The sequence below is a fragment of the Toxotes jaculatrix genome, chromosome 3 (genome assembly GCF_017976425.1).
Source record: "Toxotes jaculatrix isolate fToxJac2 chromosome 3, fToxJac2.pri, whole genome shotgun sequence".
Classification (NCBI taxonomy): Eukaryota; Metazoa; Chordata; class Actinopteri; family Toxotidae; genus Toxotes; species Toxotes jaculatrix.
Window position 1 is genome coordinate 25,331,756 of NC_054396.1, and position 288,358 is coordinate 25,620,113.

Genomic DNA, 288,358 nt, shown 5'->3' on the forward strand with positions numbered 1-288,358 from the left:
TTTTTTTCCAAGAAAAACGTTTCCTCTAATTACATCCTTGTAGCTGCAAGGTAAGTATACAACACAAGTAAAACTAGAACCTCTAGTACAACCGAATAACTAATGAGTACTAGCATTAATCACTTAGCAAGATCTACAATGGCAACAGGACCTGGATAAAAAAAAAAATCTCACAGTAGTACATATTGCATGCCTACCTTCATGGGCCTTATTTCATTCAGGAGTCAATTAATATGAAAACAATGATCAGCATTGTTGTGTAGTTTAAGTCTCTTAGCATATGTAGGAGCAAAGATCAGTGAAGACTCAGTGCTGTATTAGTTACAATAAGGTGTAGAACATTTCAAGCTAAAAAATGCCACCCAGTAGCAGACTCAGGAGGCAGAGCAGAAGTCTTTACTTGGTCAATGAAGCAGCAGTAAGCAGGGAGAAAGTAAAAAAACCAAAACAATAGGGAGTTACAATGCTCGTTAAACCAGGCGCAGACAGATCGAGTGCAATAAAGGCCAGCACATGTAGGCAACGGATCTATACTGCATGCTGAGCCTGCCTGCAAATGAGAAGCAGCTTTTGTGGGTAAAGGACTGGGTCAGGTGATGAGCTGGGGAGGGAAACTCAGTAGTGAGAGCTGGTGGGCAGGTATGGAATGACATGAGGCTATAACATAGAACACAAACCAGATGAACTAAATAAAAAAAGAGTAATGAGATCACGACGGAGCAGATGTGACCATGTGACAAGTAACAGCAGAAATCCAGATATCTGATTTTGCAATTACTAGTATATATTATTACAACAGTATTTTACTGTATTGTCATAAATTTTCTGTTTCTACCCCAGTCTCCGACTTATTGGGCCCTGAGTCACAGTTATTGACACAGGGCCCATTTTCTTTTTCAAAATAATTTTCTTAAATGATGGTACAGTAAAATATATGGACTATTTTTTATATATATGGACTATATTTGTAACAACTACAAAACCAAAATCAATAAAAAAAATAATGCTGTATCTTGTGTTAGATTAACTCTAAATATGCAGACATCTTTTTCTAGAACAAGGTAAGTGGTTAGAGATGAGTCTTTACAGCAGCATCAGTGATGTGAGGACAGGCAGAAACTGAAGTAGACTATAACGACTGTGAATTATGTTCTGTTCTGTTTTATACTGGCTCTCTCATTAAACTGTCTGTGAGAAAGTAAATATTTAAGTATCACATGTAAAACAGCAGCAGTACTAAACTGAATTATCACAGTAACATGTAGAGGTGAAATGTGTCTGCCTGGAACCAACTGAAGCTGCTTCAGCTTTTAGAGATTTTCAGATAATATATGCTGACTGTGATCAAAATCTCCTTTTTTGACGCTGCTTTCTTCCCTGTGGCACAAAGTCAACATCGCTGGTGATGCTGCAGACTCATCTGACTTCAGTGAGCGCCTCGAGCAAAGAGCGGTATTATTAGATTACCTGTGATGAAGTGAGTTAGATGCTATTGCCAAGTGTTCGGTTGTTGTGAGGTGCAGGTGTGTGTCTACGTGCAATTTCGTCTCGTGAATATGCGTGTATACTTATTAATGTATTAAATTTGCATTGTGAATGTGTTATCTTCTCATAGGTACACAATTATCCATCCATGACAATGCTACTCTCTTAGAAATTTCACGCTGGCCTCATCTCCACAGGTCTAATTCACCCTCCCCCTGCAACAACCTTGGTCTAATTGCATTTACCTGTTGGAGCAAATCCCATTTAGGAAATTCAATACACATTCTGAATGAATGGTCTGCTCTGCATTATGGTTTGAGACTCGTGGCACCTCCGTTTTACAATCCAAAATATTGAGGTCATAAAAACACATAATCAAAAAAGCAAATTAACCTATTTAAAGATCAACCACAGATACAAGTGGACAAGTGATCTGCTGTGGGGTTTTTATTTTTATTTATTTATTTGAAACCAAAGCTCAGTTTGGTAATGCTTGCGTTGTTGAAATAAAATATGTAAGAAAAGGCTAATGGTGTATAATTTAAAAGGTCACTGCTTTCCATTTGTAGACACAATTAATGAAAATTCTCCAAAGGACAGGCTGTGTTTAACAAGATATTTTCTAAAATCATCAAACCAATGAGGCTTAACGACAAAACAACAGCTTGTTATTGTCAAAGGATTAAAAAGCAAGCGAAAAAATGCATGGAAGGCGAGGAGAACATCAAATGTCTTAATATAATTTGCCTCTGAATTTGTTAATATTTTGTTTGTGGACAAACACCTGAATACACTTTAAAATGAATTAACATCTTCATAGATAAACGTCTACATTCTGCATATTTCAGATGCAACTGATTGCCATTTCTTCACACTATAGGAAGTGACATCAGATGTTGACAGCGTGTTTCAGGCACGCCTCCCTGGAAATAAGGAGAGGGGAGAGGGCATGAGATAAACCATGGTAGATTCAGAGGCAGACATTGGATTGACATGGCTGTGTGCAGCTCAGCACTACGATCTGCATCCATGAGGCTCCTTCCTGGACATTTGGATTCTCCCTCCACAGCCACACAGCCTTGATCCGGCGCTGGATAGCGTAACATTGAGCTGTGCCGTGTTTTCACAGCATGTTGCAGGGCACTGGGAGATAGAGAGGGAATAATAAGGGGGGACAACCTTACCACACACTTGAGCGATGTTCTACGAGCGCCTCTCTCTCTCATTTCAGACCGTCAGCCTTTTCTACACAGAGACCTGGGACTAATGGAGGGATGCAACGATGCTACTCTTTGCTTGTCATGCTTGAATCACAGCTTCATATATCCTTTTGTGTCAGAGACCTTATTGCCTTTGTCTGTCACTGCTGCCAGATCAACTGTGGGGTAGCGTGGCGGACACAGCCCCCTCCTCAACCCCCCTCTCCCTTGTCTGTGCCCCCGGCTTCTCATCACTCCCCGCTCGCTCGTGTCTATTTACCTACCCTCCCCTCTCTGTTAAGCTCCGTCTTTCTTGCTCTCCCTCTCTCTACTGCTTACTATCTCCCTCTCTTTTCTCTTTCAAAGCAGGCAGTCTGCTATTCTATCCAAGCAGCTTGCTACATGATCTCCTGGAAAACAGTTTTCACCGCTGCTCTGCCGCCTCACAGTTCCCGAGCCGATTTTCATCTCCACAACGGCAGGATGTTCCTTCACGAGGATTGATCCCCGTCCACCCCCTTTCACTCTCCCCTTCCCTTCCCTTGTCCTAATCTCCTGCCCTCTGACCCTCACCCTCTTATTCTCTACCCCCACCCACCCTCTCCTATTCGCTCTGACCCCGAGCCTCTTTTCCTCCTAATTCATTTGACCCCCTTGACCATGTTGCCATGTGTCTGCTGGCTCCAACCTATCCTCATCTTGCTGTCCTCTGTCTTATGGACCCGGGGGGAAAACTGCCCAGCAACCTGCCTGTGCCCAGATCCTCACACCGTGGACTGCAGTGGCCGTGGGCTGACCCGTCTACCCAATGAGATCCCCTTGGATGTGCGCAGGCTTTTGCTGGCTGACAACTGGATACCCCGCATCCCCTCGGACTTCCTGGTTCTGTACAGTGACTTGGTCTACTTAGACCTCCGGAACAACTCGCTCTCCCACATAGAACCGGGGACGCTCAGCACCTCTTCCAGGCTGGTGTTCCTGGACTTGGGCAGCAACAATCTGACTGAAATCCCTAAGGGGATGTTCGGGGAGTCCCGTAGCCTCATCAAACTACGACTGGGCAACAACCCCTATCTGAGCCTGGTGAGTGAGGATGCTTTCCTGGGCCTCACCTCTCTGAGAGAACTGGAACTGGAACGTAATGCGCTGTCTGCCCTAAAGGTGGGGGCACTGAGTCAGTTGCCCTCCCTGAGGGTGGTGAGGCTAGAGGGCAACCCCTGGGTATGCAATTGCAACTTTGCCAACCTGTTCACATGGCTGATGGAGAACAGCCACAAGCTTCCAAATGGTAAGTTGTAACATCTAAGAAGCTTTTGCTTTCCATATGGCTGACCCAAATAAAGCGTATCTGAGCACAACATACAACAGTATTATGGCAAATCCATTGCCATAACATTTCTCTGGTCTATTTATGTTTTCCCTGTAGGAGAGGGAACCCCCCTCCCTCTCCCTCGTTCTAATTTTGTCTCTTTTGTCCTCCACCCCCATAGCTTATAATGTGTGAGACAGCGTGTGTAATATGAGACAATAGCACTTGTTTGAAAGTGAAAACTACAAGGATGCTTTGTTTACATATATTATTAAATTCAAAACTGAAAACAAGGCACTAACTAAAAATGCAGCATTGTCCAATATAGAAAAAGACATTTATCAACTCACATTAAGAATTTTAGCTAGAAGTTTTTCTGGTTCCACAATTTCAGGATGCATATAAAACCAAGTGTTGACCTCTATCTTGCGTGGTAGTCAGATCGATCAATTTGCGGCTTATATTTATATAATACTTATTTATATAATACTTGCCATTTGGTGGACATTGTAATTCAACAGTGTTCTCAAGGATTTCTCTCCTGCACCAGTGAAAGTCAGAGCCTTTCACTCCTGTGTTTAACGCTCAGTGCATGTGAATTTTTAGGCCCATACTATAGACTCTACCAATGTGATTCAGCCTGGAGGGTTGAGTTAGATAACAAGGCTGAAGTTTTCAGCTCAGCATGTGCATGCATATTTGAGGAACAACACAAAGCAAAGGGTCACTGTAGAATTATTATACTGTGGGTAAGATCTGGACTAGGACTTGATATGGAGTTTCGAGGATAAAACACAAAGCTTCACAATTGTTCAAATCTCTGTTAATATCATTCAGTTTATGGTAGACTACAGAAAATATCTGTCAGAAGCCATTTACTCCCAAACAAATCATCATAATTTTGTTTTGTTCGGCAGGAACTATAAATGTTTTACTGAAGGTCGGTCGTATGTACATTACTATTAACGTCCTCACAAAGGACACAGACAGCAGTTATCTCATAAGTGCAAGCCAGCACGTGGGAGCCAGGGAGGCAAAAATAAACAGATCTGACAGTTCAGCCACACATGACTAGCAGCTCGTGCTGTTATCATTTTTAGATCAGTGCAGTTTTGACGTATTACAGGATTTTGGCTTAATCTGAGAATTTAATGTGAATGTGGCTCACAGTGTGGTGTCACATGCCCATGGACGTACAAGGTGTATTTTAAAAACATAATTCAGCTTATGAATACAGTACACGATCTTCAGGTACAGAGTGTTGAATGAAAGTGTACAGATAAGGACTGGGAACATTTATTTCTGTCACTGTTCCAAGGTTGTTTCGGGTGTGATATGTTGACATGTATTTACAAAGAACAGTTTCTGTTCAAAGCAGTGGCCCAAGTCTTCTGACTCAAGATGTAATTTTTCTGAGATTTGAAAAAAGGACTTTAGATATTAGATATGAAACCTAAAATTCAGGCAAAGCTGATAACTAACCAAACCACATGAAACTCATTAGACATCAAAGCCTCTTCATATGGAAATCCTGATTATATCATGTTATAATTATTCTATATATTTCATGACAGAATTGTCATATATCTTAGCAAAATGATTTAATTCAGCTTGCCTGAATAACTGGCCTGACTGCTGCAAACTGCTGACTACTCACAAAAACAAACTCCTGATGTACATTTAGGCCACAGTGTACTGCGCTATTGATACTGCTTTTGCTGTCCCCTCTGTTCTTTTCTGCATTTGCCCCAAAAACAGACAAGTTTGGGCTTGTGAGGAGGCAAAGTTGATAAACTGGCAAGAAAACCTAATTCCCCCTAGTACGAGGCTGCGAATGCATTAATCACAGGGTCTATGTGTTGTCAACTGCAAGGCATAATGAATTGCATTAGCAGTGCTGGCCAAGCAGACATCAAAAACAAAGAAGGCGCCAACGGCATAGCCAAGCTCCTGGCAAGGCTGCCAACTGGCCCCAGTATCTACACACTCTCAAATTGAGTTAGTAATGCATATCTCACCTCATATGTAGCTCTTACATCCCCATCAGTGGGTGTTTGCTTTATGACCCCAGAGATGAGTCTGCTGGCTTGGACAAAGCACACACACACACACACACACACACACACATGCTTATTTGTATGGAATATCTTAAGTGGACCACATTTGGTCTTTTGTATTATTTTATCAGTTCCTTTGACCAATAGAAGGTGTATGGGATGTGCTTTGCAATGCAAATAATGCCGCAAGATGATGACAAATAACATTTAAATAGAAAAATAATTATTTTTCATCTTAGGATCTTCTTATCTTAGGCTATGCAAATGACTTCTGTAACAGGTCAGAGAGGACAAAAAGTAGTTTCGCTGAACTAATAATGTCCTCCAAAGCAAGTCTTTGTCTTTCTCTGTGGAGAATTTCAGCAGGGCGAGACTATTGACAGAAGAGCATACAGAAGAGTACAGTTGTGTCACACAGAGTCTCTGAGGATCACAAATCTGCTATTGAACAAACATAAACTAGCAGTGAGGCTTGTAGTGAGCTGCATTTACAAACACAGCCGGTTCTCACATTCAGGCATCATACTGTCAGACCTAATTAATGTAATGACTGAGCTCTCGATAACAGAAAAATGCGATGACCTATTCTCTGCAACACCGAATTAGAAGTGATTACACAATAGCAGATGGACACTCATTAGTGAATGAGCTTGACTTGATAAGCTTTTGACATGTATCAACTCTAACAACCATCGCAAGTGTGGGCGTTTCCATTTAATATCACACACACCATAGAGAAAATCTATTACAGAGACAGAAATTGCTCTTTAAACTGTATATGAGTGTGCTCTTTCCATCTGTGTGGGTGTCGCATCCTCATATTTGTTTCATCATACAAAAAATCAGTTACAGAACAAAGAAATATTGTTTAAATTTTGTCTGACCTCTCTTAAAGCGGCTATATTTAAGTGTAAAACAACATAAAAAAATTAACTAACTTCATCAACAGAATGTGAATAAACAACAGTTTTTTAATTTTGTCAAAGACGACAATGTATGGTGTTGCAGAAATATCTGCTTAAGTTAGAAGCTAGCTGCTAACCAGCTAGCCCCAGCCCGACACGTCTCGTACTACCACTGTAGCATCCAGTCTGCCTTCAGTCCAACGTGAGACGATGAAGACATAGTAACTGCAAGCAGCCGTTCTCTACCTGCAACAGCCTGCTGCTCTCCCTCGACCTCTCGTGACTCGTCCTCTTCTCCTGCCGCTGCTACATCTTCCTTGTCTCTCTGACTGGGTGTGAAATCGTCATCAGTCTAACAATAACAGAAGAAAACAACCAATCAGTTACATAATCAGATTACGAGGAAAACCTGAGTGGAAAACATTATTCCCCAATCAATGCAGGTTTGGCAACATGTCAACAACTGCCCTGTGCCGAGGTGAGAGTTATTCAAGTTAACGTCTGCTCAACATGAGCGTGGACCACCCAACTTTCTTGTAATATGCTGCCCCCTATTTGTTTGGAATATAAATTCTGGTTGGCCATTTCAAATATGCAGTGTTCAAACTGACATACTGACACTCATATATGAGTATGCTCACTGCTTGATTTTTGAATGTGGTGTTTGATTTACACTACTGTCCCACAACACAATGCACAAAGAAAATAGAGGAACTGCTCACGGGTGGAAAAATAAAAAAGAGGAAAAAACCATGGAGAGAAGCTCCAGAAAAATCTCGGAAAATAAAATTAGGAAATCCTAAACAATTCTTTTCCTGTGTTTTCCTATAATAAGTTTACGCCAATCAGTCCACATTGTGTTTAGTTTTTCTGCTAGTACAAAATGGTAGATGCATTTTTTGTATATTAATTACAAGAAAAGCAAATGATTGAACTCAGTGAATCAGTGTTTAGTGGAGCTTCAGAAACTTAATATGATTTAAAAACTGACCACAGACCATGACAAAAATGCACTTCTATTAATAAGAAGACATCCTAAGATCTCTATGCTTCCCTCTGTGGTGACCTGCATCATGTAGCAGCTGCAGAGCCCATGCTGTAAACCCAATTCCCATTCCATTTTTCACATCTTGATTTCCCCTGTGATTTAGAGTTCACAAAGCAGCACACTTCTCTGTTTGCATAACTTTGATTACTGCACGTCAGCATGATGAGTGGGTGGAAGATACCGAAAATTCTCAACTTTTTTTTGGATAGGAAAATAGATCTCTGTCCTCATGGCTGTGTTTTGTCTCCTATGCGAACCACAGGATGGGATTATTTCATAGCTAAATCTGACTTTCACACTGACAGAATATCTTTACAGAAATGCAGTCAAGCATTCATTTTGAGCTGTAAGGTGTTAAGAAAAACAACAAACATATAGCTGCTTCCATTCATTCATATTTGTTTTTCTGCACCATTTCTTTGTCTTTTTAGCCACCAATCAGGTTTATAAATGTTTCAATGGAGGGATGAGTGTAAACATGATCCACTGCTGTCTCCAGTGCTCTTGGGTTAAGGATGAACAAAGGCCATGTATAATTCAGAGTGACACAGTTCTACGGCACATTGGCCAGGGTAATTGGAGCCAGAGCTGCCTACAGGGCAGGGTAGGCCAACTCCTATGAGAGATTGAGGCTGGGGCTCATCGTGGCATTGCTATCAACACTAGCCATGACCTGGGCAGTTTCACTACAAAGTAGAAGTTCATGTGACAGGGTCAAAGTCTGAATTTTCCTTCACAACCTATCAAGTTGCTCCCCAGAGACCTGTTAGCATACTGCACGATCAGCTCTGAAAATATGATGCCACTGACCAGCGCTACGTAGCACACGCTCGCTTGATGCTCCACATGACATTACTTGCTATCTTTACTACTCATGGGCATGTGGTGAGAAAATATCTATCCCATTAACACAGGCTGACAGCTTCTTCTATCTTGGCCTAATTTAATGTTTATTTAAAGTTGGGATGTGAGCGAGATAGTGCTGGCAAGGGAGAGCAGAGTGTGAAAAGGTGGACAGAATTACACAGTGTGACAGCATCAGCTGCTGCATGTACAGAAGCAGAAAGGGATAATCTGCCAGTGTCAGAAATAAAAGGTGAAAAGCCAAAAGCTTTATTTCACTGGCAGTGTGCTGCACCGTGCATGATGGATACTTTCCTTTGTGCCTGTGTGTGGTCGAGTGTGAAGCACAAACTGCTCAGACTTGCAAATTTAGCTGTTTCATCATAATGAATTGTGACAGTAGACAAACTGCTTTTTTATTTTCATGAAAAAACAGTGAAATTTATCTAATGGTGTTTACCTTTTAACATCTCCTGTATTTGGGAATGAGCAACGTTTCTGTGTGTGAGTGTGTGTGTGTGTGCGTTTGTGCTTTTGTGTTGAGGCATTTTGAATATGCCTGTGGTACAGTGACGTCACCGAGTCTCCATGCAAAAGGAATCCCCTCCTGAATGATTCACCCTCGCCCCACTGTCACATGAATGCCTGTCATTTAGTGCATTCATTTCACACATTCTCCACTCTGTTCCTCTTCCAACTCTTGCTCTTGTGCTCTTCTTGTATGAATCCCTCACCATTTTCTTTAGACGGTTTCTGTGATTGCAACTGAATAATTCTTCAGTCTCTGTAATTATGTCTGCCCGGTCCTTTTTACATCTACTGAGTATTGGACTTGAGTGGCACATTCATCTCGGTTAATAAAGTAGGGAAGGGACAGTTTTGTGAGTCATCATCACAACTGGATTATTTAGGTGGACTGTCTAGACACCAGTGATTTGGGAGCAAGTGAAGACTTCTGCATGAATGCCAACTCCTTCAGGAGTCTGCAGATGTGAGATTGTGGTGATTTTGCCTTTGCTATTGGTGCAGAGATCAATCTGGACAGACAGTGTGGTGTCGAGGGAGGGAGGAGAAACAAGCCTCCGATATCAGTCTGTCACAGCTAGGTAGATCCATCACGGCCGAGACAGCAGATAGCTTACCCCCTCGGCTAGCTGTAATCCTGAATGTAATCCATCAACTGTCCATGCCAGGAATGTAACGTAGCTGTGTGGGCCAACACACCTGATAGTGTTAGGGCATAATTTCTGTTATATTATTGCACAGTATCCTGCTCCAGCCACACTCTTTATGATCAAAGTGGTGTTTGGGGTTATTTATAAACTCCAAAAATTGCACTGTATTAGCTCACCCACTTACCCAAAACCTTTTAAAATGATGTAATACTTTTTATTTACTAATTTGTTCTGGGGTTTTTTTTGTGATTGTTTATATTTCAAGGTTTCCTTTGTCACTACAAGCTGGGCGAGGTCACAATTAATTTACCTTCACAGATTTTATTGTGAGTTTTGGTGGAGAGATACTCCTTTCATATAAAACCCACTCTACTAGACATATGAGAGCAAATGCTTAACCTGCATTTGACCCATTCATATAATCCATGGACATCAAATAGCAGAGACTCCAGTCTGCAATTATATTTCCACACACATCATTGCTAAATGGAATTAGGTTGAATAAAACAGGTACCGAATTAAGTTACAGGTATAAGCATCAAACAAAGTTCCTTAATCTTGTAGACTATGTCCAACTCTTTCTTTCATTTCAACCTTGCTCAGAAATCTATATTTAGTGTCACCTCTTCTCAAAATTTGGGTAGGGAATCTTGTTCAAATGTAGGAAATTTGGGAGTTTTGGCAAGCAGACATTAGCTACAGTACATTAGCATGGTGATTTTTGAGTCCACACTTTGGGCTCAATTCAGCGGCTGAGAGTAGGCCTATATTTGGAATAAAAATCAGCTGGAAGAAGGAGGAACAGCCAAACTGACTTTCGAAACAAAGCTGCACCGAGCTGATCAGTGGCTGGTTAGCTAAGTAGAATCCTTCAGAGTCTTTCAAAAACCTTCCTTTACTAAGATTTGGAGCCTTCATGCATCATTCTGTTATACAATAGTCGCTGCCCTCATTGCTAGCCAGAAAAAAAGTCATCAGTTGTTTTTTAAACTAACATAATTGATTGGACTTCACTGCAGACATTTTAATGCCAGTTTGTTTGGTAGTTTTCTTTGCCAAGTGGGAGATGAGTATCAAAAATACCACGAGTTAGCAGGTTCAAAGCTGTTCGTTTTTGAGCTCTAAGTTTTTCTGCAGAATTTTGTTTGACATAAAGCAGCTCATAGTCAACAAATGTGTGTAAAAATGGCAGCGCTTCCCTACCAGACTCAGATCCCCACAGGTTTCCTCCATCTCTAATCTGAGGCCACATCATCTCTAAATCTGTGCATCCTCTCTCAGCAAAAGCTGTGCACATTTTGTCAAGGACAAGCATGTAATTCTGAGAAGCAGTTATTATGGTGTTTGTTCCAGAAGATTCCACTTTTGGCCAAATACCACAGCTGTTCAGTAATTCCCCCTTTTGTCAGGCAGTGAAATAAGTCTGTGTGCCCTGTTGTGTAATTTTAGCTCTTAACTCCAACAGTGCAATTCCAGTGGAAAGCTGCTATCAGCCTTTGCAAATTCAGTTTTTTTTTCTTTGCACACATGATGATGATGCATGTTTGTTTTAAAATAAATGACAAAATTTGTATGAATATATATTTCAGACACACAAAGTACAGCTTTTGACATTGTCTGACATACTCATATATCTAGACTAATGTAAAAAAAATCAGCTAATGTTGACCCATGCTGGAAATAACGATGAAAAGAATCAAACTTTGTTGTCTCTGTCCACCACCGGACTGTTCACTAACTGTGCTTTGGTCATGATTAATGTGATAATGCTGAAACTCCTGCAGGGACCACGTGTTCACAGGATAATTTCAGTCTCAGCTGTTATTAATCAAGCATCTAGGACAGGCAAGACCGGGCAGAACTGTCTCAAAGGCAAAGGCTAAGTCTCTGAGGTGATGGGTTACTTTGCCTTGCAATAAGTGCACTGTGAATATAAATATGATCCATTTATCTCAGGCACAAACACACGGGACAGGCTCTCCATTATATTGGATTTTCAGATGTATTCAAAGCCTTTGTCTTTAGGAAGGTGTGCGGCAGTGATACTAAAGGTGAATGTTGTGTTTTTTAATTACACTGCTGTTGGAACAATTTATTACTACAAGGTCGGTGCAGTCTGTCTGTGTCTGCCACTTTCTCAATACTCGATTTGCTCATTTATTTCCTTTCTCTGCCGCTCGTGTGTTATCATTAAACAGTCAGCCACTTACTGGAGGGGATTTATTTTGTACAAACTCCAGCTCAAGCACATCAATAGAGCAACCTTGTATGGCAACTATTAAAATAGATCATTACCAGTTTCACAAGACTGTGTTATTATGAAGTAAAAATAAAAAATGTATCTGTATGTTTATATCATCCAAGGTCAAACTACTGATATTCACAACATGCCATGCTGTGACAGACACTGGAAATGTTACAGGAAAAAAAAACAAAAAAAAACGTCTCTTCTCTAAAAGCCTGCTGAGCCAAACTGTAATTTGGAAACAGAACTGATGCTTTTAAAGTGTGACCCATATGGTTAGTTACACAACACAATTCTTAGAATATCAGATTTTTAAAGCTTAAAAAACACATTTTCAGCTCATGATTGTCACAACGACAGAGCTGATTAACCACCCCTAAAAGTCAGGTCATCGTTGCCTCGTCAGCAGACTTGCATGTAATGCAGACTGAGAATTTTTCTCACATACAGCAAGCTATGAATTTGTTTTGATTTCTGATTCCCCTGACATACGGTCGACATGTCTTCGAATAATCATGCCAGGAACCAGGGTGCTCTTCTCTGGCTCAACCAAGATTGTTGGTATTGGCTCTTTGTCAGTTTGGAGCCTCTTTATTGATGCTGGGTTTGCTTCTGACTCACTTGATGTGATGCTGATTCAAGGCTGCTTGGGTTTTTCTGTGGAGCTTGTCCAGTAGGCGCTTAGATGCGTGGTTGTGGCAAGCCTAGTTATGGTGTTCATGTATTCCGCGATAAGAGCAATGCTGAATTGTTCCCACTACAATGCACTGCTAGCAAAGCTTGATAAACTTATTCCTACATGTCATTGACCTCCATTGGTGTCTGGTGACATGTCCCTTCCTCAGGTCCCTTTAGACTAAATCCCACATATACTATCCTGGCGCCACAAATACTCAATAGAGCACAGAATGTGAATTTATCTGCAGCTGAAAACAGAACCCAACAATTGCACTATTTATTTTTGTTCACTAATGTTTTCTAAAAACTACAGTTTACTTAAGGAACTGCACACAGACTGAGGGTAAGGGAAACTTGTACTCTGTTCCCCAGTGATAAGCAGTTTCTATTGTTGTTTGTAAAAGCCTGACTAATGCTGTTAGTCAAACTTTCTTCATGCATCATTGTAATGAACTTGTTGTATTTGTATTTTACAAGTTTTTATGAGTATAAGCTCTACAGGAGGGAGAGGCCATTCATCATCACCATATGATCCTGCTGCTTGGTGTCATGGGATGTTAATATGGTAATTTAAGTTTTGAAAAAAAAATCTGAGCTGCTGCACACATCCTCAAGTTAAATCAAAACATCCACATGCTCATGTCTATTAAAAAAAAAAAAACTCTGTTTATTGTGTCCACTACCAGTTGAAAGAAATGTGAGAATCTGTATCTTGTATTAAGGGATTAGTTTCACTAAGTTTTATCAAGCTCCTAAAGAGTTCAGTTACAACCCTAATTAATACTGTAGTGAGTCAATCGGAGGAGCATGGAAACCAATTCCATGCCATCACTAATTTCCATTATTTCTTTTTCCATTGTCACTTAACACTTCTGAAGCAGTTTCAGGCTGTTTTCTTTACAATTATTTATACATGTATAACAAAGTTTTACATATCAACTAATACAAGCAACATTATTTTCCTTATTGTTTCATTGCAAATTGAGTTTTTCAGTTCAGTTTATTTCCACGTTGCTCTAAAAACTGGGAAATTTAAATGTCAGACATGAAATACCCACAGAAATTATACGTGAGTCTAAATTAAGGTTCTTCAATGAATGGACATACTCTAATTGTAGCCAGTTATAAGAGAAGCTTTTCAGTTGTATTATAGCAAAGCACATTGCAAATTGTGCTGACTGTTGAGCAAAGACCCAGAATTGATGTACTGCCAAGTTTTTGTATTTGCATCTGCAACATCAGTAGAAAGTAGCCACCCACACTGCAAGGCTTCATGTCTTCCCACCTATAAGCTAAGATTCACATCAATATGTCTAGTTTTCCTAAAGTACATTGCCAATACGAAGGTAATTTACTGTACAGATTCTCAACTAAGGTGTATTCAGTGTTAGGAGTATGGCAGTTATGAGACATATCATTCTTAATAAAACCTTAAAAAGGTTAAGCTTAAAAAATTAAAGTTTAACAAAGCTGTCAGTAAAACAAGTTGAACGACTGAGTCTGTAAGCATGTGAAAGTGAACACAGTCTACTGTAGTTTCAGTGGTAGTATCAGTGGCCACTGTTTAACATATACATGTTAAAACTGACCCCGATGATCCAGTGTCGATCTCATTTGTAATCACGGGTCGGAAAAGAAGACTCACTGGAGGACTTGTACCCTTGAAATCCAATAGGCCACTGCCAATGTCCTTTTCCATTTAAATGATGTCTGAACAATAAACTATATGAAAGTGACAGAGCAGCACTCGGTGATTTATCGTGCTTTCAGCTTGAGATGAGTTTGGTCAAGGTGCCCCTGTCTCAGACGGCGTCCTTCACTGAAGCATCAGTAAATGTTTGAGATGTAACTGTGGGTCATATTTAATGAGGAAGTGTATTCTTAGTGGCAGCTTAAATAAAAATGATATAAACTGGTGTTTATCTCATTCTCCAAACCATGTAGAAAAGATGCAAAAGAATTTGTTTTGTTATCAGAGGCACAGAGATAGGCTAACATCCCAAAGACAAGACAAAAATAAAGCCTCTCTAACAGAACAAAAGAATAATTTGAAATGTACAGTAGATAGTAGATATTAAGTAGACTGTACGGTAGAATGTACATTTACAGTATCACTCTGCTCCACAGTTTCTTTGTATTTCAACTTTATTCCCACAGTAAACCTATATACTGTGGGTGGATGCACTTTAGTGCAACATCAACTTATAAGCGAAGACTTCTCATCAACCTTAGGCTTATTAAATCAGCTCCCAGTCTTAGGAAAAAAACCTGCCCATTTAAATTCAGATTTTTTTTTTAAAACACAACACTGTGAGAATCAAACAGCTCTGTACAAACAAGGCACCTCAAACTCTGCACTCTGTCTCTCTGAAGCAAGTGTGGGCTGTGTGAGCTATGGGTCTAATGGCTGGGTTATACTATAAAAGAAGTGGTTTGTACAACTTGTTGTTCAGCCATGTCGGAAATTAAAAGTGTTTTTCCCTGATTTCAGGGAAGGCAGAGTGGAAATCCAGCAATCACGGGGGGTGATATTGTTTAAAAATGGGGATAACAGCGCATATTTACAGCCAGGATGTCGAACTCAAATGTACACATGAAAAGCGCCACAAATTGTTGTGTTAAGAATGAAAAAAGAGCTAGAGAGAGAAGCTCAAACACAGCGTACTTTTTCACCTATGCATGGCTGCCCAATCATGGCCTGCTGTGGGTGTGAGTGTTGGGCCGTCAGTTTAGGAGAGTTATAGAAGGTGTTGGACACGGTGGGGGGAGGGGAGGCCCATCCAACAATCACTTGTGATGGAATATACTGGCCTTTGGGGAATCAGTGACATAGTAAATAAGTTCTTGTGTGCTCTGAATTAAGACATAGCTGAGTGCTGTGGGCTTTTTTTTTCTAGATGATGTAATTTCTGAATGGCTGCCATGTGAATTAATTTCTATAGAAATCCATAAATGTGACATAAGTCACTGCTAAGTAGGTTTAGGAAATCTGTCTAATCTTGTTTCTTGTTTTGGCGCAGGAGTGGAAGGCATGGAGTGCTCCCTCCCCATGGACGGCAGACGAGTGTCCCTGACCCAGCTCTCAAAGGACAGCTTCCGTGAGTGCCAGGCCACCCTGACTCTAACAGACCTGCTCATCATCATTTTCTCTGGCATCTCAGTGTCTGTGGTGGCCATCATGACAAGCTTCTTCCTGGCTTCAACTGTCCATTGCTTCCAGCGCTGGAGTAAAGGCACCAAAGGGGACGAGGAGGAGAGTGAAGAGTGAAAAGGATTTACTTTTAAAGGCCCGTGTGGGACGGGTGCTTCAAACAATGAGGGGACACCGCAGACAGTGTGTGCTACATGTGACAAGTTTCATGCTGCTTCTGGTGAACATGCAGGACTGTTTAACGGTAGGATCTTGCCCTGGTACGGTTGCAGTTGTTGTCTTTGCACATGGACAGTTGAAATATGGCAACAAAGGACGTTGCCATGGAATGAGCCAATGTCCTACTAAAAATTAGTGAGTGCTCCAGCTCCACTCGCAAAATGATATTATGGAATTCATATTTTCGAGTGTGAGAGCGTGTGGTCGTGTTTTATGGCTACTGGCCCTTGGCTCTTTGATTATAGGCCTACACAAATATTATAAGGCTAATGTCTTTATTATGAAATAGAAACAGATAAAAAAAAAAGAGAAGTGTTGCTGCAGTGCTGTCATGTTAGTGTTAGACAAGCCACTAACTTAAATAACATCTGATCACATGGACCTCCAGCTGTGGAGTCTGAATCCTGTAAAGTGACATCAAAGTTAGCGCGACCTCTTAGACAATTTTCATTGGGGTTTTTATTTGTGTAGGCCAGACTGCTTGATCTTGATCCCATAAAAAAGGATGTCATACCGACCAGTGACCTCAGTATTTAACTGCCTATAACATGATATGCTGGCATATCCTGCCATTTACAATGTCTTTTTTGGACAGTCTCACTCACCAACATTCAAAAGTGGTTCACAAGCACCAGAGAAGGCAAATATTGTTGTTCCTTCTGCATGTAAAATCAGACAGTGACAAAGGTATCAGTGAGACAGGGAGGGGTCACACAATGATGAGTAGTTTGGTAGGTGAAGTCCCATAGGCAGGTAGAGTTGGGTCTACACGTTCTTTCAGCAGTATATTCATTATATAATCATAAATTTATGTACAAAAGAAAACAGTGTACAGTCAAACAAATATATAAATCAAGAGGATATACTGTATGTTCCTTAGATTGATAACTGTGAACTGTGTAGAAAGAAATTGATAAAATATCTACAATATAATCTTGAAAATTATGGCAAATACGGTATTGAAATAGAGCCTATGTATAACTTATGTCACACAACGCACTTTAAATGGTGAACCTAATTTTGGCAAGCCCCTAATCTCACCGTGTAGACTGGTTTTGTCTTCATCTGCCAAAGATTAGGTTTCAGTGAAGGAGAGATTGCATAATAAGGACTTTGTAGTGGATAAAGTTTTATTTAGTGAGGTAGTGATAGCTCCTGAATAGAAGGCACCACTATAGCCAAAACACACTTTGTATACGCATATTCTACTCAGTCAAACAGTTACAGTCTCCAAAGCTTTACATTTCGTTCTGTTCTGTCTCTGACTAAACCAGCTGTCTTACTTGGTTTCATACATGGCAGTCTTCAACCTCTATTTTAACACAAAGGTCATTTCAGAACAAATAGTTATTTACTGTATGAGGCTGGCGAGCAAGAGGTTAGTTTCTTGAGGAATAAATAGATGTCTATTGATGTATTTAAGATGTCCAGAATATATACGTCATGTCCTTTTACTAAAAATCTTCCAATAATCTGTAGTAAAGCTGCTGATTTTATATCCTGGGGAAGTATCATCCCAAAACTCTTACTGTATCAGCATCTGCATTCACAAGAGTGACAGTACAGTACAATCTAAATTAAATAAAGCAGTGCCCTAAATTTTATGGGTTTCGGTTTGTTATTTGCGTCCTGTAAATTTAAATCCCCCATGATTAGGATTTGGAATGCACAAAGCCGGACTCTTTGTATTTCCCCCCCCCCCCCCCCCCCCCCAAGAGCTAAGGTATGTTGCTTCTCACATTCTTGTAAGGCATGAATAATTCAGCAAAACTGAGATATGAAGCAGAAAGAAGCAGAAAGAATGTCAAGCCTCTAAATGCAAACAAGCAGAGCTTAGAAAAAGAGCCATGAACAAATAGAGTCATCGTTTCTGTGTGCTCAACAAAAGATAAAAAGGAATTCCAAATGCTCCTGTCCCTTTAGAACAAGTCATAACCCTGAATGTGCTGCAATCTGAAGCACATTTCTCAGAAATGACAAAGAATAAATGTGGCCTTATTTATTTTTGTTATTTTTCATTAGTATCAGCATCAGTAAAAGCACAAAGATTTCACGTGAAACTAACGCCACCCCAGTACACTTTAAAGGATGTGTCACATCATGTGTTGGTACCAGCCTGTGTTGTCACGGTATGTTTTCACTAATGTGTGTTGTCACATGTTGTGCTGAAAGTGCCACATCCTTATAAACAGAGTAAGATTCGTTCTGTATAGATGTCACGTATTTGCCAGAATTCAAATCATGTGGGACACTTTGAAGACATAAGCCCATTGAAAATTTGTATTCATTTATAACAGCCAATTTACCTTTCTCTAAATCTCTCCTCTGAACAGCAAATGTCCAGTCATAGCTTAGTAACTGTAGCTAGGCACATCAACAGGCTTTGGATTTCTCTATTTCACTTCTAACATCTGATTAAATACAGTCATAAAGGGGAACGCCACTGAATTTCATATTTGAAATCCACTATTTCAGTTTCTTGTGGCATTTTGGTCGATAAGTGTGAATTACACCTAATACTTTATTGCTCACTGCCAGAGTAAAGGTGCCCTCATTTTTGACAATGAGGGTATGGACATTCATATGAAAAGTATAAAAGCATTTTGATTTCATATGTGTCCAGAAAGTGAGTTTCCATGAAAAGAGCAGTTCAGAAAACAAACGTTTGACTGCTTAGTACCATGAGAACAGCTAAAGTGGATTAATTGGATTGAGTGGTTTTCCCCTTAAACAGATGAGAAACTGCTTTCTTAACTGCAAACCGGAGGTGCAGACCTAAGCGAAGGAATCAGAGGGAGAGTTTTTATACATATCATTATCATTTCCAACTACTGTGTAGTTACTGTATATTAACAAATTATTATGTTAGCTTAGCTGTTAGCTTGACGCATACGTTAGCATGACATTTTCCTTTCTCTTACTCATTTTATTGATATCAGCACATTAGAGCATGCACTGTTGAGTTACCTACCGTATAAAGTTCAGATTCATGTCTATTTTTCTATTGAACCTTTCAGAATGAAGCGTTTATTTACTCTGTCAGTCCCCAAAGTAATTTTTTGGCATTTGCGCACCCCGGAAAGCAGAGACACTGGTGCCTGCTTTCCTTCTTTTTGTCTTGACATTGCTTAAAATACCAAAATTCATGTTATGTTTTGTCAGATAAATGTCAGAATGGCTCAATTCTAAATTAAGTAACAGGGGAGAGTGTGACGCTGTGGCTGCAGCTAAATGCATTTCCAAATGTCAAACAGACACTGTCAAACAGACCGTATGTGTAGCTGTATATTGATGTTTGGTAAAAAAAATAATAAAATAAACTAAATAAATACAATCTTTTTTTCTGTCCTCTGGTCTATATTTGTTAAGATTTATATTAGCATGTAAATGCAGATAAAGAAACAGGGTTATCATTTACTTTTAAGGCAATATATTGTATGCCAACATATGTCATGTATAGGCTACATCTGTGGTACAGCCCAACCTAACTAATAACATTGAACGGAGACAATCGGTGATATTTTCAATGATATATTCAAGCGTTCAGAATGTGACAACAGTAACAAAGCGATTCTTAGCAAAGCGATATCTGCCGCAAAGTGTTAATAATGACTCAATAATAACTGTGAATCTCTTACCCTCATTTCCTGGAGCTGACAGATTTTGTCTTGTCACAGCAGCAAATGAGAGAGGCTCATCTGTAAACACCGCACAGTGTGTTATTTCACACAGCACTGTTATCACACTGCAGGTATGCAAATGGCTGAACTATTTTTGGAAAGGGTGTTAGAGAAATTAGAGACTTGAAAAAAAATAAATAAATCAAATACCATCCGCTTGCATAACAAGTATCCAGCCTGTTAGTGGACAGTTTCTTTCATTCAGAGCCGTAAGCATTTGGACAATCTGTGTGCAACGTGATGAAAGGATAACCAAGTCAGACGAAAACAAATTGACATGCAATGCAATCCCATCCCAGCAAGGCATTTTTCCTTCCTGTCTCCAGTGTCTTTTTTTTTTTTCTTTTTTCTTTTTTTGCAGTGTCAAGTTCTTTAGCTCGTATGAGGCTCTGCATGGAGGAGTTACTCCTTGGTTGAAGGAGGTTTGTGTTTCTTTTTCCATCCCTCATGCTGATGATTCATTTCTCCACATTATTCTCAGAATGTGCCTTTGTTAGATCCCTTATATGAGAATATAAGAGGTGGTCCAACATGCATGCTTTTCTGAAGAAATCTGAAGTAAAGAATCATAGGATGAAAGCAACTCTCACCTTTAGGGCATGTAATGTTGGCTAGAGAGAAAGCAGTCTCATGGCACACGCCAGAGAACAATAAGCAAAGATTCATTTATGGAGATATGTGTGTTTCCAAATGGGCATTAATGTATTGGATGGGGAATAACATGCAAGACAGATTTGCACATGCAACATTTGTGCACCACTGAAAAGAGGCCTGTGAGGGTGGTGGTCGTGATGAGGATTCTCCTGCAACCATTTACCTCATTTGGTTGTCATGGCTACACAGCCGGAGGCCCGAGCTCTTGGACGCCGAGGCGGGAACAGGGAGAGGGAGGGATGCTGGGAAGCATGGCCCTCAGTGTGGCTGCCTCGCCTCTCTTTCCATGCGTCAACTAACTGGACCTGGCATTCAAAGAAAAAAAAAAAATGTTCATAGCACTGTGGCCCTGTGAACCAATCTGTGACTTTCACATCCCCCTCCTCCCTCTTTGATTTGTCTGCAAAAGACATTGTGATAGGTCAGATAAGGATATCTTTCATGACATCCACATCAGTAATGGAGTCTTTGTAATGCCATTAAATAGGGGACGGTCATTTGCTTCTGCTCAGCTTCCATGACTGAAAAATTATGGTGTCACAGGTGTAATTGATTGATTGTAGCTGCTTCAGTGGCTGCAGCCAAAATGTTGCATCATGCTGAGAGAAAGTAAATACTCTAGTTAAAGATAATTTGAAGATTTTTTTTTTCCAGAAGTGCAAAAAGCAAATAATTGTTATCTGCAAGTGACTTTTGGTAAAAGATCCAATACCACAAACTAAGTAGCCAAATCTGTGAATTTACTAAACATCCAGTTTAGGTATTGTTGTGCATTCTGTCAGACTCTGAACGGGGGTCATCGGGTAATAAATACTCAGAAGAATAAAATGGGTGAATTGTGTTTTGGAAAAGAACCATTTATTTATTTATTTGTTTGTTTACCAACTGTCTCTCATTACCGTCTGTTCCTGACCTACAAAGACAGGAGGCGAACGGGACAGAGAGGAAAGTAAGCCAACCCTCAGAGAGGAAGCTTTGAATGAATAATGGCCTGATGGTTTACAGAGGGATTAGGGTTTGACAAAGAGTGGGCAGCAGAGGGGTCGGGTTGCAAAGTTCAAAAGGCGCCACACCTGATGCTTCTCTCTGTCTGTGTAACCGAATGATTAGCAGAATGATTACTTCAGAGTTCAGAGAAGTGGGGATTTTGTCAAAGTCTTGTCTTTTCCAGCAAAAGGGCTCTCCCTCTTTCTTGTGAAATGTTTTTTTTATTCTTGCAGTCACAAAATGAACTATTATTAGTAAGTAAGTAAGTGCTGGTTGTCTGATTTACAGGGATCTTTATTTTGCACTAATTGGTGGACTCACAAGAGGCAGATTAAAAAAAAAAAAGAATGGTCAAAATCAAAGCAACAGAGGCAGAGATATCCTTTAATCCCATGATGATGTAATCTGGGTTATTTTTTTCAAACTTAGAAAGCACCCTCCAGAGCAACAGCAGACATTACATAACTGTTTCACAGGCTGAGTAGTAGTGCTCTTGATGAGTAAACTGAACTTTATTTGTGAAATTGGTGAAGTGCTCCCTGTAACATCTAGCTCCAATAAATAAATGAGTGAAAATTTCTGACTGTGGTGAGCCCTGGTAGTAGTATGAGGAAAAATATTGCAGCTAACTGCACTTTTCTACAGTTGTTCTTTGTCATCTCACTGCAAATGCCACCAGGCTCACCGGCCAAAATGAACAAACCAAATGTAAATATCCCTAAATTCTTACCAAACATCTTCAAATAGGCTTTGTGTGAATGTATCCTCAGAATTTGCCACAAAAAATGTTGCTGTTCCATCTTTATCTGTATGCCTGAGATAAGGCCAGAAAACTCCACAGAGGAATGAAGATGAGCATTTTCCACCGCCTGGTCACATTTTTTTGGCAGCAGCATTGAAATATCATTCAAAGCGGGGAGGGTTAGAGGTGAACCGGGGACACCGCAGCCTTGGGCAACCATGAGCATCAATGCATGCTTCTGGCAAACTGCTCATCCACTGCATCAAAACACAGGCTGGCAGGCTGGCTGAGTCAATTACCCTCAAATTGTATTTTTTATGTACAGAAAAGAACATATACGTCTAGAGATAGATGGTGAAACAAGCATAATGAAATGAGTGATGAAAGTAACAAAATGTGCTGCGTTCATCAAAAGCACAGTTGATTCATGCGCCGTCTTTCAGTTCACGCTTGAGTTAATGAATGTCAAAAGTCCATCTGATTAGTTGTTTGCAATGATTTATGTTGTATTACTGTGGGGGGAAAAGCATTAGTATCCAGTTACTGTTGATAACATGATGAATACAGAAATTGATGTTAGATGAGCAGTGTAAAGCACAATCAAATGCTGTACTTTTTATTGCAACCCATCTCTTACACACAGGGCATATGATAAATTATAACATAAAGTGTTACCGCTTGTGTATTTTGTTTATCCCTGTGATGTCAAGACAAATGAATCCAGAAATGAGCAGTGTTTAAAGCCTAACAAAAGTCTCACAGACGCTCAGTAAGAAGTCCTGGTTTTCTACCTAAGTAGTTAAACAGAGAAAACAAGTGTTTACTGTAATCACCCAGTGGGGAGTCGTATCACCCTGTGATTGATGTGTGTTGAACTTGTGAAATTAATCCAGCACAGCAAACACATTAAAGATGAGGAGGCAGGAGGGGATGGATCTAAGCATCACTCATTCTGACTCACTCAAGGTCTGATGAGGTCAATATACGCCACATTCATCAAATTCTCACATTTGTATGAAGCGTCACCGTTGATACCAGATACGGGTACTAGTTGCAGCTAAATTGTGGCATCAGGAAACAGCGGAGCATGTTTGAAATTCAGTAATTGCTTAGCAACATCTGGAGGCATCTTCACCTACTCATTTGTCATGTTCGTGTTACAACAACCATCCTGCATGGGAAACCACTGAGGCAAGGATACAAGATTTTCTTTTTAATTTAGGGTTACAACTAGCTATGTTATGTGATACTTTAAACTTAAAACACTTCCATCTCATCAATCTAAATACTAAAAGGATGATGAAGCAGAGGAAAGAGCCTCACCCTCCAGAGTCATCCTCTTTACTTAAATTCTGGTGTCAGTTGTGGACTGTTTTTAACCATAAACAATCAGTGCTACCTTAAAAAAGAGCACTGAATACTAAAGTTCTTGTAAAGAAAAATAAGGTAATATCAATGTGTTGCGTGCCTTGGCTCACACACATTTAGACATATTAGAACTTACAGTATCTGCTCTTTCAGTTCCTGTGCCAGCAAATGCCACTGACTGAATACATCATGAGACTAGGACAGCTGGAGAGAGGAGAAGAATGAAAAAAGGTATTAAGAAACTATATATAAATCAAAGAGAGAACACCTTATTTTGGTGATATTCTATATATAAATATAGGCTTCCATCTGGCCTACTTAGAGTTAGAAGCTGGATTGTATTGAGGCAGCAACAAAGTGCTGGAAAGTAAATGGAACAAAAGAACATTGGAGACAGGTCGCATTTGTTCTACTCTGTGCTTCATTCAGTGGAACATCCTCACTGTTTACACTTTGCTTTCACAGCGTCATAAATGTCAAGGTAAAGTCTCAGCTGTTACAGCACTCAAACACACAGTCTGCAGAATTTTCCATACGTCGATGACAGAGCTGCCCACCATGTAAAATCACTCACCGCGGGATGAATTGTTGCTGATGGATAAATGATAAAGCCTCGTCCTCATCCTTCAAAGTTTCCTGCTGGCATGGGAGCTCATTCACAATGCTGCCAAAAGATGGAGAAAAACAGTTATATGTAGTCACCTGGAAAAGGTCAACCTTGTTTGCTCTGCTTTACTACGTTCTCATGTCTGTAACAATTAATACAGGCAAAGGGAGGGGACATGTGGGTGGTGGACAGACAAGGCGATAAACCAAAGGACTCCATTAGAGTGTCCAAATGTTTCTATAGTGTGCATTTAAGCCATGGTTATTAAATTCAAAGTGATTATGCAGATGAATGGCTTAATCAATGACTGACTCATTAGTGTCTGTTATTATGTTCTTGACAGTGTCAAAACAGTCAACAATCAATTGGCAGTTTACACATCAAACAAATAAATCACTTGTGTGTAACAGTCCCAGTATGTCCCAGCTGGGTTGACTGGCTGTACATTCATCCAGCAGGGTAAATTAAAAGGGTACTGAATTGAGATGTATGGATAATTATACACTCACTTTTCAATGGTTAATTATAATCAGCTCACAAGAGCCGTCTCTTGTCAGTTAATCAATGACTGACAAGAGAGTCTCCTCTTCTCATCCTCACAACATTGAAATAATGGCCGGCCAATCAGAGTTCCTGTTACTGCTCTGTGGGTTGAAGCTGGTTTAGGTTTTAGTGTGGCTCACTGGTTGCATGTTTTACAATATAGGTGAGGTGTTTTTAAATTAAATAAATCCTATACACCACGGAAACTGTAAACATGAACACAGGGGATGATGTAAAAGTGAAAACTAAGCAAGCTCAGTCTGCTGATCAAAGCAGAGCAGTACAGTCAGAAGCTCCAGAACAAGTAAATGACTTGAGATTTCTTTGTCGACTGCTATTTCCAAGGACAATACAACTGTGATTATAGTTATAAAATTTTATTCTTTATAGTTATATAGTTTATTTCTTACCCTGTGGAGACAAAAGAATGAAATGCAGTTACTTATATATGCATTTAATGATCAATTTAAAACATTTTTTTACCAATACCTTTCAATAGTATCATTTAAAGATAAACTGTACTGTTCATAAAATGTTTTGTTTTATTTGATTACAATTCACCACTAAAGGGTGTGAAAAAAATATTATAGAGGCATCCTCCAGACTCCATAGAACTAAACAACCATTTTTAAAAAAGACGATTATGCTCTTTTCTTGAATTATTTTCTTTATGCAACTTTCATCTGTTTGACCCTTGATTTTAAAAATAACACAAAGACTTAAGATCATTACAACTCTCTCAAGTGTTTCACATACAAAAAGTAGCACACCGCTTGACTTTAGATTAGTTTAACCTCTGCCACATCCCTGATTGCGAGGCTGATAAATTAAGACTATAAAGCTTGATGGGCTGTTAAATCCTTGCTGCGCTGTGGTTCAGTGATAGAGACAATATACAGAGGGGATAAAGAGGAGGAATAGGAGGAGGGGCAGGCAGGGGTCCAGATGTGGAGGTCTGCCCATCTCAAAAAGGGCTGGAGCAGAGCAGATGGTACTCTCTGCTATCACGGCATGGTTGAGATTAGTCCATGTGAAAGGGGACACAGGACTGATGGGGGGGGCGTTGAGGGAAGTCCACATCTGTTTGGATTATAAAGCAGGGAGGAAGCTGGGAGGACAGCTAGGGAGACCATGCTAAAATTTAGCAAAAGGTTAAAGAAAATTTACCTTGGGAGATAGCATGTATTTTTCGAAATCGTAAATTAGAGTCACTGTGGTATTCAAAGACTTCAGACACAGATTTATTAAAGAAAACACTGGAGTTGTGGGACTACGACAGGAAACAAAGCCAAAGATAGCAGGACCTTTATGACTCATGCTGACTCATTTGCCCAAAATAAAGGAAAGATGCTGTGTCAAATGTTAACTTCCAGGTTCATACCCTTTTCCCTTCAACACTTTTATTTAAGGGATGATTTCAGCTCGTGGCAATTGTTCAGCTAATTGTGACTAGTTAATATGACACAGTGCATGCTTGCTCAGCGATCACTGCCAGTTATCCTAAAGCAGGGAGGACGTGATGTCCTGCAGGAGCAGGCAGGTTGTCACTATGCACAAAAGCTGCTGTTTGTGACTGGTAATGAGAATGGAATTGACATTGTGCACAGATTCTGCTGCTGTAATCAGAAAATATTTCAAGCACTTCACTGTCAAAGAGCTCAGTGGGGTGATTTTTTTTAGTTTTTAGAGACAAGTGTGTCTGATTATATTGTCAAATTTTGTTATTCATTATTATCTATTTTGTACGGAGCATATGAAAATTTGACATGAAGTGCATATTTATATGAAACACTTATTTCCAACTCTCTAAGCACTGTCATTCTGCCCTAAGTCTCTATAATTTTTCTTGACTTGTTCCTCCAACGTTTCACTGTGATGTAGTGCATACTCATTCCATCATTTATTCATGTGTTGTGTGGTATGCATGCATAAGGGTGCAGCATAGCCATGGCCCTCAGCCTTGCTTGCCTTTAATCCCAACTCATCTCTGCTAATTAGAGAATAAATCTGAATGCCACATCCATTGTGAGCACACAGGCTTTATGAGAATACAATGAAAGTCAGAGACCAGCTGAGTGTCATTCGGACACTGGATATTCTGCTGTGCCGAATATCAGTGGCTGCTGTTGGAGGACATTATATTGGGATCCTTTTGTGTCACATTAAAATGGGATTTAAATAATGAAGCAATGCTCAAAAACAATAGTCACCTGAGAGGATACTCTAATGATTTCAACTTGCAGAGAAACTGATATGCACGCTGTGACAGAGAATCCTGCCGGTGTGAGGCTACGTGATTGCGGAGTTACTCAGATTCACTTAGGTGATGAAATCCATATACCTGACCTTGACAAACAAAACAAATCAAACAGTGGATCTCAGTGACACAGTGCTACAGTAAATGCTGTGCATGAGAGTTTGGAGAGATTTTTGGGAGCAATGACTTTTGTGGAGCTCGATCAAGGGGGGAGACTCTTTGTCAAAAGCGGTTAAATCTAAAGCCTGTGTGCTGCACTGTGTGCAGCGCTGAGGCCAGCCACTGACTCAACTGAAGTGTTGTCAACACACATCATAATTATGATCTGACAAACTATAAAACTGCGTTCACCACCAGCAGAGCAAAGGCAGTTTGTTCGACTGTGGTTTGTTTTCATGCATTTCCAAATGAGTACAGTTGTACAAACTGTTAAAACTAATGACAGTCACTCTTGATTGGTCCTTTTCAACACATCTACACATATTACTTCTCAAGAAAACACACATCAACAATGGCACAAACTGCACATTGTTCAAAAGACTGTGACAAAAGCTCTGTTTAAAGGTGAGCCATCCCAGACAAGACACGAGGGTTAGTAGAAAATGGGACATCTTCTACTCAGACAGTGGAATGATATAGCTTCAGATCGGATAGTTGTCTTGCTGAAAGGTTACAGGTCGGATTGTTTATTACATGTCCAATAACAGATAATCTTGAAAGGTTAAGCTCACTCGTCACTGAAAACCTCAAACTGGACACGTTAGATCCATCAGCTACAGAAAAACTTTGACTCTAGTTTTGGGGCAGCTTACCTTCAAATGAAATGATAACATTCCTGAATTAATCATTACCTTTGACAGCATCATTACACATTTATGGGCCATAATTGCTCAGCAAGTTTCAGAAGAGAAAGTCTTCATGACTGAGGTTTAAATTGTAATGATTGTTCCTTCATCTCCTTTGTGATTATGCCATGAATATGTCATTGGTGAATTAAATTTTCATGGCAGATGTTTTACATTAATAGGTAAACAGGCTGGGTCAGTTTTACATAACAGAGTCTGCAAAGATGATACTACAGTACACAATACATAATGAATCACATTTCCACTCATTTAACATTACATACACTACACATAATTATGCCATTAAATGCCATGCTTATGGCATTCAGAAGTATAACTTGACCTGAAACAGTGAACATGTTAATTAACTCGGTAAAATACTTTTAAAATTGGCTGTGTGTCAGAAAGTTCAGAGTTAGACTTCGTTACATGGTAAGTGCTTTATTTAGTGGATAAGTGTAAAGACAGTAACTTAGACTGTATGACCTGAATAGGGACCTTTCGTCTAGATGGACTTTTCTGAAATGCACTCTTTAAAATGTTACATAATTTAAAATTAAGATTTAAATATGTCAACAATACACTCATGAGAGTTGTTGCCCTGCATTTGAACAACTCCTAATATTAGCTATCAGTGGCACTCTGATATCACTTCATGTTTAGAGTGATCCTTTGTTTTAATGTCCAAACAGGATATGTTTTTAATTATGGATGCTCCACCAAGATTAATGGAGTAAGTCAAACATTGCCATCTAGTGACAGCCCAGAGTCACTGCAATAGGCAAGTAGTGTCAGCAGCTTATTCTTGTTCTTTGTGTTAAACACTGCATCAGATCAAGGCAAATTTAATGGTTCTCATACATCTGTTAAAGCAATAAGAAGGAGGAGTGATCTATTTGTTAATGAAAAGAAGAAAAAAAATCAGAAAGGCCTCAGGAAGAAAATGCTCACCAGAAATGTCTTAATTCTGCATTCATTTTAGGTCATTTTATGTCTCTCATTCTAAGGCCTGGGTTTTTGTTGTAATCTTAAGAGATGGAACCTTGAACAACTTGTTTTTCCCATACCTTCTTAATATATTTGATTTATTGTACATTTTGTGTCTTACTGTTATTGGAAAGGGTCAGGCAATGGAAAAGGAAATCAAACAGTGTCCAAACAAAACAAAGGTAAGCCTCACAACAATGAAAGTCCTTTCAATGTGATACATTAACTCCTTAAAAGACAGTTCTGTTAGGTTTCTGCTCTGCTTAGATGAGAAAATGTTATTTCAGTGTTTATGTAAGTAAAAGGTTACTGTAGTTCAAGTGGATGAAGGGAGAGGGGAGGGTCGTGCCAGAGACTGATATTGTTGCTCCTTGAAAAGTTGTTGCAAATCCTACCAGTCACCAGCAGAGGTCAGAGATTGCACAAAGTGCAGTAAAGGGAAGGCAAAGCAAGTTTATTTGAATTGCACCTCTCATAACATAGCAATTAATATTTTTTAACCTGAGGGTCAAGACATAAACAACATTACACTCTGGAAGCTGTGTTAAATCACTTTCAGGTGCTTGCTTTCTCAACTCAGCTTATTCTGAAGCAGAAATTTCTTTCTGCTTTCGAAGCTAACCCCTCCCCAAATAGCTTTTCAATACTTTGTTAATCAATTATGTTTGGTCTTGTTATTTTGGAAAAGATCACAAATGATGGAACACAATTATTAACCTACATCGTCTTAGATTTTTTTTTCTTCAATCAGTCTTTCCCATCAGAACATCAAAAAAGCCATGGAGTCAGTTGTCAGAGAAGACCTTAATCCTTTTCTTTCTTCAATGTGCCCTTTAACTTTGCTGAGATCCATCTGAGATTAACGTATTATCCCTTTCCATCAACTCACTTTAGATCTCTGATCTACCCTTCCTCATGCCAGGACAACCTTGGGATTAGTGGGTTTGAAGAGGTTACTAGTTTTTTTTTTTTTTTTTTTACTTACAAATTTCTTTTTACGCTTGAATAATCAAAATTACTATCTATTATCTTCTCTTCACTATCTTTACCGCGTCTACAACACACATCACTTTTTCTTTTTGTACAGTAAAATTATTCATTGTCTGTGATATTGAAAAAACAAAACGAAGAATCATTAATCTAAACATAAAATTTTTAATTTAACAACTCTGTAAAAGGTTCTAAATGACATCCTCCTATGAGCAGTTCTGTGAATATTCATTGTTATGAACAAACCTGGTCTTAAAGTAAGAACCCAGAGGAATAAAACTGAGCTCTTCCATAAAGAATAAATTGGAAAGAAGATGATTAAAGTATCTGTGAGAGCACACAACTACAGTAAAAGGTTTTTAAGATGGCCTATAAGGACACATTTTCCTGTTCACTGGTGCGAACAATTGTAGAATAAAATTCATTTTGATATAAAAGCTCAAATATGCTGTGAGTCCATAAAAACCCGTCTCCCAGCTATTGTTAATGGAGCGGCGCTATATTTTACATCTCTGTGACAGCTCAATCACAGACCCATGTTTTTTTAGTTCTTTGGTTCCCGTCTTTGACAAAGAGTCATGAATGGACTGTTTGAGACAAAGTAGTGACGTATGACGGATCCTCAAACTGAATAATGTTTTCCTTTCATGATTCCATCAGTGGCTGCAGAGAGTCATGTTAAAGTGAACACTTCCAGAGGGCTTCGCAAAATAACACCAGAAAATAATAAATTAAAGGGACCAGCACTGGGTCATCAAAGTGAACAGCTCCAGTGAAAACTGCGACAGATCCTCTGTATCCCATTGACACCAGCAAATGTGTAACAATACAAATGCACCACATGGGGGTGCAAAGGCATAATTTTTTCAAAGAAGTAGCAGAGTTGTGTAATTAGCATGGTGTGCTCCTTGAGCAACATAGTATTGCAGTCATTCAGATGGTTTTGTATACGTCTGTGATCTGACGCTGACCGTTAAATGCAGGCTCATTTGCAGTAAAATTAATCCTGAACTCACTGATTCTAAGATGCAAACATGCTTCCAAGTTCACACCCACACTTTCCTACATCTTCGACTGGAAAAAAAAGCGAAGGCTCTGCCCACAAATTGGCTTTCCTTGTTAAAATTCCTTACCATAGCGTTTAATAGAAATCCAATTTTCGGGGGGACATTTTAATACCTATAAATCCATCGGGCCCTCTCATTGGTTTCATAAATGGTGGACAACTAAGGTGAGGATATTGAGTGTTATGGACTTTATTATGCAAAATTCATGGAGAAAGGCTTGCCAATGCCTCTGGAGCGCTGTCTGTCTTTAAGCCTTTATAGTACCAGTGCTGATGTCTGGGTCTCTGCCAGCCGCTCGGCTCTGAGCTCACAGAGGCTCAGGCTGAGTGGAAAAGTCCACTGCTTTTAGTGCCAGAACAGCAGTGAAGAGTTCAGAGTTAGAAGCAAAGGACTTCAGTTCTTATGTACAATAACTGCAGAGGAATTCATCATGGTGACACTGACTCAGACTTAGCGACTCATCAGCGCACAGTGGTTTGTGGAACTCCTAAAAATGGAAAAATAGAGAAGTGACATAGATAAAAAAAAATGAAAAATAGGTGCTCGGTCTGAAGCAACTGGAGGTGGATTCTGTGGCTTAAAGAAACTGTTGTCCGTTCATACCATTGGTAATAAACTACAGGCAGGGGTGACATACATTTGACATGGCAAAAGAAAAGGCAAAAAAAAACAACAGTCAGTCTTATCTGTTGTGTATTCGGTAATCATTACTGCAGTCTCTGCAACAATCTGCTGATGATGCAGCATTAGTAATCTCTATCTTGCTCTTCTGTTACATCATTTTAGAGTTATCAGACGTATAAACAAACACCAGTGGTGGAAGAAGTATTAAGATCCTTCACGTTGGTGAGAGCATAAACACAACAGCCTAAAAATGCTCCACTACGACTTAAAGTCTGTTAGTTACAGCTGCACTAATTAATAGTCTTATATTAACAACAGATAAAATTACATATTCATGTGTTATGTGAAATGGGACACTTGTGGCAACTTACCCACAAAGGATTAACACCAGCTCCGCAGTTAGCCTTGCAGTTAGTAGCTGTTTTCGGGAAACAAAGGTCTTAGAAATGGTACAATAAAGTGTAAAATACTCAAAAAATTAAAATAAGAAAGTAAAGTATAGATGCCTAAGAACAACATGGTGCTTCAGAATAGTTAATGTGTTACTTTAATTAGTGACAGACTTTTTCTACCATTCTGTCTTTTCTTCACAAGCACAAACACCTACATGATAAAGGCACAATAAACTCCACGTCTCCACACTCCCAACACTTTAGGGTGGCAGGTGTAAAGAGGAGGAAGTATCTGAAGCAATAAACTTGAAAGGCCTTTCCTCTTCGAGAGAGGAGTAAGAAGAGTTAACTAGGTGACTCTGTACGGGAGGGGGCTGTTGGTGTGGGGACGGGGGGCTGATGGTGTTGAAGGGGGAGGAAGGGAGGACGGGAGGCAGGAAGGGGTGGGGGGAGCTAGAGGGGGTGATACTTCTCTGGAAAATGTATTGGTCTAGTTGGAAAAACAGGTCCAAAAAAAAGAGAAGAGCAGGAAAATTTAGGGGTGAGGGGAACCGGAGCTGTGGCCTGTGGATGAACCCATCGGGGACTTTGCTTGGTGGGGTCATTCCAAGTTCAGGTCTTTCCCTCGCTGACTCTGCGAGAGCGGAGGAGCTGTCCATGGCTGAAGGGGCCTGCTCTTGACGGCCTCCAGCCCCTGCTGCGAGCCTCCCAGGGGCCCTGTAATACAAACCCATTTCCAGCAGGAGTTCTGTGGGGTGTGTGGGGAACGGGGGCATGCCCTGGGTAAACGGAGGTCATTCTGGGGGTGGGAGGGCAAAGATAGCCACCTTCACCAATAAATATTTTCCTGACAGTCAGATGAAGGTTTGTTTTAAAGCCCTCATCCCTGTGTGTCTTTGCAAAGGCTTGTGTTACTATCCTCACTGGACACAGAAACAGCTCTGCAGTGTGAAAACTGAAGTGTGTGGTCACACAGAGAAAATACTCAGTGTCAGTGCAAGTGAAATCAAGTAGTATTAAAGACACTGAAAGTTTATTTTCCTAGTTCCATGAATGTACCATAAAAAGCCCTTTACCACTCATTCACCTCTTCTTGACTTCAGAAACGACTGTTCATGAGTGAACTTCAAATAACACAAGTACCAGGTGGATGTGCTAACCATGCAGATGGAGCACAAACGTGTAAAGGCTTTTGAAAAAGACAAATGAGAGACAATCTATCATTCGACACTCACAGACCAAACAGCAAGTCAGGGGTGGTTTGCAGTTTGCACAGGCAGCACAGCATGGGTCCTTTGAGTGGATAAGTGGTCCCTCCCATAATGTCAAGAGTAAAGCCTGTACCAGGGGTTAGGGAGAGGTTGGCAGGGAGTTAATGAGATGACTGGTGGGGTGATCAGCAAGAGAGGTTTGAGGACCTATGACACGGCACAAGACACACATTGATAGAGATGGAATACTTTCTAGATTTATGAAGTGTTTGTTTATCGGCTATCACATCAGGTGGCCACGAGGACGTACGAGTCAGACTGCAGGCTGACAGAGACAGTTAGCCTGTTTTCACTCTGCACACTGGCATTTTGTTTTGAAGCCATTCTAACGACACATTACCCCCACTTCTCACTCCCCTTACAGTACAACGTCCAATTTAAACTGAAAGCCTGGAATAGTAAAGTCATAGGTCAGTATGTGCACAGTACTGAAATACACACTGAATCATCATATTTCCTGGGCTACATGACCCAGATCACTGAGGGCCATGTTGAAATTGCCCATGACTCATTGACAGAGGAAAAAAACAGTGTAATGTTATCCAGAGCAGATCAAGTCAACATCAAAACTTCTGTTCTTTGCTGGGAGAAGCACAGCAACCAGTGCAGTTCACTCCCAGTGACTAATGAAGTATTTTATTTACTTTTTACACTTGTGTTGATAATGTCTACAGAAAGCACCCTCTGATTTACAGCACTGCACTGATCGATCCTTTGCTTTCACCCAAATGAATCACACACCTTTGACTGCACAAAAGAGTTTTGCCCGGTCTGTTGAAAATGTGCACCTCAGTTAGCAGTGCTGATTAATAATGCATCATGCTCACAATTTATTCTAATCGAAATAGCTCAGGGAACTTTTCATACCAGCTATGCTATATCCTCAGTCTTGCCACATTATGCCTGGCCATCTGCCCCATTCAAGACTGGAAAACTATTTGCTGCAACTGCAGTATGTGATGTGAACTACTGAAATTAATATATAATCACTTTACTGTGTGTTCCATAGCCCAGTGACTTAAGAACCACTGCAGCCCACACCTATACTTTACTTAAGTAAAAGAAGGGGAAGTAAAAGTATATTAATGTACTTCAGTATCTAAAACATATAAAGTGGAAGTACTTGCTATGGAGAAGGAGTGTCATCACTCTTATATTATTATTATTATAAAGTGAGTAATAGTTTTATGATGAAGTGGAGCTAATTTTAACTGCTTCATACTGTTTAATCTATAACAATTCATCAGATTTCATGACCTGTAAAATAAAAGTAGTGGGATAAAAAAATACAATCTTTCTCACTGAAACTGAGCAGAAGGATAAAGTAGCACACAATGAAAAACACTCAAGTAAAGTACAATTAACTAAACCTTGTACTTGAGTACAGTGCTTGAGTAAATACATTTAGATACCTTCCATCACTAAATGTAAGCAGAGTCATAAGCAAAACTATGACAAAATATACAAGATTTTTGTCTTTAGCAGTGTTTTACTTCCTTTAAATTTGCAATCTTACATCTGAATTAATCTTGTGGTCCTAAAAACTGCCAGTTCTGTGCCAAGGAACATTTTGTTATCCACAAAGGGAACTCATTCCACAAGCCTGATAAGGATGTTAAGAGTAAGACATTTTGTCTCCATTGGCAGGTCTGCAGGACCTGTCTCTCCAAGATGCCAGCAGACAGTTTCTGTCTTGTTGACAACAGTGTGATAGAAATAGAGAGCGAAGGGTAAGCAGGGGTTGTGAAAAAACACAGCATGAAGGGAGAGATTGAGAGAAGTTGAGAGGAGAGGGAGGGTAGAGTAGAGAGGTGAAGGAGGGTGCACGGGGAACTGAGAGGGGATGAGGGGAGAAGGGGAGGGAGAGAGGTGGGAGTGGGAGGAGGGGGTGGCTGTGCGTGAGTAGAGGACCTCCCCGTGAACTGTGCAGTCGCGAGCCGGGTCATTGGGGCGAGGTTGTCAGAGCGTGCCTGAAACAGTACACCCAGGGGTTCAGCCAGAGTTCACACACTCAGTGTGCAAGATCCATGTCCCTCAGTCAGAGCTCGCCAGCCATACACCAGAATATACACAGCAACACAGAAAAACTCACGTGTATCATTACACACATGCAGGCACGAAGGCAAGATCAAATGCAACAACACACAAATACAGATGCACTTGCAAAATGAGCAGGATGTTTAAAATACGATCAGTCTTTTCAGCCTGGACTGATTGGGAATTCACACAGATGAGTAAACAGCGAGAGCCTCACAGACTGTCTCTACATGCATGGTGACATACTGTTTTCATATCAGTGCAAACAAAGTTCATCTAGAGGAGACGTAAGCAAAATAAACGAGCAGAAGGAAAAGTGAAAAGACTCTCCTCTTGGAGCAAAGATGTTAAGTGAATCGCTGAGATGGCAACTGATAGTGTCCATAGCCAGCAACAACACCAGCAACAGCACCAGTAACGTTGTAACACAGTGAGAAAGATTTTCTTTAATTCCAGTCAGTGTGGTTTAAATAGGAGAGGCCACTAAGCCAGAATCCCCTCTGTGTGACTGAGCTCTTTGTGGGAAAGCTGTCTGCTTTACTTCCATTGAAGACTGGTTGGCCCATTGTCAAACCCAGAGCTTGACCTGGTGTTGAACCCAATTGTCAAACTTGCAGTGTAGTGTGGGACCTTGATGGGGGAGGAGAGGCACCAGAGTGTGGTTTAGCTGACTGAGGCAAGTGTTTGTCATCTCTTGGTCTCTAAAAGAATTCTGCATAATGATTTCATCTGCCTCCGCTAATGTAGTAAAAAAGCTGTGAAAAGTGGAATTTCCCGTCAAAGTCTCTTTTTTTTATGTAATTAATGTGGTGGTTTAGACCTAATACATGTTCTCACATTTCATCGAAGCCCCTCCAGTCATGTGGTGACCACCCCAATCTCTCTCCCAATTCTCATGCTGAGGATAACTCAGTCTTGTGTGTCACATGAGGATTTGACAGACAGGCCCAGCTGTGGCAGTCAGGCGCCAGAGCACCACGCCCTCCGAGTCCAAGGCAGACAAGGCCCAAACCCAGAACAATTCAGTCTTTGTGGATCTACTGGAAACCATCAACTGCATCCAAATGACCGTAAGCTGTAGATACAAGCCAGATGTTGGAATTCCTCGGCTCAGTTCAATCTCAGTCCAGTCTGGCTCATCCAAGCCCGGCAGCAGAGCAGTGGCAGGAAAGGGGGTGGGTAGTTCTGATTGTTCTGTTACATGAAACCTAGTCTAATCGAACAGAGGACGCACATTTCAGCCTGTCCATTTGCCATATACGGTAGAACTGTCTAATTGAAAAATTGTGCAAAATTGCAGCTTTTTTACTTGGGGCTTTGTGACAATTGAAAACAGGTTGCTATGTAGTTTTCATCATTTTGATGAAATGCTTTACAATGCACCAAACCCAGTCATGTCTCAGGAGGGCAGCTGTGTTGCACATTACTTTATGTATAATTCCTCCTTTCAACCAAATTACCCCCAGATGCCCTCATCGAGATTAGTTATACTTTGTGGAATGAGTCACTAAAGAACACTAAACCTATTTAAACTGCTTTGCCACTCGAAGCTGCCTGAATAAATAGCTGCTTGTCTGTGTGACTTCTTACGCAAAAACCACTAGATTCAACAGCTGAAGCCATGCGTAGCACTTCTTTTCCCAAAGCATTATAATTCTCATTTCAAGAGCAGCCTATCGTGTAATCAGAATCTCCAGGAGGCCACGATAATATCTTGTAAGGTCTTCAGTGGTCCAGATCTGACATGCTCACTGTGATCTGGTGGGAGACTCATTTGTCCTTTTGCAAGCTAATTACAGCAGGCTGTGCGACCACCCCCCACATTCCCAGCCAACCTTTCACCTCTGAGGTGTTGAGCAGGCAATTACTCTTCTTGGCTTCTGTGTGAAGGGTACAAACACAAACTGGTGATTCCTTTCGCTCTCTACCTCTCATTTCTCTCTTTGGCTCTCGGCAGTATTCATAGTGCTTGGATAACATACGAGCGCAATATAAACACATGCACTCATCTTTAGGTTCAGTAGCGTGTCATGTGTAGGAGGATGGCCTCTGTGGTTTTTGCCTCCCACATCCTCTACGCTCTCTTCTACCTGAACTTTGTGTGGATGTTTTTGTTAAAGATGTCTTAGTTTTAAAAGTGTTAAAATACTATTTGCAGCTTCTGTTTTTAGCAGCCAGCTTCAAGAGAAAAAACATGCCTGGAGAGAATTTAGACAGTAATGTGATCACACTGATTTAATTCACATTCACTTGGAGATGTGGTTCTATTTTATTCCTCTGACCTCTGTGTGATGTCAGCCTGACATGCAGGCATGAGAGCAGTGCGCATGGAAAAAACATCTAAAAATCAGTGTAATGAAGGACCCATATGTCTAGTTCCTCTGTGGCAAAAGTGCAGCTTCCACTTTTATAAAGCTCAGAATTAGGTGAGAATTGTACTCCTGCGATGTGAGGTTTGAGTGTGATTTTTGCTCAGACATATAACTAAGCCCCATGCTGACTCAATCGTTCAGAAAAGTGCCTTTCAGCTCTCCTGCGCTGCTTGATAACCCACATCCTCTCCTCAAAACCCTCAGTAACAGCTCTCCAGAGGGATGCTTTCATCCTGACGCACACTGTGTGTTTGGTCTGTTTCCATTTAGCTAAGTTCAGGTGTAGTTCACAGAGGCCGCCAACTCTGATCACATGACTTGCATGCAGGCTGTGGGCTTAGGAGCCTTTGTTTGTGTAATATAGTCCTGTGATAGATCGAGAGCTTCTGTGCCAAGAGAACTCCAAAAGAGTGTCTTTACTGTCAGCTATTTTACACAAGCCAAGAAAATATGCTTGATATTTCATCTATTTTTATTCCTGTCAGTCTTATCAGTGTTTCTGTGGTTTAGTAAGAGACTGTGAACTGCACATCTCATGTCTCCCTTTGTCATGATGAGAGCAATGGCATGTTAAAAAGGTTGCATAACCTTTTGATATCTGCTCTGTTCTTCAGATGAGGGCGCTGAGAGGACAGTGCCCTCCATCTGACCCACATCTGATTCACCTTGAGCAAGGCAGGCTGCTGGCAACAGACACCAAGCCTCCATAGAGTTCACTCGTGCTGCGACACTGTTGTGTAATCTACGAGGAAGCTGCTCTGTAATAAATAAATCTGGCTGAAACGGTCCATCTGGGAACAACATTTTTCAGCCGAGCTCTCCTGACGTGATGCCTGGTGGGCTTTACAAATATCCTGAGCCCATCCGCGCAATGTGAACTGTGTTTCACCCTCCCACACCCTTCCCCTTTGAGTGTTTGCCTTCTGCTCGCAGTGAAAAGCAGGCTTTAGTTTGCTTTGTTTGTCCCTCAGCGCTTACCTCCCACTTTCTCCCTGTTAACTGTCAGTGTTCAAAAGCAGAACACTGGAAACCACATGTGAAACAGAACTCTCTTGGCTTCACAGTGTAGGTGAATGACCCAGAGGGATTTTTTTTTTATGTCATATGGGAGCACGGAAAGATCAGAAATAAAATTGCAACTTCTCTCCTTTTGAAATGTGTGGTAGGCCCTGTAACTTAAACTATTTATGGATGGCACTTTTCATTTCAAATTTGGAAACAGCCATAGCAAAAGCAGACAATTATTTCTAAAAATACATTACTCCAAATGAGCCTCTTTCTCACTTGTGCCTTGTGCTGCATTGCTCTGATCTGGTGTTCTTTCTAATCATATCTGTTGGCATGATATGATGATGCCGAAACTAACCTTAATGAACAACAGGCGATTGCAGAGAGAAAGCTTTATGCGTAGCTCCAAAACCTTTTCCCCACAAAGATCACCATATAGATATTCTATTCTTCTCTGCACGCTGTAGAGAAAGGACTGTGCAGATATGGCTGGCAGGCAGTGATGAATAGAATTTATGGAGAGTTGTGCCCCAACTACCAAGTGTTTGACCTTGTGTTGTAGAACTACACCTCCATCCGATAAATGCATATGTATGAGGCATCTACCTGTAAAGGCTGCATTCCTTAAATAGCCGGCTGTGGTGTTTACGTCAAAATCATTTCTGCCATTGTTCTTGTTCCATTTGCTGCCTGCGTGAACGTGTTAACAGTATTATACAGATGCCGCAGACAAAAACACTCATATATTTTAAACTCAACATGTCTCTCTCTGAGTTCAATGTCTTGTACAATAAACTCATTCATTCATGGACTGCAGCTAATTTCCTACATTCATCTACTGAGTTCTGTTTGTCCACGTGAGTGTGTTTTTGAGGACTGACACCCTCTGAGCTTGCTGCTCCCTTTGACCTTTAACACCACAGTGTATAATAACTCTTACAGTTTGACAGGTCAACTGAGGCGTCACGGCTGGCTCCTTGCTGTGGGTTAGGGCTGAGCCTTTTTATCATACTACCTACCCCATGATGGATGAACCCAGCAACAAACTGGCGAAAGGGCTAACAGCATTGTTCTGAGAAAGCGGATAAGGCGTTGTAACAAATAGCAACTTGCTGAGCTCCAGCTCGCTACCTTCTCGTTGCCCCTGGCTTCAGGCTCATTCAGCTATTTGCTTTGGGCAGCATCTACTGGTTCACAAAGCGGACAGCCTTTTTTTTTTTTTTTTTTTTTTTTTTTTTTACAGGTAATAGTCCATTGCTCACATAGCCAGGTTCTTACAGCACTTCTCTTGAGTATGTTAGTGCAGAGCAAGAGGATATCTGTTTGGAGCTATGGTGAAAGTGTGACAAAAAAACTGACAAAAATGATGGTGCTCATAAAGGATAGTGGTAGACAAACATTTTCTATATTTTCCAGATATCAAATGAACATGGAGTGAAAATGGATATGAAGTGTTTTGGAACACATTTATCATATGCAGCATATGAGCATATGCAAAGCCATACTGAGCTTCAAAGTCACAGCGAACCATCTGCCAGGAAACTGGGAGTCACAGGATCCGTAAGTGTATGTGATGTGAATAATGACAGAATCCTGCACTGGCTGAGGTTTTACATGCGTTCAGCATCACTGCACAACAAGCCAAATGGACTCCAGATCCGGGCGCCTATAATATATTTAATGGATCATTGGAGGCCGACTTTCCAAGCCCCTGTGTTGGGATTACAAATGCTTGGACTGCATATAGGAAAAATACACTCTGGCTTGTTGCTCTCTAATAAAGTATAGAGGAGGGAAATTCTGTGGTGCTCAATGACTAAGGTGCAGTAAGGGGTAATGGTAACTAATAAACATTTAAGATAAACTTGCATAAACATATTTGTGGTCACTATCAAAGGTGATGATTCAATTCACTGCACACACTCATCTCAAATGAACCACACTGGTTGAAAGAATTCTTATTGGCTTCTAATAACACATTTTAAGACTACAGTACTATCACTACTAAATGAAACTGAAATATCCAGCACAGACACCTGGGAATGTGGTCACAGCTGAGACAGCTACATTCTCCGATTTCTCCCCGTGCGACCAAACCTTAAGTCCTTTGCTTCCACCTGCGCCTGGTCAGTCACCCTGGAACTGAGCGCCTTCAGCAGGGAAAAGGCTTTCCAAGCCCCCTTTGATTTATTCAGTATTTGGCTAACCTTGCTCTGAACCTGCCCCATGAGATTTCCAACCATTTTAGCCCTCCTCTTCCAGCATACGTGCACTACATGCTTCCGCGACCTAGTTCCATCCCAACATGCTTCTTCTCTCTCTGCTTTCGCAACAGCTCACTCAGAGAATGAGAAACAGGCCCTTGACGGAGGCTTGGGTTCACTCTCGGCAGAGCTTGTACCCCTCCCCACCCACTGCGGGTCACCTACTGATCACAATGTGCAGCCCTATCGTGAGTGCACAGGAGGGCATTTATGGTTCGCCGGGATTCAAATGAATGTTTATGAGCCTTGTCTGGCAGCCAAAGGGCAGGCACTATCCTAGCTTTTACAGCCACACTCATGGGTTCGCCTTTGGTTGCGTGTGCTTGCTTTGACTTGTGCTCAGATGTGGGGTGTCTCTCTGTGTGTCTGGATCTGTGATCTCCACATCCCTTCATGTGTTTATTGCTGGAGGTTGAAGTACTACTCTCGAGGCAGCAAGCGTGAAGCTCTTTGTGTATGTACTCTGTGTGTTTGTTTTACAAAACCCAAAGACCACACAGATTTAACTCGCCTTTTAAGTTGACAGTCACATTTTAATTATGTGCCCCTTCAGTGTGAGCTGGTTTCGTAATCTTCATTATTTAGTGGATTTGCAATTGCATTTACTGCCATGCTGCACATACTGCAATGCATATTAAGAGCGCTGGTTTCATGATTAACCTCACAGCAAGGAAGGAAACAGCATTGCCTACGGATAAGATAAATTCACGCTTGGTTGCATTTTTACTGAACATTGCTCTTTGCACTGATCTAAATATACTAGTTACAGTCTCAGGAGGAGACTGTAACTAGAATCAGAATATCCAAGTAAGCAAACAAAAAGCATGAAATGACTGTGGTCTCTTTCAGGTCTGGGGATAAAGAGGTGCTTTGTATTTTGTTATGACAAGTCAACTCGAAATCTATCTCTTTCATTTGTGAAAGAGAAACAGTTTTTTTTGTCAAAGAACATTAATTGTCATTGTTTGTGACATAAAAAAAAAAGAGACAACTGCCACACAATTGCAGTTGATCTGCGTATTTTCCTAATTCAAAGAGACATCATAAAAAGGTTAAGTTTGTTTTTAAAAAAAAAAAAGTTCAACAGTCTCCACAAGGTTAAGAAGTGCAGCTGAGTGTGGTATTTTCATTTTACTTCATTTTACTTTCATCTTTTCTTTCATTGTGATAAACCTCAGTGCAGTCAAATTTAAACATTAATAATCAGAATTCTACCACTTTCTTGTGATGTGAAAAAAAAGCATAAACCTTCCTGTTTTTCTTCTGTGTTTTTGTAGAGCAGTACAACCTGAACTTTTCATTTACCTTCCTCTGTTGGTCTCATCTTTATTTGTAAGAATGGCCTTCATGTGCTGGACAACTGACTAATCTCAAAATTACAGGTGTCACACATAACTGCAAGGACAGTGGCTTCTTACTGGGACAGCTTTGTCTGGTAACTATAGACATGAGGAGAAAACTAGGTGGTCCACATACTGGTCTTTCACTTGCATAATGACTAATCGGTCTTGTTGTGTAACTGAGGTTCCACAGTAGGCAAAAAAAAGAAAATATTGCTTAGGTGTCTGTCCAGGATTGCACAACCTTGAATCCAAATTCAAGCAGCCCTTGACAAACAAGCACACAAGCACTGCACTAACACAAAGCCAAAATTAAGCACTGACACCACTGCCCCAAGGTATGAAAGATACTGAGAGAGAGTTTAGAAACAACTGAACAAATACAACACTGATCAATACAATAAGCTTCAAAAATTTGACCTAACTTGTTTCAGTGAGTCAATTGCGTGAGCCACAGAAACTCTATGAAACAAAAGCACTGGCAGTATTTAGGGCTAGGTGCCGACTACATGCAGGGTGGTTAACAGCTTTAAACAAGCTCTTGGCTAAGAAGCTGAGTTTTCCCCATTAATCATTATTAATCAGCAGTATTAAGCAGACATGCACACATTTATTTTTGTACGTTTCTTTGATGGTGGCAAGAAGCCATCTCTGGATTTTAATTTTAATGAAGTTATGACGAAAGTTAAGTATATATAGTATATATATGTACATTGTACAGGCTTTCATTCAGCTTACATGAGATGAAATCAAGGATCAGTTTCTCCTCTTTGGTAGAAGATGGTCATCAGTTACTGTAGTGTTAGATCAGAAGCTCCTAACAAATCTGAAAGTTTTTTCTTTTTTTTAAACAATCCTTGGGAATTCATCTGCCAAGCTTAGCTCTTTCCCATCTCATGACATGCCTTTTCTAGTTCTTAAAAAATATCCTCAATCAAAAGGTAATTGTGAGACTGGCATTGATAAATCGCTTCCATTGTGAATTTCCATGGTTCTTTTCCTCTGTTTTGAGCTACAGTTTTGGAACACACTCAGATTCATATGGAATAAGGTAAAAGAGGCTCCATACTGTCCCATTTTTTTTTCTAGAATAAGCCTCTGGGGTTTTGCTAATACAAATCACATTTATTTGATCCACCACCTCAAATGCGTAGCAGTTGCAGACATTAGAAGCATAAGATTGTATGAGTATGAGCCAAGCTAACAAAAACTTCGATATATTATCTTCAAAACAGACTATAGAATAGTTTACTTTTTGCTTTTAACTTTCATAATCAAGGCCTTAAGATGATTGCTCTTCTTCCAGTGCCCAATAAATAAAACAGTCTCTGTCTGTCCATGTTTATTAAACTGGGGCTGGACCATTCTGGATGTGTGAGAAGGAGGTGCTGACTTACTTATTTTGAGTTCATTATGTGTATGGAGAATTACACCATCCCTCTGCACCATTTCTGACAGCAGAGAACAAACAAGAATACACATGCCCCCCCCCCTCCCTCCCACCCCCAGCATGTGTTTTATGTTTTGACAACTTTGTCTGTCACAGTCACTGATCTCATGCTGGAATAAATCAAAGGTGCTATCACACAGCCATGGGAGTCAAAACCCAGACATAAAACAGTGAGTACCTCCCAGGTATTCACTTTTTCTATTTTTGTCATGCACAAAGAAACACAGTGTGTCTCTAAAACTCCACTTTATTACCTTGTTTTAAGTCAAAGACACATTAAAAGGCAGATAAAAAAAAGAAGTGTAAAAACAGACTAGAAGTGTCACAAAAAAGTCCCAGAATAACTACTGGTACAGAGCTATGCATGGCTTCTGTTCAATGTGAGAATGGTATTCAGTCCTCCATACTATATAGACACGCACTCACACACACACACACACAGGGTGCAGTTTATCAATTAATTCTACCTGCAGAAGAAACCCCCTTGTGAACGTCCCCTAAGTATTTTTCATCACACTATCATGGGGCCTCCACCACGTGTTTTAAGGTCCATATTCCCTTCATTATACCTCAGAGATGTTGAGGTCACTGTCGCATTCTGTGAAATCCAGGTTCATGTCCTCCCTTTGAACGTGTTCATGCAGGTATAACTCCCAGAAAACTTGTGGATTTCTTCAAGTGCAACTTGTGGCATGAAGCTAAATAAAAAATACATAAAGAGCAGGGACGGAATGTTAGGCACAAAGAATAAATTATGTTGATCAAAACAAGACCAAAAAAAAACAAAAACAAAAAAAAAGAACTGTTTACCTTTTTAGAATGACAAGGGCATGCATAGTCCAGGGCAGGTAGAGGAAGGCCTTGTCAGCTCTGACTGCATCCACAGTCCTCTGGGCAACTACCTCAGGTTTGAGAGGAGGAAAGAGCTGGGGAAACCTACAGGAGAAAGCGGTTTTAAGATAAAATTATCAGTCTGATTAAATTAAGAATGTCACTGTCATGTTCATGAAACCAGTTTGAGATGACTTTTGCTTTATGCCGTGGTGCATTATCAGGAAGATGGTAAATTGTGGCCATAAATGGATGCACAGCAACAATACTAAGACAGGCTGTGGCATTCAAACAATGACTGATTGGTATAAAGGGGCACAAAGAAAACATTCCCCACAGCATAACACCACCACCAGCCTGGACTGATGACACAAGGCAGGTTGGGTTGGGTCCGTGGATTCATGCTGTTGATGCCAATTTGTCTTTTGCCAGTCCTCAACTGTCAAGTTTTAGCAAGCTGTGCCCACTGCAGCCTCAGATTTCTGTTCTTGCCTGACAGGCCTTCTGCAGTTGTAGTCCATCCGTCTCAAGGTTCGACGTGTTGTGCATTCTGAGATGCTTTTCTGCTCACCACAGCTGTAAAGAGTGGTTATCTCAGTCACTATAGCTTTTCTGTCTCCAACCAGTCTGCCCACTCTCTTCTGACCTCTCTCATCACTAAGAGTTTCCTGTCCGTACAGCTGCCACTCACTGGATGTGTTTTTGGTTTATCGCACCATTCTGAGTAAACTCTAGAGACTGTTGTGCCTGAAAATCCCAGAAAATCAGCAGTTTCAGAAACACTCACACCAGCCCATCTGGAACAACTAATCAAGTCAAGGTCAAAGTCACTGAGACCACATTTTCTTCCCCATTCTCATGTTTGATGTGAATGTTAACCGATTTTGTGAATTGCACTGCTGCCATGTGACTGGCTGATTGGACAACTGCATGAATAAGCAGGTGTCCCTGATAAAGTGTACGGTGAGTGTCGATAAAGTGTTTGTGGAAGCTGCCAAACTGTACATTAAATGTCTGTGACATTTCCAAAAGCTCTTACACAACAATGTGATAGGTGTACATCTGTACACGAACACTCTGTGTCACAGATACTGAACATCTTAGACAATTCAGCAGTTGGAAAAGGTCCAAAGGATCAAGGTTCAGAGAGCCACTAGGGGGCAGACAGACTGATGACAAATTAATTAAACCAATGAATTACTTAATAAATAAGTGATTATGTGTATTCCTGTTCATTGATGTGATACCATTTTTGACCACTATGTGTTAAACTGTTACATTTAAGAGCGAGATGAGCAAGAACATTCTTAGTCACAACGAAAGCATGAGGGAAAAGAGCTGGAGGGTTGCACAGTCATGAACTCACACTTTGGAGGTTCCCAGCACTGTGACAGTCTTTTATTGTGATCAACTAGGGTGTAGCTCACTATAGAAGTCAGGAAATGCAAATCCCTCCAGTACATGTCAAGCTATTTGATTGTGTAAGTGAAAACTTTGAACTCCTGGGACCTTGAATAGCTGTAGAATAACACAAATGTCAACCTGACGGCTAGAGGGAAAGTCAGGGGATCTCTCAAGTCAGCAGGTTTCATCCTGAAAAATATGTCTAAATATGATAATCCACCAAACAGTTTGAGATGTCTCACTCTGAGCCAAAGTGGTGGACTGACCTGTAAAAGGACCAATATTAATATCTCTAGAATCATTCTGCTAGCATGGCTAAATATTCAAATAAATTACACATAGCTTCTTTAAATTCCTTGGCAGGTATAATTATAAACAAAGAAATGTGAGAAGATGCGTTCTCACCTGACTCTCATGCCCTGGAACATCTCTGTATTGGTGTGGAAGGGAAGCACTGTGGTGCACCCAACACCAGGACAGTCCAGCAGGCCCAGTGTCAGGCTTTCCATGAAGGCCAGCGACGAGGCCTTGGAGGTGCAGTAATCTATGGCCCCAGGAATGGGAGACTGGGACAAGATGGAGTTTATGCATACTACATGGCCGTGCTGCAGCTCCAGCATTCGGGGGAGGAAGGCTTTTGTAGTCTGAGACGGAAGGGGAAAAAAAAAGGGAGAATGAAGGGGAGAATAAAGACCAGGTGGAAAAAGGGTGGTAATAGAAAGTGAAATACATTCAGCAGAATAAAGAGAAGAACAGACAAGATAAACAGGCCCACACCGCAACCACAGATTAAATTTCCACTTCCATTTAGTTGATAATTGCATTTCTGTCTGCTTATAACATAGTCTTTTGATCTCCATTCAAAATAAAAATGCCATGAATTTCAAAACCTCTCTGATATCTCAGGGGCTGAGAGGCAATTTGGAAATACCCCACTTAATCTGCCATAATAGCAGTCATGATTGACAAGTCTGGGGGTGCCTACTGTATATACTGTCATGCTATAATCAAAATATGAAAATGAAAAGGATAATCTGCATGTGAACTTCCTCTGCTTTAAAGTCTTACCCAGAACTGTCCCATGGTGTTGATATGTTGAGATTTCAGAAGGGCGTCATCATCGCTGTCCATCAGACTTTTGCCGTGGACTACAGCTGCATTGTTCACTAATATCGTAACATCTCCCACCTGAGATAAAGAAGCACAACATTAAGAAAAAAAAGAAAAAAAGAACAATGGCAAACATCTCACGCATTTTCTGTCTGCTTTCGTGAGATGATACAGTCGTGCTGCACCAGAGCTGTCAGCAATATTCCCCGCTCCTATTCAGATATTTCAGATGAAGTGTAATCTATACACCAGATGGGAGACAGAGCAGCTCAGAGCCAATACACATACAGAGGAGACAGCGAGGCATCCCGGGGAAATATTTTATGATGTGTTTCACTGTGTGCAAATGACATTTCTCTTTGTTCAAGCAGAAAATATCTTTATAAATATTAAGCTAGCGTACCTTTTCTCTAACCACCTTGGCTTGCTTGTAAACTTCCTCCCGATTGGCCACATCACACAGGAAGTAATGGCACTCTGTTCCTGAGAGAGAGATCTCTTCAGCTGTTTCTTTGAGGCACTTTTCTGTCCGGCCCCACAAGATCACCTAGAAAAACATAACATTTTCAAAGGTTAGAAAGAAATACAGAATGTTCTGCATTAAATCTGTGACAAGATCAGAAGCACATCAAGTGAACTGTTTCTTATAAATGGGACAAAAAGGTTGTTTTTTTTCAATAGTCATCAACAAAACATTACGTGTGTTTTGTGCAATTTTTCTGGCAATGAGACCTGGAGATCTTTGCAAAGCAATGCTCTTTTCATTCAGAGAACAGAGAGGCCATTTTCACTTGAACAAATAGTTTTCGAGCAAGATTAAAGGCTTGGGGGTTGCTGTGTGAATGAATTGTCTCTTCATCCACCCAGAGACTAAATGAAGGCTAGTCATTTGAGCAGGGAACATGGGGTTGGACGGAGGGATGGGGGGAGGTAGTGATTGGGCAATTAGATCTGTCAGTCTCTGGGGTCAGGGAAAGGTAATGAAATCAGGGGGTGAGCCCTCCTCATCTCTCAAACACAAATTCTCAAAGAGATTACACGGCCTGTTGGGCAGATGAGCCCTGTCATTTCTGGTCAGGGAGTCTGAAAACAGTGCGTGTGTGAAGTGCTGAGGACGCCAGTGTGGGATTTGGCTGGTCGCCCGTGACCAAGGTTAATATTTGAGCAAAAAGTCCTCTGGAAAGTGATCTTGTGTATCGGAGAGACAGAGAGACTGCATGTGTGTATGCAAACACACACAAAAGAAAGCGTGTCTGTCTGTTAGCCCGTGGATCATCAGAGTCATTCCCATTGTGTTATTCCAATGTTTATGTGTAAACATAAACCTAGTCAATGGGCAGGATGGATTTACAATGATGTATTGGTCTTGACATGAAAGATATTTAAGATTTGTTGAACACAGGGCAGCATATGTGAGAATGTAGCATACTGTTTTGAACATTCTCTGCTTTTTCTACTTATAGTTAGTAAACTAACCAATTTTATGACTTAATAATAGCTAACACTCTTTATAGCATGTAGGGTTTTATTATATACGACTTTCAGGGGATCCATTGTACAAATCAAACCATCAACTTGCAGTAACAGGACAGTTTCAGACAGTGCCCATCTTTTACAATTTACTCAGCATTTGCCTGGAGACAAACAATAACATACTGGCAAATACAGTATATTAATTTGCTTAGCTGCAATCCTTAAAATCTAGCACATTACCGTGTTGCTATTCATTTTACGTGTTCATGTGACAATAACTATCTAATGGTAATAGTGGAAGAAGCAAACCAAAGACAGAAATATTGACACCATTAAGCTTGAGGGACATCACCGATCACAGGCTGGAATGTGTTCTTCATTTCTTTATCAGATCCGGGGCAATACGTGTTTGGCTTCCTCTGAGAACAGCCCCTGTTTGAGCTGCTTGTGATTGGGTTTTTTGTTTGCTTCATTTGCAAGCCCATTTAAGTAATCAGGGAAGGCAGACAGGTCTTGATAAATAACTGAAAGCTTTTAATAGGATTTGAGCCTTACAAACAAAGCTGACAGGTCTCATTAAAAGTCAGCACTCAAACTGAGCTCTCCTGTTAAAATGTTATTTAATTCATTAGGTTTATCACCCGTCACAACACACAGGACCCTCAGAACAAACAAGCATTGGCCAAATTGCTATGTGGATAGAAACAGTAAGAAAACAGTTTTTAATTGACCTTGCACAAGCCCCCTGCACTATCAGTGATAAGCCAGCGATTGTTCTAACTAGGCATTCCTAATAAGACTTACTGTCAACACGTGCTGTAAGTAACGTGTTGACTAGCTCTCTAATCAACAAATTAATGTTGTAAGGCTTGAAACAAGACCTTGAGAGAGAGAGAGAGTGCACATGCCACTCAATACTGGCTGAGGTATATGTCTCCATGTCCCCAGTAGCTCCAGCTGAATTACAGTGATACTCTATCTCTCAGGTCTGAATGTATGGGTGGGTATGAACCCTCCTTTTCACACCCATTGTAAGGGCCAGCAGAGAGGCAGCACACAGAGGGGGCAGCAGGAGTTCAGGAGGCAGTCGCCTGCCGCTGTCTAATTACTGCAGAGACAGCAAGGTCAGTTGCAGGGCAATACCCAGCTGGGAGCGGTGTGCTTCCCGCCTCCAGCACAACACACACACAAACCTGTTGTCAGTGTCTGGGTTTGGTTCATCTTTCTTGCAGGGATCTCTTCACGTAATGTTAACAGCCACATAAAAATCCATGTTTTCTGCAAACATTTTAATCTGCATTTGCTGTTATGGCACTGAGAAATACTTGGAAAAGGAGCTTTGAAGAAATACACTGTTTAAAGTTGTCGACTATTTATTGGGATTGTTCTGAAATCACTCTCGCAGTACTCTGAACTTGGATGCTGGGTTTGAAAATACTTTGGTTCAGGTTTATTGTTTCAGAGCTTCGTTCTGCAACGGTTCCCCCCTAACAGCATGCTGGAAGACCTGGCTCCTCTCCTGAATCCCCGGCTCTCCATCTCGCCTAATTCTTTTATCAACGCTGTAGTTAGTCTTCCTCACACTGTGAAAATACCAAAGCCCGAGCAGAGGGAAAAGGAAATTCCGGCTGCCAATCACAAAGGGGCTCAAACTGGGGTGAGCACAAGTTCATAGAGGTTAGCCCTATTCATAATTACCGTCCTATTTCCTTTTAGCATCTCTTTAGGGAGAGAGCAATTGTCATACACATTACCACAGGTGTTGTTTTCAAAGCCTTCACACCTTGATGATACCCAACAATAGAGTGCTGAAAAGCATGGTGACATCCTTTGTTGTGCAGCTGCAAAGTAAAGCTTTTAAACCCCACTGGTTTCTTCTTGCTCATTCCCCGAGGAGATGGCATTGAAAGACAGAGGGAGGCAGTTAGTGTTTCATTGAGCTTTTAGCAATGTTTTCAAGCTGCTAAAATTGCGCCTTAAGAGAGCATCCAAGATGTGGAGCGCATGTCACACATGTACAGATAATTACAACCTGCAGCTTTCAGCTGGGCGGCTCAATGCTTTCTGCAGGGGAAATTACTAGCATTTTCTTCTGTAATGATGACTCCCATCTGAGGTGATCAGAAATAGAGCTGCTCTGTATTAACATGTTCCGGCTAAAGGGACACCAGCAGCTCATCAGGCACTCAGCTGTGTAATGTTCACCCACTGGATTGGTGGGCAAACTGTAGCTGGAAATGATGATGGGAACAGAGCCTACCCTGACCTGCAGTGATGAGGAACTGCCTATGAAGCCACTGGAGCATTTCAGGCCCAAGTGACGGCTCCTTGTTAGTGGGTGAAGGATGGTGACGGTGTGTGGGTGTGTGGGGGGGTGCATGGTTTACATGGTTGGAATGGTTCTCTGAAACAGACAAGGCTAGATATATTACTTTTTAATTTACATCAACTGAGAATATTTGCAGTTTAGGGATTTGAAAACATGACATGAATGGGAATGGATTGGTTTAATGCTGTAATGTAATCAGATTACTTCTGGAACCACTGACTTTCAAAATCTATAATACAGGATTTTAAACAGTTGATTCCATTCTACTGAATGATAAAAACCTGGGTCACAGCATGTAAAAATAATGATGGATCTAACTTCAGTGTCATCATAAAGATGACTTCTCATCATGTTTCTCACCTTTGGCCTTATAAGAAATGTGTCATTACATTACATCACACTTCAGTTTCTGTAAAAGTTTGGAATTGCCACCTTTGTATTAGACTTGTCCAAGATAATGCAATCTGCTCCTCCTTAACTCTTTTTTTTTTTAAATTCACTTTGTTTTGCAAACACTCCATAAAAGGCATCTCAGGTCCTCATGCTATGCTTCAAAACAAAAATGTAATCTGGCTTTTATTAAAAGCATTTTGGAGCCTTTTGTTGTATCGTGATATGTTGGCAGATTTTACGACAGTGCAAACACTGCTCAAAAATGGTAAGAAACCATAATGGGGTAAGAGCATGGCTGCTATTATGTGAATGGCTTTGAAGCAGTTTCAGTACAGCTTTGTGCACAACGCCCCCCCACACACAGACACACACACACCTCCACAAACCCACTCACACATGCAGGCACACAGAGTCAATGCCTTTATCACAGCCTAAATCTTCGGATAATACACTTTCTAGACATGCCAGTCATACAAGAATCACTCCAGACCCCAGCAGAAGAAATGTCAGCCCAGCGCTGCGCTTAATCACATCTATCACCCGTAAGCGATCCCGACCTGCCCTCTGGTTGACCCATGCTGTTGTACAATACTTGAACCAAAATTGAGGGCCGTGTCTCCAGTCTCACTGGACCAACTAGGCTACTTGGAGGTCACGATCAGTGCTCTCAGAGAACGTGAACAACAATACTTGGACAAGGTGGGCAAGTTACCTGAGGGAGGAGGAGGAGGAGGAGGGAGGAGTTACTACTACTGCTGTTGCTGGTTTTGACACAAACCAAACTCACGCCAAAAGCACACCTTGCAAAAACAACTTAAATGATTTGGTAATGTATTTCTTTGGAAAGAGTAATTAGGTTGGTGCAACAAGTGGTCTGTGGTGGAATGAGATTACCTTTCTGGCTCCCTGTTTGGCAAATTCTTTGGCCAGATGACGTCCGATGCCTCGTCCCCCACCGGTGATCAATACCACCTCCTTGGTCAGGTCCTTCCTTCTGCTTGGCAACAGCGAAAACAAACTCGCTTTGACTATATAATAGAACATCTGCACCGGGAAAAGAAACATACGACACGCGCTCTTCAACTCCATCTCGGGGAGTGCTCACGAGCAGCCGACAAGTAGCGTTTAATGTTTACGCCGCAAGTTTACGTTCACTAGGCTACAGATATCCTCCCACAGTGAGCAGCTCAGAAACACCGACTTATGAGCTCCTGCAAGTTTATCCGCATGCACTCAATATCATCTGCCGCCTCAGAAAGTGTTGCATGAGTAATCCACAGCGGAAAGAATATTACAAAAGCAGAACTGAGTGCCTTCGAGGAGCTCTGACATGTTAGTCGATGTGCATCAGGATCTCGAAATGTGTGAGTGATCAGTCATTACGCCTGTCAACCACTGGTAGAGACGCAGAAACGTGAAACACAAGTCCAGGCGACGCTCCGTGGTGTGCGCTACTGAAACCGCTGTGCTTTGGTGTTGTGTTCCTGTACTGTCCTGTCCTCCCTTATATATTACCGCCTCTGCTCTGGCTTCGGTACCTCCACTAATAAAAGGACCTGGATGAACCTAAAGGGGAGGTTTGTAAGGGCATTAATCCTGATTGACATGTTAAGTGGGGATGAATATTTTGCTCCAGTGCCCGTCTGCCCTGAGTGGCTGCGTACTTTCCTCTTCCCCACCCCCTTCATGTGTCTACAGCGGTGGTTCTCAAATGGTGGTTCAGGGCCCCCCAGTGGTCGCCCCACTGCGTCCCAGGTGGGTGCCCAGCCTCTTCTGGGAGAGTTTAACTGCATAATCTCATTGACTCGAACTTAACCTCGTTACATAACAAACAGAATAACAATGATGTTGCAATCACAGGTTTCACTGACAGTTGTAAGTCAATTTGAAATCAACAACAAAAATATTCTTATATAAGAGAATCAGAATGGGGGTATTTGAGGGCTTCATTAAAAGTCACTGAAAGTCCTGGTCAACTAATCCTTAGTCCAGCCCTCCAATTAATTAAGTAAAACAAACAAGCAAGCAAGCAAGTCAACAAACAATCAGCGAAGCACTAAACAAACACACAACTGAGAAACCTGACAATTGTAACCATAACACTAGCCACTCAAATAAGTGACCTATAACAGATCAATAGATAGCAAGACAGACAGACAGCCAGGCAAACTTTCTTTCAAAAATATACAAGAACTGGAAAAACGTTTGAACTGATTCCCCAATCTGGGCTCAAACCTCATAATGACAAGTACATCTGCTGATGTGTCCTTGAGCCAGTCACTGATCTCCTTTTTTCGACAGATTCATTATTCTGAGGCCTGCAAACCAATTTGTAGCCTCAAAATGCACATAACAGTCGAGTCTAGGTGCCTCACTGTAGCATGCGGGCTCAGATGATACATTACAGCAAATATTGCCTTCAGTTTAACAGGCAGTTTGTCATCCTGAGTGAACGAGTTTTTGCTGATTTGCTGATGTGTGTCCCCCGCATTTGTAGTGGTCTCATATGTGCAAAGCGGCGTCAGTTGTTTGAACCCAATTTGTTGTGTTAACAGTATTTCTGAAGCAGGCTATATCTTTCTGTGCAATTTGGGAAATAGGTCAGCCCTGTCTCAGAAACTTGTCAGGGTGACAAACAGAAAACTGCATGAATGCCTTCTAAACAAATCCTATGAATTCATGGGCCTCAGACAAGATTCCAGTCTGTGATTTTTGGCCCTGGCACTGTGATTTTTACTGGGTATCGCTGAAAGCAGGGCTTTTTCAGCAACTGGGAAGGGTTTAAAGAGCAGCCTCACAATGGTTGCTTTGTGCTGGGCTCAGCTACTTAGGGAAGGCAGAGAGGCTCTCGGGGACTGCTAAAAACTCCAAGACAACAAGACTCCAGATGCTGTCTTCATTTTGGAAATTTCTGAGATTTACAAAATGTGAACCCAAAGTCGCACTGGAAGCTTAAACGAAAGTATTTACAGCCAAAGTGAAAATAATTGTAAGTCAATTACTTTCGAAAACAAGACAAAAGAAAGACAAAGATATGGATTGCAGGGAGTTGAAAATGGGTTCAGGCTGCTCGCAGAATTCAAAAATGTAAATAGAGTATATTTCTGAAGGCACTGTTTATTAATACTCATGCTATCACTGCCATCTACAGATCAACAATGAAAGTTCAGATAAGGTGTTCTCAGTCAGCCTTCAAAGGGAGCATCTCACAACATTTTCTTTCCTTAGACACCAGACAATGAGAATGCCACTCAGTGGAGAGTGCAGCTGTAAGCAGCAGAGCGTTCCTCAATACCAGGGGCATGAAATGAAGCAGAAGAAAGGCATAACATCCTTTGGATATCTGTCAAAATATCACTTGGGTTTAGAAGGCAACTTCATGGGTACTATGGAAACGTATGAGTAATTTAAAAAAAAAAAAACCTGCCCCCATTAACATAAAAATATTTTGTGCATATTCCATAGTCGAGCAACTTGGTTTCTTTGGAAAGCATGTAATTACTTTGACTACACAGCCGTAAAATATGTTGAGGAATATAATTATTTTTTCCTGGGCAACAGGCAGTCAAACATGTCATTAAGTGAAACCAAGGTCAGTATGCATTGCGTGTGGGTGTGGGAGGGGTGGGAAGAGGCTGAAAGCAGGTAGATAAAACATTTACTCCTAATGACTTACCTTCAGCAGAGGAAACCAGCAACACCATGGACATTGGCTCAGCAATTTTAATAATTGGCTTTGCTGCTCTTGTTGCAGCCTTCCTCCTTCTGGTTATTGGACTTGTGTACTCTGAGCTGATGAATTCAGACATTCCTCGTGGGGTTGCAAATAGTGGGAAACTACACATGGTTCATGGTTTATATGTTGGCATAGCAATTGTGGTGAGTATCTACAGTATCTATGGAATTGTTAGTGGTTATTAATTTATGTCACTTGTATGTGTTACAATTATTTTTTTATTATTAAATTAACTTATTCCTTAGTGCAAAGGAAAATGCCTCTGCTAGTGTGAGATTAAAAAAAGCAACTGTAGTCTTTTAAGCCTTTGTCAAAGATGGCTGTCCTTTCTTTGTCCTCCAAGAACTGATAAAGCTTAGATCAGAGAACTTTTAGATAAGAAATCAAGTCTAACAAAAGTGCTAGAAAGGCAAGGTCATGTGTTGCCCTTCTCTGATGTTGTCATAGTAAATGGTTTCTCAAAGAGAATAACTTTCACTTTGACTTTACACATCAAGAATACATTTTTTTTTTCTTTTTAACATTGTCTCTCACTTGTGGTAAGTCTGGGATTCCTCTCCTGCCAGGGCCGGATCCTGCATCGTCTGGGCATTTGTCATCAGGTCAGCTTTATCCGATGGTTCGTGTCCTGTTTTCTGACTTGCTCAAAGCCAGTTCCTGCAGGTCTGCGAGTGAAGGACCTGAAGTTTTCTGAGGTGCCAGTGCGAGTCTATGAACCTACCACTGTCTGTAATGGCTTGAGAAGAGGTCTTGTGTATTTCCATGGAGGAGGATGGGTGTTGGGCTGTATAGGTACGCAATATTCAGATCATTTCCTGAAGTGAAATAAAATAAGAATAACAAATAACAAGTAAAAGTCTGCATTCAAAACTAGGACAAGTAATTATTTGACCACATAAATGAAATATATATATTCACACATAACTGAAAAGGTTTAATACAGAAGTAAAATCATCATCTATGCACATGAAAGCACGTGTTTGTCAACTGATTGTAATTAAACACGTGGGCCTGTGCACCTGCTGTATCTCTAAAGTTAAGCCTTACAAACAAACTTTCAACAGCATCAGAAAACTGTTTGTTGAGTTGTTATCTTGTGTTAGTTCTTCTATAAAAGGACGATCAGTCAATTTGGGGAAAATAGAAAGCTAGCTGTCTGTGGTTAAATTTAGATAATGGACAATCTTAGCTATTTGGATCACAGATTGAACCGATTACCTACTGTTAGGCAGTTTGATCTTTCTATTTGAAATTTTTAGGTATTTATCTGCTAATTAACCAATGACTAAAAGATACTGAAGCAACAAGTAAAAAAAAAAATCAATATTTTCCCTTGAAAATGAAGTGCAAAAATCTGTTAAAATACGTGAATGCATTTCTTAAATAATATACTGTCTGAATGCAGAAAAGTAGATTACATAGTGCAGGTAGAAAGAGGAATAAAAATGGTCATGTTGTCTATGGTTCTTCTGTCATGGTTGCTACAACAAGACCACAACACATCTTTTGTTCACTATGATGTCCTGCTAATCCTGAACAGATTCTGTTGATGAAGTCTGTCGACACATCGCCAAGAAGTCTGACACCACTGTTGTTTCTGTTGGGTACTTAAACTTTTCCACAATGCACAAAAATATCCAAGACCTGCTGTTTTGTCTACCGAGTTGCCAGAATTCAACATATTGTCCCCCCCGTCTTCCCTTTCACCCCTCTTAGGTACCGATTAGCCCCTGAGCACAGGTACCCTGCCCAGCTGGACGATTGTGAGACAGCGACGTGTCACTTCCTGTCTGTTGCTGAGGCAGAGTTCAGCGTGGACCCTCACAGAGTGGCAGTCGGAGGGGACAGCACTGGGGCTAACCTGGCAGCCGCACTGTGCCAAAGGCTGGCACGGAGAGAGGACGGACATCTGCCATTCCCCTGCGCTCAGGTCCTCATCTACCCAGCCCTGCAGATGGCAGATTTCAACCTGCCTTCGTACCAGCAAAATCATGCTGTGCCCATATTGTTTCGTGGACGGATGGCATTCTACTTCCTGCAGTATGTCAGTGGGGACATGTCTGTGTGCCAAGATGTGCTGGAAGGCAACCATGTCCCCACTGAGCTCAGGCCACGCTACGAGGCGTGGCTCTCCCTGTCCAACTTACCCCCCGAGTGCCTCGCCCGGGGCTTCAGTGAGCAACCAACCCCAGAATATGATGGGGAGCTGTATCACATAATCAAAGCAGGTTTGGATCCCGAGGTCTCACCTTTACTGGCAGATGATGCTGTAATTCAGAAAACTCCACCTACATTTATTCTCACCTGTGAGTATGATGTCCTGAGGGATGATGGGATTCTTTACAGGAAACGGCTGCTGGACTTGAAAAAAGATGTCACCTGGCAACACGTGATGGATGGCTTTCATGGAATGATTAACTTCCTTAACCAGGGCTGGCTCACCTTTCCCTCTGCACTGCAGGTTGTGGATGGTGTCGTCAACTATGTGAAAACACTGTGAAGATCAGAAATAGGATCATGAATGTACTCACTCTGTCTTGTTTTACATTTTAATAAACAAAACTTGCCTCCAGTGGCAGAGTGTTCTTCTTCATTAAAAGTGTACTGTTCACAGAAGACAAAAAAACCCCACAAAAATCAATAAACAAAACCTGTTTTAAACCAAAAATGAAAAATAGCCTGAGGACACAAAGCCTGGAAACAATTTCTGGCACTGTTGTAACAGTATAGAGTATAGTGCTAAAAGGTAAATGTCATGCCCTCGTCTTAAGGAATGTATTTCCTTTGAACACAGATGTAAGACATCTCCCATTTGCTTCCAGGATACTCTGCTTGCCTTCCCTTTCAGTGTTTGCTGTATCCATGGCAACAGAGCTCTTCTATTTCCCCTCCACTGCCTATGCCGTTATGGGGCCAGGTGTATGCACCTACATGCTATCTGTTTGACTTGCTAACCATGTTCTAACAGGGCTTCAGATTTCCCTGGTTAGGCGTGTTTGACACCAGGCAAAGTATGAACCGCACAGGGATGGCGCAAGATAAATGGACCCAAACCGGATGGAAAATAGAACAGAGGTATGCAAACAAAGTGCTGGTAGGCAACTGGGCAGAAGAAAGACTTCAGGTAGGCATTTTTTAAAAACTTTTTTGCAGTGTAAAATAATTCAACATTTGCTCAAAGATTTTCAGAGGGCAGTGGCTCCAGTATGCACTACAGACTTCTTATGACAAACTATCATATGGTGCCACTATCAAAATATGATGTTCTATTTGAGAAAACAACTTAAATTGAATGTGAAAACACAGAGTGTCTATCCCTTTTAATGCCGCAGATCCAAAACATAATGCCATACCAGCGGCAGCCTGCCAAAGGTTTTGTAGCACCTCAGTTGGAAGTCAGATCTATAGCAAAGTGATTAGGCAGCCTCAGTTTAGCCACATCAGCACAGCGTCCTAGTGGGAGAGGCTAGAGCTGAAGACTAATAGCATTGATGTGAGGTTCAGCCACGGGCTGCTGGTTCAGGATCAGAGAGGAGAGATGACTTAAGAAATACTGTACAACACTGCGGATCGATAGTGAAGTGTGAGCTTTGCTGATCCTTGTGCTGGGCTCATTGCTCAAGTCCCTGTATATCCCCCCTCCTCACTCTTCTTTGAGATGTCTGTTTATTCTGTTCAACACAGTTCACTCGGGAGCCAAAGACAGCCAACAGCACCAATCGTGTAGACTACCGGCCCCACTGGGACTTCAAGCCAGACGTCGCTGAGAGAGGATCTGCCCTGCTGAGAGCTGAGGTCAGCCTTTAACTGCTCATTCATGGCATTAACACCAATTGAATGCCTGTCACAACCCTGCAAGTCAGGGCTTTCTTCCCTAGATTGTGGCCACTTGTGCATAATATTGAGAGCCAAGATAAAGGCCTGTGATAAAACTCTTTATGAAAGCAAGTTTCTGGTCAGACTCAGCAGTCACGAAAAATGTGTAAAATCATCAGTCCTAGTGGGCACTTAAAATCTAGTTAGAGCAATTTGTTTCTGTCACATGGTGAGCCTTTTGAAGATTATTGTAAAAGAATAGGTCGTGCCCTCTATATCTTAATCCACTGAAGGCCAATTCATACTGGCTATGTTGAGACTACTGTGTATTGTCTTCCAGGGGCTTCCATCCAAGCAGCTATTTGGCCATTATGGCCCACCATCCTCTCATTACTTGGTCACTCAGTATGAAGACAGCTACAGGCGTAAACACACCAACACTTTGCCCACTCTGCAACCCTGGCATCCAGACAGCTTGACATGGCAGCCTGAGAGGTTGAACCGGCCAATTTCGGGTAAGACCACAGTTTAAAGTGCCACGCCACCACTGCCTGAAGGCACAAATTGTACAAGGGAAATGATATATTAAACCATCCAGGCACCAGTGCTGTGACTGCAGAGCAAACATACTTCAGCACGTTTGATTTTGTATGGACAAAACGCATCAGCGGTTGTGCTCATGAACAATTAAATCTGGGTGGCCCCAGATGCCTTTTATTGTTCCAAATCAGTCACCAGTGTAATTAATGGCTGCAGTAACATGGCAGTTAACTTTCTCTTCTCTGTGTTCCTTTCCAGCCCTTCTGACCAACTCTGGCCTGCTGCAGTCCACAACGAACCATTTGGAAAAGCAGCAGCCACACCCCCCATTGCTGACTGTGTACAGGTCAACATACCAGAGGCACCCACTTAGTGCCTCCTGCCAGAGCCGCTTTGCCAGGGCTTCACGCGTGTTCTCCAGCCACCTCCATGCTGCCAATCACAACAACAAGGACCTGGATCTGAGACGGTGCTCACTGCTACAAGTCCCAGATCCCTGTTTCAGTCTACTTTCTCCATCACAACAGTCTTAAAAACAACAATTCTCTTGAATTGCGTCACATGCTGCTTGTTAATTTAGGAGCTCAGCTCAAAGTGATGCTGCATCCTCTTTTTTATTATTCGCCTGCGTAAAAAAAAAAAAAATTTAACAGAGCAGACCATTTGGGAAATTAAAAGGAATTTAAAAAATTAAACATGATTCTCATTATGCTGCTGCGAGGACTACTGTAGATTTACTGTGTGTTGTGTCATGAGTGGTTTCACTGTTTATATACAGTATATGAATATGAGTGTGTCTGTGTGCAAGACTAAGGAGAAAGGAGGGGGCTATGAATTATGTCCACCCTTCCCGAGGATAATTACATGCAAATTCTTTCTCTCTGTGCACACTTAATATCTGAAACCCAGAATGGCCTGTCAGTAGTACCGTAGATACTCTGTGGAGAGGAAAAAAAAAGATAGGGGGGAAAAAAAAGAATAAAACAAGTGTTGATGCCAGAACTGACCTGTGTATTGAGGCAAACCAGAGACCATGAGTCATCCAAGGCAACGTCTGGAGGGACATGTCTAACTCCCATTCCATTAGGTGTTTAATTACAGGGAATCAAAGTGTTTAATTAGGAAGAATCAAAGATGCTTATGTTTGATGGTCAACCATCTGCGTCTGCCTCCCTTTTTCCCGCCTGCCTGCTGCCTTCCAGTGCAGCTGAAGCCCTCTGTTTCACCCACTGTTACCCAGTTAGTTACTCTACTGTGCTGCTGATGCCTGTGTGTCACATGACGCCTCTGTGTGATGAGAAGTCTAGAGCTCAACATGTCTTACCCAAAGCACCGTTGCGTTTGCCTTCTGAGCCACATGATGGTGCTATAGCAGCACGTCACTCCCTGAAGCCTGTCAGTTTGTCTTTGAAGTCCTGAACTTTGCGGTCTGTACAGTGAGAGACTTGATTGTAAATGGGCAAACAATGAGGGATTTAATATCATTCTTATGCATACTTCCATTGTTAATGTAATTTCTCAACACTTCAGAAATAAATATATACATTTGGCTTCATCCCATTATTCACTAACCGTGGGCTAATATGCAGTGAACAACAAATTCATATATTTATAAAATAACAGATAACAAAACCAAAGAGATTTAGCTGTAACAAAGAATCTGCTCAGTTGAGATTAAAACAAATACACTTCTTCCTGATCACCACAGGAGAGTGACTAAAAGTGTTGGGAGAGTTTCAAAAGTTGTGACAAATACTTGTAGAAGCTCACGTATTTATATTGCATGACATATCCATTTACACCCTGTCATATTGAAAGAGCAACGGTAGATAATTGCATTGTATTCAGGCAACTGTGTAAGTTATATTTGTGCCCTACACAGTGGTGCACAGTGATAGATTATCACTATATTGCCAATCTCTGTAATGTGTTAGAGTTGAATGAACTCATTTACTCTGAGACGTACTTATGAATTATCTCTACAGCTAAAGAGGTTAAGCATCTGGAGTGATATAAAACTAACTTAATGGCAGGAAAGAGTGGCAAATCAAAGAAGCAAACAGTTTACGTGGCAGCACATTCTGCGTAAATCTAAGCAAACAGTAGTTTGAATACCATTAAGAGTCTAATACTTTACATGTAGTGCCAGGGGCAGAGACATAAGAAACACAAATTTCATTGTGCAATACCCAATCCAAGTAAATGAATTTGTTTAAGAAACAGAAGCTTTGAGAAACGATAAACTTAATAACACCTCAAAGAAATGACAACACAGTGGTTACAAATTCACAATAACATTTGGGGCAAAAGCCACACAGCCAATAAGAAACTTGATGTAAAGCATACTTCTGTAGGGATACTCCATCACCACCTAATCTTATCATCAGCGGGGAAAACTGAATCCTCGTTACACACTGGTCTGCCGAGGCTTCTTATCAGGGAGTGAAAGGACGAAGGGGAAAAGTATGCCTTTTGCAGAAGAGAGGACACTCAAATCCTCATCTTTGAAAGCAGGAGAGATCTCATCAGCCTCGAACCTCATGGTGAACTGGCGGCTGACACAATAAATTGTGTCATCCATCGTGACACACTGAAAGGCAGGGCAGCGAAGAAGCCGTTTTGAGCTGCACTCATACCACAATCGAGCCACGGTATGGTAGCGGTACACACTGACACCCAGCAGTGGGTTAATATCAAACCGATACAGAAATCTGCCCACAGCCACCATATCTGCAGTTCTGTCTTTGCTGCCTACTAATAGACTTGGCCTCCAGGTGTTGGTTTTGGGGCTGTAGCGCAGTAGCATATATCTAAGAGTTCCCCCAGAAACAAAAAGCTCTCCGTTGCACACCGAGACGTGATGTGCCACAGCAAATGTATCATTGGGCAGCGGAGCCACAAATGTCCATCTGTCCAATCGTGGGTCGTAACGCTCCACTGAGGAGAGGCACTCCCCTCCGATGGCGTAGATGTAGCCCTCCAGTGCTGCCAGTTTGCAGCGGGGTCTGGCCACATTCATAGGACTGATCTCCTTCCAAATGGATGTCAAAGGATTGTAGCAAAACACTCGCTTTGAGGGTGTCATTTCTCTGTCTGTGCCTTGGCAGCCCACTGCCACAAATAAGTAGTTATCCATTGTGCACATGGCACAGGCTTTGGAGATGACCTCCTGTGGGATCAGGCAGAGTGTATGCCAGGAGTCTTTGTAGTCATCATAATAGTACACTGCACTGGATGTCCTCCTCTGCTCCGTCTCAGCTTTCTGCCCTTCCGTGTTCCTTGCCCAGTCTTTAGGGTCCATATCTGCCACCATGATGAACCTCCTCCCCCCTGTCCTCCGCTTCTGGATGTGTTCCCGCTCACCAGCCATTAGCCGCCCATAAAGGTTGGGGTCCCTGAGCACCTGGAGGTAGTTGTCTGACATGACCCCAAGGGCTGCTTTCTGCACAGAGGTCTGGCCATGTTTCTTGGCCAGGTAAAGCGTCTCCAAACAATTACCCAGATCAAGCTTACTCTTCAAGCTGTCCAAATCTGTGCCGTCAAGAGTTTTTGCTGGAAGGTGTAAAAATGGAACCCCTGCTACAGTCTCTAGATCAACCCCTTCCCTCACTTTAAGGCCTTCGCTTTCTGCAGAGGGACTGATCATAGAGATGGATTCATTTCTAGCTGGGGCCAGAGAGTGAATCACTGGACCTGAGGTTGTTGAAGTTACAGAGGGGATGGGAAGCTCATATTGCTCTGCTGAAGACAGATAGCTCTCAGCGCGTAGGAGTACAGGCTTTGCGGGGTGCCTCAGCTTGAGGCCTCCTAGCGATGGGGGATCTTCAACAGAGCTTTGTGGTAAAACCAGATCACGCATAATGATGGGGCTCAGAGAGGAAGGAGATTCTGTTAGGCTGCTGCCACGGCTTCCAAAGTCCACTGGCTGTGACTCAGAGTTCCTCTCGTACTGACCCAGCACAGTGTTTGAGTCTGTGACAGAGTGAGAGGAAGACTCAACATAGTAATCGTATATTTTTCCGCGCACAATCTGGTCTCCTGTTCCTTCCAGCACCACGTTAGCATCCTCTACTTTGATCTCTGCCTTGGAGAGGAAGCTGGAGTAGGCTCCCTGGTGCTCCAAGTCCTGCCTTAACTCCCTGCCCACACCCACACTGCCCTCCAGCTTCAGTAAGAAGCAAGGGGAGCGGCGCCCCGTTGTACTGGCCATCCCACTCTCTGTTGGATCAGGAAGGTTCAAAGCAGACCCAAATGAAATATTACTGGTGGCAACCTCTGCCTGCTTCTGATTAGTGAGTATCTCTCCCTTCGTGCTGATATCTTGATCACTACATGACATGCTAAATGCATCCTCCCTCTTTTCAGCTTGGAGTGGAAGGGTTTCTGCTGGTTTTTCCTTGGTGCTGTCAGATGTCAGGTCATCAGTGGCTGAGTCTGTGTGCGAGGATCCGGGTCGCTTGCCCCCATCATCGGTGTCATGTTGTGGTGAGCTTCGACATCGCAGTGTTGTCTTGCAGTTTTGGCAGGTTGCATTTTGTGGCTCTTTGTTGTTTTTGACATGGAGCTGAATTTTCTTTGCATCCCTGGAGCTGTAGAACCTGTAGGCCCAAGAAACTAGCAAAACTGCAGCCACAGAGATACTCAGTTTCAACAACAGCTGCATGTCGAATGTAACTCCCAAAAGCTCTGCAATGGGCATAGCTGTAGCGGCGATGGTAGCGACGATTGGTCGACTGATCCTATTGAATGTTATTGTCACTGCGTCTCAGCTGACGGTTGCATGCTGTCTGGTTTTCATTGTAAAAGAGCTGCTGTGATCTGATGACTGTAAAATGATACCTCTAGAGGTACTATTTGCATCCCTAGCTCTGTAGAGGCGGGGCGCTGGCCATGCACCACCTGTGGCAAATACAATACCCATACACAGAATATGAAAATACCCAATAGATCAATATTTGGTTAAGCAATTTGATGACTCACCAAAGCTTTTCCCATAACTATCCAAATACCATCTAAGAACTCTCTTTCTTGGTGTTTCTGTGAACAGGATTGTTTCAGGACATACTTTATGATGTCAATTTTTGAAAATGTCCATAAAAATATTATGATACCTCACGCTCCTTAACTTGCTCAAACACATGGCCAGAGCTGCAGAAGGAAAACAGGGTTTGAATAAAGGGTGGGGAGTGATGATAGGTGACATTTATCAAATACTTAATAAACAGGATACATCTGTTTGCACAGCCATGCCACAGATCAAAGATCCCTTTCTGTGCCAGCGCAGATGCTTAAATTACTCTCACTAAAACGAATCTGAAGATTGCTCTCAGACAACTAAATGGCACTTGGTATTATAAACACATAGAACTATAAATAATACAAAACCGTCTGAAGAATGCCAGATGGAAAAAGTGTCTACAGAAAAACCTGACACTGTCATTCATTTTCACACACTACAGAGATACATCTCTGTCACATGTGATCCATGTCATTCAGTTGCCAGTGTCAGGCTGTCATTTGTGTTGCTGATAACACACTTGAGCGATCCTACGGTCAATAACAGAACAGTGTTTGTTTTAACAGCACTCTGTGGAGCATTTTAAAGGAACATCACGTGGAGAGGCATTCAGAGGGTGTGTCAGGTGTCCTAGCTGACATGGGCGCTGCTTGGTCATCTGATAGCCGAGCCTGCAGATGACATAAAGGAAACTGGATTCTGCAAGCAAGTTGACTCCTGAATAATTCACATGGGCCATAGAAGCAGCTTCTTATCCTCACCATTGCTCCCAGCTCAGGTGAACTACTCAGAACACTGTGGAGAAAAAAAAAAAATCATGATTGTCGGGCCGTGTGCATTGTTGTGTGAAGGCACTTTCACCTCTTCTTGCTTGTGCCACCCATGATAGGTGTGCAACATGCATAGCTGAAAAAGAAAAGAAGGCACAATTTTTAATGTTTTCTTTTCCATGTAATAACTATGGAGATGGCAGAGAAAGCATACGATCAGTTAAACACAAAAAATAAAGCTTAATAGATTGTGACCATCACATTTCTTGAGTCATCAGTTTTGTTAAGAAAAAAAAAAAAGGTAAAGCTGCAGTGGCTCAGACTTCATCCATAGGGGTCATGCAGCCTTCTCACAAATGATCTTAGACAGCACTGACTAATGATGAGCAAACACAACAATTTCTTTATGTATAAATGAAAGACAAATCCAAACGCTTGCTCTTGATTTCACATTGATGCCCCTATAATCAAGAACAATTACCACTGAGGGAAACAATAGAATGTCACATTCATAGCTAACATAGAAAATCTTACATTTTGGGAAACAGAAAATGTAATAAATTATATTGCCTGTTGGATCTTTTTGGTCCAGAACAGCTTTGAACTGATGATATGCTTTTTAAGCTACACGAACTGTTTATACATACTATTAACTCACAGAAATTTGTAATGTGCACACACATACACACACAAAGCTATGATGCACCTCTGCTAATGTTATGTTGATTAACTCATACAAAGACAATTTTGTGCATTCCCTAATGCATTCAGAAATGTAGATGGACCTGTTTTTCCTCTCTTGAATGCCAAGTGAGTGAGAAAAGCAAAAAAAAAAAAAAAAAAAAAAGCACAGGAGTGCCTCTCGAATCAAAATTAAAACGATAGCTGAGTTATAATGCTATACAGTGGGTGGACAAGGATTCGTACCCTTTGCTTTCCTCACTGAAAAAAAAATTAATTCACAGCGCATATGACTGTCTGTTAATAATGTTTGTGCTATGCAGCTCTCATCTCCAGAATGCAGGAATATGGATTGTACTTTGGCAAGGTGAGCCGATATCCCAAATGAATAGGTCTATCCTTTCCATTCGCCTAAGCTTTAGAAATCTCTGCTCTTACCTCCCACCTGGTTAAAACCTTAATCCCTTAATACATGTTGTGTCCTTAGAATAGCTTAAATTGCAATTCTTGTGATGTCCAAAAAATGCAGGATTACTTTGCATTAAGCAACTCTTCACGGTTTGTGAGAGAGTACAAACTGCAAAGGGTTAACTGCAATGTCAGAATCTCCTTCAAAAGCCATGCTGGGGTCAATACAATCAGAAATACGTGAAACAAAGTAAGTTTTTGAACTTGCCTGTAGCTGAGGAGGAATAAAAACAAGTCTGTGTGTTGGCCTTGGCGGACTGTCTTTCAAGTTTTCCTGAAACAGTGGGATTATTAGATTGTGGGAAATTAAATTGTAAACAATTCCTGCAACAGTCTAGATGTGCAGGTATGTGCAGTATCAGATACTGTATATTACCTGTACCCAGACCTTAAGAAGACCGCTGGAAGATGGAAATCTACAACTAAACATGTCAAACACATGTCGAACACAGTGTTTTAAGTAAAGTCAAGGCTTGTGAGTTTTATCATCTCTCCATTTTAATACAGGTGAAATGAAACAAATGCAACAACCCCGTTTACACACGCTGCCTCAGGTGAGCGCCTCCCTGGAATGGCGGCTAAAATGATCCTACTTTTACTGTAAATGTGTGGGTAAGAGTTACGCATTGTACACAATGTAGGTCACTTAAGATAGTATGTCACAAGTAAATAACTGGATTACAGGCCAGTGACAATGAGCTGCAGTGCTGTCAACTGCAACACACCAAAAGGAGAAAGAATCTTCAAACGTCACATGCACCACAACCCCAAAACAGCAGACATATGTTAGATAATTTTTTTTACTCTGGCCCTGGAGACTTGCCATATAGATATAAAAAGCCCAAATGAGAAACAGAAAGGCTGTTAATGTTTCTGTCCATTCAGCCAACAATTATCTCTGAAAACAGTGTTCGATGAAGTACAAACAAAGGTGGAGAAGTGTAAACTCCAACTATCTCAGCAACCATTCCTCACCATATCCCATATAACCTCTTTAATTGTTTTCAATATTTACACTGATGTACACAAAATACACTCAAAAAGGAGAATTTTTTCTAGTTTCTCAATGCATTTAAATCCTCTTGTACATTCCGAGCCTTCAGAAAAAAAAGGAATACCTGTATATTAATAAAAAAAGAATGTTCTCTTAGAGCATCTGTGTTTGTTCCCCCGGGGTTTATCAGCATGGGGCTAATCAGGCGTATCCCAGGACATGTAACAGACGGGTATGGTTGACACGGTGGCGCAGCCTAAGCCAGTTCCACCTTTCACATTTCAGTCAACACCAATGACATTTTGACTCATCAAAATAAAATCCAAATGCTTTTCTCTTTTCTGTTTCAAATCAACTGATTTTATTGATCAACAGGCAGACGTGGGACAAGAAACAAAAAAAGGTGTAACTGGGCAGGGCTATATAGGAGGTCGTTATTGTCATGTTCGTCACGTTGTTCTTTTGATATCATTATCTTGGTTATTATTTTGTTACAAAAACAGCGGAGCGCCAACCTGCGGTAGCGCTGTTTCCTGATCGACTGACGCATGGAGGGTCTGTTGATGACTTGAGAAGGCTTGCAGGACAGTGTGTGTGCGTGTGTGTTTGTGTGTTTCTGTATACATGTGTAGATGTGTGGTTGTTGTGTAAGAAGGGCAAGTATATGTGTGAGAGTGTCTTGGATGAGAGGTTTCACGTCAGTTCCACTGTCACTGTGAGGACAAGTGCCATCCACGTAAGTCTGAGCACGTCCGTGCGGGAGGCTCCATCTACAAACACCAAAGAAACAGTCAGTTAGACGCACACGTTTCCTCAGCTTTCTATTCATCATATGAACAACATCAAATTTCCACAACAGTGTTACAATACATTAATCCCATTTTCATGACTCGTTAATATGGTCAAATGCAATGAATGTGATTTAGTGGGAAGTAGCCTGATATTTTTCATTGGTTGTTTTGAAGTAAATCACGATGCATTTGTTTATTTACTAAACAAGACGCATTATGTGACATATCAATCAATTTGAAAGTTTTTCTAAACTACAACAACTACAACAAAACGCATGTAAAAAGTGTATGACAGAAAAAGACAACCTGGAGTTGTCACTCTTACTAATAATCTACAAAAGCTTTCAGTGTGAAAGATCTTAACTGTACTTCATGTATTATATTACGTTAAAGTGACTCATAATTCAGTAATTTAACCTCAGTGTATGGATGTATGTATTCACACTCTATGGCAAGTTGTTCTAGCACCAGTGCCGTGAAGTCGCATTTGTTTGAGAGGCTAATGAGAGTAATACAACTGCTCTTTATATACAGAACATTAATTAACGGAAAATATTCTCTGTGGGGTTCTTTGAAGTGCACAATAATGATATACAGTGTAGTGCTACCAGGACACCAGCAACCAAAAAAGTCCCCACATGGCCTTTGGTGCAGTTTAGTCAAACACAAAAAAAAAATCTTTCTTTACCAATATTTGAAGAATCTTCAGGTAAAAATGGAGCGATGAGGAGTGAAGCCCTGCTTATTTTTATTTATTTTTTTATGTTTTAAACTTGCTGGTCTGAGACCCACAGCAGGGATATACGATTATTGAGGAGAGATCAGCAGAGACAGCAGCTTTATGCTGCTATTGTTTTCTGCTGCTGGCTCATGGATATGTTACAGAGGGGACTGTGGAACTGGAGCTGCTGTGGGAGGAAAGCTGTGACTGACTGTGGGTGTGACTTTGCTGACATAACCAACAGTTTGTCTGGCTCGTGCCAAGATTATGGCTTCACCGACAATCACAATCACAGTTTGAGCCTGACCACACTGGGGTGTGGCTCGACTCATAAGATTCAAAATGTGATCTAATAGAAAGTCAGGTTAAATAAAAAGTCAGATGAGTTTGGATGATAAAATATTGTTTGTATGCTGAGGAAAAAAAACTTGGCTGTATTATTATGACTTGGATCATAAACAATAGAATAACATGTTTTCCAGGATTGTTTAAATTAAACTATCAAGATTTCATCACTCCCATGAATGTAAATATAATTTCGCATTTTATAACACAACATATTCCTTTCTGTTCATGCAAGTTACACAACTTTAGATAACAAGTGGATCTTTTCAATAAGTACTTCATTTCATTCTGTAATGGGCTCATCCAACCATAAGATCATCATCTGAGGTCCCCTTCCAGTCTACAATCATAGATGCAAGTCGCCCAGCCATCTGTTTGCCTGTTTTTGGCTCAGACCTCAATGCATTTCTGCCAACCTTATTTTTTTTATTTTTTTATTTTTTTAGACGACTGGGACTGATTTCTGTGGCAACATGTTCTTTTTAATAAAGGATGACTCTACCTCCGGTGTGTTGGACCTAAAAACGACAGCTGAAAATATAACACTTTCTTTTTGTATACGACTACATGACTACTTTGACTGCTTGATACTTTTTACTGCAGCTAGACACATCTGTTTGTACTCCTACCAATCTGGTTCCTGTCTCTGATCTGACCTCTGTTCTAAAAGAGGATTTAAAATGGAATTTTGCATGCCACTGTGGAAAATGACAGATGTAGCATGTCTGCCAAAAAAAAATTGAAAATGCAGATTACTTGATTACTGGCTCTTATGGCATTGTTATTTTTGACTCAATGAATGCAGTCCATCCATTGAGACTTTGTTAGTTGTAATGAATTTTGCTTGATTGCACAACCGTGTCTCAGCCAAGATGATGCCCTTTCCTGCAATAAGACGACAACCTCTAACTTTTGACACGGCCTGGGCTGACAGGTACAGTATTATTTGGCAGAAAACATGTCACATTTTTGTCCTCAGCTTCACTCATCTCTTAAATTCAGTTCATTGACATACAGTACAGCTTGACAAGCTGTCTGGGAGATTGGAATTCTGACAAAGACGAATGAATATGGCCCCTCGTGGTAAGCGTAGCTTTCCTGCTGCAGCCCTGTCTGACTGACTGACTGACTGACTGACAGGGGTGGTCTTTCCCATTTGAACCAGGCGAGAAGTCGGGTATTCAGCCATTAAGCGAATGGGTACGTGTGTGGTGACCTGTTGGGACCATGTTGTACACCAATTTGACTTGCATGCAAGGCATGTCTGCGCATCCATGCTGACCTGATTCTGTCCTTGCTGTGACACACCTGCTCCTGCACTTACCATAGCATTTGCATATTGAGTTTTGCATCCCTATGATGCCACTAGCAGAGATGGGAAATGCAGAGGAAGAGAGGGGAAAAATAAAGAGCAAATGGAAGCGAGATAGATAAACTGAATGTAGGAGAGGATGAGGGGGGGAAATAATGGGTTTTGAAGTAGGAAACAGACAAAGCAAGAAAGAGAGCGAAGCCCGTGTCGGACTACAAGACTGTTCAAATCTCGTCTGACTAGGGCAGTTCAGCTTAAAGACAGCTCTGCCTGCCATCTGCTTGGGAAGCTATTCACACCGTACGCTGGGACAAACATGGGCTTCACACATATGCACCGGGGATTATACACCATGCAATTATACCATTCAAATACATTTTCCGGTTCATCTACAACAGCTCACTGCAAAAAAAAAACTATTACAATACAGGTGTTTTATTGATTCTGGCTTCATGGTACATAAGTCACAATTTACATTTAGCGCACATTACCGACATATTTCACAGAACAACACTGAGGATACTTACACTAATGACTACCTACTTGCATACCTATGTGGATTGATCTAGACATGCTGCTACATTATAGCACTTCATAGAGCTTGGAGGAAATGGAGCTAGCACTCTTGCTTAGATAACCAATCTACTGTTAATGAGTCTCTTCTTATGGTTCAATCAGTTGTTCTTACCCCTGTATGTAAACTCTGACTGCTGTATCTGTAGGGTGACACTCTGATTTCAGGCTTGGTGAGTCTTGGACCACTTCATACTTCAGAAGTCCATTTAACAAGATTCCAAACACAGGCTGTTTAGCCAGAATTGAATCTTTTTTTTATGCTCCAGAATAATCTACACTGATCATAAAGCTTGAGAGCCCGAAAATCTGCATCAAAATCAGAGATTATGAGCAAGGCTGAAGAGGAAAAGTAGGAAAAATAAATATGATGGAAGAGGACAGACAGGATAAACGAGAGAGGGGGAAATAAGGTGGTGAAAAAAAAAGGGAAAGAGCTACCAGAAATGGATGAAACGGGAAGAGAGGTTGGCACTTGGAGACAGAAAGTGAGTATGAAAAGTCAGAGAGGAGGAAAGGAAAGATAGACAGAAAGATTGAAGTAGAAAGAGAGAGGGAGTGGCAGAAAAAAGGGAGAGATGGAAAGGTTGTTGTCACAGCCCTGCGGCTTCTCCTGACAATCCCTCATCTTTACATATGATAATCTCAGAAGCCGCAAATGAGCCACCACTGCACATATGAAACACCAATAATCTCACACTCAACCAAAAGTGACAGGCTCCGTTAGTCACTGGAAGAGGCTTGTTGCTTGCTGCTACTGAACATCGGCAAAGACGAATCCTGACTGAATCACTCGCAGCGCATTCAGGACAGACTGAGAAGCATCCACCTGTCAGTACTTTGAATGCTAAAACCACAGTTCCCCAAAGAATTAGCCTCTCTGATGAGTGCCAGATTTCTGCCCAAATTTTCAAACTGAACAGACTGCAGCGTCACATTTTGTTCTCATATTACATACAGCGTCTTTAGAAATACGGTGATCAAGTGATACAGCAGGGATCATGAGATGCATTATAATGAAAACACAGACACCCAAAGCTAGTCATTTATGGGGTTGAAATACTTACTGTTCTGATTCTGTGTGTTTTTCATCATGCTTGGATTTTCTGTTGGAAACAAAAAAAAAAAGATCAGCAGTGAGATGATCAAACAATGTAGTTGTTACTGAAAACCTGAATGACTCAGTGAATGAAGGGGGGGATTTAATAAGAGGATAAAGAGCACGAGAAGGAGAAACACAAAGAGAAAGAGAAAAATTGTAATCTCTGACAGGGGTTGTGGCTTTCTAATGATGCTGAACTCCAAAGTTCCTGCTAAATGGCACATCCCCAGTGAACAAGATTGGGCCTGTTAATGGAAGTGGGAACACAGAGCACTGCACCAGAACAGCCAGGACACTTTAGCAGCAGTGAGACCAGGCAACTACAGCGGTGGCCAGGCAGAGTGGGAAAGCGGTTTGGAGAAATTGACTCCACCTTTAATAAGTTGCTCTGATGTCTATCCTGCACAATACACTCTGACAATGTATTTCCAAAGTTCTCGGAGGGATAAAGTAATTGCAAAGGAAGAAACAGGAGAGCTCACAGAGAATTAGCAACACCCTTAAATTCCACTTCGCGAGCTATTTTTGGATGTTAGATCTGACATATGAGAAGGTGGACGCTGCATATACAGCACAGAGTGAAACTTCTCTGGTCTCACTGCAACCATTACTGAAGCAGCTCCACAGAGAACACAGAGAAATTAGTGTGTGCACTTTGCATATGCACACTTGTGTTTGCCTGCCCCTGGAAATTTGCATGAGCATACATATCTGTGCTTCTGCATGTGTGTGCAGTTTGGGTGTCTGCCTTTATGCGTGTGTGTGTGTGTGTGTGTGTCACTGCCCGGCTCCTCAGTGCTGACTCACTTCACAGTAATCTCAGAGGGTATTATCACTGAGGGTGGCTAAAGATGTACATCATCAAGACGTGAGCGCAGCTCGTCATCAGTGTGTCTCTATACCAAGCTGTCATTATACTCTATTATTCCTGATGATGTATATTGAACACTTTGCCAAGTGAGCAGAGTCCCCAGATACTTCTATCTCTTCACCCCCGACAGAGGGAGAAGTGTCTCATCTCAAGGCCACGGGGGACGGTGCCAAGGTCACTTAATCACCATTTACTTCCCCTAAGCGTGAGTGGAAGCAATCTACAAGGAGACAAGCAGACAGATGGGCCATACTAGGCACGTAGCCGATGACACCTGAGGGTGCATCAGGGTGTTAAATAGACATTAGTGATCTTCCTAGCAAAACGCCTCCCAAGGTAACACCTCCCTAAAGTGGCACTTTCCCCTTAAAGTGAGCTCTTATTAGACCCGCCCAGCAATTTGTACATTTGTGACATACTTTATTAAATCCTGTTCACAGAAGTGTTTCAGGCAGGAGGATTTTAAAAAATGATGGATCCAATATTTTTTGTTTCAGAGTCGATGAAGTATGAAAATGGTGTCGACCTGATTTACGTTAATAGGGCGCTCCGGGGTGGAAGTGCATATGTGTGCATTCCACACGAATTTCTGTTTTTTATATATATACACACATTCCTCCTTTTTCTCTTATGTGACTTGACTTTTGTGAGGCACAAGTGTCAAAAGCCCTCTTTAGACTGGAAACGTGCAACACTGCTGGCTTCATCTATCTATAGTAATGTCTTCTGGGCTTTCAAACATTGTCTTCTGTTATGTAAATGTTCCATTATGACTCTATTCAAACATGACAGAGCCATTATGGATAGAGCTGAATGCTTGCATGATATTTTGGATCTCGTATGCAAGTGGGATCGGTAGCACTGCTGAGGGACAATGGTGGAAAATAATGACATCAAGGAAGAAGTGTTCAGTTCTCTCACAGTCTGCATCTATGATGGATTTTAAAACTTATTTTGGAGTCAAAGTCTTAATCAATGACCATTGTGAGTATGAAGGGAGGCTCACACCTCCTTTTCACTTGTGGATCCCCTAATATTCTTCAATCTAATAATTCATTAGATTGAATCAAGACATTGGCTGCCTAATTTATATAAATAATATCCGCATATTTAACACTGTGTCTGCTGTAGCCTTTTGCTTAATGTGAACTCAATCAAATCTGACTTGAGTCGTGTTGGAAGTGACTGACTGAAGTGACTCTGTGACCTTGGCTTTGACCAATATGTCAAATTACCATTGTATTTACAAAAATGTCTAAAAAGCATTAAAGAAGGGAACAACCATTTAGCTATAGTAAAACTCATTTAACGCCCTTCATTGATAGAGATTTTTGAAGAAGCTCAGAATGGAAGATCCCAGTTCTTCCAAGAGTGTCCAAGGTAAACAAATGCAGCGGAGCAGGACACACACATTTAACAGAGCCTTTAAGCAATCCAGCTCCCACATCAACACCAGTAAATGAACAACGTCCAGGTTCTGATGAACATGTTACCTTGGTTTGGCCACTGAACAAAGTGCCTTTTTAACATTGTCAACAACAAAGGTCCCTTGATTTCATCATGGGCCTTTGATGCCACTGTTGGCAGTTGGTGTTTAAGTGAGAACAGTACAAGGCGTGCCATTGATGGAACAGTCACTAAATCCCTTGCGAGAGAATAGTTATCCTCACTAAGAGCAGCCTTAAAAGGAATGTGTTGTTGAGCCAATTAGGGATACAATCTCTTATTAATCACACACTTAGCTGCATTAATGATTCATACCTAAAAGCGGTCACATAAATCTCTTAAGTATTTTTCAAAGATACTGTAGATACATGAAACGAATTTTGTAGAATTATATAATTTTCTGTGACATTTAACTGTGTAATTGTATAAGCGTTCCAGATAATTCTTGTGGAGCCAAGTTCTACAGTAAAAAATTTTTTCCATATTCATCATCTTCTAAATAATTAATCAAACTTAAATGCGATTTCAGTTTAACTGCTAGTGTAGTGGCCACTCAAGAATGGGGCCAGAGCGTGTTTCGGAACTGAGCATACATACCAAAGACTATGAGGCGAGTGTGCGTATCTGTGGAGCCCAGAGGATTCTGGGCTGTGCAGCGATACATGGAGCCATTGAGCTCGGCTGGCACTCTCTCCAGAATCAGCTCCTTCCCCTCTCGCTCCGTGCTGCCATCTAGCAGCCGGCCCCCGACCCGCGTCCAGGTAAAGAGGGGCTCGGGGAACACCTCATTCTATCAATACCCAGCGCCCAGATGGGATAGAGAGAAAAGTAGGAAGAGAAAGGAGGGGGAAAAAGGAGATTGAGGGAAAGAGAGGAAAGTGGGGGTAAGAGAGTGGTGCAGAGAAAGTCTGCCAGTCTCAGCCAAGAGATTAAGAGCAAAGGATACATGAATAATACAAGCTCCAATTTTTTCCCCCTAATGCAACAGCAAGTTAACAACATGCATTAATAATCAACACTTCACTTTACAACAGTTTTTCCCCTCACATTTTTGAGCCCTCCAGAGAACAATCCTCCCATTTCCAATTTTAAAATGAAGCAGTATTTCATTCATATCAGCGCGTTGACATGTTCATAGATGATAAGAGAACACAATAAGGGTGAATCTCTTGTATGATTCCACTACTGAGCAGCAGTATAAGGTTCTCCTTCCTCACCCCGCAATCCCTCCTTGAAACACACACTGCACCACATACACATATGTACTATACAGACACACACAATATAGCCTCTGTACCATTTGATACACTTTTGGAATAATAGCCCCTGGACCACATTTCAACAGAGCAGGCTTTCAGTTCAGAAAAGGATTTCCAGCACTCCAGCCTTATGTCAAAGGAAAGAGCATGTCTTTGGGACATCAGAGGTACTTGACAGATGACAAGAGGGATTTATCTATTCCTAAAGAAATGAGTAGTCCAAGATCAGAAGTTTGACCTCATCTTTTGTGACAAACACAGTGAATGAAGTTGGAGTAAAATCATGGTCTTCTATGCGCTGTAACTAACTATATTGGAAAAAGTTTACTTCTCGGTTTGGTTCATTTTGCTTCACTCTGCTCAAGCACAGCTTTAACGCAGAGGTGCATGAACTCAGAAAGAGCTAGTTTTTTTTTTTTTTGACAAATTCATTGAAGTGACGTGAATCAAGTCAGAACCGACAAATGCAAGTGTAACTTTAGCTAAAAACGGTTCATAACAGTTAAAGACGGCATGGGGGAACAGCTGAATAGGAACACCAGTCCAGGGTGTAGTTTAACTGCTAACTGCTCACCTGCTTACTATCAGATGTCAACATCCCCCCTCCCCCCATTAACTCAAAACTGTTCATTTTGGAATCGTTCCCTGAAGCGAGCACTTCACTTGTTTGGCATGTGCTCAAGTTCAAACGATATTGTTTTCACATACACCAAGAACCAAACACTTCAGAGTTCAGATAAGCTGCACTAAACATACTTGGCATGAAAGTGCCCTTAACAGCTTGAAGTGACCTACTGAAATAGTTTGATGTAGAGAAAATCCCCAACTCACTGGTTTGTTATTGTGATGAAGCTGGTGTGAATTCTCTATAGTCTTTTAAAATAAATGCTAACGTTAATAAAAGACTTCTCCAATCTCTGTGTTTAAATCATGACAGAGGTTAAATGATTTAGTAGATTGAGACAGGCTCTTGGGAAAAGGTCACATTAAGATTAAAAAAACAAAACAAAAAAAAAACCACACTAAAAGGGTTTAAGTGAGACCTTCCTGTCACATAAGCCCAAGAGCCCCTTGGAGTCCAAATTAAAAAGACACTGTGCACTGTGCCACTGAATCCATCATTGCCTTATTTAATCTCATACACAGAGCTACAAGAAAAAGGAATACAAAATAAAAACCACACTATAGGACGATTGTCTCTAATAAATTCCTCAAACAATAAACCAGACGGGAAACTGGCATCTTATTGTATCACAAGGGCGGGAGGCAAAATTATCAGTCTTGACACACAATCTTATCTACTTATGAAACCCTAAAGCCCTGGTCCAGAGAAGGATAAGGGAAATTTAGCTTCTGATCAATCTGCTCTGGTGCCTGTGCTGCTGGCTGTACCGACTGGCTGTATACCACAGTCAAGCCTGTTTATAATAAACAGTCTTAACACTGTTCAAAGAAAAAAAAGAAGTCTCAAGGTCACTTGGCAGACATGGACACATGAACATATCTGTGCTGTCAATTTGTTGACTAAACCAAAAACAATACAGAACAATAATTTGTCACTGAAATATCTCAGAGAAGTGAAACAAAATCAAACAACTAATCTGACTTATGACAGTGATTCCTGAAGCAGTGACCAAGAAGTAACACAGGTGATTTGTGCTGTGGGGCCTTTCGCATGTCCCTATATCAGGATTAGGCCTATCCTCTTCACCTGACTGGCTCCAGCTGCCTGGCTTCAATGTGTCATTCCTGTCAAAGAGATCAGGACCATCCACGGGCGATTTACACCAGGGACATGGTCTTTTTTTGGCAGGGGATGACAGTGACACAAAGACAATCTTTTTGCTGTTACCTTCAGTTCCTTCTTTGGGATTGTGGAGGAAAAAAGTCTGAAAGCAGCAAAAATTACACTGACTAGCAAAGTTGTCAGCCTGCTGGCTAAGAATGAAGGACATAGCGTGAGACAGACTTCAGCCATTCATAGAGAAATTCATTTCTTTGACTTTATTTGTTTTAGTTTAGTATTTTAGCGTTTTACTGAGTACGTTATAGCCTACATACTTAAACCAAAATGTTACGGTGGGAATCCTAATTTTGGCAAAATGAACTGTATGATTACATAAATGCATTATGCCCAACAGAGTGGACTCTACAGAGGATAATTAAATGGGCTTAACTGCACCAGTCACCTCCTATCCTAGACTGAACCTGGCCTTTCATTTTCTTTAAACCCCATGCACTTACCCCGGGTGATCCTACCTGGAATCCTTGCACAGTGATGCGCACCGTGTCCCCTACCTTTGCCCTGCTGGGGGTCATGAAGAGTTTAGGACCCTTAGGAGCAGCTGAAAAGAGAAAATAAAAGACAAAGAGAAAAAGGTCATTGTACTGAACATGGAGAGCAAATCCTGCCGGACACCTGTTTTGTCACAGAGGGAGAGAGACAAATACAATTTCCTGTCAATTAAGGTCACGGGGCAAGAGGCGAGGGGCCTGCAGGTTCTTTCATCCAAAGCACTGTGCTGGATTTATTCCCCCTTGGAGAGAAAAGGAACTAAATTGGGTAGATACTCATTACTAGAGGAGAATGGGAGTGCATCAGGTGGAGTGTGGAGGCAGTGAGATAAGGGGCACTCAGAGAGCTAATTCCCTTGTCTTGGTGTGGACAGCAGCCCCCAGATGGTTTTCATTTGGACCCTCTGAAACAATGAGGTGCAAGCAGAAGAGGGAGTGGGCAGATTCTAATATTCTGAGATTGTGAGGGACAGATGATTGTCCCGTGTATGTAGTGTCAAGATAAAATGAAGGATTTGCATAATGTTATGAAAAGGTATGTTAGTTCATTATGGCTAAACAGCACAGTATACTGTATTAGGTCCATATAAACAGGTTCTGCACGATTTGAAATGATTAACAATTCCTCTAAAGATAACTGCTTCACACGCTGCGCAGTTCCATATGTTAGACAAATGGACTGAGAAGCACATGCACTGGACTCAAGCTAAGGGCACCCTATCAATAACGCCTGTACAAGTCCACCCCAGGAGTTCTTCAATTAATTTATAAATAAATCACACTGGGTGCTTGTTTTCATCGATGACTTAAACTAAAGGATAAATAAATAAACAAGCAGACAAATGACCTCAGTTTTCAGCTATTAATCTGGCAACAAACTGTCCACTGTGGCTAATGAAGCACGGCCTTTTCTCAGGCAGCCATTGACTACAACCCTGCATCAGACTAATGGATTAGGGCTTACACAGTCATATCTGTAAAAAGGATTGAGCATGTGGCGTCGCCCATGTGCTGTATATCACATCTACGGATCTTTTCACAAAAACAAATGCACTTGAATTTAATGAAATGTTTAGAAAGAATTCAACTGACAGAAAGAGGGAGAGAGCAGACATTTGATTTTCACAAGTATTTGATCACCACCAGACAGCTTTTTATTTTGTATAAAGGAATTCATTTGTCCAGAAAATCAGTGCGTAGAAGTGCAAACTGGTGCAAAGTCCTAGAAGGAATCTCAGAGTCGGTAACTTTTTATAATTAAAGAAAAACATCCATGTATTTATACTGGCAACCCAACCAAAGACATCATGCGAGCAGTTTGACATGGCTAAATGTTCCATCTCATGCCGACGATGGATGGCATTTCACAGGCTAGTTTTGGCATGACAGTGTGAAGCATTTTTCCACCACCCACAGACTAACGGAAGGGTATTTTTAAATACTGGTGTGATGGCGTCACATAGATCTTGCGAGGCATATGGCTGGGGTAGATGATGGCTGATTTCTGGGATTTGCTCCAACAGTGACAGTTGGTGTCCTACGTCACCACCTTTGATTAGGGCAGCATGCGGCGTGATGGACATAACGCAGTCTCTCTCTCTCTCTCTGAGGGAGAGCGCCTTACAGGGGAGATGAGCCACGGTCCCATGAGGCTGTCACCTGAGACGAAACTTCCTTCCTTGCAAGAGTGAGCTGTTAACACTTCAGGAGGGGTCAGAGGATGAACATGGCCTCCAGAAAAACAACTGCGCACCCTGCATCAGGTGTGCCTTAATACCAAGCCAAGACATCAACAGGTCTGCCCAGCTGCATGACAGACTTTAGCAGTTGAAGGGAACCTTTCGCATTAGCTGGGTGACTGGTTCTGTTAGGAGAAGCTGGACAGGCATGCAACTGAATGCTGGATCGCTCTATCGTGGAGAATCTGGCGATATGTCTGTGACGGATTTTGCTAACACACTGGACTAGGTGACCCAAAGCAGGGGCATAAGACTGAATGTGGAACTGAACTGCTGGTGAACACAGATGCAAACAACATACTAGGTACACATAACAAATCTATATTCAAATGGGCAAACAAAGACACTCACACAGACATTTACATACAAATAACCATACGCATATGTGCATAAACACACAGTCCCTCAAAATACACATACATGCTCACACACCGATCACAGCCACCTTCCTCAAACTGAGCATCTGCTCTTTGATTATCACAGTCTGGCAAAGCAATGACTGAGAGATGTGAAGAAGCCTGGATCTCTTCTCGCTGCTGTACAGTGTATGAAATGAGAATCCCACCAGTTGTCTAATAACGTTGAATAATAAACACCTTAGCTCATCTAAACCCAAAGCAAAGAACTTCTTTTAATTATTAAGACGCACTATGTTCATGAATACAATCCAGGAGTGCAGAATAGACTGGCCTCATGAGCTCACAGAGGTGTAGCACTTTTTTAGACCTCCAAGGCCCGGTGCCAGCTTCAGGTTCATTTGTATGGTGAGCACGGAGCCAGCCATGAATATTCATGAAGTGTAATACAACATTGGTCGATTGTCAGACTGTCGCTCTGTCTCATGTGGCAATATTAAATCTCTGAAAGATTTATTACTTATGGGTACTGCAAAGACCTCCTTTTCATTTCCTGACCAAACACACCTGAGAGAACCAAGAGAGTGTGTGTGTATATAGAGTAAGACAGATCCTGAGTTCAATCATGCACGTACGGCTGCATAATATAAATGTGCTAATTAGAATCAACAAACGCACATTTTCTGTTCTCTTTTCTTTAGATGGTGGGAAAAAAAAACAAAAAACAAATGTCTGGTGATGCTCCTTCCATCTCTTTAAAAGAACAAAGATAGAGATAAATTAATGACTTCAAACACAGAGAGCAAGGCTTGTCAAAATATTAGCGCCTTTGACATTTAGCAAGAGTTTCACAGGACTCATTCCCTCAGGGTGTGTCATCTGTTTTGTCATCAGCATGTGAAAGAGGCAAAGAGCTGTAATACTTTGTCTGGGGAAGACAGCTCATGCCATTATACCTTAAACTGATGTTGCTGCCTCCGTCTTACATGAAATGTACTATATTTCCATCCTCTTGGGATATGACATAACAGTTGTTATATTGGAAACACAATTTAATGGTACAAGATATTCCCATTTCAAAAAAGCGACAGTACCGATTGCAATAACTGCTTTTTAAATACGGGCCAAAAGGCTTTTTAGGCACTGGATACTCTCCTCTCCTCTCCTCTCAGAGGTGACTGACTGATTTAAAGGATAAGGCTGACAAAATCCTATATTTTTCTTTACATCAACAAATCTAATGACAAGACCAAAACCAACAATAAACTAATCTTACAAACAAGGAGTGTGCGTGTAGTCCCAGTGTGAAATAACTTAAAGTATTTTTTAAAAACAATTATTTGAGAAGCATTTTTGAAGGTTTATGTTTTCAGTAGGAAACAACAGGCTTGGGGCTGTGGCGACAGGGTAGGGATTAAGTATTTTCATGGGATTTGTTAAAAAAAAAAACAAAAAAACATACAGAATGATGGCAGCCTTGTCCTTTGAGTTGCACTGCATGAGATTTTTACTAAGAAAATTATACTCCTCTTGTCAGAACTGAAAGCTGATTGATTCAAAAGGTACAACAGAAAGGAGTGTCCCTTCCTTGCTAATTGAGACCCTGTAGATTCACCCTACTTACCCAGATATGCATATATATTCTGGCAAGACATCTTCTTGGCAAACAAAAAATAAAGAACTGAAATTAACCCAAAATACAAAACTTTTTTTTCCCCCCTCAAGCAGCAATCTGTGAGTGCACCATCAAAAATAAGCTGGACTAATGGATAGTTCAACCTGGTGCCTTTTTCTGCCTCTGTCATTCCAATTATTAAAGTTCAGATCTAAGGAGTCCTCAGTTTAATCCAATGTCCATTATAATTTTTTTTTTTTTTTTTTTTTGTATTTCCAAACCTTCAATTTGTTGCTTGGTACTATCGACTTACATCAATCAAATGTACACTGAATGACTGCATTTTGAATTACATATATAAAATCATCACATATCCCCCCTTGATAACAATGGACCACAGCTAAGGCAAGAAAAGGTTGTGGTGTGCCTTCTTTGCGTTTGCGATTTCTAATACCTATTTGTCATTTTTTTTTTAAACCTATTGAAGACTTTCCACTTATAGATGATGAGAGTTTCTATACATCAGCTCAGAGTTACCACAGCTGCTCACTAGCATAGTAAGAGGGATACTTTTAATTAGATGAAAGGTGGTAGTGTGAGATAAAATACTGACAGTGAGACACAAGGCAGCAAGCAAACATGTACCTGCCACAGTCTCCTCATTCAGAGTCTCTCTGTGCCTGCAACCATTGCTTGCATCTCATGGAAGATAATGCCTCTGTTTATCGTGTCAGGATTGTGTGGCTTGTCTCCAGGAGGACCATGCCAACTTATTGCCTTTGAAGTGTTAATTGGATGCACTGGAAGCCATCTTTGTTTTTAGATTAAAAAAAAAATAAAATCTGAGAGCGTATGTGTCTCATTTGGATCACACACTATTAAAACTTAATGCTAACTTTTCGCTTAAAGTATGACTCCTGTTTTCTGAATTCAGTGTCTGTCTCTCTGCTTCCTAGGCTTTGGTGATTCGCTGATGAACAAACAACCCCACTGCCATAGTGATCCACTCCTTGAAATAAAGTGATGAAATTTAGAAGCTATCCATTTCTTTAAAAGACTAAAGCATGAGACTGAAGAGCTTAAGGGAGGTGCTCATTCAAGTTTGAAAAAGGGCAGCATCTCTAAGATCTTCTTTCCAATGATATAACACTGGTCAGTGTTTCTAAATTCTCATTTGACTTCTCTAATTCAGGTTGACTTTTTCAATAACAGTACTGAGTTAACTCAATCTAGCAACAGACAGCTCAATGAATTGCCCTGTCAGTCACTCGGAGTTTTGCATTCGCCACAAAACTCGCAATCTGCTCAGCTGTAACACAATTAAGTGGCATCAAATGAAAATCAGTGTTGTTCTGAGTACATTTGCAAGGGAGACATAAGGGGGCCCAGTCGGTTTCCAAGTGCGGCAAGGGGATACAAGGAGACAGCAGGAGATTAAAAGGGAGAATAAATGAGAAAAGGGTATATGTGCATCTAGGTGGAGTGTTTTGGGTGAGGTGGGAGGAGGAACAGAGACAGATGAGAAAGAGCGTGGTAGAGGAATAAGAATAATATGCAAAAGCAATGAGTTGGTGTGCATGCAACTCACCGAGAGTGACCTCTGTCTGCATGGGCATAGACAGTGCTGGGTGCTTGACTTCACAGCTGAACAGGGCGTCATTATCCAGCTGAGGGTTGAGAGTCCAGGTGAGTCGCGCCTGCACCACCACAGAGCCATCGCTCTGGGGGATGTGAGTGTGGCTGAAGTAGTAGAGAGGGTCCGTGCTGTGCACCCAGCGGGGGAACTCACGGCTCACCACTGTCTCTGGGATGACCTCTGTCGCAGGGCTGGGCTCGTTGGCCTGCTGGCCCTGAGTGTGTACACGCTGGGGGCTCTCTGTGTACAGACGGGCCGACCGCCCCTCGGGGTCCAGAAGGGAGAGGGACCGCTGCAGCTTCGTGTCATCGAGGTCCCTGCTGATGAGCGGCCTGGCTCCTCTCACCCCTGCTGAGCCGCCTCCCTGATCAATGGCAGAGGGATGAGTGTAGGAGATCACCTCTATCAGCTCCCCATCACGCTTGAAGTACACCTTAGAAAGAACAAGGAGTATTAAAATAGTGAAATAGATAGAGAGGGTAAAAAGAACAAAAAAGAGGTGGAAAGTCACATTTTACTACACTTACATTTTTCACTGAATTCTAGCAGAGAAAACAAACAAAGCACAACTTAACTAACTAGCTAAATTTGCCTTAATAGAACTTATGGCCATTACGTGGCAGCACAGCAAGCTGTAAACACAACACTGAAAATATAGCTCAGTTTAAACAATCTAACCCCACAGTCTAAAGTGTATGGAGCAAATGCATTTAGGGCATGTTCAAATCCACTTTTGCTAATGTAACGGTGGAAAAAGAAAAAGGTCGCAGCGCGAGACACATGGTTCAAGAGGGTTGAACTTAGTCTCTCAGTTAATCATGGGAGTCTTTTGGACGTAACATGCAATAAACCAATCAGCGTGCATACCTGACAACTGGGTCGGTCTGAAACTAGCAAAGACACTTGTGTTGCGCTTGGTGCTGTTTTATAACGGGTGTAAGATAGGGCCCATTAAGTTCAACACTGACTCTCTTTTTCGTGCTGTCTCCAACCTTTGAGGTTAATATCTGGTTTAACCATGCTTTTTCACTGAAAAGAGCTGCCTATTGCGCAAATGGGCTTAATGAGAGCAGTAAGAGTAAACCAACATGGAAAATTGTAAAACCAAAACAAATGTTCTGTAGAGCCGAGAGGAACTGCGGTACGAGGAGGACCTTCCATGTTATAATATGTTTTTCCACTGTTAATTTAACAGTATTGATTATCACAGCTTTGAAGAACAGATTTTATAAGTGGTTCATCTGCTGTGTCAGTCCTGTAGCAGCATGTGCTGCCACTTGAAGGGTTTTCCTCGAATATTAGAGGAATTTCTTCACCATTTCATGAGTCTATCAACATCTCTGGCCGCCTAATCTCCTGACAGGGAATTCATGCTCCCATTTCAGCACATAACCTCCAGATATTAGCACTGAAATAAGGTTGTACAGTCACTGCCTGTGGTGTTGATATTATTATTTTTTGGGGGGAACAGATATGCCTTCTTCTTTGTTGTTGAAGAAAAGAAAATTTAATCCACATCTCTTCTGGGGACCTTTGGTCATTTGAATTCAATTTGCCAAAGATCAAAGAATCATTATTGTAAACACTGGATTTCAATGTATTGTGTGAGGTTTTTTTGTGAGGAGGTGGTTGGAGCTTGCTTTGATATGGTGCCACCTCTAGGGCTGATGCCTCCAGTGGGTAAACAGCAATAATGAGTATAAACAAGTAAGGATACAGCCAAGCTCCTGAGGAATATCTCCAAAAGATATTTTTACATTCACAGCAGGGATAGATTCTGTAATCCCTGGACCACAATGCAATTGTCCAATTGTGGTCCAGGGATTACAGAATGAAAAATTATTCACCTTTAAAGTGACAACGTGTGTTCTTTCCTCAACACTTCAACAAAACTGTCAAGTTCAATTCAAACAAACAGGCATATATCAAACTTAAATATTAAGTACTGAAGAACATGTATTTACAAATGGAGAGATTTACTTTTAAATAGATATATTTCTTGCTTTCATTCAATTTAACCTTTATTTTAGCAACTTCACTTCACTGATGGATGGGAGCTGTCTGTGTGGGCTGCTTTGTTGCTGAAGTTTTGTTTGCCAGGACAGATGCAACATCATTATGTTACAAACTGTGTTGTCCTGCTGGGTTGTATCACAGTATTTACAGCCAACTCTAAAAACTTTCTAATGCTTGCCATCAGAGGAGGCTGGTACACATCCACATGGGGCTGGGTACCTTTGCTCACAGGCATTCGACTGATTGTTGTCAGTATCACGGACTGAAAAACATAAATAAATAAAATAAAGAATAAAAACATGAATGACTCCAAGCCAACCCTGTGCTCTTACCTGTGAACATGCCTTGCTCTGTGGCCCCATCTACCTGCAGTACACTTTCAGTACAAAAGTAGGATAAAAAAGTTTTTCTATAAAACTTTTCAAATTTGTTTGTCCATTTTGGGATATGACTGTAGAGGCTGATGCACAGCAGTCATTATTTACCTCAGTAGACTTTCATTAAATTTAATTAGATATTTCATTAGAGGAAAACTGGATTTGAGTACTTGAGGTGGATGTTTTCTTTTTGCTATTCAGCCCATCAAGTCCGATAATAAATGGCCCTTGTTGGAAAAATTCTGAACTCTCACACTGGTGCAATCTGCTGTTAAAAGATGACTAATGACTACGCCTACATGTACAACCTTAGTTTTTAATTAGTGGACTGCACACACACGTACATGATATTGTTAGGAAATTTATAACAAAAAGCTTCTCCAAAGGGTAAGTGTAGCCAAGGTTCACTACACACAGATGTGCAAAGATTAGATTACACTCCAATCCACCTAAATGTTCATTTCAAGTTAGGTAAGGTTCAGGTAAAGTACAGGTTGTATCAGGTAGTCTAACACACGTGTGCTGTTTTAGAAACCTGCCATTTGGTAAGATTATACAATTAATCTACATACATTGCATCCTGTGCATAGAAACAGCTCTTCATGTGTGGCAGTATTTACAGTATCTACTTGTCAACCTTTGGAATTAACACTCCTCTAAATGTATGAATCAACACAATCATTGCCCAGCATAGCATGTAAGGTTAATTTGCAAATTAAGTTCCCCCGATAAACACATTTCACTCACTTACCATGTGAGAACATTCAGTGCCCATCACCCTTTATCTGCATTTCCCTCATGTGCTCAGTAGAGCCAGACTTTAAAATCCAATAGTGCAATGGGAAGTAGAAACATCAACCTCAGATCCACAATGACCCCATTGCGTCTGCCACCAGCTCCTGCCGCTACCCGACAACTTGCAAAGAGAGGAAGCTTTTTCACTGTGTATTAAAACACCTCATTAATTATCACAGCAGGTGGAGGGAGAACAGTGTGGATTAGAGCGATCTATGCACCTGTTCTGTAGCTTTTGTTGGACAAAATGGTGCGGGTACACAAAAACACCTGTGTTGGCTATGGGTTGGTATAATAGGGAATTAATTCTGTAAGCCTAGATAACTGATTTGTTTCTATAAACATTAACAGACAAGTTAATTTATATGCATAAAGGAAATATTGATTAAACATCTCCATGACTTAACATAATGCATGAAGTCCTATGTTGCATGTGCTGCGGATGAGTCAGAAATAACACCCTTATTGAAGTGTTACCTCCAGCAAAATATCAAGCGTCAGGTTACCTATTCATAGTGATCCCACCGTGACTAAATATCTGTCTTTGCCACCTGTCTGCTTGAGGTATAAGAAAAGGAATCAATGAATGTTTCATCAAAGACATGAATGAATGGGATGACAGATATGTTGCTGCGGGGCGAGAGAGTGAAGTGTTATTTCTGTGTCATTATGCTGCAGTTCTGCTCCTTTTTCATTTCCCCTTTCATTACTAGGAACAGATCGCATATAGTATATGGCTATGGAAATACCGCAGACGCAGATATAAACAGACACATAAAGAAATTAGACTATTAGGGGAGTTGAGTGAGCCGAGCTGTGTTCCAGTCAGTGTCAATTATCATTTGTGACCCCTCTTACTCTTTGTCTAGGCATTCTTTGTAATTTTTAGATTCCCCTACACTGCATATTTTTGCAGTGTTTGGGACTGATGCACCAGAAATGTAGTTGAATGCCATTCAGCACAATGTGTTGCATTGCTTTAAAAGAGCTCTGACAATCACTATTGTTATAAATTAGTTAAATGTGGAAAAACAAGCACTTCTTTTTTTTTTACGTTACTGTTTAATATATCAAAAGTACCAGCTTGTAGAACATCATTCACTTATGGCCTAACAAACTGTGTCTTGGGCTTGAAAAGATCTGCCGGAGTGAAATTCAGTTCTGCAAGGCCACGATCTGACATCTTTTAAAAGTGCAAAAATTTGCTTTGAAATTGTTTTTGTGGCATTTCTGACTGTACTGGACAGCTTACAGCAGCCAAATAAGAAGGAAGAGAGAGACTGCATGCTGTGTGCCCAAACAAAATGAGCCAGCAGGACCCTGCATCTTTGTAAATAAAATAATATGAATCAAAATACAATTTCGCTTAAAATCTAAGCACAATTAAGGAGACATCTGTCATCACTTTAAACTTGGTCTGCTCTCCTTTAAGCTACCTACTTATTTGCTAAAATTTCCTCCATTTCTTTGTTTGACAGGCACAGATAACAGAAAACATCACTTCTTTCATTCTATGCAAATGGGAGAGCAAACATTGATTAATTTTTCCACAAGTGATTATGAAGCTGCCAAAATAACACTGAGGATGTCTCTCACTGTGATACATGTGTCCAATAAATGGCTGCATTACACAAAATGACATGGACACTTTTGTCGGGCAGTGTTGTAGATGAGTTGCCATCTATTGTGTGTTGATAGAATGAAAAGATTTTTTTATGTTGTACAATAAAATTAAACGGTAAAATTAAACGGAACATTGACCCTTATCAGACCACTTCTTGTCTGTTAAGATGGCCTGGAATAATACATTTAAATTTTGAAATTTTGAAGCAGACCTTCTCAGGAAATCATAAAAAATACATACGTAGTTCAGCACTCGTGCCGAAGAAGGTGCAAAATGGCTATATTTTCTTTAATCAACAAATTGGCTTGTTAGGTAATACATTTTGTTGCTCTCGGACTTGGAAAGTAGTGCTCGCTCTCATGTAAAAGGGGATTTTTGAGTGTTTTTGGCATCGCTGTTGTATTGTTCTCTTACAGACAGTGTTACTGCACGGAATAAAGTGATTATCAATCACGCTTCTGTTATAAATCCCCAAATACTTCATAGTCCAATATGTGCAGACAATGAAACCAGACACAAACCACTTACTTCATTCTGAAACGAATTAGCACAGAAAAATAACAGAGATGTAATTCTAAGCAGTAGCCCATACACAATGCCAATGGCAGTGGTGAAATTAAGCTGGGATGGCATGAGAAGGGTTTTGCATTTTTCCTGTGAATAGACAGGGATGAAAGCACCTGCACTCTGCACACTGCCAAGCCTCCCCCCACCTCACCAACATCTTAAATCCGAAACCTTTTTCAAAACGTAACAATCACGCACTGGTCCATATAAACCTTTATGCCGCTGCAATTAATCATGGCGGTGTCAAAAGGACAAGGCGGTAATTTTCATGGTGACAGAATGATTCAATGAAAGAGAAGAAGCAAGGGAAAAAAAGGGGAGAGAATGAGGAGAGAGGCAGAGAGAAGGATCCTGGCCATGACTTAATCAGCTTTCCTTCTTATTATTAACTGTCATTATCTTTCCTCTTTTCAATCAGTGCTTGCTTGTACTCTGAGGATGTTCTAATGAGTGGCACTGGGAAGCTATTATTGACATGTCACCAGCTTGCTTCAGTGGCATCAGATGCCGACAGATCTTGAAACATAATGCCAGACACTTTTAACACATGCAGTCCATTATATCCAGCTCTCACAAAGCTGCACTAGGGGAATTTGGCATGTTTGGTGTCTCCAAATAGTGGGGAGAAATAACGACTTTTGAAAAAAAAAACGTAAACTTGAAGACACAGAATTTATATAATGATGTAACACAAATATACTTCACACAGCAAGATGATGTGTGCATATGGCGAATATACTGTATGTTACAGTAAATTATAGGAGAAGATAGAAAATACATTGCCATACGACTCTGCTGGGCCATTATATGACCAAAGTAGCATTACATTTTATGATGCAAGGATGCCAGGATAAAATATGAGGCACATTATTTCAGTGACATCTGCAGAGGATAGATAATATGAGGGATGTTTAAAGAATACAGAGCCATGGAAAATGCATGTTTCTCAAAATCATCCATCGCTACACCTCAAATCAGAGTGCAGAGCAGTCTTGTCTACATTAGACAGGAAGTAACCATAGAAACGCTATGCTTTGTTGCTGCTTTATGCATAAGAACCCTTTTGTCATAATACCATCTTTTAAAGAAACGGTTTCCAATGAGGACAACAGCAGATCTATTTGAATCTCTGACCAAATCACAGATGTGATGTGACGATTCTGGAATCAGGCTACTGCTTTAATTAATTTCCAAACAAACTTCAAATACTTCAACCCATTAAACATCTTCCTCTATTGGGGAAAAAAAAATCCTAACTGTTTAACATTATTTGCTGCACCTATTTGCATGTTAATTTTTTTTCATTCAATCCTGATGTGACACTTGAAGAACCAATAAAAAGAACATAATGAGCCACATGGAGGAACAGTAGGAGACTTCTAAAACTGCCTTTAACGTTGGTGCAAGTACACATGCAACAGTAGAAGTGTTGGATGAACTTCAACACTTTCAAATGTCTACGCTAAGCCAGTATGAAGTGTCAGACATTAAACTGGATGCTGGAAGGATGCAAAAGGATGTTGCATAGCAACAGGGAATATTTTTTCTTTGTGGAGAGCCAAAGCAAATTTATCTAAACAAACACAAAGCTTATGTCTCTGTTTAGGATAGGATGCATTAAATTATACAGTGAGATAAAGATATAGTGATCTATGACATAATGGATTTATCACAGCAGTGCCAAAATCCGAGTGCAGCATGTTCAGTCGTTAGCATGTGTACTCAAAGTACAGAGTAAGAGGTCTCAAGACCCATTTGTTCTGTCAATAAAGCTTAGGAACAGATGAGGTAAATGAGACTAAAGTAATTACGAGAGTCTTGCATGCACATTTTTCTCTCCTTCTCTCATATACACCCATTTTTGATGTTGGTTCATCATTATTATTATTTAATCTGTTAAAGTAACGGATTAAATCATTTTAAATATTAGAGTACAATAAGTAAAGATAGAAAATATGAACTGATGTGAAAATCTGATGAGAAAAATAACATTTGCTGAGCAAACATTGTGTAGCCTCACGTGCTGTTTTGTTTTAATTACTTGAAGGGATTCTGGCTGATTTGCAGCACAATCAGCAGCTCTTGTCTTTCCTACCTATTTTCCTCTCCTCTTTCTATTAACGACAGCTGTATTCTAAGCAGTACCTTCCATGAAAGCCGTATGGCATCAGGAAATAGAGCAACTTTTTGATGCCCGGGAACATAAAATGTGAGTGAAATGACATAAATATGACCTAATCCATAAAGAGTCTATAAAGGATATTTTTATAACAACATTGCATCAAATGATCATGTGAAACAAGGCGACTGTGTTAAAGGGGTAGTTTGCAGTGACTTACATTCATCAGGTGCCAGATGATGACGATTCCAAATTAAGGATAGCGTTGCTCCTTCACTGCTGGTTGTGTAAATGAGCAACTGTTAACAGGTTTGTCGTATCAACTTAAAAGGCGATGATACGTAAATGTTGTGCTCACTTCTCATTTTCTTAAAGAATGGCTGATGATGTGAAATACAATTACACGCCGTAGGACTTAAAACACAGCCGAGGCAGAAATTCAGGACAGTCTTTATATTCGGTCTATTGAGGAATGAATTCTTTTCATTTCAAAAACTAAGGTGGGATATATACGAGAAACAAAGATAATTTAGCATGAGAAATACCACAGAATGCTCATATTTAGCAGCTGTTAAATGCTGGCTCAATACACTGGGCCAATTTCTTTTTAAGTTGTGAGCTACTATTGAGACCGGGCTTGAAATGATATGACATTGAAAATAGAGCTGACAACAGCTCATTTTGCAACAAGGCCCCGGGCAGCGGCACCGACAAAGACTAAATGAGTTTCATCAAAAAGGAAAGGGAGCCGTTTGAAGTCGCAGTCGCATAACTGGGCCAAAGCAGCAACATTCAAGCAAATACTTACAAACCTAATAATGAGGTTTTGTTATGCAGCATGACCATGGACAACAGCATAAATAGAACAAATGGTCACAGTTTAAACGTGATATTTGTGCTCATTCTTGAAACTGAATGGGGATCATGTCAACTGTAATAATATGTCGACGACATAAGAATTAGAAAATAACGTCACAAGAATGTGTCATTTTTATCTTGTAATTGTCCTTTCTGCAACCTGTTATTAACTTTGATGGCAGCTATAATGTTTGCTTTTACTATTTTATAAAAACTACTACTTGGTATGCCAAGATTTGACAAATCGTTTGACAACATTTAACTACTAAATACAGCTTGCTACAGAGCTAACCTGCTGTGATATGACAGTAAGAATTTAGACAACCAAGCATAGAGAAAATATACCAAACACCAATAGGAAAGCAAGCTCTACTTCTCAAAGGACTGAACTTTTTTCCATGTCATTTACAAATTAAGGTTTCCTGCTACCGGCTTACGGACCATGGTATAAGATCTCAAAGGAGATTAAAGAGAAGTTTGCAAGACTGGGGAGCCTAGTGAGACTATACTTCTAAAATCTATCCAAGAAACCTGTCAGAGTTTGTTTACCAGGTTTTGATTTAGTCCGGCAGTATAAGGCAACTTTGACAAGCCATGATCAACTCCCCACAGATTCAGTGTAACTTTCCAAGTTGGAGGTGCTTTCTTTCTTACTTTCTTTGGATCAGCGGACTTGACTTCATATCTTGCATCATTTCAGTGTAAACAGTGTCTGTTTGCCTATAGGATATTGTATCAGGGTAACAAACAACGCTGAAATTGGTCTTCATCCAAGCACAAGGTGCATGATGAAAAAGTAAATTTCCTCCAATAGTTCTCCAGCTCACACAATGACTCACGAATATAATTTTAGCAAATACTTTCCATGCTGTGCGAGAACTGGGAACATTAAAGGTCCTTCGCACTCGTGGTGCTCACACACAGGTGTTTTCACTTATATTGGATGATTAAACCTCTTCTCAGGACTGTATGGGTGTGCGCAAACTGCACTTGACTAACATCTGACTTTCCTGATAGCTTTGTTTCATCTGTCAGAGTAGAAGAACTTATACCTTCATGATTTTTTTTTAGAAACAACATATGAAGTTGGTGACTTTGGCTAACTTCCAGCATAGTGTAGCTCCACCGAACTTCAAAAAGAATAACTGAGAACACCTGTGTGGGTGTGCAGGGCTGTTAAAGTGTAACGGTGTTGTCTCTGTTTCTCTGATAAAATGCAGTTGGTTCCAAAAGCCACTTTAGTAACAAAAAAAGCCACTCTGAAGATAAAGGAGAAATGTCTTGTTATATTTAGGATTCAGTGTTTCCCCTAAGATTTGTCCAGAAAGTCCAGTAAATGTACTTGTTTTCAATGTTTTCAAAAGTTTTTGTCTGCAGGCTGTGGGATCTCAATAGTGAACTGAAAAATTAACTGTGATAAAAGTTCACAATATCTGTAATATATTTCAGATACAAGGAACTCATTATTTTTAATTAATTCCATGCCTTTTTTCCATTACTGCCACTTTCACCGGTGCTGCAGCTGTGTGTCACAGCTTAACATTTCACGCTTAATGGCCTTAAAGAAGCATACAACAACTCAGCTTTCTTCTCTTGGTTCTTGGTTATATTGCTTTGTCTTACAACTCAGAGTATAACATGTATTATACTGAAAATCTCATGTACTCTTAAATGTGTAATACTTGCAATGCCTTCTCAACTTGCTATTTCCTCATTGCACCATTTCCCTCACCTAAGCAATGCTACATCTGCCTTACTTAACTATGCTTTCTCCTGCTAATAATCTACTTTGAAAGATATTGGATCATTTGTGCATTTTTTTGGATCTTAAATTAAAGAATAAGAATAAATGTTACAGGTTTCTACTTAGCATGGATTTTTTTTTCTATGGCAGGACAGATTTGTGATTTAGCTTATGAAACAGATTGCTTCTTGAGTGATAAAACTGCTGGATTAAAATGTCCTTAAACTGCCTTTTGCAGGGAAATGCTTCTGTGCCTTGCGAGTCAATATCTAACCCTCTTAGTATATCTTACACCAAAGCATTTTTTCTGAATCTGTAATGACAGTGGTGAATGAAGAAGCCAAACACGCTTTCAATTTTTGTTTTCATCTCAAGTCAGTGATTTGGATCATTTCCTCGCTGAGTCACTGACAAAGCTAATTATCAGCGATGTGACTTGGCCAGTGACACACAGACAGCCCGGGCTTACTGACCAGCTGAAACCTTTCAGATCTCTTTTCCTCCATTAAGCCTTGGAAAAAGGATCCGGCAGTGCTGAGCTTTAATGGCTTAAGGCTCCCTGTGAAATCACAACAGGGGAGAACCTCACTCCTCACACCATCAACCAGGAAGTACCTGAGAGACGGAAATCATATTCACCTTGTATTCACCTCTCACCGGGCTCATAATTGCAGGAGATAGGTGTACTCAGGGTCTGGACTCCATTACCATATACCCATGGACAATGATTAATGACCCGGTGGGAACAAACAGCGAGCGACTGCTCTCAAACAGTGACTGTAAGCTTATATGCCACCAAGCACAGGAGCGTGCTTCAGATATTAGCAAGACCTTACCATTACTTCAAAAAGTTGACAAAAAAGTACATATATGTGTGCCTCTGAAGCGTGTGTGCACTTGTATGTGCTTGACTACATGTATGCGGACATTGGTGTGTTTCTGCATGTGCATGTATGAGGGTGTACAGTGATAATTCTGTGTGCAATCATCACCATCATGTCACTATGATTAGATTAATCGCCCTGAATGTGACCATCAATAACACTAATGTGTCTGTTTCCTAAATCTGATCTACCTTTTTTAATGACTACATTGCATGACTAAATTAGTGCTGGTAATCAATCACAGGTCAATCTGTAATCAAGGTAGCAGCCCTGCTGGTGACGGCTATGCATTAAATGACTGCAGGAATAGACTCTCTGCGTGTTTATGTGTAGTGTGGTCTGAGTCGGAAGGTAATTTAATGAAGGATACCTATAGATGAAGGATTGTGCTGTTGTCTTGCAACATTTGAAAACCTTTTTAAAGAGTATTTTTACTGGAATATTAAAAACACTTATAACTCCTTGTGGTCTGAGTGCTGATGTCTTTAAAAAAAAAAAAACACACACTCTAGCATCAGGCACTGCAGTTTCTGTCCTTTTGTAAACAACAGGGATCTGTGTGCTGTAAAGGCAGGTCCCTAGTGGACAAGCAGCATGGTGTGTCTTCAACAGCAACTCACCGATGGCGCTGGTTTCCCTCCCTTTGCAGTGCAGACGAGAGTGAAATTCTGGGCTTGGTATCGACTGAATGGGGCTGGAGTATTTTCTGCCACCACTGATATGTTGTTTGGAGGTGCTGTGGAGGACAGGACAAAAGCTTTGAGAAACAATATCCCAACACATTTGATAGACACAAAATGGAACCTCGGAGTTTCTTCAACTGTTAGAAAACACTCGCTTTCACTTGCTCAGTGCATTCCAGGAGTTATTTTGTGAAGTGTCATCTTTGTGTTACACATGTAGGTGGAGCATGGGCAGTAGTGACAGCAAGAGCAAGAGCAAGAAAGTGGGAGCGGAGAAAGATGTTGTTGTGCCCAGATGTTTAAAATAAAACTGACTATAACAAATTCTCAGGCCTCCTTTATCCTATCCACCGTATCTGTCTACTTTCAAAGAAAAGCAGGAACCTGCTGAGAGAATCTCCACTTAAAATGGTAACTGAATGGCTGGGACTGTATGTTCAAACTCCCCAGGGCTCATGTGAGTCGGACGAGACCGGTGGTAGAAAATCTCATACATATCATATCAGTAACCCACTGTCTGGATCTCTCTAGGGATCCCACCAAGTATGTCATGGTAGTGTAAAGGGAAAACATGTGAGCAAGCCTTCACAGCATTATAGAGGAGCACTGGGAGAAGGAGGTAATGAATGGAAATCTCCAACATCCCCCAGAAAATCAGCTGTTCAACACGCAGCACTCTAGTCCTTGTATGGTGGCTTAAATAGGAAAGTGAATATACTTCATAGACCATATTGTGGCTGATTCAGGGAAATATCAACAAGCAAATTCTAACTGATGACACTGCAGCAGATGATGGCCAGCTGCACAAGGACCAGTTGAATTTTGATGAGGACTGCTGAGTATCAAAGGCACTTTTCAACAACATTAGCTGACGAGGTTTCAAGATGCAGAGTTGTTCATGTATTCTGCGTATCTACGTCTACATGTTGTCTCTTTATGGGGCTTTTCATGCACCATTGTGCGTGGGCACTGAATAGTTGTCTGGCATATTATTTCCCTCCAGATTTGGCAGTGGAATGTTTCAAGAATACATCAGCTGGCCCCAGCTCTAATCAGAATGAAAAGCGTTTGTGAAATCTGTCAACGACTGCGCGAGGTGAGAGAAGGAAGTTACAGTTTCTGAATAAACGAGCCATGCTTTAAGATAGATAAGGCAATAAGAGAGGCCATGAAGGCAGCAGTGGCTTTTTCATGTGTCACTTTTATGTGTAAATCTATCAAGCGGTTTTAAACAGACATGCCACAGCAATTAATTGATTAAAAGCAGGTGGGGGTTGGTGGGGATTTAGCTGCTGGCCTGGGTGCCTCTGTGTTTCCACACCTCTTAATTGCTTATTGATGGGATTCATATGGTTGTAAATTAACCTTAGAACACTCCATTAGCTTACTGACAAGCCTGTCTCAACCTGGCATATGATAAGCTGTCAGAGGTGTCTGTTCCTGACCAATCATGCTCAAGTACTCAGCACAGAAGCAGTGTCAAGTGGTGAAGTGCCTCTAGTACGGTGAAGATGCTCTAATATGCAGAGCATATAATCAGACGATAAAAAAAAAACAGTCCAACTTTATAGACGATATTGATTGCTCTATTCCATAAAACAGCATTATACTCTACTTTGTAAAAGCTTGCTGGAGTCCAGCAAATATATTCCTAACACTGCTGTCAATTCTTTCTCCTGCAAACTGCTTCAAGTGCTGCTCCACTTTGCAGTTAAAAATTATGATTCATTTTCACAATATTAGCAGCTGTAAATGCAAAAGAGATCGAGAGTTTTTTCGGCGATCTGCAGAATTTTAACACAGCAAACCACACACGTTTAATGTAGACAAAGCTAATCTCGTGAAATCCAATCTCATTAGATTAAAAACAATTACTGTCAAATTGCAAGTTTCCACTTGACTGATAAGTATTGATAATCCCCCGACAAGTACTCCTCCAAAGCTGCAGTAACAAGATGCTTTGTTTAGTTAGAATAAAACCGCTAACATGACCTTGTAAATGCTGAGATAAATAATTCCTCATTCCAGTCAAGTTAGTTCAGGAGAGCTGCATATTGATCCTGACGCTCTATTGTTTTCTGCCCTGTGGGTGGGCGGCCACCTCATGGGAGTCCAAGCAAAAGATGGGAATAAGCCTTGGTGAAATATTTGACATGATTAAAATCAAGAGAGCGCACAGGACACTATTTGCAAACACAACAACCCTGTGCAGGATGAAGATGGTCGTCTGTGATGATGGAGTCTGAGCCTTTCATACCTCATTTAATTGCAGCTCTCTCTTTGCACACTTGTTAAAGGTTGAGCTAAATTTTTCCCTTGTTCTTTGTGCTGCAGTTCTTTCTTTTAAGCTGTCTGTTGGGTGTGTTAAATGGGGGGCGTCTGCCTCTCAGAGCAAACACTTACTGAGGCCTGCATACCAATCATTTAAAAACAGCACATAAATAATTAAATTTCTCACTTGACAAGGTTACTGTCTAGTATGTTGATGCTGATATAGAGCTCATACAAAACAGGGAGAGAGAAACTTATGAATTGAAATGCGAGTAAGTCACCACAGTCAAGTTTGCTAAACAATATGCAGGAAAGTCTTGAGGGAAAAAAAAATCAAAAGCAAAGAAACTTTTAGAAAAAAATAAGAAATGTCAATATCTTTGACATTCTTCTGGTGGTTTCTTTAAAGACTCAAAAGATTCAAGTACAGATATGAAAATTCCAAATCCTCTCCGCACCATCTCACCCTTTCCTTTACATAATGAAAACTGCAGAGCTACACGGTATACAGGCAAATGTCTGTCTGCTCGGATCCCTGGCATTTTGATTGCCACACACTGGTTTTTTTTTTTTTTTCTCTCTTCTTCTTCCAAATTGATTGAAATCTTTTGGGCAACACTTATTCTGGTTTGGGTCTTGAGAGATAGAAAAAAAAGCTCTTATTTCCCTATCACCCCATGTCCAGTTTTGATGATTTATATGTTTTCACTTTACATCTTCCTTTTTAGGCTGAGTAGGATCTTTAGGCTCATGTACTCTTTCAAAGGTTATTGGAACAAAGATTTATCAAGCGGTAACTTCCTGAAACTTTTTAGGTTTTCAGATGACTATAACACAAAGAAGAAAATCCTGAAAGACCTTTACCTTGCGCTGCCAAACATGTACTGCATAAACTGCTGGCAATATTGCATTATATTATTAAAAGCAGGACACTGCAAATGTGTAAAAATGTGAGCTTTGTAGTCCCATGAGCCATTCCCTCTTTTTCCAGTATTCAGAGCGCACTTACACACCGCTGCATAAAAAGCAGCATTTACTTCCTTTTGTCCCTGGTACTACTGCTATGCCAGTTACATCAATAATGATCTCTCCCTCCATCTCTGGTTTATCACCTCCTTCTTGTTCTGTCCTCAAGCACCATTACCCTGCTATCCTTCCAAAGAAGAAAGAAAAAAAATAACAGAAGGAAAAATAAAAACTTGCAAATGGGATTGGTGAATGTGCAGAACAAGAGCACATTTAATGCTCCCACGAGACTGCTTTGCCTGGCCTCATAATTAAGGGATTTAGACCTCTGGAGACAGCTGGACTCACAAGAAACACTCCCAACATCCCCTTGTACTAAGCACCCTGGCCTCGAGTCTACATCTCCGGGGGTTTATTTATATTGGAGGAAGGTGGTGTGTGTGTGGGGGGGGGGGGGGGGGGGGGGGGGGGGGATAGCAAAGAAAAGGCACCAAGGTCATCGTCAGCTTACTTTCACTGACAGTAATTCAGTGATAAGTATTTGATGAAGCTGTACTTTTTTATTGTGAGTCCAAGGGTCCCAGAGTAATCAGTATGAATTTAAAATGGTTTCACCGAGATAAATGATAGTGCAAGGCTTTTCACTGCTCGGTGTCATCTTCACACACTCACTGGAGAATTACTTTCTCGACAAACGGTTTATCAGTTACAGTTACAGTTAAAGAACCATGTGCGTAGCAAAAGTGAACTTTCAACATACATTATTTTGAAACTCTAAATTACCTGTAGGTCTGCATGGGTATGTCTAGGTTTTGTGGTAGCTTCCTGATAGACCAGAAACCTATGCAAGGTCAACCTATGCATATTAGGAAAGGCTCCAGTTCATTGTGTACCTAAATAGAATACGTGGGTACAGAGAAGAGACAGAACAACAACATATATAGTTTCAATGTCCTGCAGTAATGTAATAAATGGCTTCGTAGATTCAGTTTCAAATGACCGGAATCAGCTACAGGTGAAGGCTGGCATACCTAAACAGCAGCAAATCTTTGTCCCAAAATTAAACTGGAAGTCAATTTAAATGGCAATCACAAAAGCAGCATTAGTGCAGTCATTTAGACAAAGTTTTCAATTTCAGACATCTCACAATTGCCTGCTATTGCTGCTTTTGTCTTTGTTTACTGCATATTAGCTTCTATGCATGACTTGTAGTTGAGTCACCAGCAATCCTATGTGGATGCATGCCATTTAGTCACAAAAGAACACTGTTTCTGAATGCTCCACTGCAGAGATTTGCTTTTAATAAAGCTTTCATACACTAGTTCCCATCAACATGTGTAAGGATGGTCTTTTAAATTGATTAATTTTCACAATTTAAAATGCATGTTTGGATCTAACCACTCTGAAGCAGGTACAATGAACACAGTGAGAGCCATATGCTTGTATATCCCCATGTATTCTGGATACATGGTTGTATTTTTCAAACTGCAGTGAAAGAGGGCCTTGAGGTGCCACAGTGTCATCAATATGCAAACCAATTTCATGTCTGTATTTGGAGGGGTTCTTTAGAGTTGGAACTGGAAATTATGGCGCAGAGAGAAAGAGACACAAGTGGACTCTGGAGAACATCTAAAAAATATTTCCTTCCTCTTAGTGCCACAGATAAAGTATCACAGTGTGCGTCTGCAACACAGATCTGGAACAAAAGCCAAAGAGAGAATAGAGATGGAGGGAGAGGAGAGGTTGGAAAACACCATGTGTTAAAGTGATGTAGTACATGCTGCATGAGTCTGTCTGCTGCCTCTTGTAGTAGGATATATTTTTTTATTAACCCTTAAAGAGGCTTTTCTTTTGAATTACCCTCCACAAAAGAGTCAGAGGTCAGGGTGAGCTACACAGCAGCATCTTTAGGGCTGCCAAGGATAGGCTACAGTTACTTGCTCAGAGACACTTGTGCAGAACAGAAGCTAACGCTAGCTGAACCATTGGCTTGAACCATTTAACTCCAGCTGAAAAGCATTCTCATTACACCACCCAACCACTTCAGCTTGTTTCATCCTATGTGTCTGGCACTAACACGTGAGATCCTCTTGTCCTTGTCCTTTTGTGTTTTCATATAATGAACAGCTCATTCAGTTGTGCATATGGCTCTCCACCAATGGCACCAAGACCGATTCATGTACATTCCTTGTACCAGTGTTGAAGGTACAAAAAAAAACAAAAAAAAAACACTTAAAGAAGGACACTGGAAACTTCAGAGCAAGGGTGCGTGTTACTAAGCTGCTCCTAAATGCGATTTGTAATTGCTCCCTAGCACAAAGGCATAAGTAAGAGGTTAAGCATGAAGAGTGGAAAACAGAAATGCCCATGCCACATTACTGCAAATTAAGCAACTGGAAATTCAAAATGTCAGTTTAATTGACTCTTTCACCTAATATCCATCCCAGTGGAGTCTGGAATGGAAGTTAATTGCTCCATTACCGAGCCGGTCCTATGATCTCAACTTTACTTGTAGGCTTGAGGATACGACTCTGGCATCCAAAAAATCAAAACAAATTTTTACACTGCCAACTCTTGGCAATACGCACAACATATGCCCCGCTGCTGCTTTATTTCTGTTCAGAGGCTAAGATTGTTCCTAACAGGGAAGTATATGTAAATTCGTATTTGTATAAAGACACATATTCACATACATAAGCATGTGAAACACTTATTTTCCCATGCATGTGTATGTGCTTACTTCTCGGGAACTGGGGAAACATACATACATTCCAGAATGAGTTAAGCTGAGTGAAACATGAAACACTGCCAAAGTGCTTATATCCCTTATTTTGAGAAGTCACACAGTTGGATGGGCTATGATTGTGGCAGTGGGATAGACAGAAGGCAGCCTGAAAAACAACCAAAGTTAAGTCTTCTCAAGAAGAAAAAAAAGAAGACATGTTGAAATGAGTACTGGCAAGAGTCCCCAATACCTAAGTCTCCGCCTTCAGAAAGCCTGTATTGCCCCTGCACAAGCAGCACCATGAGATAAAAGACACTGGAATGCTTTTTAATCACTTTTCTATTGTGCTTTTAGCATTTGCATTTACACCCCACCCTGTTAATTTGCATGGATTATTACTGTGCTGTCAGCTCATATCGCATCCTCCCGCCCAGGCCAACCAGCCAGCAGTAGCTGGTAGGGGAGAGAGAGAGAGAGGGAGATACTCTGGTGGCTGTCAGGAAGAGGAAGGGGATGACACACAGAGACAAAAGCTTGTGTCACATTGAACAAGTTCCCCAGTTCCGAAGCCCATTAATCATACCAATGTTGTTGAAAATGCAGCGAGCACATACACTACATGCCTGTGTGCTCAGATGTGTCTGCATGCGTAAGAGAGTGAGGAATACGTTTGAGTGTTCTTGTCTGTGGAAACATATGGTTTCATTGATGCTTCACTGAGCAATGGCAGCTGTCTAGTGAGTGGCCTGCTCTCAAGTGGACATAATATTGTGGTCTACCTCTGAAAGATATGCACCGCCCACAAATACCTAATACACACCGCCGTTCAGAACCAGCCAGATAAAAAACATTTCACGTGTTCATGTAGCATTCATTGAAAAATAGGAGGAAAATTGCACATAAGAAATCTTTCACTAAAGACAGCAATTTGGGAGCTTAGGCACAACTGTGCTTTTTTTCTTTTGCTCTGCTCCCATATGATAGGAAATATGATATGTCATGGCTGTATATGGCTTTCCCCAGTCTCCCCCCAGGCTGCCACTCTCTGAGGGTAAACCAGGCTTGGACTTACAGCTTTGTGCTTATAATGAGGACAAGGGGGACAGAAGAGAGGATTTTGCCAGCACAGTTTGAAGACTCAGTTGAGACAGGACAAAAGGGAAAGCTCTTTTTTTTGTCTCCCAAATAGCAGACTGGCAGATGGGACTTACCCTGTACCCAGCCCAGCATCAATTATGCTGTGACTGGCACCCTCATCCCTAACGTCCATTTTTTTTGCTTAAGGGCAGGGGTTTAGGGTTGGCAATCTGTTACAATTTGGCCCCTTTACCTCCTGCCCCCTCCAGCTTCACCCACCCCCCTTTTGGCAGCTTGGTAATTCACAAGGCATTGACATGGTTGCACCTTTAAGGTCCCCAGTGTCTTGGGCGTTGCAGACAAATTTCTTGATCACTGTGACTGTGAGGCCTAGTTGTGATGTTTTATTTTTTATTTTATGACACCTAATTTACAGACCAAAGGGGTAAAATTGGGCTGTAGAGTTATATGAGGCCAAAGAGAGTCACTTGAGGTAGTGAAGTATCCATCATTCAATTCTCAGTTCTGGCCCCAGACCATATGAGCAATCCCCAAAGAAGTCTTTGAGAAAATCTACATCAAATGCCTGCAGCCAGACGGCCACAAGCTCCACAAATGTCAATATAGTATACACAGCATTCAGGGACAAGGAGGAGAATTCATATTTCAAAGCTGACATGCAAGGGTTGTTGATGGGGCAGTTATGACCAAGACAAATGGATGACCATGCATCAAGGATTTCTCTTTCTAAGATGGTCAAAAAAAAATACAACAGAATGGCTTTCATTACATGTTTAACCTGTTCTGGACACTGGCTAAAGTATATTTTTACGCAAATTATAAACCTCTACCGAGATTATAAACATTTTTTTAGAAGAAGAACTGCTCCAGCTGTTAGCGAAACAGATAAATAATATCAATTTTGCCCATCACGGTATGAAACATGGTTTCATGATTTACTAAGAGATATAAATAACTGAAGGAAACAACAGGTTTGTTTGGTAACAAAAAAATACAGAATAAAAAATACACAGAATAACACTGCCCCATCCAGCTCACAGTACAGGTGGGTAATAACATTAATATGGTATCTTATCACATAAAGTGGCATTAACATATATAACTATTGTGTTGTAGGTTAATTTTACTGAATTGCAGCCAGTTGTCCTGAAATTTGTGGGAAGTGTTACGTGTGTGATAGCTGTATTTTCAAGGTGACTTTTTACCAAATAGAAAAAGCATACTCCATGAAAATTTCACCTATTTAAATCCCGTGAGGAGACTTCACAGCGAGTTTCTAAATTGAGGATTTAAAGAGTAAAAATCTCAGTGGGCAGCCTGATTTAGGAATGAATGGGAGGTGATCAGCACAAAACTCTCGGTTCGTCTCAAACGTTCACATGCACTTACAGAAAGCTCATGCCTGCTTCAGTGTTTTCACACAACAAAAGAGTTTCCTGTGTGTGCTTGCATCTTGAGAGATGAGGATTTTGGTAAATTTAAATGCTGAGTTCAATTCAAGATGTCCTGACAATATATTTAAATTCTGACATAAGGGGAGTGTGTGTATGAACGGGTGAATGAAAGGCAAATTGTAAGACGCTTTTAAGCACTTTGTAAATGCAGCCATTTACCATCTGTCATGACATCTCAAGAGCTCTTCCCTCAGCTGATACTTGGTCTATGTGTTTGAGACAATGTACCTTCATTAATGATGTGTTTGCTCAGTTAAATGCTGCCATACAATTGTTAAAATGAACTCAGAAAGTAATTTGGCAGTTGCTGCTGCATTTGTATGTTCTCATTCTGTCTCACGGCACGCAGAATCTGCCAAATGTTTTATTTAAACATAACAGAGAAGCATGGTGGTCATGTCCTTGTAAGGGATTTTGGATAGGGTGTACATCAAACTGCAGATTTCTTGGTTATGCCAAACAGCATTCTATTGTGGCTTTTCTCACTTTTGTGTTTTATTTTTCTCCTGGAGTAGCAGCCAACACTTAGACTTAACAAACTCAAACATGCTCCATCTGGGCTTGAGCACTCGTTCCCTACTGTTTTTGGCTATAAATAATGCCCAAAAATGCACTATTCACTGAAAAAGTGCCCAGGAGCGACACTGTACCAATCACCCACTAACTTACACTATTATTCAACAACTCCTGTCACATCATTACAGTGATACTCCATGCAATCCCACCTAGAAAGAGTTTTGTATCTTTCATACTTGTCCTGGTTTTGTTTCACGTTACAGTTTTAGTCTCTGCCAAATTTTGACCTCACTGTTCCCTAATGAGCCATTTTGAAACAGTCTACCAGTGATCCTTTAAAACTATTTATGGCACTTTTGCCTCTTTTCAGTAGTTGGCAGCAGGAAACAACATGAATAATGGGGATGAGGAGATGACATGTGACACAGTCATTTAGTCTGTCAACTTTTTGGTGTGTGTTGCAGGTTCTTACATGAGAAACTGGAAAAAAAAAACCCTGAGACAAATCATTTGGTTCCTCAATACTGAACCACTATCGGTTGCAAACCTTACTTTAATGAACCACATTACACAAATGTATATCAAGATATAATGTTAATAAACAATACACCTGGACGTGGAACCATGATAATCAACCCATTCTACATGGAAAATCTTGACGCTTATGTTACTGGTTTTCAGACCTGTTATAGACCTGTAATATCACTCATCTCTGTCAGTCTAAAATTCTGAATGTTTTGCTCCGGATCAGTAGTTGGTTAACAATGACTTCCCGGCTGAAAGAAAAAAAAATGCCAAGAAGCTACCAAGTGCAGTGTGTTCTCCATAGTGTCAGTCAATTCCTTTAGGGACATGGGCAGAAGGGGACGTCTGAAGTGTCTAACTTCACACATTAGAAAGAAAAAAGGTTCATCAAGTGTGAATAATGTCCCTTGTGTTGTATTTGATTGATGGGTTCTTTCCGGTGAGTAATCCACTCTGAAAAGAACGGGAACATATAGCTGATGGCCTGTTTCAACAGTGGTCATTAAAGTGTGCAGAACATTAAAGCTGTTAAGGGGGCCGGACCTTTTGTGCACAATTGTAACACGTGCTAAATTGAGTGAGCACTGGATAACATAAAGACGAGTGGTGCGGTAGTCATGTGGTAGCTGTAATAATTACAATAACTTTACAGTGCTATTGTATAGTGCTAAACCGCATTTAAAGGGCACGTATTGTAAAAGCTGAATTATGTGACTGCGTAGGTTCCCCTCTTCCTTGATGGTTGACGTTTAAACTGCAGCTAAATTGCAGAATTATTCTTGATTAGAATCAGACTTTGCAAAGCTTTGAAAGTATTTCTTACCAGCAGAACACGGAAAGTGTCTTTGTTTAAACATACATTAAACAACATTTTGTCTTTTATAATACTCTACCACAAAAAAATGCAGTTGAAGAACGATTAATTAAATAAAAAACATCACAGATATCATATTAATGTCTTGGAGGTTTTATACTATAAGTCTTAAAGCCCCTAAAACCATATTCTGTCATTTAGCTTCTCATTGTGAGTGATGGGGTCCTAACAGTTTTGGTTATTCACATGAGAGATTTATGTATGTGCTGTTTTATCTGTGCTCTTCTCACTGGTTTGAAGTTGGCAGGGCTCTGTCGCAAAAAGACGAAGTCTCTTATTTCCATGCACTAATAAATATTTAGCAATATTTGAACTAAAAAGTGCCGACAGATGTGGGGTTGTTTCCAGACCGCTGTCGATCAAATCTGCTCAAACACACCCACACAGTTCCAATAAAGCAGATTAATTGGCTTTTTGAATGTTAAACTCTTAATGAATAGCTCCTAAGGATGTTATTATTTTTTTTTTTTTACTGAAATTTAACTTTGATTGTTCCTGCCTTAGTAATGAATGTGTGATGTTATAGTGAAATGAATGAATGGAATAGTTACACAATAGCTCACAGGGGCTTTAACTGCTTCAGACAGTCAGAAATGATTAATGATTACTTTGTTAGGACAAAGCAAAGTCTTTCATCGTGGTCTAGAAAACAAGCTTAAGTTTAGGCAATTCTTTAAACAGTTTTATTCCAATCCTATCTCTCTTAAACAATTTTGTTTTAGATTGTTTTTTTTACGGAAATGTAGTTTTGGAGGAATGAAGACCTCACCCTGTTGTTTGGACTGCGTGTGTTCTATTATGACCATTGAAAGAGACCCTGTACTTGGTGCACCTGTATTTTCTAAACTTCATCACTGTGGCTGCATCAATGTTTACTGGACACAGCAAATATTATGACTGACATTCACACTCCTCCTCAGACAAGGATGAAATCCACAAACCAAAGTTGATTTAATTTCTCAAAGGACTAAGTCTAGCCTGTTGATCCAAGTACTTTCCTCTGCTCTGTCTTGTCATACAACTGTTTTGTTTATCTTATCTTTTTGTTTGTTTGTCTGCTTCAGAGGCGCTAAAACACAAAGAGCTATGACGATTCGAATGAAAAAGCTCAAGATAAACACACCTTATGTACGGTGTATTACACTCTGGAAAGGTTTTATGAAAGCGATTTTGTCATGAATAACCCGTTTATAGAACTGGCTGAATTCTTCTCTCTCTGTCACAAAAGAACAAAACTTTTTTGCATTCCTTTCACACTTTCTTTCACATTCTGTGACTGTCGGAAACATTTTCAACACGATCCCTAGTTCCAGTCATCAAAACTGTCATTTTAACCTTGCTTTTTAAAAAGAACTTATAATTGAGAAAGAAAATTTTTTTTTAAATGGATGAATGAAAGGAAATAATTAAATAATTAGTGAATTAATTAATGAATAACTGCATGGATGAATAAATGAATAAGCAAATAAATGAATAAGTGAATAAATGAATAAATGGATGAGACATGCAGTGCATCTCTCAGCATTTTCTACATGTGACACAAATGTAAATCCACCATTAGAATGGAAATGACATCTGATTACTTCATGATGACATATTACATCTCCAATTCCCAAATATTCATGAATGCATTGGTGTCAGTTTTGGCCATAGAAAATATTAGAATTACGTAGGATGGATGAAAACATCTTTCATTTTGAAAATAAATTGAACTTTCATGGTGCAGCAGCTCTTTTCAAACTGGAAATGATGACTAACATCCCGGTGATCCTGGCCACCCTCTGTGCCATAAAAAAAAAACCTGTTTTCAGCTTCTAACTTCAAAACTTTTGATCCTTAATTCAATGTACTGTAAAGCTTCTAATAAAGTAACCCAATAGTCGGTGCTGGATGTTAGACCAAAGCACACATCTTTGACATCTTTCACTATACTGATGAATTGTTCCCCATCCATATTTCTCATATTTCTGTTTTGACAATTGAATCTTTGAACTGGCAGTTCAGAGAATTTGTCATAACATCCCATGGCAGCTAATTCTGTCACAATACTGCAGCCAAAAATCCCATTTTCTACTTGAGTTATTTCATACTCAGCATATTGGCAAACGTTCTCAATTAAATCTGAGGCTTTTGCTTCAGGACATGGTGGGTTTTGTTTCAAGGATGCCTTTAATTGCTAAACTAGTTAGAAATTTCATTGACATTCCAAGGGTGATGACAGTCATTGAATCGACCAGCATTGTAACACTGAAAGACCGGCCTAAGAAATGTGTGAAGTATTTATGAAAGTGACAACTACAAAATAAAAGCCTTGTTAAGAGCTGATGCATGCCCCGTTTTGTCCCTGCATGGTTTATCCATGATAATAGCACATTTATATGTAATATTCAATTCAGGAATGTATTACATAGTAAAATAGTAAAATGTAGTAAGTAAAATGAGGACAAAAAAAGGGGGATGAACTATAAAGTCACGGTCTGCTGTTTGATTTATGTGTTGTGGCCCTTGTTAAAGGCAGGTTAAGCAATTGTGCCATGCTGCACTACACCTGCAGCTTCGGATTCTTTGTATAATGATCATGTTCCCAATATTCCCAGGCAGAACAAGACCTCTGCAATGTTCCTCTCAATATGAGGAGGCATAGAGGCGGCAGAGAAGCACTAGGACAGGCCACATGGCTGGTACACACTGCTGGTACACATTTTCATGCCTTCATATTAGCTGCACATGCAGAGAGTCACTTCATCACAGCACCCTGCTGACTGAGGTTTTGATTACAGTTTTCCTCGAGTACCTCACCAGTTTTCCACACAGCACACCATAATTAGAATGACCAGATTCCTCTGATTCATCCTGGAGTTGGGTCTGTACATCTGTGTTTGTATTTGTGGGTGTGAGTATTTGTGGGTACTTTGTGTGACTTTGTGCATGCATACATGTGCATTTGCATGAATACAGTCGTATGCAAGACGCAAGTATCTGTCAGTATGCTCTTGTATGTAAATGTGTATGCCTGACTGTCTGCGTGCATGTATAATTATCTGTTTTTCAGGCTCAGATCTCTCCTCTCTTATTTTCCAGCCCAAACAAATTCAGAGATGATGTGAAAATGTGCAACAATTTCTGGACAGATGCCGCAGAATATAAAGAATTTAAATTTCACTTGTGGCTATATACTCTTACATCCCAGACTGGCTATCCATCATGGTATAATATGTCAGAACAGGCCAAGAGCCTCCAAACTTCTGCTTCTATAAATAATTAAGCAATGTAATCACAGGGCTACTAGTTGGTCATTCATGTTCACAAGCCAGACAAAAACAACCCCCTATTTATAAAAGCATCATTTTCATTATCATTATTTGAACACATAAATAATTAATGGAACATGAGCGTTACATCTCTCCAGCTGACATCAGTGTGAGTGAAACATGAATAACTAAATTCACTCTCATGACCTTGTTATGAGGAGAAATGTGCAGAACATAAACTTCATTAGTATGCCGTTTAAACATGAAAGTGTCCCACATCTAATCCCATGATCTGTACATTACACTCCACAAATATCTCTTCATCTTATTGTTATTGTTGTAGCTCTTTTTCTTTACTTACTAAATTATTCTTAATTTAGCATTTTGTCATTTCAGTTTTGGAGAACGGCAAAACAATTCCAGATTAACAAGGATTCACAAGACGATGAAAAGTTAAATATGTAGAATAAACACAGCGTTTATGAAATTTAATCTTTGTGAGTGCTATTTTAAAAATGTGTTCAAAAGTTTCTTACTGAAACTGGACAAGGTCACCATCACAAATTGGAGACGCTCCAATAAAGGCAGGCATCATAAACATAATACGGGGCAATACAAACGACAGTGGGGAAAAAGCAAGTAGCAGCACTTTCTAGTATGACAGAATTACGAATGGTCTATGGTCTATGATTCTTTAATCAAGCTCAGATGAGGGAACATGCCCGCTACTGACAAAATAATCCACATTTCTACTTGGGGCTTTTAAATTAGCTATTTTACATGTAAAAACCACAGAAATTGTCGGATTTAATAAATGCTCAGATTCTTGGTCATCTAAAGGGGATTGTGGGGATTTTTGTTCAAACCAAAGTGAAGCTTAAGGAGTCAGCATTGACATGTGCTAATCAATGCAAAAAAGGGTCCGCTGTAACACCAAAATTGGCACTGTAATATCTCACTGGGAAAACTCAAGCTCAATTCTAAATTTTCTTGACATATGTGAATATGCAAATCACTCACATTTTTATTATGTCTATGTCAGTTAGGAAAAAAAGTGTTTTTCTTCATATTGAGATGATTTATTTGCAATTCAAGTCAGTGCTGAGGAGGCACAGCATTTCCCAAAGTCACTCAAAGCCAAAACTGATGCACAAGCATCAACATGTCTTCTTTAAAAAGATTATTACATTTTTATAATGACTGAAAGTGGTAAATTAAGTGTTTTCAGAATACTGAGTTCATTTCCGATGATAAGAGATTGACAGATTGACAGATGTATCAACACATTACCGGTGGTTGCCCCTGTGTAATGATCAGCTGCTGTTATTGACTGCTGAATAATCTGGAATTTCACATTTACACTCTAATATGGCATTGATAGAAACTTCTATATAAAAAGCACTGCAGTCAAAACAATGATGGCTTCATGAACAGCTTGCTCCTAAAGCAAATCTCATATAAAGAGACTGATGCTGATTCGTTAGGGCCCAAAATGTTTGAGTGTTGTACTAAGCTTTGATTTCTTTCTGACTAACAGTATTATCGAAATTAAACAGCCATTTCTCCACTGTTCTCTGTGGGTTCAAGCACGACGCACATGTGTCCGCAGCTCAGTCAGTGATGTTACAGCAGCTGTTTCCCATAAGCTTTCACACGTAATGACTTAATGACCTGAACACTACACACCAAATAAGAAATAATATATTACGTTAAACACACACTATTAGTGCATTAACACTGGAAAGAAAAAAACACAAAATAAAAGAGCTGTTATTCAATTCCATTTAGAGACAATTCAGAAATAAGTTTTCTGCAAACTGCTGAAAGCTCAACAGCAAATAGACACAAAGTGATTAGTGCAGTCTGATGAGACAACTGATAGCTTGGTCACAAAACTTGTATCTGTGGTTGCCATTAAAACAAAATAGGTATTCAACTTTAACGACCATATAGGTCGCTTGTCCCTGCGCTTGGATACAACCCGTAGGATTGTACCAGCAGCAGGTGTAACGGATCATCATCATCATGGTAACATATTACAAACTGTAGCAGTGTACTATCAGCAGGCATGGTTGTCACCATGGTAACAGTTATAAACACATGGTTAAGGTTGTGTAACAGTGAGTTTGGTTTGATTTAGGCACAAAAGTTACTCGGTTAGGTTTCAGAAACGGATGCGATTTGGGTTAAAATAAGTTCACAGACCACTGACTGTTACTGGTACATTCAGATCTCTTTCAGATTCCTTTAGCTTTTCATTTCAAGGCCAGTCGGGATATTTGTTTACGTCATGGCATCAAAGCTCTCCTCATTCGTAGCAGCCATGCAGACTTTTGTTTGATTAAAATGGGTTGTGCCACAAAAGTGACGTCAACACACACTCTCTATAGCCTTCTAAAATTGAACCCACAGTGAGCTGTGTAAGAGCAGTTTTCTATCCAGTATGATTCAGGATTGATTTACAATTGAAGCTTACTCTGGGCTGAAATAGGAGTAAGAGGAGACATGGTTTTACTGATCCCCACACAAACGTTTCGGAAGGAAAAAGCATCATTTTCACTGAGTTAACAAATCTGGCTGTGTTTGTCTTCATATCAGCAGAGCAGAAACATGGGGGCAGAGACAACCTCTTGCGTCCTGACAGAAATAGCCCAGCTATAATTGTAAGTCAGGTTGTGAGCCTGTTTCTGTTCCACAGTCATTCAGTCACAACAGGATAGAACAAGTGAGAATATGCTCTCGGGCAAAGTCACAGCTAACAGCAAGAGCCAGCTGAAAGAGTCTTCATTATATGGAACAAGGAATCATTTACGGAGCACTGTTGCTCTGTTCAGGGGCAATCTGACAAACATATTGACTTTGGCACACATGAGGTTGCAGATATCTCTGCACCTACTTTCCATTATGGCATAATTTGATTTAGGGCGAGCCCCAGATCTGTAGCAAGCTTTGGTTCTGGCACCTCATAAAATGTTGGATAATGTACATTTCAAGGGGATATTTACTTTCCATATTCAGAAAAAAATATATATTATCAATACAGTGCAATGTGAATCACCCATCTCCTGGAAGATGCAAAGTTTGATATACAATAAGTATTTTTTTTTTTTTTTTTTTATATGTATCAGCATTTCACCACTGCTCACATAATGAGATTATGAGAGAATCTGAAAGCATGCATTATTCAAGAAATTGCCTCAGCTGACTTCATGTTGTCTCTGGCAGTCAAGCCACTGCAGTGAACAATTTGCCGCCTGGTTTGTCTGTTTGGTTTGAAAGAGAGCTTTTCCACCATTCACCAGCCCACATCAAGATTTTATTTCAGTTTCCAACTCAAATCTGCTTTTGGCCCCCGGCCACTTCAACAATTTACTCTATAACAGATTGAATTATTCAAAATCAGAACAGAGATTGAGGCTACCTCAAGATCTTAAATCTCTACTAATTCCTTAGCCAAAAGCACCACACATCCATCAATCTGTGAGTCCATGATGGCAACAATGTTCAGAATACCCAGCATATTCATTGCAAAATAACACAGAACCCGTTTATTAAGACGTAGCTCCAAGCAAGCAAACAAGCTCCAAGCACACCCACAAATTTACAGTTTGCATCATTTTGTGAAGAAGCCTGACTCCATCAGCAGAAGTTAAACTGCAGGCCAGAGACATGCAGTGGTAGGGATGTCAGTTCATGTATTCCTGAGTTACGAGTAATTCAGGGTGAGTGAGAAGCGTCCATCTGTCTGCGTGGTTACAGTGAAGCATCAGACATGATCATTCAATTTAGCAAAGCTTTTATCATTGAAGAGTACAAGCATTCAAAGCTGTTAGTGAGGTCAGTCTCTATGTTTATCTACTCTAGTGTTGACTCGTGTGAATAAATAACTCGTGGCACTACTGTGACTGCTGTGTGGCCATGATAAGATAAGTCTTGCTGCCTTGTACACTTCCTTGTACTCTTATTGCACCAGCTGCTGAGTTGCCTACCACCTCACATGCCCTACGCATACAGTGGAAATATAAGCTGAATGCCTAAAGCGTCCATTAAGTTCACTGAGTGGTATTAAACTGAAATTCAGTGAATATGGATCTCTGGACAAAAGCATGCTATGAAATGCACATTACACAGCTTGCTGATGGTGTCTGTTGAGACTCTGCGTTTCTCTAAAATTATCAAATACCTTTCATCACCATTACTCCATACTTCACCGCTAACCGTTTGTTTTCAGATTGATTTCCTTCAGGCAGCAGTTGGTTTCAGTTAATTTCAGTACACTCTGACAAATAAGCGTACAGACACTTGAAACTAGCCTGCGGTAGATAATCCATAACAGTGAACACTGACTTTGCTTTATTTTTTTGGTAAATGTGTGATACTGCCAGGTGGTAATGCAGTGCAGCTTTCAAACTCAATCTACACTTACAATTGCACTATCACACAATATTCATGTCATTTTGATAAAAATAAAATTAATAGATATCCACCAGGATATCACAGGGTACAGAAAAGATCTGAGACCAGTACCTGGGAGCTTGGAAAACATCTTACAAAACCTGTTGTGATGCTGTTGTGTAAGGGTTGAAATATGCAGAAACAGTCTTTAAGGCTCTTACGTCAAGAAACTAATCAGATATTCTGGAGAGGGGTATGCATTATTTGCATAAAGTTGATCAGAGCCAAGTCGAGGATTGGTCTCTATGTACATGTTTATATCATATCTGTACATATCTGCCATTAATGTATTTTATTACCTAAAATTTCCTGAAACTGATTTATGGAAAAAAGATCCAGCTAGTGGTCCGAGAAACCAGTGAGAGAGAGAGTGTGTGCTCACAATAAACTACATTATCTCAGCACATTTCATCAATGGGTCTTAGCATTGATTGGAAAGTCACATTTAAGGTTCAGCAACACCATTTTATCGTTTAAGGAAAAGTACAAAGGGTCTTTCTTTCGACCCAAGGTACAGAAAAGCTTATGCATTCTTTTCTTACAAGTGAGCTTGACTATTTCTCAAGTTTCTCCAAAATGTCTATAAATCAATTACAGCTCGCCCAGACTGCTCCTGCCAAGGTCTTAACTGTACCAAAGAAAATAGCTCACATTACTCCTGTTATCAATCCTGTGCTAAACTCTCTGCACTTGCTTCCAATTAGTCGTAGCATAGATGTTTAAGATCCTTGATACTTTCTACATCTAATAATCCATGCACGGATTGCCCTGTATTATATCACTCATATGCAGCCATGACAGTAGAGTCCCCAGACACAGTGTCTGCTATGCAGTGAAGCTACGTTTGCTATTTATAGACCCACATCTGGAACAGTATCCATCTGGATCGGAGGACTGCAACATCAGTAAAAGTTTTTAAAGTTTTTGCCTTTTTTTAGCCTTCATTTTGTCTGTTATGGCAACCTAGTATACAGTGGATAAAATTCATTTAATTATTACAATAATATTGCTGAATCATAAAGCTTATAAGAACCTACATCTCAAATCGGCAGTTCCCGACACATTTCCTTCTCTCTTATTCTTAAGTGCAGCAATTTCTTTCTTTTGTGCAATCAATCATTTTAAGAACAGGTATCACTCCTTTCAGTAGTAAGATATCTAATTTTGGAACAATATTTTAGATCTTTATGCTCCCACACAGGCAACACCTGCCCACTACAGCCCATGCCAGTGCAACATGTCATGCCACCAGGGCTTGAAATTAACATTCGCCAACCCGCCAAATATGGACTAAAACTTGGCAGGCGCTGTGTCATTTCTAGCGTCCACTTTGGCAGGTGAGCTTTTTTGATCTTGGTTCTGTATAAACACAAAGCTTCTCCTATACTGAAGCTGCTTTGACTGCTGTGTCCTCTTGCTTGCTTTCTTATATTACAGAACATATATTTTCTAAAATGAACCGTTGATTCGCTCCCATTACATTCCTCCCTGATGTGCTGTGAGTGTTTGGTCTTGTGAGATTGAGATAGCAGTCAACTAGAAACTGTCTTACTGTAAAAAAAAAAACGAGCCCATAGTTCATCTAAGCCAGCAGCTTATGACCCATAGTTCCATTTTATTGTTAGGCGACCTCTGCAAAATCAGGAGGAGGTTAGGGAGGATGGATGGGTGAACAAGGCACAGACCACCTCAATTGCATGTTTGTTATTGTCACTATGACAATGAAGGTTCTATAACCTGAAGGGAGTATTTATTTTAACCCTGACCACAATCTTTTCCTGAACCTGACCAACTACTTTTTGAGTCTAAACCAAACCAAGTAGTTTTTGGGCCTAAACCTTACCAAACCGTGACCACTCCTTAAGCTTAACCGCGTGTTTATTATTGTAACCATGACAACGTAGGTCTGGTACGCCTGCGGCTGCAGGGGCTCTATTTTCAAGAGACACTCCTTTGGGTCGTATCGGAAGGAAGGCACAAACGACCTATTTAGTTATTCAGGTTGGAGGACTTGTTGGTCAGTAAAGTTCCCACAGCATGGGAGCACCTGTCTTGTAGCTGAAGCACACACTGCAGCAGTAAAAAGATGGATGGATCTATCCTCTTTCTAGCGAAGCTGCTGTGAGTGTACCAGTCACAGTGAAGCTGCCCCTGTGATTCAGACATCTGCACTGAACACACCATCCTCCTCCATCTATAGCTCATCACATCATATAATAAATTCAAATCCACTTGCACACCATCCATGTGTGATATATGATTGTTCTGGTGTCAAGGTGAAAGTAGAATAATAAAACCGTACAGTATCAACATTTTTTTTTCCTTCTGTCTTGGGATTTGATGATGGAATTTCGATCAGGGGACTTACAAATATTTCATACATGAGAATATGTTATCCAGCCCTGTATGAAATCCTCTAGTGAATGGTTTTCACCTCAAGAAGCCAAAATCTTTGTGAAAGCTGATCCCAATGGTACAATTACAGCTACTAAAACAATAAGAATAAGGAGAGAAATAAAGTGGCGTTAACTAGAGTCTGCCAATTAGTGGTTAATTCCTAAAATAAAGTAGCATCATCCAGCTGGCATTTGGCTCTTCTAAAGCTGTCAACTTTCACAAGCTTTCACTTTCATTTCTATATTTATCAACCTGAGTTCTGTTTTCTGCCCTTTGAAATACCTGAATATGTAAGTTCCTCAACCTCAATTAAATTATTTTTAGAATGCTTTTGTAAATTAGCAGTTAAGCCAACAACAGCTTTCTTTCTTTCAAGAATGAAACAAGGTCTATTTGGGACAAACTTGGCTGTGTACCTATGTAGGTTATAGGTTCTAATGTGATGCGTTCATTAATAGGTTGTTGTATTTCTCCAAAGATGTCATTATAAATATGTTGACCCCAGCAGCACTGTTGCAGATCAGACATATCAGATATTTACACAATGAATATAGGCTACCCTACCTACCCTTAATTTGATAACTTTTGACAGGACAGAATAAGAGTCCCAATATAATATGAATTTCCCATTTAAATTTTCCCCTCGGCTTCCCCTTTTCTTGTTTCCTATTCAAGTTTAGAAAAATGGGCACGCTGAGAAGAAATCCATTTGATCCATGCCCACAGGCTGCTTTCAGGGGCTCCTAAACCTGTATTTCTTCTTTCCCCATAAATTTATCGCCTGTCTCACAGTCCTTTGTGCAGCAGCAAAGATGAGTGTCAAATCTCAAAGAGCTAAGACCACAGTGAAAGGTGCTCAGCACCACTTCTGGAAATATCTGTCCCTTCCCATCCTTCTAGATCAGCTAAACTAAATGACATTCAAAAACCTCATCTGTGTGGGAGATGCTTATACCTACCATGAAAATGTGAAAAGATAATTAATATTTAATACCGTGAGGGTGTTCACATAATAATATAATCATAAAATCTTTTCATAACATGATAATAGAAGCATTTTTAAAGTCACACCTAAATCCAGAGGCAGTGTGATTCCAAGGAAAAGGGGACATCATCTGATTTCTACACTCTTACAAAAACTAACAGATAGTACACAAGACAATGTGTAAAAAACAGTCACAGTCATAGTCACACTGCACTTATCAAACCAGGTATTGTCTTTGAAGGCTTTCAGCCACATTGTGTATTGAATTTATCACCCAAATGCCATAAGTGCAGCCACAGTGAAGTAAAAAATGTCATCATTATCTGATCTTGTCAATTTGTTCTTGTGAAAGTCTAAAAGTAATACTCTCTGTTTGTTTGGGACCATGATATTATGAAAGATCCCTTCTGGTGAGCTATGCATCAAAACATTTTTAAAGGAATCGACATAATGAAATATTTTGATAGAGAGCACACAGGGGATAAACCATGGGCGCAACACTTAAAGAAAATTCGACACAAAATAAATGTTATGAGAAGAAAAGCAGATAGGCTATAAATGACAGACAGGTGATCTAATATCTATGTATTTCCCTGTAGTTACAAAAACTGTTATCGTCACATTGGGCCGGGCTAAAAATAAATGAAATCATATATTTACTCCACAGGGCTGGAATGATATTACAGACTAGGGGGCTGTTCGGCTCTTCACATCCTGTCTGGCTCTTTTTGGTTGACCTTTTTCAAGTTACAGATGCTCTTGGGTTTGTCTCTCGAGAAATTAATTAAAGTTAAAATACAACATGTAACCTCCTTAAGTGAATGAATTGATACCTTTACAGAGGAAAAGATAACACTGTCTCATAAGTTTTGTCAAACTTGCTCAAAAAAACCTGTGAAGCCAGAAACTATTTTTAGGTGGATCACTTCGTAGGAAAGGAGACTTATCGAGCAAGGTGATATTGAGGTAAAAGGTAGAGAGACAAAGAGGTTTTCTCATCCTTTGGTACAATCAGCAGGGCGTCTCTAGGGAGGCGAAGCTGTTTCTCCTCTGTCACCTCCTCAGTCATCTACGCTCAAAAGGAGGGACCTTGGTGGAGAGCAGAGCGCAGCAAGTGATGAAGACATCCTTAGTGAGGGGGAGTGAAGGGAATGAGGGATACTGCGCCACAAAGAATGAAACCTACACTTCACAGCGAACAGAGAACCACACGAAGACATCAGGGAAAGCACTGTGTTCAGTATCAGACATGCACGTCTCAGGATGAAGGAAGGAACGCTACCCAAAGAAACAATAAAGGGCTGCATCATGAAAGACATCACAAGGTTGTTCCAAAGTGATGGTTTAAAGACTCTTGGTTCTGTTTGAAGATGTGTACTTCTGTGTTTTAGTGAGGTGCTTTGAAAAAAAAAAATGCTGATTTGCTGAAAGTTTCTTATCAAAAAACACCGTCTCCATGTATCTAACAACCCTGCAACTTTGAGCTTATGCATACAACAACCTTGACTTGACCATTATTTGATGTGACTCATTGACTTCAACCAATATCCCATCCTCTATCAAGTATGTATGGAAGAGAAATACTGATCCTTGCATGGCGCCCTCCACTGTTGCTGCTCTGTCATGACTGGTATTATGCACTGGGGGAGGGGCATTCCTAAATGATTTATGCATGACAAGCACAGAGACGCTGTGTCTTACGGGGTTTAATAAACATCCCTCGATGTCACGCAGAGCAAAATGGTATTTGCTCATTGCGGCAGCCTAGTACACTCAGCACAGCCCTAATTTGTGCTCTTTAACAATAGTGCCACATGTTGGTGGAAGCAGCAGGGTCCACTCAGGACATGCCTACGTTGAAAATGAGAAGCCAAACTTTTAATGTGCCTGCAGGGTCTCTTGCCATTAAGTCGGTGCAGTGAGGAGGGGAAGAATGGATAAAATACTTAAGCACAGTCTTCTGCTTTGGCAATACCAAAACAAAGGCCCACTATTAGGGCTTGAATGCACAAAATAAAAGCAGGACAGTATCGGTCTTCATTGAGGAAAACAGTAATTTGCCTCATATGTTTGAATTGTGTCAGAAATGAATAGTACCCTAGGTCGTATACACTGTTGCCCATAAAGCTGGAATAATAATCTCCATACCTCAGCCTGAGGTATTTGAAACTGTGACACTGAGTTTTTGGCCAGTGTTCATGTCCAGTGAACTTCAAATGAGGAAGCAATCCATGGGGATTCTTGGTTACTACTTTGCAAATCTTTACTTCTATGGTACCAAACATGCAAATGCAAATTAATCAGTGTATAGGAATAGCCTGTATACACTGAATCCAGGTCGATGCTGATAAACAGTATCTCTGGCGAAAATTTTGCCTCTTGGAGTCTTTTAGTGGACAGAATATGAGCAGACGATGTGATGCAACGATCAGATGCTTGTTTTTTTGTTTGCTGTGTGAAATCTCTGGGTATGAAAACAGGCTTACTCATGAGGCTACAGCCTTGGCACGTATCGACTACCCCGCTGATGTGTGCCTGGTGAATGTCAACTGAATGAAGCACTGAATGAGCTAGAGGGTAAAAACGGCTTGTCGTTAATGCAGTTTCAAAGGAGATACAATATGGCTGGAAATATGATTTCAAGTTTATTTCGCAACCCGGTTGAAGCTAATTGGTAGCAGGATGGCAGCAATAGATTTCACTGTTTGTCCGATGAACGTTTAAAATTCTGCTGCTAAATTAATTAAAGATTCCACACTTCACTGGCTTTTGAAAAATAAAAAAAAAAGAATCGTCACGTAAAGGAAAACATTTTTCTGGCAAAAAAAAAAAAAATTCTTTAGCATAGACTAAGTGATGCACAGACCAACAGTTCAACGTTGGGTAGAGAAATCCTTGAGGAAGCCCATGGGTTGTTTATTTTTGCCTAAATTATCACCCCAGGGCTTAGCTCAAAGACAGACATTTAATAATTCATCTGCTCTTTGAATTCATTTTATTCTTTTTTTTTTTTCCTCCAATGGGCTCCAAGCCAACATGTTGCTGCCACTCCCAATGTGAAAACTGAACGGCTGTAGTGGGAAGAACTGGGATGGGGTCACACAATCTCATATAAAATTAGGAAAGTCTGTCTTGTTAATTATGAACAAGATACAAAATGATCACACTTACTCCATGAGGACAGCAGTTGACGTCTTAGTTGAAGTCTTATCACAAAATTAAACAGAGAATATTTTTGCCGTCTGCATGAGATATTTTTACACAAAATCAATTGAACAGGTTATGATGCTGATAGCACACTGTAGGGCATTAAGTGCGATGAGCAGGAAGGTGACAGAGGATAAATGAGAGAGTAATGGAGAATCATATCAAGGACTCTTGAACAATCCCCCACGGTGACCTGGTGCATGCAAAAGACGACATGCCAAACACTTCAGAATACAACTGATGAGTCTGACGAAATTGGCATTCTTTCTGAGAGCTGAGAATTAGGCCACTGTGTTTGAGTCACTCGGTGTTGATTCTGGCCAAGATGTTCTCTTCACTTCCCGAACAAGTACAGGACACAGAGGGAACAGCCGCTCCCTAGCAATCCATCAAACCCCGCCACCCAAACAAGCCTCTTCACACACAAGAATGCAAACTTGCATGCATAAAGCGGCACACAGTCTCTAAACTCTTCCTACTCGTACACCGAGCTGCTGTGTCTGCAGGCGTTGCTGTCTTTGGGCTTGGCTTGTACACCATTAATCCCACCCATTTATAAACGAGCGCCTAAATATACACAGCGCTTAATTAAAGTTGGGCATCCATTATTGAAGCGAATCCCAGTTTTATGGGATGAGAAGGTAATTAGTCCCTCTACACCTTAGCGCTCATCTCTGTTTCTAGGGGTTATAAATACCAGCCCTGCTGCCTCATGAAGGGTATCCTTTAAATTACATCGTCACGCTTTACAAAAGGTTAGGAGGAAGGATCTCTGGAATTACGTGACATGATGTTTAAACACAAGGATATTAAGATGTTCTTCATCCAGCGGCGGAGTCGCAACCCAACGGTCATCTGATACAGACAACACCATAACAACCTTAGTTGTCTTGGACACTACGCACAGATCAATGGAGAGCTGGCTTCCCAAGGTCAGGCTCTGTTCTGAAGAGACAAATAACCTTTCCTTGTAATCTTGGGAATGTCGCATAGGAATCACTTTGGGTAATAACAAATAATGACCCTATATCTACCATTGGGAAAAGAGATATTGATTTCTTTTACCCACCAAAGCCTGAAATTATGACCTTAGCTTTACAGGGATGGATATGTCACCATTTGCAGAATGAAATATCTATTTTATGTGATCGGCGATGGGTCAGAAGTCTATCCCCTGACGTGTTGAAATCACAGCATACTAAATGTATTATACTATAATAACATCACACATTTTGTGCTCCAAAATGTCAGTTGTCTTAAAAATGTGTCCTTCAAGTCCACTACTTCCCACACAGCAACCACACAAATTGAATGCTCAAATAAAAACGTCTTGGTAAGGTATAAAAAGACTAAATATTAAGTGCCCCATGATTTTGATTGGCATTTCAAGCGCCGATCTTAATTGTTTTCATTAAAAGGTGTTTTGCAATGACTTGCTTTGCCATTAAAACTGCTCTGATCGAACCTAAACTTTACTTAAATTCAAAGAACTGTGAAGGAGTTTAAGAAACTCACAGGTAAATAAAAGTTTAAAATTCTGCTGTAATAAATATATAGTGGAAATTTAAGTCAGATGCCATTATGCTTTTATTTTTGACAAAGTTTTTTCAAAGTAGAAAACTGTCTGAATACTTAAAAAACATTTAAATATTTACAGAGGTGTTTGATTAATTGAACTTGTTGCAACAACCTGCAGTCCTCTGATGGTGACTGATTGTGTTTGTAATGTTGCATTTAAAAATAAATGTGTATGAACTTGACCATGAAGTTGCTTGTGTGCCCACATAACACGGGCCTAAGGGTTCTGAGTGTGTGTATGTATATAGATATATATATAGATATTTATATATTCTGTTCACATTTTTACACATATTTCCCTGTTTAACCAAGATGAAATAACATCTTGAGTGAAATATTCCAGTCTTACAATATGTCCTACTTTGCCAGCAGACCCACAATCAATAGCAGTAGCCAATCATTGCTATGGATATGATGTACTAAGTCTTTCTTAATGAAGTGCTGCTCACAGTTCTTAATGATTTCTTATGCTTTTGTTGGAAACATGAGAATCGTATTAAAGTTTCTGGTCTTTGCGTCAAAGAACTGAAGGTTTTGTCCTTTGAAGTTCTTCAGCTGAGCCCACTTCAATGAAACTATAACACAGACGAAGGGGGTCAAAAGGCCAAACTCTATTACATTGTCAGTTTTTTGCTCAATGTGCATTTACATCTTGTTGGATGTATCCTTTGCAGACTGAGACTGAAAATGATTTGACAGTAAATTCAATAGCCTAATAAGGATTCTGTCCATCAATTTATCTCAGCATTTTCTCACACTGAACTTCTCATCCATAACCTGTCAGTTCAGATGCTGATTTTGAACTTTGACAATGACAGAGTGCCTCATCATAAATTATCATACCGTAATGCGTCAATAATTACATTTACAGGCACAGAGCACCACAACAACTCATTCAGGTTAAGGGGTAAAATTTAGCTAACACAGTACATAATAAATTGCCCTAGTTATGAGTACGTCTTGGTACTGCATCTTATTCATGCTCCTCATTATCAGGATAAAAGCTTGTTGGTGCAGCTATCCAGGGGATATAAAAAAAATACATATACACACACACACACACACACACACACACACACACACATATATATAGAAATACATATAATTCCCAATTATTTGATATTGTTTGCTTGTAACTGTTAAAAATACTGTACATTGCAGTTTTCCTATAACTCCAGAAATCAGTAATTAAGTAATTAATTAATTGAATTCATTACTGGATATAGGCTAAGCTAAATTGGTCATCATAGTAAGACTTTGCCGGTCATTTGGGTGAGGGATTCTTTTTGCCTTCAGGCTTAATAAAGTCAACATATGCCTGTACATTACAAGAAGAAAAGCAAAGGATTTTCAAACTTTCCAGAGAGTGAAGGACAGTAGTGGAGGTACCAAGAGTTCAGGGTTTAGCCTTTTAAAACTAGATGATTGAATTTCTTGGCAGGGGATTCATTAAAATGATAATTCTTATTTATGAAGCCCTTTAAAAAATTAAAATACTCTCTGTGTACTGCTTCCTATTAATTAACTTTTTTTCCCTCTCATTTTCTTTCTTTCTCCTCTCTACTTTTTTCTTTACTTCCCACTGAACTTGACACACTAATAGGTTATGAATAATTCTGTTTCAGTTTAGACGGCAATTAGCCACAATGCCAGAGGCCATTCTTCTTCCTCTCTTGTGGAGTGGTGATTTAAGACCCAGCTGAGTTAGGGTGCTCCAACTATCCGGCGACTACATCATCCACCTCTTCCCACCCAGTGCTGAAACATGAAACAGTTAACTGGGTAATCCCCTCCCATTGATAAAGTCTTTCACTGACGTCAGAGGCATGAGATTGGTCATCAAAGAGAACAGAATAGTGGGTCAAGGGATTAGTTAAAAAGAAAGAAATGTCTAAGTTAAAAGGAAAAAAAAAAGAAACATGAGAACCAAAGGCAGTTCTCAAGGCACAAAATGTGATAATGGAGTAATACTGTCACACGGTGTCTCTTTCTGGTGTTCCACTAAAACATTTCACCATTGCTAATTAGCCATAGGACCACATGGAGAACAGCATGTTTTTGCTGCTGGAACTTAGGGGGACTTAAATAATTACAGCACAGACTGGGCAATAGGCTACAGGCACACAGCTTCCTCTATTGACTGAATGGAATAATGGATAAAAGTAAAAGCAGTTGTAAAAGAGGCAAGAATGTTTAAAGTAAATAAAAAGGAAGCAAAAATGCATCAGTATTAAATCAACACGATCTACAAGACAGACGGACGTAGACAGATACAAAAAGGTCTAAGAATGTAAGTCCTGGAAAAATAGTTGGCACAGAGACGGCGCCAGCTCCGCACACTTCCGAACACTTGCTGTTACCTGCAGAAACACATCATTCCTTTCAACTTGAATTTTCAGTTGGATCGATTTCTTGACCGCTGCTAAAATACCCTCAGGATTTGGAATCAAGTCTATTTCTGTTAGCTTCATAGTTGGAGGAAGCAATAACCTTCTAATGGCACACATTCTAGATCCAGATCAGCGCTGAAATTTAATCAATTGTTCCACAGCCCAAGGCTCATCAGCCTACAAATTTTCAAGGAAATGTGTTAATTAACTCTTGATGCCATACAGACAGTCACGACAGCAGGACAAAAAAGTTATCCACCATGTACAAGGAAAATATGAATAATAATAAATACTGTATAAACCTGAAAAATCACCGCAGTATTTGCTGGGGGTGAGGGTGATTAATCCACTTGTTGCCTGAGGTGCCATCGCGTTCTTCTCTGAACCAACATCTATGGAATCTATGACTGGCACGTCATTTTTCAAATGTTTTTAGCACAAAAACCCGACACGCAAGAAAGAGCTGATGGGTGTTGTTCTCAAATTCATATCAGGATATTGCGAGGCATCTGATAACGGGTGTTAGAGAAATCAAATTAACTAAATGTTGGTTTTGATCAAGTGTGCTCGAGTCTTCCCTCCTTCAGTACAACAAATGGGAGAGATGACAGAACCGAGCATACATGATGAGAGTGTGCAGGTAATTTTTTTCGTTGTGCACTGGCAAATGTTGCGGGTTTACCACAGAGATAAAAGAGACCCTCTCATAATCAGAAAGATTGTTGTGGAGATCTGACACATTCCTTAAGCAAGGCAGTAAATCTCTGCCTGCTGACTAAGGATATGAGCATCAGTTAAATACTAAAGATGGCAAACAATGAAGCTATGTGCATTATTTAATGCAATTACATTACAATTACATATATGTCATTGTTTATCTTTTTTCTACCAGAATTCCTTCTTACATGATGGAACACAGCGTATCCAACAGTAACACCCCCCCTCCGGCATCTCACATAAAACTTGAAACCTCACACACTTGTAGTGATCAAGAGGGCTTTGTCTGCTGCCTGCAGGTCTGCACCACATCCTGTTTTTCAATCTTTGTCATACTGTCCAGCCTGCTGACTTAGAACAGTTTCTCTCCATGTACCCCTTGTCCCACCCCAGCATCCAGCTTTAACTTGGTTTTAAAATATAGATAAAGTGCGGTGATAGTACTCACACATAACAGTAAGAAAAACATTCCCTGAAGCCAGGACGACCTTCTCCCTTGTAGCCCGGTCATAGATGCCCACGTGGCATTCATAAGGTCCGTTGTCTGAGATGCGTACCTCTGGCAGCCTGTAAAATACAAGAGTAAGTCTATGAGCTGATGCAAACCTTTACATTTTAAAAAAATTGATGTGCAATGAAAACATTAGATTAGGAAGTGCATAGGTAAGCAAGTAATGTTAACATTCATAGATATGAAGTGATAAATGACTGATAACTTATCCAACAAAATTAGTGTTATGTCAATTTTGGCCTTTCAATACTTCAGTGGAAGTTAAATACTTTAATGTAACAGCTGTTCCTCTGTAATAACATTACTGTGTTGTCAATGCACTTTATGTGCCTTTTTAAATACCACCACTGGGAGTAGCCAGAGTCAGAAAGCAATTCTACTCATACAGTGAAAGCTGTAGTGTCGGCACTGGTTTTAAACAATACATTTCAAACGGCTTTATGCCAAAATGCATTCTTATTATGGCATGACGTGATTTTGGTGGTAGTATTTTTGCGGATGCAGTTACTCCAGAATACACATCCAATCTTATACTTAGGCTGCCCATGTATAATTGCTAAAAGTGTAGCTTTGTGTTTTGACTCTGTGTCAAAAGATGTTTAACTACTCTGATAAATTATTGAATTTTCATAAGCTCCTGGTAAACAATGAGCCCGTGATGAATTAATTATAAATTCATGTGAAATGAATGTAAAGTTCATTATTATCAACGATTTAGCAATTATATCCTAATTATTGTTGCATAATTGTTAATGATGATAATTATTAAATAATGACTTGTAGAGCTTTACAAACTTCCCAAGCTTCATTACGATGTGTAACAGTTGTTAAAAAAAACATCAGTAACATTTTACTTCACTTTAATTTATCTATGCTAAATAATTAGAGGAGACATTAAAAGGTTGTTTGTTGAACTCTGTCTTTAGATTGATGTACATCATATTTTACTCCTTTCACAAGTGTGGTAACTAAACCCAGTGTCTGGTTTCATTAGTTACACACCAGTGCTAATTTTAGAAAAGATACTTTCTTTTTTCTACACTTTTTTCTTGTTCAATTTTTTTCCCTTCACTTCTGCAAAGAAATAACAGCCAACAATTATTCAGTCAGTGATAGCAGTCGACCATTTCTGAAAGAGCTAGGGAGAGAAATCTGTATTCTGCACTCGGCTAATACGTCAACAGTGATAATCAAAGTGAGACGCTGCTAGTCACATTTAGCCCCTGTGATTTATTCCCACAAAACAGGAACAATTGTCCTTGCCACCCTGGTGTTTCAGATGGGGACCTCTGTTGGAACAGCAGCAGGGCGCTCACAGCACCCAGGCTTTAATGAGTTCAGCTGTGTGTGTGTGTGTGTGTGTGTGTGTGTTGAGGAGAGGAGATCAGTCAAGAGCAGTCAAATCTGTGCACCAACCGCAGATATATATTCTTTCCTCGCTCAACAGCTCTCTTTCAGTTACCCTTGAGCAAGGCACTATAACCTCAACTGAAAAGCTTAAAGGATAACACTGGAGTACATTTAGCTTGTTCCCATTCCTAGCATTGCCCATGTGTTATGATGTGTTAATCCACACATGTATTTTCCACTTCTTATGTACTTTTGTTAGAGTTGTTCACAACTTTGAATATTGATTATTTAAAGTGCTTGGGTTGGGAAGGTAAACCATAGAAATGTATATAAAGCAATTTTTCTTAGTTTTCAGCAATTATCTGAAATCTTAAAACATTTAACAAAACCCAGAGAAACGTGACCAGGACTTGCAACATTATTTGTCCATTGCTGCCCTCACTCACCAGGAGATTTGCGATTCTAAATGATCACATGTGACCTAAACTGCAGTGCATGAACTTGAAGCAAAAAAGTAAAGTTCATACACTGAACTCGAAGAGTGAAAGTAAAGTTTTGCTGAATGAAACAATCATAAACAAATGTTTGACAAAACTAAGTATATATGAAAAAGAGTGAGCACCTCGAGACAAAAAGTGAGCTTGTCTCCACCAGTGCTTCCTCGAGGGATAAGCATAAAACAAGTAAGTCTTTTTTTTTTTTCTCACCACAGAGCAAAATGATGAGAACAGCACAGTGAATCTCTCCGTGGTGGCGGCGGGGAGGTAATTGGCTTTGTCTTGGCTGGCTACATTATAGTAAACGCTGATGTAGCCCATTGCTTTGTTTTTACAAACAAAGCCCTAGTCCTGTTACCCACAATCCTGGCTGCTGCATTCGTGGATTCAAACCAAGACAAGTGCAGAGAAAAGAACCTAGAGATAAGACAATTCAAGGCATGGAAGAATTGCCAGAAGAAGGGTGAGTAGGCCACAAAGAAATCCCCAACCACAGCATTTCTGAGTGACTGCCTGCTTCTGAAGTCTCTACCAATTTGACAGCGAGAAACGTCCATCAGAACTAGGAGTAGGAGAAGAGGAAAGGTTGTACTCCTAACATTGAGGCTTCTGTTAAATATTAAGACTAGAGGAATTAATTTTTCAGTACCCTCCTCTAATCTTTGATGTCACACATTTCGGAGGTGCCAGTCCACTGAGAGTCTGATCACAAAAACAGAACATGTGACTCTGAGAACACCCAAACTCTTTTATAAATCTTAATTATAATGAAATTAATTTAAATGGAATAGTTAAAAAACTGACAATGCAAGCAGGTTTTATAAGAAGATAAGATTTTGATTATTGCTCTGATTGTCCCTGTAAATCAGAACTAAAACTGAATCTGCCATTCAGTTCTAAGCATGTGATTCAACTTTAGTAAACAGCAGGTTTGAGAGCACTTACACAAACTGCTTAGCTAACACTTATGAGTGTTTTGGGTCTTGCTTGTTTTAACTTAAGTATAGTAGCACTGGATTTATTGCTAGAGTGTCAGTGCATGATTTCAGTCTACAGTTTCCTGTTCACAGTTCACATTTTACCAGACTCTATCTTTCACTTATCTTTCTTTCTGGGCCACTAAACTTCTCATGTTAAATAGTCTTGTCCTTCACTTTGTTCTGAAATGATGAACTTCATTAAGTATAAAAATAATAGTTATAAAAAGCTAATTGGCAATGACATAAACTAAGGTAGGTGTGGCAGATGGGACAACAACCAGAAAATATAGAACATAAAACAAATAATACATTTCTGGCAACAAAAATTAACATCAGCACGACTTAAATTAGGTAAATAAGCAACCAAGTGAATGGGTAATTGAATAAACAGACAGTTTCCAGCAAACCACATTAAACACACTTCAAAATCTTCCCTGTACACCAAAAAAAAAAAAACAGCACACTGTGGAGATCGATAGCAATGGGCCCCCATGGAGGAGCAGCAAAAACAGCACAGCGCAAAGAGAGATCGATTGTCCCCTAGGCGTTGCATCTGAAAGCTCTTTCCTGTTATGTAGGCCTTCCTCCTGAACTCCTCCTGCCTACAAATGCAAGCAAATGCGACTGCCGAGATGGAGAGTGAAAAAGAGCAGTCCTGACAGAGCAGTGTCTGATAGCTCATCCAGTCAATCTCTGCATCAAATTAACTAGCACATTGTCAGATAGTCTTTCTGCCCTGAAGCATCACAGGTGAATGGGTTAGGACTGGCGACTGTAAGTCAGTATGCACTCGATGGAAAGCAGAGACAAATTGCCTAGAGGACGGGATGCAAGGAGAGGTGTGTAATCACCCATGTTTCCTTAAGAAATGAGCATGAAAGAAAATGATGAGGATAATTCTGTGATTCTCTGAGTGCCAAGGGAGGTGTGATTGGCTTTGTGCTGGCTGGTTACAATTTAGTAAGAGCTGATGTTGCTCATCTCTCTGTTTTTATCCACAAAGCTGCAGTTCTGTTGTTCTCTACCCTAAGTACTGCATTCAATGGATTCAAATCCACACAAACACAGAGAGGAGAGCTCAGTGATATAAAGATAGAAAGCATAGAGGTTTTATGAAAGAAACGTAAGGGCCCACAAAGAAACCACACAAAAAATACTTTCCGCTGATTACAGTAGCTCTACAGCCCTATTCACTGTGCATTAAAATAGGTTATGTATTACTTATTATTCATTACCAATTTAAGAAGAAAAGCATTCGCTCTGTAAGGTATTTATTATAATACATCATCAAATATTTTATACCACAAAAATAAACTTGGTGAGACAACCCTTTAATATCTTTAAAAAATGACTTGGCATAATTTTATTTTCACTGGAAACTAAATTTCAGCCATGTTTTGTCATTGAGATATAATCACAATACTGTGGCAACACCTCCACCCACGTAAGTAAATTCTCTGTTTTTCATGTCGAGAACCTCAGTGCACTCCGCATTCACCTTTAATGTAAGATCGAGACGAAGAATATCACAAGGAACATTTTTAATTTGCAACTGTAATCAAAATAAAATTGAAAAAGACTTTCTTCTTAACACGATCTCCCACAGGAAATATTTATCAATTACTGAAACACCTTACTGAGCTGTGTTACCTCCTGAAGTTAATAGTACAACAGCAAGGCTTGTCCATCAGATTTAGTGTGAAGGGCGAAATAAAAGACTTGTCCACAAACATTTCTCCTCTGAAATATTAAGACTGAATACATTATTTTTTGATCACCTTCAACCAGTCAAACTCCCTCAGTAATATAGACTATTCAAAAGACAATTTGAAGGAGACAAGGCACATCAGTTTTCTCTTTCTGCTTGACGGTTGCTGCAAAGCTGCACATTTGCATAGGGACATTTGAGACATTTGAGATCGGTGTCAAGTAACTACTAAATTTTCCTTGCAGATTTTTTTTTTCCTTATCAATCTCAAATGGCTGAAGTCATTTTAACTCCATGATGTTCTAGGTACCAACTCAGTCTTCAGTTGCTCCAGTGTAGATACATGTTGGAGACTACCTGATTATCCAGCAGGTCCTCCAATTAAACCACAAAATACGTTTGTCTGTTTCCAGAATGACGCATAGAAGAGTTTTCTGATCTGACACCACTATTGGCAAGATGGCATCATTTGTCAGTGCCTTCCAAAACTGTTACAAATCACTTTTGAAAAAGTTTTATGACATGACAACCCCATGGTTAAGGTTTGGTTAAGTTCTTTTTGCCCTTACTTTTAACACACAGCTTTTATTCTCTTCTGCCACAAGTAAAAAGCTGAAAATGCTAACACAAAGCAAAGTACACCAATCTAGCACTGCCAGTTGGTTTATCAGACACATTCCCATTTTGTAATCTGGGGAAAAGTAGATGTTCTTTTACAAGAAAACATTACTGTTCCTACAAGTTGAGTAAAAATTCCTTCAAACTACAATATCCAAATTTAGTAACTCAAGCTGGCACAAGCATGAGACTCAAGAGCAAACCACTATGTAACTTCCACCTTCCCCTCCGGCCTCTGTTACACTCCACCCAGCCCTCAACTTACATCCTCCTCATGCACGCTGTCTCAGCTAAGGCAGGAATCAGGAGTCTTCTAGACTGTGAGTCAGCCACAGAAGTGTCTTCCTGCAGCTAATACTAGTTTGAAGCCTCGGGCAAGAGGAGTATTGGATCAAAATTGTGTTCACGCATTGACTGAAAGCTGTGAGCTGCCACCCCTGACCTTGGACTTCTCTGATTGGTTAGAAGGACGGGGTTCGCTCAGAAACTTCAGAAGGGAATGTCTCTGCACTGCTGCCAGGCTGTTCAATGAGTCTGGGTCAAAGAAGCCACTGATAGCACCTCTCCCCGCTAAGACATGTTTTGGAGCATTTGTCAAATAAGACATATTATAAAAAAAAGTTACACACTGAAGCTTTAAATGATCAGTCAACATTGTATGAGGGACTACAAACATTACGCTGTAGTGACAGCAGGCCACAGGCAGGTGGAGCAGGGTCTCAGATTGGGTCTAATGGCATAGTCAACAAGTCCTCATTCATATTGTAGGTTGTTTGACTTTGCTTTACAAAACCCTCCACTTAAATCTTACAAAAATTAGTCATAAGAAAATGGCATCTCCCGCACCTCATTGAAAACAATATGGACATATTTAAAAGAAACCAATGCAGACTGTTGTCAGGAGTCAAGAATATCAACTGCTGTCTCCAGTGTCAACTTCAGGCATATTTTATGCCCTACCAATGACCCTGGTGTGCTACTTTCATCTTTTGTGACATATTTAAGGATCTTCTGAAGGAAAGAAATCCAGACTCCTGCTCCCACGATTTGAGCTTGAATACTGGAGGTCCTTAAAGTTTCAAGTGTCATCAGTCACATGTAAGATCTGTCATTTGTCTTACAAGACTAATCTATGCACTGGCACTTGAATTTAGAGAAAGTAACAGCTGCTTCCATTCTTTGAAAGATTATGACTAATAGCTGTCAAAGCCAGACAATCTTAGATAAAGTCAATATCAATGTCACTTCTAAAACTGTCTAATAATTGAAAGGCGGCATGTGCAGGGAAAAATCACCTCTATTATTGTTACTCTATGATAGTATAATAATCACATATTACTGTGAGAAAAAGTATTCCACAGAAGGAAAAAAGGAAATGCTAAAAATATAGTTTTCTAAAAAAATGCTCTGAGTTTATAAAAGATACAGAATATTTAGGCATTCATTTTGGTAGTACAAGTGGATTTGTCGGACTGCTGAAGCTTTGTGAGAAAGATTTAGCATTCTCAGGTGGAAATGGGAGATTATAGCGAGTAAAAATTCAGCTTTTTGCATTTCTTAGTAGTGTTGAGCTTCTCTGTTACACCATGAAAGTGGGACCGTGACCAGTCAGAGGATTTTTTTTTTTTTCTTGACTGGAAGAATGGTGTGACTGTGGCAGGAGTCCACATTTCTCTCCGGTTAACTAACACAGGCTAAGCATTCTGATACAGATCCAGATACAGGTCAGTGCAGATAGCATCCAACTGTTTCTGATGCTGGTTCATTTGAAATACTTCCCCCCCTCTGGTGTGTTGTATTAGACTTTCTCTCACTTCCACTCTCTGTATATATATGTGTGTGTTTGTGTGTGTGTGTGTGTGTGTGTGTGTGTGTCCAGGCGTGGGGGGTTATGTTTTCTGTTTGTCTGTGCGTTCATGTTTCCTTGTCTGTGACGATGTAAGTGTGTACACCATTCCATTGTGATGATGCCTACTCTCCCAAAGGGATGGTAGGATTGTCCAGATAAATCATCCTCAGCTGGGTAGCCACATCACACATGAGAAAAGAGAGAGAGAGAGAGAGAAAGGGGGGGAAAAAAGGAGAAAGGAATACAAAGAGGTAGGAATGCACATGAGCTGAATCTAAGAAAAGCAGCAGGACAGAGATGAGATGAAAGGGAATGATGAAAGTAGGATCCTTGCAAAAGTATGCAAAGTGTGAAGCATCCCGGTTTTCAATGAAGTCGTAGGTGCAACGTATGGCCAGCGCTTCCTTTGTGTTGTTGAACATTCAGAGAAGGATATCTGCAATAGGAGGAGCGCCAGAGCAGAGGGAGCAAGAAATGAGGAGAAGGGGCAGACAGCTGCCAGCCATATTGTTGGGGCCTGGGGTAAAAGAAGACAGTCCCCAGGATGCCTTAAACATGTAATCAAGCCAACCAGAGCCAGATGATTCCCCCCCCGCCCCCCACCACCACTCTTTCTCCATTTCTTGTTCTCTCTCTCTCAGTAAAACCCGTTAATGCATACGCAGTGGGGCTGTCTATGCACGGGATCACAGAAGCTTGAGAGACAGGTGGGGCAAGCCTCTGCATGTTCACTTCCATGATAATGTGCCTGAACTGGGCGGTACTACCTGGGATATATGCACCGCTGCAGCTGAAACAGGGAGCGGGCTGTCCAGATGTTAGCTAAATCTTTAACGTTGAACTCTTTATCCTGGGTAGAGCTGCTGATTAGAGTTTGCCACTGCCTCCTGTCCTCATGTAATAATGCACTGACCCCTTCGCCCGGTCACTCCAGTCTGGCCTGGTCTGACCAACAGCAGATGGCTGGGAATAAAGTTGTGTTGCGCTGAACAGTTGATCTCGGTGCATTTACTATCAAAGCATCAAGAAGTAGTTTCATTAAACAGTGAGTTAGAGTTTTGCAGTTCACAGGTGCTGCAAAATGAATGGAGCAAAAGTAGGGTCAATTATACATAGAAGAAGAGGTAAAGAAATAAGTAGTGTTGCTTTAAATGAAAGTTTATTGATTTTGAGGCTTACCGGACAGTTGATTGGTACACAAGGTCTTCACGTCTGCGGTAATCCTCCATGTGAGAGTAATTAGTATTAAACATAGCGTCATAGGTGAAGATTTTCTGCTTGATGGTACCTCCATCTGTGACCTGTGAAGCAAAAAGAGAGAACCTTAATGAGACGATTCGTCTGATGATGGATGGGACAGGGACCACCTTTCTGCCCCTAGAGCTTCTCCGACGCATAACCCGTTGTCCCATGGCCTGGGGTGTAGATGGCACTCCTGCCTGCAATTACCTCACTGATTCATTTGCAACCATGATAAGCTCATTCCTTATAGCACGTAAAAGCAAGGGACTGAAAACCTGTTGACATGATAACATCAGCGAGACAGTCTCTTAGACAGCTGCCGGTATGTGTTCATGCACATGGTTAAGTCTTAATGAAGAGTGACACAGTACGGTGTTCTGTATGTGTCAAGCAGTCTGCTTCCTGCAAAGGTAATGGCTTGTGACGAGATACTGCAGAGGTAGGGGGATAGGATATTCAAAACACTGGTCTCATCTCTTTTCTGGGCATGGTAGATGATGGAGTAGTTTTTTCCTTCCTAATATTCACAGGAGTGTTAAAGTCACTTAGCATTTGAATGACTGTGATTTCTCCTCTCCTCAGAAGCCACAGACAGCCATAAAGGAAAAAAGGGTGACAGGATTTTAATGGAGCCACTAATGCTGCTTTGAAGAAGGAAATTGTTGGTGGGCCAGGGATCCTTCTTCCGTTTGCCAGTGAAGATGCTATCTTTCTGATCCAATCCAATCCCTTTAGTGAGGTAAACAACGTCAAAGCATTTCATGTTTGGTCTGTATAATGTATAATGTATGCACTGCCACATGAAGAGACAAAGCTAAATTGTATTTGTATAAGTAAACAATTGTTCCCTGTGAATGTGGGCTAGCTCATGTAACCTCTTGCCTTTAGAAAAAGCACATTGCCTAAGGCTTAGTTTGCTAAGTGGTGCTGCACAGGGAGTTGACAGTGCTCAAACAACCAAAAGCAGGAGTGTGAAAATAAATGATCTTTGTCACCTGTAACTAGTAAGAGGGGCAGTTTTGAATAGTTTTAACAGATTTCAAATATAAAAGGTCAAGATGCTTGCTTGCAAGGCTTTTTTTTTTTTTTTTTTTTTATTACAGCTTTCTCCCACTTGAGCATATGATTTTAGACTTTTGTGACACCATTTGGCTTAGAAAAGTTTAGGCACCCTTGTAAAGGACCTGAGTGTATTGTGGCCATCTGCTCATTTTTAATATCAGTTCAGGGGTGTAGACACCGAGCAATGATGGGACTTCGTTTTCAGCTACACAACAGGGAGAGGCAACGGGAAAAGGTCAGCCTCTAAAAGCAAAGCCATGTTTGAAAATTGTGCTTTCCAACCACCCAGACTTGTGCTACCATTGCAGTTACAGTAATGGACCTTTTAAAAACATCACTATAGGGAGTCAAGAGACATTTCTGTCTGACATGGCTGTACGACGCCTTACGTGGAAACAGTTCTACAGAGCTTGAAAAGAATGCCACCTTTAAATTTCTTGATGTATGATACCTATATGTGAAGCTGAGAGCCAGCACATTTTTACCAGATTAATAATGAGATGTCACTGAGACATAAAGTAATATACATCATAGATTATGAAAAGCATGAGGCCAACATTTATAAAGACAAATTATGGGGGTGACCCTATAGCTGAGTGGTCAGGGCACGTACCACATGGGAGTAAATGCCCTGAGTGACGAGTCCTCAACACCCAGACCATTTGCTGCATGTCATTCCTTTACTCTTATTATCCACATTTCTTGTTTGTCTTTATTGTTCTCATCAAAAAATAAAGGTAAAAAAATAGCCAAAAAATAACTTCAAAAAAGACAAATTATGCAGCAAAACTGTCATAGAAATTGGAACGGTTCATTTCCATTTACTTGCCTGTATCTTTGTCAATTTCACACAGGAATAGGGCTTGGGCAAACATTTGTGAGACTAAATCAAATATATTTCCATTCTACAAAAGGATTTTTCTCATTTCTATTTGCAGTCTTCAAAAACGCATCAGCTTCTGTCCCTGTGAGTCTCAGAATAAGTTTCTACCATTAAGTGTCAACAACAAAAGTCAGACAAGAATTTTTATTTATTTATTTTTTTTAATTAATGGTGATTATTTCCTTGCTTGTTTGTTTTGAACAACTGAAAATTTTTCAAAGCCAACTCAAGTCAAATCTAGTTTTAGGTTTATGCATCGTTAAACTGTAAACAGCTGTTAAAAATTTAACTTTCACATTTAGCATTAACATACCAGGGTTTTTGGGGAGTTGTATTAATGATTAAATATAACACAGAGAACCACATCAAACTAGGATACTCAGACAACAACAAAAAAATCACTGCAAAAGCTGCATTTTTTGCAACAGGACAGCCAACATGGAATACTGAATATGTGCATTGACATGTGATGATAACTACACATTAAACAAATCATCAGCAGCCCTTCAAGTGACCTAAAGCAGCCACTGAAGTGTTCAACCCTAAGGCAACAGTGGCTGTGAACAACCGACTGTGTGACTTTACACATGGCAGTGAAAGATTTAACCAATTCTGGGTTGACAACTTGACAACATTTTAGCTTGTTTGAAGCTAACACTAACTCACCGTGGTTGTATGTCTCATCAACATGCTTATACATTTAATACAAATAAATCTGGTCTGTCCTTTAATTATCTGCAAAACTGAGGGTGGTTGTTAACTTAGCATGCTGTGAGTAAGCTAAAAATGCTAAAAAAAAAAAAAAAAAAGGACTGAAAGAAAGAGAGAGAGAGAGAGAGAGAGATCATATTTAGTCATTAAAGCAATGCCTAAATATTCAATGAACCATAACTTACATAACTATGTATCACTACTTATACCTTATAATAGCTAATAATAACAATAGCTAGAAGATCTGAAAAAGACAAAGCATTTCACAGACAGCTATTCAGACATCATTACCACAATCCAGGAGAAAAAGACATGTCTAATTGCCAAGTGGTCTCCTAGAAGTGAAATGGAAAAAAAAGCACCACAGCAGTGAGGAAGAATTGAAAAAAGTGTTTGTGAATTATCTTCCTCAAGTTTTCTTTTTACTGATATCATTAGCTTAATCATTAGTCCCAATTATATGCATAGGCACACCTAAGATTGCCAGTGACATCCACATTATCAGTATTTCAAAGTCATTTATTTTCCATCTTTCTAAGTGATAGTGAAAGAAAGCTCACATTGCTGTTATGACATACGGGAGGAAAAAAAGACATGACTAAGCTTATTTACACAAATGAGCAAGTGCAGGTTTTCAAAGCTCACCTCCCCGCTATCCAAACACACTGCAGTTGACTTTAGAGTTACAAGGCTTCATAAACCGATGAAAAAAATTCTCTGTTGATCCTGAAATACTGAGGTGAGTTGGAGACATTTTCTGGCCATCTCCTCTTTCACAGTCCATCTAATCCAACAAGCATTACAATTGCTTCCGTCCTCCCCCTGAAAAACCTGGTGGATAAAGCAGGTGTCAGATTTCTGGTTGTCTGGAAGCCATAAGGACCAGAGAGGAGATTTCTGCCTCAGTGAGGTCATCTCTGTGGCACCCTCTCTTTATCTATCCCTCCTTAATGATTTCACCTCTTAATTAAGACTGACCCGAAAAACCCTTGTGTAATAAATCTGAAAGACTCTGCACATCAGTGGATGTCTCCCTATCCCCACAAGGGGACCTGTTTATGGTATAAATGACTGACTACGGAAGGAAAAGAACAGTGTGAAGGAAGAGAGTGGGAGGGGAAAAAGAGAGCCAAACTGTGCCAAAATGGCTGTACAAGAGAGAGGGCAAGAGGGAGATGAATACTCTTTGATTGCAGAAAGGCACCGTTGGGGAACCAAAGCTTTGCTAAAACTGTTTTGTTGAATCCAGGCCATGCAATGCATATGAAGCACAGAGGCACCAAACCTCTCCAACACTTCGCCATCTGGAGATATGAAAAGACAGGCACGGGTGGGAGAGAGTCAGATACCCCTCCCTTGTCTGCATTGTAGTAGATAGTGGATATTGGCTGAGGGAATAGCCAGCAGGCAAAAGAAGAGTCCACAACAGGTAACTGACAATGGGGTGAGTTTGAAGGTGCTCAAAACAGGGTCCTGTGGCTCTCCTGAGATGTCATTGTGCCAAGACCTCTCCAGACGGAGGGTGCCCTGTGTCCTCCCCGGCCAGCCAGCTGAGCTGACTCTCTAATGATGTTGAGGTCAGATTAGGACTGGGTCTCAGGGGTTAACCAAAGCCCTCCTCCCGCTGCCTGTCTGGGGGTGGGCCTATTTATAGGCTGCAGCTGCATCAGCAGCCACTGGAGGAAATTCAGCTAACACACTGCAGGCCAACTGTGAGAGATTCAACCTGGATTCTGCTTCATAATTTCAGGAGGTAGTCAGAAAATCACTACAGCGAGTCTTTTTAACATACTGTTCAAGCTAGTTAGGATGAAAGATGAAATATGAAATGCATGTCAAGTCTGAAGATATTCTTATCTCCACATGCAGAGATATGCAGGACCTCCTGGAGTTTAATATTATGCAAAGATAGTATTGAGTGATAGCACTATGTTCCTCGCATGGTGTCTTATAAGCAGATGGTTTTTTTTGTTTCGCATTTCTCTGTGATCCAAATCTATAAGTCTTATACTTCCATAAGATGGACAGCAGCATGGCTCTCGAATAATGTCTTAATGAGATTAATTCCCATTCAGTCTCTCATTTAAAGACTTAGACAAGCAGCAACAAAAGAGATGATCAGAGCATTGTCATGAACCGGCTTGGCACTTTCCTTCATATCCGTGCTAATTTGCCTAATATTATTATTTGACAAAGTGTCTTTTTGAAACAGGGCAGAAGCATTGGGAGACATTGTCTTCCTTGTGAAACTGAGATAATTGATGCATGCAAGAGCAAAATTAATAAAAATCCAGACCTTAATGTTTGTCCCAGAGTAGGACAGAAAGTGCAAGACTTTTTTTCATAAAATAATAGACACTTTCACTTCTAATGCCTAATTTCGTAGCAATGAAATTGTGTTGTAACAAGGATTTTATTATAATCTTTTAGTTCATCATTTGTAATTTCTCTTCCTCTATTTTCTCCTACACTACAGAGTAGTTTGTGAACTGTAAGGTCTTGTCAGGACTATATCTCAAGGGGCCTGATTAATATACATAGGTGGTGTAATGAAACATACAGCAAAGAAAACATAAAAATATTCAGAATGTAAATAGAAAGATGACAGACATCAGGTAGTACAGCACAGAGCTTTTCTGTTAAATTCAGCTTTTGAACTATTGTAACAAACAGGTGGACAACAGCACTTCACACAGAGAGGTATGCTGTATGTGAGGTAAGGCAGTGCTAAGATACAACTATAACACACCATGCCCCAGTGAGGTGAGAGATGAAATTCCCTGTCGCTGCTTTTATGGAGCACAAAGCAAGATATACTAGTGACAATACAGACGAAAGTGTTGCACCAAAAAAGTGCAATAAACCAAACAAAATACGATGCAGCAGGATAAAAGTGCATTGTGTATTAACTTTATTAGTCTGCAGCACTTAGAGCTGCCAAGTGTAACTAGGGTGAGGTGCTGAGGTGTTGATTTGGCATGTCTGCCGACAGAGGAGGTCCATAAGTGATAGGTACGTCTGTGGACGTGCTGTGTAATATTGGTCTTCATTCAGTAACCAGATCCAGCGTGCGGCACTGGTGGCCCTGCCTGTTAACCTGTGCGTTCACTGCTCTGCATGCTGTGCTCCGATACTGGCTGCTGAGTGACAGAGGACTTGTTTAAAGGGATTTCATGCTTCAAATGACACACTCCTCTACTCCCTCTGTCTGTCACTTTTCTCAGCGGGGAACCGCAGCTAATACAGGCTGGTAGCTAACTGATGATGCAAACGTATACGGTACCTTTGATGCTCAGATTGGCTCATCATGCAATACCATGCTAATTTAAGTGGATGCTGAATTTGCAGTAAAAGTGAGTTTAATGATGCCTTGAGAGGAAAATTGTTTCAAAACTTGTGACAAGACTTCAACAGACGAGCACATTCACTGTGATTTGGAGACATTTATTAGAGACATAGACTTGATTCAGAGAAATGCTAATGATCATCAGAAATGTGTAGCCGCTGCTGTTCCCCAAAATATAGCGTTACCGTAAACTCACAGCATTTTGTTAATATGACAATTTTAGGTTCAGTGGCGGTGCTTACCAATCAAGAGGTTTTATGTGTCTGTGTGGGGGTCTTCGGTATGAGAGGTTTTCAATCAGTGCCATTGTCTATATGCACGCACAAGCTAAAGAAGGACAGCATCATTACAGCAGATTTCTTTCTCTGGCCTGTTACTGGTGTGTCACATGCTCCCACTCTGCCGTCAGGCATTTTCATTCCAATATTACAGAGTACAAACAGGTTGTGATTGGCTGCTGCTGGAACTGCCAGATTACATACAAGGATTAGAGCTGGGCTTCATGAAAACGGTGCCACTGACAGGAACAGACCAGCTGCATTCAGCCGCACCCTGGAGGTAGCAGGGTGAGGGTCAGGCATAGCCAGGGTATAAATTCAGGCAGTTAAGCGTTATGCAAGCGTGTTATCTAAAGCTATCTGAGACAAGGCCATCCAGAGATGGTTATTATGGCTGTCATTCTGAGGGAGACAGGCTATCTGTGGGCTGACAGTCAGGAGGGGATGAGATCAAAGCAGGTCAGACTTGTTGGAGACTGCTGATCTATAGCACATTGGTTATTATTTAGTTGCTATATATAGGAGGGTAGTATAGTGTGTATAGTGTTTTCTGGGCTACAGTAACTTAAGCACTCTATAATGTGGTAAAAGTGAAAAAAAAAAAAAAACTTAAGCAAAAGATAGAAAAGGCTCATTCTTTACCAGTGAAACTGAAATGGTGCCATAGTTCAGAAAAATGCATCTGTGAATGGCATGGCACTTGTTCATACTCCAAGAGTGGCTTGGAAAATCAGGGCAAGGGATCACTCATCTACCTCAACAATTACCATTAAGCTGCCCTTAAGCAAAGCACTTCTAACCAAATTGCTCAGTGAAGCTGATTAGCTAACGATAGAAAACCGTGGTTGTTCTGGGCAGCTCTCTGTAAATGCTAACCATTTTAGAAGTACCATGGGTGCTAATGATGGCACAGCTGAAGAAGACTATTCATGCACAGGAAATACTCCCTGCTGATAAATTAAGAAGCTTTTTTTTTTTTGCCACAACTCTATGATAACAACCGTGGTTATGTGCAGAAGAAAGGTATTTACTATTTCTTTTTATTAGTACTGGATTTTCTCAGACACAACACAAACAAAAGAGTGAACTGAAAAGAAAAAAATAAAATGGATCTGCAGAAAAGCAAGTATTAAACCTGAAACCGAATAAAGCATCCAATCACTGAAAGCTTTAAAGGCAGAAGAATAAGAGAGGACTGCATAACTACAGCAATTAGTGGCATATTATGTAATATAGTGACTCTAACTACACATCAAAGAGTTCCACCAAGGACGGGCAGGTAATGAGATGCAGCGCCAAGGGAAGAACATCATTGTGGGCACTTGTCCTTAATCTGTTTGATCAATGTGCATTAAGTGACTCCACGTTCACACCTTCCTTTGACAGTGTCTTTATTCAGACAGCTAACAGGATGTCAGACCCTGAACAGGTACTGTAGGACACAGAAGGAGAAATGAAGAGGAACTTGAAGTTGCACGGATGAGAAAAAAAATACAGAAACAGAATATCACAGCTGTTTCCATTTCCTCCGTGTACAAGCCAAATTTGATGGTGACTTATGGGGAAAAAAATATATATATATATTTCATTAAACTGTTTTGGAACAGACCCCAGACAGATAAAGACATTGTTTTGTGTAATTTTTAAAGGAATCAAGACAGCACTTTCTTCAGCTGTTATGTGACTGAACGTTCTGGTAACAGTCATGAGTTTTCCTGGATTTTGTATGGATTGCTTTGTGTTGTCAAACAGCAGTTTCTTATCACCCAATTTGCTTTTCCCCTCCAAACCTCTGTGTGTTCATCCACTCACTTACCAAACCAGATGATAGCCAGTGTCACCTTATTTACTTTTAAACGAATAAATGCACAGGGATTTGTCTTTGGCTGAGATGATATTCTGTTCCATTCATTACATTTCCCATATTTTTCCTCCACTCCCACAGCTGCTGTTTTCAGTGTCTGAATCATTGTTTAGACCATCTGACCTCTGGGCTACTGCAGCCTTAATTCACCCTGAGCCACTTTGTCCCTGTTACTGTACGCGCATGTTGCTTGATATGCAAATTACAAAACAATTACAAATAAGGATGACTGCATTCAATTGTGTCAAAGTATATATAACTTAGAAGCATGAAACGCAAGTTTTGTTGCAGCAGCGTGTAATTAAGTGGCTGCATATGCGAGTTATGGTTGTTAACCTTGGGGGTGATGGTGGTTTGAAGTTTAGAGAAGTGGAATGACTAACACTGCCCTCTGTCTTAACAACTTACACTGAAGTGAACACATAATTGCTGAGTGGAAGTTGTCAGTGGTCATCAGTAACTCTAGCAGTAGCGTGAAACTAATACATGGGGATTGCGTATGTGTGTAACTCCCCCAGGCAATATCTGCACATGTCAGTGTGTCATCGGTCAAAAAGGAAGCTGCTGTGCTACTTACGACGTGAGTGATCTGTGAAAACTGCAAAACAACAAACATTTCAGCCAAAGTTTCAGCCAATGATGCAGGTTTGTCCTTTAAACCTATGTCCAACAACATTTTTGCCATTTTCTTCTTTCTATCACAGATGGGTTTTGGCTCACAAGGGCACGCAAGTTGGAAAACAGATGGTCTTAAAAGACATCAGGGCCACAGTGGACATAGCGAGTCTGCATATGTTTGCAGCTTCACAGTCCCCCCACCCACCCCTCCCCTTTTTTTTTTTTTTATTCTTATCCTCCAGATTACTGGAGCCACCATCTGCATCTGCTGGTTGATGGATATATGGAGAGTGTTATTCACCGCATAAATCATACAGCAGGTCGTGAGCACACAACAGAGTGCTGAATTTGGCAGAATGCTAAAATAGACAAAAGGTTTTTGTTTTCGTCATAAATTTTATGAGTGAGTTTATTATGATAAAGCGTTTTCTTTCTTCATACAGAGAGAAAATTTATCACTGGAACAGTCCTCTGACAGAAATTGGTTGAAAGCAGAAATTCACATTGGGATCACTGTGCAGGAAAAAATTTAAAAGGTCTAAGAAACATCCCACCAAATGATTGATTTCATCTACAAACACAGTGGATTCCATACAGTTAATATCAGCGTTGCACCCTGTATGGAAAAACATTTTAGACATTTTTTTTTTAATGTTGTTTTATATCTGTTCTAATTTGTTGATCTAGGTTATGAACTGCTAAGACAGGTTATGATGAATTAATGGAGATATTTGAACTGATCCTTCACATTTTACATGCAAATCCACAGAATGTGTATTTGAGTTGGGTCAAAACATTTATCTGTCTGTACAGTGTACAGCACAGGGCTCATTTCATGCTTTAATACAAATTTATAATCCTTAATGTAGCATGGGTCCTTCTTCCATTTTTAATGGGACATGCTTGAGTTAAACTAAGGAAACAGACAGTGGCTCATATTATTTACTCCTAATGCTTGTTTTCAGGGTGATTTTGTCTCCCCATTCAACTACGCTAAGTACTGAGGAACAAAAACTCTAATTTAATATCGAATGCTTCTGTTTTTCCCATTTACTCTACACGACTAATCTCATGTTCCACTGCTTTATCTTTTTGTCTTGATGTTTCTACAGTACAGACAGGATTTGATGGTAGCATGATAGCGTCATTGTACTCAGACTCTAAATTTATATCCCAACTTAAACTTAGCACTTAGGGGGCCTTGATGACACAATATTAATTAAGCAACACAACACTGTTAATGTCAGTGGATTATGAGCAGAAAACTTATTTTTTTCCAAACATCTGTTGTACCGCCTCACTGCCTCCACTGGCTCGTATTGATTTATGATATTTCAAACAACAAATCTTTAATTAAAGTAAAGCCATTCTCTCTCTGTGATACTCTTACAACCTTTAATCTTTCCAGTTTATGTCCGCTCTAGTAGAGGGGAAAAGCGCCAAAACACTTTTTTCCCCCCAAAGTGTCTTCCTTGGAGATAAGAGCCTTCCACTTCACAAATGGTGACCTGATGATTCTCAAATCAGATCCTAATTAGCAACACTGGCAGAGAGTAGAAGGCAGACAGAGCACCGAAAAACATCCCTGAGATAATTATTTTAACCAAACCCAAATTAGGAAAATGAACTGTTGTTTTTACAGTTATCAAAATGCACTTAATCACCTTACGTCACTGTGAGAGAGTTATGTGGAAATGAAATCTCACAGCGAGCATGTGTTTTATATGATACAGCTGCATCTGGGTTAGTGCAAGGCCGCCATTAGGGTATGGCAAACATTTCCTGCTATGCAAAACAACAACACGCTGATTGGAGGAAAATAAATCCAATCTTAACATTACCTCAACTTAAACAAAAGGTCAAATGGGAGCGTAGTGCAGGAAATTAAATATAATGTGTCTGTTAACAGGAACATCATGCACTCTCAGCAGAAGCCAATTAAGAGCTATAAATGAATCTGTGCTATATGCCAACACACACCCACACACACACACACATGCATGCATGCACACTCTTGAGCCTGGGACAAATCTCTCTCAAGCCATTTAAATGAAGAGTTATTGCTTATATCAAAAATATTATTAGCAGTAGTAATTAAAACATAAAATTATTCCCCTGTGGGAGCGCTGACACCAGCTCTGTTGACATAAAAGGGTCTCCAATGTGATAACAGTTTGCCTTCCGAAGCATCACATTCGTTCCATATTTCCCTGGTGTGGTGTCAAACACCAAAGAGGTAGTGGTCTGATTATAAGTTGCTCCAAGCGTGAGATATCTAACCCTCTGGGGGAGAAAAAAAAAAAAAAAAAAAAAAAAAAAACCTCATCTGGCTTGATGCTAGGATGGATGGTTTGCTAGTACGATGGTCAAGTTTTCAGCATCCTGAGAAAGAACACGCAACTGTGTAAACGCTGTGAATTGTGATGCCTTAAAACCATCAAACAATGTCTTCTTGTGAGCCATTATCACTGGTGGTTATATCTGAATGCATGTCAGAGGCTCAAAGAGGTAAAATTATCCAGTAATTCAGGAGAATAAAAGTTTAGAGGAATGTCTGAGAAAAAAACAATTCTGTGTAGCATAAATATTTTTTGCTGAGGGATGAGTTATGCAAATAGATATCGCAGTATTTCTAAATTTATATCATGATCTTGGTTAATCCAGTTAATGAAATACCTGACAACCAAGGTACATCACAGTGATGCAGAAATCCTCTAAATCCAATACGGGCATAAAGCAAGGGTAGCCTTATGCAACCAGAGATATTAAAGCATTATAATACACATTATGGCAAAGCCCGTTGATGGTTGACAAGGTATTTAATATGTCATCATGTTTCCTAGCTGTTTATCCCACCATACTATACCAAAAATACAACTTTAACATGAAGCTTCACCAGAAGCGAAGGCCAACTAGCTCTTCTCTAGCTTGAGTTCCATGTCAACATCTGTGAACCACTTAGGCTGATAGGACTGAAATGGGTCCACCTCATTGCTGGCTTCCTATTGGACCAGGCGGCCAAACACACCTCTTGTCACGATCAGCTGGCTCGTGATGTGGAGTACTCAGTGGACGATAAGAGCTTGGAAAATTATTCCCCCCGGATGCCAGAAGTGTATGTCGCTGTCTTACATCATTCTTGGTGCTGAGATGGACACAGAAGCCAGATCCAGCGTGCCCCTCAGTGTGAGGCATCTGGACAGAACAACTAATCAGACGAGACTTAGGAGACTAGCTGCCCATTTGATCTCTGTCCTTTTCCTCCCGGGCACATTCTCCTCACAATGAGCCATCAGCTGGCCTAATGACAAGCACAAAATACATCTCAGCTCAGCAGCGCTGTACAAAGCACTTTGTAAGGTAGAGTATCCCTCACAAGCTCACTCCCTTCAAGCTTTTGTACTTGCTGCCCTCCCCTGTGTCAAATCTGCAGTCCAAGAAGAACCATTTATTAGCGTAGTTCATCTGAAAGGAAACTGGTCTTTAGAGTCACCAAAGACAATGGTTTCCAATTAGAGTAAAGAAGCTTGGGAAAAAAACAATGCGAGCATGTCAAGGCATAAATGTTTACTTGCTTGTGGCAATGAAAAAAGAAACCACAGCTTTGCCGCGCAGAAGTGAAAAGAGTGCTAGTGCCAATGAGACCTCGTTATCATCTGGGGACTAAAGCAATATAAAGCATGTTTAAAGGAGGTTTTGGTCATCTGGCGAGGGCTGAGGGATTTCAAGGCTGTGTGATGAAGCAGCACAGGCTAATGAAGCAGCAGACAATAATAACATGACAAAGTGGGAGCCGGCTGCAGCAGAAAAGAATCTGTCTCTTCTTTCTCCCCCTCTCCCCCTTCCACAAATCTCCACTCATTAGTTTGTTTCCTTGTGTTGTGCACATCGCTTCAAGTATGCTGCAAGGGAGAGCTGTCATTTACATGTGTGAAAAAAAAAGACATTGTTTCCTTACTGAGAGAGGCCTTAAGAAAATATTCTAGTGTACAATGAAATTAGAGACTGCTGATGCAAAAGCATATACAAGACACCAGGGGAAAACAAAACTAAGACGTATTTTTCTCTTATTACACAGGGGTTAGGAGGGTTAGGGGTTATGTCTCTTTTGTGGAGGTCAGCGTTACTTGTGTGATGGAGGTACTTGGAGTCCTTTATCCAAAGCAAAATAATTTACATAATGAAATGGTTTACAGAGCTCATCTAGAAAATTTCAGCAATTTGTTAAGGTGAGACACGGCAGGCAAAACGCACTGGTCTATTTTGGGATACTTTGCTTTCATAGCATGCTTTCTTTCAGACTAGCGGAAAGAAAATGTCCAAAATACACATTTAGGTCTCTCTAAAACATCTCTAGATTTCTCCTAAATTCACAAAAAGTTAGCATTCTAACACAACATAGTGTGCCATGAACCTTTCCCTGCACCATGCCATCACCAGGACTCGCTGTAAAGCTCTCTGTCCTGCACAGTGTTATCAGATCCAAACACGGTCATTTCCTTTGTATCAGATATTGTGTCTGTAAAGAAGTTTCCAATAAAAATGAATGAAATTTTAAAACACATACCTTTAAAGGCTGTTTTCTCAAAATGAGTTTTTTTTTTCCTCATACCCTGAGCCAGAAATCTCCACTTAAGTAGCACTTATGGCTATTGACAGTATTTTCTGATTTATGGAGTGATGAAAAGAGATATCCAAAATCCCCTTTGTAAAAAACCTTTTACTCTAATATGTCAACTAAATTAAACAAGAGTTTTGAACCTGGCTTTACCCAGTTTTCAGATTTCTGCTCTGGAAATGTATTCAAATGTGGTAGTATATCTGCATATATACAAAACCCATAGTCCACAGAAGCAGTGCCATTGTTAAACTGTCCAATAAATCGTGTATTTATTATGTGTTCAGCTTCCTCTCACAAACTGGCAGCAACAAATATTATGTTACAACTCTGAGACCAAATTTCATCTTCCAAAAGGAATTTTATCATATTTCAAAATGCTACAGACAACAAAGCCAGTTTTGAATTGCCAAAGGACTACCTGAGATAAGACCCTGACGCACATTGACCACATTGGCAGTGAGCTGCTGAGATGACCGCCGGTCTCACCCAGCAGGTGGGCTCACACTCATCTGAAAACGCCACAGCAAATTTCCTTGCTGGAATTATTTGGATAAACTGACCACATATTCAAAATCTAAATGGTTACTTCCTCGCCTGAAAAATTATTATTAAATGTGATGAAGTGATATAATAACTACGGTGGCCCAGAGGATCAAAATACAACAGCATTTAAGAAAACACGACATTTCACGACAACAACAATTCATGAAACATGACATTTCACAAAACAACGAAATTTCACTTCACACGACATTTCACAAAACACCACAACATTTGAGAAAATACAATGACATTTCATATGGAAAAGGTGAGACAACACTTCAATGTCATTTCCTGTTTCTATTGTGCTACTCTACTTATTTTATGCCATGTTTGAAAGGATGGAAAAGGATATGGAAATTATAGGGGAGCATTTTGAGAAAGGACATTCACATGATGTAATTCTCGATATGCTTTCAACATATCATGACATTACAATGTACAATGAAGGACTTTTTCAGGGGGAAAAAAATGATGGCGGCCCATTTATGGTGGCCCTAAGGGTCAAAACATAACAACAACAAAATGTCATGATATGGCCATGAAATGTGGAGGGCCTATCCAGCACAAACTCTAGTCAGAAATCATGCAATAATAAAGTCAATAAAGCTAAAGGCCTAAATAGTTTGCCCGTTAGCCATCTAACTTCTGTGCAACTGACCATTCCAGTTAACTTTGCCTGACAGCGAAACACCCAATCACAGTGGCATAGAGTTTGGAGCACCCCTCCTGGTGATCCAACACATCCACTGAGTGAACACTATATTTATAAAATGTGTTTTTTCTTTGAGAATTCAGTGGTGCAAAGTGAAAAGGTTATAGGCTCGTCTGACGCCTATAACCTTGTTGTGCATTAAAAAGGTTATTTTGCCTTGTATGACAATTCTTTCATATGATGGAATTGGTGAGAAAATAATGCCTTTTGTTGACAGCCCATATACCTGAATACACTTGGTTGAGGAAAAAAAAAAGGCAGAAAGGGAAGGGAAGACTTTCAATGGCATGCCTTTTTTCCTGGCATTACGGATTTCTGACCTTTGTCAGAAATGTTTTGATGTGTTTCTAGGTTATGAAAGCAAAGAAAAATAAATCTTCCCCTATACTGTGGGTTTCTGTCCTACCCTGCAGTTTTTGCCCGCCACACAAGTATTTAGGTTTGATGAGCAAATCTGAAACAAAGAAAGAGCCGCGGGATATCAGCATGTGAAAGTGCCCACACAGTCACCTAGTTTTACTGAGCGGGGAAGCTCATTTTATATAGCACAGTATTCTACATATGCACATTATGGACTGTGGGGACAAAACTGGCACGTCGACATATTTTTAAAACACAGAAATGTTTCAACCAAATATAAAGCAACCGAGGAGACATGCATAGGGATGAGCCTGCGTTGAATCCGCATTGATCAATCCAATCATATGTTTTCATTTGTAACAGTACATAATACAGCCTGTGATTTGTGGTCTAATTCCTCTGAACTTACAGCATAATTTCATCATATGAATGAGCACATATAGAATACTTACCAGTTACTACTGGTACTTAAAAGCAAGTACAGTGGAAGAAGGTTGTCATGTTGGAGATTTTAGTGGAAAGGAGAAACAAATTGTACTGTAAGTATTTTGTAAGTACTGGGCACCTATGGGTTACGGTTCTGACAAACAGAGCTGAACAGCTGACGACAACAACATCCTGTGGAACCTCTTAAGTAATTATGGTATGACTTATTTCTCGGTTGTTATGTAATAGCCCAAGTGCAATAAAAACAAATTCTTCTGCCCTTTTCTAATGGCAGTTGTGACAATCATTTTTCATAGGTGTGCCTCCGGCAGGCAAGCTACAGCCACACTCCAGGGATTTATTATGCGCATGCCTTCTACTTCATGGCATGATCTGGACTAAGAACATGTGGAAAATGTTCTTTTTTTTCTTTACTGTACATTATGAGCATACACACATTCATTTTGTGGACATGGAATGGAAACCCGCTGCTTATTTCATTGGTATCAACTATTTTTGCAGCAGAATAAAGTGAAAATCAAGCAACAACTCATTATCCAAATGCACTATGAACCACGATTGTGGGATGTTTAATCGAATCACATTGTGATCTTTTCCATACTAATCAGGTTAACATGTTCTAGCCCTGGAACATGTTACCTTACAAGTAAAACCCTCTAAAATCTCCAATTGTTACTCCCGCGTTCCGCTGTACGAACGTTTAAGGAACCTTTACATGTACTGATTCATTTGACTAAATTACACCGTAGCATCAGAGGAATTACACTGGTAAATGTTGGGAAATTACACTATATATTGCGGGCTGCCTTGTGTCGTGTTACCTTTTTATCTTTTGAAAAGTGTCCCGGTGGAGATGTTTGCAAAGGACTGCTAGTGTCAGAGCACTCTATCAATGCATCACAGCTGCTTTACAATTCAGTTTATCTCTCTGTCACTGTTCTCAACTCAATTTATCAGGGAGTTCGTTTGAGCTGTACATTCAGTGCATGTTTCTGATACTGGTAGAAAATGGCTTGCCTCAGAGATATGTGAACAGCTTTGAAAAGATGCATAAAGAGACCCTGTGACAGATTTATCTAATGCCATAAATTCTAACTGGTTTTTATGTATCCCTGCCTTTTATGTGCCCATTTGAACGGTGTAATTGAACCAGTAAACAACAAGACATTTTAAATACCTGATCTGCACTGGCAAGGCACTCCACTGCATGTGAATCAAGTTGTCACCAGGTAATTTTAAATCAAAATGATGCATTTATTTGGTTGGATTGAGTGAAGGTGTGATATACACTTTATGTGTTCAAGTAAGCACACATTATGCACATATTTTTTCTCATAAAGATACTGTGGATGAAAGACCGTCAATTAACTCTGAGCTATTCTGTAAAAACAAAACAACACAAAATCATCTAAAGCTGTACACTTATTCTATTCAATACACGAAAGACAGCACAACACTTTTGCCACTTGGCCGTAACTGCTGTAAAACTATTCAGAAGTCTTTATATTTGCTGTGTATGTTGTCTTGTAGCACCGAAAAGTAATTTGGAGCCAGGTCCACAGAGTCGACCATCTATGGAAGTCTATCTGAGAGTGATTTACCGCTCGAGTGTACATGTCAGGCCAGCTACGTCAGGGTTTAGAACATGTAGCTTTTAATTGAGAATACTCTTGCAATGGCATTCTCACAGATGCCTGGCAAGCTTCTTTCATAAACCTAACGTACGCTTCATGGCGTCTCCTGTGATTACTTCAGTGAGGTAAAAATATCTAAAGTAAAACAGGCAGCTGATCCGACATGGCATGCTTATCAGTGGATGTTATTGTAAATCAAAATGCTAAGAAAAGTTACCAGACAAAACGACAGGAGACAGACATTAATGAATGAAATACAATTTTTAAGAACCACAAAAAGAACATCCATAGATTGTTCATGTGGCGACTGTCGTCAGTAAAACAGTATCACTGCCAAGGCATGTTTGGCTTTGATTTCTGTACTCTTTGCACTTCTGGCGGTGCTCACTCTTCTGTGACTTGGTCAACAAGGGTGAGCTTCAGTAAGCTTTTTTGTTAACAAATTAGGGCTGTGCTAAAACAAAATGCAAATAATCTAAACATGTTTGGCAGACTGTGCTTTTTTTTTTTTTTTTTTTTGGAATAAAATAAAATAAAACAGGGAAATGAAGGATTTAATTTTGCATGATGCTGCCTGGCTCAGAATGCCTCAGTCATTAGTTTGGTGAGGAAAAAGGTTTACCCAGACCATATAAAATCCCAGCTGAGATGCAGGCCTCCAAATGCAGTTCAGTATCACAGCTTTCTCAATAATTATGAGGAAGACCTTAGATGAAAGAGAGCTCTTGGACTTTTAGCATATTTCAAAGGCAATACCTCTGAAATTTAAAAGAAAATAAGCCTTTGCTTGGCTGCTATTAAGGATAAACTGTGACAATGGCCCAATGCCCAAAACAAAGCTAATAAAAAAGAAAGCAGGAGCTTTTGTGGTTACATGGAGAGCTAATTATTTCAGCCTCAATTAATCAAAGCACTTGTTGTGATAACCCATCTTATTTCTTTAATATGCACCTTTCTGTAGCTGTTGTCACCTAAGTATGCTTAATGTTCAAGTGCAAAGAACAATGTGTTGGAGGGGAGAACAGACAAAGGGGCTGCTTCTTCTGTGTGCATCATCCAGACTCTGACAAGTTCATTAACACTGTAAAATGCATCAGTTGGCAATGTCCTAAAGCTTCTTACTCCTTTAAAGGAAGGCAAAGCTCAGAGGATGTACTGGCATTTAACGGAACTGTATTTTACAGTTGATTGGTGCAGTGAATTAGCAAACGTGAAAAAACAAATGTCTACCATTCTTTAATGCCAAGGAGACTCCAGAGATGTGTTACACCGTGTGGTGCTGCGTGAAATGCAAACTCAGCTCTACTCTAACAGCTGAGTTCAGTGCTCCACAGTTTGTGATTTGGGCTCAACTGATTTTTGACAAGGGAAATAACCTGTTAAATCAAACTATAAAACGAAGATCTGAATATGTATACTTGATATGACAAATGCTGCCCGTGTCACTTGCATCAAAAGCAGCAATAATCTGAAAGCTTTGGTTCTTTTTTGGAACTGCACTGGTCCTACAAAAAGAGAAAAGAAAATATAGAAAAGAAAAACATCCCATAGTATTGAGAATGTAACATTAAGGCCTTGAAACAAGCCATGCAAACATGTAAAATACACAAGGACCATGAACTTTCCTTTAGACTCCAGTGTGCTGTTTGATGAACTGCCATGCTTTGATCTGTTTTTCCTGGTACAGGTTGGTGTAGGTTGCAGTATTTTCAGTATCACGCTGTTGTTTCTTCTGTATTAACACCTAATTAGACTGTCTATCCCGGTCTGCCTGATCCCTCTGTACATTTTGCTGGGAGGTATAAAATAGCAGAAAAAGGGGTTTGTATTTATCGTCCATTTATCCATCTATCCATCCATCTATACGTAAACTATTTTAAAAAATTAAGTTCATAAAGCATAAAGCGGCCATCGCGTTGCCAACAATGTTACAACCCATAGCAACATAAGCCTTTGGAGGGAGAACATGTGAGTGGCTTTGTCAATACTTCAGTTTGTTTAATGGGGCCACTGACATAACACTTTGCCTCTGTGGCTGATCGATCAGGACCCACCGCACATGTGCTGCATCAGCAGGGGAGACAGACACCATGAAAACCTAAATTACACAGATATCTCTGTTGGCTTTTGATTCTAAATGGTTGGATCACATCAGGATAAAGGGGGGATTAAACAAAGTGTTTAATTTGTAAATCAGAAGGTACTGGAGCACAAAGTGTGTGTAAAGGTTGGGGGGGGGTGGGGGGAGTCTGGGGTGTGTGTGGGTGATCCAGCCAGGTTCAAAGTTACAGGAGTGTGCCTCGGCTGATAAAACACTAAAAGCGCTGCCGACATACTGCATTACTACTAAGCGTTATATAAACACTTCACCATGCTGACAAGTCACGTTCACATTACTACTTCAAAACAGAGACTTAACACACTGTCTGTACAAAAATGACGGAATAAAAGGAGTCTTTTTTTTTTCCTGTTTCTTTACTGTTTGCACTTCTGGTAAGTTGTATTGTAAAAATGTTTTAAATTGCAGGGTTTCTTAGGGATGTGTAGCAGCTCCGGAACACCCAATACTGACTGTTGCATGCCATTTGGGTCTTTCTTTCATTACAGATTAAGCCAACTGAGCTATGGAAATATGCATTGAAGTAAAAATCAATCATTGCACAAGTCAGCTCTTGTAAAAAAGTGCCATACAGGTGAGGGGAGCTGCAGATTCTCTGTAGGTTCATCACTATCAGCAGCCCCTTTCACATTGTCTTCACGTTGTCATTTCACACGGTTATAAAAATATCATTTTTAGCTGCTTTAAGGTTAGATTACTTGGAGCTGACATTCTAGCTGTGCTCTCCCAGGATTTTCTAACACAGATTTATATAAATCACTGATGAATGTGCTGTTCCCACAGATCAATTTCATCTACATGTTTCTACGTTTGCATTAAGACTGAGTGTAAACAAAACATTCACAGATAACGTTCACACTCTCCTTATCTCCCCTCCGTTGCATTGGAAAGGTCTGGATTTTATGGTAATGTCATGTCTCCGTCTACAAGGATGTAAGCTTTGATCAAGATAAATTAGATGGCAGGTAGGTTTGAGGGCGAAAGGCGCTTAGTCTAATGTGAATGATCTGTAATTTCTGCACTTAGAGAGGATTCGTGTGGAAGCTGGGTGAGGGCGCAACCATCAGCCAGGACCACTGTTGAGTTCATGACACTTATGCCAATTGTGCAACACCTTTCTACTAAAAGTGGACATGCACTGCAAGACACACACACACACACACACTAGCCGCATGTGCCATGATTGTGTTCTTGGCACACCACCTTGGTTTACTTGGATGCAAACAGGCCATTATTAACTGAAGGGAAATATTCAGAATAGAAAACTGAACAAGAAACAGCATTTTTGATTGTCTGTGGGTTTGAGGATAAACTTGGGAAAAACATAAAGCATGTGCATGTGGGCAACTTCTGTGAGCGAGCTGCTCTTGATTAATGTCAGTGGGAATAGGTAAATGCTCAGAATGTAAATAGGCAAATCATTTGTTCTCTAAGCAATCCATGTAAATAGCATAAAATTGTATTTAAATATACAAACTGTCTCACTGAGAATGTCAATAGACACATTATTGCAAACCATCTCGTCACTGGTAAATTGAACAAAACCAATGATTTACCAAAGATTATCTGTATTCCATTAAACATAAGGAGCCTCTATTCTGGAACATATTCAAGTAGTCATTAGTTATGCTTCTAAAATCATTAGCTGGATTAAATCCATCATTAAAAACAATTTGAAGAAAAAAAATCATTAAGCAATTTTCAAATAAAGAACAAAAATAGAAACTGATATTACTAGTTTCATACAAAACACATTTTACATTTAAAATTCACCATCACTGTCAAGCAGGGACAAAAAATCTCAGTGCAGAGAATATTCTTGTTCTAATATTCTTATTCTTGTTGCAATAAAACAACATATGTGTGTTCTGAGTCATTTACTTCTATTTCACACATGCTTTGGTACTAATAACAAAAATCAGCTGGTCATGAGCACAACCAAACTCGTAAAAGCAGCACCCTCTACATGCATGAACAGCCAGATTGTGTTCTGATTGAGAGGTATAAAATGACGGAGTTCTGACACAGTTGGAGACATTATAATGGTTCATTAAGATACACCATGTCAAAGACTGCCTAAAGGGAACAAAGAGATCACAGTTAAAGTGAGGACTGAAAATTAAAATGAACAATATCACAGATGGGCACACAGCTAAAGATCATATGAAGTTAGTTCACAGTCTTTGCAGTCTTCTCTCACAAGCAAAACACGAAGTAGTTCAGACTAAATATTTCTGATTGCGCTGAGATGGAGGAAGTAATGCAGGTTGCATGCAACAAAAGTTACTTCTTAGATTAAACCGCACCTTCCTTTTCTAATAAGCCACAAAAACTTTGACAAATGTATAAGGGATTCAAAAATATCTGGATCATGAACAACGTACATTGGGATCTCATGGGATTGCGTGTAACAGCACACCACTGTCAGGACATTTTGCTTGTTGTGTCTAGGCATGTTAAGCTTCTCACGTGTCATAAATGTCACAAAACGCAATTTTCTTTACGGTTAGTAAAGAAATGACGTGATGTGAAATGACAACGGAAAGGAAAAGTGGTAACACGCAAAATTGGCATGTGATTGAGAAGCCATTTGACGATTCTAGTCTGCAATGCAGTATGATTTTAATCAAAACGGTAAAACAACAAATAGTGGTGAAAGATGTGTATATTTAAGAATATATTGATGAAGAGCTGAGAGAAATCAGTCCACAGCAGCAGATTAAAAAAATCGTCTCATAAATTTGCAAGGTATCTGCTTTTTATAGTAGTTTTCAATTTGTTCAGGAGAATTACAGGCTAATATGTGAAAGAAAAACAAATTTCCTGACAAGATTATTCAATCAACTGAACCGGAAAAATAAAAACAAGAGAAACTAAAAATATTTTTGCTTTTCTAAACAAGACCGACAATCTTTAAAAACTGCCTTTTCATTAATCCATCAAGATGACATGATTAACACCGCCAACTCAGCAGCTACACAGAGGCTGAAAAAGCCAGTGTCAACTGCCTGGGTCTCATGGCATTTAAAAAAGAACTTGATTGCATAGATGCAATCTTGACTGAACACCCTCAGAGGCTCTCTGCCGATAACTACCATGAGGAGTAGCTGTCATGGCTGGTAGTATGACTCACACCAAGCGCGAGAATGATGTCCTGGATGAATACCCTTTAGCCCCACTGGGAGTGTGCTGTCCCGCTCTTCTGATGTCTTTGAGTGTCTTGGACCTAGAGGTCAGCATCTCATTTTACACGGACAAAAATCTATTTCAAAACCTATCTCTCTCCACTTGCATTAAACCCACTGGGGAAGAGAGGCTTTCCTCTAATTGTTTTTCCTTGGCTGCAGAGCTGGGCCGGGTGTGAGTGAACATAGTCCGTATTAGGGCTCTGATTGGTGAGCAGGTCATTCAGACTCATCATTTACGCATTGCTATGTTACAGTATGGCATAATTCAAAGTGTCTTTTTTTTTTTTTTCATTGAGGGAGCAAGGTGCCTGTGCATCTGCTTTCGATACTGAAAATGAACTATTCTGCCCCTGCTTGCGTGCGTTTGGCGTCCTCTAGGCTGTTACACCAGCTCGGCAGACAGCGAACAGTTTCCTAAGAAAGAAGCTGAGGTTTCTTTTCTAACTTTACTCAGGAATCACTGTAAAACTAAATAAACATACAAATATGTGTCATCATGTCATTTTATCTAAATACATTCTCATACAAAAATAAAGTAGCATGTTTAGATTCATAGAAAAAAGTCTGCTAGCTTAATGCTAACTTATATGGGAAATTGTATAGCGATGCAAGCGGTTAGCATGCACGGATTAGCGAATGTATTTTATACTGTAAACTCTGTTAATAAACGAAACATTCTCTAAATGCGGTGTTACAACATCTGAACATAAAAATAATACTCACAGGCAAACATTTTCTGGCCATATAAAGAAGAATAAAAAGGATGGGAGTTTTCCTGCTGTCTGTCTGCCTGCCTGCTGTCATCTGAACCTCTCCCTGACTTCTTGTTGTCTGAACCAGCTACGGAAACACTGAAGGCACAAATTAGCATTGCTACAAGAAAATCTCTGTTAAACTCAAACTCAAAACCATAACATCACACTCCCCGTGTGTTATAATGCATTATAACACTACTCGTTTTTTTACAAGCAATACAACCTCTGAAACAGGCCTAGTGTACATCTTCTGAATACCATGTCTGACTACTTTAACATCTACTTTGCGGACTTTAGAGTCTTTACTAGGAATGGTGTTCACCACCACTCCTACAGGCCACTCATTTCTTTTGACTTGTGCATCTTTAAGAAGCATGACATCTCCTTCAGTCAGGTTTGGCTTCTCCTCATGCCACTTTCACCTTGGTTGAAGTGACACCAGGAACTCTTGACGCCAGCATTTCCAGAATACATCAGCCATAGCCTGGACTTGCTTCCACTGCTTCCTGTAGAGGTCTTTGAGGTCATATTCTCCTGGTGGTGGCAACACTGGCTCAGCTTTCTGTGTCAAGAGCATGGCAGGTGACAGGACAGTGGGCGCATCTGGATCAGAAGATCATTTCTGGATCATTTATAATGGCCATGACTTCAGACATGAACGTAACCAGAACCTCATGAGTCAAGTGGGGTGTTTATGCCTTAAGCAGCAGCGCATCCAATATTCTGCGAGCAACTCCTTTCATCCACTCCCACACTCCACCCATGTGTGAGGAGTGTGGAGGGTTAAAGATCCACCTGCTGCCTTGATCCTAAAGGTAAGTTGCCAGCTCAGGGTCTTCAGAGTTCATTCTTAACTCCTTGCACGCCCCCACAAAGTTTGTTCCTCGATCAGAACGGAAGAGACGAACAGGACCACGGACAGCGGTAAATCTTCTCAATGCATTTACAAAGCTTGAGGAGGATAGTGATTCAAGCACTTCAATATGCACTGCTCTTGTAACTAGGCAGGTAAAGATAACTGCCCAGCGCTTGTTCTCTGCAATGCCACCTCGGGTTCGTCTTGTGCTGACGATCCATGGGCCAAACACCTCAACTCCTACATTTGTGAATGGAGGACCTGGTTCGAGTCGTTCAGCAGGTAAGTTAAAACATTTTTTGTTCTTCCATTCTTCCTCTTAGCTTGTTACAGATTACACATTTCTGTATGATGTTTGACACCAGCCTTTTGCCTCCAATCAGTCACAGACCAGCAGAACGTACAGCACCTTCTGTCAGGTGCCTCCCCTGATGCACCACCTGTTCATGGTAATGCCTCACCAATAAAGTAGCTACATGGTGTTTCTTGGGGACAATGATCGGGTGTTTCTCTTCCCAGGGAATGTCTGCCAAAGAGATGCGCCCTCCAACTCTCAGCAAGCCATCTGCATCCACAATTGGGTTCAGTTTTCTCAGAGGACTAGACTTGGAGATGACATCACCCCTGGAGAGACATTTCACCTCTTCAGCAAACACATCTTGTTGAACATTTCTGATGATTATCAGTCTTGCTCGTGTCGGAGCATCTATCTTGCTGTTCAGGCTTTTCGTGTGCGCTCTGGCCTTGTGTATGAGCTTGGTGATAGCCTGATTGAGTATCTTCCAGCTGGAGAAGCGTTCAAATCGGTGTGAACTAAGCTCACCTTCAAAAGATTTGGTTGCGAAAGCTGTGACCTGCTGTGCGCGTATATCTACGTCTGCATCAGGTTCTATCAGCTCAAATGTCTCTGGGGGGCAGGAGTCTCTGGACAAGAAAGATGGACCTTTAAACCAGTTGGTTTCTTTCAACATGATGGCTAGCACTGAGCGGGTCCCATGGTATGCAGGGTTGTGCTCTGTGCTGCCGAAGTGCCACTGTTCAGGGCTTGTGGACTTTCTGATGCGGGCAACTCTGTTGGCTACATATACATAGAATCTTCTGCTTGTGTTGTGAATGTAGCCCAAAACAATCCGACTATCTGTGTAGAATGTGACCTTGTGGATGTCTATGTCCAGTTCAGTCTGTTAAGTCTGCCAATTCGGTAGCCAAGACAGCCGCACAAAGTTCTAAGCGTGGGATGGTGTGTGGAGGATGTGGAGCCAGCTTCGATTTGCCCATGACGAACCCGATATGAGTGTTTCCCTCCGTGTCTGCTGTTTTCAGGTATGCCACTGCTGATATGGCCATAGTAGAAGCGTCAGAAAAGACACAAAGTTCTCTGTATCTTGTGGAGCACAGATAAACAGGTATATATGGTCTGTCGATCTGAAGTTGTTCAAGTTCACACAGTGAGTCATTCCATAGTCTCCACTGTTCTTCCTTCAGTGCTGGCAGAGTAACGTCCCATTCAGCTTGTTCGGCAGATAGCTCTCTGACTAAGGCCTTTCCTTGTATCGTTACAGGTGCCACATATCCCAGGGGATCATAAAGGCCATTGACAGTCGAAAAAATTCCCCTTCGGGTGAATGGTTTTCGCTCTCTGGATACGTGGAAGGTGAATGTGTCTGACTGCAGGTTCCAGGTAAGACCTAGACTCCGCTGTGGTGGCAAAGGGTCCACAGTCAACTCCAAATCCACCAGGTTTTTGGCCCTCTCTTCTGGTGGAAAGGCATCCATCACAGCACGGCTGTTCGATGCTACTTTGTGCAGTTTGATGCTGGACTCTGCTAGCATTTCTTTGGTTCTTTTCAGGACAGTGATGGCTTCATCGTCAGTGGGAAATGAGGACAACCCATCATCAACATAGAAGTTCCTCATGATGAACTGTTTAGCTTCGGCACCATGCTTTCTCTCCATGCAGTGCTGCTCTTCTCGGGCCATAGATGGCTACTGCAGGAGAAGGTGAGTTTCCAAAAACGTGGACTTTCATACGGTATTCAGTGATCCGCTTGCTGGGGTCATTATCTTCAAACCACAGAAATCTCAGGAAATCGTGATGGTCTTCCTGTACGATGAAGCAGTAGAACATCTGCTGAATGTCTGCTGTTACTGCTACGGGCTCTTTCCGGAAGCGTATCAGGACCCCCAGCAAAGAATTGTTCATGTCAGGCCCTCAGAGAAGAACATCATTGAGGGAGATGTTCTAATGCTTGGCACTAGAGTCAAAAACCACACGGATCTGGTCTTTTTTCTGAGGGTGATAGACACCGAAGGTTGGTAAATACCAGCTTTCTTGGTGTGGCATTAGCACTGGAGCAGGCTCCGCTTGGTCTGAGTCGAACATGGCTTGCATGAATTTGAAGAAGTGTTCCTTCATGGTGTGTTTCTTCTCCAGCATGCGGCGCAAGGACATGAGGTGGTTGATGGCGTGCTGTCTGTTGTTGGGTAAATGCAGCCTGTTCGGCCTGAAAGTCAGGGGTGCTACCCAGCAGTTCATCCATGTACACCTCTCTGTCCACGAGGTCCAGGAACAGCTCATCTTCAATGGACATCCCAAGCTTATCATCATGATGTGTTCTTTGAAACACATTACTGGCCAAGCTGTCATTCTTTTCTTTTACACCTATGCTGCTGGTGCTGAGAATAGAGTGACGTCCACTCACCAACACACTGGTGTTGGTGAGTGGTTCTGAAGACAGAGACATTGGTTGTTCTGTGCGCTCTTCCCAGGCACACGTCACAGATGATCACCCACCCAAGGTCCAGCCACTGGGCAAACAGAGCGCTGTGAAGTCCATTACATTGTTCTCTTACTTTGTGCACCTGGATCAAATCTCGCCCGAGGAGGAGGAGGATGGATGCATCTGGGTCCAACGGTGGGATTTTGTCCGCCAGGTGCTCAAGATGAGGATAGTGTCTGGCTACCTCTAACAATGGTATTTCAGACCTCTCATCTGGTAGCATGTCACATTCAATCAAAGTAGGCAAGGGAATTTGTGTGCTGCCGTCTAGTGATTCCACAATGAAATTGCTGACACGTCTTCCTGCAGTCTCGAACACCCCTGAACATGTCTTCAGGGTGTACCTTGGTCCCTCCCCTTTAATGTTGAAGTAGTCACAGAATTCTGTCCTGCACAGTGACTTATTGCTTTGTTCATCAAGAACAGCGTAGGTCTTCATAGCTCGGTCTCTTTGCACTGCAGGATACACCAGCACAAGACAGATTTTGGAGCATGACTACTCCATCAGTGATTTCTGTACATTTGGAAATCACTGATGGACCAGTCTCCCTTTGCTGCTGCTGTTGCTCCCCGCCATGATTTGCAGCGCTCTGGTGAACATCTGCCTTCCATGGCGCTGGCCCTGGATGTAGTGCTGCAGGATGTCTGTCGCTGTTACACTCCATACATTGCACTGGCTTGTCACAGTCTTTAGCGACATTGGTAGATGATGCGCAGCACCTGAAGCAAATGTGTTTGTCCTTCAGATATGCCTTCCTTTCTTCCAGTGTTTTGTTTCTGAAGCCACGACACTTTCTCAGAGGATGAGGCTTGTTATGTATGGGGCTATTGTAGTGCTGCCACTGTTGTTGCTTCCTGGTGAGATTTCAGTCTTTTTAACAGCTACTGATGTTCTCATGTGTTGGTTGTACGGGTTGTTTTTCTCTGTTTTGGGAGCACACCATGTTGCTGCAATGCTGGCAAAGCTGGGATCGTTGCGCGTTTTTGCTTGTTCGCAGATGAAGTTGACAAAGACTGAGAATGGAGGATATGGAATTCTGTGTTGTTCTTTGTAACGTGACCCTACTGTGATCCACTTCTCTTGTAGGGCGTGTGGGAATTTCTGGACTATCGGGCTGACTCCACAGGAGGTGTTGAGATATGAAAGACCAGGTAAGTATCCATCTGTCTTAGCTGCCTCGAGCTCCATGAGAACGTCTCCAAGTTCTCTCAGTTTGTGATTGTCCCTGAATGAGGTTTTGGGGAAATCTTCTATCTTTTTCAGGAGGGCATTCTCAATCACCTCTGGTGAGCCGTAGACATCCTCCAGTCTCTGCCACAGCATCTTGAGACCCGTAGGTGTATTGTGAATGTGTACTGCTCTGATTCTTTTAGCTTGCTCAGATGATGATGGCCCAAGCCATTTACACAGTAGGTCTAGCTCCTCTCTGGCAGAGAGCTTTAAGTCGTCAGTTGAGCTGATGAAAGATGCTTTCCAGGCCCAATAATTCTCCGGCTTGTCGTCAAACTTCAGTAAGCTGAACTCACCAGCTCCCGTCGTATCAGGTACCTCCCTAGGTCAGTTGCAGCTGCTGTACTGGCGGGGCTGGCGTTGTACATTGGGAATGAATGGGTTTGATATGGCTGTGGGGGCCTGCGTTCATCGATGGTATTGGGAAGTTCCCTGTCACAGTATGATTTTCTTTGTGCATTTGTAGTGTTAGTGACATCATGTGAGCGACCAGTGGTTTCTCCTCTGTGCAAGTGTTGTGACATTAACTCAAAAAACTCATAGTCACTGATTTCACTCAATGGCTTAGCACCCTGATTCCTGTAGTTCTGTGCTTCACTGCTGTCCATGGTAGGCTGGCGCACTGGTGGATGTGAACTTGTTGATGGCTTTGCATTGGGAGGTGAAGTTGTGACTGCATTTAATGAGTTGGTGGTTATTACACTCTGATAGGAGAGGTGACCTGGATATTGAACAGGATTTTGCACTGTAGTGCTCACATTGTGTATTTCATCTGGTTTCTGAGGCAGCATGTTTTTACTTAGCTGAAGTGGGTCCCCCTGCTCATATTCTTCAGCAGCTGCTTCTAGCAGCTCAGCTTCAGCCTGTGCAGCTGCTGCTGCCTTTTCCATTCTCAGTTCACGCAAACTAGCTTGTAGTATAGCTTGTTGTTTTAGCATCTCTGCCTCTCGTTTGGCGAATGCTAGCTCTGCACGTGTGGCTTCAGCTTTAGCTCGTGCTTTCAAAGCGAGGGAGCTGGCTACAGTTTGCTGGTTCGTGAGCAGCTGGGAATTTGTGATCCTGTTTCTAGTTCTAAAATCCATCTCTTGTTTGCTCTGTGTCATGATGATGGCTTGCTTTTTTTAGCGAACAGTTTCCCAAGAAAGAAGCTGAGGTTTCTTTTCAAACTTTACTCAGGAATCACTGTAAAACTAAATAAACATACAAATATGTGTCATCATGTCATTTTATCTAAATACATTCTCATACAAACATAAAGTAGCATGTTTAGATTCATAGAAAAAAGCCAGCTAGCTTAATGCTAACTTATATGGGAAATTGTATAGCGATGCTGTAATATTTCCCTCTCCCTGACTTCTTGTTGTCCGAACCAGCTACAGAAACACTGAAGGCACAAATTAGCATTGCTACAAGAAAATCTCTGTTAAACTCAAACTCAAAACCATAACATCACATGAACTGTGCATTAATGAAACCATTCCAATTTTACAAACACATACTCTATAGCTAACAACTGCCTACTGTAACTTGAAGTACAAATACAGCTGATATCTGACACAGCACATTTTTGCAAGGTAAGTGCGGAGAAATGTGGAGGAACAAATGTTTCCCTGACTACGAAAAAATTCTGACATTTGCTAACCCCAGCATCAGCTGGGAAAATCTTTTTTGTTTCCAGCAACATAACACCTTCTTTTACAGATAAATAGAAGAGTGGTGGAGATGGCTGAGATGAGTTGAAATGACTCAAAGTTCATGACCTAAAAAGAAAGATGACAACAGTTTCTGAAAGCCCCAATAATGACATTCCAGAAATGGCTTCTGGCCACTCATTTGACAAACAAGATGGAGATTCACTGACGTAAGTTCGCATTGTTAGGGCAAGATAAAGCTACTGATGTGCACATGTATCAGTGTATACAAGTTTTAGGCCATTCAGTATTTGCCAAGGTGCAAATGCTCGAGCTGAAAAGCCTCTTTTCACAAACTGTCACACTGAAGTAGCTGTATCTTTTTATAGTACCTTTCTGCACTCGCAGTAGTCCTCGGAACTCAGAAAAAGCAAGATTGGTGAATGATGTTTACAGCAGTGATAGCATAAGTGAGTAAGTTTTTTTTTTTTTTTTTTCTTTAAAAGACACAAAAAAAAAAACCAGAACTCTGGCCATTTTGTACTGTACACACTGTTTCTTCTGAATTAAATTTGTGATTCTTGGACTTGGACAGAATACAGTAAATGCAAATAAATAAATAATTGAATTAAAAAAAAAAATGTTAGAATTACTTCTTCATGAGATGCACTGGCAAAACTGCTGAGGTTTTGTGTCCTCATATGTCCCCAAATTATCAGCCATGCCTCCTCAATCATATATAATATCCGGTGAAGCAGAATCTGCATGGGCACTCACCAGGGAAGATGAAAAGCTTTATGTCGTACATTTTCTCCCACACAGTGATTGACAGTTCTCTTGAAATTATCTAGTATTTTCAAAACAAGCTAAGTATTTCTCAGTGCAAAGGGCATCTCCCTCAGTTCACCCTGAAAAATTTCCTAGAAGAATGTGGTGCAAAGAAGTGACCCCCACAGACTGGGAAATATACTGTGGACTTTCCATTAACACTAAATCTAACAAAAGGCCACTAAAACAACAAACTCTCTCCAAAAAATGCCCAGAAGTGACCAAAGAAAAAAAAAACCAATGGGAATCTATACAAATCAGAGAAAATGCACCTTTAAAGTGAAGACCCCTCAAAGAAAAAAAAAAAAGAATCTACAAAACTCAAAGGTGGAAACAACCAGCAGTTATACTCTATTCGTGCATCGGTCAAAAGCAGTAATACCAAGTTCACATCTCAAAGGGATTACTTATACATATTTATGGACATATATACTTCTACACATATTAACTTTTGATCTGAAGTATGTGCTGATAGCTGTTTCCCTGATTAACCTTATGATGGTCTGATGACCAACCCAGATTTACTCATGGGGTAGTCTTTAGCTGCCTCAACAAACCAAATAAAATAAAATGCTGAAAAAGAAAAATGATGGCTGAGTGAATAGAAGCACAAACCCCAGCTTTAAAGCATAGGTCATGTTTCATGACCTATGTTTAACTCACTGGTATGCCCACATTTTAAAGTAAATATCAAAGTTATCTTTAACAAGTCGCATTAAAGCCAACACTAAAGGAACTAAAGAAGATATTGGTAGCTTTTTTGTGAGCAGACAGTACTATATTAATGTGAGTCCAACAAATTAATTAACATTTTTATTCTTTGTGACTGCTGTGTGCAGTGGTGCATTCATTTGCTACCTGTATTCACATGCCTCTACAATTTGTGAATATGGGAAAATTTCTAATTCGGTTACGATTTCTAGCTGTTATTTAAACCTTTCCACGGAGCAGCAGCAGCAGCAGCAAGTTTTAATAGTTTTATTTACACACAATTAACAATTAATTGGGATTACTGCAGTTTGGTTTAGGGATGGGTTCCAATGATACCTGTGATTCCAATCCCATTTTTCAAATCGACAGCCTATTGCTGTTAAATGGCCGTCCGAGGAAGGGAACAATACCTAGATTGCAGAACTATTGTATAACTCATATTGCCTCAAACTTGCAGAGTAGTGGTACACAATGTAAAGCAATTTATTATGGATTGCCAAAAAGAATAAGGTTCTTAGACAGGGTGATTTTAGAGAGGGGCAATTTGGCCCCTGGCTACCTTCCAATAAGGTCAAAGCCTTGTTTGAAGGGATCAGCGACAACAACAACAAAAAATCATCTAGAGACTGACCTGATTATTTTGTGGGAACACAATAAAGAAAACAAGCTGGCTGCAGCTCACATCATAGTTGAGATGTTCTGTTGTGGTTATAAAACGGGAAAAGCAGCCTTGTAATACTTTTCTTCATAGACATTTATACTCCTTTGTCATTTAATTCATCTTGGCCAAAGACATTTCAATAACAAGATGCTACTCACAAGTACTTTCTTTCCTTTTCTGCCAGAGAAGATTGCAGACTTCCTAACATATTTTTTCAGTTGCTCATACTGCCTGTATCCAACTAAAGTAGCAGTGTATGTGCCCCTAAAGTATTGACCTTAATCAGTACTTATTAACTCCTGGTCTTTATTAAGTGCTGATAACTGGTGCCCTGATTAGCCTCATGATAAAGTGGTGACATATCCGGAGAGTTTCTGTGCCGTTTATTCAGCGCATGCCACCTAATGACCCTGAATTTAAAAAAGAAGATACAGAAAGGCTTGGAAATAATGGATGGATAGATGATAACTGCTAAGTGATGATGTCTAAATTTGTAGATAGCAATCAATATTTTCAAACAACTTCCCCTCAGTGGCAAAGGGTGGACTAAATTAGATAGCATCTGTCGGTGGATAATTTGTTTATGGTCATCCGTTAGATTTATTCGTTGTTATGTTACTGCAGTTTCTGTGCAGCGTACAAAGATAAGAAACCCGCTCACATTCACAAATATTGCTGTAATGACCCATTTCTATATAATCTAAAATGTTGTGTTTCTGCTCCCACACAGATGTTGCATCATGTACTGCTGATGTTCTACTTGAACGTGATCGTACTGAAGGAAAAGGCCAACACACGTTACATACATCTATTTCTACATGTGAAATGAAAATGGTTGTCACGTTTAATTATGTTAAGGTACAAGATATGTCATCAGAGTCACATAAACCAACTGCAGCAGTGCATCAAGAACAGCTGAGATACAATTACCTCTTTCCTAAAAACCTTCATAACTTATTTCATCCTTCACAATTGAAGTTTCTCAACTTCAGGGTCACTTTCATGCAGCATCACTTAATGAGTGAGCGGTGATAAACTCTTTGTTTGACAGGGTTTAATAAAGAGCCTTAGTTCCTTATTCGATCTTGGAAAAAATGGAATACAAAAAGGCTGCACTCAAACTGACATTATAACTTTACACATCAAATTGCAGTGTTCAAATCTGGATATCAAATGAGGGGGATTCACATCATGTACCTAAAGTTTTTAGTCCTCTGTATTATCTCTGATTGAGAATTCATTAACACAATCTGAACTATACTCATACTGAGCCTACAACACTAAACATATACTGTATATTCTACAAACATATATAGTGTTACACTGACGTAGAAAATAAAATAAAGATGTCTCTGCTGCAAAGCGAGTATGTTTCAAACTGACAACTGAGCTAATCATGCTGTAAAGTATAACTTCCTATATTATTTTATAAGCAATACTCTTAACAGAAGTAACCAGTGTGCCCAAGACCCAGAGAAAGACAAACTTCCAAAGCCAAAAACTGTTAGTGTATCTCTCAACACATTTTATTTACCCAGCCTGTCTATGGCCCTCAGCCCACAGCCCAATCACTGCTACTACAGTTATAAATCTTAAAAATGGTCACAGACTATTGTCTGCTGTGGATTAATAGACATTTGGTGTTCTAGTGAGTATTGACAGCAGCAGGATGGTGTATGTTGGATCAAATAAAAACACATTACAGTGCCCATGTTCATGGTAATGAACAAACATGTAGCTTAGTGTGATGGTGTGAGTCACTGGTGTGTGTTTGCATAAACATAGAGCTTGGTTTCATGGGATTTGTTGAAAATAAGAAAAATATAAAATACTGTTAGATTTATACTATAACGTATTTGAGTTTGTGACTTTGCAATTTCTAACTAAATAAATTACTTAATAGATTTGCAGCAGTCAAGGGCTCACATTAAGTAATTTGCTTGTCTGTGGGTCTTTCTCTCCAAAAGTAAAAGTACATCTCATCACAGTCTATCCAAATAAACAAGCAAGGAAGTAAACAAGTAAATAAATATATAAAGAACTAAATAAGTAATTGTTTTCTTCCTTCGTGGGTTTCACAGTGTCAGAGGCAGAGTAGGGGCCACTGCTAAGACTCTTCTGGCATGGAAATGACTTCCTCCTCTAATGCAAATGTCACAAAGAGGCTCTGATCCACTCCTAATCGCTAAGTAATCACTTTCTTGTTTGATCCTTCTGTGATAGTAAGAATGGATTTCAAAAATCTGGTAAGATTCTGATAGGGAGATTATAAATTTTCAGGACATGTTGAAATTTTTAAGAGCTACACTAAGCCTTAAAAAAGAGTGAAGAACAAGCGAAGACTTTGCCATGAACCTTAAAATCTTCTCCCAGATGGCCACTGATCTGTATCATCAACTAGCATCTTTCATTTTAAAAAGCTCTTTAATTATTTTACAGAATCGGTTCCAATATAAGAGCTGCTAACACATCTAATGCTGTTGCCTAACCAATTTCTGGCTGAAAACAATAAACAAAGAGATTAAAAAAATAAATGTGCCATGCAGCATTTTTGTGATGCGTGCATGATATACTGCAGCCGGATGCTCACATTTACCATAAAGATGAGAAAGTGCTATGCAACTATTAGAATGTATTTAATCCTATTGTCATGGAGAGAAAATTAGTCAGTAGGGGAAAAGCAAATGATCTTGTGGAGAGTTTTTTTTTTCATATAATCATTTGTTGAATTACCTAATTAATTAGATACAGAGTATGCTTTTGATAGATACCTGGGGATCTCTGGGAGATGCTTACAATGAGGAGCTATTATTCATTCTTAGCAGCACAGAAACAAAATATCCCATTGTCATCACAGTCACTGCCATTAGCAGCACAAGCTCGCAGACAGGCGCAACAGTGATCAGTCCCTTTGTTGCTATTAGCATTTGTGGATAAAAGGGGACTCATCTAGTAGTTTGCTGACATGAAGTGTGTAATTATCATTCCATGTATAACAGGCTGCTTATTTGCCCCAGTGACATCCTCAAAGGGGAAGGTTGCAGTGCAGTGATCCATATCACCTTATCTCTCATTCCCCTTGGGGCACCACATTCGGCATGGAGCAGCAGGCTAATAAAGATGACAGAGGTTCGTGCCACTGTTTAAAGGGGCAGGCCACATTTTTTCACCTACAGAAGAGGGCATGCAAACATCTTTGAGGTGAAATGTAATAAAAGTGACCCCCCCCCCACCCCAGATAGGATAGCTAGGTGTCCTCTACAGAGAAAGTTGGTCACAGACATGGTCTTTATGTGTTTTACATATAGAAAGCAATAAGCTTTAGCTTTATCATATCTTGTATAATTGCAAATCTTGAAATTCTGCTTTTCTACTATCAATTTGGTCAAGGACGCAAAACTGGAGAAGACAATGACCACAACAGGAACCTACGAGCACCAAAGTTCAATCTGGAAAATAGAATTCTATTATACAAATGCTAAACTGAGTGAGAATAGGATGTTAAGTATGCATTTTGCTGAATATGTAACATTTGCACGCGTATGCTTAGCTTGTTTATGCTGATGGACTCATGATCAGGGGTTGAAACCAAGTGCAAAGGCAAGAAGGCAGGGGAATGCTCAGTCTGTCTGTCGTTTTAATGATGCTGCAGTCAAACCAGAAGTCTACAGAGGACAGCAACAAACTCTACTGCCAAGTAGGGCACACTAACTGAATAGCTCAGTGAGCACAAGCCCTAATAGCAGACAAAAGGAAAATGAAATAGTTTTCACACTAAATGTTCTCTATCTTGAAAAGTGTTATGTTCACAGCTGAAACAGGCAGACTTCAAAATAGAGGATATTATTATCTCTCACCATGTCCAGAGAGAGCAACCTGAAGATTGGCTTTATAGAGTTTCAAGAAAACAGGCAGTGTGTACGAGCAGGTTAATTCTCACCGGTGCTGAATTATCCTGTGGGGAGATTCAGGTAATGGTGGAGGCAATGGGAACATGCCCTGGGCACCAGAGTCTGGCTCCACACCGTGCTCAAAGGCCAGGGAAGCCCTCTGGCACAAACCTTAAAGCTGTACCATGGCCAGCGGTCCTGATAGTGATCTGTCCATGGTACTACTCTGTTGATATGAGGCTGTGGTAGTGCATGCAAGGACGTATGCGTTTCTGAGCTCACTGAAGCAAAACCGAGGAGAAAGATGAAGAAGTGTAGAAAAAAAAATCAAGAGGAAGTGTTGTGAAAACTGTTCCAATGACCACAGAGTTTCTCTAATAATCAAAACATTTTGTTGTCAGGACACATGAGAATGGAAATATCCATGACTTCATAAACAGGTTAACAGTTTGTACTATTACCTAGATGGCCTACAGTCTCTCAGACATGATGGAACTCACTGATGGAGTCACTTCCAAAACTGGAGAAGTCTCCGCAAAGGTATAGATACAAGTGACAGCAGCAATTCTAAAAAAAGAAGACTGCTGTTATTTCCTCCAAAAAATGTTGTCTGCGCTACTAGTTTTCAAAAGGATAGATAGATAGAAAGAGAGAGATGTACATGAACAGAAAGAATTTATGCATTCGCCTGCGCACATTATTTATATATGACTATACGCTACAAAAGAGCATTACTGAGACAAGAATTTTTGAACCTACACAATTACACTCACGGATTAAACAGCAGGAAGTTAGGCACCCAAAAACCCCACAGGAGTGTGCTGTGTGTACACACTCATCAAGCTGTCTTCTGTACTCACAGATTCCAGTTGCCCAGGCAACCCTGTCTTGAAGATTTTAAACTCGGATTTAACATATGACGCCTCCTGTGTCTCTCCACAGTCAAGAAACGGGATTACTGGCTGGAAAATCACTCCACTTTTCGGTTGAGTATCCGGTAACATATCTCCGCCGCTGCATTTGGAGGTAGCATATGGCCAGAAAAAGACAACAGCAAATCCAGTGACACACTGCCCTCAGGTAATGCTCTCCTATATTTCTTGGCAGACTGTGACAAGAGGAAAGTCATTTGCATAGCTGTTATATTGTGCTTTGACACTGTCAACAGCATTTAATGCGATTTGTCGAAATGTGGGCCACAAGTAAATCTGAAAAACACTACCAGAGGCATTGTAAGAGTTTGGGGTATTAGAATAGGATGAGGTGCAGGGTTTGTGTGGGCTCCGAGCGTCTCACTATTATCACAGAATAAGTTTCTTGCTGTAAGTTGGCTGTACAGTTGTAGTCAGGTCAGTGGTTTATATGCCGAGCTATTGTCATATTTCCAAATATAAACATCATGTTCTCCTCAAAGCAACTAAGGCAGCTGGCCTGTGTCCAAACACAGCTGGCAAACACTTAAGTACACGTGTACAGCACTGCTGTGCTGTTAAGATAATGGCAACATGTCGAGAGGGAAGAACTGTGCATGCAGCATTTGGATATGAGAACTCCCACAAAGTCACTAAGGACTGCTGCTGTATGCTCATGAAGTGTGAACACTGAGTGTACACTGATACACAACTTTGGAGCATAAGATTTAATCACACACCAACCGTATAACCAACCAGATACATATAAGTTATATGCACACTCTGGAAAAAATAAATAAATAAATACAGTAGAATGGAGCGAATTCGAAAGACACAAAACAATTCAAGTAAACAGTCCATGTTTTCAGAACCTGTTTTTAGAATTCTTAGATAGGGAAGCTATATTCATTGACACATCCAACGGAGCCACTCTACATAACCATAGCAACAAAATCATAATTTAAAAAAAAACAAAACAGGTACCTTGTCAAAGCATTACAAAATGACCCACTGAGTGCTCCAAAAATGACTCATCCTGGCATTTTCTGATGTGCTGGGTTATGGATAACATATGGTTGCAATTCATCTACTAAAAGTACATGGTTAAGGTTTTGTGAGTGTATGTTGCAAGGTTGTGACTCTATGCTAATGACAAAATCTGTCCACAGACACGTAAACACCCGCCAACGTACTTAAAACTGCCTCTGTGGTTGTGGTAGTTCCTGCGGCAGTAGGTGTCTCCAGGACCGCATTTTGAGATGATGACGCACGCACACACACACATATATACACAGACTCACAAGGTGAAAACAATAGCCTCACTGTGGAGGCAGGAAAAAAATCTGCTCTCACTGTGTCATAATGGGGTATTGAGTGTAGATTGATGAGAGAAAAAAAATGAACTGAGCATAAGGCTGCAACATAACAACTGTGAAAAAAAGTGAGATCAACAGTTGCCCCATATTTATATGTTGGATTACAGTGACCTGATGCTTTACAACCCGTGTAGCACAGGTTGTAAAGCTAACTCTGACTTGTGATGTTATGAATAGAACTGTGGAAGCAGATGGCTTCATTAAAAACTGACAAGCTTTCGATGGTATTCAGCCGATGATGGAGATTTACGACTGTCTTTGGTTACTGTCCTTTCCAGACATTATAAACTATTGATTTGTTACTGCCCCACCACAAATACCAACACACCCACACGGCAGGAGAGGAAATCTAACTGCACATATTCTACAGAAGATTTAAATATATAAAATGACAAGGTAACGATTATTTCTTTTTCTACCACAGAGTTTTATCAATCATATATTCAGCAACTGCATACCTCATGAATGACAATGATGATTTTCAGAGAATGTTTCGTGGGCCATTTGAGGCTGAGCAGGGAGCTCAGTATTTTACAGTATATCTCAAGCTAATTGTACCTGAAAATGTTTTGTTTGTTATTTGTGTCGCATCTTAAAACATTTATGACAAATCTGTTGATTACCAACCAACAATAAAAAAAATAAACACGCAGCTATAGAGTCTTTCTTGTTGTCCTTTGAAACCAAATCTATCCACGTATCAGCTCAAATTCTACTTTGAAATAAAACAACCAAAGACCGCATATACAAGTAAATAATTTAAGTCAGTATGTGTTCAATTAGAGAATGTACGAGTAATTTAGAGAGCAGCTCACAGCGCAGTTATAACTGGAACATTTGTGTGGCATCCACCAATTCTATAACAGCTTCACTGTTGTAAACCACAGATACACATCTTTTTTTTTTTCCATACTTGTCAGGGGATGTGAAAATTCTCAAAATGAAAAGCATTCTTCTCTTAACTCGCTTTCTTTCATTAGTAAAAATATGATAAGATCAAATCTAACACAGTCAGAAGTTCAAAATGTGGAGATTGGATTCCAGCATTTTCTAGGTCATGCTCACAATATCTCACGCAGATTATTTTGCAATTTGTTAGCAGGAAGTAAATAAAATGCCTCTGGAACATAATTAATATTTTTCTCTTTAGCTGTTGATATTTCATGTTACCTTGTAAAGCTAGGATATGCTCACATTGCACATGGAGTGGGGACAGTGGTATCCAATTCAGCAGAGAGCAGGATTATAAATACAGGTGAATCTGAGTCATAATAATGAAATGGGCTATGGTGGATACAGCTGAATGACGGGAAGAGTATCAGAGAATCAGCTCAGCTAGCGGACAGGCCAGTGCTAAATTAGGGAAGCGTCTTAGGGAAGACACTTGCGTTGGTGAGTGAAAGGATCCCAGAAGAGTTATGTCAGGACGGATGGAGGAATTCTGTAATGGGCAGAATGAGGGGGATCCGATGATTAAAATTAAGCATAGTGCAGAGCGGCACTCAACAGGCAAGCTAACAGACACCGCTTGCTCCTCCGCCATCAGAATGATATACCTGGGCGCCCCACTGGGAGAGGTCCCATATGTACAGTTTCATTAGAATGACGTGAATTAAAACGAGCACGGCGTGAGATGAGCTTGTGTGCGTGTCTTTGAGGAGCAGGCTCTAAGCACCGCCACACACACATCCGCGCTGACATTCTTCTCCCAAACAGGCAGCACATTAGTACCCGCCCTATCAAATGATCCATCATGACTATTTGGTGTGCTATTAAAGCATAGAAGACAGCTTGATGGTATTACATATCCATAGGGCTTAATCCGTGGCCTGCCAGTATTCAGCACTCCCTGAAAACATTCATGTGGCTTGTAGTGCAATATCATACACACTTGAGAGGCTTTCATTTATTTGCTCTTGAAGCATTAGCTGTAGGGCTAAACAACATCCATTACTGAGGACTGCTCTCACTCTCTTACATTCACTCCCTGTCTCTGTCTGGCTGCTAATCTTGTGTCATCTTGAGAAAACTAAAATAAGAGGTATTTTAAAGGATTCATACATCAGAAAATCTTCCACTTGAGCCACAATATGTCCAGGAGGTGGACTTTGTAGACTGTCGCATTATGATTGATGAATGACTCGTCATTATGCTGGTCTGTCTATTTATCTATCCATCGACCAGCATAATGACTCGTCATTATGCTGGTCTATTTATCTATCCATCTATCCATCCATCCATCCATCCACCCATCCAGTATAGATCTATTACACATTTGTTAATGCATAGCCTATACAACTTATAAAAAGTATGAAATATTTTCTTCTTTAGTATAATAATGCTTTCCTGTGATTTCCCTCTATTGTCACTTTTATCAGATGTGCACGCTGATGCAAAGAGACATGGTTACTATCTGAATGCGTTTCTTCTTCTTTGTTTTTGAAGTCAGAAGAAAAGAAAAATATTTGACGAAGAGCAAACGATTGATTTCACAATTACTATTAATATTTTTTAAACAAACAGTAGTGGGGTCTGTGAGATCCCAGACAATGGGGAAATAAATCCAATATCAACAAAATACAGAAGTTAATCTTATCAAGAAGTGATTTTAAGAAACAATTTGAAGTAAAAAGCATGCAGCCAGTGGCTAATGTAAGCTGAATAACAATGGACAGCAGGTCTATCTGTTAAAAAACCTGTCTCAAACTCAAGCTCGGCACCGCTGTGTTTTTAGTATTAGGTTAATTTAACGATTAGGGAAGGTACAGTATGAAACATTTATTTCAAATTATATGGAAAGGTCAAGTGAAAATCCTAATGAAAAGGGCAAGTGTGACTTTAAAAGCAAAAATATCATGAACCCCCCCCCCCCCCCCCCCCCCCCCCCCCCCCCCTTTACACCCTTATACCCCATTCTGTGGCGATAAGGTTTGTACAGTCACTGAAAACTAACTTATTCATGATTTAAGGGGATAAAAGAAAATACAAAATGCCATACAATAATAGAAACCATAGGGGAACTCATATCACATCCATTACTTTTATCTCTAATTTTGAATATAATGTAGCCGAGAATTTGAGTTAGTGTGGCTTGAAAGGTTCTCTACAATAATCAGATTTATCTTTAATACATCCTAAGACGTGTTAATTCTGACTGCAGTCTGGATGTGTCATGCATTAAAAAATCCTCAAACAGAATTCGTCAGGATCCAGCACCACAAATGAGCACTTGCTGAAATATTTAGTTTATTCAGCCCTCTGTCTGATTGGCCAAGTTTCGATTAGATACGAGGATTCCCCAGGTGAGTATCAACCCCAGTTCCATTTGAACAGGAGGTAAAATGAGAAGTCAACAGTATTTAGTCAAATAAAAGGCAGAGATTAAAGAAACTTTGGCAGCCAAGTGTCAGTAATTGATTTATAATTTATCAACAGTTGTGCTGCGCAGTCGCCACCAGAGAGATGGGGACGATTTCTGTTACAACCTCTTTGCTTTCCTCGTGAGAACACTTAATATGGGCACCTCTGTTCCCCGAGTGGTTATTTAAACAACAGCTATCAACAGACACTGCAAAAACCTGACAGAATATAAGCAAAACAACACTCTCCGATCCCTGCCTGATTGAATGAAATTGTCACAGCAATGAAAATGATCTATGATAGTAAGGTGCATGTGTAAAGTGCCATAAATCTCTTTTTGTCCTACCTTGAAAGGTCAGCATTTGCTAAGATGAGTCCAGAGACTCTGTTTTATTTCACAATAATAAAAGTGAGGAAGCAGAAGTTACTATAAAGACAGAATTCCTGCCTAAGCGATAAACCACTGCTAGCTCATTATTGAACAGTGTTCCAGCACCAGGGTGGGGGGGGGGTGAAACCAAGGTGAATGTCACCGTAGTGTGGTGTGGTCCTTTACGTTCACATTTATTAAGCAGTGTTTAAATAACCATCAAGTAAGATGCAGAATTCACCAGTAAGGCCTGGATATTGAGAGAGTTAGTAAGGCTTCGTGGGTCAGTGACCCCAGATGACGAGGAGCTCGAGCATGAGAACATTGTACAAAGGCCAGTTTACACCCGGAGTTACCAATTTATTGAACACATGAGTGCAATCTAACTCACTTCAGAAACCACAGGACAGGAATAAATTCTTTCTCTGAAACTCATAATTTTCGGTTTTTGTGGAGAAAGGCACATTATACTGAATTGTAGTACTGGTCATGTCTCTTTGCCGGTATTTTTTTAAAATTTCCTTTTTCGCCCGCCATCCCTCTTAAGAGAGTAATTATAAGTGTGGTACGGCACTTCCAAAAAGGAGGGTGACTCACAAGAGAGAATTTTAAGAACGTTTAAAATTGTTACAGCACAGGCCGAGATATTTCAGTCTAGCATGGGATAAACTCAAGAAAGGCTGGATTCTACATTTCCCCAATTCCCATAATACAATGCAATATTACCTTCTGCCTGATAGCATCATCAGAGTTATATTTTTAGACTTTGGAAAGTTTCCTCCAGAGCAGAATAATACATGATACCACTGTTTACACAGATTAAATAGTGCTTCTCATGACCAGTAGACTGAAGTTCATGTGTACACTTGGTGCAGTGCTCCTTCAAGCGTCGTCTGTCAACGGCGGAAGCCAGAACTGCACATTCTAATTTATTCTCATCAGCAAAGCCGCTCTTGCAATGCATTTGTCCTACTGCTGTTCACTTATTTGTCTTGGAGGCCCATCAGCTATTAGATTATATAAAATCCATCAGAATCCATCAACAACAGAGCAGAGAACAAGAATGTATTTTACAGAGGACCCATAGGCTTAGCTGATAACATTTCAGGCTGTACAATGTGCCTGAACCACATTATACAAATCCAATCACCACTCAGTGACTTCTCTAACAACTTGGTGAAGAGTCAGCCGCTTTTACAAAGCAACCCTGTATAGCTCTCAAGAATTATTGGAGAGTTTTTGGCAAAAACAAATGGTCAGGCAAGGATGTGATAGCAGCAGCTGCTACTGCTTTCCAATTCAAGTGCTTATCAGAGACGCTCTTGAAGTGAAACAAATTTCTCCTCTGTGAACTGTAATATTTTGCAGATTTGTTCTACTGATCTTTACTTTCATACAAAACTTTAAAACATGCCAGTTTCATGTACCATATAAACTCTGTCTTAGAAATACTGTACAAAGATTTTTGTGGTTGTTTGTTTTTTTTTTTTCTCCTTCAACGGCAATTTAATTATTGGCAGCGCTCAGACAGTGTAGTACACCAACTGGGACTTTAATAACTGATAACTGTTGAGTCGCCAGCTGTGAACTATTAAGAAATGATGGTGATGACCAGCAGATTGAGACATCAAATTCCCAAGCAACAGCCACTGATGTCTCCCATACAGCTGACCCAAATAATAGCTTGTTTCCTAACAACTGCAGTTTGACAGTGCACGGCTATTCTCCTAACACAGCCATAAACCTGCGATATGACTATTGGCATTGACCTCATTCAGATGCCGAATGACTAGAAATGGATGCTCTAGAGAGCAGTGGAGGGTTAATGGCATTGAAAGTGTAGGCAGGTTTACTCACCCTGTACCAAACAATCTCTCGAAGCCTTCCGTCAGTTTTGAAGTTACACTTGAGAGTAACAGTCTCTCCCACGACAACAGGAGGCAGGGGCTCTATGGTAACCGTCAAATATCCTGAAAAAAAAAAAAAGAGGATGAAAGAGTTTTATTACAATAAAAACACTTTTTCCAAGCAAACTATGCACTACTGTGTTGTCCTTTCTTCCCTTTCTTACAGAATTAAATGTTGGACAACAGAAATAAAACAGCAACGAATTTACACTCCATGAATCATTTTTTAAAAAAACTTAAGATTGACTGAGTCAGTATTCTCTTTTGGAATAATGCCATGATTCATCCACATGCAATTACGCAACAAGCACTCTCCCACATGGGGGTTAAGTATCTTGGTAAATAGCACTTCAGTGGCAGTTACTTAAGGAGGGAAGAGCTTTCATTTTTCATTGACCTTGCGCAATTTCTTTATCTGGTTTGGAGATTCAAACAAACAAACTTGAGTTACAGAGCAGCCATTTCTCTAATCTCTTCCTCAGACCACTGTCATCTGCATCGCATGCACTTTTTGGCTGCAATTAATGTAAGTAATATTATAAGTAATATTATCTGTTCTGCTTCCTGAAATTTTATCTTCCTTGAAACAGAAAAATGTATGAAATCTGCATGATCGTATTTCAGACATAATTGCTTCTCAAATTATTTCCATGGAATTTATCCATGTTATTGTGTTTTGCTGTACAAAATCTGTTAAAAATTGTCATCAGTTATTTATCTGAGATTGTTTGGCCTTGAATAAACACGTTCAGTCAATAAACTTCTAAGAGAAGAAAAGACATTTGAACGCCACTGCAACTCGAACATTGGCTGTGAATAATTTATCATTCACAGTCAGTAAATATAAAGACTATAATGAGAAATGTTGGAATGAACAAAATAGAAGTCTTGGGTTTATGATGAAAATGTAGTTTAAAGAGAAATGTTGCCATTGCTTTTGACAAGGGGGGCTCAACCATAATCTGTATATAATAACACGTTTTTCTTATACTTAGAAATCTACTTTCTAATTAGTACCATGCGGTAAACAGCCTGGAGCTTCCTATTGTCAAATAATTGAAAACACTTATATTTTTCATTAAGATTTAGCTGAGGCTTTTGTGATAACAGGCATAAACAGACAACAGCAACACAGATTAACAAATCACAAACAATGCACTTGTCAATAAAAGCAACTAAACCAAAGTAGAGGAGAAACTATTCAGTGATGGAGAGAGATACAGATTTGAATTCTGGCTGCTCAGAGAGAAAGACTAGAGTCCCAGATGGATTCATGACCTTTCCATTTTATGCCTGATCATCAGCCCTTTACATAACCATCTACACAGTACTTCACACAGACTTGGAGGTGCAATCCCACTATTCCACACACTCACACACACACACAGACACATAAAAAGGTGATAATTGCGCAGCATATCAGCAAAGGCCTGAGAGTCGATCTGCCAAATAACAATGGGTGGATACAAAGGTAATTGCAAGGTGATAATGAGAAGACCTGAGAGAGAATAAATACATCCAAAACCTGGAGAAGGGCAAACGAATGAAAACTGTATAGAGGATACATTCAGCTGAAGGTTACGCATAACCTTAAAATCTGACAGAGCTCGCTGTAGCTATTATATCTATTTAAAGTACATCCAGTTAACATGTAAGTGGTGAACATATAAGTCAAAAATGAATCTCTTTTTATGTGTCTATAGATGAGTGAACTAGCAGTGCTGCGTGGGCTGACTTCCACTGACTGACAAGTAACACTCTGCCCAACATAACAGCAGTTTCAACACGTTCAGAGACTGAATTCTAGGCAAATGTTAAATATCTAAAACCTCCCTTTCTGCTTCTTATGTGGGTTTTTATTTTTTTAAACAAAATAAGTTGTGGAGAAATAATGAAATCAAAGAGGTCAAACAAACCAGGCTGATACAGAATGAAAAGGTGAGGTCAAGTATTAGAATATCTTAGAAAAACAATGCATTCTCAGAAAATGCACCCTCACTGTTATGTAATAAGTGTCTTTCTAACTCTGTAGCTCTGTAACCCTGCACTGACATCAAAAGTGCCTCATCAACTCAACTGCTGAGTTTGTTTATTTCACAGAAGTTTTCCTTTCAAGTATAATTTAACCGAGTGCTCTGTTTTTCTCACAGATGGTACGCAGTGTAGACACACAGGGCTGGATGACTGTGACCAGAGGTGCGTAGCTTTACCACGACACAGGTAGAAACTGGGTGGAATTTGGAGGAACATCCGTATCGTTTGGTTTGACAGAAAGGTGCATTTCACTTGAAATCTGTATCAAAAAACGCAGTATTATCAAGTAGACTACCTCTTTGTGTCAATTAGTATATATCGACAGATATTCAGTCTCCTCTTTGCAATGATGCTGAAGTGTGCATGTCTTTTCGTTGCTAATTTACAGTGAGAACACTGTAAAAAGATTGTTTGTCCTTTGCAAGACATTTGTAAGAATCTTTATGTTTAGATCGTTCACTTTGCTGCTGTAACACAAAAAGGGAGACGGATTTAAAATGCTGCATCAGGTAAAGAGTTCCATCCAAAATGACCTGGGTTTACATTATATTTAGGACAGTGTCAAAGAGAATAAGACTTTACTGAATAATGCAAAGGTATACATAGTAAACTGTACGTGTATGAAATGAAAAACTGCACATAGCAAACGTTTCACTTTAGAAAATGACTACACAGTACAGCTGTGGATTTGTGTTGCACAGCATATCACAAGCAGAAAACATGTGAGTAATCACCAGCAAAGTGCCAAGTAACTGCGAGAAGAAGAAGAAACTGCAAGGGAGAAATTCAGTGTTAGTTGCCCTTAAAACAGATAGTGTTGAATTGATAGACACAGATCAGCATGTCTCTCGTGCCAATGCACCTAGATATGCTTATTAAAGAATCTTAATTTAATCAGCGGGCTGAAGAGATCTTCTCTCTAGAGTCAAATTGAATGGATAAACCTTTCCGGAGACTGCATGTCATTAACACAGAGCTGATGCTCTTAGAGAAAATCCTCACCACTTACTACAAACCCACAAGAGGAACAGCCTGGCCTTGTAAATGTCTCTTTGTGAGTTTTCCAGAGAGGTGGTGGAAATGCATATTAAAAAAAAAAAAAGTCAGCTGACTCTGTGGAACACAATGTTACTCACTCACCATGAGTTATAGGTGGCAAAAGAACCCTTACAAATTATATATGTTCAATTCATTCCTACAGAATACACAAAAAAAAAAATCAGCTAGCAATTAGGACACACTAATCAGACAGTGCTAAGAATACTGTAGAAGAAGCTAGGTGGTCGCAGGGATTAATTGTGAACAATTCATTGACTATGTGGCTCAGAGGAAAATGTAGCATAGCCAATGACAGAAAAATGCTCCGGAGCGTGTGGGGAGGGATGAGGAATTTTTAAAAGAGCAAATTACATGGGTTATGCACTCATGCCAGGGAAGTTCACATTTCAAATAATCCCTACGAGAAACTGGAGCAGTTGCAGGCTGCACATACCAAGACATGATGAGGGCATAATTCCCACGCAATTCAATATCCACCGAATGCCATCCAAATGACTTCATAAATTAGACACATTTTATTTGCCAATTCTCTTTTGAAAGTGTTCCAATGAAGCAATATCTCTTGTTATGCTCGATGCCCTTGTTAAAACACAGGCTAATATGGGCCATATTCACACAGCAAAAACACAAGTGTTAATGCAAGTCTTCATCCGTTTGCGATAATTCAACACCTCGTTCAGTCAGACGGCTGCGCCAAAAATATATCAGCACTCGTCAACTCAAAATTCTGAAAAAAAAAAAGAAATCAACATTTAATTTACTGTGTTGGCTCTCATTAACAGTATGGTGGCTTATTATTTTCTTCAACAAACAGAAATGTTTCCTCAGTTAAATATAAAACAGCACAATTGTGATAAACAGCACAATTCTTCTGCTGCTTATCACAATTCATCCTGTTTAAAAAACATTTAAATTTTGATCACAACTGAAAAATACAATTTAGCTGCTTGCATTAATCCTCATGTTGAAGGCCCTACTAAGTGCTGCGATGAAATTAAAACAAACAAAATCATCAAACAGCAGCTCTATGTTAGTCAGACACCTTTAATCTACTGTGTTGTATGGGCTTTATGAAAGCTGGACACTTCACAGCTTTTATTTTACTTCAGTGCATTATGCAAAATATCCCAGAGGGAAAGTGATTCCATACATTTTACACTTTTTTTTTCAGTTTTTCGAAAATGGGATGTAACACAGAGCGTAAGGCCCTACAATAACATGTACTTGTGCGTATTTTGTTCTAATAGATGACATTTTGAGCTTTTAAAGGAAATAATACTTATATAATAATAATAATACTTATAATAATAAGTATCAGGCTGAATTTATCTTGTAAGCTCTCACAAGTTATGTCTGGCACCATCAGTTCAGCTGAGGTTCAGTTCAAGAGAGACTTACACTCTATTTCCATGCTAGCGCTGCACACTATCGATCCTTCCTGTGTTATAAGCCCTGCATCCGAAGAAAGCCCCAGGTATATTTATATAGTGCTCACAGCCACCTACCCATAAGCTTCTTCCGTATGAATCAGACACACTGCTAGGCTGACGTTACCTTGAAATCTAACACTCCCAAACACAGCTGTGACTCTCACACTGAGGGTAGAACCAACAGAGCTTACTGAGGGGTGAAATTTAACAAATGTGGATGATTTAAAACACACTTGATCAAAGGAAAATGTTCTGCATCCTCAGAGCAAACCAACTGCTTTAAAGGGATATCATTTATTGTCATGGAATATAAGGGTAAGAATACAGTTCTGCAGAAAATCCTTCAAATAAATCTACTTGTCTTGAAACTAAAATTCATTTAGCCATGAAGCAGAATACTTGGATATCATTATAAAAGCACATAAGCAAGTGTGGAGTGGCCAGAGAGTGCATGGCATTTAATTGGCTCATATTAGCTGGTTGTAGAGGCAGACAAGGCCTCCGGCTTGTCTTAATCCATCAGAGGCGCTGTTGGAACAACATCTAATGAGGGGTGCAAACTATGCTTTCTCCCATTAATAACAGCAATTTGCCAAGATGCAATGAGAAAACAAAACACAGCCAATGATGGACCGGCCCAAAATGTGCCTGTTATTGTGCTCTGTGATTTATGGCTATGGCCTACCTTTGCTTAGATGTCAGTGCAACTAAATGCATGAGAAAAATGGATGGCTGAGTTTCTCAGCTCTCTTTCTCATCTGTGCCTCTAAGCAGTGTAAACAAACACAGCTGATTTGTGGTGTCTAAAACACATTTAAGGATTATCACTTCCAGAAGTATGTGAGGAAAAAATATGGTACTTTTTGTTTCAGAAAGTGATTGCAAGGACATACATTAAATGTATCATCTTATGTTGAATATTTTTTACTGTAAGGATGGCACCTTGTCAGGATAACAAAGACAGGGCACCATGGCTCCAATGTCCATTACTACATCAATGTTTCTATTCATATCTTTTGGCAAAACATTAATGCACAGAACATCTATAATTAAACACATGTAATAAGCCTAATATAAAGGTTTGTGGATATGGAAATCAATACATTCTGCTAATAACTGCACTTCTAACGTCCGGTGATTGATTTGATGGCAGGGGCTTAGGGCAAGTGAACAAGTGATGTGTTGATAATGGGACGAGAGGCACTTTGGAAAAACCACAGCTGACGTACTAATGCTTTACATGTTTTGGCAGCAATAACCTCTCCATTTGTAATCTTTGCATTTAGTCAATGTTCTGTAGGTCCCCTCTGAAAAACGTTAAAGTCCAGAGCCTAAGGCGAACAGGGGTATAGATTATGTAAATTGTCATGCCATACATCTTATTCACATTATTCTATACTAAAAAATATTCACTAAGTGAGAAACTTAGAGGCTATTAAGCTCTTGCAGAGCCAGACAAGGACGATAGAAGTACCTTTACTGCTTCATTCTTTTATTTCTTAGAAAATGAATAAAAGCAAGTAAGGATAATGGGGACATTTTTATGAAGCAAGAGTCACATCTGAAATTCTTCATTTACAGTCACAGGTTTGGTTAAATGGTTAAGAGGTGGTTAGAGCAGGCGAATCTTGTGTGTTTGCTGCATTTCGAAACCACCTGAGGAAATGTTAGAGTCCTGATTGCTGTGCAGAATTAAAGCACAGCAACTGCAAATGTTTTTAATGTTTCCTCATAATTATATATAATAATATTGACAATTGTGACAGGTGCAAATATTAACTCGTAAAAGAAGATTAACTGTCTTCACCGGCTTTACTTAAAAAAAAAAAAACTCATTTAGCTCATGATGTAATTCTTTTTTTCCCTACATTATGCTGTAAAGACAAACTTTTCTCTTTATCTATAATGGAATAAATCCCGTGTTTTAAAGTAAAATCCGCCCATTTTCTATCTTTATCCTTATTTTCGTTATTTTAGCCTTCATTGCTTCCAGCTTTGCTTCACTGCTGAGATGTGGCCATTTGGCATGTCTGGCAGTCGGAGCTTTACAAGCGGAGCGCTCAGAGCAGGCACACAAGCGATTTGTTTGATAGCTCATGTTGCCTTATTGGTCTCTGTTGTAAAGCTAAAGGTTCTGCTTCTACCTACGTTGCTGCATCCTGGGATTTCACAAATGCCACACTCGTAACCAAAAATGATCACCTGAACTACTAAAACAAGGCTGAAAAGAAACTGACACTTTTAACTACACTTCCTGTTATTATTTCTACCAAGAGCCAAAAGGTATAAAAGTGGGCCTAAGCACAAAAACAGTAAGAAATAACAAATAATCAACCAATATCTAAAATGTTTACTAGATACAATGAAACACTCCACATAGTTTGTTGGTGTTTGTGGTGCTCAAATAATTCAGATACTCTGACTGGATTAAAGAAATTGTTATTATGATCACTGCATCACCTTTAACAAACTAACAGTGTTGGCAGTCACTGTGAATGGATGAGCAATGTGGCGAGGACTGTTCCGCAAAGTCAACACATCCGTGGCAGTGATTTGTAACTGTACGTGCAAGCTGAGCTCGGGCAGTGCTACGTGGAAGGAGAATCTGGATCACTGGTCGTTGATTTATTCTGGCCAAGAACACAATCTGAGCTGGCGGAGAAGGTCTTCTTTTGTAAACAGAAAAGCTGGGAGCTGATTCGTTTTTCATTCAATCAGAGTGATTTACTGTTTAATGACACGCTTCAGCTTCAAGAGTGTCAGCACCCATCCGTTGTAATCCACCGCCCTCCCACAAGCCCCATAGTGCTATAGTGGATAGCAATCACGAGGAACCCTATCAGCGGGTCCTCGTTCTGAAGGGCCTTAGGCATGTGGAATTATCATGTCATTGGTGAGAAGAGTTGGAGCCACAGATGAAATGCGGCCAGCCTTCACACACGGAGCCAGTCAGATGCAGTGGTGTGTATGTCATTGCCTCAGTTAGCTGGCAAACTGGAAAGCAATTAATCTCTGATCCTTCCATATCAGAGTACAACTGCAAAACAAAAACTGGTCCTTTACCTTATTTCATGTGAAGCCATTCATTTACACTTGCTGAGTGAGTTTCATGACTGTTATAACCATGAATCTTGTTGAAAACCTGTTATGCAATTTCAGAAAATAAATAAATGCCGACAGGGAAACAAGCCTTTTTTTTTTTTTTTTTTTATCCCACCAATCTGTAGCAAAAACACACTTTAGAGAGATACAGGGTTTTGGTATGACAGCAGCCACATAAGGCTCATATGATAAAGACAGATGATGACCACTGCTGTAGCATGCAAGTGACTCCCAGGGGAGTCAGAGCACCAGACCTTCCATGGCCACAGCATCAGGAAAAAAAAATGACACACACAGCCATGTCTGGTGTAGATTATCCAACCGGGAACTTGTATGTCCAGGGATAAATGTGCCATTAGCTTGTGTGTTTCCTCTGGAGATTTGTAAAGCCTGATATAATCAGTGTGAGGAGTTTACCATGCATTTGTATAGTCATATTATTCATACAGATGCTCTGGTCTCAGCGGCAGTGCTGAACACTTGGCAAGGATGCTCCGCAGTCCGCAGAGTACTGCATTTTATCACTGAGGTAGGATTACAACAGGCATATTTGATGGCATGGCAATATGTGAAATTTTCACTTTGTGGCTGTGAGACGCCTGCGAAGGCACTAAAATATAAAACTCAGGGGCTGACAGTTACGATTTTTAGTACAGTGGATGAAAAAAAAAGAAAATTTGGAAAATGGGAAAGTAAAGCGTTTGACATGACAGCCAAATAGAAGCAACTTTACTTGCTCAACAATGTGTATTGACAGCTACAGAATCAAAAACAAACTCTGCTGGCATAGTTTGTAAACCAAATTATTAAAAAAAAATACTTTTTAAACTCAGAATCACATTAACCTGTGAGCAACACATTTTTAATGTGGCCTCCATGCTTTTGAATCGATATACACACACAGCTATGATGCTGTTTATGGTGCTGAAGTGATGCTGTACATTAAAAGCAATCTCTCTCTGCCCGGTTTAAGAGACTCATTATGACAACATCTAGCAGGTTTTATGAGTACAGAGTTAACCTTATGACATGATAGTGGAATTAAATGAATTTTTAGTTTTTGTAATGGGAACCTGCATCACTCCACCTATCTAAATATAAATGCCTCTGCCTTCTAGAATCAATATTGTAGCTGGAAATGATTTGTTATCATTGTTAAGCGAACACCAATCTCAATAATTTATCAACCATCTAGCTAACCATCAACCAACTGTCAATCAACTTCTGCTCAGGCCAACTGCTCTTTAAAAGTTATGCATCTACAAGTCTGTGTAAGATATTATTCGGTGAAGTAGTAATAATATGTTCAGAAGTCCCCTCAACTTCTGTGCCCCTTTATGGCCCCTTAGAGTAACACTTTTTGGAAACGCCAAAAGATTTTTTCATGACGTAAGATTGTAGTGTCAGCCATTTTCCGCCTATCCCAGAGTCAGCACTCTGCTGGACCTCATGTTCCTTTCACCAAAAAGTGTGAGTTAGCCAGCCAAGCTGCATCTCAGCTACCTCCCTAAAAGTTGCCGAGAACAAAAACTGTTTGTTTGAAGAACACTTGCATGACTTACACCTTTAACTAAGGAGGCTCTGGATGGTGCACACAGTACAGTGAGGAAGCAGGACCTTGTGGCACAGTGCTGCAGGGCAAATCTGTCTGCTGGAAATTCTGTTTATATGCAACAGCAAATTCATTTTGTAGAAAACAATCTGAGCCAGGTTGTGTTTTTTGTTAATATAATGAGGAAATGTTTTTAATTTACGCATGATAATTTGCAAATACTATGATACTGAAGAGATAAAATGTTCACAGACAACATATTTGTTTTCTACCAAAATATCTGACCTTAAAGTACAATATCCACTTGTAGCAACTACTTACGACTACTGCTTATTAAACTTTTCATGGTTTTGTTTAGGCCCTGACAGTACTTCTACTGCAGATAGACACAGATCCCTGGTGTCTGGTGTAACAGTTGTGTGCTTTGTGATCCCGTCACACATTTAATAAAACAAATTTTTGTATGAACAGTTTCCTGGAACATAGAGAGCAACACTTGAGCATAAAAGAACAAGTTGGAGGAATGAGAAAATGACTTACAATGTTCCATCCAGGAGAACCGCAGTAAGTAAATCAGCTGCAGACAAGAACTGAAGCGGGAAGTGGCCAAAGTGTCTGCTCTGCTTAGAAGTGTTTATTTTGCCTGAAATATTAAGTGGAAACCTGCAGCACAAACAGAAAACATGCTCCCAAATCCTGCCTGAACTCTCCAAAAAAGGCATTTTTCAAACAGCATTTTATGATTCCATTGACTATTCTTTATTCCAATTTCCATAAAAGCCTGTGGTACAATGAGTGTGGGTGTTTTACATGAAGTAAACACATTTAGAGCTGAGCAGGAGTCACAGTCCAATTTTTAGTCACGCACACACACACACACATCCAAAAACACAATAAGAGATAATTTAAATATCTGTTCAATATTAAAAAGAGAGAGAGAGAGAGAGAGAGAGAGAGAGAGAGAGAGAGAGAGAGAGAGAGAGAGACAGTGCTTATACATGAAATAAAGGAAAAGAAAATGGGGTGATGTTTGTGTTAATTTAATATCCTAAAAGAAAAAAAGAAAAAAAAAATCTACAAAATGATCTGGGGGTTTTCCTTAAAACTATCAAGTAGTTTGTTTCTATTTTTCTATTACTTTGCAATAAATACAGCAAACAAATCAAGAGCTGAGAGGAATGAAATGTCACAGAGCCTTGGAAATAGCTATTCCAATCTGTTTTTAATAAGATAAACAGGACCCCGATGCCATATTAATAAAGGCCTCAAAGAAGTCATGATGCTGTTACCAAGGAAGCAAGTTGTCCTGGTAACCCAGAGACAGACTCACTAGGTTATCAATCACTGTTTGTGCATTCAATCCATAGACCCCTGCATCACCACAGGTCATGAGCAATGGCAGGAAACGAGGGAAGAGACGGGGGCAGCGTGGAGAAATGGCCATTCTGAATGTCAAATGGGTAGATTTGAGGAACGCATCCAGCATGCAGGGAACATAAACTGCAGAGTCAATTTATCATAGTGGAATTGTTTACTGTTACAAGAAGGCCATTTCATGTTGTTTCAGTGACTATTCACATTGTATTTGCCACACTCAACCACTCCACAAACACAATTTCCAACAGGCAGCACTTTGTTTGTTTTCTTTCTTTCTTTCTTTTTTTTTTTACTATTTTAGCGTCAAGGCCAAAAAGATGACTTCCAGTTCGTCCTGATGTTCCAAAAAAAGCAAGGAAGAAAAAAACATTGGCAAAGTTTAAGATATCGATGACTGAATGAGTGGAGTTTGCCTGAGAAACACAACTTGTGTTACTGGTTGTGCTGGTGGCTCAGCTGATTTTTGGTATTGTATCATATATTTCTATTTACTCAAGTGGCCTTCAAAAGGAGTGTCCCTGCTGTTGTATCCTCTTTTTTTTTCATGCAGTTTTGAATATTTTTCACTCTTCAAATCAATGCTATGTATGACAGGGAAAAAAAAAAGAGTTTCTGTCATCTAGCTAACTTCATTTAAGGGCAGAGGAGTCATGTTGTGTATAATGTAATGAAAAACAGTGTGAGTGCATAATCTTCAATTTATGCTTACACAATCACCATACAGCTTAGAGGCAAGAGGATCAGTTTGAAAATTTTGTAAATGAAAGTGGAAATGAGTGAACGGAAAGGGGACCGACAAAAGCCACAAAAAAAAAATCCAATTTTTAAGTTCTTCTCCAAAGAGGAGACATTTTTCTTTTTGAGATACGTGTAATGTACAAGGTGTGACTGCAGCAAAAAAGGCAGAGAGAAGAGCTAAAGGAAGTACAGTTGAAGGGCTACAGAAATTCATCACTGCACCACATGTATCACTGTATCACTGGAAGTTCAAACAGCGGCACATAAGCACAAAATACTTGTGGGAGATCCACAGCAAGAAACTATGCTCATGGGATGTGGAAAGTGATCAAACTGATTACTGAAAGAAACTTCTGGCTCGTCGAGCTCCTTCTCTTCTTTTTCCCTCAGATGTATCAAGCTTAATTTCAGGTTATATACTGTAGGTTTTTCATCCATTGTAGTCCAATTGCAAGCAGAGAATTACCTAGATATATAGTATTGTAGTGAAGCTTTCTGACTAGACTGCTGTCCTCTCCCCTGTGATCTGACTACTCTGTCTGCCTGAAAGCTAACTGGACCCTTAAGACCATCCACCTGTTAGCCCAGTGCCTAAGCACCAATCTGGCCCAGTGCAGGGGGCGTAATCCATGGTTGGATATTAGATCAAAAGGCCTCAAAGGCGAGTGGGGGTTTGTTCATCACTCAAGAGCCAAGCAAACTGGTAAGGGGGATAAAAATGAAACTCGCATGCCGATTTATCAGCACTGCGGTGAGGATTAAAGGACTGCCAGCCCCCTGCCTGCATCGCCAACCTGCTGCCTGCATGCTTTGTTTCAGCAGCTTTTAAACCCCCTCTGTCTCTCAAGATGTGCTTCATCACTTCAATAGAATCATGCCTTCGTCTGACCAACACTGCTGAAAAATGTGCTGCAAAGAAGACGGCATAGTCCTCCACTCATTGATACTATTCACCTCTGCGAGAGTACACAGGCATGTAGGTGAGCTAAGCATCCTTTCTTTTCCCCTTTTACAATTCAACCTTTACCGTCAAACAAAGGAGAAAGGGGACACACCCAAACCCAATTACAAGCTTTGTTTTGTGTAGAGGGCTGAGGAGGAGGAGGCCACATGACTGCTGATAAAGAAAAAAAAAACAAAACAACACACATATCCACCCCCACCCACTTTCATTTTCTGTTGTTGTTTTTTTTTTTTCTTCTCGGCACAGCCGCACAGACACTACCAGGCTTTTGTACTATGTGGAATTGCATCACATTTTTTTTTGTACTAAAATCCACATAAAGTAACTACTCAGCTCAGCACCAGAATTATTCATTGCAGGGTGGGGTGGGGTGGTGAGCAGACCTGTATTAAAAACTGCCAGAAGAGGAGACAGCTGTCCCAGCCCACGTTCTTATGTGATCTCTGCTTAGGGAGCAGGCTGGTATTCCAAAGCCCCATCTGAAAACAAATTAAAGAGGATTAGAGGCTGCCACTGCAGCTCCTCTCCTCTCTGTTCTGGGGAATAGAGTGTCCTGCTGGCCAAAATGGTGACCTTCACACTGACTTCCTGTCCTGTGTACACATGCACCTCAGCAAACATTAAGGTCATAGTATGGATTCAGCAAAAAATGTCACCACAAGTACATTGAAAGTAGAAGGGTGATAAAGCTTACATAACCAGCTGAACAAACAGGTGAATGTGACAAAGCTTCAATAGGCACATCACAGAAAAAAAAAAAAAAAAAAAAATCAATGGGGTCCATAGGAATTTGGGCACTGACACAGTTTTTGCTGTCTTGGCTCTGTACTCCTGCACATTGGATTTGAAATGAAACCATGACTATGAGGTTAAAGTGCTAAATCTCAGCATTAATTTAAGGCTGTTTACATCCATAATTGCAGTCCTTTTAATACATACTGTCTTCGCTGGCAGTGCTCTGCCAGGCCTTTGCTGGAGCTGTCTTCATGCCTTGCTTGTTTTGGAGGCTTTCAACCTTCAGCGTGGGCTCCAGCCAATAAAACATTTGCTCATCTGGATTTAGGTAAGGCAACCAACCGTTTCAGACAAAAACAGTCCACTGCCTGGCCTCTAAAAAAAATCCTCGGTTGCTTTGTCTGAGTTTTTAGGATCTGAAGTGTCCTGCAATTGAGGGGGACAATGTGTAAAATGAGCTATGGGTTCTACACTGTCCACCTCAAACACCCTTTATACTGAAGGTTAGCAATTTATCTTCACAGTCAGTGATGTCAAGTCTAATGTGGTGGAATAGGCAAAATACAGAACTCATGTCAAAATACTGAATGACTGCACTGTACATTTCCATTATCATCTCTTTTTCACTTTGGGCCTAATGGCTGCAGTTACTAATGACCACTTACTGCATGACATGATTAAATGTTAACTTTTATCTAATCTCAGTTTACTCCATGTTTTAAACATTTTAGACTATATCGAAAGAACACTGAAAACCGTGATAACCTGAAGTGTCTCAACATCTACTGCACAGACAGGCACAACGTTTGGCAGATATTCACGGTTCTGAAGGGGATGAATCGTAATGACTCTGGTGATTCCCTAACTTTCCTTCTTGCACCAGCACGAGTTGAACAAGTGGTTTTGAATGAAATGTTTAACCATTTGTAGACTTGTAGCCCTGAAAGGTGATTCGTGACACTTCACGTCACCAGCAGGATGAACCGTAAAGAGTTCGGAGCTATACCGACATCATCAGATTAAAATTTCCGTTAGCATATTAACATGCTAAGCTGAGATGTTTAGCATAATACAAACAATACACCAGGTGAACATCGGCACGTTAGCATTGTTATTATGGGTATGCTAGCATCCTGATGTTAGCATTTAGCTAAAAGAACCACTGTGCTTCACTGCAGCCTCACAGAGCTGCTCTCACGGCTGCAGGCTCTTAGTCTTGCTGCTCTTTCAGCTGTAAAAAAAAAACCATCGTAACATCAGGTAAGCACAGACCGCAAAGGCACGAAACAGCTGCGACTGAATGGGGCTTCACAAGGCCACTGAATGACTTCAGTACCGCTCCGCTGTACTCATCCTGTATCACCTCACATTCTGTTTGAAGCCGTGTTTTTCAGGGTAGGTTAACGTCAGTCCCTTTCCAAGGCTGCCTACTGTCATCTTTGACTGAACCAAGGGCATTTTCACTAATTAGACAGACACTGGTTTGATCATCTTTCACCATTGTTCCCCTGTGGCTACGGCTACAGCTAGCATTAATCAGTCTTCATTAACTTTGGTGTCACATAATTCTGTTGTCATTTTACCCACCTATATGTTGCCTCCCACTGCTAGCTAGTGGCAGGTAGGACAGTCAAAGGAGCCACGTTGTCTATCCTGCGGCTATATCCCTTTAGTCATTTTTCCGATCTTGCTGGAAATGTGGAGTCATAAAGTCAGCGGGGGAGCACTTGCAGTGAGATGAATAGCAGGATCTACAGATCAGATCAGACATACTTTGAATTTTTATGGTGGATAAAATGATAAAAGTTACAGAAGACCAGTGTGATTCCATCCATTTAGGCAGGGCTATTTTGGGGCAGGGCCCAGCAACATACATCTCCCTGATAATTATTACACTGCTGCTGCCCTGATATCAAGCCTTCTGAAGTTCTCGTGCCTGGAGGTGTGGCCAAATAAACCGGAATGACTCAACTAACCCCAAGAACACCTATTCTTGCTTAGGACCCTTAAGGGGAAGAGCAATAGCTCGCAGACAGGATGAAAATAGAATAGAATTACATTTACAGTTTCTATGAGTGCGTAAGACTGAATGGTTTTTAGTGATTTTCCAAAATTACAGAAATTCATCTACTCTTACTACCTCCATTATGCTTCTCAATTATTCCTCTAATAGTGCACTCCTGCATTCCTTAATGGGTTACATTTTCTCATCTCCTTCTTTGAGCTGATGTATTTATACAATGGAAGGAAAGAAACATGGCCGTGTGAGGAAAAGAAAGCGAGAAACAGAGTGAGAGAGAGAGAGAGAGAGAGAGAGAAAGCACAACCGATCACTCGTCCTGAGTGAGGGGAAGTCGGAGGCATTGGTATTCACAGCAGTCCCTCCATTTTGGATCTCGTTTGGTACTTGGCCGTAGCCAACTGCAGCTCTGACACATGCACATCTCCCCCTCACACTGTTAGTAAAAGAGCTACTGTGTTAATTGGGCTAAACTGTGTTAGGGACGGGAGGGGAAATTAATGCACGGCCGTAAACAGGCATGGATGAATCACATCTGTTAGGTTTATGAGATCGGCGAAGACGTACAGTGCATGTGTCTCTAACATTTTAGCTCCTGTGCACATCTGCTGAACTGGGCAACATGCTCTACTTAGCGAAAAGCAGCTAAATGAAAATCACTATGTTCACCATCTATATTGCAAATCACACTTCTACTAGTAATATTATCAGTGGTTTCTCTCCTTCTCTGTGTCATCTTGCTGGTTGAAATCCACAGGATCATCTCTTTAAATTACTATGTGTCAAAATTAGGAAAGAAAACTTCTTTAACTCCCTTAACTAAACAAAATGTTTTTGTTTTTGTTTTTTTATTTCAGTTTTTGCTCAAATAGTAACGGCAACTAATACTCAGCATTTGTAACATGCCTGCAGTGTCACCAAAAAGTTAAAATGATCACATAATGTACATTTAGCATACTTAGCTGATCCTGAAGCCAAGGTAAAGTGCCCTGTCAACCAGTACTGAAGAAAATCAATAAGTCAAATGAAAACCATCCTGACATACACTTTCCCTGTAAGCCACGCAATCATCGGACACAGCTATAATATTACAGTACCACTGTTTGCGTGGTCTGTTCCCTCTCACTAAGTGCTCACACATGCCCCACAGAGTCCCACAGATACTGGTACAAATCAAATTAATGTTTTGTCAGCTCTCACAACAGAGGTGGTGTTATAAAGCCAATAAATTCCAACTTGTAACCATTCACCGACATGTTCATCAGTATTTGCTAATGAACCTGTAACAGTCAATGATCATTTAAATTAATTAATTAATTAATTAATTAATTAACGGGACTAATCTGTTGATTGAAAATCACAGTTTAATAACTGCTTTATGTCTCCGAGGACATATCCCTCTCAAAACTTAGAGATCCAGGGCTGAAATGGTTGAGTGTTGCAATGCACCACATGTCTAGTACAGTAATGTTGCATAAGAAGCAAGAGGTCCTTTGGGAACTAAGCAGAAATGATGAGCAAACTGTTGCCTACTAAGTGTCAAACTGTGAGGTGTGAAATGTTTTCTGTTCTGGCTTCCAATGCTGCAAATGGTGCAATACATCGTTGTGCTCTATCATAATCTATATATGTAAAAAGACAATACGGATCTATATGCAGTATATACATACAGTGCATACTGCTTTTAGGAATTCACAATGACTAAATCAAGCAGGTTAGTCTTGCTGTAATTTTACGGCATAACATACAAAAAGACCCGGTGGCTGCAAGACTCAGCCAACGCCATTTGGATCCAATAATTGTGTGATGGTGTGATAAAAATGAAAATCATCACCGTCTGGACAGCTCAAACTGCAACTGTCCCATACTTGGGTGAGTATGGCTATAGACTGGTCAATAGAAAATAGCTTAAAAGTTTTCTTTACAACAACTTCAAAAGACAATATTATTTCTGACAGCTCCTTTCACGCCTCCGAGAAGGCAATAATTGTGTGTAGCGAGTGTGATGAGGGAATTTCAGCTGCAGAAGACAGGTACATGTGTCACACAGATAGAGGCTGCTAAACGCTTGGATACTTTTTGCGGTTACTCTCCCGCTATTTTATTTGACTTGTGCTTGTGCACATAATTATTTACTTATTTATTTATTTTTCTTGGGTGTCAAAAATAATTGAATTTGTTTCAAACAACATACTGTATATATCTGCCGGGGGGGAGGGGAGGGGGGGAACAAACAACGTCCCTCTAAATAACCACCGACATGCACACAAGCAATTCTGCAACCATACTAATTGCTAGGAAGGTCAAGATGGCAGCTTCCTGCTCGGCATCGCTCGGTTTTAGTTCCATGTGTGCCTGTCACTCACCGCTGTGACAGACAGGCACTATCCCCCTGCACAACAGGCGGTGCAACAATAGTCACAACATCATGATTCACATAACCTCATTTATGACATACTATAAACATAACTGGACAGAAGCTGACAGTATGTTAGATCTTTCTGTTCCCTGTGTTTTGATGCAACAAAACCACATATTAATTCACAGTACACCTTTTAACTGCTTAATGGCTTGTGTCTTATTTCTTCCTGTTATACTGCAGGAAACATGATTGCATGGACTGTATGATACTGCGTGTCACTGCTGTATGTGTATATTTACTTTAGATTTATTTTTACTGTAAATCTTACACAGTAACAGTAAGTGTGATTGTTTAATCACAAGCCAGTAGGGGTGGGAAGGATGGGTGTTGGGGAGGCAGAGTAGTGAAGGCATAAAGCTAAATGATGGAAATCCCTGCTGTCACCCGGGGTCCCTGCAGCATGTTCACTCAGGATGCTCATCTGTCTCAGCTTCGCACTTTAGCAAAGCAGGCTAAATAAGGAACACGAGAGGCATCCTTGGCAAAACCCTGAACCTGTCCACAAGGTCAGCCATCCCACCGGGGCCCTGGGTTACCGTCATGGGGGACTGGCGCAATCAGGTGTGAACATTTGGACTAAGGGAGCCTCCGCCTCTGTAAGGCTCCCGCGCCATAGGCAGTGGGAGCGTACTGAGACATGAAAAGCTGCGGGAGCAGTGCTAGTCAAAATCTTGATGAGGGAACAGATGTATTACACAGACTCAAAACACAACTCTGTGAATCTAGCATTGACCTTCCCGGTGAAAAGAACCCACATAGATCATTTCAATGAAAAAAAAAAATCTGACAATATAAATTATTAAAGCAGTTCAACCCACAAAGCTGCAAAAGGCAAGATTTTTATGTAAATCAGCACCTAGCCGAGACCACAAAGACAATCTCTAGTAGAGCACTATCCAATTCTAATTTAGTTGCTGAACATACACCATATTTGCACAGTTGTGGCATGGGAATGTACGTCTTTGCATGAAGAGATGAAATTTTTACCTTAAGGTGAAATAGAAATTGTCCTCTAAACATCTCTGTGTGAGCGTGCCATGCAGAGAAAGATGAACTTCATCATTTTGCAAGAAGTACAACAGTCCAGCCGAGTTGGTAAACATAATCTTAGTGTGTGTAATTTACTGACATCACATAAAATAATTTTGGGGTATTGACATTTTCAAACAATTACCTCACGCTGCCATTTTGAAGCTGCAAATGTTGTTGTTGTTTAGTTGGTTTGTGAAAACATCTTCCAAATTGGAGTTTTACTGTAATAAAAGCTCTCACATGTATTATCACATTATTTTTATCGCTTCAGATTCAAATGGAAACTTAAAACACTGCATCTTCAAGTCCTGCTCATACTTTAACCTTGACACAAGCACAGACCATTGCACATATACAGTGATGCCCTTTGATAAGTATACAACTGTGTGAGCCGGGTGATGGTTGCTGTGGCGCTGGAGAAGACACAGGCCTGTCATACGCCGCCTTTGTTCTCAACCTGTTTTTCTCCCAAGTTGTTCTACTTGTCTGCAAAGTCACAGTTCACATTCAGCTGTCTGAATAAAAAAAAAAAAAAAATGGTGTCACATTTTCAAGTCTCGTCTTATTTCACTTATTCATTAGATTTTTCATGTAATAATTATTCAATTATGTCCCCACTCCTCTCCCAGGAACAGGTGATATCCCATGTCCCAAATATCAATTTTAATGTTCGCCAGCTACAAACACATCACAGTGACTCATGGGTTTAAACAGATTATTTTGTGAGCTGTCAAGTCCAGGGCCTATAATAATGTGACAATGGCTCATTGACTTTTAATAGGATGCAATTTGTGCTGAAACTCAGTGTTTAGAGCAGTAAAGTGGAGGAAGAGAGCGGAGCGATGCCCCCGATTCCCTTAACTTGTGATGTTTCCTTGGGTTTTAAACATGACAGTGGGAGGGGAGAAAGGGAAACAGTCAATGGAGCTGTAAATCTCAAGAAGATACCAAGGGGACTGACACAAAGAAGGAGCAAACCTTGACTTTGTGATGCAGGAGAGAGGCATCAAAGTCGTTCAATGACAGGGAGACGGACGCAATAAATATTAGCTTTGAGCAGCATGTGATGTTGGAGGATGACACAGAGCTGTCCGATATGGCAGTCGTTCAACCACAGATTGAGTTTGTAAATCCTGTACATGGATATGTGACCTAAGGATGAACTGAGGTTTTTTTTTTTTTCTGCTTGGATGAAGACGAAAACGACAAAGGGATTGTTGGTGTCTGATGGGGTGGAGGGAGCTGGAGAGGGGTGGGATGAAAACTGGACCATTCTGACATTGCTTTTTCTGACATTCATAATGCTTAAAGGACACAGCGGGCACCCAGCGTCCTCCTCCCTGTCGTTTTATGACAAGCTCAGACACTCCACAATCTGGTGGCGCCCAGGTACCATCACTCCAGTCATTATCTCACAAAACCCATTCCATTTGACCTCTGCAGTTGATGCGCATTATTCACGATAGGAAGCGCTTCCAACGTGCACTTCAGCTCTGGTGAAGGAGACACAGGAGCAAAAGAGAGTGTGAGTGAGTGAATGACAGAAAGAAGGAGGGAGTCGGAGAGAGACGGAAGCCAAGACTGAGCCAGAGACAAGGAGACAATAAGTCTAAAGAGACAAAGCAAATTACGAGTTGAACAACTCAGGGGAGACAGATCACATGCTGTGAGTGGTGCACCTCCATTAAATACCATGGTCACCTTCAAACAAAAATAAAATGACCGCTGTGTGTCTCCACCCCATGGCCAAAACCCCTCCTGCTTCCTCATTAGAGCATAAGTATGGCTCTAATGAGCAGGAAAAAGCCTCTGTTGTGGGCAAGATGAATGGATGCAAGAGGCTACTTCACATCCCTCTGCCTGACGCTGGGCGGTGTCTCTATCTCTGTGCTCCATAGGAGGGAGCCTTCTGGTGAGTCCTTCAGGACCAAAGGGCCCTAAGAGGCCCTAATTGCATCATTCAGCTAATTATCCACAAAGCTGTTGTCATGGATAGCTATTTTGTTTGGGCAAAAGCCTCACTGGACAGAAAATGGACAGAGCAACTTCGAGGAAAGGTATCAGGACTAGAATGAGAGCCTTTGAGCAGATTTTTTTTGCACACACACCACACAAACAGGTTAGATCTACTATGAGATGAAACAGTAATCTTATCTCCTTGTGCCAAATAGACTTTTGTTTCCAAGATATTTTAGCAAAGCTTTGCACTGCAATGCAGTGAGCAATATTGTTCATCCAGTGAGTGGCATATCTTATTGAGAGGTCTAAAAGACCTCTGGCAGCTTGTGATATTTAGACCTGTCACTCTGCAATACCATACCTGATATCTGAAATAGGTTTTTCTCTTGGGCTGGCATAATGAAAGGGCCCATAGCCATGGCAGGGTGCATTACCAGTTTTACATAATTCAGTTAAGTGTCAAACTTTGAAGAAGGATGAACACAGCTCAGCCTTGCTTATGAATTTCTTTTATTTCCAAGTGGTACAACATTTCGAATGGTGTGGTGGTGCCATCTCTTCCACTTGTCAGTGCCTCCATCTGCTCTCTAAAACCACTTATTCTGCGTAGAGATGGAACACGGGTAGAGCCCATCTTTCAAAGCACTGAGCAAAAGACAGGGGAAGCACTCTGGACAGTTCACCAGCATTTTGCAGGGAGAACAACATTCATAGCTACAGCATGGGGCATATTAGTGTCTGTAGTCAACATAGCCTGCATGTGTTTGGACTGTGAGGGCAAACTGAAGCATGCAGGTGGAAAAGGCTCATGTGAACACATGCGCAGCCTGCACAAGACAGACAAGTGTTACGATTTCAACACAGGACCTATTTCCAGTGATTTAATGGCGCTACCCAGTGAGGAACAGGTCCACCAAACCAGGGCTGTTCCTCTAAACCTTTTGTCCTAAAACTGAACATATTACATTTCACAAGTGGTAAGGCACAGCAGGAACTATAGCTGAAGACAGAACAAACAACACAACTCGTCTCTGAAACAACTGTTCCTATGCAACATTGGTGTTCTTGAAAATCAAAAATTAGATAAAAAAAAAAAAAAAAAAAAAGTGGAACATGAATTAAATTTTCATTCACTGCATTTGAAAATTTAAATCGTGGATTATAATGACGCACGTTGGTACCTTACAGAATCACAGATTGCCTGAAATAAATCTACAGTACAGATATGTTCTGTAGACTATCCATGTATTTATCTGTAGAGTGTGTTTGAAAGCAACAGTGCATGACGATGATTATTACAATACAAGATTACTATGCAAGTTTACAGATTGCATAACAGTTGGATTGGATAGGATTCTGGCATGAAAAATGATGAAGTGGTAAAAGTAATTGTCTTGCATGAGCCGTGAATCCGTGTTGTGAGGAGCAGCTGTTGCTATTGAATGCTCTGTCGTTAAGAGTACATTCTTTACACCAAAGGCTATGAAAATAAAAAGGCCTGTGAAGCGAGAATTGAACATTACAGGAAGTAAGTTATGAGCCTCCCAGAAAAGGTGGTATAGATTCATCAAGGCCAGCAGAAACCAGAGGAGGAGAGGGGTTGCTTGAACTCAGTGATGGATTAAGCTGTCTGATGCTTCTCATGACTCATATAGAATAATCATCATTTAGAGCAGGGGTGTATAGTGTGCTACAATTGCAGACTGAAAAATTACTAATACGGCCAGCCAATTCAGCAGAAGATTATTGAATTTATCTATAACCATCTTTGTTAAATTGTGGTTAACCAGGCTTCCAAAAACCACCTAGGCAAATACTGCGATTCTATCCTACCTTACTGATGTGCTGATATTAAGCAGTGAATTGAATGCATACTCCTGACATCAAAATGATACGAGCAAAATATGCTCAGTAAGTGTAGTCTCCTGTTCAAAATGTCATAAAGTGTTCACAGAGCCATCACCGTGAACGTTTTTGCTTAAAAACCTGTACCCTGGCTCTGGCTAAAATTGCCACAGTTTGGCTTTTTTGCTCAGTACATTTGAAATGGCATCAGGCCTGCACTGGTGTGCGCAAGGTTTACATTGAAATGGACAAATGAATGTAATGAGGGGATAACAGATCATTGAAGCTAAGCTCACTAACAGCCACTATTTAAAGTAGCATCTGCGGATCCCATGTTTGCAGAGCAGTCAGTCGGAAACAATGATGCAATACATTACTGGCCACTCAGAATTCATTGAAAAAACAATGTTTGTTTTTTTTTCCAACATGTATGCAGAGCTCTGTTACAATAACCCGTTTAAGATAGCGCAGAACATGTAGGGAGGATTCAGATAACTCTGGACTACTGCTGGCAGAGTCTAATGGACCCTCAGTGCATGCAAAGAATTAGCTCTTGCTATAATTGGGACTCGAGTTGCATTTCAAGGTGTGAAAGTAAATGTAATGAGAAACAGCAGGAGAGCTATGATAAAACAACATACTCTAAATGCTGTCAATTTGGCACTGGAATTGATTAATTGAGTCATTTGACATGCCTGCTCACTTGCCAAAAAAAATGATTTTTCGCCATGTCTCCAAGGACATCGCTCTTAACCAAAGCTAATAGGCTGGAACACTTTTGGAGTTAGTGGCATGAGACCACACATAAATATCTGCCACTCAATCAGATCACATACTCTTTCCCATCTCCGTAACCTACAATGGCTGAAGCATGGCTTATGGCATATACTGAAAACTCTGATGCATCAGGAAGTGGCTGACGAACCTTCGTCAAGATGCAATAATTCCTAACGGTCAGCATTGCACTCATATGCCTTCCAGCCCCACCCCACCCCACGACAGTCCAAAATGGGTGACAGTCACAGTGAAGACAGGGTGCCAACACAAGCACAAATTCTGCCCTTGTGTGCACTTCATATGTATGTCAGCCATGACATCCACTCCGCTTATATGGTCTAATGAGGTGGCTCAACAGCAGCATGTGACACATTCGGGGGGAAAAAAAAAAAAAAAAAAAAAAAAAAAAATGAGCACAGAGGAATGCGTGGCCTTTTCTAGCATTTTCTTGAGAGCTTGACATTTTTTTGTCATTGATTTTTGGAAGGGTGTGTATTAATAAATCTCACTGATGTTTCAGAGTGGGGTGAAAAATAAGTTTGTGTTCATGGATAATGCTTTTAACTTTGCTTTACACTCCTGTTTTGCCTGTAAGATCAGTCACCTTCTACTCTGCAAATTTAGAGAACAATAACAACCCATGAGGAGAAGTAGAGGCTGTTGCCTAACAGTATTTTCTTAAATCTGCATAACATATTCTCTTTCTTCTGAGGATTTATGTTTTATAAATACTGCAACTGGCAGCAGGTTTACACAAAAAGCTCAGAAATTATATTGACAGCACAAGGAACTATTTATTATCACAAATTCAATGTGATCATTTACAGAAAAAAGGAAAAAAAAGAAAAAAAATTTAAATTCCAAAATGGTGTCTGTGGGAAAGAGATGCCTCTGAAAAGTGTTTATCCAATTTCCATATCTTCCTATTCAAAACCTACATGTAAAATGTATATGTGAAGCAATAGGAAAACACTATGAATATATGAATGGCTGACTTGGGGTGTATTTCCAGAGAACATGTACCCTGAGAATGAGATATCTTCAAATCTTTCCCAGAACTGTAATTTTCAAGGCCATTTCAGAAAACATTTTTTTTTTTATTCTTCCATTTACAAAAGCCATGTGACTGGTAACAGTGGATAACCTTGTAAAAGGTTCCATCTAGTCTCCTTGGTTCTATATAGGTTTTAACTTTGTTATCAGGAATCAACCAATTTAGTTTTTTTGCAGCTGCATAGATGAGTGGCTCAGGCCACTTCCAGCCGAGTGGCCTGAACACGACCACCGTGCATCCATAAATGAGAAAGTATCCTTGAGCAAGATACTTAACCTCTAGCTGGTGCGCTACAGGCCCTGCAGCCATATGGTGGAAAGGGAATTTCATCGCTGGGACACACACACACACACAAAAAATGTATGTGCAGTGAAAAGAGGACTTGTTTAAAAAAAAGTCTGTTTAAATTTTGATTGCAACAAGAGGGGAAAAACTAATCTGTCACATGTTGCTATTATGAAAATATGCTGCGGCAACGGAAATCAAATAAGTGAATAACATTTACAAAACTGCATTTTATATCTTATTATCTCTTGCAACTTGAAATGTTCCAGCGTTACTGTTTAACCTTGATGTTAGTGCTGGACTGAAGAAGGGTTTGTTTCTTTTTTTTCTCTTTATGTAATGGCTTGAAATCGTGGCACAGGCTGGTCACTCCCCTCACACTCGCCCTTCTGTGACTGTTGTTAAAGTAACCTAAGCTGCCTTGTAGCTCCAGTCACCAGTATTGGTGTGAAAACGTTTTTTCTAGCTGAATCAGGTTGATGTTCGACAGGGATATTTCTACCCACGTGGTCACAAAGAAACAAGCATTTGCATGTTCTCTGGTCACTGACACAAGATCCTTAATCCCACCGTGTTTTACAGATTAATTCTAAGAATAGATGATTTCATGAACTCTTGCCAGATAGTCTTGAGATATGTTTAGAAGCTTGTGAATTCTGAAAACAAACAGGGACTTTTGTATTGTGCACAAAAGAAATCTTAAAAGGGGGGGGGGGGTTTAACCAGGGAGAAAGCCAACATATCTGGCTGTGGTATGGCTGAGTGCAATTACAGCTCTGTACAAAATGTATTCTTCTATCCAATGAATCATACACAGCTTTCAAAAGCTGATTGTTCTCGTCTGTAAATCACGTACACTGAGTATATGTACTGTAATGACTGTTACGTGTGTGTGAGTACGTGTGTTAAAACATCAAAAAGAACTTCAAAAATTAAAAAATGCAAAAAAAAAAAAAAAGACTATAAATAAATAAACAAAATGTATAGCGACATTAGGAAACAGGAGTATATGAAGTTGTTCCTAAATATTAGAAATTCAGTTTATAAGTTCATAAGTTCGACTTTGAGGCAAAATATCATTGGTGATTCCAGCAGTGTATGTATTCTATCTGTGCATTGCAGAGCAACTAACATATTACATTATGAGAGAGTGCAATTTGTGCCCAACATTTAATTATATGCTTTTCTTTCAAGGGAAGAAATACCTCACTTGCAGTATTATTCTGTGTCTAACTGAGGTAAAGTGAGTCCCTCACCTTTCCATTCTCAACACCCCATTGAAAAAGGATTTCACTGTGCTGAAGTGCAGCTCATTAATATATCTGTATCATGATAAGCATCATTTGCTGATCCAAGTACAAGTGCTTGAGAGATGGATGGCCATTGGTTCCATTAGCTCCATTATGCTACCAATGCATCTCTAGTGATGACCTTAGTCATGAAATGATGTGATGACTCTATTTCAGCATGGGCACTGAATGACTTAGTGTTGTCCCCATATGTTAATCTCTGTGTAGCCTCTCAGCTGTTTGTTAGGTTTCTTTATAACACACACTTCATTACACAATTAATGGCATTACACAGCCCTAAGACTTGCAGCAGAGTTGCAAGCAAACGGCACGCTAATATTTAACGAGATGCTAAAATAAAACTTGCTTAAAGATAAATAAATATTTGTTAGCTCTTTTTTGACACTGAATTCTGAGCCACGCACATATTTGCTTACAAACGTACACACCTGAAAACCTACATTCAAACAAGTTTACATGCAGTCAAGCACACACCTTAGCTCTGCCGGCTGCATAACAAATTATGTTTATGCCTTCAGCAATGGGTTGATAACACTTAAGTAAATATAGATTGTTCATGGGTAGTACATTACAGAGTCTCAGATGTGTCTATGCCCTACTGAGACACAGGGGCAGGAACCTCAAATAATATCTTCTTGTGTGTGCCAGAGTTTAAAAACAAAACAAAACAAAACATCTATATTTATTCGCAAATGAAAAAGTTTATCTTGAGGATTCACTTTTAGGGGGTGAGTGATGAAGTTCACCCAGTTATTGGCTTCTGCTGTCAAGGTTGCCCGCTTGTCTCAGACAATTTTATTCAATTGGCAACAGCCACCGAGAGAGTTCATATCAAATATCTGCTCTCCTTATTATTCTAATGATCACTGTCAATCTTGATGGATTAGTGTATGCATTATCGACCTGAAAATATGACAGAGAGACAGACTCAGCATGCATCACTGAAGGAACAGTTTGGTTTTATGGGCAAACCCATTAGGCGCGTTAATCAGGATAAAATGTCTATCTCATCTATTTTCAGTGGCTGACCGCAATAATGAGTCATTAAACATTGTGTTTCAGAGAAATCCATCTCCATCTTGGCCCAAAGATATTCTGAGATTATTCACATTATCTCTTATTCTCCACCAAAGTATAGCATCCGATCAAATTTTAAAGACAACTGCAGAAGAAGATGAACAAAGATTAAATAAATCAAATAAAATGTATTAAAAAGGTTAATCAGGAAGAAAGTATTCATACTCAGCCCCTGAGCTTATTGAATCATCTTCTACAGTGGACATATTTTTGTACTGTGCCAAGTCATCCTGCCTGATTAAAAGAAAGCCTCCATCTTATTTCATGGGAGCCTCAGCAATATTTGCCGTCATCTGCTCTGACATTGTGTTTACACGCACATCGTATCCCAGAGACACACATCACATTTCCTGTTAGTCATCTTTGGAATACACTGTTGCCATGACCTTTTTTTTTTTTTTTTTTTAACACCCCTGTGTCCATGTAGATCTGTAATAAGAACAGTAATGTCTATGCATTTACTGTGCTACGCTGGAATTCTACTTTTATGAAAACTTGAGACTTCATGTCATGTAAAGGTGGAATATTTGATGATTTGGTGTTTGCATGCCACTGCACTGTATACCAATAATCCATACATTCAACAATCCTTTTATCCACCCTCCAGCCTGTCGTGATATACAGTGAATACAAGAAATGACTACAAAAAATCCAATCAGGCAAGATTTGTCCTTTAAATACATCAATAGTTTGTTGAAACAGTCTAATCTTTTCCATATCTACTATTAAAGTAAAAACTGATAACTTGACAGTTTTGCATGTCATTTAAACTATGTGTAATTTTATGCTGCAAAATATGAAAAACTAATAGTAAAACTGAATGACAGCAGCACACAAAACTATTTGTTACCCAGAGGGTAGAATGAATCAAAATTTATGTAAACTGTGGGTGGCAATCTTGAAACAAGACCTTCAAAAAATGTAATTTGAATAATAAAGCTGCCTCCATCAAACAATGATAACAGAAAATAAGAACAGAACAATATCCACAAGGGAAGCAAAACTGCCATGTCCTAGTATACAAAAATAAAGCAAAAGTACCAACATATGTGACCACACAGAACCTGGGGAACGTATTGATCAAGTTAATGAAAGGATTTCCCATTGGTTTAGCTGCACCGGGGGGAGCTGAGCTCATCACATTTTCTTGCCCGTACATGCAATCGCTTAAGACCGCACAATGAAACCTAATGACTCTCCAAAGATTCTCCATAGGAGTGATGCTGTATGGCTCATTACGGCAGGTGGCTTAAAGCAAAAAGCAAAAGGGAGACAGCAAGCGCTGACAAGAAATAGCCAATGAGGACACTTACTATGAAAATGGGAATAACGGAAATCAAACATACACACTTAAATCCCTGCCCATTTACTGTACATCAAAGTGATTTCTCAGCTGGAATCCAGCCTAGGATAATGAGACAGACCTGGCAAATGCGATACGTGACACAGCATGACAAATCATCACTTATGAATCTTATGAAAGCTTTTGTAGTGTTCCACTACTTTCATTTCATTGTCAGACAAGATCCACTGAATGACACATCTCGCAATTAAACTGAAATAAAGATACTTCTCGCTCAATGATGCTCATACTGTGGATCACTGCTGAGAAATACGGTTTCCTTGCCAAGATCTGATATTATACAGTGGACATCTATAGCACTGCGTGTCTATGATACTATACATTTAGAAAAGAACAGAAGCTAATAAAGCTAATTTTTCTGAATAAATAAAGAATGATCCATTGATTTTTAAGTGTCAGGGCTTTGGTATTTACCTTAGGCTGTTCAATATCTCCCGGTGTAAAAGATTATTAGAAATATCAACATATCAAATATTAATCTTTTATTTTCACTGTCGAAAAAGCTAACATTTATTTCACCTGAGGTAAAGCAGCACTGTATCTGCAAGCCACATTGACAAGCGTGTGGTTTTGTGCAACATATTTTTGGTTAATGGGGTAGCAGTGTTTCCTGGTATGTTTTTTGAACATAGAAAGTGTGCCATGGCAGAAAAAAAAAAAAAAAAAGGTTGGGAAACACTGCCTGGGGCTGTGTACTTGCTGAAACTCTGAAAACTGTAATCCTCAACAAAAAAATGCTGTGGCCTGTTGTAAAGCATTTTCTGTGTGAGGCTATGTGGATAATATGAATGCTACTTGATTTGCTTAAATTGCATGTGTTGGTTGCTGTGTGTGGATGTATAGCTTTGATCTGAAATTGAATTGCTTGATTTTGTGTGTGACTGTGTGCATCGGGATGTTTATAAACTATACAGTTTATATATACTTAGTTTGTTCAATGTTTGTGTGTATGAATATGCATCAGTAAGACTGCATGGGCGTGTGTGTGTATGTGTGTATGTGTGTGTGTGTGAGAGAGAGAGAGAGAGAGAGAAAAAGGGTGCATAAAAGGCAATAATCTACGAAACAAGGTTATTTGCATATGCTCTTGAATTAGGCTGCCAGACTCCTCCGCCTAGTGTTTAATCAAGCATTTAATCAATTCACCGCATACAGCTGTGCAGAAACCCTTATTTCACTCTCACCAATGTTCTGATCCCACCACCTTTCCAAGCAAACAGACCTGCTACATGTTTCGGCGTTCATTCACACACAAATGTTCAAAGTAGCAAGATAATTCATTCAATATAGTTCCTAATACATTTTTGTTAAGCCGCTCGCCACAATAATAATTCAAGCTACAGCCAGTTTATGAAAGCCTTTATAGGTATATAATAAGAGAACAAACACAGAACACCATACGAACAAGGAAAACATAATAAAGCAGTATGAATTATTTCCATTGCGGCCCTCGGGTGAAGTACATTAAGAACTTCCCTCCCTCACTGCGATACACACAGCAATTCATTTTTCTTTTATGCACAGCCTTGTTAACTAACCTGCTGTGGATAGTTAGAGGTGGAGAGTAGCCTCAGTGGCTTGCCCAGCGAAGATGTCAGAAGAGCTCACCCCGCAGAAACAGTAGCCCCTACAGGTGAACTCCGCTGTTTGTACAGTCAAGTGACAGTGGAGATGTCACGCACTGATGCCTGGGAAAAGTTCTCCTGTGAATCTCTATTGATTACCTATTGCTGACTCTTAGCTGCAGAGCACTTGGCAAGAGGTTGATTTTGTCTGGGTGCTGTTCAAAGCAGAAATACGTCTGGTGATGGAGGAGCATTTTTTTTGTTGGGGGGGAGGGGGGGGGGGCACAAACCTACGATGGCATTTTCCAGTGAGGATGGACTACAAAGCCAAGCAGGAGAGAGCTTTGGCTAGAGACCAGAGTGTTTCCTGTACTCAGAGCACATCATTCCAAGTAACACTTGCTCAAGTCCCTTATGCAATTTCCTAAAGAATACCCAACAGTGTGAACGTGTACTGGTTTCAAAGGAGAATAAATGCTACCTGCTTTTCAGATAACACATCGGGTATTTCAGTCTCTTTTCGATGGTCCAACTGCAGTGATGTGGCAGGCATTCAATGAGACATTAACTGTTCTAAGGCAGTGAGGTCCTGCCAAGGTTAGTGACTAACCAATTAATAAAGCCACACACACAAAAAAAAAAAACCTGCTCCAATGACAAAAATCTGGATTCCAAAGGATTAACATCACTTTTAAGTGAATAGTGCTGTGAACATTTCAGGTTGACAGAATCTAATACATAAAGATAGTGGAGAAATAAAGTCCTGGGTTAATAAAACATCAGATAAATCAGGCAATACTACAGGGAGAGACTGCTTTCATTGTATATCGTCCCCTTAGTGACTGAACAGCAAGGGCGTTTACTTCTCACTCAGGTCAGTCTGAAGCCTGCCCGTCTGAATATAAAATAGTCTGCAGCTCTGTCACCTGCCCTTTTCTCTGCCAGTGACTTCATACATCACAGTGTTGTCTGGGCAGAGCCCTTGGAACATGGAATTTATACGAGATTACAGTTTTACAGGCTCTGACTGTATTGTCAGCGCCCAGGAGACTAATTCCTGCGTTCACATGAAATTGACAGCGTAGGTACAACATGTTCAATACAGCAACAGGAGAGTGTTTAAACTGATTCTAGCCTATGACACCAATTAGGTAAAAGCAAATAATGATACTAAAGCCATATTTTCAGATGTGGAATATTGTAGAAGTTTAATCATAACAAGAAAAACAACAACAACAACAGAAATTAAATCAGTCCCTCTTTAATTTGACCATTTATTATGATTGCTTCACTGCCACCCATTCAGTATGGAAGCCTTACAGTAAATTAACTGCTTTGTAGCTTGCATCATGCTGAGTGAACTGTGTGAGTAGCTTTAGAAGAGGCTAAGATGAAAGAGCAGTGGGTTTTGGACTAATTATTTCTGCTTACTTGATAAGGATAATTCGCCATGACCACAGGGCTAGCCCAAAGTCTGGCTGTGTGACAACCGCAATCACTAATGTAAGAAGCAGGGCGCACATCCAGACGAATCCAGAACAGGTGATGGATCAAGAGACTCTGCAAATTAAACTACATTTATTTTTCATTATTCCAGAGAAGGTTATCTGGACACATGCTCTATTTGAGCAGCCTGTATCCCTTCACACGTGTCCACTTTTAGATGATAGCTGTCTTTCTCTGAAGGGCCTCAACAATTTTTATTTTTTTTTTAGCTTATTTCATGCATCAAAATCCTCTCTTCTGCTTCTAAGCATAAGTTTGATTTGCCAACATTTACAGATGTCTGTTATATGTCATCACCGAATCATAGTGGAGATCACTAACATCAAAATCTATGACCAAAACAGACCCTGCAAAGGTCTCTCTGCTCAGAGGGAAGTGCTCCAGGAATCATGAATACACTGTGTGCGCCAGTGATCATGTTGCTGCGGATACTGTAAGATAAAGGGCAAGATTACTGTACATAAAAGATACTACAGTACCGTATAGTCTTCATGGTCTTAATGCCTCGAGTCTGTGTCAAAAATTAGCATCTAATTTACCGAGGCAGCATCTAATTAAGCAAAACGACTGCCTTCTGGCGCAAACTGAGGCACAGCTCAAACATACCATAGTGGTGGAATCTACCAAAGGTGGAGACATCAACAAGCTCAGGAACAATAAATAAATAAATAAATCTGACAGAGAAATACTCATCAAGGAAGTAACAAGCTACCCAAACTTTAAAAGGCTGCAGTTCCACTCTACCTGAGAAAACTTATCTGGGCATCTACTGAGCATAAAATTAATGCACTGGAAGTTACTGCACACTCCTTTAAGGAAATGGAATGACATAAACGCACAAAGCATAAAGGTTTCGTATAGGAATGCTTCGGCAGATACTCACTCTACGCACACACTCTCTCAAACTGAACTAATTCAAAGAAACTTCAACAGCCATTAAGATTTATATGGAATAAAGACTCAAAAAAAAAGTTCATTTTACAACACATAAAACCACTTAAACCTCATCTTTCATGATATACATTTGGGTCACTGCGTGCCTACATAGAAAACTGACCCCAGCAAATTACAAATGCTGGTAGATTCAGCAGATTGCATAATCAACCACATTTACTAAATCTCATCCCGCCATTTGTGCAAGCCCTTCTTTAATGCATATACAAAAAGGAAGGAGGCGCACTTCGCTAATTACATGAAAGGTCAAGGTGCACCTCAGATGACAAGCACGCTGTTCTTCCAGCTCATGTGGTCGTTTGATGAATTGCATGCTTATTTCTGTGCACTGAAGGCTTAGTGAATCTGGCCTTCTCCTCAGAAGGGATAAAATATCCTGCCTTCTCCTTCCATCAGTGAACACATCAGCGTGTATAGTAGTTTTGATGCTGCGCCTCACGTCTCTGTTCACACATCTCAGAAAGAAATGTGCTGGTGTATATAAGTTACTTATTCTTCTGCTATCATTCACTCATTCGCCACTTCAGTAAGTTTAGGGAAGTAGTTTTTTTTGGTCACATTGACAGCGTGTGCAGATGCAGTGACCTCTCACAGACCAACTATTTCAGTGCTTTTGTCATTTTATGTCTTCAGCTATATAAAAAAAAAATGCACTGAAACTCTGAAGCTACAGCCACCAGGATCTTCTGGAGATCGGCACAGTGAGTACAGTGGTCTACCCAGCGTGAAATGAAGAACGGCTGCATCTTTGTTTTCAATGAAACGTGGCAACATTCTGAACACGGCCATCAAGCTGCGGTTGTGTCCAAACCCTGTTCTCTTCTGGTGGAGCTCGCAGTCGTGAAGCGCCGGCCATCTATCGGCAGAGTTAACCACTGTTGTTATTGCACTAGTCTTCCTGCAAGAGCTGTGCAACAGCATCAACAATCGGCAAACAACACAGCCCGACAGATTTTTTCATCATCACTGGCAACTTCAATTATGAAAACTGAAAGACGTGTCAAGTTTGCTACAAGAGGAGAAAACCTTGTTTACATCCAGGTTATTGCTTCTAATGTAAGAGTGCTCACTCTTACCCTTAAGACTGTGTGATGTTTGTATGTCTATCTGCGGTATACCGCACTGAGGTCCATGAGGCACGACATTTCGTTTCCCTGTTATGTCAAGCAAATGTGTGGAGATGACAATAAACCCGAAGTTGAGCCTGGAAAGGTCATGGTTACTGGTTAAATATTACAAATGAATACCACTGCTGACTATCAGTATGAACAGGGCCGGGGAGCCCCGGGCGACTGGTGTCAAACACAAACACTTCTATCAGACAACCTCATTGCTATGACTTTACTCGTAGCTGTGATCAACACCACACAGTTTTTCAACCGCTAACGTAAAAAGCTTGCAAATGGATGTAATTTGTAAAACGGTTAAATTAAAGGCTTAAATAACCTATATTCCACTGATCAAGGCCAGAGATAATCAGTTCATGTGTAATGCCCTCATCAGCAGGGCAACCTTTTTTTGTCAGCGCTTTCCAAAGCAGAACCAAAAGTGATTCAAACGACACTGTTAAGTAACTGCCTAGGTATTTTAGCAAACTTTAATCAGTATGGATAAAAGAAACCAACATTGACAGTCAATAGGAAATTGGAAACAGCTGTCAACACTTTGTCAATCCATTCATCGAGCCCAACAACTATCCTACGTGGACTCTTCCACCTGCTTCCACCTTTAATCTTCACATACAAGAGTCATAATTCACACAGCCACTATAGAGGCCTATTATGACAGGGTGAATAACACATCAATCAAGAGTTAAAAAAAATAAATAAATCAAACATCAGGATCAGTAAGAATTTGTCCCAACTCTAAGAATATACGATGGCTGTCTTGTTCAAATGCAAACTGCAAAACTAGAGAAGATATGGTTTTATACCAAACTTTATACCAATCATCAGTTTCTTCCAAATATTCTAATATAAGCAAAAATGGACAAATGAATAAATAAAAGCTCTTCTTTTTTTTTTAAAAGATGTGACATTTTGCTGTGTATAGTTGGTCTGATGTTTTTCCATTCAGTTTAGTTCCTCTGTGACTGGGCCATCTCATTCCCGAACCCTTTGTTAAGGGGCATAAAAAAAAAATGTGGAAAAACAATTAAGCCTAAGCTTCTTTTCCATAATGAGTCCAGCCCCAATATTTGTGGTAATTGCTGTCATTATTATGTGCTGTTCACATGTAATGAACGTGCAAACGGCTGCTTCAGCACAGTCAGCACAAAAAGACTGACAGTACAGATTTTGTTGTGAAATCATGTTTCAAGATAGTAGAGACTGCTGATCATTAATGATGAGCTCACGTCAGGACTCAGCATCTCAGCATCTCCCTGACCTTAACATTTAACTCATATATTATTGACAGAACATTCTGCAATATGCTCTACACACTCAGAGTGATGATCTATGTTTCATTTGTTGAATGTACATTAGATTAGTTCTCCAGCTATTTACTTTTGCTATTTCCATATGATGAATAAATGAATTGAATGAGAATTTTCATTTCATAAAAGCAAATATGCAGACACTGTAAGTGTGCAATTGCCGAAACGTACTATCAGTGTGGATTATAATTATTCATATTTGTACAATTTCACAATATTTGTTCTAAAAAAACGATTCAAAACATTTACTGATCCAGACATTTTGTCATATATTTTCCCATGCTGTTTGCAATGACTGAAAAAAAAAATATTTCTCACAAGGCTTTTGAACGTGGGTTCTAGGGATAATACAAGCACTTATTAACCTTGATGCAAAATCACCTTGCTTCTTGCAAAACTGGCAACTGAGAGGAGTCTCATCACATATGAAGGAACTCACAAAGCTCTGTTTGTTTCATTAAAACATGGAAGAGTGGAGGTGAAGTCACAGCCTTCGCTACTCTCCTCATAATTACACCCACTTACTTTTTTCATCTCATCACTTTATGTCCTTGACAGCCGCTCAGTTTTTAATCTACTGTAGGATTTAACCTTCTTTACTGGGCTGTGAATGCATGCTTCGGTCACACGCTGTAATCCTGCTCACCCACCGCTTATCGTTCCTTTTCTGTTCTACACTTACACTCCAATACCTTCTGCTATAGCATTATACTTTGCTGATCTTGTTACATGTGTCACTTTAAACTTTAGCTGACATTATATTACACATGGTAAACATCTTGGCAATAACTAGTAGCAGGAAGTAGTAGTCTGAGGAAGTTACCTTGAATGCTAAAAAAGAAGCCTTTATGTAGAGATGTGTCGGGACGCTGACGTTAAGAAAACCACTCTGACAGATCCTGAATGCACAAAATGTGGCTAAAAATATCCATAACAACGAATTTTTTTCCCCTTTAACAGTCCGACCACCACAGCCTTTGGGGATTTCACACTTAAATCAGTGATAAATGCCATTACGAAGCAGCTGAAACTAACAAAAGTATAAAAGTATATGTAATGAACTAATTAATATCGCATTAATGGGAGTGCTTTGCTGGAATATACAGTATATCTTACTGGAGAAGTATGCAAATGTAGGATCTCCTAATATCCTGAATATCCTCAATTTTCCCCTCATTGTAGAAAGCATTAATTACCATGAATATATGTCTTTTCTTTCTCCATGAAGCCTCATAAGTGGACTCATTGATAAGCATATTACTGGATATTAGCGCAGACTGAAATACCACAAATGTGAAAATGAGTTAATAGATAAAGAAAAAATATTTTATAGCTTCCATTCTTCCATCTGAGAAGCCAATCTGTACAGCAATTACATCAGAAGATGGCAACTGGGTGGGACAGGTACCTAATAATGCACGGAGTACTTTTACTCATCAGAAGTAAAAATCCTGCATTCGGTTCATCCATCAGGGTGTAAGTGCAACATGGTGAGGCAGGACTGGAGAGAGAATACTGATTGAGCTTGTCAAGGAACAGCACACCAGCCAGTGTCCATTGGACAGACTTTTAATGCATGTGCTGCACAGGCATGCATTGCATATATTAAGCAGCACCAAAAATACTGATGTCAACTAGACAGTAGGTGTTTCTGTATCGAGCCATCTACGTGCCTAGGTATCTAATAGCTATCTATGCTATATGAAGGGAGGGAAATGTTTGCCCAATTAAAACAAACAAAAAAAAACTTGTGTAGGGGAGGAAGGAAGCCACATGAAGTCATATAAGGGCCTCACCAGTTAAACAACGAGCGTTACCATAAACATCAGATCACTAGAAAAAGCTCAGATGACAACAACAGTATTAAGAACTGAAGTTAATTAGCTGTTAATGCTGGGTTTTGAAGAATAGCTACTATAGACATTATGGTCAATTATATTCAAAATCATAAATCAGATATTTAATATAAGTGTGTCTTCAAAGAGCCTTCTTTAAGATATTTATTTATAGCATATGTGTGGTGTCTAAGGGCAAGTAAAGCTGCAGCTTTCCTCCTTTCCTCATTCGCTTTAACTCTGCACCATTGAGTGAGATATGCTTACATGTTGGTTATTTTACTACAATAAGTGATTTTGACAAGACTGTGTTTACAGAAGCTTTTGTCATAAAGCCTTGGTTTTTCTTTGAAACTGAGATTTAACATAGAATAACCTGAGCAGGTGTTTAAATCTCCAGTGGGCGTATCATTATCATCCGGACTTATTTTAAATTTTCTGTCCCACAAGCACATGATCAGAAACAAAAGAATAAATGTGTTGTTTCAGTCCAATCTTTTTCTGGCTCAGTATAGTATAATCCTTTCGTCAGCTGATGTCTTTACTCATGGGTGGAGCTTAAACAATAGGATTAATATTAACCAGTGTGTAGCCTCAGATGTAATGGTAAAGAGTAGGAATTATGAATAGTCCAGTCCTACGACTGGCACGATTTGCTTTATTCTTTATTCTGAGATTATTTAACCTGAACACTGATAGCAGCCATTGTGGTCCCACCAGGAGGGTGGCTGAATGGGATGGAAAGGAGGGATAGAAGGGATGAGACATACATCACCAGGCTCTGTCTCTGGAGGGTGACAGATGTCTACTTCACAGTACCATTTAATTCTAAATTCTAATTCCAGAAAAAAAATATCATCCCCCGATCTCATAAAATCTATTACTGAGGAAGGAGATTATTTACATATTCTAAAACCGACATTTATTTTTACATTTTATCTTTGATGCTGATGTTAGTGTAGGAACCTAAACCAAGAACCTACTGGCCTTCGTTCCTTCCCTCAAACTGAATGACAGAGAGAAGGTCAGTCTGAATCGATAATCTCCCAATGATTCATGCTCAGCTGTCCAACATATACAGCAGTCTACTGTATGTTTTTAAATAATGAAATAAAAAAAAAAAGGAGCACAGGGTTACATTCAATTACATAACATATGTTTTGCTGTGGTGGCATCAGATGTCCAACATCTGATATCATCACCAGAACGTATCACTGAATTTCAATGAAGACAAAGTGCACTGGATTTTTCTCATTTTTAGTGAAGCTGCTAGTCAAAATTGAGGCTGGGCATACATATTCATTGGGTTTGCATAAAAGGGGGATTAGATAAAATGGCAAACAAGACTGATAACACACTCTATTGAATCTACAATCTGACTGCATCCTGAAATTGGCGTTTTCTACCCCTGAGTGTTACTATGACATGATGGAGGTCTCACTATCCTGCAGAATCAAGCCTAATGTTCAGTCGTCTGTGACGAGGACTAATGTGAGCTTTCTCTTACATTCAGCTCCCCTTGGAAGAGGCAGCCACAGGAGGAAAACTGTGCAGCTGAGTAGGTGCGTAAATCAAACTGCTGAAATGACAGGAAAGCAATTCAACTTTGCCACTGCTTTTGCCAAACAGGTGCGTCACCAACATTTAATACATGCGATCAAAAATATTATGCAGGCGTGACACGATAACCGCATAAATACACAGCGAAACAAAGCCATTAATGTGAAGGCAACATTACCCTTAAGAGCCAGATAAAAATTGGTGTTGCTGAAGCATCTGTAATTTTGTCAGCACCAGCACCATCCATAAAGAATGTCCACATAATTTCCTATGTTATATATCTGTGACATTGGAATATATATATATTGCTTGTTGTTATACACTGTGTGTATTAATCAACACAAAATTATGCTTTTTGTAATGTTTTTGCTGTGCAGTCTATTCACACACAAAACAGATCAGACTTTAAGAGTCTACAGCTGTTGAAAATAGCTTGATCTGCACCAGTCTGCATCCTGCCCATCGGGGACGTTTCTGAAGAAGAATCCACTATAGCACCTTAGCTAGCCCAAGTCAAAACCTGCATCAGGAACACTATCATTTTTTTTTTTTTTGTCATCAACAACCTTGACTCAGTCAAGAGTTTAGTTTTAGTTCATGACGAAAGCTCAGAAAGAAAGATTCCCAGTCTGCCAATCTACTTATTACACACTTAAAGTGCACAGTTCTCCAGGCTGTTTTCCTCCTACTCCCGTTCCCTATTACCATCGCTTCCCCACGCTGCTCTCCAAGTTTGATTAAGTACAATCCAGTGGGGGTGTTTCAGCACAAACTTGATCCATGGCCGAGGACTGACTTTACTCTGCTGCATCAGAGCCAAAGATTTTGTGCAAACGTTCCTTTTCCCTATTCCCACTTCATATTCATCACTTTCATTACAGGCTGAATACTGAGAATTGCAACCTAGTGAGAGGTCTAATAACACGGGATAAATTGAGTTTCTCAGTCTGTTGGGCTTGGCCACCCATTGTCTAGGGGACAATCAGCACATGGGATACCAGATTACGTGATTCACAACACATTTCTCGACAGGATATAATATATATAAAAAGTAAATAAATAAAACAGGATTTCACAACTATTTTAAGAAAGATGTCTCCAGAGCAAAAATTAAATTTGCAACTGCCAACCATAATTTCAAAGTTCTTTTTTCTCTTTGCTACAAAGAGAAGATCTGGCCTTAACACCACGATGTTGTCCCAAATATTTTCATACACTGATGAAAAACAAAAAACAAAAAAAAAATTCTGCTTGCAAATAACATATGTGAACAGAATCATTACTGCTAACATGCTACCAAATTAAGAACTGCTTAGTATTAAATTGAATCATTAGTCTATATGGCTGATGAGATAGTAATTGTCATTGGCAACATGCTTTACACTGTTAGTAACACATAGGCTTAACTTGGTCAGTGCTATTGTTGGTATAACCGGGGTACGCAAATAAACTTGAAGTAGTAGCGTGCATTAGATTAACTGGAATGAATCAAATTCGATGAATCAGACATTATGTGACATCTGTGGGTGGAACAGTGTCTCTGGAAACTGCCTGTTTCTACAGAGAACTGGATATTTGTCAGATGAACCTTTATGGATAATTACTCAAGAATTAAAAACTAAAACTCGTTCCAGATGTGATAGATGAAGGTAGACAGAACTGCTAAGACGCTAAAGCAATCCTCTCAAGCAGCACTTCCTCTCAGGCTCTGAACACATACATCTTAGAAGTAGAGCAGGATGACATACCGCACATGACAGTAAGTAATGGGGACGTTCACCATATCACCAATCAACCTAATTTTGCCACATGATATGTTTAAGAAAAGCACTACAGCACACAGTTGTCATCTATTCATATGCTTCTGCATTGTCTGCCTTTGTTCTACATGATGAGGCATGATGCTAACGCTTCAACAGTAATTTGTTACCACATTTCATGAGACTGCAGACCTCTGCATGAGGTAAAACTTGAAAGTGATGCAGCAGATAGTTTCTAAATCTATGCCCCGCAATGGCACTGTAAAATTTTATGTAATTTTTTTTTTTTTTTTTGACAGAGCAACAAACCATAAGACTTGTACTAGCTTATAGTTATGGCTAAACATAAAAAGGAGCACGAGAGCTTGTCTCCTTACCTGTCATCGCACTAAAGCAAAGACATAGCCAGAAGGTTTGGCAAACACTTTCCTAAGCTGAAAGAAAATAATCTTTAAGGAACAGATAATGGAGAATTATATGGACATCGGTATAGTTTAAGTTAGCGGTTAATAATCACAAGAAAAGAAAGAAATGGCAGGTAGCCTTGTACGATGAGCGCTGAGCTCTGCAAAAACAACTCCGTAAAGGTTAAGTGCCAGTGTTTGAGAATGTAAACAACTAGGAAATTGATGCTTGTATGCCTCAAGAGATTGCTACCAGAACAGCAAAGAATCACACCGTGACCCCACATTATATACGGTACTGTCATACTACACCTTAAGTCCTCCAAGCATAACAACACTACAAGCAAGGAGTGAGGAGTCATTTCAGCTGCGACCTGGAAAATAGTGCATCCTGCTTTCCTAAGAATATCGTACTGTAATGGAGAGTTATCAGGTGAAAGGCATAAGCCACAATCACTTCCAGAGTTAAATTAACTCTGACAGTTTTATTGGGAAAAAATAAATTAGATCATCTTTGCTTTATACAAAAATTCAGAATGAAGGAGCGAGCAGCAAAAAGTTAACTGTGATGAGCTTAGAAGATGAAGCAGCCTCGCAATATTAAGCTTCATCTTGAAAAACAGTGAAGTAAAACAATCCCATCTAAAGAAGGCCGTGAGCCGTGTGCAACAGTATTTTCTATCATTGTCTAATTCAAGTCACGTGTTCAGGAGATTAATTCTCTGAACTTGCATGACAAGTTGTGCGGTGGATCAAAGGTTTACTGATGAATGTTATCATAAATGACAGATGTTAAAGGATGAACACAGAGACTCGTCCTATCATAGACTGCTCTGTCTGTGAATCTCCACTATGACTTGCTCCTGTGACTGGAGATTGATGTCTTCATGATTTCTTTTTTGGTGATAGAAATTGTAGGGATTCTGCCCCGAGGGAAGAAAGTCTCTCTGTGGCTCAAATGTAGGAAGTCAGCGTGCATAAAAGGAAATAATCTGTTGTCATAAGATGCATAGCCCACACAATCCTCCCTTACTCCCATCTGCACAGCTTCAGCCCATCCAGAGTGACGTCAATGTGCAGATTAGAGCTTTTTTTTCCCCTCCTTTCCCATCTCTTCCATTTTTTCACGCCTAATCTAGACTTTTCATGAAACCTCTGCGATGCTGCATTCACTGCCTAGGAGATGGCTTTGAACAGCTCGAGACAGAAGAAACAGAAGAATCAAACTGAAAAGGCAGCGATTTAGGATATTTACAGTTACTGCACACGTATGGAAGTGTCAAAAAGGGACTTTAAATTGATAGAAAAAGAATAACGCTAATGGCCTTTTGGATTAAAGCATTATTGTTTATATTTAAGGATGGGTGAAGGTAATTCTCAAGAGGAAATACAGAAATTATACAGGGTTTACATGTATTAATATTACATGTAAGTACTGAGGTTGGTCAGATATAAAAATAAAATCTCTCCATATAATTTTACATAAATTAAGAGGTACATTATTACCCACTAAAGAGCCATATTAACTGATCTTACAATACTTACCCCTTTCAGGTAAGTGTTCAAAGTACATTCTCTCAGATTTGGTATATTTCACTGCAAATGCAAGTCATGTTTCTTCATATCATAACCTTGATGTCGTGTACACACTCTATGCTAACACAGAAAAACACAAGGACAGCCACGGTTTTATCTTTTCAAACTGAGGTCAAAATGATGTTGAATAATTCCGTTCCTCTAAAAATGCTCATCGCTTGCAGAAAGAAAGCAAAAGGCAAGAAGAATGGTAGTATAAGAAAAATCATCTTTGCACAGCAGTGTTACTCCTGAAAGCTTAAGCCCCCTGTGATGAACCATGAATGCAGAGATAAGTGTCACGTATAGTATGCAAGGCACTTCTCAAAATCTTTAATAAGGAGGCTAATGTTAGGACACAGTGGCAGAGCAATTGTTATTACTCAGCAGCCATGTTTGAACACGATAAGCAAAATCGCATAATCCACATTAGCATGTAGGAAACAGTGAGGAGAGAATACAGTAAAACCGCTGATAAAGCCTGTCAAGAAATCCCTGCTTATTCTGGCTGCTAATTTCAGAAGAATAAGGTTCTGATATTAAAATGATATATCCACAGGAAAAAAAAAAAATTAGATAGCACAGATAGCTCTGGTATGGAAACATATGACACTATTTGACATCACTGTAGATCACAGACAGGAATGGTATACTTTCTCTGAGAAGCCTGTCTTGGGAGACCTTTCTGAGCAAAGCTTTCTCTACTCTTTTCTCTATCTCTGCAAACCACCAGCTGCTGAGGGAATCAGAGTTGCTTCGAACTCCCACGCAAGCCAAAGACATCAGCAAGCCAGCGTACATCTGTGTGTGTGAAGGACTTCAGGGGTAGAAAGGAAAGTCACTGTGCTGTTTGATATCCCTTGTCCCAAGCCTTTAGTAATCACATGCTTTATCATTTGATCATTTGGAGCATCGCCGCTTGAGACCGCAGATGTATTTCCACCATGTAGGCGAAGGAAAGTTCATTTGTCAGGACATCTTCCTTGGGTGATAAAACTTTTGTTCCTTTTTTAAAAGAGTGTAGCTGTGATCCAATATATTAATTTCTCCCTCACTGCCTCATTTCTCCTCCTGATCTAAGGTGAGAGATGGTGTGGCAGGAGGCCAACAGTTCTCTACAGCTTCATTTTGCCTTGTACTCCCTAAGCCACACCCACCTTTAAGCAATCCAATCAAATCTAGATTTAACTAAATCCCTCCTGTAATTATATCCTTTCCCCATATTCTGCATCACTCAGAAATACGTCACATTAAGGAAGCTAAAGATGCTCTTGACTTAAAGCAGCTGAAGCTCTTCGACTTAATAATCAGACAATAAACTTCAAATGTTCACTAGAGTCCTGTAGGGACTGCATTATACCACAAAGACCTTTTCAGGTCATTTTGATTTTTCAGTAAAAGCTATTTCATTTTTAGCACAGTGGTCGACATGTACAATGCTGAAGCTGCTGAAGCCCTTCAACAAAAGGTGTCATTTCTGGGTCACCAACCTGTTTCACGTTTTAATATGGCTCTTTCATCACATTAAATGGGATTTCAAGTTACAAAAGATCCAGACTAAAAGGTGAGCATAACAAAAATTATACTTTAATTGAAGGTGATCACTGAAGGAGACAATTGGTAGTCGCACACGTGGTATCTACAGTGCCTACTGTCCGGAGAAGTCCTGGATTCAGGATTTTTTTTTTTTCTTCTTCTTCAGAAACGCTATGAGATGCAGCCCAGCCACCTTTGCATTAGCATCGCTCCCCTTACTGCAGTCAAAGTAATCTCAGGGAGTGTAAGAGGTCAACCTGAGATGCGTTTTGAGTTGCATGTCACTGGGTCCAAGTGAGCGACACGCTTATTTTTTGATTAACTTGCCACCTGAAAGCAATTAGTGATTTTTTTTTTTTTTCTACAAATTGCAAACACCTCATTGTGTGGAACAGTGGTCTGGTTGTCGCATCAGAGAGATCAGTGGAATGCATAATAGAGTTTTAAGACAAATGGGATCCTATCAGCTGCAGAGGACAGTCTGATTGTAAATGGTAAATCTATCTCAGTACTGCACTGTATATTGAGCCCAGGTTGTTCTAGCGGAATTAAAAAATAGTCTAGAAATGAGTCATGGACTGTAAATCAGTAAATTAATCAAACGGCTGTATTGCACGTTCACAGTGATCTCAGCTGTAAGCATTCGCCTGCCAATAGCAGAACATGCTGTAAGCTTGTCCTGGCGAAAAAAAAAAAGTGCATATACAGTATAAATTTATTTAAATACTCACAACGACTGACCAAACAAACAACAGCAAAACAAAACAATGAAGACAGCTCCTAATCTGTGCATAATCATTTTATATAACAGCTGAAAAGCTGCAGTGCTGATGCAAAGCCCTGGTGATTGTTAGATAGTGGCATAACCACAACCCATTTTCCAGCCAGTATCTCTTCTCACTTCCTGTGAGTGAAGATCAGCCATCGGCAGCAGACAGTCACAGTGTACCGGAAACCATCAGATCTAGCACAGATCCAGTGCCTGTTCAATCTGTCAATACTGCTATGATCCACAATCTACAAGCCAACCTGTAATACCGTAGAGGGAGGCAAGACGTCTTCTTAGATGGTTTATTCAGCAGGTGGAACAGAGGGGCTTAAAATAAACTTGCGCTCAAAGAACACCTGACAAGAAATCCTGATTTCTAACCCGTAACAGATTCAATCATCGAGCCTACAGTAAATCTCTTGTGGGCTTGCCATGTCATGTTTAGCTGATTGCCACTCTATAAATTTGCAGCCAACCACCTGTAGCTGTAACATCATTGGTATGCTTCTATATTTACTGTTCTTTTTTTCTGATTTTTCTTTTTTTTTTTTTTACTGCGGTATCCCTAACAGCCGCAGCAGTGTGTTGGACGGTGCTGTGTTAAGTCTGTTTTCCACAGTATCCCTTTGACCTTTAACACAGTGAACATGAGTCCATGAACGTTGATTATTTTACTCCTTATCCCTGCGATACTCCTACCAGATTCTACTGGTAGCAAATCACCAGAGCCTGCCTGTCCCATTTCCTGATCTACATAAAATCAGAGCGCCTTGTACTTTACTGCAGTGCTCTTTGAACCTGAATGCAGCTGTTCAGACCTGAACCTAAAGCAGTTCCCCACCTGCCATTTGCATTTACACTAGGACATGCAAGGACTGCACGTAAAAATACTTTTGCTTTTATCCAGTGCAACACTAATTGTGAAAGCATTAAAACAAGATACATAAATAGGAGCGTGCGAGGAAAGACACATAAGTGATTCCACTGGACAGCAAATTGTCACTTGTTGTGAGAGTAAAGAAGGAAGGATATTATTCATGTAACTTTCAAGAAAAACATTATCCCCGGTAGTAATTATGCTGAAGGACGTATCTAATATTACTGTGTAAGACTCTCCATCCACAGCTTGCTCTGAAAAATGAAAGGGAAGCATTAGAGAAACTTTGATTTCTATTAGACTTATAAAGAAGGATCTTATAAAATGGTCTCGGCCAGAATAGTGGAAATACCACGCAAAATAAAAAAAAAAGAAACTTCAAAAAGCTGCAATTTAATATAATTTCAGTTCAACTTCTGAACACTCCTATCTATAGTTCCTAATCTCTTAAAGAAATCTTTGTGAAGTTCTGTGACGCAAGTCTGTTCTTGCCTTAATGGCATTGTGATACAGGCAGTAATACCACCAAGTGACAGTTGTTAGAAAGGTTTTTCTGTATGTTTGGTTTTTCTGGAGGATGGCCGAAGTGAACCCTAAAAATTCCAATGTTCAATCTACGTTACAGAGCACTAATTTAAAAACACACAACGTTCTAACACAAAATCACAAATGGGTCTGCAGAGAAAAGCAGCCCATCTCTTTTAACTGAAACCCAGAAGGATAACACTATTTGCCCAATTAAATTCTAGGGTGTCGAGTATATTAATTTCTCCCCAACATGAAGCCATAAATCAACAGTGAACTATAAACCAGCTCTTCAACAGCAGCAAGTGGGTGCAAATGAGGAACTGTGATCTTTCAGTGGGGATGAACCTGGACCAATAGATCATCTGCGTTTTTTTTAATATTCTTTAGTATCAAGACGTCGGGTCACTATAGTTGTCAAATGTAAATGATACATGTTCAATTTATTGACATCGCATTACATGACTTCATTTTTTTTTTCCTTGTATTTCTGGGTATGTGTTTAGAAGAAAATAAACAATAAGTCACATTTTAGTTTGCTAAATTATAAGTGTGCACTGTTGATATTGTTACTCCAACTGGAAAAAATAAGTATAAGGCTAAAGCCAGTAAACTCTTAACTCAGCTTCAGCTCACCGGGCTCTGAATGAAGGCAGGTGGCCTCATTCCCTTGTTGTCAGCATGAAGTTGCCAACCAGCAAGGACTTCATTAGGTTGATGCTCTCGGCCTAGAAATCGTCTGGTGCATAACCCACCGTAAAACCTCAACCCAACATTTTTCACACTTTCAGTTTTTGTAAGAATTAAGCAAACGATATGTAATGTGTTAGTAGTGAGCTTCAGAAAATGCTGCAGATGGATTTTGTTACCCTCTAAAGCTCCAAAGAATATGAAGTAATCCTTGCCAATTCAGGGGCCAGTGCTGTTCGACTCTCTTGGTTTGGACTGGAGTTCTATTTGAATGTTTGACCTACAGGGTAAGCACTCTAGTGGGATCAATCCTCATAATGGTGTGTCTGCACTGATGCCACAAAAGTCAATCAGATGTAACAAGTGCACTGGAGATTGAAGACACAGCCACACCTTGTGAACATGGACATTCAATTGTGCCAGTGGTTTAGGGAAGATACAGATACGACGATTCACTACACACTTGTGTTACCTAAAACACCAATTTTTTTTTTTTTCCTTTCTTTTACACTGTAGTTTGGGGAAACACACTTACTCACTGCACTCCACTGTGGATGCACAAATACAGTAAATGCATATATGATGAACATGTACAAAATAGTAATTCCAGGAGAAACGCTAAGCATTCAGCCCCTGAATATGTAGCCTGTTCTTGAAACACTGATGCTGTGACATGCTTAACAGCCAAACATAAATCCTGCAGCACTGAATTTCACTTGCTGAGGCTAGCTTGTAAGCTATGGATGCATTAAGCAGGAGGCTGTGCTGAAGTTTCTAAAAGAAGAACGCGTCTGGCAGACAGAGACGGTGCAAGTTAACTGAGAGGACAAAAGGAGCTTTATTCTAAAATGAGATACTGTATGCATCACTTCTCAAAAAAGAAAAAGAACTTTGCTGACAAGAAAGAAACTGTTGGGGGAAAATAAAAATGCATGACATTTCAAGATAGAGATGAGAGTGGAGTCACTGACCACAGGCTCTCTCTCTCTCTCTCTCTCCAGCAGACAAAATCTATCTGAAGCCCTTGATGCACACATTGAAACCGAAAAACCTTGTTCCTTTTAAAACACACCGACATACACAGGGAAATTGTATAGTGGCATGAATCGAATGTGATATCCAGACGACAGCAGACATCAGTTTATATAAAGAAAACCATTTGGGGGGAAAAACAGACAATAAAGGTGACATTCTAAGGTCTGTCCACAGCACAAATCTATTTTGGTTTTAGCAGCAGTGACAACAAAAGCCAACAACAATCGTGCAGTCTGACCATAAGTCACTGCAACTCAAACGCTACCAGGTAATTTGTTAAAGTCTGTCTTTCACTATTTGTTTACATGGTGATCCGTGTTACTGCTTGAAAGATGTCACAGTCACTCAGCTGGGATATGTAATGAAACCAAAGTAATCTAAGTTGTTGTGAACATTTCAGCTGCCGAGGCAGTCTTCAGTACTTTGCATAGCACAAGGCTGGTGTGTAAGTTCAGCTTCATCTGAGCAAGACTGACCCATGGGCATTTTACAACTTAACTTCATGTTAAGCCCAGCTGACATAATGATTTCCTATACCGGGTAGCAAAGGTCAAAAACACTTCAAAACAACAAAATCCTCCGCTAACAGAGCAGGGTTAACAGGTTAGTTTGTGAGACGTGCTGCTCTGATGTTGTAGCCAGGAGTGAACGCTCATCTGAAGTCCTTCAAACACCAAAGTGTTACCAGTGCAGTGAGTATGAGCCTCCAGCTGAATGAGAAGCAGCCGTACTGACTCTTTCTGCATTTCTCAGAAATGGAATCAAGTGTTTGCAATGCGGTCTTGTAATGCAAGCTTTTAATGATGTATGACACCGTGTCGAGAACAAAATGCCCCTGAAAAAAAATCACCACCGGGACCGTGTGCGAGGGCAAGAAATATCAGAACAGTAAGGGGATATGCTTCATTTGCTGCCATCAGGTCCGTATCTGTTGCCAATATTTGAATAATTGTGGCTTTTCCCAAAAATTGCTGCACAAAATCCCCAGTCTCATCAGCAGTGCCTCCCACTAATGAAAAGGCACAGTCACAGAAGACAGCCTTATGATTCTTTAGAATTAACATATGTCGGTTCAAATCCAGACATCGCTTTCATGCAGAAATGAAAAATACTGTGTTTTCACCCTGCAACGGAGGATGGAGAGAAAACACGCGACACGGATGCCACCGCTGTTCTGAACAGACCGTGCAGAAGGCACGTAAAAAAAAAAAACGCACTTTAATGTTTTTCAAGGCAACAACTTTAATATCTGTTGAGCTCAGGCGCTGATATCTGATGCTCAAACGCCACTACGGCCAGAACAACGCCGGGGAGCGCGCTTCAGCATGGTCTAGTTGTGTGCGGTGCTCAGAAGTAGGTGCTGTCATGCAATGCTGGTCGTGATACTCAATGCAGATGAATTAAGACTTAACACATAACTAGGCCTCCTGCTACCCCTCTTCTTGCATTTCCTTTGAGCACGCCGACACCACGCATGGTGCAGCCTGAACTGAATCCGACCCATTATTCATTGATTTCTTCCCCTCCACGACTTGCTTGGCGTAGCGGGAGGGAAAGTTGGCATGAGGCGGAGCGTGGCACCGCTCGCCTCCATCCGGCGGCTGCCCTGTTAATGGCTCCTTAGTATTTCACTGTCACATATGAATCACTCAACTCATTGACAGTTAGACTATTGTTAGACCCCCACGGGGTGGGGGGGGGGTGCTGCGTGAAAATGATATGACAGGGTCAGACTCACCGACGGCTAAATCCAGTAGATCCGCGCACAGGAGCAAGCACAATGAGAAGACGGTCATCTTTCCCTTGATTTGCAATAAATCCCAAACTCCATCTGCGTTTACATGCTCTCCGGGTTTCGGCCGTGTAATCCCCACCATTCCAGAGGTATGCGATTGAAAGGTGCCCCCAAACTATTCATGATGCAGCTCAAGTCTAAGTGGAGAAATCGGAGAAGTTGACAATGAATACAGCATTCAGAGCGACGAAAATCGAGCATCAGATCAGCACAGAAAAAAAAAAATGACTCACTGCCTGCGATTACAGAACAAGCCGAGTGTTATTTTATTTTTTATTTTTTTTTCCCTTTCCAGTTTAAACAATAGGGAGCTGCGCTGAGCCGCGGAGCAGAGACAGAGCTCTGGAAAAAACGGAGAGGTTTGGATGAAAATGTGTTCCTCACTGCTCTCTCTCTCCCTCTCTCTCTCTCTCTCTCACACACACACAAACACACACACTCTCTCTCTTTCTCTCTCTCCCGCCCTGCAGACAGACGCACAGTCATTCCTGATCAGTCGCTCTTTTATTTCACACAATTTTCCTTAATCCTACCCTGGATTCAGACCCCTCTAATTCTGTCCATTAAGCCGATTTATTTCTGTTGGATTTTTTTTCTTGTAAAACACGTTTTTTTTTTTTTAAGCATCCTTATGCTCCGTATGCCATATAGCCTACATTGCATCTGTATGAATACAAAAACCTAAAGCACCTGGAAGATCATGTCAAGTTTAATCATCAGTTTAATCATCAAAACTGAATGTTTTGCTTTTCCTTCCTCGCTCTGTGCATCCAATAAAAAGATAAACTCTCTGTTCTGCAAATTAAAAGCTGCCTCGACTCATCTTTCTTTTGCTTTACACTCCATTACCTTACATTAAATCAAGACTCATTGTGTCATTGTTACATAATGTATTGTTGTGCACTATTAGTCCCCAACATCCAAACATCTGCGTTTAACTGGATAAGATAAAAGTATTAAATATGTTGTGTTGGAACATTAAAACAATAGACACTTATTGGAACTTTATGATTAGCTGTGTAATGGACCTAACAGGGCAGGTTAAAGTCATTCTTCTGGTTCAGATTGGCTGCGATCATTTGTCTCATTAAAGAGCATCTGTCATGCAGGCAAGTGTGCATTCGAGCGTAGGAGAGGATTTCACCTGAGACAAAGTGACCATCCTTAGTGCCAAAGAATGACACTTGGATGTTCTTAGTGTATAGATCTATGTTTTGAGAGGCTGCAGCATTATGATTAATGTCACTCAGATTATAAAGTCCATTTGTAAATGTTGCTTGCATTAAATAAGTCGCATAATCCCGCCGCCGCAAAGCTGAAGATCTTTTACATGTTTGGTCAATAGATAAAGGTTTAAATATATGGGAGATGAAATTTACATTTCAATAATTACAGTTGGGTCCAAGGTCACAAGGACTGTTTGAGACCGATGGGGCCACAAGCATTGTCAAGACTCCCCAAACTTTGACAGGTGCCTCAGGCTATGTCATTCTAATCAGCATCACCTCAGCAAGGTTAGGCCTGGTTTGCTACTCTCTTTTGCCCTGAAATGATGTTTGCACCACTATAAGCCTTTTGTGAGATAGTCCTCTGGGTCCTCTTTCAAAGCCCAGGCAATAAGTTATTCAGGAAGACAGCCACCAGCATGCCAAATCCATTCTCCAAAAATATGAATTCACTTGAATGAAGCCATTGGTTTCCCATTTTCAGCAAAGCCAACTCAATACATCAAGGCCGTAAACTTGTATTGATCTGAGCAGCAGTGACCCAGTAATACCTTTACCTATACAGGAACCCCAGGAAAGCTGTTTTCCAGCAGGTAGCGATTTGGTGGCCAGCTCATTATTAGACCCTTGCCATGCAGTGCAACAACACCGAACTGAATGATGATGTGAACAAGCTGTTCCCCATAAGACTACGGCGTGGAAAGGAGAGGATGTCACAAATATATTAATTCAGAATTTTAAGAACATGTAAACACAATGCCAGGGACTCTCTTCCACTTCCTCCCACCACAGTTGACAGAGTAGAGAGGATGCTTCCTTGGTTAAGGTCTGCAGTATTAATGCACTATCACACATCTCTAGAGGGCAGTGTCAACAACAATTTATTGGGGTAACACAGCTGAATGTGTTGCTGTGGCATCTTACCCACTAACAAAGAGGGGTTTTCAGGCTTGTGAGAGGCTACATAGTGTTTTCGTGTGCTTACTTTTCTCTTTGTACCATAGACACCAATCACTAAGCCTTAAATAGTTTTTTTTTTTTTTTGGCTCTTTATTTAGGATCTGAGGAATTGCAAAGAAGAGGAAACCTGACACAGATAGAACTGACTCCATCTAAGAGGATTACTCTGTCTCCTTTCATTCTTCTTGTCTTTCCAGTTATCATTAAGTACTTTGAATTACTTTGTTGTGATGCCAGTCACATTCCCTCTTAACCATTAACTATTTTGTGAGCATATTCATTGTAGCTGACTGCTATCAGAGATATACTTTGGCCAGTCGCTCACTCATGGCTACTGGGTAGACACAGCTATTTTCCAATCATGTACAAGCATGCACATTAGTTTGTTTAGCACCCTCTTGTCTAATTGCATGTTTTTATATAAACATAGTTCAAATGAAGTTCACCAAGCCCATGGAAACATTCAGCCACCAAATGCAGAGGTGAGTGCACGCAACTGTAGGCTACATTTAACATGGCATGAACATGGAACGAACAAGTTTAAACTGAACTGAACTCAACATCATGTGAGTTTTTCCCCAGTCAAAAATTGTTTGTATAACTCTACAATGACCACACCACACATTTCACAACTTATTTTTTTAGTAGTTGTAGGTTTGACTTGATTTACACTGCTTGATATTGTAGCTGCATAAGCAACACTTCAATGCAATATCTCTCTAGATACATGAATAGCATATAGACAGCTTTTTTTTTTCTTCTTTCTTTCCTTCGTTCACTTTCATTGTTATTGATGCATTTTTGATAAGAGTTATTAATTTAGTGTTTGGTCATGTTAGTCAACCTCTGGCATTACCCACATTTCCCCAGACGGTTTCTCAGTCAAAGCCTATCACTAACTATCCCTAACATTAAAGTGCTTTTATTGTAAATTATATATTGGAAATGTTGTATAAAAAAAGTGACTTTATATATATCAACATTGGTTTACTGTGGTAACCTGTGGTAATTGAAAAGAGGAGAACAGGAAACAATGGTGTTGTGACAATGACATTTGAATAACTGTTATCAGTGAAAAGGTACGCCAATGCTAGGCCAGTTGCAAGTTTTAGCCTACCTTTACAAAAAAAAAAAAAAAAAAAATTGAGATGACAATACTAATGCGACAAACAAATAACCATCCTTGGTTTGGGCCATGCTGGTGAAAATGGGTTTGCCTGGCTTCAATATTGCAAACTATCCAGACTACACTGTTTCACACCAGTCCCAGCTTTCTCTGGACCCAAGAATATCAAGTGCTCTTTTTGAGTCAGGATGGTGATTCAGAAAGAATACTCGATGCCTTTTCACAGCTCAATTCTTTTTTTCTGCTCCACTCAACGCTGAGGAAAGTGAGCATGAATTTTCAAAATTGTCCGTGACTTATGAACAGGCTTCACCTTGGCCCTTTAATTACGTATATTTTTGGGGTATTTCTAAATCGCTCTTCCAGTCGGTGCTCATACACTGTGAATTTTAGTGAATGCTTTGACCTCCTGGCTCACTTCTTGCAGAAATGGCACAATAAAACAAAAAAACAGCAGAATTCACTGCCAGGTTGTCTAAAATAGAATCAAAAGCAAATCCTGCATGGTTAGTTAATACTGTGTCCTTCATCCTAAGTTATGTTATAAATGATAATTGAGTGTAGGTAAGTGCACAATACCTGTCAAAGGTATTCACACTCCCCAGTATCTCTAGTTTTTATCAAAATTTGAGCAGTTCACTTCCGGTGAATGGTCTTAAATGGTACAAAGGCAATCAGTAAAATGCCCAAAGTTGAAAAAAAAAAAAAAAAGTTTGTCACAAAATCTGAAAAATCATGTAAATTTCATAGTAAACAGTCTAGATTAAGAAAATGGTTAAATTTAATGCAATTCCTACAGGTGCCCAAACTTTTGGTTACTTACAAACTCTTTGTCTGTACAAAAACAAGATTTGAGATTATTGTTTATTGTCTATTGTGCAACATGCCTCATGCTGCTGCCTCTTGGCCAGGTCGTTGTTGAAAATGAGAACTGGTTCTCAACGAACTCACCTGATTAAATAAAGGTTAAATAAAATAAATAAATAAAAAAGCAGTGATGGAACAGATTGCTGTCACACACTCTGGTGAACCATTAGGACAATGCTGTACTGCAGGAATTAGAACTATATATTACTGTCAACAGATGATGAACGCAAAACAACCTACAAGTGTAACACAATGGTAGGAACTTCTGCAACAGAGTTGGAGCAAACTTTAATTTCCATAGCAGAAAAAACATCACAAGTGTGTGTGGCTGCTGACTGGGTGAAAAATTATGGTTAAATTTAGTTGAATGAGAAAATTACATGATTCCTTGTTTTTAAAATCTCCAATTCTATATTTGTTCTATGCTGTAATTACAGAAACAAATTGATTTATGTAAAATTAAAGAATCTCTGGAGTCTAGGTAAATGCCTACATTTACCTACACTACACTTAATTCCTTTTATATTTTTTTGTTGTGGCATTAAAGTGGCTAACATGTGCTCCTTGCAGGCCTGAATGATAACTGTAGGTAATTTCCCCCAGAGTCTAGCATAATCTTTATTTATGTTGGCTTTGTTCATTGGAGCACCATAAAAAGGGCTTATGGACATGTGCACCACCAGAAAAGCAAGCTTAATCTTTTCCAGTTTTTGATAAATAAATAAAATGTATTTACACAGTCCATTCTTATAGTACATACAACTGAGAAAAAGAAGATTAGCCCTTAAGAAAGCATATAAACATCAGCAACACATAACTGATGAACAATGGCTGGAATTCCTTCTGCCTTGCTCCTCAGGGAACACTGCCTCTGGTAAATTAGGCATGCAACAGAAAACACAGTTACAGTAATTTTATAACAAAATGTTTAACAGCATTAGTAATGCTGGCTTAAGAACGGACCAAATATCAACCTGATTCTACAAAGCCTAAAAATTTCTCCCAACGGCCAGATTCTGTGTCGTTTTCAACATACGTAGCTCTAAGCTTGTTGTGTGGAACAGCACACGAGGCTTAAATGTATCTGTCACTGGAACCATCTACCAACACTGACACGAATCAACTGGCTAAAGCGAACTGTGCACACAAACCAGCGATGTGACCTTCGTGATTGCTTCTCACTCAGGCACCTGTGAACAGCAGTAGCGCAATCACCTGGGAATTCATGAGGGAACTGTTGCTAAAGACAACTACCTGGCTTCAGACTATCAAGAACAGCTGCCAAGTGGATATTTGAGAGAAGCCTGGGCATTCTGTGGAGGATGTGAGATTGTCAACAGAAAGGATCCTGTCCACCGCAGGCTGAATGGACACTGATGTCCACACTGACAGATATTGCATTGTGTTGCAGTTTATGTTGCAGTGGTACCAGCTAAGAGGACAAATTTGTTTGTCTTTGTCATTGAGAAATCAATTATGGCATTACAAGAACACTGAAATGAGCACAAGGCTGACCGCAAATCATTCCTTATTCTGTGTAGTGCGGTTCTCTAATCTCTAATATGAGTTGATATTCAAGGATGGCAAAGCATCTCCTTGTTGTCCAGATCCTCTGGAGACAATGCCTGCATGTTCTGGCAGAGCTGGCAGTCATTATGAATGGCCACACTTTCTGTGCAAATTCTTTATATCATCTGCCAAAGAAACTTACATGCACTACAGTGATTTGAGACAATTTATGCTCTCGAATGTCTGAATTGGGAACTTCCTTAATGTCCAAGTTATTGCTAATACAAATCTATTGTGTGTTCACACAAAGACTCTTGCATATAACTCCCCTGTATGCGCCAGGGGAGGTGCAAAAAAAAAAAAAAAAAGCTTTGTCAGACTAGTGTTTGATTTTTTTTTTTTTTTTTTTTTTTATCCAACTCTATGAATTGGCCAAACGGCCACTGATAACAGCCAACCAAAGCTGATGGTGCTGGACACACCATAAAAACTACAGCCATGACTCAGCCACACACAGCCCAATGACGTCAAATGGCTGACTGTCGGCTTGGTGTGCGAGGGTCCTGACAGCTTCATTCTAGTGTAAAGGACTTGTGCATCGGTGATGTCTTTAAGCATGGGAGGGAGGGATCCCTTAATGACAAAGCGGCTATAGATGAGCATCAGATATCACAGCTTAACAACGCTTGTCTCTTTAAATGTTCTCTGTGCATTACTCAAATTACTCAGGGTGAATTGCTACCCAAATGCGTGGCAATAGATTTGCCTTTTATCTGAAACCTTGGTCTGATATGAATTTGTCAGCTATTAACCATGTTGTAATTTCAACCAATTTGATTGCTCAGGTACAGTAGGATAGATTTTAATTATCTCCATTACTCAGCCCAAATGGCTTTCATGTTTAGACTCTCATGTGTGGAATTTTTAATAAGACAATCACATCTGAAAAAGCTTTACCATTACCATTAGTGAAACGTGACAGGCTGAGAACTTCAAAGGGCTGAGGGAGAAAGATCATCTATAGTGCTTTCCTGACCATTACCAAAAATTACTTGCGAGTATTCAATGCAATGAAAAGTTTAGCATACTTTACATGGGCTTCAGTTGGATCCCCTAAACACACAGAGATTAAGAGATTTTATCTCTCAAACTGATGGCTGCAAATATGTCAGATGGAAGAGGTGTATTCACAGTTACTGCACACTTGCTGTACAGTTGTCAGCTTTCAAAATCAGAAGCTTGCTTCAGGTTTAACATGCTTCCAGGTGTGATTGAACATCTGTTTCAGTGTCCCCAATACACGCTCAAACAGTTTTAACAAAGCAGACTTACTGTATTTTGAAATCCACCAGGTGGATATTAATATAAATATATAATAAATTGCTAAATGACCACTGTCACTGTTAATGAACACATTATCAGTGCTTTAAAATAAAAAAAATGTTTCTATTATAAATGTACTACGACAAACGTTTTCAAAGAATACCAAACTGTACGAAAACACGGATGAAAGGCCAGACTCAAGGCAGAATTTTTTTTTTTACATTGCAGTTTTTCTATGTCATTTTCTCCCTCACATTTCTCAGACCCGCAGCTTTGAGGCTCTTACATGTTGCAAATGCTCATTTTCAAAGAGATTACAACACATATCTGTCAGAAGCAGAATTGCATGGATATTATGCATGGGGGACGACACAGAAGTCTGCCAGTGGGGAACACATTGCAGTGTGCCTGAACCATCACCAGAGATTAGGGGTGACTTCTTAAAATGGGACACAACCAGGCTTGCGGGGTTGACCAGGTTGAAACCAGCTGTAGACGTGCTTTAGCTGCACAATTTCACTTTATTTGCAGCACATGTAGATAGGGAGAAGTAAAACATATACGTCAGCCACAAGTATTTCCTGAGGCAATTGGCCTCACATGACTCACTGAAAAGAGGGATATCTTGTAGTGGGTTTGCAGAATACTTGTGGCCATTAGTGGAGTAATGCCACAAATGCACCAGGCTAAACCCTTTGGGGGGGGTTATATAGCTTCATTGCACACATTTTCAAATGCAGTTAAGAGGAAGAAAAAAAAAAACATTTGCTTCTTGCTTAGTTTTTCAAGCAACAATGAATTAATATTGATACTAATTATACTCAATATATGTAGAAACTTGTTCCAAATAAAGTACAAAATTTATATATTGAAAGTACACGTCTTTTTAAGGCAGATCTCTCTGAAAATGCCTTATGAGGGAAGAGGTTGAAAGCCAAATGGAAAGTCTACCTGACCGGGCAATTACAGCACAGACCACTGCAATTTCTGCGACAATACTGCTCATGGAGTGCATCCAACCCAAAAAATAAGAACTAGTAAAAGGTTAGGATAGGTTAACAGTTTTTCAAGTTTGACTTAAAACAAACAGGTGCTCATATGAAGCTTCAAACAGGTTTGTCCGCTGTAATTATGCCTCCTGCTCATACCAGCCTTTACAATGTTGGTTTGAATGAATCAAATCAATCTTTCAAAGTCACTCTCTTTAGTATGGAATTCTCTCTTTGCTTTTCCCAGGGTGGTGTTTCTTTGCTCAGTAACAATAGTAGAAGGACAGTAACAAAAACATACAAGTGTATTTAAAAATCCTGTTAACAAAAGGCTGTAGCCTCTTATTAGCATTAGACAAACTTTGAAACTCAATTTTGTGAATTTTGTTCTCCCATCACTTACATTACACTGGAAGCACTTTACAGATGAATCTCTTACAGGCCAGTATGAAACCAAAGAATGATTAGAGGAAGCAAATCATGTTCCAAAGGTCAAGAGGGAAATTAACTTTTGTTTAAAGACAAATTGTGAACCTATCCTTTAACATGCCCATGAGCTTAATACCACAGGTGGATTATTATGAGAAATGAGGCATCACAGGCTAATGATGCTAGCTTCCTCACATCTGCTGTCTAGCCATGCTAGCCAACATGCTAGGTACCAGTCTATACACAGTCTACAGAATCAGTACAATCCTACCAACTCAGAGGATCGATTTCTCCTCTCGTTACCACAACAGAACTTTAGTTAAATATCTAGCACTGAGAGAACACTACAAGCACAGAGTAACCAAACCAAGCTAGTACAACAAGCAGAAGGTCTGTTGTTTGATGGTACACTTAGCACTAGCAGAGCTTCAAACATTTGTGTACAGCATTGCCTTTGTTACTCACCTGTTTCCCGGTCTTCATGCAAAAGAGTCTGAAGAGGATTTCAAACCTATTTATACTTCCTGGTTCTACCATGTTTGAAAAGCTGAGGGGAGTGTCTGTTGTGATAAAATGCTTTCCTGAAGCTAATGGTTGCATACATTATTGGTTTTGTAAATGCTAATTGATTTCTCAGTAGGACGGCATAAATTATAAATATTCATTTGCTTTTTAAGGCCAAAGTGTCTTTATATGTATGAACATTACATAGTGAACCCCCACCCCCACTGGTGGATTAGACCACTCTGATTAGTTAAGGGGTGGCTGAGTGATCACATGGTGTGACAATAAATGCCCACACAAGGGCTATACTAATCTTTGACTCAGCCTCCTCGTTTATCCTCGAGAACAGGCCAAAACACAGCTTACTATAACTGATTAGAGTAGCTGCTTGTTTGGGGAAAGTCTCCCTGAGAAACATTTGCCAGATGTATTGCCATCAAGTCTTTTTGTGGGCAGGTTAACATTGAACAACTTGTTCAGAAACACTTAAAATAAAGCATAACTCCCAATTTTGTACGTTCACATACAGTACTCGCACACTGCCCTGGAAAGCACTTGGAAGAGGTCATTTTGGAGCATTGGATTTTTCACGTTTATTAGAGGACACTGACACCATGTTTCTTGGACACAGAATAAGCAAGTCTGTCCAACCCTTTTCTGTGGTAAAAACATAGGGGGATGCTTTCCATCTATTTCTGCTTTATTTATTTCCCCTGTTGCAGCAGAACATGCGGCTGACATGAGCTAACACTAGACGTGGGTTTCAATTGGTTTACCTGGGGCTGAGTAACTGTAGCAAACACACAGATAGAAACTCACAAACCAAACCACACTGAGCCTATAACCATCCCATAAGACGATGTTCTTAATAAAACATGTTCTTAATATAACACAGGTGCTGGTAGTTGCTCCAACAGAACATCTGCTTTTGTAAATATAGCAAAAGTCTAGTCCTGATAGGCTACTCAGTACACAATATTAAAAGTGGTACTGGTTGACCTGATTCAACCTGGTGACCAAGAAAAACATAAAAAACAAGCAGCAACGTGAGGACATATGATATGATTCCACAGAGAAGGCCATGTACATCACTTTTTAGGTTAGACATGTACATGTACTGTAGCGACTCAGTTAACAAATGATGATGATTGTTGCTATAAAATATATAAAATACACATAAGCTGATGCATTTTCAGTATGGCTGAATAACATATTCTGGTTAACTAGAGTCCAGCTGGAGTGCTTATGAGCTCAAACAGTAATGTGATATCCAGGAAAAAAAAAATCATCTTCTGTTTAGACCAGTGGTAAACAAAAAATGCAATAAAATTGCAAATATTAATCACTGTGGCAAAATTACCTGTGAATGGATAGGTCCCAGCCTAATTAGCTTAAAATTCTCCTGAAGCTAATGTCTTTTAATCCATTTCTGTTCTGTCACAACTGCACACATGTCATCACGAGGCAGTTGCACGCTTCCCTCTGTGCAGTGACAGACAGCTGGCAGGCATACTTTGATGAAAAATAATTCTAACTGTTCTCAGTAAGGTCTGTGGATCATTGTGAGCAACTGTGTCATGATTTAAATTGCCTTTATATCAACACTTGCTCAGGGAAACATGCTGTAACAACTCTGACACATTTCGGCCATGCTCTGTCTATCAGAGAGAAGACAACCATCCATTAATTAAGAAACTGATGAAGATTTAACCATTTGGTTGAAAGTCAAACCCTGACAGTTGTGTTGCTCAACTAAGCAGTAGAAGTAAGCTGGTCTTCTGGATGTGATTTTTGTCATCCATCTGCCTCTGAATATGAACATACTGTAAATGCAGTTCTGTTTAGAAGCCCCTCCGGTTGAACCTTCCCCATGGCCATGTGAACACAGCATGACAGCTATGACTAGAAAATGATAATTGCGCAGTGGCAATCATCCTAGACCCAGACATCACCAAAATCTGATCAACTGAACCTTGGGCCTGCGGCCATCTGCCACCTAATTTCATCCAAATCCACTGATTAACTTTTAGCATATCTTGCTAACAGATGAGTGAAAGTATAACCCGATTTGCTGATGGAGGTAAATATATGTAGCACAATATTTTATCCATTTTGCACAGTCCGACAGCCTTCTATTCTGAGTGTCGTCTGAATCGTTTTGCCGAAAACAGGACTGCCACGGCATCTGGGTCACTACATATCTTAAAAGAAAATATCATTTTGTGTGTGTCAAGTTGCTGATAGAAGGATAAAGGGAGAATTTTTAGTTCAGTTCCACCAAAGCAATACTGTAACCACTTTGCTTGCTTATGCCTGAAAGCATGTAATTATGCTCTCAACCCCATCTCTCTCTCTCTCTCTCTCTCTCTCTCTCTCTCTCTCTCTCTCTCTCTCTCTCTTTCTCACATACACACACACATACATACAACAGTAACAATTGAAGGAGAAATTAAGTTCTCTTAAAACCCTGCAGTCATGTCTCAGGTAGAATTTATTCATGTATCTATTATTACGTTTATGTACCACTAATTTTAAAACCTCCTGCCTGTGATTAGGTTTAGGCAACAAAAGCGCTTTGGTTAAGGTTAGACTAAAAACAAAGTTTGAATTAAACTGGGCTTTAGAAAACTTGTCTAAAGTCACTTTTATTTTTAAACACAACCGTCCCCTCTCTGCCTCTAGGAGCCATTCAAGCTCATGCTTGAAATACACACTTGTGTTTTTTCTACAGTAAACTTATTTTCTCCTCAATAAACTCCCACTTGGGGGATTAGAAGTTACACAAACAGTCCTCATGCAATAACTCTAGATGGAGGAAGATCCCCCACCCCCTGACTCATTACTTGGTAATGCCTTTAGTCAGCTTTGATTGCTTGCCTCCATCTCAGATCTTCATTGCAGATGGGCCCTTTCATCTTACCCTGCATTTAGGAATGGCATTTCTGACCACAGTTCACTTTCAGTGGACGTTATTGTGTTAAATGTATGGAAGCAGTGACACAACAGTCTGAATGCCTTTGGCTTCTTATTGATTGTAAACAGCAGATAAGAGAACATGTTTTCTCTGTGCTGCACCAAACACTGGAAATACGTGTCCTTTTAGTTTTTGAGCACTGAGAAAATGAGATAATATTAAACCATACATAATAAGCCTAAAGCTTATTTTCATATTAAATGGACACATACTGTGCTCATTCTGTTGCAGAATGCATGAAATTTTGATCAAAGCATAAATGAAACTCATATCACACACTTAACATGTAACCATATTAATGTAACCCATGATTATTTAATGACATAAAAAAGATTAATGGTATCTTGAATTGCATTTAAAAGAAACAGGAAAGACCCTCGCACATTTGTAAAGAACAACTGCAGAATATACAGTATTTTTCTGATTGAAACACTGGATTTTAGAGCTGTAATTGTTTTTACTAAATTGAAAACAGTCGCTTCACTTACATTATCTGTATCCTCGTATGTGTTTTTGATTGAATGGTATAATACCTGTAACAGAATGGTTAATAAATTGACAGAACGCACTGATCATCCATCAAGCTCAGTCATATTGACTGTTTTCACCTCATTTCATTCATACCTGGCAAAGCTGTTGCTGTGTACTAATTAAAACATTTAAAATCTGTACTACTATTACTACGACTAAAAATAATAATAATAATAATAATAATAAAAATAATCAATATGCAGATATGTGAATACCTACTATTCTGTGGCTTAAATTAATTAAATACCACTGTACAACAATCAGTGACAATGACATGAACATATGGTGAAGCATACTCGCAACTCATAATTAGATATATTTGAATATCTTATCGTCCAGGGATCTGTCATTGCTCATGATGATAGAAGGGAGATACGACTCATACCTCCTCTTCTCCATAAGTCTCTAAGTTGTGTGGACCCAACTCTCTTCCCTCGTCTCTTCCGTCCTCCTCTGCATCCTCTGTGTGTCGTCCTCCCGATTTCTGCGGGGCTGCTGGATGGCTTCACACCATGATCAGCATGTCCCTGGTGTAAACAACGCCTCTTTGGAGTTGCAGTGGTAGCATAGCAGAATGTAAACACATGACATTACACTCACTACAACGTAAATCCAGAGTTTTAAAAAAACAGGCCATAACTCTCTCTACCAGCATGTATAGAGAGGGTGCAGCTTAAATAAGTTGCTGGTAAACATTTAAACAAGTACGACAAAAGAAGTAAGCTAAAAAGTTAGAAATATAATAATAAAAACAAGAAAACAAGCAGGGACAACTGCAACTAGCTGCATGCACAGTCAAAAAACTCTCACAAATAAATAAATAAAACTATTCCCTGTAGTTTACTGTTTGTTATAGTTTATTATTTTACTTTTCTCTCTCCCTCTCTCCTGAGTTTAAGACATTCTAATTTATAGTGCACTGACCACAGCTGCAGAAGTGGACACATCACTTCCTAAGGAAGATGGATTGCTTCTTCCTCAGGAACTAATTAACCAGTGTCTTCCAGGGTCCTGAAGCTCCATGACTGTAGGGCAGATGGCCAAAGAAGGATTCACAAAAGAGGCACATACACACACAATGCTAATTGTCCATTACAAAACTCTTTGGAGGCAATTTCAGTTGACTATTTTGAGCTTGGTTTGTTCAAATCAACTCAATTTCTTACATTTTGACAGAAATTCAAGTCGATGAATCATGGAGAGAACACTGTGAAGTACTGGCTCAGTTTTGGGCTCCAAAGAGACCTCCTGATGTTAGAGTTTTATTATGTGAACCCACTGCCCAGAACAGGCTTTCCAGTAAGCTTTTAAGATAAAATTTCATGGTGTAATTTCATGAAATTGTCAATGACCAAATGCAGGTCAGAGTGATTAGACTCTGTCTTTTCTTCTTTTCTTCAAGGTAGAGATATGGCTGGGAATGCAAAAAGGTCAGTTTATCTTTTTTTTTTTTTCCATCATCAGCCAGTAAGCCTTAAAGACATACAGAAAGCCTTACTATTTAATTTGATCGTTTACCACAGTCTGGACCAATAGCCACTTTGTTTTACATCTTCTTTCTTTTTGTAAATATCTAACATTCACATATTCCTTCCTTTGTCACATAGTAGAGGATGTGTGATGATCAATGCTCTGCAAGTGGTTTTACCGCCTTGTGGAATAGTGAAGAAGTCTGCAGCACTGAATGATGGTGTTTTCTGACACACTCCATTTTGATTTCACTCTAGTGAATTTGAATAACACGCTGTGAGATACAATGGCTAATTGACTGATCCATCTCGACATTAAAGGCATTTCATAGCACACTTAGTGTCTTTACAATGGCATCCAATGTGCTATTACAAGAATTCAATTGAAGGCAGAAAAAGTAATGGAACTGCAGAGAAATTAATAGTCGTCAAGTACTCGATGTCATTCACAAGCTCTCTCTGAAAACTGTTGGTAGGACAATAAGCATAATTTGACTCTAAATTATCCACTCCTATAGTGTTATGTGTGTGAATATGCTCCTGTGTATTCAAATGTACTTATGAGGACAAATCCACTTGGGATGTATCATCTCGTTTTCGATGGGGTCCCAGTATATATCACAATCACTGCACAACAACAATCACTGCACAAATATCTAAATAATTAAATAGCTAACATTCACATATATCCTCCACTTTTCCTTCCTTTATTGCATAGTAGAGGAAGTGTGATGTTCCACGCTCTGCAAGTGGATTTACCGTCTTGTGGAATAGTGAGGTGGGTCACAACGCTACTGGTGTTTTCTGACATTGCCGTTTGATTTCACTTAAGTGACTTTGGATAATAAGCTGTGAGATACAATGGCTAATTGACGGATCCATCTCAACATTAAAGGCATGTCATTGCACACTTAGTGTCTTTACAATGGCATCCAATGTGCTATTACAAGAATTCAATTGAAGGCAGAAAAAGTAATGGAACTGCAGAGAAATTAATAGTCGTCAAGTGCTCACTATCATTCAGAAGCTCTCTCTGAAAACTGTCAGCATGACAATAAGCTTAATTTGTCACTAAATTATGCACTCATTTATTCAAATGTATTTATTAGGGTAAACCTCTTGAGATACACCATCTCAATTTTGACAGGAAACCAACATTCAGTACATACTGTAACAACAGAAAAGTGACGAGATAAATAAAACTATCTAATAATAAATAGGAATAATAAGTAATGAAAATGTTACAACCACATGGTGACTAAAGTGGCCAACAATAGATTAACGAGAGAGTGAGTGGATCGCCACATGTGATCAGGTTTAAAAAGTAGATATAAACAGTGACAGCTTCACTGAGATCAAATATCAATAGGTAAATTATTCCAACAGAAACATAAATGCTATTTTGCCAATTGTTTTCTTAGAAAAGGGAAATAAGCATTATACATTGCACAGTAATGAATAAGAAAAGAAAATCCAAGGACATATCTGCAGTCTGTCATGTGCTTTGTTAAGTGAAAGGAGGTCTGATTTTAATGCATTTTGTTTAACAACATCACAATAGTCCCGAATCTGAAATGTACGTTGAGAGGCAAGTTTCTTTCGAACACTGTGCGTAGAGCAGTTTCGAGGTCAAAATAAAACACTGATTCCAAAGTGTACGTTACAAAAGACATGATCAATGTGTGAATATCAATGAGAGCTTGGAACTGAGCCATTCACCACAATGTTGAATATTATGAACTTTATGCAGAGGAGTGTTGTCATTACAGGTTACTACACAAGAACTATGTTTGATTTGAGTTTCTGTCTGTCTATCATGATGTAAGACTTAGAAATAGTTTATTACGTAAAAGGATGTTGAAATCAGACTGAGGAGAAGGCTGAATTTGTGGTAGGTGTAGGTGTAGATGTATATATGACAGTGTCATCAGTGTAAAGTTGAAGACATTGATCATACTGAGATAATGTGAGAGCTGACTTTTTAGATTAATCCCAGAAACAGGCTTGTTTGCAGTTAAATTTAGAAGATTTTTCAGTTTTTGGTGACCAAAACGTCTATTTTCTGCTTTTTTATATTTGGAACATTTAATGTTATTCACAGGATTCACATGAACTGCTGAAATTTAAAATAAAACTGGAACTGTGGGGGTGTTCTAAAACCTTTGACCCGTAGTGAGAGGTAAATAACAACATGGGTCCTATTATTTACATGTACGGGTCATGTGGTATACATACAGGATGGTGCTACAAGAGTTAATACTTTCTTTTGTACAACACACTACTTTAATAGTGGTCAGAACAGAGCTTTTGTAAAACATCAGCACACACTCCATATTCCTGAGCAATGTCTGTTTAAGGGGTGAGATGAAAACTAACCTTGAGTATTTACTGAATGCCTCTTAGCTTCCTTTGCACTCCTCAAGTCTGCAGCTCTCACTCATTTTGCCCTGAGGCCGTGTTGATGCTGAAGGTGGGGGTATAGAGCCCTAGAGACAGTCAGGCTACGCTTTCATTCATTTGTGTTTCATGTACAGATTCTTATCCACCTGTGCTCCCACTCACAGAAGACACATCTAAGACCTGGCTGCTGAATATTTATGAGAATAAAATAGAGAAAAGACAGACAGAAAGAAATGATCTTTGTTGATATTTTTAATGTTACAGTGTCCAGGAGAAGCCTACTGTGAGACTGAGGACCATAGGGAAATTCTATTCATTATGTGCGCCTCACCAAATACTATCCACATAAATGCTAGTGACTGTGACAAGAGATAGTCCAGATTTTTTTTCTTGTAGATAAACTGCATTAACTATTAAAGCAAAGTAGCCCTTTTTTTATCCACAGGAAGAGCTTTTCTGTCTTGGATACATAAGAGAAATTGCACCTGTGTGTGTGTGTGTGTGTGTGTATGTTTCCATGAAGGTGTATGTGTAGGTGTGACAGTATGCATGAGTGTGTGTATCTGCATGCATGCACACAAGCCTATGTGTGCAAAGGTACGTGGGTGTGATATGGATTAGTTTGAGTGAATACTGCTGTGCGCACTGTAGCTAAACCCTTAAATGGGATTAATTCAAGGTGGGCTCGCAAAATGAAAGATGCCATTTACCTTGGGTTTGTGTTTCCACCTAGATTTGCTGCCTTCTATAAGCCCCTCTGTCAAAAGTAATGTATTTGTATATTGTACAGTATGCTTGTTTATACATGGCACAGAGTAGTGCGTGTGTGTTGCATGCGTGTATGTAATCACGCTTAGAGGTTAAAATGTGAATCTGAACAAAGGGTCACGCTACAGTAACTTAGTTTTGACAGTAAACTCTGTGGTGGTGTTTTATAACACTGTCACAGAGAATGTAAATTCATACATACTTAAGAAATGACCTCCAGGGTCCATATTTTAAAATATTTATTGCCAGACAGAGGGGTCGGCGAAAGTCAGAGGATTTTACAACCCCGTTTACCATGAATATTCTCTACCTCTTATGAGTGACTCTCTGTTGAATATTACTCCAGTCTTTGTGCCTCCCACCCCTCGCTTGCTTGAGCATAACTCAGGTTTCAGGGATACCCTCAAAACTAACAAAATGACTGAGAATAGGAACTCGAGCGAAAGTTGAACCAATACTGGGATGATGTGAACCATCTTCTTTCAAGTGTGACTGCTCTCATTGACATCACTATTCATCTGCACAGCATGCTGTTATTATAATAATGTGTAAGAGTTTGACCTGATGTATTTATTTTTATTTGCTCACTTGATGGATGGTTAAGGCTGCAGTGATGTTCCAAGCTGCAGAGATGGAACTTGGATCATTTCTTACAATATCAAGTGAACATAGCTGAAATAGCTTTCATAAAGAGAATTTTAAAAAAAAGTGTAGAGTGATATTTTTCCTCTCGTCTGTTATTCTTTCACATTACTGAAACAATACCAGAATATGGATGAACAACCACAGAACTGCTTGAAAGTAAATTGCAAAGAATTCCATTGTGCCTTTTGTCAGACAGTCAATGTATAGATGTTTCCAGTAAAGGGATTAATATTAGTGCTACAGCTGCAGCAGAGTGCACTTGAACACAGCTGCATAATATAGCCCTACTGCATTTGCTTGCAGTGACACTACATATTCTTTCCACAATGCTGTGCATATCACTGAACTCTCTTTTTTAAGCATGACAGACCAACTTCTGGTGATATGAGCGTGATGTATGTTCATATCAGTCATTTTGCTGTGTAATTTATTGGCAGACGATTTTGCAGAGGTTAAGCAATTAATTTCATCCACTGAAGTCTGACTTCATCTCTGGTGACTGACTTGGCTGTACAGAGGAATTTAGATGAAGTGACACATACAGTGTCACTGCTCACAGAGCAGTCTGAGCGAAAGTCAACAACCTGAGCTTAAGATGGGAAGAGATGTGAAAGATGAGTGTCTCGGTCTCTTACTGTACCATCTGGAACAGATGATGAAGTGCTTAACTGTAAAATAATTGTCAAAGGAAGGAGAAACCTAGAATGTAGGATTCTGTTTTTCCCTATATGCTCCACATGTGGCCACGATACAACAGTTAGGGTGTTGAGGTATATGAGCATCACCTTTTCTGAGGCAGTTCACCACTGAGGTAGGGTTCATTGCAGACTACAGTGGCTCATGTTGGTGTGTCATGGCCCCCGCATGGACACTTTGACATTCACATAAAGGACAGGCTTGGTAAAGCCAGTTATCTCTCAGTCCAGTGACAGCAATGGTCTTGTGGCTGGGAGGAGATGGGGATGCGTCCTTCAGCTGTGTTTGTGATTGAATCTTAGACAGGACAGCAAAGATGGAAGCTCCTCGGGGGATGAGTGTCTTCATTACCAGAGCCTGCCGCTGGTGAAGGATGGCATAAAATTTACTCCATATGGCTTGATAGATAGATATCACTAAACAGCATATATGCCCTTCCCCCTTGTGATTTTTGTGTATAATGAAAGCCCTAATACTTAGCCCAGAGAGGTCTTTAGAAACAGTGACATGGATGATCGCCTTATTACGACAGAAAACAAATGGCTTCACCATTTTACATTTTAAATTGAGTTTAACAAGCATTAATTTGACATGTATGAATATGAAAAAAATTTTTTTGCCTGTCTTCGGAATCTCAAATTCTGTTGTAAGGCACACATTTTCCATCAGTTAAATTGGCGTAAACATGAGCAAGAGTCATGATCTACATTATATTTGTAAAGAGATCAAAAATAAAATGAGATTTTTTTTATTTTGATAATAATTGAGAATTCTGTATTTGAATCCAATATTTGCAATATTTCTAAACTGACAAAAGAAAACTTTTCTCTTTGGTGCCATGTGTTTTCGATTACCTTGTTTTCTCCCTAAATAAGTTCTGACAAAGACTTTTCGTTTATTTTGGAATAACCAGTGTTAAATCCATGACCATGACCATGTGTAAAATGTCAGCAGTAAAAGACTATGGCTCTCATGTTTTAATTAATGAATTTATTTTCTGCTCCCCCGGTCTCTTTGAAATTCCTGACATTAAGATTATAGACACCATCAACCCTACCTCCGAGGGGCCTAAAACCTTTCACCCTAACCCCTGAACCTTGATGTGCCCTTTGACAACAAATTAAATTAAACCACTGCTAAAATGCTCCCTTCTTTGAATCAGGCACTGTGACAAATGCTATGATCCATGCATCGTCAATTCTGTAATGTGACCTTTACATTGTTTACCAGAGCTTGGAAACTTCCCATTCATATAGATGTACAAATGTTTGGAATATCTTAAGCATCATATTCAGCGTGTGAGCTCTTCAGGCACTGCATGCATAATCAAGAAAAGAGTAATGAAAAAAAAAAAACATTTTGCTTGTGCCTCATCCAAAAATGATGTAAATGCAAATGCTACAGCGTGGGAAGGTGTGAAAGCAATTCTAGTCAATTCAGATGCTGCAGACCATTCTCTGTCATGAAAATAGGCTTTTTGGTCGATATGATCCTGTTAGCCACAAAATCCTGTGATAGAGTAACAGTGATGCAAAAGGAAATGGTCAAGAAGAAGAGTCCTAGTCTCGGAAATGTGTTCGTCCACATGACTGTTTGTAAATGTAGAATGTATGCGTGGCCCCCAGCATTAGGCAATGAATATGACACCCTGTTGTTATAGCACAACAAGTTGCATCACTATTAGCTGCAAAAATACATCTCCATGACTTTGCACTGTCATCAATTTCTAAATTATCTGGACAGTGAAATGCTGATAACATTAAGTGACTATAATGTGCCAGTGAAGCATCTATTGCGTTTCATATTATGCTAACAACAGTGTCAGCCTAGGCTAACAAATTAAGAACAGTGTTACCGTTATAAAGCCTGTTACTGCAAACAGCAATTAGTAATTTGTTAAGTACTTTGTGTAACATAATTTCTCATGCATTTGTTTTCTTTGGAGGAAAAGTGATAATTTCTTGACTTTTTTTTTGCCTATCAGAGTGTAAATGTTCTGTAGTTCTGCAAGTTCTGCAACAATAGGTCATGATCTTTGTGTCGAGGTTACTGCTACGTAAGGAGGGAGAACCTTCATTGTTATGATAAAATATGTTTTCCAGTGGGCTGTCGTCCACTGCACTCCATCATTATTATGGTAATCTGTCACGCTACATCAAACAGCTCCTGGCTTATAAATTATAAAGATAATTAATGGAAAATGTTTGTCAGAGTGCATCAGCAGGACCTTGATGTCCACTATTTTTAGCCACAGCATCACTAGTGCGAGTCGCATAGTGTGGTAAATATTTACCACTCAATACCTTTAACCGAGGGCGGGGGCGGGGGTTTCAGTGAATGCACTGAAACTCTAATGTCCAAGTTTCAGCAACTACTTTGTTCGAGAGCGAGTAAAAGCAGCATTAGATGATGCAGCCTGTGCACAGTGCACTGCCCAATGACAGTCTGCTGCCCTCATAGACAGCAGCTTAGCTGACAGCTGCCTGCAGAGTTCAGCTGAGACCACCAGACTGCTAACAGGTTAGTAAGTTACACAATACTTGCTTATAATACAAAAAAAGTATGCATTCAGTAAACTGTTCATCTTTCAGTATCCAATTACCTAGCTAGCTAAATAGCTTAAGTTCGTATCTAGCATCTCACATACTCTTCAGATCAAAGCTGTATATTTGTATTGTAAGGAAAAGGATTTAAAGAGCACCTACCTACCAGACACATAACACATTAAAGCAGCTCAAAATGTTAACTGTAACAGTCTATGCACATCAGCTGATTATTAGCATTAAATGTAAAACAACAAATCAAAGTGTATTAGTATGCGATTCCTTAGCTTTCATACTGACATAGTCTTCAACTAGCCTGTACACTACAAGAGCATAACAGAGTTCCTGAAATTCAGCCATGGTGTTTTCAGTCGCCCCTTCTGGCCACGGCCATGAAAAATCTCAAGGGGCGCCACTGCCTTTAATCAGCCAGCTTGACATGCACTTTGTGGTTTGAGCACTCAGTCTACAAGTCAAGGTACTGAGTAGCATAAAGCATAAATCAGGGTCTGCATTAAATTCTATTTATTGCATGCATCCGACACATTTATGTGGTTTATATGAGTAATTGCAGTGTCATTACTCTGAAAGGATACAATGACACGCAGTAGTCTTAAACCACCCATCAGCACAATCCACACAATCACAGTTTACTTGCTACCATCTTAAATTAAATGTGCTGTATGTATCAGACATATTTATACATATTGTGACACTCATGCTTTAAATACTTGAGTAAAACATTACTGTAATGTGCATAAATACAGCCAAGAGAAGTACAGTTGCGACAAACACTCATAGTTATTCTTTGGCTCCAGATTGAGATCCAGTAGCATTAGAGGTGATGTTTGAGCTTAGAGAAGTGAGGATGTGGGGAGTTCCTCCTGTGTCCAGTGTCACAGTGTAGTACAGGAGATAATGTCAGCACTGTCGGGATTAATCTGCTTCAGCTAAGGGCAGAGATTAAGGCCATCCATGAAAGTGGGACAACGTGGCATCAGTGCTTGGCTAGATGTTACTGATCCTCACCGGCTTGAATAGCGCCGCCCTGTGTACTTATGGAGGAAGGTACAACCATCCTACAACAGTTGTCCTGAGATGGACTTTTTGAAATGCATTGAAGGATGTTTCACTGTGTGCTGCCCAACATAGAAATCCATATGCAGTGTCTCTTTCATGTTTGTCAGCACAAACTTGGAATAAGCACGGTGTGAAAGCTATTTCAAATCCCAAGAGTTAGAATGTTTTGCTCATATAAATTTAGGACATCATCATGGATTATTAGAAGTGTTTGTACATTTAAATAACATTATTACACCCTCCATAACCAGCACAGCCTCATATTCAGCAACCTTTATCATGTTCCCTACTGCAATTTCAAGTGACTCACTAGTACTCATACACCAAACCCTTTAAATTAGACTTAATTGCAGTCAGAATCATAAACAGGACATGTGCACATTAAGAGCGCTTAATGACTACAGAGCAAGCTGATAATTTGTGCATAATAAACACTTTCACTGCTCACGCTGACTGAAGAGATACGCCTTCACTACACTCTCACGTGTCAAGATAGCCCCACTCCTTGCTCTGATTCTGCAAGAGAGCACCTGAAAATCAACCGGTTAATTACAGAGCTAGCTGAGGCTAAATCGGTAGCAACTGTCATTAGTGGAGCCAGGCCACATCTCAGACAGCTTGAGTGACACCTTTATTAGTTCTTGCTGACAAATTGGAAACAGAACTGGCTTCAAGCGTTTACTAAACGCCTCCTTAATCGCCTTCTTTATTGTGAGCTAGTTTCCATCTCACAATAAAGCTCTGACCAACTGTCTGCAGTTCGGTCATGACATATAGAAATTATACAGGCATTTGGTTTTTAAACATATGTGCATGTTAAGGATGTACATGCCACTGACATTATATCTTTTGTGCATATACAAAGCAAACAATACCAAGTTCAAAAACCCAGTTTCATGAGAAATCACATGCACTCTCTCTCGTATCACCGTCCTCTGATTGGGTGCACTGCCAAAACCTAAGGTACAAACCAACTCCAAGAAAAACAGTTACAGGGCTTCAAAACCAGAATTGGTTTGAAAATGACCCATTCAAAGAAAAGTGTTATGTAAGAGGTGATTGTTGCTCTGAATTGAAGCCTTTCTGGTTGCTTTTTTCTCTCAGACTCCAACCATGGCAGACCAGAAGGCCCAACCATGGCCCCAAGTTTAACCATCTTAAACATAATCAGTGGAGTTTAACAAAGTAAGAACTGCTTGTGGCTCAGTTACAAACCAATCACCATCAACATCTTAAAAATCAGCCAATAATATTGTAGTGATTACACTGATAATATCTGCCTTAAACTGGAAGGTTATGTGTAACATTTTGGGACAGATAAAATGGCATCATGCAATATATTCTTTTATAAATAAGTTTCTTCTCATCTTGCACATCAACAGTTTGTGAGAAATTGAAATCTTTGTGGAATTTGTGTTTGTTGTATGTTTCATGTTTGAGTTTGCGTGTCTCTTTCTGTCTGTTTGGGAATGTTTTCCTTTTGCTTCATATTTTTGCAAGCCCGTGACAGTGAATGATAAATCCCCACATTTCCTCCCTATAATGTTATTGTGAACTGGGAAAATAAACATAATTGACAGTGAACTATATCCAAAGATTCATCATTTCCAGAGGAAAGTGTTGCAGTGCAGTCTGGTGAAAGAAACCTTTCAGAGAGATTAAAAATAGAGATTTATCAAAGTGTGTTGCTCTGTCGTTACAAAAAGGTGCTGGGTTCAATAATGAGATATAGTATATCTATCTATAGTATAAATTTAGTTTATTATTAAAGGCACATTTTAACATAAAATTCATGCATAATCAGTTATTCATTAAAGCATTCTGCCTTCCTGTTAGATCACCCAATGGTTATAGCCTGTGAAAATAATGAATTGTGAGGCCATGGTATTACTGCTGGAATGCTCTGAAATGATCTGGACGCTGATGAAACTTATGAATAGAAACACATTATTTTACAACTCATCAAAAGCTTACCTTTGATATTTCTTGAACATCTGCAATGCAGTCATTTTTAATAAATTTAAAAAAAGGAAGACAGCAGAATCATCATGAAAGGAAATTTTAAGGTGATGTGTTGACACTGAAAATTACACTAACTTTGTAGACACAATGGCAGTTTCCATGGCAATTTAAAAGCGATAAGGGAACAATTTCGGGTTCTTAAATGTCAACTAAAATTAATGAACTACAGATTACTTTTATATAAAAGCTCAAACAGGCATTTTATGAGTCCACAAAGTCACATCATCTATGAAAAAGCTGCAGGTTTTGTCTCTTGGTGACATTTCAGTAATCTTTGCTCTTTGGTTTCTAGCTTTTAAAGCTGTTGATGATTGCAAGTGATTGAGTGCGACTGAATAAACCAAGACTGTAGGAATGAGGATGAAGGATTTTTAGACATTTCGCAGCAGTAAGTTCATTTTGTGAGTTCAGTGAATAGCTTCAATAACACTCAGGCATTAATGTTTTGCATTTAAGGTCAGTGTCAAGGGTGTGTCCCTGCTAATATTTGGACTAAATCTACATCCTTGTATTTATTCTTTATATTGAATCAAGTATTACATATTTATATCATTGAGACAATAGGCACACAGCTATAAAGCTGTATGTTCACTGGAGGACCAGAATTTGCACACAGATGGGATAGCTACAGGAAGCCAGGCAAGTGTTTCTGATCATCTGAACATTAATGGCATTCGACAGTCCGCTTTTCTATTTTGAAGGAGAGTGGCCAGCCCACTTTCACAAAGTGTTGTATTATTTTAACAAGGTAAAGCCAAAAGAGACAGGGCATGGTGTGTGGATGTGACAGAATGGCGTGTGTTGATGAGCCATTATCACTAATGTGGACATGATCTCAACATGACATTATTTTCATTCTCTGTTCATTCTGGTGATTTTCATTTCGAGGCCTGTAAAGAAAAATGGCAGTCATTTCTCTACCTGGCTAAAGAGTAATCAGGGGTGTATGTCAAGTCAATATGGCTATAGTTGTAAATTTAATAATAAACAGCCAGTTTACACAAACCACACACACACACACACACACACATATACAAAGGAAAAAAAATATGATCACTAACCAATTCTTCTTATTTGTCCAGCTCTTGAGATATCTACCTCTGAGATTCAGTCACCCGAATAGGAGGCAAATGGAATTTGTTTGTGATGCTCAAACTATTGAAAAATTACATTTGAAAAACTCCACAGCAGCGTGTCTTTCCAGAGACAATGCCCCAGTTGCTCAGTATAATCCACAGACCTTGCTGTGCACAGTTTTCATTAAACTACTCTCTACTGAAGAAATAGTCTCTGACTATTTAAATAAATATGCCTTGTTCGAGAAGATTGAGTCTGGTTTCTGTGCAATGCATCATACTGAAAGAGTTCTGCTGAAAGTCATAAATGATCATAGAGCCCTCTCAGATAAGGAAAACAAAATATCTACTCTCATAATTCTGGATTTACTAAATGCAACCTTTGATGGTGTCAAGTTAGGTTTTTTTTTTTTCAATATTAAATTATTGTTGTTGATGGAAACCATATCTGTTTGAGCTGACGTCTATATAATGCCTACCTTGGTATTGTTCTGTTTGTTTATTTTTTAATAATTTTAATTACCATTAAAAATACTTTTAAACTGAAAAAAAAATGCCTTTAGCACATTTCTTATAGTGGGCATCAGTCAAATTGTGAATTGTGCTGTATGCAGACTGTTGGATGCATGTTTGCACAGTGTTATATTTTCAGGGTTGGCGTGGTCTGTGGGGGCCAATGTGATATCTTTTCATGGGGCCCAAAATCCCCGATGGCGCCCCTGTTCATCACTTTCAGCACTTTATTTTTTCTTTTTTATCACGATCTAAACCTTTTTGTCGGACAGAAAAAGCACCAAGGCCCACACCTGGTTTTTGTTGCCATACTCTGCTGTACATCGCACTTGCTCCTGATGATCTCAGCTCCCCGCACCGATGTTACATAAAGGGTGACATAATACACCAGCTTGGCCATTATCAGACCACCTGGTGTAGATGCCTTGAAGATGCAACATGTGTCCCAATAACTCCATTAGCGATTACTCAACACCCTAATAAATAAATGAATAAAAATATCACAGCACAGTGACTCATGTTTAAGACTGAAAATAAAGCGGAGCTGGGAACTGAACACGCGTCGTCAGAGTTAAAAACACGTGTACATTGTCAAAGCTTTCACACATGGGCCGATCTCTCTCTATATGATAAGAATGCACAGGGCATGTTGTTATTTGCTTTTGAAGCCCTTGTGCTCATTTCATGTAAAGTCTGAAACTGGTTGAAGTTATGACATTTTGTAAAGTGAGCATCTTGCAACTGAATTACACTTGTTATGCTTGCAAGCATTTTCATCATCATCATCATCCAGATGGAGGTTCAGTGTGTAACCTAGAAGGCTGATGGACTGTGCGACTTCATGTCTTGATAAAATGTGACAAGTGATAAAATGTATTTATGAAACAAGACAATGCAAATATTTTATCAGGGCAACTCTTAATTAGACGTGGTTATTGCTTGGCTCCTCTGTCTTTTTCCATTAGATGTTATGTGCAGGTATCGGTGCAGGAAAGTTAACTGCCTAACATCCACGTGTGTGTGTGTGTTGCTTTTTTTAAGTAAAGATTTTTGATCTTGATAGTTATCTGGTCAGAAGATTCATTAACAATCATATTTATTGCTGAAGGTTTTGCTTAATAGTGGCGGTAAAGAAGATTACTGGACAGATTGCTGCTATATTAACATTTGAGACCTTTAGTACTTGCAGTTCTCTGAAAAATGCAATATATCACAACAAAAATCACTTTAGAAAATTCATTCATTCATTCATCTTCTATACCGCTTGATCCGTCAGGGTAGCGGGGGAAGCTGGAGCCTAGCCCAGCTGACTATGGGCGAGAGGCGGGGTACACCACAGCAAGTGTACACCCGGGGTACACTTGCTGTGAGGTGACAGTGCTCACCACTGCACCACCTTATCACGCACTGTAGAAAATTAAAAACTGAGAATACTCTCGAAACTCATATTCAGGAAGTTAATGGCAGTAGGAATGAAGAACTTTTGATATATAAGATATTTGAAACAACCAACATAGTTCAATCAAGGAAGAAATTTAAAGAAATATTCAGTTAAAACATTGCAAAAATATTGCAAATGTTTTTTAAGCCACTCTAAATGTGAGATGAGCAGGAAGGACACAGGTCTACAGGTGTGGATCATCCACTGACGTTCATTTCTAGAGATTATTTGTAGTATTTTTAAGTCTGACGCGTGTCCTGCAGAAAGGTTACATGTAATAAATGTGATGGCATTCAGACGTATTGGTTATCTGTTCTTGAACATGTCATGATGCACAGGTAACAATTTGCTGCCTGTGCTCCTTCAGAGATGAGAGAGAAATGTAATGAGCATGTTCAGTGTCAAGAGAAGCTAAGCCTTTTGAAGAGAAACCTGAGTGTCTGTATTGATTGGTGTATTGACTGATGAATAACAAAATAACTTTGTGTTGAAACAAGAAAACGAGGGGGGAAAAAATCAAAAGTCATCACCCTAGATGCCCCCTGTGTCTTATCACACAAACAATGTTCCCTCTGCAAATACCAGCATGCTTTTTGTTTACACAGACACATCCGGTCAAAATTCCCCCAAGCTAAAAAGCAAAAACAACAAAACAAACACAAAGTTAATGTGTCACTTAGTTTTACTCATGGTGTATTCAGATTTCATGCCAAATGTCTTTGGCTCAGATATGGGGATGCAACATGCCTTTGCCAGATGTTAATGGAATTTCTCCCAGCATCCAGGGTAATCTATCCATTTCCAGATGGATTTCTTCATTTCATTAGCTCTTGATTTGGTCATAAGCCACCTTGAGCAACCTCCGAATTACCACCATAACTGATACGTTGGTGGAAACTACTATTTATTGTGTGAATTCAACCATGAATAGCGAATCCCTCCTGACATGCAAGACTATGCAACACTTTATATGTTCATTGTAATGAAAACTGTGTTCAGAAGTTTTTTTTTTTTTTTTTTTTTTTTTTTTTTTTTACCAGTTATTGACCTTAAATAAGCCATATAATTTATGCCATATTATTTTTTAGTTTTGTGGTGCACAGACAGAGAAATCCTTCACACCTGCAGATGAGTAAAAGCTACTTGAGGCAGTCTACAGCAGAATGATCCATGGGCTTGCCACCATCTCAGATAAGCAATCCATGCTCTTTTATTGAAGCAAGATATTTTTTTCCACTCTGTAGAGGTTTGACTCTATATTGCCAGTCCAGACCTTTATGAGTAATGACCTGTTACATTGGTGATCCCCCCTGCAGCTCCAATCACTCAAGCGATTGTACAGTGGGAGAGTAGTGGGATAAACTAGCCCTGGGCAGTAATTACACAGGTCTAGTGTCCTGACTGAGCTGATATGGGTTCCGTTTACTCAAAAATACAAAAAACTGTGGACACTACAGAAAGGACTCGCACCCGAGCAATCAGATCCTGGTGGAGCTGGAAACGAAACCGTTAAACGCTATAGGAAATCAATGAGTCAGTGACGCTAAAGGCACGTCGCTCTCCCACAGCAGCCTGTCCCTCATGTCTGACACATCTGTCAGCGAAGGTAAAACTCATGCCATTTGTTCTCATCAGTGATCTGCTGAAATAAAGAAAGGCTGAGCTGCCATCTCTTGTGCACGGCAGCTATCTGTCAAATATTTCCAACATGGACAGCAAACAGCAGGATCAAACATTTCATTTCATTAGACTCACTTATAGTCTTAGTGATATTATAAAAATGTCAGTGGAATTTACTCAGGATCGCACTTATTACATATTTAAAATAATAAATTTGATAGAGCACATGTAATCATAATAAAACAAAAAGGATACATTACATAAGACAACATAAACATGAATGAATTTCTTCATGACTATTTATGAATGGGTGACTTACACCCGAAGCCCAGCCTGGACGTCCTGTAGAAACATGAGATCCACTACATTTGATTTGTCATTTTTGTTTTTTTTATTTTTCTTTCCATTTTTTCCAGGAATAATGCTCACTGATCGGACTCACTGTAAACGTGCCATTGTTAGTCAAAAGGCTCATTTCCAGCTGCTGTTCCTTGGCCAGCTGTTAAATCAGCCACAATATAACACAATGTGCAAAATTAAGATTTTTGAATAGATTTTTAGTAAGACTTCACTTTCTGCATCCTCAAACTGAGAGATGCATATTTATCTGAGAAAACAATATTATAAGGAGTATTATAAGTGTAAAAATGCCTTTTCAGGTCACAGCTTCTTGCTAACCCTACTGCAGATTTTAATGACTGCTCCCCTCCATTTATTCTCCCTCTCAGTATTCTCTTCAGATGGATTGTTCTGCTGGGTAGATGTTTGTATTTCTCTGTCATCCTGACATTGAAAGTAGCTGGTTCATTTGAAATTACACACAGGTGTGGATAGTCACTCCGAGGGATAAGTGCAGCAAGCAGCACTTGTTGATTTTAATTGGCTGTCTCCTGGGCTATTACTAATTTTGCAATGCTTTTCATTCATGATAATTGCATCACAGGCAAACTCGTGTCATGTGTTGTTGTGTTATAATCACGGACCATCAAGTCCATGACTTTGGCGTGTTGTTCTTGACAATCAAACTGAGGTGTATCTGCAACAACCTCGCTTGTCTTGTCAAACTCAAACTAAATTAATCTAAATTAAAGTTACAAACTTTGTCCACCACTCTGCTACAGCACAGACAGTGTTTAATCTTGTGTATAAAGACCACAGTCTTTCTCTCTTTGGCTATTAACACTTCAGTAAGCAAATGTTTAACATGTAGAAAAGCCATTTAATAAGTTGCCTAGTAGTCTACTCACTTCCTTTTTTTTTTTTTAAACTGTCATTGCTGCTACAAATGTGTTAATACTGATTAAAGTGCAATCTGAGAGAGGTGTGAAACAGTGTTAAGTGAATGTGGGTTAGCCGAGTCCAAAACACACTACGAGGAGCAACTTAATTCCCCACTGACTGCAGGTTGTATTGGCTACTTCCGAAGCTGGTTTCTCAGTCTGTTCCAAGGTCAGATCTTGGCTGTGGCAACTGACAGGATTTACTCAACCACTCAAGCCAACATGAACTGAGAGTGAACCGTCTGTGTTCCTGCAGAGTGATATGCAGGACTGGAGTCGTTTGTTAGATAACAATGCATATTGCTGTCTCTGTATACTGCACGGGTTTAATGCACAAACTGACTTTGAAAAATGACGTCCTTAGATATGAGGGCTCATTAATGGCGTCAGTATATTACAAGTATCCACTAGCTCAATGTAATGATCAGCTCATCAATTCAGCGGAGTTACACCTGTAACAATACGTTAGAGAAATTGCAGACAAGACAAGTGATATGATCTCTATTATCTGACAGCTCACATTCTCACCGTGTCGATCTTTCATGTCACTGCTGCTGTTAACTGTCTGCGCCGCTTACTCCTGAAATACCTGGTGGACAGCGTCCTCAGTGCCTCAGAGCCTTTTACAGCTGTGTGATCATTTCTGGTTATGAACTGCTTACACGTTATTATTCTTTTTATTTACACATTTCTTTTCTTCAATGTAAATAAACAAAACAAAAAAAATAGTACCTTTCAGGATTTTGATTTGATTTTGCTTTAATATGCTTCAATATGTCACAGAGGAGTGTAAACAGTTGCAGGTCATGGTTTAATTCCCCTGCTTTTCAACCAGTCTATATGTAACTGGGCCAAATTAAGCATGAATGCTTCATTTGGTGTTTCAGAGAAGAGAACATGCTGAAGACACACACAGGAGCTGTCACTGATTCCTCTTCCTCTTCCACGGTTGAGTCCACTGATGATAGTGGACTCAACCATGTCATTGCTGCATGTAACAATAAACACTGATGTAAAAGCTGAAAGTGGGGGAGTGAAAGACCCCCAACAACTTTAAAATGCCAGTGTAGAAATGCAATTTTGTTTTAATCGAAACAGAAACACCCATACTGAAGCATGTTGGACTTCACCTTTATTGGTACTGAAACTTGCCTTAGAAACGACATAATTGCTGATGTAAAGTCGTAGCCTGTGAGCATCATTTGTAGTAGGTAAGGCTGCTATTATTTGGCACAAGTGTTTATGACTCAAACTGTTGGTGAGAGTTTTAATCATAAACAAATTAATTGTTCAGATTGGATGAAAGTATCATGATTAAAATTAACATACACTCGCCGAGTACTTTATTAGAAACACCTGCACACCTGCTTATTCATGCAATTATCCAATCAGCCAATCATGTCGCAGCGGTGCAAAGCATAAAATAACAAAAAGTTAATAAGTTAATGTTCTCATCAAACTGTCAAGGCTCAGGCAGTGGTCGGTAACAAGCAGGCAGATAAACCAGTCAAAAGGGAAAATCCAAAAACGGACAAATAGACCAGCACAGGCAAGAAGAGAGGGGAAAGCTAAGGCATGGACAGCACAACAGACAACATGGCTGGTATAAATACTAAGAGCTGATTACAGAATAGGGAACAGGTGAGTAGGTGGGTGGGGAAGAGTCAGGTGGCTGAAAGGAAGGAAAGCCAGGGTTACTGCAGGGCAGGAGGGGGGCGTGGCAGAAATGACCAGGGAGTTAGTAACATGGCAAAGGCAGGCAGAGAATGAATGAACCTTGGCATGATTGTTGGTGTGTTATTAAACCTGCTGATCCCCCTGAGATTTTCTTCTTTGGACGCCTTAACATAAATCAATCATCATTTGAATGCCACAGGCTTTCTGAGTATTGTTGCTTACCCTTTTTATCTCTTTATGGTCAAACTGTATCATCTTCCAGTGGCTATATACAGCATGAAAATGCACCACAGCACAAAGCGAAAGTCATCTCAAAACCGGTTTCATGAACATAACAGTGAGTTCAGTCCTCCCCAGTCACCAGATCTGAATCCAGCAGAACACCTTTGGGATGTGGCAGAACAGCAGATTGGCAGCATGACTGGAATCTCAAAGGGATGCTTCCAGCATCTTGTGGAATCTGTGCCACAAAGACTGGGGCCGTTTTGAGTGCAAAGGGAGGAACTACCCAGTATTAGCATGGTGTTTTGTGAGTGCATGTTGAGCTTAAGTAAGATTTATTGTGCAGTTGGAACTTGTCACTCTGTTTGTAGGATTTACAGATAACACTGTATATGGGCAACACTAGTATGCATTTGAATATTTGCATGAAGTATTTAGACACCTCAGTACAACAGCTGTGCTTTGGAAGCTTGTTTAGCTTTAAGCCTTAAGCTAATGGTTGCATTCAAACAGAGACAGGCTCTGGCCTCGACCCAGTCATTATTGTACAAATATGCTGAGTTAAAGTGTCATTATTTTCCACCAGGGTTTTGTTAGTTTTATTGAATGATGCTCACTGAAGTGTGGCACTTTCTTTTTAGTGTGCACTCTATAAAATTTGGTGGATTCATTCCTTGTGTTTTAAATAAATAGAGATTTTTTTCTCAGCCACATGCTGTATGAGTGTGCAATGAATAAGCCTGTGGATCCATAGGGTCCTTTGAAAACCTGTGTCACTCCAGTCACTATATGGAGTCTGGCTGACTTCTTTTATGTTATTCAGCCCACAATTAGAAATCATTTGTAAGCACACCAGTGAAGACCTTCAGGGTTATTGGAAACAAGGCTTCTGGATTTCATGGGCTGAAGGAATCTGTGTTTCTTTAAAGTTTTTAAAGATCAATTATGTTTGCTTTTGCTTTCCTGGAAATAATTCAATACTAATTTATTGCAGGACAAAATTCTGATTGCCAGTCATATTTGTGACATTTTAGGAATTCTAAATTAAATACCCCTGGCATATTTGATTTTTCTCTAAATCTCAATGAATTTACACCAATATCTCTGTCCAATAACCCTTTTATGCAACAGAGATTCTTTTCTTGTGCTCTATTTCTTTTACATTACACATATTTGTGTTGGTTTTGATCTATGTCTTTTATCGGGCAAAGGTTTCTAAAGCATGCAAACAAACGCATGTAGTCGCCTAAATAACTGGAGCATGGCAATTGACCTCTTCTTGCTCTCTCTCTGTCAGCTTGACATTTTTCCCAAGCACTGACAAGAGAAGAGAAAATAAACGAAATACTATAAAGCCACGATAACACAGTAACTGAAGCAGACTGAAGATCTTGTGTAATTTATCCATCCATATGGTCGGGTTAAATTTTTCAGTTCTTAATCATGATAAGAGGAAGTTTGTATTGCCCTTTCTACTGTGGTCGTCAGGTGGCCAAGTGCTCTTCATCTTGGTAAATACTTTATAATACATGTGAATTCATCTTGTTTTTGATCTCAGTAGAAGAAATGCCAACATAATTTGCTTTAGCATGTATTTTAATTGGTTGTTCAAGGCTTTGCAGTTCCTCTTCTTATTTGCATTTCCTGCAGCCCAACAAATAACAGTTTCAGTGGAAGGTGCTCGTCCTCGATGAACTTAAAGTGACTCAACCTCTGAGCTGTTGACTTTGAGGGCAAGAAGGAAATTAATATTGATGCAACTGCTATATAGCAGTAGGGCAATCCCCATAATGAGAGACAAATATTTAAAATGAGGTCGAGACACGTTGAATGTTGATTACACGGAGAAAGCCCCCAGCAAAGGTGTTGACTATATATTTTACAGAATTAAACTGTATTCTGTTAAATTTCTAATTACTGCATTATCTTGACCATAGAGGAGAGTTCAAGTACTGTATCACTGCTGTTGCATTGCAAACAATCCTATTGCACTTGAGCCCCTGTTTATGTTTACATGCCTCTTAAATCATTATTGCCAAATGCAGTCATCTTGTAAGGGCCTCGGCATCCCATGGTAGATATAGCATTATTGTCAATTACATGCTAATCACAAATGGGAATGCATTATCTCTGGATGATTTGTGTCAGTAATTAGATGCCAGGAGGCAGGATGTCTCTGGTTGTTTGATGTGGCAGACCCACAGGCCCAGTCATTGTCTATAGCAGGTAAACTGGAATATGCTTTTAATGTGGTTCTAGCTAGGACAAGACAAGAATAGTATCAGGCATTCCAGTGAAGACTAGCGCCAGATACTTCTCTATAATGTGCCTGCACTTTGGTCTGAGTGCTGTTATTGTCAAATGTAGTAATGGGCATTGCTTCTCACTGATAAAAATAGTCTGCAGCTCATGAATTCTTTAAATAGAAATGTATATTTTAGTATTGTAAATGAGGCATTATTATTATTATTAAGCAGGTGGAGTAACACACCGCACTAAATATAATGCTAAACATATTTTCATCCCTTGCGAATCATAACAAGTACACATATTATGTGAGTGTAGAAAAAGCACCAAACAAACTCATCTGCATGTTGAATTAATATTTATAAAAGCAATGTAATGTGTATCCCACTGATAGTCTAATGTTTGTGTCCAGGAGAGCATTAGAAGAAGATGCCAAGTGCCTCTTGTGCTCTCAGCATGGGTGCTCAGCATAGACAACAAGCTCTGCACATCGTGTTGCTTCTGTGGTATTTAGTTAGTACAGCTACAGAGAAAACTGACTGTGGAGTCATGCTCTAGTTCTGTTCTTCACAGTCAATCTCTGACACATCCCAAACAGCCAGCCATATAATAGCTGGCTCTGCTTGAACTGCACTAACAACCGATGTGGTTAACTGTTGTGTATTTAATAATACTTTACGGTGATTTTTACAGCATGTCAGGCACAACACAGTGACTCTACTGCCTGTCGTAAAATGACTGCAAACTGTTAAATAAATAGAACAGAAAGTATAAACACTTCTTATGATGCCCATATATATGCTGTATTATAGCCACCTGCACGGTGCATTACAAGAATTGTTCTCTACAACGATGCATTATGATGTTTCATAACAGAAGTCGTTGAGACCATTATAGTTTACAAAGTTAAGTATCCCAATTGTAAGTCATTTAATCCATTCTGCATGAAAGATTATAGCCATTTGTCCGATGAGGACAAGGCAGGGTTGAAAATTTGCCTTTTTCAGTCTATTAAAATCTTTCAGGAGCTAAAATGCAGTGCGAGGATAGGTCATGTGGGTCATGTGAACAACCTTCTGCATCTGTAGTGATTAAACGTAGGAAACAATGATGATTGTCATGGTTGTGGTTAGTCACCTAAAACTTTTAGTTTTAGCTTTTAAGCTTCACTGTTTGCGTCTGAACTAATCATACCGGGATGATGGAATCCTGTGGAAACCAGAGTGACTGACTAATATATCTAAACAATTTTGATGTTTTCTCCAAAATATGTTCCCTGCAGACGTATTTTTTTTTATTTTTTTTTATGCCCTGCTGTGTTTACAGGAAAGATAAGAGCTTCATAATGTGAGTGAGGGTACATTTCTGCCTGTATTAAGGCCGCCTAAACCATGTTATTTTTTATTTTGTCAAGACTATGTAAACAAAATTGCTCCTCTGACTGTTATAAGAATAAAACATCACGGGAAATAAAATATTACAAATATTTAAAATTGAAATACAGCGTGGAATTATGAGCAGATGGTTAGTGTGTGTCTCAGTTGCTGTTTCCTCTTTTACTGTGTCGATGTACAACTGCCTCAGGTGGCAACCAGGTAACTACTGTATATTTAACTCTACTTAATAATGGAAAAAGAGATCCTTGATTTTGTCATGCAGCAACTTACAGGCCTATCCATCTGAACCAGTTTTTTATGAGCAAAGTTTAGTATAGGGAGGAGGCGCTACTACATGTCCTGAAGTGCAAATACAAGCTTAATTTTATTAAATTACAAAAAGTAAAAAGGTTGCTTGTCCGTTTCCACAGAAATGATCCATTCTAGCGTACCAGTGACAGGTGTACCAGACCTCTGTTAAGAACAGTAACCACGAGGGTTGAAATAAGTACTTTCTGAGGGTTATAGGACCTTCACTGGCATTGGTCACTATAATAACAAAGCTGTTAAGGTTGTCAAACGGTCATGGGTAAAAGAAAAATCACTGACTGTCGCTTTCACACAAGAAGCAGCAATTTCCTGCGTGAAGCATCCATCCACTCCAACCTCCTCCTAATGTGCACTTTGCACAACTAAGTCACCTGACTTCCTCCTTTGCTCCTATCATAATTACTCCAGCCACTAGAGGGCACCGAACAACAAAACCCAACTATCGGTGATAATAAGCTGCTTACGCAGACAACCTATGGGGTCATTTCCCACAGGAGGATAGTCTCTGTTGGTGACAGGGTGTCTACCGATGGCAGCTGGTGGCTGCACTGCATTTGCAGAGAAATTCTCTCAATTTTCAATCTAGCATAGGGTTATTGGCACCTGCCCTTGTCGCTCATCTTCCACATTTTGCACTGACTAATCTAGCGTACCCTTCCCTACCTGCAAATGTGTTTAGTGAAGGGCAGATAAGACCTGTCACATATGAAATCTATTTTTCTCCCCCACCTCACCTTACTGGTAATGTCCTGACTGATGTAATAGCCACAGCTAATGTTAAGACATGAATGGGGGGAAGGACGTTAATGGAACATTCCAGTCTCATTGCATATCTTGAGCTGACTGATTTAGTATCGTGATGCCAAGGCCAAGGCGCATTTGCATATTCTCACACACGGCTGATCTGATGTTCACATTGTTTATTTCGGCAATCTGCTGCAAATTTGTGTGGTTTAATGGAACCGGCGAGATGTACCTTCTTTAAAAATTTACTTTTGTGTCGGTGTTATTACATGTTGAGACTGCATTATGCATTGCCTTGCACTGTGCAGTTGCAGACTAAGAGCAATCAGCACAGTCGGATGGAGTCTCAAATAACTCACTTCATTTGGCAAACTGCAAATTAGATACATGCTGTCACGCTGATTGTTATCCCTCAGTCTCTAATGGGTTCTTTGCCTGTCACTGCTAAAAGTATATCTAAGACCTGTAATTTACTGTGATAACTTTTCTCATGTATTTTGATTAACTAATACAGTCCATTTATCAGCTTTAATAAAAAGCTCAATTCAAACCATCCTTTGATGTTTTTGCTCAGAAATGAGTCTACTTAATCTGAGAATGAAGAGGGATGATGTAGTTATGTCAAGTTAAGTTTTAATCACTGCTAATGGCTGACCTTAAAAATCAATTCATTATGCAATTTTCAATGATTAAAATAATTAAAAAGATCATGGAGGACTCTTGACAATCAACAATGAAAAGTGGGATATGGACAAGCCACAATGATATTTGTCAATTCCAGAAGTGCTTATAATCAACAAAGAAGAATATGCTGAATTCATGCGTCCAGCAGAGTTCTGCTTTCTGTATGCACTACACCAGTGATGATCAAAGCACTCGTTGGTATAAAAAGAAATCATTGTACTCCACTTATAACAGAAATAAACCGTGATACCGTTGTGATTTCAAACAGTTTAGTCCAGAAATATGGGCAAGTTTTTCCACAATGGCTGGAGAAAAAGATCCAATGTGCCAATAAACAACACTTTCCGGAGCTTGGGTTGCAGTGAGGAATGGGCTTTGAAGCTGATTTTCCAGAAACGGAGGCTGATTTTCCAGGGATGTGGTTGCATTTTCTGGTCCAGTACTCTTAGCACTACAATGGAATGAAATTCATTTGGGTGTTAAAAGCTCAAAAGCACAGATACACAAAGCGATAGCCATCCATTTAGCGTCTGGGTCAGGCTTTCCTGTTTAGGTAAGAGGTTCGTTCATGTACTTTGGAAACTGAAACGCGCTTAAAAAGAGACTGCGTGTATGTGTCTGTATTTCCAGGGTGATGAATCTCACACCATCACAATTAGCATTTAGATTTTTTTTCTCCCCTGTGGTAGCATTTGACATTAACCACATTTTCACATTTCACATGCCCAAACTCTTACTTGGACACATTTTCTTATGCTTTTTCAGATGCCCAAGTTTATTTTGTTTTTAAACCAGAATCCGTTCAGCTCAGAATCCGTAAATGCCAGCAAACCCTCAAGTCAGTAAACAATGATCCTTTTTCATCGAGCAAGAACTATCTTCACGCAAGGTCTTCCTCCAAATCTGCAAGGTCCACTTAGAAAACCACGGAAACTGAAAAAGGAAAACAAAAACAAACATCAGCATTTTATTTGTATTATTTATCTGGTGGCTATGAAGGGATGTGGGAAGAAAATATTTTCTCTGCTCTTTGACAGCTTTCCTCTCTTTGTGTCTCAGCGAACGAACAACAAAGCCCTGCAACAAACAGTCTTACAGACAAACATTTGGCACTATGATCAAAAGCATTTCCAGCCATTCAAGGCCTAATCATGGATAGACAAACAGAAAACCAACGTGAAACAGAAGGCATGAAGGGAACACATTGTTTCAGCAAAATATACTTTTCCTATTTATATCCAAATAAACCCCTTAGAAATCAAGCTTAAGGTATGCAAGACAGATGGGTGCCGTGTTACATCGCTTCAGAATCTGCACAACTGAGGGAAATGATCAAAATCTAAAGTTTAACACTTCAGCACCACCAGGTTCTTACTAAACATGCAGGCGTTTGCACTTGTAGCACATTATGCACCACAGGTGAAAGCATCAGCCATCACTGGCTTTTATTTTAATTTTTAAAGATATCGTGCCTGGGTCGCAGCTTCGCCTTGTGAATCTCATCGGCTTTCAGTTGTGTTGCTGCCTTCATCTGGGAAATAGGAAACTGTCCTATTTTTTTGCTTCTGTTTTGTGTTGTGGCGATGCAGCTAGCCAATCACAGCCAAGATGAGAAACAAAAGAGTGCGCACAGTGACAGCTTGATGCTATAACTTGAATTTTGCAGCAACTTTCAGCCAGAGACGTCTGCAGGTGCGCTCAGTTTCACCGCAATCAGAACTTGGTTGCAGGGGTGAATCATTTTACACAGAGAACTCGCAATGCCCTGACCTTTGAGGGAATGGAGAGGACTGCAGCGATCAGGATGGAGAAAGCTAACATATTAACTGTGCAAACTGACTTAATGAGCAGTGTGACTGTATAGGCGTGTCCAAGTTGATAATTGGTGCAGGCCAGACTGACCATGATGTTTAAATCCTGCTGCCAGCCATGCTCAGAGGCTCCCACCTGCCTTGATCAATTGGACCTGCCTTTATTTGCCAAAGATGCTATTGAATCAAAGCAGATCACTGTTAAGTTACATTATACATAGAAAAATATGTATTACATTTGTGAATGCCATACTGTAGTTTAGAGGCGAGAGCATTGTTAAGTTTAGCTTTCTCACAGGTTCACAAAACACCCACAAAAATCACTGACCGATGACAGGCGGTAATGTTACAATAAATAAAATTAAAGCCCAGAAATGTAAAAAATATATGACAAATACAACAATTCAGAAATTAAACAGTTAAAACCTTCAATATTTTGAGTGTTCATGTTTTCCAACAGTCCAGTCCAGATTCTTCCAATCTTTCTTGCACACGTCCACCCCCGTGAAACAAACCACCCGAGACATGCGTCCCTCTGGAGCTCTTCAGCAGTCAACTGTGCATACAAGAAGAGCAAATTAGTCACCCAAACCCACAAACACAAGGGAATTTGTTCCTCCAACGGAGTAGTGAGGAAATCCGTGCCTTCCTTAGCTTATCTTGTATCGGACTCATCAGCAAATCATCATCATCCCACTCTCTGAGGACACTGCCAATCAATTGCCATTGAGTAGTCCCACGCTGCAAGCTGGTCAATCAGGGTTAAATAAGTTGACATGGAGGGTAGGCGGGTGCCAGAGATGCACTTATTCACTGGCAGCAGATCTGTGGCTAAAAGAAGCAAAGAGCAGAGGGCAGCGCAAACTAAACAGTTCAGTGTTAATATTTTCCTTTAATACTGAAATTACAGGACTAGAGAGTCCAACTGTTCATTGCTCAAAGTTCCACATTTCAGTATTACACAACAATCTGTGAAAACAAGCTGTTTTGTCCTGTCCTCTTTGACCAAGAACAAAGTCAAAGGACTCTACTGTATTTTAAAGCGCATGGTGAAAGGAGCATGGATCAAATGCATTCGGGGCGTGTCCAAACCCACTTCTGCTAGTTTAATGGCAGGGAAAAAAGGTCACAGCTCGAGGCGCATGGTTCTGAAGGGTTGTACTCAGTCTCTTGATTAATCATGGATGTGTTCTGGGTGCAATAAACCAATCTGGGCACCTTCTCCCGTTCCCTTTAAAAGCCAGGTGCACTTGCGCCTAACAAGCAGAGTGTACACACATTGTGCACAAAACCTATATAGGCACATATTACTGTCTTGATAAGGCGCCCTTACAGTAACAGTGAACTTCAGACCAGGTTTTGTTGTTCACTCACGCAGTTGCTTTTAGCTGCCTCAAGACAGTGATGCTCCCACAATGTGCCTGAACACACCTCATTTTAAAACCTACACCACCATGAGAGCTGAGACGGCCGCAAATGCATTTGCTATTTAAACAAAATGGGTGCTGGTCAGGAAAATGACAACTAAGATGGAGCCCATAGAGAAAGCATTACCTTTATGATGGATATCAGTTGTTGGTCAGGCACTCATGGAGAACTGCTGTACTGTAAAAGAAAGTAAAATAATGTGATAGCAGATTCCTTTAAATGACACATAACCTCACAGGATTCAGAGCTGGATGCAAATCTATGCCATCCATTTTGCAAAGAGAAGTTAAATTTAATTATTCAATAACATTAAACTTAATGTAGAAATAACCTCTAAAATATATCTGGCAAAACATCCACTGCTGCACCGGGCAGCTTCGTTGATTGGTAGTTCAAAAGTCTTGGACAGTGACAGTTTACAAGGTTGAACAACACAAAGTGGAGATTAGCTGCTTCTTGCTGTTTTAGCATCACTTTGTTATTCAGACTGAAAATAAAGATGCAGTTTAAGATGAAGCATCTTGCCGTTTGCAGCTTTACATTTGCAGATTATAAGAATTGTTCTTATAGTGTGGGGGTTTGATGTCCAATGAGCGTTGAATACTTTAAATCTTGGATATTTCAGTTTGGAAGTATACCTTATGCTGAAATAGCTTCCTACACACTAACTTCAAAGCAAGTAAAATTGCTCAGTCAGGAATAAATTATTTGATATTAATAATAATATTTTGTCTCTTCTTTTGTTTAACAGGTGAGTCAAAAATTGGTGTCAGAAAGTCGGCATGATCCTGCAACAGCTTTGTGAACTCTTTTGCAGCCTAGTTTCACACGGCAGTATTTCCCCTGGTTTCTGTGTGCACTGTGACAGAAACCGAGAATCTACTGGCAAGTGAAGAAAATAGATCTGACAGGGCTCCAGAGTTAAAATCCCCATCATTAGCCTTAAATCTTAAGCAATTAGTAAACGTAGCTATGGCTCAGGGGATTCTACATCCTGCAAAATGGTTGATGGGCTGTTTTTGGCCAATATGGAACAGATAATGAATGCATGAATTTAAAGGGAAGAGAGCAGAGAATTTGCTCAAATGGTGTGATAATGAGGAGGAAGTGGAGGTAGCCTCTCTCTGATACAAGAGTCGTTTTTGCACTGCAAACTGTGCACTATGAAAACAGATGAAAGCTTACATACATCGGAGAAGAGAAGTAATGAAAGGATGGAGCTCTTTTCTTTGTGGTTTCTGAAAGGATTCTACGCACCTCAGGTTACTGCTGGGAAGAGTTGTGGCACCCTAGTGTCACTCTGCTCTTAAAAAAAAAAAATTCCTATTATCTCAGAGATGAAAGATTTTTTTTTGTCCTGCTATCATTATCATGTCATAATGCTTTGGAATCCGAACATATAGACTTAGAGAAGTAGACTTTTTTCCCGGGGACTGGCATTTTCACATATTCTATTAAAAACACAGCTTTTTAAAGGTTCATATGTGACACATATGCAGTTTATGTTTCTCACCAATGTTTTCATCTAGGTATTTAATCAGTTATAACTGTTTAAATGAATGTGGACATTGATAAAATTGTATATACGCAACCTCTGAGTGAAATTAGGCGTAGATGTAGATTTTCTTTTTCATTGTTCATCCTTTTATTTTAGGTCCAGTAACTTCATGTCTTCTGCTATACTGAAAAGTTTCACATACAAAGTGGCACACAGGGCAGAGGATGACCTCCGGGTTTACCTTTAAATGTACTGAAGTTCTGCTTTGCTCTGACTTTGTGGCTTTGCTGAATTGCTTGCTCGGAGCTAACATCCCAGGAGGTTTGTGCTGTCTATTAACATTTTCCAAAGTGCTGCCATAACTAAGAAGATTCATTTTATTACAAAGTGTAGCATTCATTTCATCCCTAAAAAGCAATTATAGCACACATTTGGTATAAAGCCACTTTGTCCTGACGGGGGTTTTAATTTCAGTGAGGACAGAAGCTGAATGCTCAGATAAACAGTGCTGTCAGTTAAGGGCAAAGACTGACAGGTGCTTCCGGTTGTTCACTTAATATTCAAATGTTGGCGTCATCATTCACCTCTGGGCAGAAACAGAGGCCCTTTGAAATAGACTCTGAATTAATCACCAAAGCAAAAAGTAACTAATTGTCCTGCTGTTGTGTTTTGGGAATGTTACCTATTTAACACTGAGTTTTTTTTTTCAGTTATTATGTGGACACATCACATCACTTGTCTAACAATTCCAGTCCACCATGACATTTGTGCTGACTGTTGATATTTTATTGGTTTTAGCTGAAGCAAAAATAGACAAATTAATTAGAAAAAGGGTCAAATAAGTGGCAAAGATATTGAAAGTTACCAACATGTGGTTATGATTAAATTAGAAACACCGACCAAAACCTGGTTTTGCAGGTGTCATGTAACAATTTAAAAGTGAAACCAGTTTTGCAGGAATATAACTCTGGTGTTCAGATAAATGTTATCTCGTCGGCCGGCGTTCCCTATAGCTGTGGGTTTATCTTGTGATTCTGTTTTTTTTCCCCTCCAGAAAATTAATGAAATCTTTATATTAAAAAAAAAAAAATGTTTTGCATATATTTTTCTACATCATAAATCTTCAGTGCCAAAGTGTGGGATGTTTTCTGAGCTCAGTAATCTTTTTCAAACTTTTCCCTCTCCTTCCTTTGCTGCTGTTTTAATAAATATTCAAGTCTTTAACAAGATGAATCAATTTAAAATTCAAAGCCACATTACTCGTTTGATAAAAGAAAAAAATTCAATTTAAAATAAAATCATTTTAACTTCAGAAGGCATAGTTACATAGTTCAGAACTTCAGTGAGATATCTTGTTAAGTTACGTAGGAACAGATACGTATCATAAGGTGAGCTGGTACTCGCCAGACGCCCACAGAAAGAGCTTAGTCTGACACATGCTGGACCTTAACAGCAATAAAATAGCAGGGGAGTGTGATGTGTTAGCTACCAACCTCAATAATATTATTACAATCCCACTAAGGAGGAGTTGAGTGAGTGTCCTACAGGCAGGCGATATGATGAACTCAGAAGCAGGGCTCCAAGATCACATCAGCACAGAGCGTCTATGACAAACTGTGCCAACCGTTGCTCTCAGCTGCGCTCAGAGGTGGTTGGCATGTGCTGTTAAGTCAACCGTGGGTTGGGGTGAGCATATTGATTTTCCTGTGGAGTCTCACATGCATCAAATCAATCCTCCTTCCCACCTTCTTCACCCACTCCCAGACTCTGTCATTCAGGGCTGCACATGGCACAGAAAAGCTTGGCTCTTCTCTGCTCGATGTAATTCCTCATGACCTGTGCAAAAAGAAATAAATAAGTCTGAGAGACAGTGATGAGTCAGTGCCGGCAACATACTGTACACACGCCGAGCAATCAATTGAGTGACAGGGTTGCCAGAGGGACTGTCAAGTGTCATAAACATGAGTGCAAATGCATAATGAAAGCAAATAAGCATGAAAACAACACTGTAAAATCCCTGTGTTTCTACTACTACAGCTGCTCAGGTGGAAAGTCTGAAACTTTCCAGCCTCGTTGAATGTGAAATGGTTTATTTTCGGGCGGGTGAGATGTTTGGATTCTTCACTGTGCATCTTGAGGGGGGTATGACCTCATGGAACAACTTTACCATGGAAAGACCTGAGAACCACCATGTAGAGAGACAAAATCAATAACTGCAGTGCAACCATAAGACCCACAGCTTGTCAGAGGATCAGCACAGTGTGGTATAGAAGTATGCTGTCAGCTTGAAATCCATACAGACAGATTTGTTATATCATAAGGAAGCCATATCCATAAAAATAGCTGATTGTAAAAATAGCTGTACTGAGATACTGCGCATTTTGGAGATGACATGATCACTGGTATCTAGCTGTTGTCTAAATAAAATGAATTTCCCCTTGGCTTCCTGGCTGAGCAATCATAATGTTTCAGAAACTTATCTGTGGATTTTACCATCTGTTTGTTGTTATTGTTGTTGATGTTGCAACAATCCAGTCTAGGACTTATGATTTTAACACATAAATATATAATTTAATAATAATAACATAATTTTTTAGAGAGACTGTGAAAATATTCTTTCAAAAGTCTACCGTATTTGCAAAAACACAGCCACAAAAAGTTTTATCTACAGCTGCAAAAAGTGCTCTGAAATCTTGAAGTTGTGCTAAATCGGAAGTTATATATTCCATTTATTTTCCTTTCCACAGACTTTAAACATGAAACACTACTTTTGGACCATGCACTGATCTGACTTGTTTTTCAAAAAGCTAATTTCTAACACATTCTTGTATACCCTCTATCTATATTCCCTTCTCGTCCCATGGTTACTACAAGTAGAATCCTCTTTCAGTGTGCTTTTTCTAGATCAGCAGAAATGTTCCAATAAACACAGTCTTGCACCATTAGCTGTGGGGAGCTCTTTCATGGGACCTCAAGCTGAAGGCTTTGTTAGTCGTATTTCAATTAATCACAAGACCCCAGACATCACAATAGTTGGAGGACAATTTTGTTCGAGCAACACGATAACGCACTCGTATCTTAGTGTTGTGCCATCACCTGGGCACACCCAGCCATCTGTTCATTACCACATTCTCCCCCAGTGGCCACAGAAAAGCTGAAATTCTAATGAAATAAACAGAAAAATAAGTTGAGATCACAGACTGTTCATTTATTCAGTAGAAAGAAATAATAGTATGTGTATTCTGTTGATGGATTCCTGACCAGCAACATATATTTTAGGGAAAACATACCAATACTGACAATATATCTTAACACATACAAGAAGGTAATGCGGGAGTCATTCCTCCTTAACTGGCCCAGCTCTTTACTTTTGTCCACATAACTTTTTTCTCTCTTTTTTCAGTCTCACCTGGTCTAATTTTTGTTGTGGGTGGTCCCCTCTCATTCCGACCCTCTCACTCCTGTCCTGTAGAACACACAAGTTATTATTTCCCATCATGACTTTCACAAAGCTACACGGTCTAGACAACAGGGGCAGTACGCTCAAATGTTACATCACATTTCCCTCATCGTCTTCATTTTCACTGATGCGGCTCCATTTCATGAACACACTGTGAACAGCCGCCATGGTGGCCTAAGGGTTAAGACGCAGAACATGGACTTTAATGTCACTTGTTCATGTCCCTCTTGGGATCCATGTTGCATGTCACTCCCTGCATCTCCTTTTATTTCCTGTCAGCTCCATAATAAAGGGAGTTTTTTTTTAGAAATCTGAGGAAAGGCACTTCACTAGCTCTGCATAGCATATACATTACATTACATACTCACGTCTGCCAGGTGATAATAGATAAATTCCTCGCTCGTCAGTCTCAGGAGAATTTCATGGAACCTACGAGACCCACCCACCCTGATTAGGTGTCAGCCTCTTCTCCAAACCCCCTGTATGCTAAAAGGGTAGGAGTAGACGGTGGACCTTTGAAAGACACAAAAGAAAATAAATGTGACATTGATTAATTATGCATGCTACAACCTGTCACTGAATTCACTTCTTTGTTTACTGATTTAAACACCAGCAGTCTAACCATAACCCTGTAAGCATACCAAGTAAATATGGAATTTACTCAAAGTGAATGACCTCTAATTCCAATGTTTTTTTTTTTCTGTCACTGTTCTTCACTTAGCCCACATTCCGTATCATTAATATTGACAGTTTGGCGTCCAATCAAAACTGATCTGCAGGCAACTGTAGCAGGTCATCACCTGTTTTTGTTTGACTCCTGCATACCTAACAGCACACTGCAGCCATCCGCAGTGAGCAGCCTCGCTGTAACCATCCTGCAGTGCAAACAGTTTAAATGTTTATGCAAACAAAACGGTGCCGCATGATTCTGAGAGATTTTCCTCTTGCTGCGTGGAGAGCAGAAGCATTCATTTGCAAGAGACCTATGCAAATAAGCGCCCCCGATGTTTGCGTTCATAACCATATGGTAGTCACAGAGGCACCTCATAATCAGGCATTTCTATCCGTTACGTGTATACACACTACACCATTAGATTTTCTCACAGCGATGAGGCTGATTTCATTCCCTTGTCCTCTTGTTACATGTAGGAAATACTTTAAGTCAAGCTGTCTGAATGTGAAGAAAATACAGCTGTTGATCAGTATAACTGTTCCCTTGATTTGCCAAAAGGACCAGCCTGTGAGTACAGCCCCTCTGGTCCTATACAGTTGGAAACAGGGTTTGTCTGGCTTTCTTTTCTCAGGGTTATGAGTTCGCTTTTGTTCTCTTAGAGAGGACAAATGGAAAACTTTATGCTGCCTCACACACTGAGATGGGATGCAGAAGAGCAGTGGCAACTGTTATCCTTTATTATTAAAACACATGCATGCGAGGTGTACTATTTATCTTTTATCATTCACTACAAAGAGTAGTTTGTAGTGAGGCGCAGTAGCACTGACATGTTTTTCCTTCACGCTGAACATTTTAAGAAGAGGAAACTGTTATCTTTTTATCCTTTTCTACAAACATATCTTTTTTATTTTCATAACTTTCTGAATGCGGCTTCAGTTCAAGCTTCTCCAGCCTCTATTTCATTTTGTTCACAGCTACACTGCTTTCCTTCCCAAAAAGAATTGTGCTGGTAACCTGTAAACAAAAATAGAGCACTGAAGTCTGGAGACCTCAAACCCTGGTTGTTTTGTCGGTATCCTGCATCTTAACTGTCTAACAAATCGCACAATTGTTCCACAGTGTCCTTGACCATGTTTGTGAGGCACATTTCAAGCTCTACCGAACACATTGCCAGAAAAAATTCCTTCTTAAATTGTGTAGGCCTACTTTTCTTCTTAAACCACCACGACATCTTGTAGCCTCATTCTTATTACTGCATTCAGTTTACGATTATAGCGGTCTTCTTCTCTCTCCTGTGGAGCACAGCCTCTACAGGACAAATGGACCTCTAGCATACAAAAGTGTTCAAGCTGTGAACATACAGTATTTTCAAAAGTCAACAAATACCCCGAGCGTTATTTGGCAATCATGGTTGAATGGTGTGTACCATAAAGCAGTGCCCCACTGATGACCAAAGATGACATTTTGTTTACACAACTTCATTCAGTGGTACAATGGCTGTACAATATCCACGTGTTGTGTTCCTAGTTCCTTCTCAATCTCATCTTTCAGTGGATTTGCAATTCCCCCCGGACTTACGAGGGCTCACGGAAAACCATGCTTCCTGCACTTGAGCTTGCCGGCTCCTTGAATTTGTGCATTAGTATCCAGCTTGGCCAGGGACATCCATTCATTCTTGGATCAGTGTAAAGGTCTACGTCTGATGTAACTGCACAATTTGCAGCACCTGACGCTCCTATGCAACTCATATCTAAGTTATTTAGTTATCATGCCATCCTCACCTCACACGTACTCCATATACTTTTAAAAAAGGCTGTCCTGGTGTTCCACCATGTTCACAGCTTTTCTTTTTCTTTTATTCATAACATGGCTGCATGCAGCACATTTTGCCAGGAATTCATGGCACCCATGAAATTGGCTTCTCTTACATCGATCACACATTTGGTGCAATCTTACGGCTTTCTTTATCTGTTTGTGCCCACAGGCGTCTCTCCCACTGTTGATGAAATACATCAACTTGGCTTTCAGTTGCGGTGTAGGCTCTGTGTGTTATGACCTCTCGCTGCTTTTTAACGGTTTACCCCTGCTGTCCTTGCTGCATCATCATTGTCAGTTGTGACTCCAACTGTAGCCTCTTAGGCTAAACGCCCACAACAAGATTTTTCATTTGAAGCCATGTCCCATTAGCTGAATGTAATTTACACCTTGATGCCAGAACAGTAGGTACACTGGAAGAGGAGTTGAGAGGACATGGCGTAGCAGATGCAGTTTGTTTGCCAGTGGAGTACACATGCTTTTTCACAACTCATAATGTAGGCTTTGATTCAGGTGTGTTCACTCTTTCTGAATTTCTACTCATTTTACTCCTTGGGGTACAGGACAAATGGCTGTCTTCCATTTCCTTATAAAGTGCAAAGTGTTTTTCTTTTCTTCATTGTTTTTTTACGTACAGGAATTACAGAAAATGGCTGCCATTTTTTTTCCTCAAGCCTTGATGCAAGCATTATGTTAACATCTCTTCCCGCTCTTCTTTCTCTGTCCTATCTTTCACTGCAACTTATAAAAAGGAGGTTTTCGTTTGGCAAAATTCACTGAAAGAGCACGGTGGCTAAGCGCTAATCATTTGCTATGGATGGCCATGTCAGTTGGCCGGTGGGGCTGCCACTTTGATCCAGACTGACAGACTATCACAAGCGCTATCAGATGGATTTGGTACAGACATTCAGGGTGCCCAGAGGATAAAACCTAATAACTGTCCCCTGACTTTCCATCTTTGCCCACAAGCAGGTCAGTTTTCAATTCTCCTGTGAAATATCTCAACATCTACTTGAGCAACTGGCACAGATTTTTGAACAGAAAATCATGGTTTCCCCGCCATCAAATACCTGAATAACTTTTACTACATATTTAATAGAATGACATTTGAAACAGGCATGCATGATCCCCACGGGATTAATTGTAAAAACTTTGGTGACTCCTTTTAGCCGGTGCCGTCATCAGGTCAAAATTTGAATATGACCAATATTACGGTTTATGACCAATTATATGCTAAACTAACACCATTCCCATCATTCTCAGCTGTAAATGGTCATAATTAAGGTTTTATTTTTTGTTAGCTTAGAATGAGCCCTTTATATCTATGTAGGGAGCGGGTCCTCTTCCAAGAGGCACGCCATGTTGCACCGCCAACATGGCGGTAGAGAGGCCCTTTCATGTTTTTCCAATACTCTTGGAAACGGAGGGGCGAGGGAGGGGTATTCAGTCTAGTCTGCAAACAACTTTAGGTTTACCACTTCTCTAAAATATCTATCACTGTGCCTGAATTGGTACTTCACATTTTAAATTCTAGTCATTGGGGCTCTTGCTTGTTGAGATTTTGAATCACTAAGCACATGGTCTCACGATGACAGTAAAAATAAAACAAATTGATAGTTACTGGTGGTGTGCATATTGATACTGCATTATGACTGATGCAAATGGGGGGCGGGGGTGGGGGGGGGGGGTGTAGAATCTCAGGAGACTCTAGAATTCTGAACACAGCCCGAGCACTTTCTGTTCACCTTACTGCTTAATTAATTAACACTTTGTCCCCAGAGTAGTCCACGCTCAGATTATCTATTTTGAAAGTGTGCTCTCCCATCAGCAACCTTGATTATCAAAGCGATCATGGAACCAAAAAGAACATTCTCTGATTAATAATGAATGCCGAGGGACACCGAGCGAGAGGGAGGGAGAGCTCCGTAAGTGTGACAGGGCCTGCAGATATCGCTTAACTTCTCGATTGAAAGTCCAAATATAGGTGTGTGAGGAGTGTTTAAACATGCATACTCTGTTGCGATTTGTAAATTAACGAGGCCATTAATTCCTCTTACATTATTACCAACCAACATTTTCACCCAGTTCATCTCTCTCCTTTTGATTGAGGAGTCGTGGCTGAATAATTAGCCACAGCAGGCATCACACTGCTGTTTGCCAAGGATTGTGGTCGACCACTGTGTAGCGCCATCACAGCAATTGGGGATAAAGTAGCTGGCTCAAGGGCACCTCGATAGCGGTGGGAGAAATCCCAGAGCCTGGTTTAACTGAAGTTCTGCCTTTGTCTGCATAAATCCATTTTCCTTCCCTGGATGTGGCATTATTCTAATGTCCACAGATATCAAGTCGCATGGAAAACGCCTGTAGCCAGAGACAGAATTTTATGCTTACATGCACTCCTTGGCGCAAGGGGGGAAATAAGATTCTGAAAGAGCAAAGAGGCTGCTGCAGTGCGATGGAGATTACATGGATTACATGTGTACTCCCTCTGAGAGACGTTGTGAGTAATAAGTGAAACATGAGGCAGTAGGTGAGATATTTCTCTGTAATTACTGGCATTATTTTTTGCACAATTCCACAAAAGCCTCATTCTGCACTGTAAAAACATCAACAAATGTTTTCACTACTCAGCAATGGCTACAGTACGCTCACAGTAGTATGGTATACTATAATTTACTCTATTGGGATGAATCTTAAAAGTTTGGTTCAGTTTTTTTTTAACCATAACATTTTCCAAAATGTTGACATCCTTTTCATATTTTGCATGGAGACATTGCTTCTGTACACGCTCATGTGTCACTGTCACAATCCATTTGGATGTACTGACACTGACAGCACATCTAGTCTCCCCTGCTGACTTGAGTGCTTTATTGAGCTATGCTCAATATGGGCTTTGGATCTCAAATGCGAAGCAAGTGTGCACAGTAAGCCAACCATGAGTGGCGTAAGCTGTCTTCCTCCAAGATCTCTGTCTCCCTTTATCTCTCTCTCTCTCTCTCTCCCTCCCTCCCCCCCTCCCTCTCTTTCTCTCATTCTCTGTTTGTGTGATGAGCCACTGCAGTGGGAAAAGGACTTTGATCCACTGGCTTGACAGCAGCCTGCCAAATTCCCTCTCCCCACGCAAAAATGCACAGATCCTGCCTTCCAGCAGTGGGGCCCACTTATTTGTAATCTCATAGATTACTGTCCCCAGGCTTAAGTGTAATGAGCCACAAACATCCAAGAAAAACATGTTATTTTTCACTCTAACTTGAAGGTTTAGCTTGGGTATAAAGAAGTCTCACAGTAAGCTGCGACACACAGTAGGACTAACTTTATTTTACAGCACACTGTAGCACACAGACAGATTCACAGCAGGGGAGAATGAATCACTGCGCTGAGCATCGTGGTTGTTCTTTTCTTCTGAATTAGTTTCTTTATTCTTTCTTTTTTTCTCTTGAAATATATTGAATAAAACAGGTTTGGGGAGACGGCCGGAGAATCCATTTCCTTTTGAAGACCTTGAATTATACAGGCCGCTGCTATATAATCAAAATGCCTCTCTCAGATGGAGCTGCTGTACATTCAATTAGAAAGCGCTTTAATCAAAACAATTAGTCTGAGTCTTTGACAGGACAACAGAGGACACACCAAGATGGAGTCCAGAGAGAACAAATACTTGTCAGAGATGGCTACGAAAATCACAGTGAGACAGATAGTCTGCAGGAAGACAAAGTAAAATAGCAAGAAGAGTCTGATGTCCTTAATGCAGAGAAGAAAAAGAGGGGGAAAGGAAGAAGTGGTATCTAGAGAAGGATGAGCTACAGAAAATGTATCTGAGTCAGGAACAAGACCATTTGGTGCTTTAAATATAATGCCTTATTGATCAGCACTGCAAGTCATATATAGTAGAAACATTACTGTGAACTTCTTTGGTGACTATTTTTTAACAGGCAGACATTAGAGGCAGCAGCGGTATGACCCTGACCTCTATCATTCTCATTCTCAACTCCCAACTCATGAGGACACTGTTTCCTTTATTTATCTATTTCCCGTGAATGAAAAAAATCTCATAAAATCGAAGTTAGCATTTTTCATTTTCCCTCAGTCCTCCCAACTGTCTTCAGCACGTCCCCTGGGAAAAAAATGTCTCTGTAATAAAAAAAAATAAATAATAAAATACGCCCACAATATTTTCCCTGTGCATGCCTGGGTTTGTAGAGCAGGATGGCTTAGGAAAATGAAGAAAAAATGTCATTCAACAATATGTAATATTTTTCTACAGTATGTGCTTTTTTTTCCCCCCACTGGCAGTTTCCCTGTAAGCAATACAAATGCTGACTGTTCACTTACGTTACAGCTTCAGTCTGATTTCACCCCTTACTCCATTAGTGCTCAAACATTTTGATCCAACAAGTCTAACACGACACCAAAAAGTACATAATAGTTACTTAGGCATCTCTCGCATTGCACGCATTTGCCTCTGACTGTAATTTAGATTACCATGCAGCACTGCTACTGAAAGCAGCTTTTCTTCCTTTTTTTAGAATTTGAACATTAACCGGGTGTCAGCATGACTTTTCGGTGGATGTCAGGATGGAAGAATTAGCGCTGAAACTGTAGGTGCAGTGGCAGAGATAATATAGGCACAGGTTTTTCTTTTTAAGCAGCCTGTAAATGCTTTTTATGAGATGTTGTTAGCAGGAGCAAGTAGACCATTTCAATAAAATAACACCTTGTGAGGCCAGGCACTGGTGCATATACATTTTCAAACTACTTAGATCCATTCAGTGACATGTATAGTCTCTTTGATCATAGTTTCTGGTCTGACTGGTCTCAGAATGTGAGAGCAAATTCTGAAATTCACCTGTCTCAAACAATGTGGAGACTGGTACCTGACAAAATTATACAGAGATGCACTGTTGTTTTCATCTGGTTGATACAGAAAAGAGTGTGGTCGAAGGTTAAGGTTGAATAACTAAACTTACTTTGGTTTTAGTTATCTCAAGGCAATAAAAACACAGGTGAAATGCTCATCTACCACCCTGACCTCCACTTTCTATTCACTGTTTCCTTTGCCTGTCTTGTACCTTTGCCTGTCTTACATAATTCTTGGTATGAAAACATTTTTTTATGCATTTGCATTGAAAACAGGAAAAAAAAACAAGGAACTGAAAAAGGAACAAACACAGAAAGAAAGATCAATAAGAACAAAGAGAGTAGTGAGTTAAATTTATGATCTAAAACAAAAGCCATGGCTCTGAAATAGTATCAATACAAGATGTATTTTTAAAAATCAAAAATTTAATTTAATTAAAAATAAGCTATTCAGATGCACATTATTTCTAGTGTATTTAGAAGATCATAGAAGACTAATTCAGATTATGTCAATCTTATAATCAGTTTTGGGAACATAAACCAACTGTACCTATGTAAAATACTTTAATTTGTCTGACCTGAGTATAGTGACTCAGATGTAATGTCTTTTAGCACTAGGTAATACCAATACAATGCAATAAACACACACAGAAGGTATGTTAAATTGAAACAATTGCTTACATTAATGAACAAAAAACCGTGTACCGTGTTATTCCCTCACAGGTATACAATTTTCCTCTGAAATTGCATTAATACCTTGGAAAATAAAATTCACCAGATAAGAATATAAACAAATATATATCCAAGCAGTACCTGTCAGAAATGCGTGGTCCACAGAGACGGTTAGCGGTCCCTCACCATGGTGTTGGAAACAATAGGGCAGCATACAAGAAGAGCGACGATGTCCAGAGGATGTCCGCTGTTGCTAGCAGAACTCTGAGTATCCCCGGTAAGCTCAGAGAGACGTCCGGTTGCTGGCTCCCGATTTCAGATCGAAAACGGTCCATACAGAGGCCAAACACTCCCGACGAAGAAGCTAGCCTTAGCTGTGCTAGCTTGATGCGGCGCAAAGTCCGTCGTGTTAGCCTCGCTACTCGCTTAGCTAACGAGCAGCTAGTCCACAGTAAATCAAAACTTTGAGCTAAAATTATGTTACTCACAACAGATGTCGCCACACGGATTACCTTGCTAACAATCCCCGGAAACACGGTAGAAACACAAACTTGTCTACACTTTTGTTTATATCCTCGTGGACAGGAAAAAACTCTACCCGAGCCTCCGTCAAGTTCTGCCCCTCCGCTTCCTGGCACATCACGTGACCCAAACCATACACGTCAACCTTTCATGTGATCCTAAACATCTCTCCAAACATATCCTTTACAAGAGTTTACAGCTTTTTAACATAATACATGAAATGAAATACATTGCTGCATTTTTAATTATTATTTTATACCATTTTTAAACATTTATTTTAACTTCCTTTATGAGCTTTACAGTCTTACTGCATATTTTAACACATCAATATGTATTTTAACCACACTTTTAAACAGTTTTTAACCTCTATGTATTTATCTATTTAGCAAGAACAAATATGTATTCATTAGTCCACTGGGCTACATTTACAATGGTTGAGTCACTAAATAGGGTTACATTTGCTCTACTGTAAATAGCTGCTGTTGTAATGTTTAGTATTCTGCACTGCCCTGTGTGTGGCACATAGGAGGAATTCTAAATGTCTCTGATACATGTAGAAGTGAGGGGAAGCATGAAAAGAACATGTCAGGAAACATCAACTGAGTAAAGTGGAATCCAACTTCAGATTCTCTTTTCAGCAAATGCCGTCATCACACATAATGAATCCAGTATAGAAAATCACTTTCATCTGGTGCAATCAGCATGATTCTAGCACAAAAACGGACAGAAAAGAGTTATTAGTGGTGCATTGCTATGCATGCACACTAGGCACCTCTATAGCAAAGCTATAGAGGTACCTAGTGTGCAATGCAAAGCATGCACACTCTTGTTCTTCCCGTTCATTAGTGGTGCATTGCTATGCATGCACACTAGGCACCTCTATAGCAAAGCTATAGAGGTACCTAGTGTGCAATGCAAAGCAATGCACACTACTGTTCTCCCCGTTCATTAGTGGTGCATTGCTTTGCATGCACACTAGGCACCTCTATAGCACAGCTATAGAGGTACCTAGTGTGCAATGCAAAGCATGCACACTCTTGTTCTCCCGGTTCTTCTTCTTTTTCTTCTTCTACTTCCTTCCCGATTTTCGGTTCGTAACTCGTCCCACACCGTTGAGCGCACATCAACAAATGATACATCAAAACGTGCGGCTCGATCTAACTCGCTATGCTATTATTTTGTTCTACAGAATATTCACGTTTCGCAAAGTTATTCGCAAAAAACTGCGAAAAATTTCCCATAGAGAATGAATGGGAAACGGTCAAAAAAGTCGCAAATTCTCCCCCTTTTTCAAACATCTACTGCTCTGGCATACTTTCACCTAGAAACACCATTCAAACTGTAAAATGTAGACACAAGTCTCGTGTATTCGGGGTGTATTCAACTTTTTCATTAGTTGTGTAGTTTTTAAACTGTGAGCTCTAACTGATCATGAGTGATTTTGAAAAAATTCAGGGTTTTCAATGAGTGTGTATTGCGGAATGTTCCAGGCTAGAGTGGGAGGTTAGAGTGGAGAGGCTTTAAAAAAACTCTCTGAAATTTTTTCTTTACACGACGACTACGGCCACAAATTTTACTGTAGAGCAGTGAAATTCTCCAAAGTTGTAGCCACACTTGTGCTCTCTCTCACAATGTGTTTACTTTTTCTGTAGGATTTACAGTTTTTCTTTGGCATGCCTTTTAGCGACAAGAGGAGCTCTCAACTGCTCCATTGACTCCAATGTTAATCGAGCAGAGGATTTTTGGAGAAAAGCAGAAAATCCCCTTTTTTGAAACTTGCTGTAAAATCCACATTTTAGACAGTAGGACCATAAAAAATAGATTCAGGTCTTCCTTAAAGTCTTCTCTCTTTGACGGTGTCATTTGTTTAGCGATACCATGTTTTGTTTTTCCATGGATAGCAGTTGTTCGGCAGGCCCGATTCGGCCGAAAATGAGCTCGTCAGAGCACCTGTGAGCTGCCTCAGCGGCGGGAAAGCTCATCCCCATGGCAACCGTGACTGCAAGAGCTGTGGCTCTCTCTCTCCCTGTAACAACTCTATGTCTCTCTGTCTTTGTAATTAAAACTATAGCAGAACTATAGGAGTCAAAAGGGGGCTGTGCGTAGCACAGCCCCCTTTTGACAAAGACACAGACACACACACACATACACACAGTCAATATTGTGCGGTTCGCCAGCACCGCACAATATTGACAGAGGCACACAAACACAAACACACAGACTCACACACACACACACACAATAGTCAATACTGGGTTGTGCGAAGCACAACCCAGTATTGACACAGACCCACTCAGGCACACACAGACACACACACAGACACACACAGGACAGAGGCACACAAACACAGACACGCACAAACACACAATAGTCAATACTGGGTTGTGCAAAGCACAACCCAGTATTGACACAGACCCACTCAGGCACACACAGACACACACACACACACACAGTCAATATTGTGCGGTGCGGTAGCACCGCACAATATTGACAGAGGCACACAGGCACACACACACATACAGTATTGACACAGATCCACTCAGGCACACACAGACAAACACAAACACAGACACACACATAGATAGACTGACACACACAAAATCAATATTGTGCGGTGCGCCAGCACCGCACAATATTGACAGAGGCACACAGGACAGAGGCACTCAAACACAGACACACGCACAGACTCATATACACACACACACACACACACACAATAGTCAATACTGGGTTGTGCGAAGCACAACCCAGTATTGACACAGATCCACTCAGGCACACACAGACAAACACAAACACAGACACACACAGACACACACACACACACACACACAGTCAATATTGTGCAGTGCAGAAGCACCGCACAATATTGACAGAGGCACACAAACACATTCAGACACACACACACACAATAGTGTCAATACTGGGTTTTGCGAAGCACACAACATTACTAGCAGTGCAATGCACCACTCTCGCGATTTCCCAAAGGGAAATTGTCTAGTCTTTTTCTTCTTCTACTTCCTTCCCGATTTTCGGTTCGTAACTCGTCCCACACCGTTGAGCGCATACTAACAAATGATACATCAAAACGTGCGGCTCGATCTAACTCGCTATGCTTGTATTTTGTTCTACAGAATATTCACGTTTCGCAAAGTTATTCGCAAAAAACTGCGAAAAATTTCCCATAGAGAATGAATGGGAAATTTTCAAAAAAGTCGCAAATTCTCCCCCTTTTTCAAACATCAACTGCTCTGGCATACTTTCACCTAGAAACATCATTCAAACTGTAAAATGTAGACACAAGTCTCGTGTATTCGGGGTGTATTCAACTTTTTCATAAGTTGTGTAGTTTTTAAACTGTGAGCTCTAACTGATCATGAGTGAATTTGAAAAAATTCAGGGTTTTCAATGAGTGTGTATTGCGGAATGTTCCAGGCTAGAGTGGGAGGTTAGAGTGGAGAGGCTTTTAAAAAACTCTCTGAAATTTTTTCTTTAAACGACGACTATGGCCACAAATTTTACTCTACAGCAGTGAAATTCTCCAAAGTTGTAGCCACACTTGTCCTCTCTCTCACAATGTGTTCACTTTTTCTGTAGGATTTACGGTTTTTCTTTGGCGTGCCTTTTAGCGACAAGAGGAGCTCTCAACTGCTCCATTGACTCCAATGTTAATCGAGCAGAGGATTTTTGGAGAAAAGCAGAAAATCCCCTTTTTTGAAACTTGCTGTAAAATCCACATTTTAGACAGTAGGACCATAAAAAATAGATTCAGGTCTTCCTTAAAGTCTTGTCTCTTTGACGGTGCCGTTTGTTTAGCGATACCATGTTTTGTTTTTCCATGAATAGCAGTTGTTCGGCAGGCCCGATTCGGCCGAAAATGAGCTCGTCAGAGCACCTGTGAGCTGCCTCAGCGGCGGGAAAGCTCATCCCCATGGCAACCGTGACTGCAAGAGCTGTGGCTCTCTCTCTCCCTGTAACAACTCTATGTCTCTCTGTCTTTGTAATTAAAACTATAGCAGAACTATAGGGGACACAGACACAGATATAGACAGACTGACACACACAAAGTCAATATTGTGCGGTGCGCCAGCACCGCACAATATTGACAGAGGCACACAAACACAAACACAAACACACACACACACACAGACTCATACACACACACACACACACAATAGTCAATACTGGGTTGTGCGAAGCACAACCCAGTATTGACACAGACCCACTCAGGCACACACAGACACACACAAACACAGACACACACATAGACAGACTGACACACACAAAGCCAATATTGTGCGGTGCGCCAGCACCGCACAATATTGACAGAGGCACACAAACACAAACACAAACACACACACACACACACACACACAATAGTCAATACTGGGTTGTGCAAAGCACAACCCAGTATTGTGCGCACCGCACAATATTGACAGAGGCACTCAAACACAGACATACGCACAGACTCATACACACACACACACACACACAATAGTCAATACTGGGTTGTGCGAAGCACAACCCAGTATTGACACAGACCCACTCAGGCACACACAGACAAACACAAACACAGACACACACAGACAGACAGACACACACACACGCACACACACATTCAGACACACACACACACAATAGTGTCAATACTGGGTTTTGCGAAGCACACAACATTACTAGCAGTGCAATGCACCACTCTCGCGATTTCCCAAAGGGAAATTGTCTAGTTAGTGGTGCATTGCTATGCATGCACACTAGGCACCTCTATAGCAAAGCTATAGAGGTACCTAGTGTGCAATGCAAAGCAATGCACACTACTGTTATTCTGTGGATTTTTCTTCTTCTTCTTCCGCCCCGACTTTCGGTTCGTAACTCGTCTCACACCGTTGAGCGCACACTAACAAATGATACATCAAAACGTGCGGCTCGATCGGACTCGGTGTGCTTGTATTTTGTTCTCCAGAATATTCACGTTTCGCGAAGAAATTTGCGAAAAACCGGCCGAAATTTTCCCATAGAGAATGGCTGGGAAATTTTCAAAAAAGTCGCAAATTCTCCCCTTTTTCAAACAGTATCTCCTCTGGCATACTTTCACCTAGAAACACCATTCAAACTGTAAAATGTAGACACAAGTCTCGTGTATTCGGGGTGTATTCAACTTTTTCAAAAGTTGTGTAGTTTTTGAACTGTGAGCTCCAACTGATCATGAGTGATTTTGAAAAAATTCAGGCTTTTCAATGATTGTGTATTGCGGAATGTTCCAGGCTAGAGTGGGAGGTTAGAGTGGAGAGGCTTTAAAAAAACTCTCTGAAATTTTTTCTTTACACGACGACTACGGCCACAAATTTTACTCTAGAGCAGTGAAATTCTCCAGAGTTGTAGCCACACTTGTCCTCTCTCTCACAATGTGTTTACTTTTTCTGTAGGATTTACGGTTTCTCTTTGGCGTGCCTTTTAGCGACAAGAGGAGGTCTCAACTGCTCCATTGACTCCAATGTTAATCGAGCAGAGGATTTTTGGAGAAAAGCAGAAAATCCCCTTTTTTGAAACTTGCTGTAAAACCCACATTTTAGACAGTAGGACCATAAAAAATAGATTCAGGTCTTCCTTAAAGTCTTGTCTCTTTGACGGTGCCGTTTGTTTAGCGATACCATGTTTTGTTTTTCCATGGATAGCAGTTGTTCGGCAGGCCCGATTCGGCCGAAAATGAGCTCGTCAGAGCACCTGTGAGCTGCCTCAGCGGCGGGAAAGCTCATCCCCATGGCAACCGTGACTGCAAGAGCTGTGGCTCTCTCTCTCCCTGTAACAACTCTATGTCTCTCTGTCTTTGTACCTTTTGACACAGACACAGATATAGACAGACTGACACACACAAAGTCAATATTGTGCGGTGCGCTAGCACCGCACAATATTGACAGAGGCACACAAACACAAACACAAACACACACACACACACAGACTCATACACACACACACACACACACACACAATAGTCAATACTGGGTTGTGCGAAGCACAACCCAGTATTGACACAGGCCCACTCAGGCACACACAGACACACACAAACACAGACACACACATAGACAGACTGACACACACAAAGCCAATATTGTGCGGTGCGCCAGCACCGCACAATATTGACAGAGGCACTCAAACACAGACACACGCACAGACTCATACACACACACACACACACACAATAGTCAATACTGGGTTGTGCGAAGCACAACCCAGTATTGACACAGACCCACTCAGGCACACACAGACACAGACACACAAATACAGACACACACACACAATAGTCAATACTGGGTTGTGCGAAGCACAACCCAGTATTGACTCAGACCCACTCAGGCACACACACACAGACACACACAAACACAAACACAGACACACACAGACAGACTGACACACACACACACACACACACACACACACAGTCAATATTGTGCGGTGCAGCACCACCGCACAATATTGACAGAGGCACACAAACACATTCAGACACAAACACACACACACACACACAATAGTGTCAATACTGGGTTTTGCGAAGCACACAACATTACTAGCAGTGCAATGCACCACTCTCGCGATTTCCCAAAGGGAAATTGTCTAGTCTTCTTCTTACTTCTTCTTCCTTCCCGATTTTCGGTTCGTAACTCGTCCCACACCGTTGAGCGCACATCAACAAATGATACATCAAAACGTGCGGCTCGATCGGACTCGGTGTGCTTGTATTTTGTTCTCCAGAATATTCACGTTTCGCGAAGAAATTCGCAAAAAACTGCGAAAGATTTCCCATAGAGAATGAATGGGAAATTTTCAAAAAAGTCGCAAATTCTCCCCCTTTTTCAAACATCAACTGCTCTGGCATACTTTCACCTAGAAACACCATTCAAACTGTAAAATGTAGACACAAGTCTCGTGTATTCGGGGTGTATTCAACTTTTTCATAAGTTGTGTAGTTTTTGAACTGTGAGCCCTAATTGATCAGCAGTGATTTTGAAAAAATTCAGGCTTTTCAATGAGTGTGTATTGCGGAATGTTCCAGGCTAGAGTGGGAGGTTAGAGTGGAGAGGCTTTAAAAAAACTCTCTGAAATTTTTTCTTTACACGACGACTACGGCCACAAATTTTACTCTAGAGCAGTGAAATTCTCCAAAGTTGTAGCCACACTTGTCCTCTCTCTCACAATGTGTTTACTTTTTCTGTAGGATTTACAGTTTTTCTTTGGCGTGCCTTTTAGCGACAAAAGGAGCTCTCAACTGCTCCATTGACTCCAATGTTAATCGAGCAGAGGATTTTTGGAGAAAAGCAGAAAATCCCCTTTTTTGAAACTTGCTTTAAAATCCACATTTTAGACAGTAGGACCATAAAAAATAGATTCAGGTCTTCCTTAAAGTCTTGTCTCTTTGACGGTGCCGTTTGTTTAGCGATACCATGTTTTGTTTTTCCATGGATAGCAGTTGTTCGGCAGGCCCGATTCGGCCGAAAATGAGCTCGTCAGAGCACCTGTGAGCTGCCTCAGCGGCGGGAAAGCTCATCCCCATGGCAACCGTGACTGCAAGAGCTGTGGCTCTCTCTCTCCCTGTAATAACTCTATGTCTCTCTGTCTTTGTAATTAAAACTATAGCAGAACTATAGGAGTCAAAAGGGGGCTGTGCGTAGCACAGCCCCCTTTTGACAAAGACACAGACACACACACACATACACACAGTGCTACCGCACCGCACAATATTTAAAGAGGCACACAGACACACACACACCCACACAATAGTCAATACTGGGTTGTGCTTCGCACAACCCAGTATTGACTCAGACCCACTCAGGCACACACAGACAAACACAAACACAGACACACACAGACAGACTGACACACACACACACACAGTCAATATTGTGCGGTGCGGTAGCACCGCACAATATTGATCGCACCGCACAAAGACACAGACACACACACACATACACACAGTCAATATTTAAAGAGGCACACAGACACACAGACACACACGCCCACACAATAGTCAATACTGGGTTGTGCGAAGCACAACCCAGTATTGACAGAGGAACACAGACACACACAGGACAGAGGCACTCAAACACAGACACGCACACACACACAATAGTCAATACTGGGTTGTGCGAAGCACAACCCAGTATTGACACAGACCCACTCAGGCACACACAGACACACAGACACACACACCCACACAATAGTCAATACTGGGTTGTGCGAAGCACAACCCAGTATTGACACAGACCCACTCAGGCACACACAGACAAACACAGACAGACTGACACACACACACACACAGTCAATATTGACAGAGGCACACAAACACAGACACACAGACACACAATAGTCAATACTGGGTTGTGCGAAGCACAACCCAGTATTGACACAGACCCACTCACGCACAGAGGCACACAGGCACACACAGGACAGAGGCACTCAAACACAGACACACGCACAGACTCATATACACACACA

At 40.1% G+C, this 288,358-nt stretch overlaps 6 protein-coding genes across 6 annotated transcripts; 3 read left to right on the plus strand and 3 right to left on the minus strand.

The window, feature by feature from the left end:
- The first annotated feature begins 2,467 nt into the window (after nt 1-2,467).
- lrrc38b (leucine rich repeat containing 38b) lies at nt 2,468-19,650 on the plus strand. The gene is made up of 2 exons (XM_041035058.1): nt 2,468-3,972; nt 15,965-19,650. The coding sequence occupies exons 1-2, from the start codon at nt 3,345-3,347 to the stop codon at nt 16,210-16,212; spliced, it is 876 nt and encodes a 291-aa protein (XP_040890992.1). The 5' UTR covers nt 2,468-3,344; the 3' UTR covers nt 16,213-19,650.
- A 24,229-nt stretch (nt 19,651-43,879) lies between these two features.
- Nucleotides 43,880-52,904, minus strand: dhrs3b (dehydrogenase/reductase (SDR family) member 3b). The gene is made up of 6 exons (XM_041032991.1): nt 52,234-52,904; nt 47,548-47,691; nt 47,103-47,222; nt 46,440-46,678; nt 44,610-44,735; nt 43,880-44,497 (listed from the first exon to the last, which is right to left on the minus strand). The coding sequence occupies exons 1-6, from the start codon at nt 52,426-52,428 to the stop codon at nt 44,413-44,415; spliced, it is 909 nt and encodes a 302-aa protein (XP_040888925.1). The 5' UTR covers nt 52,429-52,904; the 3' UTR covers nt 43,880-44,412.
- A 2,137-nt stretch (nt 52,905-55,041) lies between these two features.
- On the plus strand, nt 55,042-57,575 carry aadacl4 (arylacetamide deacetylase-like 4). Its single transcript, XM_041034588.1, has 4 exons — nt 55,042-55,218; nt 55,642-55,867; nt 56,616-56,679; nt 56,792-57,575. The coding sequence occupies exons 1-4, from the start codon at nt 55,042-55,044 to the stop codon at nt 57,573-57,575; spliced, it is 1,251 nt and encodes a 416-aa protein (XP_040890522.1).
- A 513-nt stretch (nt 57,576-58,088) lies between these two features.
- c3h1orf158 (chromosome 3 C1orf158 homolog) lies at nt 58,089-59,964 on the plus strand. Its single transcript, XM_041034725.1, has 4 exons — nt 58,089-58,199; nt 58,760-58,870; nt 59,232-59,406; nt 59,690-59,964. Exons 1-4 carry the CDS (start codon nt 58,089-58,091, stop codon nt 59,962-59,964), a joined length of 672 nt encoding a protein of 223 aa, XP_040890659.1.
- A 1,649-nt stretch (nt 59,965-61,613) lies between these two features.
- On the minus strand, nt 61,614-64,161 carry klhdc7a (kelch domain containing 7A). The gene has a single exon (XM_041034522.1). The coding sequence runs from the start codon at nt 64,128-64,130 to the stop codon at nt 61,839-61,841; it is 2,292 nt and encodes a 763-aa protein (XP_040890456.1). The 5' UTR covers nt 64,131-64,161; the 3' UTR covers nt 61,614-61,838.
- Nucleotides 64,162-66,904: 2,743 nt separating this feature from the next.
- igsf21a (immunoglobin superfamily, member 21a) lies at nt 66,905-177,292 on the minus strand. The gene is made up of 10 exons (XM_041034380.1): nt 177,271-177,292; nt 176,857-176,969; nt 133,191-133,312; nt 124,947-125,065; nt 95,027-95,142; nt 83,375-83,855; nt 78,026-78,126; nt 75,120-75,312; nt 72,171-72,209; nt 66,905-68,131 (listed from the first exon to the last, which is right to left on the minus strand). Exons 1-10 carry the CDS (start codon nt 177,290-177,292, stop codon nt 68,055-68,057), a joined length of 1,383 nt encoding a protein of 460 aa, XP_040890314.1. The 3' UTR covers nt 66,905-68,054.
- Between the last annotated feature and the right edge of the window lie 111,066 nt (nt 177,293-288,358).

Excerpts from the sequence above, each read along its gene's own strand:
- c3h1orf158 (XM_041034725.1), top strand. The coding sequence starts at position 58,089 with ATGAACCGCACAGGGATGGCGCAAGATAAATGGACCCAAACCGGATGG. Across the intron at positions 58,200-58,759 it reads GGGCAGAAGAAAGACTTCAG|TTCACTCGGGAGCCAAAGAC; the intron begins GTAGGCATTTTT and ends TGTTCAACACAG. Across the intron at positions 58,871-59,231 it reads CTGCCCTGCTGAGAGCTGAG|GGGCTTCCATCCAAGCAGCT; the intron begins GTCAGCCTTTAA and ends ATTGTCTTCCAG.
- igsf21a (XM_041034380.1), bottom strand. The coding sequence starts at position 177,292 with ATGAAAGCTCTTCCCTCCTTAA. Across the intron at positions 176,970-177,270 it reads GAAAGCTCTTCCCTCCTTAA|GATATTTGACGGTTACCATA; the intron begins GTAACTGCCACT and ends TTTTTTTTTCAG. Across the intron at positions 125,066-133,190 it reads GTGTACCAATCAACTGTCCG|GCTGCCAGAGGTACGCATCT; the intron begins GTAAGCCTCAAA and ends TGTATTTTACAG.
- aadacl4 (XM_041034588.1), top strand. The coding sequence starts at position 55,042 with ATGGACATTGGCTCAGCAATTTTAATAATTGGCTTTGCTGCTCTTGTT. Across the intron at positions 55,219-55,641 it reads ATGTTGGCATAGCAATTGTG|GGCCGGATCCTGCATCGTCT; the intron begins GTGAGTATCTAC and ends CTCTCCTGCCAG. Across the intron at positions 56,680-56,791 it reads ACCACTGTTGTTTCTGTTGG|GTACCGATTAGCCCCTGAGC; the intron begins GTACTTAAACTT and ends CACCCCTCTTAG.
- dhrs3b (XM_041032991.1), bottom strand. The coding sequence starts at position 52,428 with ATGGAGTTGAAGAGCGCGTGTCGTATGTTTCTTTTCCCGGTGCAGATG. Across the intron at positions 46,679-47,102 it reads ACACCATGGGACAGTTCTGG|ACTACAAAAGCCTTCCTCCC; the intron begins GTAAGACTTTAA and ends CTTCCGTCTCAG. Across the intron at positions 44,498-44,609 it reads GCCCTTGTCATTCTAAAAAG|CTTCATGCCACAAGTTGCAC; the intron begins GTAAACAGTTCT and ends TTTTTTATTTAG.
- klhdc7a (XM_041034522.1), bottom strand. The coding sequence starts at position 64,130 with ATGCCCATTGCAGAGCTTTTGGGAGTTACATTCGACATGCAGCTGTTG.
- lrrc38b (XM_041035058.1), top strand. The coding sequence starts at position 3,345 with ATGTTGCCATGTGTCTGCTGGCTCCAACCTATCCTCATCTTGCTGTCC. Across the intron at positions 3,973-15,964 it reads CAGCCACAAGCTTCCAAATG|GAGTGGAAGGCATGGAGTGC; the intron begins GTAAGTTGTAAC and ends GTTTTGGCGCAG.